The sequence below is a fragment of the Mobula birostris genome, chromosome 12 (genome assembly GCF_030028105.1).
Source record: "Mobula birostris isolate sMobBir1 chromosome 12, sMobBir1.hap1, whole genome shotgun sequence".
Taxonomy (NCBI): Eukaryota; Metazoa; Chordata; class Chondrichthyes; order Myliobatiformes; family Myliobatidae; genus Mobula; species Mobula birostris.
Genome location: NC_092381.1, coordinates 3493687 through 3749641, shown reverse-complemented (window position 1 = coordinate 3749641; position 255955 = coordinate 3493687). Strand labels below are relative to the sequence as shown.

Genomic DNA, 255955 nt, shown 5'->3' with positions numbered 1-255955 from the left:
AAAACTGTCAGTAGTATTGCTTTCACGTTGGATTAGCTCTGACTTTTCACAGTCTACTGGAGGAAGTCGGACCTTTAATCAGTGCAGATACAGAAAGCGTTTCCTCTTCCTTCACAGCTGCTCGACCCGCTGACATCCTCCAGCAGTTTACTCCACACTACAACACGACTGGCTGTTGTGTCTTCAGAACTTCGGAACTTACCTCAGTGTTCAAAAAAACTAGGTAAAGATAGAGATCCAGAAGATTGTAAGGCTAGCAGGAAGGAGTTTAAGAATGAAATTAGGAGAGCCAGAAGGGGCCAAGAGAAGGCCTTGACGAGCAGGATTAAGGAAAACCCCAAAGCATTCTACAACTATTTGAAGAGCAAGAGGATAAGACGTGAGAGAATAGGACCAATCAATGTGTGTATAGAACTGGAGGAGAAAGCAGAGGTACTTAATGAATACTTTGTTTCACTACGGAAAAGGATCTTGGCGATTGTATGGATGACTTACAGTGGATTGAAAAAGTTGAGCTAATAAACATTAAGAAAGAGGATGTGCTGGAGCTTTAGAACAGCATCAAGTTAGATAAGTCTCTGGGATCGGATGAGATGTACCCCAGGCTACGATCTTTGGCAATGATCTTTGCATCATCAATGAGGTTCCGAAGGATTGAAGGGTTGCAGATGTTGTTCCCTTATTCAAGAAAGGGAGTAGAGGTAGCCCAGGAAATTGTAGGTCAGTGAGTCTTCAGTGGTTGGTAAGTTGATGGAAAAGATCCTGAGAGGCAGGATTTATGAACATTTGGAGAGGCATAATATGATTAGGAATAGTCAGCCTGGCTTTGTCAAAGGCAGGTCATGCCTTATGAGCCTGAATGAATTTTTTCAGGATGTGACTAAACACATTGTTGAAGGTAAAGGAGTAGATGTAGTGTATATGGATTTCAGCAAGGCATTTGATAAGGTAGCCCCTGCAAGGATTTTTGAGAAAATGAGGAGGCATGGGATCCAAGGGGACCTTCCTTTGTGGATCCAGAACTGGCTTGCCCACAGAAGGCAAGGAGTGGTTGTGGACAGGTCATATTCTGTATGGAGGTTGGTGACCAGTGGTGTGCCTCAGGCATCTGTTCTGGGACCCTTACTCTTCGTGATGTTTATAAATGACCTGGATGAAGAAGTGGAAGAAGGGGGGAGTGTCACTGAATCCGATCCCCCTTACGGAGAGGGGAGTGCCACTCAATTCCATCCCCCTTACGGAGGGGGGAGTGTCACTCAATCGGATCACCCTTACGGAGGGGGGAGTGTCACTCAATCCGATCCCCTTTACGGAGGGGGGAGTGTCACTCAATCTGATCGCCCTTACAGAGGGGGGAGTGTCACTCAATCCGATCGCCCTTACGGAGGGGGGAGTGTCACTCAATCCGATCCCCCTTACAGAGGGGGGAGTGTCACTCAATCCAATCCCCCTTATGGAGGGGGGAGTGTCACTCAATCTGATCCTAGATGATATGTTCCCACGTGTCTGTGCTGATGTCAGAAGCTTATAGTTGCGTTTTCAGGTTGTCTTTAATCACATTTTATGCAGCTATAAAGAAGCCAAGACAATGGCTATGTTTCATTAGGAGTTTGGAGAGATTTGGTTTGTCAACTAAAACACTCAAACAGCTGCTGGATGAGAACCAACGACGCCATTGACGACCACCCTCTCTCCACTGTCAATGTCCCTTCCGACCATTACGTTGTTGGAGATGTTGCTGCCCAGGTAGGTGAACTGCTCGACCGTGGTGAGGGGATGATTGTCAATGGTGTCGTTGGAGATGCTGCTGGCCACATAGGTGAACTGCTCGACCGTGGTGAGAGGGTGATTGTTAATGGTGTCGTTGGAGATGCTGCTGGCCACATAGGTGAACTGCTCGACCGTGGTGAGAGGGTGATTGTTAATGGTGTCATTGGAGATGTTGCTGCCCAGGTAGGTGAACTGCTCGACCGTGGTGAGAGGGTGGTCGTCAATGGTGAGGTAGATTGTAAACACCACGAGGGGGTTTCCGTTGGAGAATCATTGTTTTCTTCAGAGTGACTGTTAACCCGAAAACCCTTGATGGAGCTGACTGATTTTACAATTTTCTGCAGCTTCTTTTGGTCCTGTGCATCCCCCCTCCCCATACCAGACAGTGATGCAGCCTGTCAGAATGTTCTCCATGGTACATCTATAGAGGATTTTGAGTGTTTTAGTTGACAAACCAAATCTCTCCAAACTCCTAATGAAATATAGCCATTGTCTTGGCCATCACCCAAGATATCTTCAAGGAGCAGTGCTTCAAAAAAGCAACATCCATTACTAAGTACCCCCATCACCCAGGACATGCCCTCTTTTCATTGTTACTGGCAGGTAGGAGGTACAGGAGCCTGAAGGTACATGCTCAGCGATTCAGGAACAGCTTCTTCCCCTCTGCCATCTGATTCCTGAATGGACATTGAACCCATGAACACTACCTCACTTTTTAAAAAATAGATATTATTTCTGTTTTTCCACTAATTTTAATCTGTTCAATATATATATATTTACTGTAATTGATTTACTATTATTTTCTTTCTATATTATTATTAATTACAGTGAACTGCTGCTGTTAAATTAACAAGTTTTACAACATGTGCCAGTGATAATAAACCCGATTCTGATTTCATCTGGCCTCCACGGGAATGTTTTCCTTTCTGTAGTTTGCCGTAGAACAGCTGATGATCTGGCATATGAACCAGGTGGCCTGCCCACATCACCTGGGACTGCATCAGAATGGTGTAGGTAATGTACAGCCTGCCTTGCTAAGTTCCTCAGTGTCAGGGATTCTGTCTTGACACAATGTTGAGGAACTTTCTGATCCAGACTGTGTGGAAATGGTTCAGTTTCTTGATGTGCCATTGGTACACTGTCCATGTTTCACAGGCATAGGGCTGAGTGGGAAGTTGGTAAGCACAACTCTACTGCCATGATCAGGCTAAACTCAGGTTGGATGAGCAACACCTCATATACCGTCTTGGTCGTCTCCAGCCCCTTGGTATGAACATAGAATTCTCCAACTTCTGGTAATTCCCTCCCCCTCCCCTCTTCTATCCCTATGTCACTCTGCCCCCTCCCCCAGCTGCCTACTACCTCCCTCATGGTTCTGCCTCCTTCTACTACCCATTGTGTTTTCCCCTATTCCTTCTTCACCTTTCCTGCCTATCACCTCCCTGCTTCCCCTCCCCCACCCCTTTATTTTTCCCCTCACTGGTTTTTCACCTGGAACCTGCCAGCCTTCTCCTTCCCACCCTCCCCCCACCTTCCTTATAGGGCCTCTGCCCCTTCCCTCTACAGTCCTGACGAAGGGTTCCGGCCCGAAACGTCGACTGATCGTTTCCACAGATGCTGCCCGACCTGCTGAGTTCCTCCAGCGTGTTGTGAGTGTTGAGTGGGAAGCTCTATGCCTCTCCTGGTCCGGAAGTTAGTATAAAGTCTGCTGAATATTACATTTACTTTAGTGTTTACTTCATTTTCAGTGTCGATGTTCTGGGACAGTGTGCTGCCAAGGTACACGAACTTGCTCACTGGGTCGAGTCTTTGAGTGTAGATTGTGATGCTTGGCTCAGTGTATGATTTCCCTGGAACTGCCTGAAGCATTACAGCAGTTCTCCTGCTGCCGATTTAAGCCCAGAGTTGGTACAGGCATCTGCAAACTTGTTGACAGAGCGCTGCTTATCATCTTTTGAACCAGCATTGAGGGCACACTCATCAGCAAAACGGAAGTCTCTGTTGACGTCTGTCATAACCTTAGTTTTTGCTTGGAGCCTCCTGAGGTTGAATTGTTTCCCATCAGTGCGGAATCTGATGCCGTTGTCGCTGTTGCCATCTCTGAAGCAATCAGTCAACATAGTGGAGAGCACCAGACTGAATAGCCTTGGCACCAAGACACAGCACTGCTTGGCCTGCTTGAGAAAGGAAAGGGCTCGGGTGTCTCACCATTGCCCTGAACTCCAGCTTACATGCCATCATGGAATAGCTACATATGGTGATGAATTCCCTCGGGCATCTGTACTTCTCCACGATGTTCCACAGACCCTGCTAACAGTGTTGAAGGCCTCAGATTGACATAGCAGGAGAACAGGTCAGCATTTTGCTCCTGACATTTCTCCTGCAGCAAACACCATATTGTAGTCTCCAGAATCCACACTAGCTCTCTGGTAGGAGTCCCCAGTCAAGGTGTGATGTGAGACAGTTGAGAAAAAGCCTGGTGAAGATCTTGCCTGCGATGGACAGCAAGGATATTCCCCGATAGTTGCTGCAGGACTGTTAGTTTCCTTTTCACTTATAAAAGTGGATGATGGATGCATCTTTAAATTCCTATGGAATTGTCTCTTGGTGCCATTTGAGTTGGAAGAGCTGATGGAGCGTTTCTGTTGTCGCTGCATCACCTTCCTTGTAGGCTCAGCTGGTATTGTGTCTGATCCAGGTGCTTCGCCGTTGGAGAGCTAATGTATTGCTTTCTAGGTCTCAGCTAAGTTTGGTAGGGCATCCAGTGCTTCGTTGGCAGGTTCTTGGGGCAGGCAATCAATGACTTCATCATTTATAGTCGAAGGACGATTCAGAACGCTGTTAAAGTGCTTAGCACACCGACAAAAAATTTTCTCTTTGTTCATGATCAGCACGTTCCCATCAGCACTGAGGAGAGGGGATGATCTGGGTGATGTGGAGCTATAGACTTCTTTTAATGCAGTGTAGAAGTTCTTTAAAATCATGACTATCTGCATATGCCTGGATCTCATCAGCTTTATTGATCAGCCAGGAATCCTGCATTAGGCACAATTTGTATTGTACGGTCCTTTGGCTGTTATTGAAGGCATCCTTCTTTGAGATGGATTTCAGGTCACTGAGGAAAGCTTTGTGGAGATGATGTTCCTCATCCAGCAGTTGTTTGATGTTGACACAGTTTTCATCAAACCAGTTCTTGTGCTTTCTGGTAACAGGCTCCAGAATCTCTGTAGCAGTGTTATAGATCAGCTCTTGAGGGCTGAACAAGCAGTTTCCACATTCTGTCCATCCAAGGGGTGGAGTTTAACAGAGTGTTAACAAAGCACAGCTTTATGTAACTGCTTTTCAGCTGGGAGACCTTCAGCCATCTTGGGCCTTTCTTTCCTTGTGGGCATCTCAGGCTGCATATGAATGCTCAAGTTAGAAATTCTGAGATTTGGACCATTTAGAAACAGGACGGTGGGCTGGGCATCATTCAACTGTGCAAATACAAAAAGAGAAAAAACAATAACAATAAATAAATAACAAACATATATTGAGATCATGAGATGAAGAGTCCTTGAAAGTGAGCTACACTACCGTGGTGCAATCACTGTGCGATAATGTTTGCCTCCCAGGTGCCAGGGTCCGGGGATGTTTCTGAACGCGTCCACAATATCCTGAAGTGTGAAGGTGAACAGCAGAGGTTGTTGTACATATGGGTACGAACGACATAGGTAGGAAAAGGGAGGAGGTCCTGATAGCAGACTACAAGGAGTTAGGAAGCTGAGAAGCAGGACCTCAAGGATAGTAATCTCTGGAGCTGCCTGTGCCATGCGACAGTGAACATAGGAATAGAATGAGGTGGAGGATAAATGTGTGGCTGAAGGATTGGAGCAGGGGTCAGGGATTCAGATTTTGGGGGTCATTGGGACCTCTTCTGGGGCAAGTGTGACCTGTACAAAAGGATGGGTTGCACTTGGATCCGATAGGGACCAATATCCTGACAGGGAGGTTTGTTAATGCTATTGGGGACGGTTTAAACTAGATTTTCAGGGGGGTGGGAACCGAAGTGAAGAGGCAGAGGATGGAGAGGTTGGAGCACAAGTAGAGACAGCTTGTAGAGAGTTTGTGAGGAAGGACAGGCAGATGTTAGAGCAATGATGCACTCAGCCTGATGGTTTGAGATGTGCCTATTTTAATGCAAGGAGTATCATAAACAAGGCGGATGAACTTAGAGTGTGGATCAACACGTGGGACTGTGACGTCGTGGCCATTACAGACATTTGGATGTCTCAGGGGCAGGAATGGCTGCTGAGTGTGCCAGGCTTTAGAGGTTTCAAAAAGGACAGGGAGGGAGGCAAAAGAGGTGGGGGCGTGGCATTGCTAATCAAGGATAGTGTCACAGCTGCAGAAAAGGAGGAAGTCATGGAGGGATGGTCTACTGAGTCAGTGCGGTTGGAAGTCAGAAACAGGAAGGGGGCAATAACTCTACTGGGTGTTATTTATAGACCCCCCCTCCCCCCAGTAGTAACAAGGACATTGAGGAGCAGATGGGGAGGCAGATTCTGGAACAGTGCAATAATAATAGGATTGTTGTGATGGGTGATTTTAACTTTTCCTAATATTGATTGGCCTCTCCTTAGAGCACGGGGTTGGTGTGGAACGACTCGGGCTGAGCTGCTCGTCGGGCCCAGGCCCCGCAGCCTTACCCGAGAGACGAATCCACACAACTTGAGCCGTCTTTCATCGACACCCACAATCCCATTCAGGGATGCAGGCAGGAGGTACCTTTATGGGCTGCTGCTCCACACCCTCCACTTCCTAGCATTTGTCCACCATCCCGACACGCCATGGCGGTCGGTCTTTCCACCTGGAGGTGAGGGGGGTCCCCAATGGAAGTCCCTCTACAAGGGAGTCCTTCCCATGCACCTTGGGGATCTCGGCTGGAGGGTGCTGCATAAAGCGGTGCCCTGCAATAAGTTCTTTAGTTTGTACACGGATCTCCCAGCCGCGTGTCACTTCTGCGGGCTGGAGGAGACCGTGTACCATATGTACGTGGAGTGTGTGAGGCTGCAGCCCCTTTTTGCGTATTTGCGTGGGCTGCTTCTCGCCTTCTGGTTGCATTTCAGTCCCACCCTATTCATATATGGTCATCCAGTAAGGAGGGGGGGCACAGAGGGATGAGGATGTCCTTGTCAACTTGCTCCTGGGGCTGGCGAAAATTGCCATCCGTGGCTCCTGGAAAAGGGTGGCAGGAGGTTCTCCCCGGGTGGACTGCCTGGCTATGTTTAGGGGGTATGTTCGTGCCCGGGTGAATATTGAAAAGGAATACGCACAGTCCACGGCGACCGTACAGATGTTCCGGGACCGTTGGGCTCCGCGGGGTGTAAATGCCATCATTGATGAGGATGGCAATATATTGGTTTAACATGTATTGTCTGTTTGTAGTGTAGTAAATGTGTTAGTCACTGGGTTTGTAAATATTGTATAGCACCGACATTTGTAATAAAGAATAAAAAAAAAATAGAGCACGGGGTTTGGATGGGGTGGAGTTTGTTAGGTGTATTCAGGAAGCTTTCCTGATGCAATATGTAGATAAGCCAACTAGAGGGAGGCTGTACTTGATCTGGTATTGGGAAATTGAACTCTCACAGTGGGAGGGCATTTTGGGGTAGTGATCACAACTCTATCTCCTTTACCATAGCGCTGGAGAGGGATAGGAACAGACAATTTTGGAAAACATTTAATTGGGGAAGGGGGAAATAATATGCTATCAGGCAGAAATGTTGGAGCATAAATTGAGAGCAAATGTTCTCAGGCAAATGCATGGCATTCTGTATAGGTATGTTCCATTGAGGCTGAGAAAGGATGGTAGGGTAAAAGATCCATGCTGTACAAAGATTGTGGAAAATCTAGTTAAGAAGAAAAGAAAAGCTTATGAAAGATTCAAGAAACTAGGAACTGATAGGGTTCTTGAAAATTACAAGGTTGTCAGGAAGGGGCATAAGAACGCGTGCATGGAGTCGGAGGAGGTAGTCGGGGTACTTAATGAATACTTTGCTTCAGTATTCAGGGAAGAAGATCTTGGCAATTGTGGGGATGACTTGCAGTGGACTGAAGTGCTTGAGCACATAGACATTAAGAAAGAGGATGTGCTGCAGCTTTTGAAAAGCGTCAAGTTAGAAAAGTCACTGGGACTGGATGAGATGTACCCCAGGCTACTCTGGTAAGCGAGGGAGGAGATGGCTGAGCCTCTTGCGATGATCTTTGTGTCATCAATAGGGACAGGAGAAAATTAGATCATTGCAAATGTTGTTCCCTGTTCAAGAAATGGAGTAGAGATAACCCAGGAAATTATAGACCAGTGAGTGTGACTTCAGTGGTGGGCAAATTGTTGGAGAAGATCCTGAGAGACAGGATCCATATCATTCAGAAAGTAAGGAGGCATGGGATCCAAGGAGACCTTGCTTTGTGGATCTAGAATTGGCTTGCCCACTGAAGACAAAGGGTGGTTGTAGATGGTTTGTATTCTGCATGGAGGTCGATGACATGGTGTGCCTCAGGGATCTGTTCTGGGACCCTTGCTCTTCGTGATTTTTATAAATGACCTGGATGAAGAAGTAGAAGAGTGGGTTAGTAAGTTTGCTGATGACACTAAAGTTGGGGATATTGTGGATAGTCTAGAGGGTTGTCAGAGGTTACAGCGGGACATCGATAGGATGCAGAACTGGGCTGAGAAGTGGCAGATGGAGTTCAACCCAGATAAGTGTGAGGTGGTTCATTTTGGTCAGTCACATTTGAAGACAGAATATAGTATTAATGGTAAGAATCTTGGCAGTGTGAAGGATCAGAGAGATCTTGGGGTCCGAGTCCATAGGACGCTCAAAGCTGCTGCGCAGGTTGATGGTATTGTTAAGAAGGTGTATTGTGTTGGCATTCATCAACCATGGGGTTTAGTTCAAAAGCTGTGATTTAGACAGATTAGGAGAGTTGGGCAAAGAAATGGTAGATGGAATACAGTGTCAGGAAGTGTATGGTCATGCACTTTGGTAGAAGAGATGGAAAGGTGGACTATTTTCTAAATGGAGAGAAAATACAAAAAACTGAGGTGCAAAGGGACCTGGGACTCCTTGTGCAGGATTCTCGAAAGGTTAATTTGCAGGTTGAGTCTGTGGTGAGGAAAGAAAATGCAATGTTAGCATTCATTCCAAGTGGACTAGAATATAAAAGCAAGGATGTAAAGTTGAGAGTTTATAAAGCACTGGTGAGGCCTCAGTTGGAGTGTTGTGAACAGTTTTGGGCCCCTTACCTAAGAAAGGATTTGCTGAAACTGGAGAGGGTTCAAAGGAGGTTCATGAAAATGACTCCAGGACTAAATGGCTTGTCATATGAAGAGCGTTTGATGGCTGTGGGCCTGTATCCACTGGAATTCAGAGGAATGAGAGGTGACCTAATTGAAACATATCGAATAGTGAAAGGATTTCATAGAGTGGATGTGGAGAGGATGCTTCCTATGATGGCAAAGTCTAAGACTAGAGGACACAGCCTCAGAATAGAGGGGCATACTTTTAGAATGGAGATGAGGAAGAATTTCTTTAGCCAGAGAGTGGTGAATTTGCGGAATTCATTGCCACAGGCAGCTGTGGAGGTCAAACCTTTATGTATATCTAACGCAGATTGGTCAGGGTATGAAGGGATGCAAGGTGGGGGTGGGGGTGTGGGAGGCAGGAGACTGGGGCTGAGAGGGAAAACGGATCAGCCATGATAAAATGGCGGAGCAGACTTGATGGGCCAAATGGCCTGATTCTGCTCCTATATCTTATATTTTATGGTCTTATGATTAAAAGACTCCAGAGCTGGAGGGATTTTCACATGAGCTGAAGGGCGGGGATGGGGAATGAGGTGAAATTCTTTCTTTCAAAGATTCAGTCATGGAGTTGTACAGACTCTTTGGCACAACATGCCTATGCTACATATACTAATTGCACTGCCTGCATTAATTCCACATCCCTCTTTACCCAGCTCATTTAAGTACAAGTCCAGATTCCTCTTTGGGGTAGCACACTTCGTGCAATGTTATTATGAGCTGGGTCCAATTCCGCAGCTGTTTCTCCGTTCTCCCCACGTGTGCATGGGTTTCCTCCGGGTGCTCTGGTTCATCATTTCCCTGGGTTCCGGACATTGTCCTGTCTGGAATGACGGACTGGGCTTGTAACCACTGAGCTGCAAAAGACTGAGGGGGAGAGTGGATATCGGACCGTTGGAAAATGACGTCAGAGAGGTAATAAAGGGGGACAATAAAATGGTAGACAAGCTGAATAAGTATTTTGCATCACTAATTTAATTGGGAGAAGTGCACAGACGCAGTAGCTCGTCATCGCACAAGGCCGCTGAGAAGGTTCGGGGATAAAATGGAGACACTGCCTAGTGGAGTGGTCATTGAATGAGCAGTTGTCAGAGTAGTGTGAGTCAGAGTAGTAAGGCTTTGGCTCATCGGGGCTTTGGCGAGGACGGGCCTGGGTGAGGTAAAGAGACAAGCCACTTTCATATTTCTTTTTTCCTCTAACTTAAGATCAGTGGGTATGACTGTGAGGCCAATTTTCTGCTCTGTGTGTCAGATATCTGGGAGACCTCCAGCCTCCCTGATGGCCACATCTATGCCAGGTGCATCGAGCTACAGCTCCTTAGAGATCGAGTTAGGGAACTGGAGCTGCAGCTCAACGACCTTCAGCTTGTTAGGGAGAGTGGGGAGGGAATCGATAGGAGCTACAGACAGGCAGTGACACTGGGGTCACAGGAGGGAGATAAGTGGGTGACTGTCAGGAGAGGGAAGGGAGAACGTCAGGTAGTGGAGAGCACCCCTGTGGCTGTCCCCCTCAACAATAAGTACTCCATTTTGAGTACTAATGAGGGGGACAGCCTACCTGGGGGAAGCAACAGTGACCACACCTCTGGCACTGGGTCTGGCCCTGTGGCTCAGAAGGGTAGGGAACTAAAGAGGATGGCAGCAGCAATAGGGGACGATAGTTAGGGGGACAGATGGTGATTCTGTGGGTGCGAAAAAGAAACAAGGATGGTAGTTTACTTTCCAGGTGCCAGGGTTTGTGATGTTTCTGAGCGTGTTCACAATATCCTGAAATGGGAAGGTGAGCAGACAGAGGTCGTGGTACTAACGGCATAGTTAGAAAAAGGCTGGAGGTCCCGAAAGCAGAATACAGGGAGTTAGGAAGGAAGCTAAGAAGTAGGACCTCAAAGGTAGTCATCTCGGGATTGCTGCCTGTGCCAGGCGACAGTGAGTAGAGGAATAGAATGAGGTGGAGGATAAATGTGTGGATGAGGGATTGGAGCGGCGGGGGGAAGCAGGGATTCATTGGGACCTCTTCTGGGGCAGATGTGATCTGTACGAAAAGGACAGGTTGCACTTGAATCCGACAGGGACCAATATCCTGGCTGGGAGGTTTGCTGGTGCTATCGGGGCCGGTTTTAAACTAGATTTGCGGGGGGGGGGGGAATCGAAGTGAAGAGGCAGAGGATGGGGAGGTTGGAGCACAAGTAAAGACAGCTTCTAGGGAATTTGTGAGGAAGGATAGGCAGATGTTAGAGCAAAGATGCACTGAGCCTGATGGTTTGAGATGTGTCTATTTTAATGCAAGGAGTATCATAAACAAGGCGGATGAACTTAGAGTGTGGATCAATACGTGGAAATATGACGTTGTGGCCATTACAGAGATTTGGATATCTCAGGGGCAGGAATGGCTGCTGAGTGTGCCAGGCTTTAGATGTTTTAAAAAGAACAGGGAGAGTTGCAAAAGAGGCGGGGGCACGGTATTGCTAATCAGAGATAGTGTCACAGCTGCAGAAAAGGAGGAAGCCATGGAGGGATTGTCTGCTGAGTCAGTGTGGGTGGAAGTCAGAAACAGGAAAGGATCAATAACGCAAACACGAGGAATTCTGCAGATGCTGGAAGTTCAAGCAACACACATCAAAGTTGCTGGTGAATGCAGCAGGCCAGGCAGCATCTCTAGGAAGAGATACAGTCGATGTTTCGGGCCGAGACTCTTCGTCAGGACTGACTGAAGGAAGAGCTAGTAAGAGATTTAAAAGTGGGAGGGGGAGGGGGAGATCCAAAATGATAGGAGATGACAGGAGGGGAGGGATGGAGCCAAGAGCTGGACAGGTGATTGGGAAAAGGGATATGAGAGGATCATGGGACAGGAGGCCCAGGGAGAAGGAAAAGTGGGGGGGGGGGGAACCCAGAGGATGGGCAAAGGGTATAGTCAGAGGGACAAAGGGAGAAAAAGGAGAGAGAGAGAGAGAAAGAATGTGTGTATATAAATAAATAACAGATGGGGTACGAGGGGGAGGTGGGGCATTAGCGGAAGTTAGAGAAGTCGATGTTCATGCCATCAGGGTTGGAGGCTACCCAGACGGAATATAAGGTGTACCTATTCCTAAAGATGCTGCCTGGCCTGCTGCATTCACCAGCAACCTTGATGTGTGTTGCTTGGGTGAATAACTCTACTGGGTGTTTTTTATAGACCCCCAATAGTAATAGGGATATCGAGGAACAGAGAGAGAGGCAGATTCTGGAACAGTGCAATAATAATTGGGTTTTTGTGATGGGTGATTTTAACTTTCCTAATACTGATTGATATCTTAGCACGAGGGGTTTAGATGGAGTGGAGTTTGTTAGGTGTGTTCAGGAAGGTTTCCTGATGCAATACATAGATAAGCCAACTAGAGGAGAGGCTGTACTTGATCTGGTATTGGGAAATGAACCTGGTCAGGTGTCAGGTCTCTCAGTGGGAGAGCATTTTGGAGATAGTGATCATAATTCTATCTCCTTTACCATAGCATTGGAGAGGGATAGAAGTAGACATTTTTAGAAAACATTTAATTGGGGTAGGGGGAAATATGCTATTAGGCAGTAACTTGGAAGCATAAATTGGGAGGAGATGTTCTCAGGGAAGTGCATGCAGAAATGTGGTGAATTTTCAGGGAAAGGATGGTAGGATTAAAGAACCATGGTGTACAAAGGATATAGAAAAACTACTTAGGAAGAAGAGAAAAGCTTAGGAAAAAGTTCAAGAAACTAGGTACTGTTAGAGCTCTAGAAAATTACAAGGTTGCTAGGAAGACCTTAATAATGGAATTAGGAGAGCCGGAAGGGGCCATGAAAAGGCCTTGACGAGCAGGATTAAGGAAAACCCCCAGGCATTCTACAAGTATGTGAACAGCAAGAGGATGATCCTTGAGAGAATAGGATCAATCAAGTGTGATAGTGGGAACGTGTGCATGGAGTCGGACGAGGTAGCGGAGGTACTTAATGAATACTTTGCTTCAGTCCTGACGAAGGGTCTCGGCCTGAAACGTCGACTGCACCTCTTCCTACAGATGCTGCTTGGCCTGCTGCGTTCACCAGCAACTTTGATGTGTGTTGCTTGAATTTCCAGCATCTGCAGAATTCCTGTTGTTACTTTGCTTCAGTATTCACCAGGGGAAAAGGACCTTGGCAATTGTGGGGATGACTTACAGCGGACTGAAACACTTGAGCATATAGACATTAAGAAAGAGGATGTGCTGGAGCATTAAGTTAGATAAGTCACTGGGACTGGATGAGATGTACCCCAGGCTACTGTGGTAAGCGAGGGAAGAGATTGCTGAACCTCTTGCGATAATCTTTGTGTCATCAATAGGGACAGGAGAAGATTATTCATTGCAAGTGTTGTTCCCTTGTTCAAGAAACGGAGTAGAGATAACCCAGGAAATTATAGACCATTGAGACTTACTTCAGTGGGGGGGGCAAGTTGTTGGAGAAGATCCTGAGAGACAGAATTTATGAGCATTTGGAGAGGCATAATATAATTAGGGATAATCAGCTTGGCTTTGCAAGGGCAAGTTATGCCATACAAGCCTGATTGAATTCTTTGAGGACATAACAAAACATTGATGAAGGTAGAGCAGTAGATGTAGTGTATATGGATTTCAGTAAGGCATTTGATAAGGTTCCCCATGCAAGGCTCCTTCAGAAATTAAGGAGGCATGGGATCCAAGGAGAGCTTGCTTTGCCAATCCAGAATTGGCTTGCCCACAGAAGGCAAAGTGTGGTTGTAGATGGTTCATATTCTGCATGCAGGTCAATGACCAGTGCTGTTCTGCAGGGATCTGTTCTGGGACCCCTCCTCTTTGTGATTTTTATAAATGACCTGGATAAGGAAGTGAAGAGATGGGTTAATAAGTTTGCTGATGACACAAATACTGGGGGTGTTGTGGATAGTCTGGAGGATTGTCAGAGGTTACAGTGGGACATTGATAGGATGCAGAACTGGGCTGAGAAGTGACAGATGGAGTTCAATCCAGATAAGTGTGAAGTGGTTCATTTTGGTAGGTCAAATTTGAAGACAGAATATAATAATGGTAAGACTCTTGGCAGTGTGAAGGATCTGAAAGATCTTGGGGTCCGTTTCCATAGGACACTCAAAGCTGCTACGCAGGTTGAGTGTTGTTAAGAAGGTGTATGGTGTGTTGGCATTCATCAACCATGGGATTGAGTTCAAGAGCCGTGAGGTAATGTTACAGCTTTATAAGACCTTGGTCAGACCCCATTGGGAGTATGTACTGTGTTCAGTTCTCACTACAGGAAGGATGTGATACTATAGAGAAAATGCAGAGGAGACTTACAAGGATGTTGCCTGGATTGGAGGGCGTACCTTATGAGAATAGGTTGAGTGAACTTGGCCTTTTCTCCTTGGAGCAATGGAGGATGAGAGGTGGCCTGATAGAGGTGTATAAGATGATGAGGGGCATTAATTGTGTGGATAGCCAGAGGTTTTTTTCCCAGGGCTGAAATGGCTAACGTGAGAGGGCGTGGTTTTAAGGTGCTTGGAAATAGGTACCGAGTAGATGTCAGGGGTAAGTTTTTCACTCAGAGTGGTGGGTATGTGGAATGCACTGCTGGTGGCGGTGGTGGAAGTGGATACAACAGGGCCTCTTAGATAGGTACATGGAACTTAGAAAAATAGAGGGCTATGTGCTAGGGAAACTCTAGGCAGTTTCTAGAGTAGGTTACATGGTCGATACAACATTGTGGGCCAAGGGGCCTGTAATGTGCGGTAGATTTTTATGTTCTATGTTTGTTGTATGATTTTCATTTGTACTCAGTGTCAAAGCTTTTTGCATAGGTGTCCAACAATAATCAGTCAGCAATGATGGATTCTAGTTGCCCTGATAGCATTTCTCCACAACTACAAGGTCCTTGTGAAGCTTTTCGCCGTGCTTCTCACTGACAGTGCCAAGATTGTAGTCTAAGTGGGAATGGAGCAAAGGAATCTTCAGTGACATGTTGCACTTCATGGTTTTGTGCTCTTGAAGCACGTTGTTAACCAGTTTGGTGCTCTGTAGTCGCCCAGAAAATTTTCAACAACATCCTCAAATGGCTTCAATGCAATCCCACTAGAAGTTCTTCAAATTGCCTGTCATTAATGGTCTGTTTGACTTGTGGACCAACAAAAATGCCTTCCTTAATCTTGGCATCAGTTATTCTGGGAAACATCAATCTCAGATATTGATATCTTTCACGGAGGTTTATAGCCTTTCTAAAACATCCTGCCATGCAGCATCTGCCATGCCAAAGCACACCCAGGCATGCCTGGACAAGGTAAAGATCTTTTCAGCATACATTGTAGGCAGCATTTTAATTGACTTGAGAGAACAAATATAGGCATTTGTTTTTAAATGGTGCGTGATAGGGAAATTTCATGGTGATTTTCATGATCAGGAACCCAAAATCCATAAGATACACCCAAAAGCAAAAACTTTGTTGTCACAAAGTTATTATATTTTTTCTCTTTCTTTTCGTATTTGCACAGTTTGATGTCTTTTGCACAATGGTCATTCAGCCAGTTGGTGCGGTCTTTCATTGATTCTTTTATGGTTATTGGATTTACTGAATATACCTGCAAGAAAATGAATCTCAGGATTGTATATAGTGTCATAGATGTACCAAGATAATAAATTTTATTCTATTTTATGTATTTATATTGTAATTTTTATTATTGTGTTCTTTATCTTTTTTGTGGGTTTTTTTGTGCTGCATTAGATCTGCAGTGACAATTATTTTGTTCTGATTTACACTTGTGTACAGCAAATGACTGTGAACTTAGACAATGGAGCAGAACGGTAATAATTAGAGAGGCGTTATTACAGCATCAGTGATCATGGTTCCGGTTTGGTCCATGGTTTTAAGTCGGGCGCCGGACGCTCAGAGAAATTCGGTGGGAGGCGGGCGCTTGGCCGGGGGCCGTGGTCGAGTGGTCGGCGACTTGGGCCGGCTCCCCCACCGGACTTAGTCTGGTGAGGAGGGTGTGAGGACACCCAGCAGGACTGGAAAAAACAAGATCTGACAAGGGGCGGATGAGCTCCTTGTGAGCCAACGGCCATCTTCCGTGGAAGAGATTAAAGCCTCACCACGTATCTACGAATCGTATGCTGTGCACCGAGTTAGAAGAGACATGATGAACTTGGGCGCTGCGCCGTGTGCCTGGACCTGCCCAAGGCCTCCGCCTAAGGAAGGGCCCAGCTCGAAGAAGCAGCTGCGGCTGGAGGCTGATACGGCCTCGGGCTCGAGTTTGGCAGGACAGCGGTGGGCGCTGCCAAGGCGGCCAGCGAGAACAAACTGGAGGAGAGGCTGCACTCGGTGCTGTTGCAAGATCGAAGAAGATGGAGGTGCATAGCCACCAACCCTGGATTCGGGACGGCACCCACTGACTGACTGATTGATCGCGGTCCATTTCCGGCCGTTATGTGTAAGGAGTTTGTACGTTCTCCCTGTGACCACATGGTTTTCCTCTGGGTGCTCTGGTTTCCTCACACATTGCAAAGACATAGGGGTTAGTAGGTTCATTGGTCACATGGTGTAATTGGGCGGCATGAGCTCGTTGGCCTTTTACTGTGTTGTATCTCTAAATAAACTCTGAGCCTGTAGATTCTGGAAGAATTCAGCAGGTCAGGCGGCACCTGTGGAGACAAAGAGCCAGTCAACCTTTTGGGCCAAGAAAGTTCAGTTTGTCGGGCAGTTCTGCAAATACAGCACCACCACCCTTCAGAAAATCTAATGGGTTGTACAATCAATAGCCAGAATTAGAATGATAGAGCCAAGAAACAGGCCCATCGAGTCTGTGCTGACCATTAACCACCCATCGATGCCAATCCTACACTGATCCTATTTCATTCCCATGAACTCCCCCCAGGTTCTACCCCTCACCCACACACTGGGGACAATTTACAGCAGCCAATTAACCTATATGCCTCTGGGATGTGGGGGAGAATTGGAGCACCCGGGGGGGGGGGAACTTACACCGATCCAGGGAGAACATGTAAACTCCACGCAGACAGTGCTGGAGGTTGGCATTGTACCCGGCTCTCTGGGGCTGTGAGGCAGCAGCTCTACCAGCTGTGCCACTGTGGCACCATTCTCTCTGAAGGGGCAATATCTCCAAAATGTAAGGCTTGCTTTGTAAAACAACCTATCTCCAGACAGAATCTTGAACACTTAGCTGCAGCCCAGCATAAACTGCCTGCCTGGTGATCCCCACAGACAGTTCATTTACACTGCATCTCAGTGCTGCCCTTTCTGGGCAAACTTGACAGGGGTGGAGGATGAGATGCAATAACAGGTCTCACCCTTGTAGACTGAAACTCTGACAAACTTGTGTCGATGCGCAGCGGAGAGTATCCTGATGGCTGGCGTTTCTCCTCCTCCAGATGGATGGTCTACGTTTCATTTCAGGGGATTGAAGATAAGTCTGACAGTCCATGGTTGTGCTCAGGGCAGCCTGTGAGCGACACCATGTTTCTGGTGCCAACCTAGCGTGTCCACCGCTCACCGAACCTAACTTCTGCGTCTTTGGAATATGGAACCTTTGGAATCTCATCTTTCTAAGGAGATTGAGGTGAGTGAGGCTCCCCTACCCATTCTGACCAATTTTTACAGGAGCACCTCTGAGAGTGCCCTGACCAGCTACATCACTGTCTGGTACGGGAATTGCAAGACGTCTGACAGCACGTCCATAAGACCAGAAGATACAGGAGCAGAATTAGGCCATTTGGCCCATTGAGTCTGCTTCGCCATTTCATCATGGCTGATCCAATTTCCCTCTCAGCCCCAATCTCCTGCCTTCTCCCTTCATGCCCTGACCAATCAAGAATCTATCAATCTCTGACTTGAAGATACATAAAGACTTGACCTCCATGGCTGCCTGTGGCAAAGAATTCAACAGATTCACCACTCTCTGGCTAAAGAAATGCCCCGTCATCTTCATTCTAAAAGGACGTCCCTCTATTCTGAAATTGTGTCCTCTGGTCTTAGACTCTCCCACCAAAGGAGAGTCCTCTCCGGTAGATCATAAGACCATAAGACAAAGGAGCAGAAGTCGGCCATTTGGCCAATCGAGTCTGCTCCATCATTTTATCATGAGCTGATCCATTCTCCCATTTAATCCCACTCCCCCGCCTTCTCACCATAACCTTTGATGCCCTGGCTACTCAGATACCTATCAATCTCTGCCTTAAAGACACCCAATGACTTGGCCTCCACTGCTGCCCGTGGCAACAAATTCCATAGATTTACCACCTTCTGACTAAAAAAATTTCTTCGCATTTCTGTTCTGAATGGGCGCCCTTCAATCCTTAAGTTATGCCCTCTCGTACTAGACTCCCCCATCATGGGAAACAACTTTCCCACATCCACTCTGTCCATGCCTTTCTCCACAGTCACCCTATCTAGGCCTTTCGCCCATGCAATAGGTTTCAGTGAGATCACCCCTCATTCTTCTGAATTTGAGTGAATACCGGCCCAGAGCCATCAAATGCTCTTCATATGACAAGCCATTCAATCCTGGAGTTATTTTTGTGAACCTCCTTTGAACCCTCTCCAGTTTCAGCTCATCCTTTCTAAGATAAAGGTCCCAAATTTGCTCACAATACTCCAAGTGAGGCCTCACCAGTGCTTTACAAAGTCTCAACATGACATCTTTTCAAAGGATTGTGAAGACTGCTAAGAGGATCATTGGGGTCTCTCTTTTACTTGTGTATTACTTTGTGTCATGTGTGAGTTATATGTACTGTGTTGTGCACAGAATGTTGCTTTGTTTGGCGGTATACATGTGAGTGGTTGGAATATAGGGATGAATGACGATAAACTGAATGAGAAATCGGGAAGTTGTACGATTGTACAGTTGGTTGGTGAGGTCGCATCCGGAACACCGTACACAGTTTTGGTGCCTTTATTTAAGGACAGATATTCTGGTGTTGGAGAGACTGCTGGGGGGTGGGGATGAGGGAAAGTCAAGTAGGCTGAAGGGACCCCCCCCATAAAGCAATGAGTATTCCCCCAGCTGGTGGATGGTGGTCCATTGCTGGATCTGCACTAAACTTCTAGAGATGAACGGTATCCTGACTGGTTTCACGACAACCTGGTACAGAAACACCAATGCCCAAAAACCAAGAAACGTACAAAAAGAAGTGGGTACAACCCCGTCCATCGTAGGCAAAAGCCTCCCCACCAGTGAGTACACTTACACAGAGCACTGCCACAATAAAACAGCATCCATTCAGGACTCTCATCACCCAGGCCATGCTCTCTTCTCACTGCTGCTATCAGGAGGAAGGTACAGGAGCCTCAGGACCCTCACCACCAGGTTCAGGAACAGTTATTACCCCTCAGCCATCAGGCTCCGGAACTGACGTGGATAACTTCACTCACCTCAACACACTCAACGACTGTACAACTCGTTCCCAGAATTGTTTTTTAGTTGCGCAGTTTGTCATCTTTTGCTCATTATTTGTTTGTCAGTCTTGGTTTATATGTAGCTTTTATAACTTCTATTGTATTTGTTTATTTTCCTCTAAACGCCTGCAAGAAAATTAACTCAGAGTTGTCTATGGTGACATGTAGATACTTTGGTAACAAATTTACTTTGACAGGAGAACGGGCAGACCCTTAGATACAGTGTCAGAATCTGAATGAGGTTTAATAGCACTGCATATGTTGTGAATCTCGGGGGTTGAACAGGATGACAAATATAGGTAGGTAATAAATTTACAAATATAGGTAGGTAACAAATATAGTAGGTAATAAATTTACTTTAAACTTTGACTTTGTAGATGTTGCCCATTCATTTGTGGAAGTCCTTAATTTAATGTCTGCAGTGTTTTGCTGGTGAGGTCCATGATTAGACCATAAGACACAACAGCAGAATTAGGCCATTCGGCCCATTCCACCATGGCTGATCCATTACCCCTCTCACCCCAGTCTCCTGCCTTCTTCCTGTAACCCTTGACCACCTGATTGAAGGCTGATTTATACTTGTGCGTCAAATGTACACCATAGGTATGGCGTAGTGGTGTACCCTACACTGTACTGTATGCCAAACCCTACGCCGTAGCCTAATGCGCACCTCTCCCAAAATATAACTACGCATCGCGGCAACGCAGACCTCAACAACTGTGATTGGTCCGCTTGGTAGCTTCGCATTTCCTCCTACGCTGTGATAGCTTCCCTTTGGGCGACTGAAGGGCAGGGAAGGAACTCTGGCTGCAATGCTTTCCATAAAGCTTTACAGACCTCCAAAATTATGGAGGACCCTGTGCTTAACGCCAGTTTGTAGCTAGCTGCTACAGCCTGTTGACTTCCACCTGAAGCTAAAACTCGAATGGTGATTGCCAGTCTCTGAGTATACTGTGCGTACACTGATGTGAAATAAATGGTTGGAGACGATGAACCAAATCGTCAAACCTACCTGCCGACATCCGAAAATATTTGAAATTCATTTCCTCGTCCATGTCTCTCATGGCCAGACAAGCACGGAAAATTCACCCTCCTCCAGTTTCAGTCACCATTGTTTGAAATTTGAGTATCTTCGTGTTGAGTTTCAATAGACAATAGACAATAGATGCAGGAGTAGGCCATTCGGCCCTTCGAGCCAGCACCGCCATTCACTGTGATCATGGCTGATCATCCATAATCAGTACCGCATTCCTGCCTTCTCCCCATATCCCTTGACTCTGCTATCATTAAGAGCTCTATCTAACTCTTTCTTGAAAGAATCCAGAGAATTGGCCTCCACTGCCTTCAGAGGGAGAGCATTCCACAGATCCACAACTCTCTGGGTGAAAAAGTTTTTCCTCAACTCCATTCTAAATGGCCTACCCCTTATTCTCAAATTGTGGCCTCTGGTTCTGGACTCCCCCAACATCAGAAACATGTTTACTTCCTCTAGCGTGTCCAATGAAGCTGGGCGGCAGTGTTAGCTGTGAGGAGGATGCTAAGAGGATGCAGGGTGACTTGGATAGGTTAGGTGAGTGGGCAAATTCATGGCAGATGCAATTTAATGTGGATAAATGTGAGGTTATCCACTTTGGTGGCAAGAACAGGAAAACAGATTATTTGAATGGTGGCCGATTAGGAACAGGGGAGGTGCAATGAGACCTGGGTGTAATTATACACCAGTCATTGAAAGTGGGCATGCAGGTACAGCAGGCGGTGAAAAAGGCGAATGGTATGCTGGCATTCATAGCAAGAGGATTCGAGTACAGGAGCAGGGAGGTACTACTGCAGTTGTAGAAGGCCTTGGTGAGACCACACCTGAAGTATTGTGTGCAGTTTTGGTCCCCTAATCTGAGGAAAGACATCTTTGCCATAGAGGGAGTACAAAGGAGGTTCACCAGATTGATTCCTGGGATGGCAGGACTTTCATATGATGAAAGACTGGATGAACTAGGTTTATACTCTCTGGAATTTAGAAGATTGAGGGGGAATCTGATTGAAACGTATAAAATTCTAAAGGGATTGGACAGGCTAGATGCAGGAAGATTGTTCCCGATGTTGTGGAAGTCCAGAACGAGGAGTCACAGTTTAAGGATAAAGGGGAAGCCCTTTAGGACTGAGATGAGGAAAAACTTCTTCACACAGAGAGTGGTGAATCTGTGGAATTCTCTGCCACAGGAAACAGTTGAGGCCAATTCATTGTCTATTCTTAAGAGGGAGTTAGATATGGCCCTTGTGGCTAAAGGGATCAGGGGGTATGGAGGGAAGGCTGGTGCAGGGTTCTGAGTTGGATGATCAGCCATGATCATACTGAATGGCGGTGCAGACTCGAAGGGCTGAATAGCCTACTCCTGCACCTATTTTCTATGTTTCTATGTTTAATCCCTTAATAATCTTATGTTTCAATCAGATCCCCTCTCATCCTTCTAAATTCCAGTGTATACAAGCCCAGTTGCTCCAATCTTTCAACATATGACAGTCCCAGGAATTAACCGCGTGAACCTCCGCTGCACTCCCTCGATAGCAAGAATGTCCTTCCTCAAATTTGGAGACCAAAACTGTACACAATACTCCAGGTGTGGTCTCACAAGGGCCCTGTACAACTGCAGAAGGACCTCTTTGCTCCTATACTCAACTCCCCTTGTTATGAAGGCCAACATGCCATTAGCTTTCTTCACTGCCTGCTGTACCTGCATGTTTACTTTCAGTGACTGATGAACAAGGCCACCAAGAACTCGTTGTCCTTCCCATTTTCCTATCTTGAAACCATTCAAATAGTAATCTGCCTTCCTGTTCTTGCCACCAAAGTGGATAACCTCACATTTATCCACATTAAACTGCATCTGCCATGCACCCAACCTGTCCAAGTCATCCTGCATTATCTCAACATCCTCCGCACATTTCACACTGCCACCCAGCTTTGTGTCATCTGCAAATTTGCTAATGTTACTTTTAATCCCTTCATCTAAATCACTAATGTATATTGTAAATAGCTGCGGTCCCAGCACTGAACCCTGCAGTACTCCACTAGTCACCGCCTGCCATTCTGAAAGGGACCCATTAATCCCTACTCTTTGTTTCCTGTCTGCCAACCAATTTTTGATCCATGTCAGTACCCTACCCCCAATACCATGTGCTCTAATTTTGCCCACTAATCTCCTATGTGGGACCTTATCAAAGGCTTTCTGAAAGTCCAGGTACACTACATCTACTGTCTCTCCCTTTGACATTTTCATAGTTACATCCTCAAAAAATTCCAGAAGATTAGACAAGCATGATTTCCCCTTCATAAATCCATGCTGATCCAGACCTGTCCTGCTACTGCTATCCAAATGTGCCGCTATTTCATCCTTTATAATTGACTCCAGCATCTTCCCCACCGCTGATGTCAGGCTAACTGATCTATAGTTCCCTGTTTTCTCTCTCCCTCCTTTCTTAAAAAGTGGGATAACATTAGCTACCCTCCAATCCGCAGGAACTGATCCTGAATCTATAGAACATTGGAAATGATTACCAATGCATCCATGATTTCTAGAGCCACCTCCTTCAGTACCCTGGGATGCAGACCATCAGGCCCTGGGGATTTATCAGCCTTCAGTCCCATCAGTTTACCCAACACCATTTTCTGCCTAATGTGAATTTCCTTCAGTTCCTCCGTTACCCTAGGTCCTCCGGCCACTATTACATCTGGGAGATTGTTTGTGTTTTCCCTGGTGAAGACAGATCCAAATTACCTGTTCAACTCGTCTGCCATTTCCTTGTTCCCCATAACAAATTCATCTGTTTCTGTCTTCAAGGGCCCAACTTTGGTCTTAACTAATTTTTTCCTCTTCACATACCTAAAGAAGCTTTTACTACCCTCCTTTATATTCTTGGCTAGCTTGCCTTCGTATCTCATCTTTTCTCCCCGTATTACCTTTTTAGTTATCTTCTGTTGCTCTTTAAAAGTTTCCCAATCCTCTGGCTTCCTGCTCATCTTTGCTGTGTTATACTTCTTCTCTTTTATTTTTATACTGTCCTTGACTTCCTTTGTCATCCACGGTCGCCCCTTACTCCCCTTAGAATCTTTCTTCCTCTTTGGAATGAACTGATCCTGCACCTTCTCTGTTATTCCCAGAAATACCTGCCATTGCTGTTCCATTGTCATCCCTGCTAGGGTGTTGTTCCATTGAACTTTGGCCAGCTCCTCCCTTGTGGCTCCATTGTCCCCTTTGTTCAACTGCAATACTGACACATGTCCACACCCTGCTCAGGTAGTGTAGGCTGGGCCACGTCTGCTGTGTGTCTACACCCTGCTCAGGTAGTGTAGGCTGGACCACGTCTGCTGTGTGTCTACACCCTGCTCAGGTAGTGTAGGCCGGACCATGTCTGCCGTATGTGAACACCCTGCTCAGGTAGTGTAGGCTGGGCCACGTCTACTGTGTGTCTACACCCTGCTCAGGTAGTGTGGGCTGGGCCATGTCTGCCATGTGTCTACACCCTGCTCAGGTAGTGTAGGCTGGGCCACGTCTGCCGTGTGTCTACACCCTGCTCAGGTAGTGTAGGCTGGGCCACGTCTGCCGTGTGTCTACACCCTGCTCAGGTAGTGTAGGCTGGGCCACGTCTGCTGTGTGTCTACACCCTGCTCAGGTAGTGTAGGCTGGGCCACGTCTGCTGTGTGTCTACACCCTGCTCAGGTAGTGTAGGCTGGGCCACGTCTGCTGTGTGTCTACACCCTGCTCAGGTAGTGTAGGCTGGGCCACGTCTGCTGTGTGTCTACACCCTGCTCAGGTAGAGTAGGCCGGACCATGTCTGCCGTATGTCTACACCCTGCTCAGGTAGTGTAGGCTGGACCATGTCTGCCGTATGTGAACACCCTGCTCAGGTAGTGTAGGCTGGGCCACGTCTGCCGTATGTCTACACCCTGCTCAGGTAGTGTGGGCTGGGCCATGTCTGCCATGTGTCTACACCCTGCTCAGGTAGTGTAGGCTGGACCACGTCTGCCGTATGTCTACACCCTGCTCAGGTAGAGTAGGCCGGACCATGTCTGCCGTATGTCTACACCCTGCTCAGGCAGTGTAGGCCGGACCATGTCTGCCGTATGTCTACACCCTGCTCAGGTAGTGTAGGCCGGACCATGTCTGCCGTGTGTCTACACCCTGCTCAGGTAGTGTAGGCTGGGCGTGTGGTTTTTCTGTGCTGCTTCAGATCCGGAGTGACAAATATTTTGTTCTCCCTTACACTTGTATTCTGGACATGACATTAAACAATCTGGAATCCTGCATATTAATACGGTTAGAGAGCAAACAGAACAGAAGTAGCAGTTGGGTTTCGCCAGGCCCCAAATCCCTTTGCATATCATTGCTGTATTGAATTAGAGGGAATATCTGATGAAGATAGGGTGAGCCAGCTAAAGCTTTTCTCTTTGAAGTGAGGGAGGACGAGAGGAGATTTGATCCAGGTGTGCAAGGTTATAAGAGCCATAGATAAAGAGAACAGCAGAGACTTTTTCCAAGGGTGAAAGTGGCTAATACGAGGCGGGTATAATTTTAAGGTGATTTATTTATTGATGTTATTTGGAGATGCAGTGTGGAGTTGGCCCTTCGAACCGAACCGCAGAACCCAGTAATCCCGACAATCCTGATTTACAATGACCAGTTAACCTACCCGGAACATCTTTGGACTATGGGAGGAAGCAGGAGGGTGGGAAGAAAGCCCCCGCACTTCACAGGGAGGCTGGGCAGACTCCTTACAATTGAACTCCGAACTCCAACTCCAATGCCCAGAGTTGGAATAGTTCGAACTGCTACTCTTCCTTGGATTAGGGGCAGAGATAGTTTCTTTGCACAGAGAGTTGTAGGTGTGTGGAATGCCCTGCCAGGCATGGTGGTAAAGGCTGAGGAAACTGAAGCATACAAGGTTTCCCTACTCTTGTTCCAACAGCTTTCTACAGGAGCAGTGTCCTGCTCGGCTGCATCAGTGTATGGTATGGATCCCGCAAGGCATTGAACCGCAAGACTCTACAGAAGATGGTAAAAATCACCAAGGAGATCACTGGGGTCTCCCTGACCCCAGTTTGTCAAGGCCATGGACTGATATGTTGGAATGGAAAATGGAAATAAAATGGGTGGCCACTGGGAGATCCTACTTTTTCTGCTGGACGGAGCATAGGTGCTTAGCAAAGCTGTCTCCCAATCTCCCATGTCCATGGCTTCCTCTAATGCCACGATGAGGCCACACTCAGACTGGAGGAGCAATACCTTACAGTCCTTCTGAGTAGCCTCCAACCTGATGGCATGAACATCGATTTCTCAAACTTCTGGTTATGGACTCTTCCCCCTCCCCCGCCCCTTCACCATTCCCTATTCCCATTTCCCTTCTCACCTTTTCTCCTTACCTGCCTATCACCTCCCTGTGGTGTTCCTCCCCTTTTCTCACATGGCCTTATCGGATTCCCCCTTCTCTAGCCCTTTACATCTTTCATCAAATTGACTCCCCAGCTCTTTACTTCACCCCTCCCCTCTCCTGGTTTCACCTATCACCTACTACCTTGTATTTCTTCCTCCCCTCCCCCACATCTTCTTACTCTTGACTTTTCATGTTTTTTCTCCAGTCCTGATTAAGGGTCTTGGCCCAAAATGTTGATTATTTCCTCTTTTCCACAGATGCTGCCTGGCCTGCTGAGTTCCTCCAGTATTTTGCTTGGATTTCCAGCATCTGCAGATTTTTCTTCTTTGTGACTGAAGTATCAGGGTCCTTTTCTCCTGACAGAGGACTGAGAAGTAACACAAGGATCTGAGTTCTGATAAACTGAGGGGGCACAGAGAGTTGGAGACTTTCAATGGAGGTTGTGCCAAAACATCTTTAAGAGTCCACTGAATCCTGAATCTACTGAAAGAGCGGGGAAGCTGGGATGGGTCCATAATTTATTTCTCATTGATATTATTGATACTTGTGGGCTGCATAGTAGTGAATCAGAATCAGTATAATCTTTAGTATCACCAGAATATGTTGTGAATTTTGTAGTTTTGAGGCAGCACTACATTGCAATACAAAATAATAAACTAGAAATTAAATAAAAAATATATACAGTATATAAAAATAAATAAGTAGTGCGAAGAGTGAGCAGAAAGAGAAAAAAAATTATTTGACATTGGCTTTGAGGGAAAAGCCAGAGAGTGGCAGTAGAGGGTTGCCTCTCTGACTGGAGCCTGTGACTAGTGGTGTGCCACAGGGATCAGTGTTGGGTCCTTCCTTGTTTGTCATCTGTATCAATGATCTGGATGATAATGTGGTTAACTGGATCAGCAGATTTGCAGATGGCACTAAGATTGGGGGTGTAGTGGACAGTGAGGAAGACTATCATGGCTTGCAGAGGGATCTGCATTAGCTGGAAAAATGGGCTGAGAAGTGGCAGGTGGAATTCAATGCAGACAAGTGCCGAGGTAGGAGCAACCAGGGTAGGTCTTACACAGTGAATGGTAGGGCACTGAGGTGTGTGGTAGAACAAAGGGATCTGGGAATATAGGACCATAATTTGTTGAAAGTAACGTCACAGGTAAATAGGGTCATAAAGAAAGCGTCGGCACATTGGCTTTCAGACTCTACAGATGCTTACTGTAATTCAGTTTTTTCTCTATTATTATGTACTGCTGCTGCAAAGTTAACAAATTTCACAACACTTGCAGGTGATATTAAACCTGATTCTGATCTGATTCCCTGTCTCAGGAATAGATGGAAAATATCATATGACCACTGGACAGCAGGGGGCGCTGCAGTTTAACGTAAATCCCAGAAGACGGCAGCTTTCTTGTGGTGGGGCACAGGAAGAGTTGGGGTCGCTCTGAATTGTCCGCTGTGTGGGTGGTGGGAGGGGGGGGTAGAATCTAGGGGCAGTTAATGGGAATTGGGAGAGTGAAATGGAATTGGTGTAGGATGGTGTCAATGGGTGGTTGATGGTTGACACTAACTCAGGAATTGTTTTAATATTGTCACATGTCGGTGGAACTTTCTTCAAAGGATGGTGGAAGTCAAACCTCTAAATACTGTAATTTTATAAATGGGACAAAAGGTTACTGTGAGCAGTGGGAGGAGCAGAGCTGAGACCAACAACTTCAGATCAGCCATGATCTCAATCATCTCAACTGGTCACCTTATCTGAAAGGTTTAGAGAGGGCGCAGAGAAGATTTGCCAGGATGCTGACTGCATGATGAGGAAAGGCTGAGTGAGCTGGGGTCTTTCTCTTTGAGGCGAAGGAGGGTGAGATGTGTACAAGATGAAAACGTGGGCAGTCAGATACTCCTTCCCAGACAGCAATGGCCAGTAACTGAGGAATAATTGTAAGGTGTTTGGAGGAAAGTTTGGGGGGGCAGTAGTTTGTTTTTTTTTTACACAGAGTGGTGGGTATATGGAAGCCCTGCCAGGGGTGGAGGAAGAGGCAGATACCTTAGGGGCATTTAAGAGACTCTTAGATAGGGACACAGATGGTAGGACAATGGAGGAGTGGGTGGGAAGGAAGGGTTAGATTGATCTTGACGTAGGTTCAAAGGTCAGCACAAATTGTGGGCCCAAGTGCTTGTACAGTTCCGCTCTCCTGAGTTCTATGAATGGGTGGGAAGGCGCCAGCATTTTGTGTCTCACTTTGGATTTCCAGCATTTGCAGAATCTCTTGTGTTTATTGTCTGATGTTCTGTTTCTGTGATGCTGCTTAAAGTTTCATGGCACCTGTGCAGACACCCGCGTGTACGTACCTGTGCAGATGACAATGAACTCAGTTTTGATTTTGACGTCCTTTGTTCAATGCATCAATGCTACTCAAGCGTCCTCTCTGGACAATACATCTATGAAGCATTACAGAGGACCCAGTTCCCAAAGTCCGGTGTGTGGACTCAGGTCTGTGCTCCTTCCTATAGAGGCTTTGTGGTGGTTTCAGTGCACCCCTCATTCCAGACCCCTGCTGCCTGCCTACGACAAACCTCCAAAACAGGGAATCAGACCCAACATGAGATCCTAGGGGCTCAGGTCAGGTGTCAGAAAGCATCTCCCTCACCTCCCACACCTTCTCACCCTTCTGCAGACAGCGGAGGGAATCTTGAGCTCCGTCCCCAACACCAGGCTCAACAGGTGAGAGTGCTGGGTGTGATGGGGTCCTGAATTACCCCCATAAACTGTGCTTTTGAAAAGAGAGAAAGGGAGAGTTATTTAACACCAACATTTTGTTTTTAAGAGAGAGAGAGGTGAAGACTGCTCACAGCATGTTTACATTTTTACAAGGACACTGGTTTCAGCTTCTGTATTCTTACAGAGAGAGAGAGGGGAGGAGCTGTTTGAGTGACAGCTAGTATTCGGCATGGTGAGATAAATAGAAGGTCAGATGATAAACAGACAGACACATGGTTTTGGTCACTGAATGAGCTTTTTGGTGCCCACAGAAAAAGTGTTTTTTGGAGGATCGATCAGTGGCCCTCGCAGTGTGAAAAGGGAGTGACCAGTGGGGAGTTGTTTGTGACCAACCCTTGCCTGGGTTGATAATTCCACCACAGAAGAATGGTCCCCTTTGTTGTGGTCACAGTCAGTGACTTCTAAAGGAATTCGGAGGACAACGGGAAGATCGACAGCATCAGCTCACCTGAAGACTCAAATCTCTCTCCCCCTCCCCCCATCATTACTCAACTCAATACTACGAATGGAACTGAATTTTACTCATCATTGTAAGACTATCTATTTACCCCTAGACTTGAAGGAGCTTGGTTTTTCATAGACATTTCCACACTTACTGTTATACTTACTTGTATATAAACATTGCTAACCTGTTTGACATATCTGCATTTATATTACTGTATTGCATATTTACTAATAAATATTATTAGTTAATAGCAATACTGGACTCCAAAGTGTTTTCCATCTCTGCTGGTTCTTTAACCCGGCTCGGGGTACACGACATGGGTTGCCTGGAATGTAGAGAACAGGAACAGGCCACTTGGCTCACAGTATTGTGCTGAACTGGATAAATTAGTAATCAAATAGCCAACTAAATTAATCCCTTCAGCCTACACAATGTCCATATCCTTGTCTTTTCCTCACATTCATGTGCATATCTAAACGTCTCTTAAAAGTCTCTAATGTTACCACCTCTACCATCACCCCAGGCAGCACATTCCAAGCACCTGCCTCTCTCTGTGTAAAAAGACTTCCCATCACATCTCCTTTGAAATGAACCCTCTCACCTTGAATACATGCCCTCAGGTTTTAGACATATCAACCCTGGGAAAAAGATACTGTCCGTCTGCACTATCTATGCCTCTCATAGTTTGATAAACTTCTATCAGATCCGCCTTCAGCCTCCACCACTTCAGAGAAAACAACCCAAGTTTGACCATCCCAGGGTTCTTGCCTGCACCTCCCAGTTTGGCCTGCACCTCCCAGTCTCCACTCAGTTAACAGGAGTCACCTGGCACTTGTTTCCAGCTGATCACCTCCAGTCTATTTAAACCATATAACCATATAACAATTACAGCACGGAAACAAGCCATCTTGGCCCTTCTAGTCCATGCCGAACTCTTACTCTCACCTAGTCCCACCGACCTGCACTCAGCCCATAACCCTCCATTCCTTTCCTGTCCCTATATCTATCCAATTTAACTTTAAACGACAACATCAAACCTGCCTCAACCACTTCTGCTGGAAGCTCGTTCCACACAGCTACCACTCTCTGAGTAAAGAAGTTTCCCCTCATGTTACCCCTAATTTTTGCCCTTTAACTCTCAAATCATGTCCTCTTGTTTGAATCTCCCCTACTCTCAATGGAAAAAGCCTATCCACATCAACTCTACCTATCCCCCTCATAATTTTAAATACCTCTATCAAGTCCCCCCTCAACCTTCTACGCTCCAAAGAATAAAGACCTAACTTGTTCAACCTTTCTCTGTAACTTAGGAGATGAAACACAGGCAACATTTTAGTAAATCTCCTCTGTACTCTCTCAATCTTACTGACATCTTTCCATAATTTGGTGACCAGAACTGTACACAATACTCCAAATTTGGCCTCACCAATGCCTTGTACAATTTCAACATTACATCCCAACTCCTATACTCAATGCTGTGATTTATAAAGGCCAGCATACCAAAAGCTTTCTTCACCACCCTAACCACATGAGATTCCACCTCCAGGGAACTATGCACCATTATTCCTAGATCCCTCTGTTCTACTGCATTCTTCAATGCCCTACCATTTACTATGTATGTCCTATTTTGATTAGTCCTACCAAATTGTAGCACCTCACATTTATCAGCATTAAACTCCATCTGCCATCTTTCAGCCCACTCTTCTAACTGGCCTAAATCTCTCTGCAAGCTTTGAAAACCTACTTCATTATCCACAACACCACCTATCTTCGTATCATCTGCATACTTACTAATCCAATTTACCACCCCCTCATCCAGATCATTAATATATATGACAAACAACATTGGACCCAGTACAGATCCCTGAGGCACACTGCTAGACACCGTCCTCCAATCTGACACACAGTTATCCACCACTACTCTCTGGCGTCTCCCATCCAGCCACTGCTGAATCCATTTTACTACTTCAATATTAACGCTTAACGATTGAACTAACCTTCCATGTGGGACCTTGTCAAAGGCCTTACTGAAGTCCATATAGACAACATCCACCGCTTTACCCTCATCAACTTTCTTAGTAACCTCTTCAAAAAATTCAATAAGATTTGTCAAACATGACCTTCCACGCACAAATCCATGTTGACTGTTCCTAATCGGACCCTGTCTATCCAGATAATTATATATACCATCTCTAAGAATACTTTCCATTAATTTACCCACCCCTGATGTCAAACTCACAGGCCGATAATTGCTAGGTTTACTCTTAGAACCTTTTTTAAACAATGGAACCACATGAGCAATATGCCAATCCTCCAGCACCATCCCCATTTGTAATGACATTTGAAATATTTCTGTCAGAGCCCCTGTTATTTCCACTCTAACTTCCCTCAAGGTGCTAGGGAATATCCTGTCAGAACCCGGAGACTTATCCACTTTTATATTCCTTAAAAGTGCCAATACTTCCTCTTCTTTAATCATCAAAGTTTCCATAACTACCCTTCTTGTTTCCTTTACCTTACACAATTCAATATCCTTCTCCTTAGTGAACACCGAAGAAAAGAAATTTTCAAAATCTCCCCCATCTCTTTTGGCTCCGCACATATCCATCCACTCTGATTCTCTAAGGGACCAATTTTATTCCTCACTATCCTTTTGCTATTAATATAACTGTAGAAACCCTTTGGATTTATTTTCACCTTACTTGCCAAAGCAGCCTCATATCCTGACGAAGGGTCTCGGTCTGAAACGTCGACTGCACCTCTTCCTACAGATGCTGCCTGGCTTGCTGCGTTCACCAGCAACTTTGATGTGTGTTGCTCATATCTTCTTTTAGCTTTTCTAATTTCTTTCTTAAGATTCTTTTTACATTCTTTATATTCCTCGAGCAACTCATTTACTCCAAGCTGCCTATATTTATTGTAGATCTCTCTCTTTTTCTGAACCAAGTTTCCAATATCCCTTGAAAACCATGGCTCTCTCAAACCTTTAACCTTTCCTTTCAACCTAACAGGAACGTAAAGATCCTGTACCCTCAAAATTTCACCTTTAAGTGTCCTCCATTTCTCTATTACATCCTTCCCATGAAACAAATTGTCCCAATCCACTCCTTCTGAATCCTTTCGCATCTCCTCAAAGTTAGCCGTTCTCCAATCAAAAATGTCAACCCTGGGTCCAGTCCTATCCTTCTCCATAATTATATTGAAACTAGTGGTATTGTGATCACTGGACCCGAAGTGCTCCCCACACATACCTCTGTCACCTGCCCTATCTCATTCCCTAACAGGAGATCCAACACTGCCCCTTCTCTAGTTGGTACCTCTATGTATTGCTGCAAAAAACTATCTTGCACACATTTTACAAACTCCAAACCATCCAGCCCTTTTACAGAATGGTCTTCCCAGTCAATGTGTGGACAATTAAAATCTCCCACAATCACAACCTTATGCTTACTACAAATATTTGCTACCTCCTTACAAATTTGCTCCTCCAATTCTGGCTCCCCATTCGGTGGTCTATAATACACCCCTATAAGTGTCACTACACCTTTCCCATTCCTCAATTCCACCCAAACAGCCTCCCTAGATGGGTCCATTAACCTATCCTGCCAGAGGACCTCTGTTATATTTTCTCTGACAAGCAATTCAACACCTCCCTCTCTTGCCCCTCCTATTCTATCACACCTGAAGCAACGAAATCCAGGAATATTTAGTTGCCAATCACACCCCTCCTGCAACCATGTTTCACTGATAGCTACATCATCATATTTCCAGGTATCAATCCATGCTCTGAGCTCATCCACCTTTCTTACAATGCTCTTAGCATTAAAATAGATGCATTTAAGAAACTCTCCACTTCTTACTCTCTGTCTGTCCTTAATGGAGCAAAATAACTTTGTTATCTTTGTTATCTTCAGTCTGAGTGCTCCCAGTCTCTGTCCCCAGCCTATCTTCCCTCACACACTGTCTACTAGCTTTCTCTATTTGTGAACTTACCTCCTCTCTCCTAGTCTCTTCAGTTTGATTCCCACCCCCAGCCATTCTAGTTTAAAGTCACCTCAGTAGCCTTCGCAAATCTCCCTGCCAGGATATTGGTCCCCCTAGGATCCAAGTGCAAACCGTCCTTTTTGTACAGGTCACACCTGTGCCAAAAGAGGTCCCAAATATCCAAAAACTTGAATCCCTGCCCCCTGCTCCAATCCCTCAGCCACACATTTATCCTCCACCTCATTCCATTCCTACTCTCACTGTCGCGTGGCACAGGCTGTAATCCCGAGATTACAATTCTCTTTTCAGGACCTCTCCCCTTTTCCTACTTATGTCATTGGTACTTATATGTACCATGACCTCTGGCTCCTCTCCCTCCCACTTCAGGATATCTTGGAAGCGGTCAGAAACATCCCGGACCCTGGCACCAGGGAGGCAAACTACCATCCGGGTCTCCAGACTGTGTCCACAGAATCGCCTATCTGACCCCCTAAATATCGAGTCCCCTATTACTACTGCCCTCCTCTTAATTTCCCTACTCTTCTCTCTTCCATTGTCTTTGTTCACTCATATGAATGAGCCAGCTTCAACCAGTTGATCCTAGCCTTCAGTTAACATGTTGCCTGTTGTGTTTAGTGTGTGTTCTCTCCTGTTTTGTGGCCTCTCATGGCATGTTATTTTGTAGTCTATTAGTGAAATATTAATCAACTAGCCTCTGACAATCAAGTCCACTGGCCTTCATGGATGGCTTAGCTACTAAGCCGGCAGAACCATTTCTACTGACGGGAAGGGACAAAGGCAGATTTCTGGCGCCTTAAAACCAGTCAATCTGGCAGATGGGGCTCATCAGCTGTGGTTGGCAGCTCTTCTAGGAGAAGGAAAACTCTGATCTCAAAGCTTTGCTGTCTTGCAGCTATAGCCACTCATGGGGAAGACTTCAGGAGTAAACCCTAAGGGAAAAATCTGAAGCTCTCTAAGGCAGTTTTATGTTGAGTTCAGTACTCACTGGCAACTTCTGCAACACCGCCAGTGCCTAACATCAGATGCGTGGAGATGGGGAGCTTGCTGCGTGCGCAACAGCTTGGTCTCCATATTGGCTTGCTTGCTTGACAACGAGAATGCAACATCCATGGTCAATGCTGACTGACGTTGTAACATGTCATTTACTGCTAAATTGTCTCTGCTTCTCTGCTTCTGGGTCAAGCCTTCACAGACAGTGTGTGGGTTAAGTTGCTGTTAGATCAGTGTGTACAAGATATTGGTGAGAGGGCAATTGGAGTACTGTGAGCAGTTCTGGTTGTCCCAATGCAAGGAAGCTAGGGTAACAATGGAGAGAGTACAGAGGAGATACTCCTGGGTGGGAGCTGTAAATATGAGGAGAGGCTGGACAGTTTGGGTTCATTTCCGATGGAACTCAGGAGACTGATGGGTGACCTTCGAGAGGTTTAATAGATTATGAAGGGCGGCATTATCATTATGTGCTGTGTTGTATGATGTGGACGACCATGGTCTTTCCATGACCGTGATTGTTCTTGGCGAATGTTTCTACAGAAGTGGTTTGCCATTGTCTTCTTCTAGGCAGAGTCTTTACAAGGCTCTTCAAAATTCTTCAGAGGTTGTCTGCCTGCTGTCTGTGGTCGCATAACCAAGACTTATGATATGCAGTGAGTGCTCATATGACCTTCCACTGCCCGCTCCCATGGCTTCACATGACCCTGATCGGGGGCTAAGCAGGTGCTACACCTTACCCAAGGGTGACTTGCAGTCTAGTGGAGCGAAGGAATGCTTTACACCTCCTTTATTAGAGATGTTATCTCCACCCCGCCATATGAAGAGCAGAGGGAGGATAAATAGTTATAGAGCCACCGAGCTCTACAACACAGAGGCAGATCTGTTGGCCTATCTAGTCTGTGTCAAAGTCTGCCTCTGCCTCATCCCATCGACCTGCACCTGGACCATAGCCTTCCAAACGGTGTGGCTACTGCACAGGGCCGAAAGAAGCTGCAGAGGGTTGTAAATCTAGTCAGCTCCATCTTGGGTACTAGCCTACAAAGAACCCAAGACATCTTCAGGGAGCGGTGTCTCAGAAAGGCAGCGTCCATTATTAAGGACCTCCAGCACCCAGGGCATGTCCTTTTCTCACTGTTACCATCAGGTAGGAGGTACAGAAGCCTGAAGGCAAACACTCAGCGATTCAGGAATAGCTTCTTCCCCTCTGCCATCCGATTCCTAAATGGACATTGAACCCACGGACACTACCTCACTTTTTTAATATATATTATTTCTGTTTTTGCATATTTTTAAAAAATCTATTCAATATACATATACTGTAATTGATTTACTTATTATTGTTTTTTCTCTCTCTGCTAGATTATGTATTGCATTGAACTGCTGCTGCTAAGTTAACAAATTTCACATTACATACCGGTGATAATAAACCTGATTCTGATTCTGATCCATGTACCTACCCAAACTTTTCTTTAATGTTGAAATCAAACCTGCATCCATCCCTTCTACTGGCAGCTCGTTCCTCACTCTCACCACCCTCTGGGTGAAGAAGCCCCCCCCTCATGTTCCCCTTAAATATTTCACCTTTCACCCTTAATCTATGACCCCACCCGTTCCATTCAGTGGAAAAAGCCTGTTTACAGTTACCTTATCTATCCCCCTCCTCATTTTGTATACCTTCAGAAAATTTACCCAGGACAGGCAAGTCCAGAGCTAAAAGGCACGGGGTTGAGGTGAGAGTGGGCACATTGAAAGGGGGTCTGTGATGCAAGTTTTTCAAACAGAAATTGATGGATGTGGAGAATAATTCAGATTTGTCAATTTATCACGTGTACGTCGAAACATAACGTGAAATGGCAATTCCTGTGAAGCTGGCGCCTGTGTTCAACACTCCTTTGGTCAACAGCTTCTGAATAGATCGTGAAACCATTGTTTTCACATTTTGCTTATTTTTTTGTGCGGGAGGAGGGATTTGGGGGTCGATGTGCCTGATCCGTTTTGCTCAGATTTTATGCAGAAGGAGGGATTTGGGGTTTGATGTACCAGTACTGTTTTACTCATTTTTTTGTGTGGGAGGAGGGATTTGGGTTTGACATGCCTGATTGGTTTTGTTTGTTTTTTTCGTGTGGGAGGAGGGATTTGGAGGTTGATGTGCCTGATCCATTTTGCTCAGATTTTATGCAGGAGGAGGGATTTGGGGTTGACATGACTGATCCGTGTTTGCTCATATTTTTTTGTGTGGAAGGAGGGATTTGGGGGTTGACGTGCCTGATTGGTTTTGTTTGTCTTTTTCATGCGGGAGGAGGGATTTGGGGGTTGACGTGCCTGATCCGTGTTTGTTCATATTTTTTTGTGTGGGAGGAGGGATTTGGGGGTTGACGTGCCTGATCAGTGTTTGCTCATATTTTTTGTGCGGGTGGTGTGATTTGGGGTTGATGATTGTGTTGCCCTTATTTTCTTTCTTGATTTCACAGCTACCTGGAGAATTGAAGAATTTCAGAGTTGTATACTTTGATAAGAAATTAACCTTTGAAATTTTGAACCATTGAAATGTGTCATTTGTATTAACAATGAACATAACTTAAAGATGTGTTGGGGGCAGCCCACAAGCGGCCCCACACATTCTGCTGCCAACACTGCACTCCCACAATGTTGCGCAGAACAACACAGAACACCAAGTGACAAAACGAAACACCCTCCCTCCCTCCCTCCCACCCACACAGTTCTCTAACCTCAAAATTCAAACCAGGTTTAATATCACTGGCGTATGTCATGAGATTTGTTGTTTTCATTGTGTACATTGCAATACATAATATTTAAAAAAACTACAAATTACAGTAAGAAATATATTTAGTGAGGTAGTGTACATTGTCCATTCATAAATCTGATGGTGGAGGGAAAGAGGCTGTTCCTGAAACATTGAGTGCTCCCGTACCTCCCCCTGGACGTACTGCCTTTGTCTTCCAGAGGACTCATGGATCCGCAGACATCGTCACCTTCCTGTGGACTGGGAGAGCTTTGCAGACTTGGGACTTGATGAGCTGCTGGAGGAGACGGCAGAGTCAGGTAGAATTACAACGTTTCTAAGACACTGGACTGATACTTGGACAGGAATGGTGTAGAGCAGGGGATGTCAACCTTTTTTATGCCATGGAGATTTACCATTAACCGAGGGGTCCGTGAACCCCCAGGCTGGAAAACTCTGGTTTAGAAGGATATGGACCAAACACAGGCAAACAGGACTAGTGTAGATCGATTCTACGGTCAGCCTGGGTGAGATGGGCCGAAGGGCCTGTTTCTGTGATATATAACTCTATGACTGTACAAAGAAGATCAGCTATGATCTAGTTCAAGGGTCAGCTTTATTCACCATATACACAATCAGAATCAGGTTTAATATCATCAGCATGTGTCGTGAAATTTGTTAACATAGTGGCAGCAGTACAATGCCTTACATGATAATATAGAAAAATAAAGCAATTACAGTAAGTATATATATTTATTACATAGTTAAATTAAAAATAGTGCAGAAACAGAAATAATTAAAGTGAGGTAGTGTTCAAAGGTTCAGTGTCCATTTAGGAATCCGATGGCAGAGGGGAAGAAACTGTTCCTGAATCGCTAAGTGTGTGTCCTCAGTCTTTACCTCTGGAGATTAGTACCCAAGATGGAGCTGACTAATTTCATGACTTTCTGTAGCTTCTTTTGATCCTGTGCATAGCACCCCCCCCACCCCCATACCAGACAGTGATGCAGACTGTCAGAATGCTCTCCATGGCACATCTGTAAAAGTTTTTGAGTGTTTTAGTTGACACACCAAATCTCTTCAAACTCCTAATGAAGTATAGCTGCTGTCTTGCCTTCTTTATAACTATATCGATATGTTGGGACCAGGTGCGATCCTCAGAGATCTTGATACCCAAGAACTTGAAACTGCTCAGTCTCTCCACTTGTGATCCCCTCTATGAGGATTGGTATGTGCTCCTTCATCTTACGCTTCCTGAAGTCCACAATCAGCTCTTTCGTTTTACTGACGTTGAGTGTCAGGTTGTTGCAGCGATACCACTCCACTAGTTGCGTTACCTTGCTCCTGCACGTCCGCTCGTCTCCATCGGAGGTTCTGCCAACAATGATTGTATTTACAATAATACACCAGCACATACGTATTTACAATATAAACCATTATAAAACGTGTTTACAGTGCAGTGTGGTGATGAGTAACAGTGGGAGGCTGGGGCTGACTGGAATGGTTGATTGATGGTGTAGTAGAGTTGAGGGGAACTTTCCAGTCCTTCTTCCGCTGATGGACAGAACAAATGAAACAGCCTGGCCTCAGCAAGATTTGATTGCTTGTAACACGAGAGCTGCTTATCTCTGCAGTGTAAGTAAAGCTACAGAATATCTGTTACAAGGATTAATCCTCACTCGCCAAGGCCACCAAGACTATCATCAAGGTCAGGAAGCTGATTTCTGAGCATTCCCCCCAGCCCATGGTCCACAGATGTTGCCTTCAATACACCAAAGAAATTTTGGAATTACGTTCCCTCTAAACTCAACAGGACTTCATTTCCTGCACTTCCTTTCAAACTCTTCCGGCTCAACAGAAAATGTACGACAGGACACGGCTCAACCCATCACAGAAACCAGCCCAGCCTCCCCTCCACAAACTCTGTCTACACTTCTCACTGTCTCAGTAAAGCAGCTAATGTAATCAAAGACCCCACCCACCCGACACTCTCTCTTCTGCCCTCTCCCATCAGAAGATACAAAGGCCTGAAAGCATGTCCCAGTGGGTGTAAGAACAACTTCTCAGCCATTGTTATAATACATTTGGATTCTCTGTAGCTGCTACACTTTATTCTGCATTCTGCTATTGATCTCCAATGCCTCCCATCCTGCAATGATCTCTCTGTCTCACTCACTACTTCAAAGAAAATAGAACGGTACAGTTCCGAAACAAGCCCTTCAGCCCACAATGCTGTGCTGAACCAATTAGATTAGTGCCTAACTAATCTCCTGTTCCAACACAATGTCCATATCCTTCCATTTTCCTCACACTCATGTGCCCTTCTAAATGTCTCTTAAAAGTCTCTACGATATCTGCCTCTACCACCACCCCAGACCTCACATTCCAGGCGCTCCCCACTCTCTGAGTAAAACACTTGCCCTCACATCCCCTTTGAAATTATCCCCTCTCACCTTAAATGCATGCCTTATGGTATCAGACAATATCTTTTTCCCAGGGTTGAAATGTCTGTCTACTCTGTCTATGCCTCTCATAGTCTTATAACCCAGTACTGGATCTCCCCTCAGCCTCTGTCGCTCCAGAGAAGACAACCCAAGTGTGTCCAACCTCTCATTATAGCCCATGCCCTCTAATCCAGGCAGCATCCTGGTAAACCTCTTCTATGCCCTCTCCAAAGTCTCGTCATCTTTCCTATATTGGGGTGACCAGAACTGCATGCAATACTCCAGATGTGGCCGAACTAGGGTATTATAAAGCTGCATTATAACTTCCTGAGTCTTGAATTTAATGCCTTGACTAACAAAGGCAAACATGCCACCTGCATTCTTAACCACCCTATCAACCTGTGGAGCCACTTTCAGGAAGCTATGAACTTGGAGCCTAAGATCTCTCTGCTCATCAACATTTTAAAGAGATTTACCAATAACAGCAGACATCCCACCTCTCCCGGGAGTTCCGGGAGTCTCCCATATATTGATAGTGGCTCCCTGATGCCGGCAAATTATATACAATATCTCAGAAATGGATTTTTTAGAGATGGAGGGGGAGAGGGAAAAAAAAGAAAGAAAGAAAATGAATGAATCCTGCTTGATCTCTCTTTGTGCTAAGTAGACCCATCAGTTTTCTCTGTGGGTGGGCTTTACAGTCAACCTCTCTCTCTCTCTTCCATATTCCATCAGTTCAGTTACTGCCGTCTGTAATGACGCTAAAATGATCCGGACAACTGTCGGTGATGAAGTACAAAAGCCTGGTGAAGAAATTCCCAAGGCTGGCGGTGACAACCTGACTACGCGAGGCTGTCCTGTATGGGCCGGGCGCATTGGCATCTTAAAGGGGATTAGAGCGGGGCTTAAATTGGAGCGAAATTCCAAAATCGTCCGCTAAGACATCTTTAAAAACGCGCTCGCAGCAAGCAAATTCTTCGGGTTTTTTTTTCCTGAAACACTTCCACTTACAGGTACATCGAAGCCCGCGGTGGGCTGGGTTTAAGTGCAGCTGTTTTCAGAAGAAAAAACGGTCTAAATAAATACCCGGCCCCCACCGAGGTCTCATCATTAGGACAGCGAACTGTTTACCTGTGCTGTGCACTTTATATGCATTTCGAATTACACTTTATTAAATAATATGGTAATATATTGTTTTATGTGGTGTGCGTGATACATGTATTGTGGCTACACCATGGTCTGGACAGAGGTAGTTTTGTTTGTGGACAATCAGCCAGGTGACAATAAAGCTGAACTTGAAGATACAAAACTTCTAAATCACTCACTTAAAATCCCCCATTTCGATGTAAAAAGTAACTTCTGATCCCAACTATCGCAGGGGGTGGGTGTGTGTGTGTGTGTGTGAGAGAGAAACTACGGATGTATATGTGATCGGACGTTGTCCGAATGGACGTTAAGCGGCGCACACCTGTAATAAGGATACACCTTATGCTTTTATTTCTTTTAGAGACCACAGCATATTAAGGAGGCTAAGCGCAGGGAAGGCTGCTCAAGTATTTCACAGTTCTTTTCAGCAGAAAAGCAAAGTCTGACAGAGAAGGTCACTGGAGCTGAGGTGTACTTTACATCTTTCATCGTTGAGCATAACCTGCCATTCCAGGTGTGGAAGCACACAGGAAAGCTTTTCATGAAAATGTTTCCTGATTCAGAAATAGCAAAAACTATGCCTGCTCATCAACCAAGACAGCGGCTATTGTGAACACGGCACAGTGAGACAGAATTCAGAAGTCAGCTGTCTCACAAAACACTTGTGAATCTGATGTCTTGCAAAATTAACAAATTCATTGACACAGACTGCTATGAGGTTGAGACTTCCGGCTGAGACCTCCCTGAAATGAGTTTTTGCAGGGTGGGATGTCTGTAAAAGTGTATGGTCTCCTTGCATTTCACTACCAACTTTAGGCACTTGTGTCTGGGTTAAACTCCTTGTGCCATTTCTCTGCCTGTACCTGCAACTGATCGATATCCCGTTGTAAATTTGTTTGAATAGGAAGGTGGTTGGGAAACAAATAAGAGTATTAAGTTTTCTGTGTTCCTATGTTTACATAGTATTGTATAACGCAGTAGTATTGTGTTATTTGGTAACTGTGAAGACATAATATACAGTACTGTGCAGAAGTCTTAGGCACCCTCACTATATACATATGTGCCTAAGACTTTTGCGCAGTACAGTATATACATCACCAACAGCAAAGGTCCTGGTACAGATCCCTGCTGATCCCTCACAAACAAGAGAAAATCTGCAGATGCTGCAAATCCGAGCAACACACACAAAATGCTGGAGGAACTCAGCAGGCCAGGCAGCATCATGGAAAAGAGTACAGTCAACGTTTCAGACCCCACACCAGGACTGGAGAAAAAGAGATCAGAAGTCAGAGTTAGAAGGTGGGGTGGGGAGGAAGAAACACAAGGTGACAGGTGAAACGGGGAGAGGGAGGGGTGAAGTAAAGAGCTGGGGAGTTGATTGGTGAAAGAGATACAGGGCTGCAGAAGGGGAAATCTGATAGGAGAGGACGGAAGGCCATGGAAGAAAGAAAAAGGTGTGGGTGGGGGGAAGGAGCACCACAGGGAGGTGATGGGCAGGTCGGGAGATTAGGTGAGACAGGAAAAAGGGAATGGGGAATGGTGAAGGGTGGGGGCGCATTACCAGAAGTTCGAGAAATCGATGTTGATGCCATCAGGTTGGAGGCTACCCAGATGGAATATAAGGTGTTGCTCCTCCAACCTGAGTGTGGCCTCATTGCAATAATAGAGGAGGACACGTCAGAATGGGAAGTGGAATTAAAATGGGTGGCCACTGGGAAATCTGGCTTTTTTCTGGTGGATGGAGCATAGGTGCTTGGAGAAGCAATCTCCCATTTCAGGTCAGGTACCACTGATATTAGAGTAGTGGGTAGTGTCACTACTACAGGGCATGATGACCCTGCCTTACATGAGTCCCAGGCTCAGCTGGCTCCGGCTGACAGTACCCGGTATGGGCCCCTATCCAGGGTTACCGATCCCACTGCCTTGTGGGTATCTTCGGGAGAAGGGGAGGCTAAGGAGTAATCCCTACACAAATCCGGAGTGGAGCCCCTAAGGCAGTTGGATGACGTATCACGTCACCTCCCGGCAGCTCCTGCAGCCAAGCCGATGCTAAATGCACTGCTTCGCATTCCTTTGGATCACATTCGCGAGGCCGAGAGGGGGATCTTGACGTCTGGGCAGCCCAGGATCTCCATATTCATCACCCAGGTCTGTGCCCCGGAACGGGCACATCCATTGTCTACTTAGACAGATGGAGCCATTACCACCAATATACAGGAGCCCACATCAGGAGCACCAGACACAGTATATGACCCCAACAGATTCACAGAAATGTCGCCTCACTTGGAAGGACTGTTTGGTAGTGAAAGAGGAGGTGTAGGGATCGCTCCCTACAGGACTTTCTTGTCCATTCATTCCTCCCTACTGATATCCTTCCTAGCACTTATCCTTGCAAGCGGAACAAGTGCTACACCTGTCCCTACACAGATCTCTACAAAGTGATCTAAATTATTTACAAATATAAAATACAAAATAATTGATTGCTTAAATATTTATCACCACTGGTTCAGCCAATTGGTTTTAGAAGTCACATAATTAGTTAAATAGATATCTGTTTTTGGAGACCTGTGGGCAGTCAAGGTGTTTCAACTGATTGTAGTAAAAATACACCTGTATCTGAAAGGTTCAACAGCTGGTGAGTCAGTCTCCTGGCAGAAACTACACCATGAAGACAAAAGAACACTCCAAATAACTCTGCGAAAAGGTTATTGAAAAGCACAAGTCAGGAGATGGATACAAGAAAATTTCCAAGTCACTGAATATTCCTTGCAGTACAGTTAAGTCAATCATTGAGAAATGGAAAGAATATTGCACAGCTGTAAGTCTGCTGGAGAAGGCTGTCCTCAAAAACTGAGTGATCATGCAAGAATGTGACAAGCAGGGGAGGCCACCAAGAGACCTGTGACAACTCTGGAGGAGTTAGAAGCTTCAGCGGCTGAGATGGGAGAGACTGCACATACAACAACTGTTCCCAGGTGCTTCACCAGTCACAGCTTTATGGGAGAGTGACAAAGAGAAAGCCACTGTTGAAAAAAAAAACACAAGAAATCTCATCTAGGGTTTGCCAGAAGGCATGTGGGAGGCTCTGAAGTCAGCTGGAAGAAGGTACTATGGTCTGATGAAACCAAATTCGAGCTTTCTGGCCTTCAGACTAAACGCTATGCTTGGCACAAGGCAAACACTGCACATCATCAAAAGCACACCATCCCTACCGTGAAGCATGGATGTGGCTGCACCATGCTGTGGGGATGCTTCACTGCTGTAGGCCCTGGATGGCTTGTGAGGGTAGACGGTAAAATGAATGCAGCAAAATACAGGGAAATCCTGGAGGAAAACCTGATACAGTCTGCAAGAGAACTGAAACTTGGAAGAAGATTTGTTTTTCAGCAAGACAATGACCCTAATCATAAAGCCAAAGCTACACAGGAATGGCTTAAAAACACAACAAAGTTAATTTCCTGGAGTGGCCAAGTCAGAGTCCAGACTCAACCCAATTGGGAATTTGTGGCTGGACTTGAAAAGGGCTGTTCACTCATGATTCCCGCATCTTACAGTTTGAGCAGTTATGTAATGAAGAATGGGGAAAAATTGCAGTGTCCAGACGTGCAAAGCTGATAGAGACCTATCCACACAGGCTTGAGGCTGTAATTATGACCAATGGTGCATCTACTGAATACTTACTTGAAGGACTGTTAATACTTATTTTGTGTTTAATATATGTAATTAATTTAGATCACTTCATAGAGATCTGTTTTCACTTTGACACAAAAGAGTATTTTTCTGTTGATCAGTGTCAGAAAAAGCCAAATTAAATCCAGTGTGATTCAATGTTGTAAAACAATAAAACATGAAAACTTCCAAGAGGAGGGGTGAATACTGTATGTCTTTGAACTGTGGGAGCAAACTGAAGCACCTTGAGAGAACTGACGTGCACTCAGGAAGGACGTACAAACTTTCTTACAGAGGATGCCAGAATTGAACTCCAAACTTCAGTGCCTCAACCTTTAATAGCACTGCTCTAACTGCCGCGCGACCATGATGCCCCATGACGTTGTGTACCGGCCTCACGTGATCACACCACTTACAAATATGTAACATTTTTAAAGGTTGAATTAAATGTTGGAGTATTCATCCAATGGTCCAGAACACATGCCTGTCCAACTCAAGACATGCTTATTGCTGTCATCTAGGCCAGTCTGCGTGTGCGCAGGTGCAATGAGAAACTGACGCGCAGCAGCATTGCATGCACACAGCAGCAGATAAGCAGCATTCACAAGAAAAACAAAAATCGAACCTAAATTATACAAGAAAGAACATGAGTAGAGCCAAAAAAGTTCATTTTTATTGGAAAGTGATTAAAGTGATCATTGTGGTTCTCCACTGGAACAGTGAATCCGAATTAAAATCAGGTTCAATGCTACTGATGTTTAACGTGATATTTGTTTTTGTAGCAGCAGTACAGTACAATATATAAGATCTTGTGACATGGGAGCAGAATTAGACCATTGAGTCTGTGCCAGCAACCTATCTTGGCTGAATTATTATCCCTCAGTCTCCTGCCTTCTCCCATAATCTTTGACACCCTGACTACTCAAGAACCTACCAACCTCCGATGTGAATATACCCAATGACTTGGCTTCCACAGCTGCCTGTGGCAATGAATTCCACTGATTCATTACCCTTTGGCTAAAGAAATTCCTCCTCATCTGGGTTCTAAATGGATGTCCCTCTATTCTGAGTCTGTGCCCTCTGGTCCTAAACTCATCCAATGATGACATGTACGATACGTGTTCAATTCCCACCACAGTCTGGAAGGAGTTTGTACGTTTTCCCCGTGATGGCAATATCCAGGATATAAGGGTTAGAAGCTGAGTGATAGAATCTGGCAGTAGCCTACAAACTATGGTTAGTATGTTAATTAGTCACATGGATGTAAATGGCTAGCCTGGGAAGGACCTGTTACCATACTGTATCTCTAAATTAAAAACAATATATTTGAGTGATGATCAGGAAGATTGAGAAGGGCACAGCGGTAGATGTTGTCTACATGGACTTTAGCCAGGCCTTTGACAAGGTCTCACGTGATAGGCTGTTGTGGGAGGTGCGATCACATGGGAACTCAGGTGAGTTAGACAATTGGATACAAGTTTGGCTTGGTGGGAGGATTCAGATCCAGATACAAATTTATTTATCACATGTACATCAAAACGTACAGTGAAGTGTGTTGCTTGTATTAACCACCAACACAATCGAACAATCTGCTGTAAGAGGACAATAGTGGGGAGCACAGACAAAATGCTGGGGGAACTCAGCAGGTCAGGCAGCATCTATGGAAAAAAAGTACAGGCGATGTTTCAGGCCGAGGCCTTCGGCAAGGCTGGTTAAATGACATTTGCTTTGACCTGCCTGGGTTTTCGCTCGCCGCATACGGGCACTCGGGCAGCAGAGCACTGATCTGGGTTTTGGGTAACGAACCGCTGTGGCTGAGGAGGAGCCCAGGTCAGTCCGAGTCAGTGAGGGACCAAGTCCGTGGTTGTTCACAACTGGAGTACGGAGTGTGGGAAGGGAGGGAGAGGGGGTGGGGGAGTGAGAGGAGAGAGGAGGGAGTGAGAGGGAGGAAAGGAGGAGGAGGAGTGGAGCAGGAGTTAGAGAGACAGAGAGAGAGGGTGAGAGAGGTTGCGCGAGCTAGGGCTGTTCTCTTTTGAGTGAAGGAGGATGAGAGGTGATTGGATAGAGATGTACAAGATGATAAGAGGCATAGATTGAACGGATCGTTGGAGACGTTTTCCCAGGGTGGAAATGGCTAATAAAAGGGAGTGTAATTTTAAGGTGATTGAGGAACATATAGGGGGGATGTCTGAGGCACTTTTTTTTACACAGAGAATGGTGGGTGTGTGGAACGCTCTGCCAGGGGCAGTGGTAGAGGCAGATACAATAGACAATAGACAATAGGTGCAGGAGTAGGCCATTCGGCCCTTCGAGCCAGCACTGCCATTCACTGTGATCATGGCTGATCATCCACAATCAGTATTCATTTCCTGCCTTATCCCCACAACCTTTGATTCCGCTATCTTTAAGAGCTCCATCCATCTCTTTCTTGAAAGCATCCAGAGACTTGGCCTCCACAGCCTTCTGGGGCACAGCATTCCATAAATCCACCACTCTCTGGGTGACACACATAAAAGTTGCTAGTGAACGCAGCAGGCCAGGCAGCATCTCTAGGAAGAGGTGCAGTCGACGTTTCAGGCCGAGACCCTTCGTCAGGACTAACTGAAGGAAGAGTGAGTAAGGGATTTGAAAGTGGGAGGGGGAGGGGGAGATCCAAAATGATAGGAGAAGACAGGAGGGGGAGGGATGGAGCCAAGAGCTGGACAGGTGATTGGCAAAAGGGATACGAGAGGATCATGGGACAGGAGGCCCAGGAAGAAAGACGGGGGGGTGGGACCCAGAGGATGGGCAATGGGTATATTCAGAGGGACAGAGGGAGAAAAAGGAGAGTGAGAGAAAGAATGTGTGTATAAAAATAAGTAACAGATGGGGTACGAGGGGGAGGTGGGGCATTAGCGGAAGTTAGAGAAGTCGATGTTCATGCCATCAGGTTGGAGGCTACCCAGACGGAATATAAGGTGTTGTTCCTCCAACCTGAGTGTGGCTTCATCTTTACAGTAGAGGAGGCCGTGGATAGACATGTCAGAATGGGAATGGGATGTGGAATTAAAATGTGTGGCCACTGGGAGATCCTGCTTTCTCTGGCGGACAGAGCGTAGGTGTTCAGCGAAACGGTCTCCCAGTCTGCGTCGGGTCTCGCCAATATATAAAAGGCCACATCGGGAGCACCGGACGCAGTATATCACCCCAGTCGACTCACAGGTGAAGTGTTGCCTCACCTGGAAGGACTGTTTGGGGCCCTGAATGGTGGTAAGGGAGGAAGTGTAAGGGCATGTGTAGCACTTGTTCCGCTTACACGGATAAGTGCCAGCAGGGAGATCAGTGGGGAGGGATGGGGGGAACGAATGGACAAGGGAGTTGCGTAGGGAGCGATCCCTGCAGAAAGCAGAGAGAGGGGAGGAGGGAAAGATGTGCTTAGTGGTGAGATCCCGTTGGAGGTATTAAGAGTAAGGACTAATTCCGCTGAGACAGAGCAGAGTGGTGGTAGAGGGGAACTGATTAGGTCTGGAATCTAAAAAGAAGCGGAGAGCTTTGAGACCTTCCTGATGAGGGATTGAAGTATATAGAGACTGAACTCTTAATAATTTCTCCTTTGGCTCCTCCCACTTCTTCCAAACTAAAGGTGTAGCTATGGGCACCCGTATGGACACAGACGCTCCCTACGCGACTCCCTTGTCCATTCGTCCTCCCCATCCCTCCCCACTGATCTCCCTCCTGGCACTTATCCTTGTAAGCGGAACAAGTGCTACGCATGCCCTTACACTTCCTCCCTTACCACCATTCAGGGCCCCGAACAGTCCTTCCAGGTGAGGCGACACTTCACCTGTGAGTCGACTGGGGTGATATATTGCGTCCGGTGCTCCCGATGTGGCCTTTTATATATTGGCGAGACCCGACGCAGACTGGGAGACCGCTTTGCTGAACACCTACGCTCTGTCCGCCAGAGAAAGCAGGATCTCCCAGTGGCCACACATTTTAATTCCACATCCCATTCCCATTCTGACATGTCTATCCACGGCCTCCTCTACTGTAAAGATGAAGCCACACTCAGGTTGGAGGAACAACACCTTATATTCCGACTGGGTAGCCTCCAACCTGATGGCATGAACATTGATTTCTCTAACTTCCGCTAATGCCCCACCTCCCCCTCGTACACCATCTGTTACTTATTTTTGTACACACATTCTTTCTCTCACTCTCCTTTTTCTCCCTCTGTCCCTCTGAATATACCCCTTGCCTATCCTCTGGGTCCCCCACCCCCCCGTCTTTCTTCCTGGACCTCCTGTCCCATGATCTTCTTGTATCCCTTTTGCCTATCACCTGTCCAGCTCTTGGCTCCATCCCTCCCCCTCCTGTCTTCTCCTATCATTTTGGATCTCCCCCTCCCCCTCCCACTTTCAAATCCCTTACTCACTCTTCCTTCAGTTAGTCCTGACGAAGGGTCTCGGCCTGAAACGTCGACTGCACCTCTTCCTAGAGATGCTGCCTGGCCTGCTGCGTTCACCAGCAACTTTTATGTGTGTTGCTTGAATTTCCAGCATCTGCAGAATTCCTGTTGTTTGCGTTTTTAAACTCTCTGGGTGAAAAAGGTTTTCCTCAACTCCGTTCTAAATGGCCTACCCCTTATTCTTAAACTGTGGCCTTTGGTTCTGGACTCATCCATCAGCAGGAACATGCTTCCTGCCTCCAGCGTGTCCAATCCCTTAATAATCTTATATGTTTCAATAAGATCCCCTCTCAGCCTTCTAAATTCCAGAGTATACAAGCCCAGTCGCTCCAATCTTTCGACATATGACAGTCCCGCCATCCCAGGAATTAACCTTGTGAACTGACGCTGCACTCCCTCAATAGCAAGAATGTCCTTCCTCAAATTTGGAGACCAAAACTGCACACAGTACTCCAGGTGTGGTCTCACCAGGGCCCTGTACAGCTGCAGAAGGACCTCTTTGCTCTCATACTCAATTCCCCTTTTTATGAAGGCCAGCATGCCATTAGCTTTCTTCACTGCCTGCTGTACTTGCATGCTTGCTTTCAGTGACTGATGTACAAGAACACCTAAATCTCGTTGTACTTCCCCTTTTCCTAACTTGACTCCATTTAGATAATAATCTGCCTTCCTGTTCTTACCACCAAAGTGGATAACCTCACATTTATCCACATTAAGCTGCATCTGCCCACTCATTCAGCCTGTCCAAGTCACCCTGCATTCTCATAACATCCTCCTCACATTTCACACTGCCACCCAGCTTTTTGTCATTGGCAAATTACTAACGTTACTTTTAATTTCCTCATCTAAATCATTAATGTATATTGTAAATAGCTGCCGTCCCAGCACTGAACCCTGCAGTACCCCACAGGTCACCGCCTGCCATTCCGAAAGGGACCCGTTAATCGCTACTCTTTATTTTCTGTCAGCCAGCCAATTTTCAATCTGTGTCAGTACTCTGCCCCCAATACCATGTGCCCTAATTTTGCCCACTAATCTCCTATGTGGGACTTTATCAAAGGCTTTCTGAAAGTCCAGGTACACTACATCCACTGGCTCTCCCTTTGACATTTTCATATTTACATCCTCAAAAAATTCCAGAAGATTAGTCAAGCATGATTTCCCCTTTGTAAATACATGCTGACTCGGACCGATCCTGTTACTGCTATCCAGATGTGTCGTAATTTCATCTTTTATAATTGACTCCAACATCTTTCCCACCACTGACGTCAGGCTAACTGGTCTATAATTCCCTGTTTTCTCTCTTCCTCCCTTCTTGAAGAGAGGGACAACATTAGCCACCCTCCAATCCACAGGAACTGATCCTGAATCTATAGAACATTGAAAAATGATTACCAATGCGTCCATGATTTCTAAAGCCACTTCCTTAAGTACCCTGGAATGCAGACCATCAGGTCTCAGGGACTTATCAGCCTTCAGACCCAACAGTCTATCCGACACCATTTCCTGCCTAATATAAATTTCCTTCAATTCATCCATTACCCTAGGTCCTTTGGCCACTATTATATCTAGGAGATTGTTTGTGTCTTCCCTAGTGAGGACAGATCCAAAGTACCTGTTCAACTTGTCTGCCATTTCCTAGTTCCCCATAGTAAATTCACCCGTTTCTGTCTTCAAGGGCCCAATTTTGGTCTTAACTATTTTTTTTCCTTTTCACATACCTAAAGACGCTTTTACTATTCTCCTTTATATTCTTGGCTAGTTTACCTTCGTACCTCATTTTTTCTCCACATATTGCCTTTTTAGTTACCTTCTGTTGCTCTTTAAAAGTTTCCCAATCCTCTGGCTTCCCACTCGCCTTTGCTATGTTATGCTTCTTCTCTTTTATTTTTATACTGTCCATTACTTCCCTTGTCAGCCACGGCCTCCCTTTACTCCCCTTAGGATCTTTCTTCCTCTTTGGAATGAACTGATCCTGCACCTTCCGCATTATTCCCAGAAACACTTGCCATGGCTGTTCCACTGTCATCCCTGCTAGGGTATTTTTCCACTGAACTTTGGCCAGCTCCTCCCTCATAGCACCATAGTTCCCTTTGTTCAACTGTAATACTGACACTTCCAAGTTTCCCTTCTCCCTCTCAAATTATAGATTAAAACTTATCATATTATGGTCACTACCTCCAAATGGCTCCTTCATCTCTAGGTCCCTGATCAAATCCGGTTCATTGCACAACACTAAATCTAGAATTGCGTTCTCTCTGGTAGGCTCCAGTACAAGCTGTTCTAAGAATCCATCTCGGAGGGACTCCACAAACTCCCTTTCTTGGGGTCCAGTACCAACCTGATTCCTCCAGTCTACCTGCATGTTGAAATCCCCCATAACAACTGTAGCTTTACCTTTGCGACATGCCAGTTTTAACTCCTGATTCAACTTACACCCTACAACCCAGACTACTGTTTGGGGGCCTGTAGATAACTCCCATTAGGGTCTTTCTACCCTTGGAATTTCTCAGTTCTATCCATACTGACTCTACGTCTCCTGATTCTATGTCCCCCCTCACAAGGGACTGAATATCATTCCTCACCAACAGAGCCATCCCACCCCCTCTGCCCATCAGTCTGTCCTTTCGATAGGACGTATACCCATAGATTAGGGACACTTAAGAACTTCTTATATAAGCACATGAATGAAAGAAAAATGGTGGCTATGTATGAAAGAAGGGTTAGATTGATCTTGGGTTAGGTTAAAAAGTTGCCACAACATCATGGGTTGAACAGCCTGTTCTGTGCTCTTAAAACTCTCAGCAGGCCAGGCAGCATCTGATGACCTACAAAGCTATGAGAGGCAAAGTTAGTGTAGACAGCCAGATCAAGATATAGTGAAAAACCTGTCTTGTACATTGTTCATTATTTTTTTTCTTCTGCACTATGTATTGCATTGAACTGCTGCTGCTAGGTTAAAACATTTCATGACACATGCCTGATAAACCTGATTCTGATTCACGTGTTAAATACTGGAGGTGGTAGCTGTCAGGTAGAGGGGGATAGTTTAAAGGAGATGTGTACGGGGCATTTCAACACAGAGAGTGATGGGTGCCTGAAATGAGCTGCCATGGGTAGTGGTGTACGTAGACTTGAAAGTTTGGATTAGATTCAACTTTATTGTCATTGTGCCGAGTACAGATACAAAGCCAATGAAATGCAGTTAGCATCTGACCAGAAATGCAAAGAATAGTGTTATTTACAAAATAACTGCGAATAAAAAGTGAGTGCTACAGCACACAAATATTAAAGTACTGAGACAGTACAATATGGGTGCTTTTGGACAGACATATAAACAGGAAGGTAATGGAGTACACCGTCTCCGTGCAGACAGATGGGATTGCATCACAGGAAGGTAATGGAGGAAGGTAATAAACAGGAAGGTAATGGAGTACACTATGTGCAGACAGATGGGATTGCATCAGTCAACACTGATATGATGGGCCAAAGGGTCTCCTCCTGTTCTATATACTGAGCATGGTCTTTATTTCACAGAGCGTGGTTGGAATCTGGAACGCACTGCCTGCAGGACTGTGACCACAAGACAGGAGCTGAATGAGGCCATTCAGCCCATCAAGTCTTCTTCTTCATTCCATCATTGCTGATTTATTTTCCCTCTCAACCCCATTCTCCTGCCTTCTCCCCAGAACCTTTGATGCCCTGACTAATCAAGAACCTATCAACCTCCACTTTAACTATACCCAATGACTTGGCCTCCACAGTCGACTGTGGCAATGAATTCCACAGATTCACCACCCTCTGGTTAAAGAAATTCCTCCTCATCTCTGCTCTAAATGGACATCCCTCTATTCTGAGTCTGTGGCTTCTAGTCCTGGGCTCCTCCACTATAGGAAACCTCCTCTGGACCTTCTCCTCTGCCAGCACATTGATGGCAAATTGCCTACTTCTTTTAGGCAGCTGAACAGCAGGAGCTGGAGGGTGGAAATGGAAGAGGAATATTACATGTATGTATTTTGGACCTTGTCAAAAGTCCTGCTAAGTTGATGAAACTTGCCGTGTGCATGGTCCATGCAGATTAATTTATTACACACGGTAGTAGTGTGATCACTCAAGTTGGGTATGATATTCTCCATAAGAGGTTGTCTATTAGTGGGTCCCGACATGGCGTGGAATGCAAGATGACTGGGGACCCCCCAGTGCTGCAACCTCCCCTGCAGTTGTGATGTGTCATCATCTCCTGCCAACTCCACCAGTGAGGTCTTGGTTGGATCGCTCTTCGTCTGGAACCATCCCCTTCTCCTGACCACCCTGGGTGGCCCTACCAGGAGCCAAGCTCCAGAAAGCATTGCTCTTGGGGTCTCAGGAACTCACAAGCCTCTCCAGTTTGACAAGGTGGTGATCCTCAGTACACAGTGCATTGGGGTAGGACAAGGTGACCAGTAAGAGCATGCTGAATAACTGTAAGTGTTACATTTACAGGGAGAGTGCAGTGCAGGCAGACAATAAGGCGCAAGGTAGTAATGAGGTAGATTGTGAGGTCAAGAGACCATCTTATCATTCTAGGGGACCACTCAATAATTTGTAACAGTGGGCTAGAAGATGTCCTTGAACCCGGTGGTACGCGCTTTCAGGCTTTCTGTCCAATGGGAGAAGAGAGAATGCCCAGGGTAGACACAGTCTTTGATTGTCTTGGTAGCTTTCCTGAGGCAGTGAGAAGCATAGACAGATAGATTGTGAGACCAACAACATTGTCGTTGGAACCTCACACACACAGAATGCTGGAGGAACTCAGCAGGTCAGACAGCTTCTACCGAATTGTACAGACTTTCCCCTCCTTCACCCACTCCCCCCCCCCGCTGTGTTTCTGTGTGTGTGGCTTTCACTGTTGGAGGGCGAAGTAGCTTCCTTATCCTGTTTCGGGTACACAGCCTACTCCAAGACAAGAGAGGAAGGGGGGCAGAAGCCAGAGTAGAAGATGGGGGGGGGAGTATAAGCTAGAAGACGATAAGTGAGACCAGGTAATAGGAAAAAGGTCAAGGTGAAGGAAACTGTTAAGAGGAGAGGGTGGATGTGGGAGAAGGAGGGTTCTGTTAGAGAGCCAGCAGGGACACGATGGGCGGAACGGCCTCCCTCTGTGCTGTAGACCAATGAAAGATCTCCGACTGTAACTCCCCCACAGAGGCTTGCCGACCCGCTGTGTGTTTTTGCAGCACCGATTCCCCGTGCCGGTTTCTCCACATCACGGTGTGGACTCTCGGCGGTTCGGTGCCCGGGGGAGCGGCAGCAGGAGCGCGGTTCACTCGGCAGGTCCGGGGCAGCGCCCTGCACTCCCGGCTTCCTTCTCCAGCCCCCCAAGTTTGTTCGGCGGCGAGACGCCTAACGGTGGGGCTGCGGGAGCGATGGCGACGGCGACGGCGCTCGCCTGCCTGCCAGCCGCCAGCCGGCCGGCCCCTTTGTGTGGCTCGCAGACCCAACACTGATGCCGGGAGAGCTCTCAGATCGCACAGGCTGACTGGCGAGAAGATGCAGTGACGCTGGCAGGCAGAGGCAGAGGCAGAGGCAGAGGCAGCGAGGGAGAGAGAGGCCACCGTGTCCGTCCTCAGGCCGGGAGAATGGCACGGAAGGAGATAACGGCGTCTGTGTTCGGTAGGAGAACGGTTACCGACTCTCTTGTTTATCTGTGTCTCCGGGATGTTTTGTGGGCTCAAACGGGGGTGGACGGAGCGCATTCTCTGTCTGTAACGGTACAGACTTTCCCCACTCGCCTTCACCGCCCCCACGTTTCCATCTTGCCCCCCGCCCCCGCTGTGTTTTTGTGTGTTGTGGCTTTCGTTGTGGAAGCGGTCGGAGGGCGATGTGGCCGGAGAAGAAAGAGCCCCCTTATCCCTCCTCTCCCCTCCCCGCGGAGGGAACTCGCGAGGTAAACAAGGAACTTCATCCATTTGCAGAGTGCAGACGACCCCCCCCCCCCCGCCTCGCCGCTGGGCTCTCTCCGGGGACCGGTGAAGTTGGGTCTCCGTTCCCGCTGTGGAGTGATCTTGGCCGTGCCAACTTGCTCCCTGGCTGGAGGTCGGGCAACTGTTGTGGAGAGAAGTGGGCTGAACGAACCCGATTATTCCTAAGCGTTACCTCCTCTTTCAGGATCCGGCTTAATGTCAGTGGCACCTGTGTGAAATTCGGAGTTTTGCTGCAGCAGTGCATTATAATACATAAAAATATAAATTACAAGAAGTATAAATAAAAAATAAATTAAATAAGTAGTGTTATAAGAGAGGAAATAGTGAGGTAGTGTTCATGGGTTCATTGTCCATTCAGAATTCTGGTGGCAACTGGGAAGAAGCTGTTCCTGAAACGTTGAGTCTCTGTCTTCATGTAGTAAGGAGAAGAGGGCATGTCCTGGGTGATGAGGGCCCTTTTATTCTCTCATTGTTGGTTCCAGGGGCTTTCTTCTCTGATCATCCCATCCTGTTGTGAGGTAAAATTACTCGGTGAGACACTGTCTCCAATTGAGGGTGAGGTAGTTCAATGTAGGAATGTCAAGAGGACACGGCTACAATTCTCTTTCCCAGCCCCTGGGGTGGAAAAAAACTTATCTCTGACATCCCCCATATAATTTCGTTCAATTATCTCAAGATTGTGCCCACTCGTGTTAGCCATCTCTGCCTCAGGAAAAAGTCTCTGGCTATCCACACGATCGATGCCTCTCACCACCTTGTACACTTCTATCATGTCACCTCTTGACCTCTTTCACACCAGAGAGAAAAGCCCTAGCTCACTCAACCTATCCTCATAAGACATGCTCTTTGACCCAGGCAGCGTCCTGGTAAATCTCCTCTGCACCCTCTCCACATCCTTCCAAAAAGGAGGTGAGCAGAACTGAACACAATGTTACGAGAGATGTTAGAATAAGCAATGTGACGAGGGAGTGTTCGAGGAGGGAAGGTTCAGGAAGGGATTACCAGAGGTTACCCATCCTCTTGGATCTCCAGCCCTGAGACTTGCATCGAGGAGGCTCAGCTGATCTCTGTCCTGAGGGAGAACGTAGGAGGCAAGGGAGGAGATTACTGAGCCTCTGGCGATGATTTTTGCATCATCAATGGGGACAGGAGAAGTTCCGGAGGATTGGAGGATTGCGGATGTTGTTCCCTTATTCAAGAAAGGGAGTAGAGGTAGCCCAGGAAATTATAGACCAGTGAGTCTTACTTCAGTGGTTAGTAAGTTACCCATAGAAACCATAGAAACTACAGCACAGAAACAGGTCTTTTGGCCCTTCTTGGCTGTGCCAAACCATTTTCTGCCTAGTCCCACTGACCTGCACACGGACCATATCCCTCCATACACCTCTCATCCATGTACCTGTCCAATTTATTCTTAAATGTTAAAAAAGAACCCACATTTACCACCTCGTCTGGCAGCTCATTCCATACTCCTGCCACTCTCTGTGTGAAGAAGCCCCCCGCTAATGTTCCCTTTAAACTTTTCCCCCCTCACCCTAAACCCATGTCCTCTGGTTTTTTTCTCCCCTTACCTCAGTGGAAAAAGCCTGCTTGCATTCACTCTATCTATACCCATCATAATTTTATATACCTCTATCAAATCTCCCCTCATTCTTCTACGCTCCAGGGAATAAAGTCCTAACCTATTCAACCTTTCTCTGTAACTGAGTTTCGTCAAGTCCTGGCAACATCCTTGTAAACCTTCTCTGCACTCTTTCAACCTTATTTATATCCTTCCTGTAATTTGGTGACCAAAACTGAACACAATACTCCAGATTCGGCCTCACCAATGCCTTATACAACCTCATCATAACATTCCAGCTCTTATACTCAATACTTTGCTTAATAAAGGCCAATGTACCAAAAGCTCTCTTTATGACCCTATCTACTTGTGACGCCACTTTTGGGGAATTTTGTATCTGTATTCCCAGATCCCTCTGTTCTACTGCACTCCTCAGTGCCTTACCATTAATCCTGTATGTTCTACCTTGGTTTGTCCTTCCAATGTGCAATACCTCACACTTGTCTGTATTAAACTCCATCTGCCATTTTTCAGCCCATTTCTCCAGCTGGTCCAAGTCCCTCTGCAGGTTCTGAAAACCTTCCTCACTGTCTACTACCCCTCCAATCTTTGTATCATCAGCAAATTTGCTGATCCAATTTACCACATTATCATCCAGATCATTGATATAGATGACAAATAACAATGGACCCAGCACCCAGCACTGAAGTTAATGGAGAAGATCCTGAGAGGCAGGATTTGTGAACATTTGGAGAGACATAATATGATTAAGAATAGTCAGCATGGCTTTGTCAAAGACAGGTTGTGCCTTATGAGCCTGATTGAATTTTTTGAGGATGTGACCAAACACATTGATGAAGGTAGAGCAGTAGATGTAGTGTTTATGGATTTCAGCAAGGCATTTGATAAGGTACCCCATGCAAAGCCTATTAAGAAAGTAAGGAGGCATGGGATCCAAGGGGACATTGCTTTGTGGATCCAGAACTGGCTTGCCCACAGAAGGCAAAAATGGTTGTGGACGGGTCATATTTTGCATGGAAGTTGGTGACCAGTGGTGTGCCTCAGGGATCTGTTGTGGGACCCATACTCTTCATGATTTTTATAGATGACCTGGATGAGGAAGTGGAGGGATGAGTTAGTAAATTTGTTGGAGGTGTTGTGGATAGTGTGGAGGGCTGTCAGAGGTTACAGCAGGACATTGATAGGATGCAAAAATGGGCTGACAAGTGGCAAATGGAATTCAGCACAGATAAGTGTGAGGTGGTTCATTTTGTTAGGTCAAATATGATGACGGAATATAGTATTAGTGGTAAGACAGTGTGGCGAATCAGAGGGATCTTGGAGTCCAAGTCCATAGAACACTCAAGGCTGCTGCGCAGATTGACTCTGTGGTTAAGAAAGCATACAGTGCATTGGCCTTCATCAATCGTGGGATTGAATTTAGGAGCCGAGAGGTAATGTGCAGCTATATAGGACCCTGGTCAGACCCCACTTGGAGTACTGTGCTCAGTTCTGGTCATCTCACTACAGGAAGGATGTGGAGACCATAGAAGAGGAGATTTACAAGGATTTTGCCTGGATTGGGGAGCATGACTTATGAGAATAGGTATAGTGAACTTGGCCTTTTTTCCTTGGAGCGATGAAGGATGAGAGGTGACCTGATAGAGGTGTACAAGGTAATGAGAGGCATTGATCGTTTGGATAGTCAGAGGCTTTTTCCCAGGGCTGAAATGGCTGGCACGAGAGGGCATAGTCTTAAGGTGCTTGGAAGTAGGTACAGAGGAGATGTCAGGGGTAAGTTTTTTATGCAGAGAGTGGCGAGTGCGTGGGCTGCCGGCAGCGGTGGTGGAGGCGGATACGATAGGGTCTTTTAAGAGACTCCTGGATGGATACATGGAGCTCAGAAAAATAGAGGGTTATGGGTAAGCCTAGGTAATTTCTCAGGTAAGGACGTGTTCAGCACAGCTTTGTGGGCCGAAGGGCTTGTATTGTGGTGTAGGTTTTCTATGTTTCAAATCCCACCCAGGATGTTGGAGCATCTTCAGAGACCCGGGCTTGATCCCAACCTCTGGCACTGTCTGTGTGGAGTTTGCACGTTCTCCATGTGAGCACGTGGGTTTCGTCCACCTCCCAAATATGTGTGGATAGGTGGGTGAATTGTCTCCAGTGTGTAGGTGAGGGCTGGAATCGGGGGGGAGTTGACAGGAATTGGCGTCGGGTTTATTATCAGTGACATATGTTGTGAAGTGTGTTGCTCTGTGGCAGCAGTACGTTGGAATACATAAAATTAGCACAAGCTGCAAAATGTAGAAACAGTCCAAAAGATGAAGAGTAAGGTTGTTTTCATGGCTTTCAGAAATCTGACGGCGGAGGGGAAGAAGCAGTTTCTAAACTGTTGAGTGAGGATCTGCAGGCTCCTGATGGTTGAATCAGAACGGGGTTGAATATTGCTGGCATACAGTATGTTGTGAAATGTGTTGTTTTGTGGCAGCACTGCACTGAGATGCACAAAAAACAAATTTATTTATTTATTGAGATACAGCCTGGAATAGGCCCTCTGGCCCCTCGAGCCACACTTTTCAGCAACCCCCAATTACAATGCCCAATTACCCTACTAACCACTGTCTTTGGACTGTGGGAGGAAACCAGAGCACCCGGAGGAAACCCACACAGGACACACTGGTGGCGGAAAATGAGTCTGGGACGCTGGGGCTGTAATGTGTTGTGCTAACCACTACGCTCCTGTGCAGTCCGTAAACATCTTGCTATAAGGAAGGAAACTGGTGACCTTTTAGAGGGGTTCGAGATGATAAGAGGCATAGATCAAGTGGATAGTTGGAGACTTTTGACATGTTTAAGGTGGAGGTAAATAGGTGCTGAATAGTCAGGGCATCAAAGTGTTTGGAAAGAACCAGGAGAATGGGATTGAGACAGATAATAGATCAGCCATGATGGAATAGCAGAGCAGATTCCATGGGCCAAATAGCTTAATTCTGTTCCTTTGTCTATAGTCATATGAACTTTTTCATTCGGGTGGAAATGGTGAGTATTAGGAGGGGTAATTTCAAGGTGATCAGAGGAACGTACAGCAAGGATGTCAGAGGAATATTTTTTACACAGGGTGGTGTGTGTGTGGAACGTGCTCTGGGGTGGTGGTAGAAGTAGGTACGTTAGGGTCATTTAAGGATGATAGAAACATGCAGTGCTATGTGGGAGGGAAAGGTTAGGGTGATCTGAGAGTAATTTAAAAGGCCAGCACAACATTGTGGGCTGAAGGGCCTGTAATGCGCTGTTATGTTCAATGATCTTTGACTTCAGGGCAGTGGTCAGGTAGGTGAAGTGCCACAGGCAACAGTGCGGTGTTGGAGTTTAACTTGAGAAGTAAGATACAGGGCCAGAGCACCACTGTGGACTGTAGCTGGGGGTGAGGGGAAGTGGGGGGAATGGGCAGAGCTAGATCCTGCTCTGGAATGCCAGATCAGAGAGTCCAACTCAATCTGGTGTTTGGGGTATGAACCCCAGCTGATGCCAAGGTGGAGTTCTGAGTGTCCCAGCAGGAAAGAGCTCTAAACCCATTGAATGTTGAAAGGCCTGGAGAGAGCAGAAATAGAGGGGATAGTTCCTATTTTGGAGAGATCTAGAACCATAGGGCACAGCTCCCGAATACAAGGATGTCGCTTTGGAGCAGATGAAGAGGATTTCTTTATCCAGAGGGTGGTGAATCTGTGGAATTTATTGCCACAGACAGCTGTGGAGGCCAAGTCATTGGGTATATTTAAAGTGGAGGTTGATAGGCTCCTGATTACTGAAGGTGTCAAGGAGAAGGCAGGAGAGCAGGGTTGAGAGGGGAAATAAATCAGCCATGATGGATTTGGTAGCCCCTGCACTGTACTGTAATCTCTGTTCTGTGATAGGGTATTGAGGATGGTGGGTCCAAGGGGAGCGGCTGCAGTTGAGGGGGGATCAGGACATGACCTAACAGAACAGTGGAGCAGGTTTGATGGGCTGTTACAGGTTTTGGTGATTCATAGAGTTGGTAATACGCCAGCTCTGGGAGTGAGCTCATTATGTGAGGAGAAACCCCGATCTATGCGAGACTGTTTGGTGATGGGTTTGAGTGCAGCGAGGAGGGAGATTAAAAACAGAAGGGCATTCAGAAATGGGTATTAAACACTGAACCTGGCCCTTTGCCCATCACCTTGCTGACATCACCCATCCTTATACAGTGGATTCTGGTTAATTGGGCCATCGGTTATTTTAGGCAGCCTCTAATTTGGGACAGCTCTTAAAGAGCAAGCACTAACCGAGAAAATAGCCAGAGATCCCGTATTTATTTGAGACTCTGTGCCACTTAATTGGGATAAAGGACTGTTGCTAGTGTCTAACTAGTGCCAGTCACATGCATTCGTGTGGCCGCTAGTCACAACGCCGTGCTTAGAGTGAACAGCTCTGTATGTCTGTGCTCAGAACACAGTGATTTTTGTCACCGATTGTTGCTGAGAAATAAGCAGTAAAACAATTCAGAACTGTTGCTCTCTGCGGTTTCAAGCATTCAGGCTTGGAGATGCCAGAAATGGCCGTACATTCCCAAATCAAAAGCCGTGGATGAGCCAGGAGGTACGTTGTCTGCTGAAGGCTAGATCTGTGGCATTCAAGTTTGGCAACCCAGGTCTGTATCAGAAAACCAGGTATGACTTGCGGAGGGCTAAAGGGCTATTTCAAGGGTGAAAAGACAATCTCGAACGAGGTTGGAGGTGACATCGGATGTACAACAACTCTGGCAGGGTTTGCAAGACATTACCTCCTACAAAGCAAAACCCAGTAGCATGAATGGCAGCGATGCATCACTACCAGATGAACTCAACACCTTCTATGCCTGCTTTGAAAGGGAAAATATAACTACAGCTGTGAAGATCCCTGCCGCACTTGATAACACTGTGATCTCTGTCTCAGAGACTGATATTAGACTGTCGTTAAAGAGAGTGAACCCTCACAAGGCGGAAGGTCCCAGTGGAGTACCTGGTAAGGCTCTGAAAACCTGTGCCAACCAACTAGCGGGAGTATTCAAGGACACTTTCAACCTCTCACCGCTATGGGCGAAAGTTCCCACTTGCTTCAAAAAGGCAACAATTATACCAGTGCCGAAGAAGAATAATGTGAGCTGCCTTAATGCCTATCAACCGGTAGCACTCACATTGACTGTGATAATGCTTTGAGAGGTTGGTCGGGACTAGACTGAACTTCTGCCTCAGCAAGGACCTGGACCTATTGTAATTTGCCTATTGCCGCAATAGGTCGACGGCAGGTGCAATCTCAGTGACTCTTCACATGGCTTTAGACCACCTGGACAACACAAACACCAATGTCCGGATGCTGTTCATCGACTATAACTCAACATTTAACACTATCATTCCCACAATCCTGATTGAGAAGTTACAGAACCTGGTCCTCAGTACTTCCCTCTGCAATTGGATCCTCGACTTTCTAACCAGAAGACCACAGTCTGTGAGGATTGGTGATAACATCTCCTCCTCACTGACGATCAACACTGGTGCACCTCAGGGGTGTGTGCTTAGCCCACTGCTCTACTCTCTCTATAATGATGACTGCACTCAACGTCGGTAAGACAAAAGAGCTGATTGTGGACTTCAGGAAGAGTAATCCTCATAAAGGGATCAAAAGTGGAGATAGTGAGCAGTTTCAAGTTCCTGGGTGTCAAGATCTCTGAGGATCTAACCTGGTCCCAACATATTGATGCAGTTATAAAGAAGGCAAGACAGTGACTATACTTTAGGAGTTTGAAGAGATTTGGTATGTCAACAAAAATGCTCAAAAACTTCTATCGATGTACCGTGGAGAGTGTTCTGACAGGCTGCATCACCGTCTGGTGTGGGGGGGCTACTTCACAGGGCTGAAAGAAGCTGCAGAGGGTTGTAAAGTTAGTCGGCTCCATCTTGGGTACAAAGTACCCAGGACATCTTCAAGGAGCGGTGTCTCAGAAAGGTAGCATCCGTTATTAAGGACCCCCCAGCCCTATGGTATGCCCTTTTCTCATTGTTAGCATCAGGCAGGAGGTACAGAAGCCTGAAGGCACACACTCAATGATTCAGGAACAGCTTCTTTCCCTCTGCCATCTGATTCCTAAATGGACAATGAACCCCTGAACACTACCTCACTTTTTAAATTATATATTATTTCTGTTTTTTTTAAATAATTTTTAATCTATTCCACATAATATAGTAAAGGCATCTGTTAGTCTTGCGAGACCATGGATCTGCGCCTGGAAAGTCTTCACTCTCCAGGGCGCAGGCCTGGACAAGGTTGTATGGAAGACCAGCAGTTGCCCATGCTGCAAGTCTCTCCTCTCCAACACACCAAGGTTGTCCAAGGGAAGGGCATTAGGACCCATACAGCTTGGCACCAGTGTTGTCGCAGAGCAACGTGTGATTAAGTGCCTTGCTCACAACACGTTGCCTCGGCTGGGGCAAAGTGTTGTGAACTCACGACCTTCAGATCGCTAGTCGAATGCCTTAACCACTTGGCCATGTGCTCACACATGCCCACATACATATACTGTAATTGATTTACTTATTTATTTATTTATTTATTGTTTTTTCTATATTGTCTATCGCATTGAACTGCTGCTGCTAAATTAACAAATTTCACGACACATGCCGGTGATAATAAATCAAATTCTGAGTGAAAATTGAACAATTTCACTATTTCAACAAGTTAGGAACCAGGAAGAATTTGAAGGTATCAACAATCATCTTGAATGTGAAAATGAAAATGAAGATTTGGAGGATGCATTGTATGAAGGCAGTCTATTATCTGCACTGATTTTGTTCATTTCCTGTCAATCAAAAGATCACGGCAGCGTACACTGGATGAATTTCTCTGTTGATAACTATTTGGAACTAATACACAGTTTTATAGTACTGTAGTAGTATTGGTAGTCTAATTTGTTCCGTATTTCATTTAAATACATAGTTTGTTACACAGTTAAATGGTAGTTCGTCTTTTTGCTAATACTTTTTCAACTGTTTCCGTGAAAGTTTGGCTAATTGGGGCAGCTGCTCAATTTGACCAAAATGTACTGGTTCCAATTAGCTGGAATCCACTGCATATGGGGTCCAGAGGAGGCTCACAAGGATGATCCTGGGAATGAAAGGGTATGAGGAGCGTTTGATAGCTTTAGACCTTACTCAGTGAGTTTAGAAGAATGATGGAAAGGGGTGGGAACTCACTAAAACCTATCGAATAGTAAAAGGCCTCGATAGAGGGGATGTGGAGAGCATGCTCCCGATAGTGGAGGAGTCTAGGACCAGAAGGCACAGCTTCAGTATAGAAGAACATACATTCAGAACAGAGATGAAGAGGAAGTTCTTTAGGCAGGGTAATGAATCTGTGGAATTCATTGCCACAGATGCCTGTGGCTTTCAAGTCATCGGGTATATTTAAAGTGGAGGTTGCCAGGTTCTTGAATAGTCAGGGCATCAAAGGTTGGGGGAGAGGGCAGGGAAATGGGGTTGAGTGGGATATTAAATCAGCGTTGATGGAATAGCAGAGCAGACTCAATGGGCCGAATGTCTTAGTTCTTCTCCTGAGCTTCATATTCCTTGTTTGTCTGGCTGTGTATTAGGTTCTTATGGTCACATGTACTGAGATGCAGTGAAAAGCTTTTAAAGTTAAAGGTTAGCTTTATTTGTCACATGTACATTGAAACCCCGTGAAATGCGCTATTTCTGTCAACGACCAAAGTAGTCCGAGAATGTGTTGCTGGCCGCCTGCATTTGTTGCCGCCCTTCCAGCGATAGCATAGCACACTGACAACTTGTGTGCCATGGTAGTGTGGTGGTTAGCGCAAAGCTAATTCTGGAGGTGTCCATAAAGAGTCTATCTCTGTACGTCCTCCCCGTAGATTGTGTGGGATTCCTTTGGGTGTCCTGTTTGTTTGCACAGTCCGAAGACGTACCAAATAATCTTACTGTTCGTCTGGAATGTGGGAGGGAACCAGGGGAAATCCACACGGTCATGGGGAGAATGTGCAAAATTCTTGCAGATGGCAGCGGGAACTGAACCCTGATCAGTATCGCCGATGCTGTAAAGCCATTACTCTTCCACCTTTTGCGTACCATCCAGCTTGCTCGTGCCATGTGTTGGAATTGGGTTATTGTCATGTCGGCTGAGGCACAGTGAAAACTGTATCTTGCCTTCTATTCATACTGGTCAGATCATTCCACAGCACATTACACTGAGGCAGTTAAAAATAACAAATGCAGAATCTTGTGTTTCGGTTACAGAGATAGTGCAGTGCAGGTAGACAGCAAAAATGTTGCTTAAAAGTCATAAAAAGAAGAGGTTTTGCAGATGCTGGAAATACAGAGCAACACACACAGTACTAGAAGAACTCAACTGGTGAGGCAGCATCTGCGGAAACGTATAAACAGTTGATGTTTCAGGCTGAGACTCTTCACCAGGACTGGAAAGGAAGGGGGCAGGAGCACGAATAAGAAGGTGGAGGGAGTGAAGTGAGAAGCTGGGAGGTGATAGGTGAGACCAGGTGAGGGGGAAGGTGGGTTGGTGGGGAAGTGGGGAGTGAAGTGAGAGGCTGGGAGGTGATAGGTGAGGGGGAAGGTGGGTTGCTGGGGGAAGTGGGGAGTGAAGTGAGGAGCTGGGAGGTAATAGGTGAGGGGGAAGATGGGTTGCTGGGGGAAGTGGGGAGTGAAGTGAGGAGCTGGGAGGTGATAGGTGAGACCAGGTGAGGGAGAAGGTGGGTTGGTGGGGGAAGTGGGGAGTGAAGTGAGGAGCTGGGAGCTGATAGGTGAGACCAGGTGAGAGGGAAGGTGGGTTAGTGGGGAAGTGGGGAGTGAAGTGAGAGGCTGGGAGGTGATAGGTGAGGGGGAAGGTGGGTTGCTGGGGGAAGTGGGGAGTGAAGTGAGGAGCTGGGAGGTGATAGGTGAGACCAGGTGAGGGGGAAGGTGGGTTGGTGGGGAAGTGGGGAGTGAAGTGAGAGGCTGGGAGGTGATAGGTGAGGGGGAAGGTGGGTTGCTGGGGTAAGTGGGGAGTGAAGTGAGGAGCTGGGAGGTGATAGGTGAGACCAGGTGAGGGGGAAGGTGGGTTGGTGGGGAAGTGGGGAGTGAAGTGAGAGGCTGGGAGGTGATAGGTGAGGGGGAAGATGGGTTGCTGGGGGAAGTGGGGAGTGAAGTGAGGAGCTGGGAGGTGATAGGTGAGACCAGGTGAGGGAGAAGGTGGGTTGGTGGGGGAAGTGGGGAGTGAAGTGAGGAGCTGGGAGCTGATAGGTGAGACCAGGTGAGAGGGAAGGTGGGTTAGTGGGGAAGTGGGGAGTGAAGTGAGAGGCTGGGAGGTGATAGGTGAGGGGGAAGGTGGGTTGCTGGGGGAAGTGGGGAGTGAAGTGAGGAGCTGGGAGGTGATAGGTGAGACCAGGTGAGGGGGAAGGTGGGTTGGTGGGGAAGTGGGGTGTGAAGTGAGAGGCTGGGAGGTGATAGGTGAGACCGGGTGAGGGGGGAAGGTGGGTTGGTGGGGAAGTGGGGAGTGAAGTGAGAGGCTGGGAGGTGATAGGTGAGGGGGAAGATGGGTTGCTGGGGGGAAGTGGGGAGTGAAGTGAGGAGCTGGGAGGTGATAGGTGAGACCAGGTGAGGGGGAAGGTGGGTTGGTGGGGGAAGTGGGGAGTGAAGTGAGGAGCTGGGAGCTGATAGGTGAGACCAGGTGAGAGGGAAGGTGGGTTGGTGGGGAAGTGGGGAGTGAAGTGGGAGGCTGGGAGGTGATAGGTGAGGGGGAAGGTGGGTTGCTGGGGGAAGTGGGGAGTGAAGTGAGGAGCTGGGAGGTGATAGGTGAGACCAGGTGAGGGGGAAGGTGGGTTGGTGGGGAAGTGGGGTGTGAAATGAGAGGCTGGGAGGTGATAGGTGAGACTGGGTGAGGGGGGAAGGTGGGTTGGTGGGGGAAGTGGGGAGTACTGTGAACACGGAAACATGAGGAATTCTGCAGATGCTGGAAATTCAAGCAACACTCATAAAAGTTGCTGGTGAACGCAGCAGGCCAGGCAGCATCTCTAGGAAGAGGTACAGTTGACGTTTCAGGCCGAGACCCTTCATCAGGACTAACTGAAGGAAGAGCTAGTAAGAGATTTGAAAGTGGGAGGGGGTACTGTGAACAATTGTGGGCTCTTTATCATAGAAAAGATGTGCTGGCATTGGAGAGGGTTCAGAGGACTTTCACAAGGATGATTCCGGGAATGAAAGGGTTATCGTACGAGGAATGTTTGATGGCTCTGGGCCTGTACTCACTGGAATTCAACAGGATCGGGGGTAGGGGGTGGAATCTCACTGAAGACTTTCAAATGTTGAAAGGCCTAGACATGATAGATGTGGAAAGGATGTTTCCCATGGTGGGAGAGGACAAGGAGAAGAGGGCACAGCCTCCAGATAGAGGGGCATCCATCCAAAACAGAGATGCGAAGACATTTCTTTAGTCAAAGGGTGGTGAATTTGTGGAATTTGTTGCCACATGCAGCTGTGGAAGCCGGGTTGTTGGGTGTATTTAAGGCAGAGATTGATAGATTCTTGATTGGACATGGCATCAAAGGTTACGGGAATTGGGGCTGAAGAGGGGAAAAAGGATCAAATATGATTGAATGTAGAGCAGACTCAACGGGCCAAATGGCCTCATTCTGGTCCCATGTCTTATGGTCTTATATGTCTCTGGGAAATGTTGTTTTCTTGAAGATGTTGAGTGGAGTTTTACGGCAACACCGAAGAGATACTCTTGGTAACAGGCTTTTCCATCCCAACCAGTTAACCTACTAGCCCGTATGTCTTTGCAATGTGGGAGGAAACCAGAGCACCAGAAGAAAACCCGTGTGTTCACAGGGAGAAGGTACAAATTCCTTGCAGACGATGGCAGGAACTGAGCCCAGGAAGCTGGAAGTGAAACACTGTTACACTGACTGCTGTGATACTGTACTACCCAGAGCCCCTGAGAGCTGGAGGAGGGGGCACTATCGTTTGTAGACTGGGAGATTGGGAAGAACAACACCTCCAAGCTCTAACCCACGCCTCCACACCCCCAACCACCGCGACTTTCTCATCTCCTGTCAGTCACCTTGTGTACAGACACTGCTGTGTCTAGTGTTCCTCTGACAGAGGGTCTGAATGGTGTCCCTGTGCCTGCTTCCCTGTACATATCAGATGAGCAATGGCCCTGAATGCTAATGACTGCAGCAGCCTTCTCTGCCGAGTGGGCACACACAGTGGCCCTTTGTCAATTCAAACGCAGATGTGTTGGAATCTGTCTGAACTTTCTAGAACAGATCCAAGTGACAAGCGTCAATTAATCGGAGGCGTTTGGATCCCTTTGATTTTTCCCCTGCCGCACTTGGCTGGGTAAAGTTAATCTGTCACGGACTCTGCAGTCTGAAGAAAGTTCTCTGAGCTAAGGCGGCGAAATGATTTAATTACTAAGCAGATGCTGGTGCAGTTTAGAGTGATAGGGGCTAATCGAAGAATGGGACTTACATCATTAGCTAAAGACTTTTATCAATATTAATGAACTAATCTCAGGTCCCAGATGGCTGCAATTTATCAAAAAAAAGTGTTGTCACACCTTGTAACACATTTTTTGATGTGGAATTCCTCCTCTGGCACCTATTTGGTCCTTTGCTCCCTCAAATCCACCCTTTGATCAAACCTTCCGTCCCCTGCTCCTTAGTGTTCCTGTTTGTACCTTCAGACCATAAGATATAGGAGCAGAATTAGGCCATTTGGCCCATCAAGTCTGCTCTGCTGTTTCATCATGGCTGATCCAATTTTCCTTTCAGCCCCAGTCTCCTGCTTTCTCCCCGTATCCCTTCATGCCCTGACCAATCACGAATCTCTGCTTTAAATATAGCCGATGACTTGGACTCCACAGCTGCCTGTGGCAACGAATTTCACAGATTCACCACTTGTATCAGTGTTGCTGAGGTGGAGATGGTTGTGAGCTTCAGGTGCCTGGGAGTGAGTACAGGACACAGAACAGTACAGAGCAGTACAGGCCCTTCAGCCCACAGCGTTGTGCTAACCTTCTAACCTACGCGAATATCAATCTAACCCTTCCCTCCCACATAACCCTCCATTTGTCTATCAACCATATGCCTATCTGAAAGGCTCTACTTTTGCCTCTGCCACCACACCAGGCAGGGCATTTCACACTCCCACCACTCTCTGTCTTTTAAAAAAAATTACCTCTGACATCCCTCTATACTTTCCTCCAATCACATTAAACTCCCCCGCACACCCGCTGACCCTCCCCCACGCACTCAGTAACCCACCCCTCCACACCCCAGCCACCACTACTTTTATCATTTCCCATCAGTCGCCTTGTGTACAGACACTCCTGTGCCTAGCGTCGCTTTCTGGACAAACAATCAGTCTATGTAGGTAAACTGTCTTATGTACTCACCAACAACATGTACTTATATTTATTGTGATTTATTACATTTGTGTACTGGAAATGACATTAAACAATCTTGGAATCTTGAACATTATGCTCTCTCAGTCTAGCCAGGAAATGTCTCTGGCTGGCGACTAAAGCCCAATTTATACTTCTGTGTCAAATGTACGCCGTAGGTACCGTGTACCCTACGCCGTAGGGTGACGTGCACATCCCCAAAAATGTAACTCACATGTCGCGGCGACGCAGACTGCAACAACTGTGATTGGTCCGCTTGGTAGCATCGCATTTCCTCCTATGCATTTCCGGTTGCTTTTCTCCGCCATGACTGTACACTGATGCAAAGTAACTGGTTGGAGACGATGAACCAAATCGTCAAATCTACCTGCCGACATCTGAAAATATTTGAAATGCATTTCCTCGTCCATGTCTGTCACGAAGAAACTCAACACAGTGGCATAGAAACCCCACCGCCAGCTAGCGTCTTGGCAGTGAATTGCAGAGCAACGCAGACACAACTACGCATGCTCGCTACGACGTAGGGCTACGCAAAAGTATAAATCAGGCCTACGGCATAGGCTGCGGTGTAACCTGTACACACAAGTATAAATCACCCTGGAACGTAGAAGAATGAGCGGGGATTTGATGGAGGTATATAAAATTACCATGGGTATAGATAGAGTGAATGCAAGCAGGCTTCTTCCACTGAGGCAAGGGGAGAAAAAAACCAGAGGACATGGGTTAAGGGTGAGGGGGGAAAAGTTTAAAGGGAACATTAGCGGGGGCTTCTTCACACAGAGAGTGGTGGGAGTGTGGAATGAGCTGCCAGACGAGGTGGTAAATGCGGGTTCTTTTTTAACATTTAAGAATAAATTGGACAGATACATGGATGGGAGGTGTATGGAGGGATATGGTCCGTGTGCAGGTCAGTGGGACTAGACAGAAAATGGTTCGGCACAGCCAAGAAGGGCCAAAAGGCCTGTTTCTGTGCTGTCAACACACATAAAAGTTGCTGGTGAATGCAGCGGGCCAGGCAGCATCTCTAGGAAGAGGTGCAGTCGACGTTTCAGGCCGAAACCCTTCGTCAGGACTAACTGAAGGAAGAGTGAGTAAGGGATTTGAAAGTTGGAGGGGAAGATCCAAAAGTTGGAGGGGGAGATCGATTTTGGATCTCCCCCTCCAACTTTCAAATCCCTTACTCACTCTTCAGTTAGTCCTGACGAAGGGTCTCGGCCTGAAACATCGACTGCACCTCTTCCTAGAGATGCTGCCTGGCCCGCTGCGTTCACCAGCAACTTTTATGTGTGTTGCTTGAATTTCCAGCATCTGCAGAATTCCTGTTGTTTGTGTTTCTGTGCTGTAGTTTCTATGGTTCTATGGTTCTAATATTTGCCTCTTATCATGTTGTACACCTCTATCAAGTTAGGGGGCATTACTTGAAGATGTGGATTTGGAGGCTTAGAGCGGAGATGAGGGGGATTTTTCTTCCCCCCTCCACCCCAGAGGGGGTTGGAATCTGGAACTCACTGCCTGAGGGGTTGAAGGAGACAGAGTCTCTCGCATTGAGGAAATGTTGAGACGAGCACTTGAACCTCCAAAGCAACACCCACAAAATGCCGCAGAAACTCAGTAGGTCAGTCAGCCTCTGTGATGGAGAGACCCTTCATCAGAACAGGGAAGGAAGGGGGTAGACACCAGAATTGGAAGGTGGGGGAAGGGAAGGAGGACAAGCTAGAAGGTGATTGGTCAAGCCATGTGTTTAGGGGAGGGGTGAAGTAAGAAGCTGTGTGGTGATAGGTTGAAAGGGCAAAGGTTGAAGAAGGAGGAATCTGATCAGACAGGAGAGTGGACTATGGGAGAAAGAGAAGGAGGAGAGGCACCAGGGGAGGTGAAAGGCAGGCGAGGAGATGAGGGAAGAGGCTGGAGTGGGGAAACAAAGAAGAAGGAAGGGGAGGGGAGAGATTACCAGAAGCTGGTGAAATTGATGTTCATGGCATCATGTCGGAGTCTGCCTTTAATCTTCAAGGCAGAGCAGGGAGTGCTGGGGAATGGTGTTGGTGTAGCTGGGTGTCTGATGTATATGCATTGGCTTAGTGGGCTGATAGGCTTGTTTCTGTGACATAGTGTAAAAGTCCTTTACTCTGGGTAGGAACTAGGCAAAGGCCACTTTTACACTTCCACCGTAGACCCGCTAATTTTGGGGAAGATATGTATGGGGGTCTCAGGACAGCAGTAGCCATCATCAGGGACCCCCGCCATCAGGCCAGGCTCTCTTCTCACTGCAGCCATCAGGAAGAAGGTACAGGTGCCTCAGGACTCACACCACCAGGTTCAGGAACAGTTATTACCCCTCAACCATCAGGAAGGAGGTACAGGAACCTCAGGACCCACACCACCAGGTTCAGGAACAGCTATTACCCCTCAACCATCAGACTCCTGAACCAGAGGGGATAACTTCACTCAAATTCACTCACCCCATCATTGAAATGTTCCCACAACCTATGGACTCATTTTCAAGGACTCTTCATATCATGTTCTCGATATTTAATGTCGTTTTTTTTTATTTGTTTCTTTTTACTGTGAATGCCTGCCAAAATGAATGTCAGGGTTCTGTATGGACACTTTGATATTAAATTTACTTTGAAATCTAGGAGTTCTCCAGGGGTCACAGAGTGGAAACAGACCCTTTGGCCCAACACATTCATGCTGGCCCACTTGCCTGCAGCAGCTCTGTACCCTTAAATTCCTTGCTTATGTAAGTGTCTGAGTCAGTACCAGACAAGCGTTGTGAAAATTGTTGTTTTGCAGCAGCAGTGTACATATTGCAAGACATAATAGTAAAAAATATAAAATACAATAAGAAATATACATTAAAAATTAAATTAAGTAGTGCAAAAAGAGAGCAAAAAGAAATATATACTGAGGTTAAAAACACAGACGTGAGGAAATCTGCAGCAAGCAACACACACAAGATGCTGGTGAACGCAGCAGGCCAGGCAGCATCTCTAGGAAGAGGTACAGTCGACGTTTCAGGCTGAGACCCTTCGTCAGGTCTGTACCTCTTCCTAGAGATGCTGCCTGGCCTGCTGCATTCACCAGCAACTTTGATGTGCGTTGCTTGAATTTCCAGCATCTGCAGATTTCCTCGTGTTTGCATCTCTAGGAAGAGGTACAGTCCTGACGAAGGGTCCCGGCCCGAAACGTTGACTGTACCTCTTCCTATAGATGCTGCCTGGCCTGCTGCGTTCAGCATTTTTTGTGTATGTTGCTTATATACTGAGGTGGTGTTCATGGGTTCAGTGTCCATTCAGAAAACGGATGGTAGAGAGGAAGAAGCTGTTCCTGAAGTGTTGAATGTGTGTCTTCAGGCTCCTGTCCCTCCTCCCTGATGGTAACAATGAGAAGGGGGCATGCCCTGGGTGAGGGGGTCCTCAATGATGGATACTGCCTTTTTGAGGCATTGCCTTTTGAAGGTGTCCTCGATGCTGAGGAGGCCAGTGCCCATGATGGAGCCCAAATGCCTCTTAAGCACAGTGACCGTGTCTGATTCCTCCTACCCTGGCAGTGAGTGCCAGATATTACAAAAAAAATTACCACTGACTTCCCTCCTTCCTTTCGTCTTAAACCTGTACCCCTTTGTTTTCATACTGCATGACTCTCTCCTCTTGTATCAGGACAATGGCCAGTGGTTCAAGCTGTCTTTTTTCCTAGGAAGGGGGTGCTAAAACATTAGCGCAGGGTTTAACATTGAAGGTGAGAGATTTAAAAGGGACATCGAGAGCAGCTTCTCCACACAAAGGAGTGAGCTGCCAGACATTGTGGCCGAGGTGGGCACATTAGCAACATTTCCTTATTTATGTAAGGATACAGTGCTCTTCTGCCGTGCGGTACAGACCCTTCGGCCCCTCTGAGCTGTGCTGCCCAGCAACCCACCTATTTTAGCCTAATCACAGGATAATTTACAATGACTTATTAACTCACTAACTTCCCCACTGCCATCAGATTTGTGAATGGACATTGAACCCATGAACACTACCTCACTACTATTTTTTTCTCTTTTTGCTCTACTTATTTAATTTATATTTTATATAGGATATATATTTACTGAAATTTGCAGTGTTTATTATTCTGTATTGCAATGTAGTGCTGCTGCATAACAACAAATTTCAGGACATATACTGGTGATATTAAACTTGTTTCTGATGCTGAACCGTGGTTAGACTGTCGGAGGAAACCCACACGCTCACTGGAGGGAACGTGCTTACGGAGGATGCCGGAATTGAACTATGAACTCCAACACCCCGAGCTATAATATCCCATGTCACAGCTAAATTTACAGATGAACTAGTTGCTGCTTGTGGGATCTTGCTGTGCAGCTGTGATTTCCACCCCCGCCCCCCCAGTTGATTGTGGGCTTCGGGAAGGGGAAATCAAGGGAACACAGACCAGTTCTCATCGAGGTGAAAACTGAAGTCCATAATCAATTCTCTGGTCTTACTGAGTTGTTCTGACAGTACTCGATCAGATTATTTTTCTTACTTCTGTATGCCTTCTCGTTACCATTTGAAATCTGTGCTCTGCAGCTATGTTTCTATCCCTACGGCACGATAAGCTTGGGGTGTTGACGGTAGTGGTGTTGGGATGGGGAGGAGCTGTTGGTGTGAGCAGAGATAGTACCTGGTTTTGGAGATCTGCCTACACGTGAATGTTTGAATGTTTCCTGAACAGGAAACTAGTGTTTGGTAGAAAGCTGATCTGCCCGGACGCTGATGAAAATATCTGGGTCTGTAGGCTGAGAATAGGAACACTTTCCAAGTGTATCTTGTCTGTTCATGTCCAGCGTACGGCGGTTGTGAAGAATAACTCGTCACTGTTGCCAGAAATAGGTTAGAGCAAAGGCAGCTGCCAAGCTATCCTCTGCAGCTCATGTTTTGACCTGATAAGAATGGCAGCTTTATCAAGAACTGCACAAAGTGTGGTTAATCATAAATAGGCATTTCTGCCTATCATGTCCCTACTGACTCTCTGCATCCACAAAAACCCTCTCCCAGCTTCTCCCCTACGCAGCCCCCTGTTGTTATCGCAGTTTCCAACACACCACAGCAGAGTTTGGGGTGTCAGAGGTCAGGGTTCAATCCCTGTGTCCTCAGGAAGAAGCCTGTCCATTCTCTATGTGGAATGATTGGGTTTTATCTGGGTGCTGCGGTTTCCTCCCACGGCTGGTCATTGTAAATTGTCCTGAATTAGGCTATTAGGCTATTCCCCTCAGCAGCGCATTCTGAACACTGAATGAAAATCAGGAACAAGTGTAGATGCTGGAAATCTAAAATAAAGAAAGGCCAAGATATGCTGGAAAGAGACAGCAAGTCAGACAACATCTGTGGCGAAGAACAGGGAATGATGTAGGTCAAAGATTGTTCATTGGAACTCATCAGAGCCTTTACTCACTTACTTTAGCCCATCAGCCCTACTGGGGCATAGGATATCGACAACAGTTCACCAGACTTCCCTGTCCATCACCCCCACTGGGCCATGGGATACTGACAACAAATCACCAGAGTCCCCTGTCCATCACCCCCACTGGGGCAGAGGGTATCGACAGCAGCTGACCAGAGTTCCCTGTCCATCACCCCCACTGGGGCATGGGATACTGACAACAGTTCACCAGAGTCCCCTGTCCTGAGCCAGCTTTTCAAGTTATTCCTAGATGTAACCCATCTTCTTGGCGATGATCCGTCCTCTCCCTGGAACGAAGTCTCTGGAGTTTCTGTAGCTCTGGGATTTTACAGGATGGGGTTGCTATCCCTGTGGTCAACCCTCTTCCTTTTGTATTAGGGCTTTGGATCATCCGTGGCAGAGTTATTAGAACCCTTTACATGTCTCAACCATCTCTTCTCGCAACTTGTTCCATCTACTCACCATTCTCTGTGCGGAAAACCTTGCCCCACAGGTCCCATTTAAACCTTTCCCCTCTCACCTTCAACCTCTGCCACTAATTTGGACTCCCCAACCCTGGGATGAGACGGTGACTATTCATCTAAAATGCCTCATAATCTTATAAACCTCAGTAAGACTCTATGTTTCAATGAGAGCAAACCCATCTGACACACTCACCCTTCTCTCCATAACACCATTAAGACATAGAAGTATAATTAGGCCATTTGGCCCATCAAGTCTGCTCTGCCATTACATCATGACTGATTTATTATCCCTCTCAACCCCATTCTCCTGCCTTCTCCCTGTAACATTTAACACTCTAACAAATCAAGAACCTGTTAACCATCACCTTAAATATGCCCAATGAATGAGGCTCTAGAGCAAAAGAGCAAATTTCACATTTTCTTTCTATATTAAACCCCATTCTGACTCCTCTGGCTAAAGAAATTCCTCTTCATCTTTGCTCTAAAGGGATATTCCTCTATTCTGAAGATGTGCCCCCTGGTCCTTGACTCTCCCACTACAGGAAAAGTCCTCTCCACATCCACTCTATCTAGGCCTTTCAATATTCGATAGGTTTCAATGAGATCCTTCCTCATTCTTCCAAATTACAATGAGAACAGGCCAAGAACTGACAAAAACTCTTTCTTGTAACTAAAGCCTTCTTTTGGTGAATCTCTTCTGATTTCTCTCTGTTGCTTCCTATGACGCGGTGACCACACTGTTAACCGTGGCCTGATTAACGGTTTGTATCTTTGGAATGGCAGAATCTGACGAGAGATAATCATAGAGTCGTAGAAAAGTACGGACGAGAACAGGCCTTTTAAAGTGCCTGCTGCCTGCCGGTCCATTTAAGCTGCTACTCTCATCAACCTGCACCGGGACCATACCCCTCCATCCATGGACCTGTCCACACTTCTCTTAAACATGGCATCGTCTGCTTGTTGTGTAGGGGAAATCCTGTCTTACTCATTTGATAGAGGGGGTAACTAATAAGGCTGATGATATCTATGTGGACTTGAAGGGCCTGTTTCTGAGTGGTGGAGGATTCATGACACGAGATCACAAGAGACTGCAGACAGTTGGCACAACCCTCCCCACCATCGCCATCTTCCAGAGGTGATGCCTCAAGAAGGTGGCATCCATCACGAGGCACACGCACCACCCAGGACATGCCCCCTTCTCGTTGCTACCATCAAAGAGGAGGTACAGGAGCCTGACGACAATGTTCTAGGAACAGCTTCTTGCCCTCTGCCATCAGGTTTCCCAACGGACAATGAATCCATGAACACGAGCTCGCTATTCCTCTCTTGCACGGGTGTAGGGCCACGTACGCTGCAGTTGCCGCATTACAGCAAAGACGGGGCACCAACACGCTGGTCTATTTTTATTATAACCTGTTGTACTTTTTAATGTTCTGCTCTGACTGCTGCCACAAAACAACATATCTGAAAACTTACATCAGTGACAATCGACCTGAGTCTGTTCCCTGCGATTCTCATTACTCCTAGAAATGCCATTAGCAGTGCAGCAGTTAGTGTGACACTATTACAGCTCAGGGCACCCTGAAGTTCCCAGTTCAATTCTGCTGCCCTTCTGTCAGGAGTTCTGTGTGTCCTCCCTGTGGAATGTGTGGGTTTCCTCCAGGTGCTCTGGGATCCTCCCACAGTCCAAAGACATGCAGGTTAGAAGATTAATTGGCCATTGTAAATTGTGCCCCGATTAGGTTGGTGTTAATTGGGGTTACTGGTGTGGTGTGGTTCGAAGGGCCAGAAGGGTCCACTCTGTGCAGCACTGTGAGATAGAAACATAGAAAACCTACTGGCACAATACAGGCCCTTTGGCCCACAAAGCTGTGCCAAACACGTCCTTGCCTTAGAACTACCTATAGCCCTCTATTTTTCTAAGCTCCATGTACCTATTTAGATTCCCTTAAAAGACCCTATTGTTTCTGCCTCCACCACTGCCGCTGGCAGCCCATTCCACGCACTCACCACCCTCTGCGTAAAAAGCTTACCCTGACGTCTCCTCTGTGCCTACTTCCAAGCACCTTAAAACTGTGCCCTCTCGTGCTAGTCATTTCAGTCCTGGGAAAAAGCCTTTGACTGTCCACACGATCAATGCTCTCATTATCTTGTACACCCTATCAGGTCACCTCTCATCCTCCGTTGCTCCAAGGAGAAAAGCCCGAGTTCACTCAACCTGTTTTCATAATGCATGCTCCCCAATCCAGGCAACATCCTTGTAAATCTCCTCTGCACCCTTTCTATGGTTTTCACGTCCTTCCTGTAGAGAGGCAACCAGAATTGAGCACAGTACTCCAAGTGGGGTCTGACCAGGGTCCTATATAGCTGCAACATTACCTCTCAGCTCTTAAACTCAGTCCCACAGTTGATGAAGGCCAATGCACTGCATGCCTTCTTAATCACAGAGTCAACCTGCACAGCAGCTTTGAGCGTCCAATGGACTTGGGCCCCAAGATCCTTCTGATCCTCCACGCTGCCAAGAGTCTTACTATTAATACTATATTCTGCCATCATATTTGACCTACCAAAATGAACCACCTCACACTTATCTGGGTTGAACTCCATCTGCCACTTCTCAGCCTAGTTTTGTATCCTATTACTGTCCCACCGTAACCTCTGATACTCCACTCTATCCAAAACACCCCCAACCTTTGTGTCATCAGCAGATTTACTAACCCATCCCTCCACTTCCTCACCCATGTTATTTACAAAAATCACGAACAGTAGGGGTCCCAGAACAGATTCCTGAGGCACACCACTGGTCACTGACCTCCATGCAGAATATGACCCACCTACAACACTCTTTCCCTTCTGTGGGCAAGCCAATTCTGGATCCATAAAGCAATGTCCCCTTCGATCCCTTGCCTCCTTACTTTCTCAATAAGCCTTGCATGGGGTACCATATCAAGTGCCTTGCTGAAATCCATATACACTACATCTACTGCTCTACCTTCATCAATGTGTTTAGTTTCATCCTCAAAGAATTCAATCAGGCTCGTAAGGCACGACCTGCCTTTGACAAAGCTATGCTGACTATTCCTAATCATATTATGCCTCTCTAAATGTTCATAAATCCTGCCTCTCAGGATCTTCTCCACCAACTTACCAACCACTGAAGTAAGACAAAAATAAAAAATAAATAAATGAAAGAATAACTAGTTTTCTGGAGGAATCGATTTGTGTGCACTAGTTTAGTTTAATTGCTAGTTTAATGAATTTGGCTTAATGTTGTGGGCCGTTCCTGTGCTGGGCTGTTCGATGTATGTGACTGGCACCTCTATCCTTTTGTAGTTGACATGGGTAACTTCATAGACACAAAAAAACTCTGAAAAAGCATGGAAATCCAGAGCAGCACACACAAAGTGCTGGAGGAGCTCAGCCAGTCAGGCAGCATCTATGGAGAGGAATAAACAGTTAGGTGTTTTGGGACGAGACCTTTCTCTTCTAGTCCAAATGAAGCCAGAAACGTCGACTGTTGATTACTTTCCACTGATTCTGCCTGACTTGCTGTGTTCCTCCAGCATTTTGTGTGTAAATTTAGCTGGTTTCAGTGAAAGTAATTTATTCTACAATCGATAAGGTAAGTCGGAACAGTGAAAAGTACTGTGGTAATTGAAAGGACATTTAACAGGGGTTAAATCTCCAGTTGACAACATGTGTTTAACATCAGCATCTCAGTACAGTAAGGGGCCTCTTCAAGTCGTTAATAGCTAAACAGAGGTTGCCAATAAAAAATTTCCATTAAGTTGTGAGCTCAGCACTGCTTGTCTTGGGAAAGATTCCGAACTTTTGGAAGCACTGTAGCCACTGAGCAAACATAGAACACATGTGGAACATAGAGCAGTGCAGTGTCTTCAGCCCACGATTTGTGCCGACCCTTTACCCTACTGCATGTCAATCTAAGCTTTCCCTCCCACGTAGCCTTCCGATTTCCTATCGTCCATGCGCCTATCTAAGCGTTTCTTAAATATTCTGAATATATTTGCCTCCACCATTACCCCTGGCAGAGTGTTCCACATACCCACTACTCTCTGTGTGTGTAAAAAAAAAGAGAGCTCCCTCCTGATACTTTCCTCCTATCATCTGAAAACTATGCACCTTTGCGTTAGCCAGTTCTGCCCTGGGGAAAAAAGTCTGTCTGACCATTCAATTGCTGAGTGCTACCTTGCTCGGAGAAGTCCCCCAGGGTACCCATTGTGACTGCGTGCTCCCTCTCCAAGGACAGCCGGGCACGAAGGTATCCTTGGAAAAAGGATAGGCAGTTGGCCCTGGCACAGCCCTCGAGCTTCCACCACCTCGACCAGTGAATGGTCATCTCGGCTAGACCCACCAGGAGATCCTCCTCACAATCCACGCCCTTCCGAGCTGGGTGCCCGTATATCAGGAGTGTGGGACCGAAGTGCAGCCACAACCTCAGTAGCAGACCCCTGAAAAACTCAAACAGTGGCTGCAAGCTCTCACATTCTGTGTACGTGTGGTATACCGACTCCTCTCGGCCGCAGAATGGACAGGTGGATGGAGCATCAATGAACCTGCTCAAAAACCTGCTGTACGGGTACTGCCCGATGCAACACCTTCCAGCCCAGGTGCCCAACGTACAGGGGAAGCACCCCTCTGTAAACAGATTTCCACTGGGGACCTCCTCTGCTGCCAGACGGTAGCACGGACCGCCAAGGTGAGGTCTCCCGAGGCCTGGGTCCGATGAGCACTTACTGCTAACCCTGGGCAAATCCTCCCACGGAGCCCTGCATGCATTCTCGCTACACGGTTCTGGTGAGAATAGAGCCCCGAAAGAGGAATGAGCTTCCACAGTTCTTCCCCGATCAGTGATGGAGGAGCAATTCTCTGCCCACAGCTCCAAGAGCTGCCCATGGACAACCCGCCCCCCCCGACAGAGAGTAGAAGAAGGGCGAGGTGTGATCCAAATCCTGCAGCATCTGGACCCATGACCTCATGTAAGCACCTCGAGACCTCTCAAGCTGCAGGTGCCTCAGTGCCTCCTCCTACCTCCGGTGCTCATCCCAGAGGGGCTGGTACCCACTGGTCAGCCCTAGCCGGGACTCCAAGTCGACCAGCTCCTCCTCGAGCCGATTGATCCCGGACTTCCGCTGCAAGGATGTTGCCTGGATTGGGGAGCGTGCCTTATGAGAACGGATTGAGTGAACTTGGCTTTTCTTCTTGGAGCGACGGAGGATGAGAGGTGACCTGATAGAGGTGTTTAAGATGATGAGAGGCATTGATCATGTGGATAGTCAGAGGCTTTTTCCCAGGGCTGAAATGGCTAACATAAGGGGACACACTTTTAAGGTGTTTGGAAGTGGGTACAGAGGGGAGGTCAGAGGTAAGTTTTTCACACAGAGAGTGGTGAGTGCATGGAATGCACTGCCGGTGACGTGGGTGGAAGTGGATACAATAGGGTCTTTTAAGGTCCTCTTAGATAGATACATGGAGCTTAGAAAAATAGAGGGCTATGCAGTAGGGAAATTCTAGGCAGTTTCTAGAGCAGGTTACATGGTCAGCACAACATTGTGGGCGAAGGGCCTGTGATGTACTGTAAATTTCTATGTTCATGGTTGATCTGTGAGCATATTCCTGGCACAACAGCCGGATATGAGCCTTGCCCACATTGCACCAGAGCCACAGGGAGGGGAAACTCTGCTGCTGTCCCGCCAGGACTCCCAGAACAGCCGGAACGAATCCCGGAACCAGTCGTCCTCCAGTAGCCGGTCGTTGAAATGCCAGTACACGGACCCCACCCCAAAGCGCATTCAGCTCCGTCCACACCTGGTGGTGGTCCGAGCAGGCAAACGGCCGCATGGAGGCGGCCGACACCCGGGAGACGTGTGGCCTGGAGATGTAGGGTTGGTCGTTCGGCGAGCCCCCACCCCCTCTGTATCTCCTTGAGAAAGCACAGAGGTCGGGGGGAAGGCTTCGCCAGATACCGACCAAGTCCGAGGACACGACCAACCCCCGGAACTTCCTCACCGATGCTCGACCACTCTGGGGGCCAGTGTGATCCCTCTCCTCGGGGGTGTAATTGAAATCACCCCCCAGGATAAAGCCCTTGGTACGATCTATGGACCCCAGCAATGCTGACACCTCTCGGACCAGGCGCTCCTGCACTGGGCTGGGCTCAGGGGCGTACACATTTACGAAATGCATTGGCATGCCATCCTGGTGCACGGCGAGGTGAAGCACACAGCCTGCCACGAGTTCCTGAGCCTTCGTTATTTCTGGCTGGGAAAAAGGGGTGAACAATATGGCCACCCTGCTGGAAATGGAGCTGAAGTGACTCGTGGACCCCCCCCCCGCCACTCCAAGAGCTAGGTGGATTCGTCCCCTGGAACGGTGTGTATCCTACAGGAAGCTCATTGCATATCTCCTGTCCCGGAGGACAGAGAGATGATGGGATCTATGGAGAGCCCCCCCCCGCCCCCCCCCCCCCCCCCCCCCCCCCACCGTTGATGTTAAGGGTCGCGGCTTATTGAGACCCCTCACCAGAGTCCCTGGGAACAGCAACAGAGCTCTCCTTCGAGCCCTCTCCTGCCTTCACCCTACAACTCTTCTCCAGGGACTCCAGGAGTCTCTTAATCTGCCGCCTCTCCTTACAGGTCACCTCAGCTCCCCTCCCCTTCTTTTGGAGGATCGTGTAGATAAACTGAACGACCCCTCCCAGACCCACGGCAATCAGTGGCCAACTGGGCCTTGAAGGGTTTCCTCTAGTAGTCCCTCACGAACTGCTGGATCCTCTCCAGAGAGACGGGCTGTGACTTGGTGCTGGGGTCAAGGAAGTCACCATCTTGGCTTCATAAGAGTCCCTCTCTTCCCCCTCACTGCATCCAACGATCTCATCACCCTGAAAATAGTTATCGTCTATACCTGATGTGACCAAGTCACTCCTCACCTGAACAGGAGACCTGACTACGAGCTCTACCCCATCCCCAGGACCAGTGACAGAGGGAGGCCCCACCACCTCGAGATGCAGAATTCACTGCAGTCATTGTCTGCACCTGACGTGACCACCTCACTCCTCACTGTGGCCCTGATGGGAGATTCGAACACGAGCTCTACCCCATCCCCAGGACCAGTGACAGAGGGAGGCCCCACCACCTCGAGATGCAGAATTCACTGCAGTCATTGTCTGCATCTGACATGACCACCTCACACCTCACTCCTCACCCGAACGGGAGACCTGATGACAGGCTCTACCCCATCCCCAGGACCAGTGACACAGGGAGGCCCCACCACCTCTGGATGCAGAATTCCTCCCCCATTCCGGACACAAGTTTGCTGGGTAGTACCCATCTCCACACCCTTGTCACCCTCCCCAGAAACAGCACGAGGAGAGTCCCCAACATGCTCATCCCTGGGGACACACTCCGTCAGATTAGCTGCGTGGAATGGCGATCCAGGGTCACTCCAGTTCCCCTCGTGGACTAAACCCCCCTCGATAGGACACTTCGCCTCAAATGAGGCAACAATCTGGGAAACCAATCCCCGTGGTGACCCGGTACCCACAGGCGACCCCTGTTCTACAGCGCTTTGCCCCTCCTCAGGGAATACACGCCCCGTGCACGGTCTCATACGAGGCCACGACCACCTCCTCACACAGCCCCTCTAAAGTGATGTTGCTCACCAGCCCAGGGGATGTGTGTTCAGGAGATGTCTCCCCAGCAGAGGGTCCCCGAATGACAGAGCTATCCTCCAGCTCGGAGGGAATATAATCTGCGCATACGGCCTTAACTGGGGGTAAATCCTCCCCGAGGTTCCTGATCCTCAGTCTCGTCCCTCCACCGTTTCAGGCCGCAGGTATGCAGGGGCACCCTGACCTCCATCACGGAGGCATCCTCAGCCTCCAGCACGACCTGACCCCACCCCCCCCCACAAACCTCCCCAGGCTCTTGCTGGGTTTCAGGAGCCACGGAACCCTCCAGACTCGGTTCAGCAGCAACAACCTGCTCCTCCTCCGGGGGAGAAGCCTTCAGATGCTTTCTCTTCTTTCTCGTCTTCCTGCCCGCCACCCGTACCCACCCCTCACCATCACCCGCTATGTGTCCAACCACGACTTCCACAGCCAGTGGCACGGGGGGGGGGGTGGGGGTGACGAGGAGAGACAGCAAGAGGGATTTCGCAGGAGAAGGCCCACTGGTATCACCCTGTGCCTCCGAGGCAGTGTTGGCAGTCTGACGGTTTGGGCAATTCTTCCGAATATGCCCAAACTCCTTACAGGCATGGTACCTCGGATGGTGAGTTCTGACACTGTGAGCCTCTCTCACTACAGACCCTCCCTCAGTACCACCCCTCCCACAGAGTGACCCTCCCTCAGTACCACCCCTCCCACAGAGTGACTCTCCCTCAGTACCACCCCTCCCACAGAGTGACTCTCCCTCAGTACCACCCCTCCCACAGTGTGACCCTCCCTCAGTACCGTCCCTCCCACAGTGTGACCCTCCCTCAGTACCACCCCTCCCACAGTGTGACCCTCCCTCAGTACCGCCCCTCCCACAGTGTGACTCTCCCTCAGTACTACCCCTCCCACAGTGTGACCCTCCCTCAGTACCACCCCTCCCACAGTGTGACCCTCCCTCAGTACCACCCCTCCCACAGTGTGACCATCCCACAGTACCACCCCTCCCACAGTGTGACTCTCCCTCAGTACCACCCCTCCCACAGTGTGACCCTCCCTCAGTACCGACCCTCCCTCGCTACCACCCCTCCCACAGTGTGACCGTCCCTCAGTACCACCCCTCCCACAGTACCACCCCTCCCACAGTGTGACTCTCCCTCAGTACCACCCTCCCACAGTGTGACCCTCCATCAGTACCACCTCTCCCACAGTGTGACCATCCCACAGTACTGCCCCTCCCACAGTGTGACCCTCCCTCAGTACCACCCTTCCCACAGTGTGACCCTCCCTCAGTACCACCTCTCCCACAGTGTGACCATCCCACAGTACCGCCCTTCCCACAGTGTGACCCTCCCTCAGTACCACCCCTCCCACAGTGTGACCCTTCCTCAGTACCGACCCTCCCTTGCTACCACCCCTCCCACAGTGTGACTCTCCCTCAGTACCACCCCTCCCACAGTGTGACCCTCCCTCAGTACCACCCCTCCCACAGTGTGACCCTCCCTCGGTACCACCCCTCCCTTCAGTACTGCCCCTCCCATAGCAGAGATTGGTGTGACTGTTTTTGCCCAAACTCTGACTGCACCCCACCACTTTACTAAACCCACTTATCCTGCCTCCATTCATTGTGCAGTGTAGATATTGTTCTTGGCTCCCACACGGGTTGGCTCTGTTGGAAGTGTGAATGATTTAATTATTTATAGATATGACATAACAAAGTGAAATTCAAAACCTCTCAGTAACTATAGCAACTTGTGTGGTATCAGAAATGTAACGTGAATACTTCTCTCGGAATTTTATTTTTGGCAATTTTCCTCCCCTCGCGAACTGCAGTCAGTTGAAGATGCGTGATGTTTGAGCTCAGTGATTGTCCGTGGACAGGCACCAGTTAGTGTGGGTCTGAGTGCGAGAGAACTTGTACTTGACTGCCGATTGAGGGGCTCACAGTTTGAGATTTGACCATATAACCATATAACAATTACAGCACGGAAACAGGCCATCTGGGCCCTTCTATTCCGTGCCGAACTCTTACTTTCACCTAGTCCCATCGACCTGCACTCAGCCCATAACCCTCCATTCACTTCCTGTCCATATAGCTATCCAATTTAACTTTAAACAACAACAACGAACCTGCCTCGGCCACTTCTGCTGGAAGCTCGTTTCACACAGCTACCACTCTCTGAGTAAAGAAGTTCCCCTTCATGTTACCCCTAAACTTTTGCCCTTTAACTCTCAACTCATGTCCTCTTCTTTGAATCTCCCCCTTTCTCAATGGAAAAAGCCTATCCACGTCAACTCTATCAATCCCCCTCATAATTTTAAACACTTCTATCAAGTCCCCCCTCAACCTTCTACGTTCCAAAGAATAAAGACCCAACTTGTTCAACCTTTCTCTGTAACTTAGGTGATGAAACCCAGGTAAGATTCTAGTAAATTTTCTCTGTACTCTCTCAATTTTGTTGACATCTTTCCTATAACTCGGTGACCAAAACTGTACACATTACTCCAAATTTGGCCTCACCAATGCCTTGTGCAATTTCAACATTACATCCCAACTCCTATACTCAATGCTCTGATTTATAAAGGCCAGCATACCAAAAGCTTTCTTCACCACCCTATCCACATGAAATTCCACCTTCAGGGAACTATGCACCATTATTCCTAGATCCCTCTGTTCTACTGCATTCTTCAATGCCCTACCATTTACCATGTATGTCCTATTTTGATTAGTCCAACCAAAATGTAGCACCTCACATTTATCAGCATTAATCTCCATCTGCCATCTTTCAGCCCACTCTTCTAACTGGCCTAAATCTCTCTGCAAGCTTTGAAAACCTACTTCATTATCCACAACTCCACCTATCTTAGTATCATCTGCATACTTACTAATCCAATTTACCACCCCATCATCCAGATCATTAATGTATATGACAAATAACATTGGACCCAGTACAGATCCCTGATTGAACGATCAAACCTTCCTAACCAACCTTCCATGTGGGACCTCGTCAAAGGCCTTACTGAAGTCCACATACACAACATCCACCGCTTTACCCTTGTCAACTTTCCTAGTAACCTCTTCAAAAAGTTCAATAAGATTTGTCAAACATGACCTTTCACACACGAATCCATGTTGACTGTTCCTAATCAGACCCTGTCTTTCCAGATACCATCTCTAAGAATACTTTACATCAATTTACCCACCACTGACGTCAAACTCACAGGCCGATAATTGCTAGGTTTACTCTTGGAACCCTTTTTAAACAATGGAACAACATGAACAATACGCCAATCCTCTGGTACCATCCCCATTTCTAATGACATTTGAAATATTTCTGTCAGAGCCTCTGCTATTTCCACACTAACTTCCCTCAATGTCCTAGGAAATATCCTGTCAGGCCCAGGAGACTTATCCACTTTTATATTCCTTAATAACTCCAGTACTACTTCTGCTTTAATCATCATAGTTTCCATAACTTCCCTACCCATTTCCCGAATCTTACACAATTCAATATCCTTCTCCTTAGTGAATACCTAAGAAAAGAAATTGTTCAGAATCTCCCCCATCTCTTTTGGCTCCACACATAGCCGTTCACTCTGATTCTCTAAGGGACCAATTTTATCCCTCACTATCTCAAAAACGGGAAAAATTGTTAAACTAAAAATTCAAACCCTGAAATATCAGCAGTTCAAAAGTGCTCATTCCCCTTTGCTCAGTACTTAGTTGAACCACCTCTCACAGCTATTACAGCCAGTAGTCTGTTTGGACAAGTCTCTTTTAGCTTTGCACAATGTCGTGGACCAAGGTTTGCCCACTCATCCTTGCAAATTGCTCAAGCTGTGCCAGGTTCGTTGGGCAGCGGTGGTTGACATCCATCTTGAGCTCTTGCCAGAGATGTTTGATGAAGTTAAGGTTAGGACTCTGGGCCACTGAAGGACATCAATTTTCATTTGAAACCACCCCATGGTTGTTCTGGCAGTGTGCTTCGGGTTGTTGTGCTGGTGAAAGATGAATTTCCACTGCAGTTTAAGCTTTCAGGTAGAGGCAAGTAGGATTTTATCCAGGATGTAGAGGCATCAGCACCTGACTTCGGAGTGAAGGCTCCCGAGTTCGAATCTGGCCGGCTCCCTTGCACGCTTTCCATCCGTGCTGGGTTGAGCGTCGAGCTAGCAACTCGGCCTCGTAAAAATAAGAAAGCCTGCTAAAAAAAAAACGCTGTCGTGACTGCGTCTCGATGACTCCACTCGGAGTTAAGGGCTTTCTTCTTCTTCTCTCTCTCTATTTAGCAGCATTTATCTTCCAATCAATCCTGACCAGATTTCCAGTCCCTGCTGCTGAAAAGCATCCCCATAGTGGGATTCTATCTCCACCCTACTTTATAGTAGGGGTAGTGTTACTTGGTTGATATACAGTATTAGATTTACGCCACACGTACAGCTTAGTGTTGAGGCCAAAATATTCCACTTTCATCTCATCCGACCACAAGGCCTTCTTCCACATTGTTACAGTATCTTCTCAGTGATGCTTTGCAAAGTCTTTACAGGTGAGGATATGCTTTTACTTTAAGCCATGTCTTCTTCCTTGTCGCCTTCCATAAATACTCTTTTGTGCCTGAGAGATTGTAGAGCCATGAACTTCATCTCCAGTTGCAGCTACTGGCTTTTGCAGCTCATTCAGAGTGGTTGTCTGCTCTAGGGTGTGTAGCTGTGGTTTCATATTTTTTCCACTTTTTCATGATGGACTGCACTGAGCTCTGAGATATGCTCAGTGCATTTGAGTGCTCTTGTACCTTTCCCCAGACTGGTGCTTCTCGATGATCATTTCCCTGACTTGCCTTGAATGCTCTTTTGTCTTCATTTTGGTTTGGTCTGTTGAATGGCTACGAAACTGTTGGACCTTACAGAGAGAGGGGGTAATTTATTCTTATGAACTCATTGTAAACAGGCACTGTTCCAATTTTGGACATCAATAAATTGGGTTAGTTGGAAAAGTAATATGTACATTGCACCTGAGGAAAGTTAATGGAGTCATTACAAATGGGATGAACACTTTAACAGCCTCACAATTTTGGTTTTAAATTTTTGACAGGTTTTGGAATTTCACTTTTGGTTGACATAATGCACAATGTTTTGTAGGTTGGTTCAAAAAGTCAAACTTCAATATATTAACTTGAGAAAGTGAGACAGTAAAATATGAAAATAGATGTGGGACTGAATACTTTTGAAAGGCACTGTAAATCAGCGATGATGGAATGGTGGTACAGCCTGATGGGCTGAATGGCCCACTTCTGCTCCTGTGTCAGACAGTATTGTGGTATTATATTGAAACATAGGGTGAACTGCACTGTCTTTGCATCAACAACTGATACAGACCGATGATGGTGTCATGGATTCTTGATTACCTGACTGGCAGACCACAGTACGTGTGCTTGCAACACTGTGTATCTGACAGAGTGCTCAGCAGCACTGGGGCTCCACAGGGGACTGTCTTGTCTCCCTTTCTCTTCACCATTTACACCTCGGACTTCAACTACTGCACAGAGTCTTGTCATCTTCAGAAGTTTTCGGATGACTCTGCCATAGTTGGATGGATCAGCAAGGGAGATGAGGCTGAGTACAGGGCTACGGTAGGAAACTTTGTCACATGGTGTGAGCAGAATTATTTACAGCTTAATGTGAAAAAGACTAAGGAGCTGGTGGTAGACCTGAGGAGAGCTAAGGTACCGGTGACCCCTGTTTCCATCCAGGGGGTCAGTGTGGACATGGTGGAGGATTACAAATACCTGGGGATACGAATTGACAATAAACTGGACTGGTCAAAGAACACTGAGGCTGTCTACAAGGGTCAGAGCCGTCTCTATTTCCTGAGGAGGCTGGGGTCCTTTAACATCTGCCAGACGATGCTGAGGATGTTCTACGAGTCTGTGGTGGCCAGTGCGATCATGTTTGCTGTTGTGTGCTGGGACAGCAGGCTGAGGGTAGCAGACACCAACAGAATCAACAAACTCATTCGTAAGGCCAGTGATGTTGTGGGGATGGAACTGGACTCTCTGACGGTGGTGTCTGAAAAGAGGATGCTGTCCAAGTTGCATGCCATCTTGGACAGTGTCTCCCATCCACTACATAATGTACTGGTTGGGCACAGGAGTACATTCAGCCAGAGACTCATTCCACCGAGATGCAGCACAGAGCGTCATAGGAAGTCATTCCTGCCTGTGGCCATCAAACTTTACAACTCCTCCCTTGGAGGGTCAGACACCCTGAGCCAATAGGCTGGTCCTGGACTTATTTCCTGGCATAATTTACATATTACTATTTAACTATTTATGATTTTATTACTATTTAATTATTTATGGTGCAACTGTAACGAAAACCAATTTCCCCCGGGATCAATAAGTATGACTATGACTATGACTGTGATGCGCGGGGGCACAAGTGTCACCACTCTTCTGGCACCCATAACCCAGTAAGCTTTACCCGTAAGTCTTTGGAATGCGAGAGGAAACCGGAGCACCCAGAGAAATCCACACGGTCACAGAGAGAATATACTACCGTTACAGACATGAGCAGGAATGGAACACACAATGTTACCAGGTTTGCTGAATGGGTGGTCTCTTGGTTAATTCAGCGCATTGCAGAAGAGTGGGAGGTGAGCATGTGGTGTCAGTAAAGGGAAGGCCATGCACCCGGCGTCCAACATCACAGAGATGGGTACGTGATCGCTGTGAACTGATCAGCAACCTTGACAAACAAGCAGTGACACAAACACATCTTTGACAATTCAGAGTGCGAATGAAGGTGAATTCAAGTTAATTCGCCAGAGGATGGTGAATATGAGGAATTCAATGCCACAGACGGCTGCGGAGGACAATTCATTGGGTATATTTAAAGCAGAGGTTGATAGGTTTTTAATTAGTCAACATGACAAGGGTTACAGGAGAAGGCAGGAAAATTAGGTCAAGGGTGACAATAAAGCAATCATGATAGAATGGTAGAGCAGATCTGATGGGAAGAATGGCCTCATACTGCTTTGATGTGGAATGGTGTTATAGAAACGCAGACACCGTGTTGAATTAAAAATTAGAGGAGGTGCAGATGAGCATAGATCAGACATCACTGACAGCACCATGCATGGTTGCAGACTCCATATCACACTGGGAACACCGTGCACAGTTCCAGTCTCCATATCACACTGGGATCACCGTGCACAGTTCCAGTCTCTGTATCACACTGGGAACACCGTGCACAATTCCAGTCTCCATATCACACTGGGATCACTGTGCACAGTTCCAATCTCCATATCACACTGGGAACACCGTGCACAGTTCCAGTCTCCGTATCACACTGGGATCACCGTGCACAGTTCCAGTCTCCGTATCACACTGGGATCACTGTGCACAGTTCCAATCTCCATATCACACTGGGATCACTGTGCACAGTCGCAGTCTCTATATCACACCGGGAACACGGTGCACAGTTCCAGTCTCCGTATCACACTGGGAACACCGTGCACAGTTCCAGTCTCCATATCACACTGGGATCACTGTGCACAGTTACAGTCTCCGTATCACACTGGGATCACCGTGCACAGTTTCAATCTCCATATCACACTGGGATCACCGTGCACAGTCGCAGTCTCTATATCACACTGGGAACACCGTGCACAGTTCCAGTCTCTATATCACACTGGGATCACCGTGCACAGTTCCAGTCTCTATATCACACTGGGAACACGGTGCACAGTTCCAGTCTCTATATCACACTGGGATCACCGTGCACAGTTCCAGTCTCTATATCACACTGGGAACACGGTGCACAGTTCCAGTCTCTATATCACACTGGGATCACCGTGCACAGTTCCAGTCTCTATATCACACTGGGATCACCGTGCACAGTTCCAGTCTCCATATCACACTGGGATCACCGTGCACAGTTCCAGTCTCTATATCACACTGGGATCACCGTGCACAGTTCCAGTCTCCATATCACACTGGGATCACCGTGCACAGTTCCAGTCTCTATATCACACTGGGATCACCGTGCACAGTTCCAGTCTCTATATCGCACTGGGATCACCGTGCACAGTTCCAGTCTCTATATCACACTGGGATCACCGTGCACAGTTCCAGTCTCCATATCACACTGGGATCACCGTGCACAGTTCCAGTCTCCGTATCACACTGGGATCACCGTGCACAGTTCCAGTCTCCATATCACACTGGGAACACCGTGCACAGTCGCAGTCTCTATATCACACTGGGATCACCGTGCACAGTCGCAGTCTCTATATTACACTGGGAACACGGTGCACAGTTCCAGTCTCCATATCACACTGGGATCACCGTGCACAGTTCCAGTCTCTACATCACACTGGGATACCGTGCACAGTCGCAGTCTCTATATCACACTGGGAACACCGTGCACAGTCGCAGTCTCTATATCACACTGGGAACACGGTGCACAGTCGCAGTCTCTATATCACACTGGGAACACGGTGCACAGTCGCAGTCTCTATATCACACTGGGAACACGGTGCACAGTTCCAGTCTCTATATCACACTGGGAACACGGTGCACAGTCGCAGTCTCTATATCACACTGGGAACACCGTGCACAGTTCCAGTCTCTGTATCACACTGGGAACATGGTGCACAGTTCCAGTCTCCATATCACACTGGGATCACTGTGCACAGTCGCAGTCTCTATATCACACTGGGAACACGGTGCACAGTTCCAGTCTCTATATCACATTGAGGTAGTGTGCTGGGCAGCGTACTTTCCTTCATGAATGCAGTTACCAGTGCAGTGGGCATTGGCGGGTCTCTCCTTTGTGGAGTCGATTTGATCACTTTTACTGTGACTATGCAAACATCAGAATCAGGTGTATTATCACTGGCATATGCTGAGAAATCGGTTAACCTAGCAGCAGCAATTCAATGCAATATATGATGATATCAAAAAAAAAACAGATCAGTTACTGAATAGATTTAAACTTATGCAAAAACAGAAATAATATGTCAAAAAAGAGAGGTTGCGTTCTTGGGTTCAATGTGCATTTGGGAATCGGATGGCAGAGAGGAAGAGGCTGTTTCGGAATCGCTGAGTGTGTGCCTTCAGGCTTCTGTACCTCCTACCTGATGGTAACAGTGAGAAAAGGGCATGCCCTGAGCGATGGGGGTTTTTTAAATAATGAGCGTTGCCTTTCTGAGACACTCTACCTTGAAAATGTCTTGGATACTTCTTAGGCTGGTGCCCATGATGGAGCTCACTAATTTTACAACTTTCTGCAGCTTCTTTCAATCTTGTGCAGTAGTGACCCCCCCCCCACCCCATATCAGGCAGTGATGCAGCCTGTCAGAATGCTCTCCATGGTATATCGATAGAAGTTTTTGAGTGTTTTAGGTGAGAAACCAGATCTCTTCAATATCCAAATGAAATATAGCCACTGTCTTGCCTTCTTCATAGCTGTATTGATATGTTGGGACCAGGTTCAATCCTCAGAGATCTTGACACTCAGGAATTTGAAACTGCTCACTCTCTCCACTTCTGATCCCTCTATGAGGATTGGTTCATGTTCCTTGTCTTATGTTTCTGAAGTTAACAATCAACTCTTTCATATTACTTACGTTGGATATAAGGTTGTTGCCTGCAACACCACTCAACTAGCTGGTATATCTCACTCCTGAACTGCCCTCTCATCTGCATCTGAGATTCTACCAACAATGGTCGTATCATCAGCAAATTTATAGATGGTATTTGAGCTATGCCTAGCCACACAGTCATGGGGATAGAGGGAGTAGAACAGTGGGCTAAGCACACACCCCTGAGGTGCACCAGTGTTGATCGTCAGCGAGGAGGAGATATTATCACCAATCCGCACAGATTGCGGTCTTCCGGTTAGGAAGTCGAGGATCCAAATACAGAGGGAGGTACAGAGGTCCAAGTTTCGTAGTTTATCAGTCAGGACTGTGGAAATAATGGTGCTAACGTTGAGCTACAGTCAACGAAAAGCACCCTGACATATGTGTTTGTATTGTCCAAGTGACCTGAGGCCGTGTGAAGAGCCATTGAGATTGCATCTGCTGTCAACCTATTGTGGCAATGGGCAAATTGCAGTGGGTCCAGGTCCTTGCTGAGGCAGGAGTTGATTCCAGCCATGACCAACCTCTCAAAGCATTTCATCACTGTAGATGTCAGTGCTATTGGGTGATGGTCATTAAGGCAACTCACGCTACTCTTCAATTGTTGTCTTTTTGAAGCAGGTGGGAACTTCTCATCCTAGCAGTAAGAGGTTGAAAATGTATTTGAATACTCCCACCAGTTGGTTGGCACAGGTTTTCAGAGGCTTACCAGGTACTCCATCGGGACTTTCCGCCTTGCAAGGGTTCACCCTTTTTAAAGACAGTCTAACATCGGCCTCTGAGACAGAGGTCACAGGGTCGTCAGGTGCAGCAGGGATCTTCACAGCTGTAGTTATATTCTCCCTTTCAAAGTGGGCATAGAAGGTGTTGAGTTCATCTGGTAGTGAAGTATCGCTGCCATTCATGCTATTGGGTTTCACTTTGTTGGAAGTAATGTCCTGCAAACCCTGCCAGAGTTGTCGTACATCTGATGTCACCTCCAACCTCACTCAGAATTGTTTCTTTGCTCTTGAAATGACCCTTGCAGGTCATACCTGGTTTTCTTGTACAGACCTGGGTCCCCAGACTTGAATACCACTGATCTAGTTCTCAGCAGACGACGTACCTCCTGGTTTATCCATGGCTTTTGGTTTGGGAATGTACAGTAAGTTTTTGTGGGCACACACTCATCCACACAGGTTTAATGAAGTCGGTAACAACTGCAGCATACTCATTCAGATTTGAACATGAATCCCTGAATACTGTCCGGTCCATGGATTCGAAGCAGTCCTGTAAGCACTCCTGTGCTTCCCTTGTCCAAACCTTCTTGGTCCTCACTACTGGTGCTGCAGTCTTCAGTCTCTGCCTATACTCAGGGAGCAGAAATACAGCCAGGTGATCAGACTTCCTGAAGCGAGGGCGTGGAATAGCACGGTAGGCATTCTTGATGGTGATGAAGCAGTTATCCAGTGTCTGTCTGTGTGTGTGTCTCTCTCTCTCTCTCTCTCTCTCTCTCTCTCTCTCTCTCTCTCTGTGTTTCTATCTGTCTGTTTGTCTCTATCTATCTGTTGTAACTTATAGTTTTTGTTTTAGTTTTGTTCTGTGTTCTTAGTCTTATGTTGTTTCCACTGGTACTACAAGAGATTTGTTGATAGTAATTATTTAGTGACTTTTTAGGCAGTCTTGGTTAAAATCCTCCAAAACGATGGTGAAGGTGTTAGGGTGCACTGTTTCATGCATGTTGATCCTGTCGCTCAGATCATCTAGAGCCTGATTGACACTGGCCTGAGGTGGAATATACACCACTACCAAAATGATCGGGGAAATCTCCCGCGGCAGGTAAAATGGACGGCACTTAATTGCGAGATATTACAGTTCTGGTGAGCAGAATTGGGACAACATTGATTCATTTGTGCACCAAGAGGAGTAGATCATGAGGCAAACACCTCCACTTTTGCTTCACTCATCAGGCCCCGGGGATTTATCCACCCTGATTTGTCTCAAGACATCTTCTCCCCTGTAATCTGTTTAGGGTCTATGAAGTTGATGCCGCTTTGCCTCATTTCTATAAACTCTTTGTGTCTGTCTCTTAATACAGGTGCAAAAAAATAATGTAAGATCTCCGCCATCTCTTTTGACTCCACGCATGGATTACCATTCTGACTATAAGCAAATCCGTGCTGAACTTTCTCACCATCCGTTGAGTGAAGTTCCCCCTCATGTTCCCCTTAAAAATTTTACCTTTTACCCTTACCCTATGACCTCTAGTTCTCATCTCCCCGAACTTCAATGCAAAAAGTCTGGTTACATTTACCTTATCTATACCCCTCATAATTTTGTATACCTCTATCAAATCTTCCCTCAATCTTCAATGCTCCAGGGAGCACAGTGCTCACCTATTTAGTACTTCTCTGTAACTTACCTCAGAGCAGAAAGCATTTGTCTGGAGTGAGGAATAGGAGGGTTGTGGGGATTTGAGGAGGAATCCCCACAGAGTGAGGCTGGAATCTGGAAACCACTGCCTTGGAGGTGAATCAGAATCAGGTTTAATATCACTGACCTGTGTCATGAAATTCATTGTTTTGCGACAGCAGTACATTGCAATACATAATAATGAGAAAAAACTCTGAGTTACAGTAAGAAATAGTGCTGGAGAATGGGGTTGGTGTGGGTGGGTACTGGAGGGTCAGTATGGAAGTGATGGGACAAAGGGCCTGGCTCTGTACTGTGTCACTCTGTTTGTTTGACCTTGTGGGTGGGAAGGTTCCTTAACGTTGTCATTGCATCCTGATGCATGCATCTTTGCTGCGCAGATGTTCCAGAGTTGTGTGAAGAGCCAACGAGACAACATCTGCTGTCGACCTGTTGCTTTGGTAGACAAATTGGAGCAGATCCAAGTCGCTATTTAGACAGGAGCAGATATTCTTCAACACCAGTCTCTCAAAACACTTCATCAGTGTAAGTGCCACTGGGCGATAGTCATTTAGACAGGTTACCATGCTCTTCTTGGGCACTGGCACGATTGAAGCCTGCCTGCAGCAGGTGGGTACCACACACTGCCAGCGAGGGATTGAAGATGTCCGTGAACACACCAACCAGTTTGTCAGCACAGGTCTTCAGTACTCGGCCAGGTCCTCTGTCCGGACCCAATGCTTTCCTTGGATTCAGCCCCCACGTCATCTTCAGATACTGGGATCAATGGATCTCTGTATATTTATTGTATTTACTGTCAATGCCCAGAAGAAAACAAATCTCAGGGTTGCATATAGTGACACCTCTGATAATAAATTTACTTTGAACTTTGTACTTTTGTCAAGAACAATCACGGTCATGGAAAACTCATGATTGCCACGCCATATAACATGGCTCGTAATGAATGAATGAACTGTTCCTGCAAAATTACAAATTTTGTGAGTGATGTAAGTGATAATAAACCTGATTCTCATTCTGATTGAAGTGACGGGAAAGATCTAAAAGGGCCCTAAGGGGCAGCTTTTTTACCCGGAGGCTGATGAGTGGAAGGAGCTGCCAGAGGGAGTGGTACATTTACAATGTTTAAAAGGCACATAGATGGGTTTACAGATGGGGAACGTTACAGAGGGAAAGAGTTTTAGGCCAAAAAAAAAGTGAGGGGGAGGAGCAGGTGATAGGTGAATCCAGGTGAGAGAAATTGTGTGGGTAGGTGCAGAGAGGTGGGGTGGGAAGTGGAAATGATGTGAGAAACTGGGTGGTTATTCAAGATCTCAAGATTGTTTAATGTCATTTCCATTACACAAGTGTAAAGGAGAACGAAATAATTGTTACTCTGGATCTGATGTAGCACAAAAAACACGATAAGATAAAGAACACAATAAATATAAATACATAAGATAGCTTCTATACATTGATTGTCTGTCCATAAAGTCACACTAAGCACAAGAGTGTCTGTACACAAGGTGACTGACAGGAAATGATAAAGTAATGGTGGTTGGGGGTGTGGAAGGGTAGGTTAGTGGGTGGAGTTGTTGTTCAGCCTTGCTGCTTGGGGAAAGTAACTGTTTTTAAATCAAGTGGTCCTACGTAGCCTCCTCCCTGATGGGAGTGGGACTAACAGTCCATGAGAGGGTGGATGGGAACCTTCATGACGTTACTGGCCCTTTTTCTGTATAGACTGTACGTCCTTGTTGATAAGTAGTCTTGTGCCACTGAGGCATTGGGCAGAGGTTACCCATTGTAAAGCCTACCTGTCTGCTACAGCACAGTTTCGATACCGTTGTATGATGCATCTTGTCAGGATGCTCTCTCCTGTGCATCTGTAGAATGGCGTGAGTATGGATGTGCACGGTCCAGCTCTCTTCAGCCTCCTCAGGAAGTCGAGGCCTTGGTGAGCTTTCCTGACCGAGGTGTTTCTCTCCCGGGAGTTTGAAGCTGCTGTGCGAGTGTGGGTGCTACCAGAGACCAATTCCGAGGTGCTGAGCGATTCCGCGTTGGCGTGGGGATTGTTCCTGGGGATGAGAGATCAGCCCTGTGGGGAAGAGAGAGGGGCTGGGCTTGTTTTCAGAGTGGAGAGGGTTCTGAAGTACTCCCTGCAGGGTTTCATAGTCAGACAGAGTGGCTGAAGGGAGATGCCGCAATGTGTAGTGACACATGCAGACAGCCCCTGCTCGTCTTTCGGTTGAGTTGCTTGTTGACGCAAATGACGCATTTCCCTGTGTTTCAACGTCCACGGTTAATAAATCTGAATGTCTCTATGGACAACAGACTGCATACACTGGCACCTGGAATGACAAGCAATCTGCTGGAGGATGTCAGTGGGACAGCAGGGAGATAATTCTTTTTGGGTCAAAACCCTGCACCAGGACCCAAACCAGCAACAATCCTTTCACCCCACAAACGTTCCTGGGCTCAGGAGATGTGTCAGTGGATGACAGGACATGACAGGGAATGGGACCCACTGCTTGTAAGGGTAATGGGAGCAGATTAGACAAGAACTGTGCAGAAAAAAAAGAATAGTGAGGTAGATTTCAAGGTCTCATTGTCCATTCAGAATTCAGGTGGCAGAGGGGAAGAAGCTGTTCCTGAAATGCCGAATGTGTGTCTTCAAGCTCCTGTACCTGCTCGCTGATGGTAGTAATGAGAAGAGGACATGTCCCAGAGGGTAAGAGGCCTTAATGATGGATGCCATCTTCTCAAGGCACCATTTTTTTGAAGATGTCCTCAATGGTGGTGGGGAGAGGTGGTTGTCTGGGGTAGTTTGTGTGCTCTTTCTGTGTCTGGGTGCAGTCACCATCTTGGGCTCTGTAGATATGCTGATGTCCTGTTGTGGGGTGGAATCTTTCCTCTTTCGGTTGGTGGGGAAGGAATTCCAACAATAGAAATTCAACCAGAGCTGAAAATAGCCTTCAGCTGTTGCCACCCTAACGGTGTCTGGGTGCGTCTGCCAGGGACCACAGCACCAGGACCAATCCCATTCCTTTTGTATTTATAGTCTGCGCATCACCGTGGCGTCTGTCAAGTCGGAACATTTGTTTGCACGTTTCCTTACAGTTCTGAAGTCGTTTATCACCACCAAACATCTGGTGCAGGGCAGCACAGCGGGCAGAGTCGCTGTTTCACAGCTCCAGAGGTATGGGTGCCATCATGACCCCTGGCGCTGTCTGGGTGGAGTTTGCACGTTCTCCCTGTGGGTTTCCTCCGGGTGCTCTGGTTCCCTCCCACTTCCCCGAGATGTCAGGTCAGTGGGTTAGTTGGGCCGCAGTAAATGTCCCCAGTGTGTGGGTGAGCAGTAGAATCAGGCGACATGTTAGCGTAGTGGTTAACGTAATGTTTTACAGCGCCCGTGTTCGGGGTTCAATTCCCACCATTCTCCATATGTTCTCTCTGTGACAAAGGTGGGTTCTCTCCGGGTGCTCTGCTCTCCTCCCGCACTTCAGAGACATACAGTTTAGGGTTAGTGAGTTGTGGCGTTACTTGTGGACTGCCCCCAGCACATCCTTGGACCGTGTTGGTTGCTGATGCTAACAACACATTTCACTGTATATTTCGATGTACATGTGACAAATAAAGCTCATCTTGGACATGGCATCAAAGGTTACGGGGAGAAAGCCGGGAACTGGGGTTGAGGAAGAGATGTTATAAAAGAATCAGCCATGATTGAATGACAGAGCAGACTCGGTGGGACAGATGACCTAATTCTGCTCCTATGTCTTATGGTCTTATGGTCTTCAATCGGGGGTGGGGGGTTTGATGAGAATGTGGGAAGATTGAAATGGGATCAGTGTAAGATTGGTGTCAATGGGTGGTTGATGGATAGCATGGAGTAGATGGGCCACAGGGCCTGTTACTGTGCTCTCTATCTTGCTATGGTTCTGTAGGTACTGGAAGGATGATTCCAATGCTGAGAGCACATAAGTCTGAGAACTGCTCAGGAATGAGGGAATAAGGTTAGGCAAGATTAAGTCATTGGCTATATTTAAGGCAGAGGTTGATGGATTCTTGATTGGTCAGAGCATGAAGGGATACGGGGAGAAGGCAGGAGAATGGTGCTGAGAGGAAAATGGATCAGCCATGATGAAATAGCAGAGCAGATTCAATGAGTCAAACGGCCTAATTCTGCTCCTGTATCTTATGGTCTTATAGTGCTGGAGTGTAGGAGAATGAGGGGAGATTTAATAAAGGTGTACAAAATTGTGAAGTGTAGAGATAGTGCAAATGCAAACAGGCCTTTTCCACTGCGGTTGGGTGAGACTCGGACTGGAGGTCATAGGTTAAGAGTGAAAGGTGAAATACAATATTTAAGGGGATTCCTGAGGACTGACTTCTTCAGTCAGTAGGTGGTGAGCTACCAGCAGAAGTGGTTTGACTTCAACATTTGAGAAGTTTGGAGGGGTGTGGAGGCTATGTCGATGGAACCAGACAGGAGAACAGGTCTGCATGGACAAGATGGGCCTCTTTCTGTGCTGTAGTACGCTACGGCCATGGGCCGACAGCTCTAAACCTGTTGATCCATCTCACTGTGTCTCAAAAGGGAAGTAGTCCAAAAAAGAAGTTGTTGCTTAGAACCAAATTCCAGCATAAACCTCAGCCAGCAGATGTTCTGTTCTGCTTTCATTTCTGGTCTCCTCATTATAGGAAGCATGTGGAAGCTTTATGTCGTGAAGCTTGTTGTTTCGTGACTACCTAAAATATTAGCGTACAAAATTCACAGGTCAAATTTCCCAGGGCGGAAATAGCTAATACAAAGGAGAATCATTTGAAGGTGGTTGGGAGAATATCAGAGTATGGTTTTCTGCGCACACAGTGGGTGCATGAAACACCCTGTCAGGGTGGTGGTAGAGGCAGCTATATTAGGGACATTTAAGAAATTCTTAGATAGGCACATGGACGATAGAAAACCGGAGGGTTATGGCTGTATAGGCTGGAATTGCATTCATATATGTCAGCGTAACATCATGGGCTGAAAGGCCTATACTGTTTGATATTAAAAGGTAGCACTATCAGTCTTCGTTGGTATGTAATTTTTCATTGTATTTCTCTGTTCTACTGCGAATGCCCATAAGAAAATTAATTTCAAGGTAGTATACGTGTACTTGGATAATAAATTTACTTTGAATTGCCAAAAACTTGTTCCAACTCAGAAGGGGGGTAGCCTGGTGGTGTCGCAGTTAGTGTAATGCTTTAGAGATCCAGTGACCTGGGTTCAATTCTCACCCCTGCCTGTAAGGAGTTTGTACGCTCTCTCTGTGACTGCGTGGGTTTCCTCCGGGTGCTCAGGTTTCCTCCCACATTTCAAAGATGTATCGGTTGGTAAGTTCGTTGGTCACATGGGTGTAATTGAGCGGCGCAGGCTGGTTGGGCCAGAAGGGCTTGTTACCATGAACACCAACCGGAGGCAAATAGACAGGAAACAAACAGACCAGCAGAACTGCAGTAACTCTCATCTATGAAGGAGAGGAATCGAATTACAGGGCCCTGATGATATCTCAATCTGTAATACCAATTACAGATCAGGGTGGGTGGCCAGTTGGAGATGCGTCTCTCCGGTGGTGGGTGGTTGTGTGAGCAGCTGGTACGTCTCACAAGTCCTGGTTATGCGACCACTGACGTCAGGCAGAGAATCTCAGAAGGGTATTGATAATGGCTGAGGCCACCCATCTTGTAAAGACACTGCCCTTAGATCACAGTGATCTTAATACGATTAATTCATACTGCACTTTGAGAGGGAGAAGCACAAGTCACATGTATCAGTATCACAATGGAATAAAGGGAATTACAGAGGCATGAGAGAGGAGCTTGCCCAGGTGGATTGGAGGAGGATACTGGCAGGGATGACGGCAGAGCAGAGATAACTGAAGTTTCTGGGAACAGTTCACAAGGCACAGATAGATATGTCCCACAGAAGAAGTTGTTCTCAAATGGCGGGTGTAGGTAATGGTGGCTGACAAGGGAAGTTTAAGACTGTATAAAAGCCAAGGAAAGGACATATAAGGTAGCAAAAGTGAGTGGGAAGCTGGATGATTGGGAAGTTTTTAAAAATCTAACAGAAGGCAACTAAAAAAACTATAAGGGAAAAGACGAGATATGAGGGCAAACTAGCCAAAAAAGTAGGATACTAAAAGTTTTTTCAGTTATATAAAGAGTAAAAGAAAGGTGAGAGTTGATATTGGACCACTGGAAAAATAGTGGTGGTGAGGTAGTAATGGGGGACAAAGAAATTGCAGATGAATGTAATGGGTACTTTACATCTGTCTTCATTGTGGAAAGTGTTAACAGTGTGCCAGAAGTCTGTGAGTGTCAGGGAGCATTGCTATTACAAAGGAAAAAGTGCGAGGCAAACTCAAAGGTCTTAAGGTGGATAAGTCTCTGGACCGGATGGACTACATCCCAGAGTCCTGAGAGAGGTTGCTCAAGAGATAATGGATGCATTGGTCTTGATCTTTCAAGAATCACTTGAATCTGGCATGGTTCCAGAGGAATGGAAAACTGCAAATGTCACTCCACTCTTTAAGGAGGGAGAAATGCAAAAGAAAGGAAATTATAGGCCAGTTAGCCTAACAGTGGTTGGGAAAATGTTGAAATCTGTTATTAAGGATGAGGTTTCGAGGTACTTAGAGACTAATGATAAAATAAGTCAAAGTTAGCATAGTTGCTGTAAAAGTTCGAGTTCTTGGAGGAAGTAACAAGCAGGGTGGACAAAGGAGAGATAGTGGATGTCATTTACTTGGATTTTCAGAAGGCATCTGATAAGGTGCCACACATGAGGCTGCTTAACAAGATAAAATCCTATGGCATTACAGGAAAGATACTGGCGTGTATAGTGGAGTAGTGAGTGGGAATAAAGAGGACAGTTTCTGGTTGGCTGCCAGTGACTAGTGGTGTTCCTCAGGGGTCAGTATTGTGACCGCTACTTTTCACGCTGTTTGTCATTGATTTGGATAATGGGATTGATGGCTTTGTGGCAAAGTTTGCAGATGATACAAAGATAGGTGAAGGAGTAGGTAGTGCTGAGGAAGCAATGTGATTGCTGCAGGATTTAGACAAATTAGAAGAATGGGGAAAAATTGGCAGATGGAATACGGTGTTGGGAAATGTATGATGATGCATTTTGGTAAAAGGAACAATAGCGCAGACCATTATCTAAGTGGGGAGAAAGTTCAAACATCAGAGGTGCAAGTGAAAGACTCCCAGAAGGTTAATTTACAGGTTGAGTCTCTGGTAAAGAAGGCAAATGCAATGTTGGCATTTATTTCAAGGGAACTAGAATATAAAAACAAGGAGATATTGCTGAGGCTTTATGAGATACTAGGCAGGCCACACTTGGAGTACTGTCAACAGTTTTGGGCCCCTTATCTCAGAAGGGATTTTTTGTCATTGGAGAGAGTCCAGAGGAGGTTCATGAGGATGATTCCAGGAATGAAGGGGTTAACATATGAGGAGTGTTTGGCAGCTTTGGTCCTGTACTCACTGGAACTTACAAGAATGCAGGGGGATCTCATTGAAACCTACTGAATGTTGAAAGAACTAGATAGGATGGATGTGGAGAGGATGTTTCCAATGGTGGGGGTATCCAGAACTAAAGGGCACAGCCTCAAAATTGAGGAGCAACCTTTCAGAATAGCGGTCAGGAGGATTTTTTTTTAGTGAGAGAGCAGTGAATCTGTGGAATGCTCTGCCACAGACTGCGGTGGAGACCAAGTCTGTGGGTATATTTAAGGTGGAAGTTGATGGTTTCCTGTTTGGTTGGGGCAGCAAAGGATATGGCAAGACGGCAGGTGTATGGGGTTGAGTGGGATCCAGGATCAGCCATGATGGTATGGGAGAACAGACTTGATGGGCTGAATGGCCTAATTATGCTCCTATGTCTTATGGTCTTGCATATGTGCATTCATCTGATAATAAGCTCAAAATTGAACATGAACTTGCAATAAGGCTCAGCATTATCTCATATATTCTATTCCCCTTGAAATAAAGATGCCTAAGACCCTCTGCACCTCTGATGTTTGAACCTTCTCCCCATTTAGATAGTAGTCCGCACTATTGATCCTTTTACCAAAATGCATTTTCATACATTTCCCAAAAATGTATTCCATATACGACTAAACAAAACAACACCTCTCCTGGCGATGGTGCACCCACAAAACATATGTCACACACAGCATATAAACCAACATATTACCACATGTAAGTTAATAAAATGTAATTGAAAATGCATGTAGTGCATAGCACAGGTAAACAGTAAACAGCTCACTGTCCTAGTGAGAAGCCCTTGGTGGTGGCAGGGTATTCATTAGTCTCACATTCTGAGAGAAGAAACTGGTACCCAGTCTGACAGTCCTAGTCCTGATGCTCCTGTACCTCCTTCCCGATGGTAGTGGGTCAGAGAGATTATGGGATGCGTGCTAGGGATCCCCAACCATGCTTTGGGCTCTCTGTATACAGCACTCCCAGTAAATGTCACATAGTGGGAAGTGAGACACCGATGATGCACAATGCTTTGGGCTCTCTGTATACAATGTCCCCAGTAAATGTTACGTAGTGGGGAGTGAGACACTGATGTTCCTCTCAGAGGATTTTACTGTCTTCTGTAGGGTCTTACAGTCCATGCCTTGTACTTTCCATAGAACACAATGAAGTAACTAGACAGAACACTCTCGATGAACACTCACTCGTCACAGATTCGCTCTGGATTAGACTGCTCCTTTGTCGTACTGATTGCCCTGTTGCGGTCGCTGTCCGAGATGTTTCGAGGTCATAGTGTCTCATAGTGTGGAAACAGGCCCTTTGTCCTAACTTGTCTTTGCTGTGTCTCCCAGTGAGCACGTAGTCAGCATTGTGGGCATGCTCTGTTGCTGCCTGAATGTGTGGCCACCTTGTGGGCTGCCACCAGCACATCGTAAGATTGTGTTGGTTGTTGACGCAAATGCCACATTTCACTGTACATATTATTATTCTGAATTTGAAATATCTGGATAACTAAATCTGTTTATACAAATCAAATGCAGTGGAATGATCTAGAATAATGTAAAAAGAATAACAATGTAAAATAAAATATAGAATAGACTCTCCTATCCATGTACTTATTGAAATCATTGTTACTCTGATGCAGAACACAAGAACATAATAATAATAAAACACAATAACTATGAATGTGTGAGATAGATTGTTTTTCCATAAAGTGACTCTAGGCACAGAGCGTCTGCTTGGGGAAAGTAATTGTTTTTGAGTCTGGTGGTCCTGGTGCAAATATTGTAAATGTGTCCATTACAACCACTATTTCTGGCCGCTCATTCCAAATATTTGTGAAGAGGATGCCCCTGATGTTCCTTTTAAATCTCTTGTCTTTGGTTAAACCCATGGCCTCTTGTTTGTATCACACCCCTCCCCTTGGGAAAAAGACCATGTACTTTCACCCTGTCCATGCCGCTCATGATTTTATACACCTATATCACGTCACCCTCAATCTCCTAAATTCCAGAGAATAAGTCTTAGTCTAAACGGTCTTCACTTGTAACTCAGGCCCCCAAGTCCATCTGGATAAATCTTTCTGAACTGGGTGTCATTAGACACCAGTCATTGAAAGTGGGCATGCAGGTACAGCATGCGGTGTAAAAGGCGAATGGTATGCTGGCATTCATAGCAAGAGGATTCAAGTACAGGAGCAGGGAGGTACTACTGCAGTTGTACAAGGCCTTGGTGAGACCACACCTGGAGTATCGTGTGCAGTTTTGGTCCTTTAATCTGAGGAAAGACATTCTTGCCATAGAAGGGGTACAAAGAAGGTTCACCAGATTGATTCCTGGGATGGCAGGACTTTCATATGATGAAAGACTGGATCGACTAGGCTATAATCGATGGAATTTAGAAGATTAAGAGGGGGATCTGATTGAAACGTATAAAATTCTAAAGGGATTGGACAGGCTAGATGCAGGAAGATTGTTCCCGATGTTGGGGAAGTCCAGAACCAGGGGTCACAGTTTGAGGATAAAGGGGAAGCCTTTTAGGACCGAGATGAATGGCAGTGCAGGCTCGAAGGGCCGAAAGGCCTACTCCTGAACCTATTTTCTATGTTTCTATGTAACTCTTTCTAGTCTAATAGCATCTTTCCTGCAACAGGGTGACCAAAACTGTACACAATACTCCAAGTGCAGCCTCACCAACATCTTAAACACCTGCAATATAACTTCTCAACTCCTGTACTCCATGCCCTGACTGACAAAGGTCAACAGGTCTTTATCAGTTGAGGCAGTGAGTTAAAAGTCAGGAAGTTATGTTGTTATAAAACTCTAGTTCGGCTGCATTTGGAGTACTGCACACAGTTCTGGTCACCCCACTAAAGGAAGGATATTGAGGCTTCGGAGAGGGTGCAGAATTTGTTCGCCAGGATGCTGCCTGGATTAGAGGGCATGTGCTATAATGGGAGGTTGGACAAACTTGGGTTCTTTTCTCAGGAGTGCTGGAGGTTGAGGGGAGATCTGAGAGAGGTTATAAGATTACGAGACCATAAGAGCAGAATTAGGTCATTTGGCCCATCGAGTCTGTTCTGCCATTTCATCATGGCTGATCCATTTTCCTCTCAGCCCCAGTCTCCTGCTTTCTCCCTTTCATTCCATGACTAATCAAGAATCTACCAACCTCTGTCTTAAATATACTCAATGACTTGACCTCCACAGTGCTTTATAAAGCGTCAACATTAGATCCTTGCTTTTATATTCTATCTGTGAAAGGCATAGATAGAGTAGACAGCTGGTATCTTTTTCCCAGGGTTGAAATGCCTATTACTAGAGGGTATGCATTTAAGGTGAGTGGGGGTAATTTCAAAGGAGACATAGAGGGTGTGTGGTATGCACTGCTGGGGTGGTGGTGGAGGAAGAAACATTTTTAAGCGACTACACTGTTGAGCTCATCTACGTGGGGTGTTGTTGGAGGAAAGCAACATCCATCATCAGGGACCCCCACCACCCAAGACATGCTCTCTTCTTACTGCTGCCATCAGGAGTGAGATACAGGAATAGTTATTACCCCTCAGCCATCAGGCTCTTGAACCAGAGGGGATAACTTCACTCAACTTCACTTGTCCCATCAGTGAAATGTCCCCACAACCTATGGGCTCACCTTCAAGGTCTCTTATCTCATGTTTTTTGATATTTGTTGCTTCTTTATTATTATTTTTTATCTTCTTCGTCTCTATTTGCCGTTTTTGTCTTTTACACTCTGTTTGTCTGTCCATCCTGTTGGTGCATTCTTTCATTGATTCTATTATGGTTGTTGGGTTTATTGAGAATGCCCATAAGAAAATTAATCTCACAGTTGTGTACGGTGACATGTATGTACTTTGATAATAAATTTACTTTGAACTGTGCAAAGGAAGGATATGGACATTGTGTGGCAGAAGAGATTAGTTTGCTACTTGATTAATTTAATTGGTTTGGCACAACATTTTTGATGCTATTAGAGAAGTCCAGTGCTGTACCTACCAAAGGGTGGCCCGTCCCATAGCAGTTAGTGCAATCGATTTATAACACCTCCCCCAGGATTGGGCTTCAATTCCTGCCACTGTCTGTAAGGAGATTGTATTTTCCTCATGACAGCATGGTGCTCCGGTTTCCTTGGGGCCAGAACAGGAAGTGTGGCCGCACTCGTGGGCTGCCCAGCACAATCCCCACTAAGTTGATTTGACACCAACGTACGTTTGGTGTACCTGCGACACTGTACGTTTGAGACAAATAAAGCTAATCTTCAAAAATTCTTTAAATTCCTTTGGCACATTCTGAGCTGGTGAAATATTCTTTGGAAATACAAGTTTTTTTCTCTGGAGCTGGATCGGAACTCACTCGGCCCGGATTCAAACATTTGAGATTGTTTAATGTCATTTCCAGTACACAGGTGCAAAGGAGAATGAGATAATTGTTACTACAGATCTGATGAATCACAAGAAAAACAATAAGATAAAGAACACATTAATAATACAACACAATGAATATAAATATGTAAGAAAACTTATAAACATAGATTGATTGTATGTCCATAAAGTGACGCTAGGCACAGGAGTGTCTGTACATAAGGTGACTGACGGGAAATGATAAAGTAGTGGTGGTTGGGGTGTGGAGGGGTGGGTTAGTGAATGGAGGTGTTGATCAGCCTCACTGCTTGGGGAAAGGAACTGTTTTCTCCTGCGCTCTGCGGTGGCTGTCTTCCTGATGACAGCTGCCTCCGCTGACTCAGGTCCGGGGGCGGATTCACACTCTCACAGCCCAGAATCTGTTCCACCGCCGGAGCCAAACATGGAGAGAGGAAGACTACATCTCACACAGCCTGCCTCGCTCTCTCTGCCAAGAGTCAACTCGGTCTCTGAAACTCTGAGAATCTCCTTTCCCAGAATCCAGATAATTATTTCCCTCAGTATGCACCTTCGCAATGAATTACCAATTATCTCCCCTTTTCCTGTCAAAAATGCCTTCTGTGTCTCTATCCTCCACTTGTTCCTCAACAACTCCTGTTGGCCACTGTATTAGGTACAGCTACACAACTGCTTGATAATGCAATTGAGACGCAATCTCAATGGCTCTCCACACGGCTTTAGACCACCTGGACAACACAAACACCTTTGTCAGGATGCTGTTTATCAAATATAGCTCAGCATCTAACACCATCATTCCCACAATCCTGATTGAGAAGTTGCAGAACCTGGGCCTCTGTACCTCCCTCTGCAATTGGATCCTCGACTTCCTAACTGGAAGACCACAATCTGTACGGATTGGTGATAAAATATCCTCTTCACTGATGATCAACACTGGTGCACCTCAGGGGTGTGTGCTTAGCCCACTGCTCTACTCTCTCTATAACCATGACTGTGTGGCTAGGCGTAGCTCATATACCATCTATAAATTTGCTGACGATACAACCATTGTTGGTAGAATCTCAGGTGGTGCCGAGAGGGCGTACAGGAGTGAGATATGCCAACTAGTGGAATGGTGCCACAGCAACAACCTGGCACTCAACATCAGTAAGAGGAAAGAGCTGATTGTGGACTTCAGAAAGAGTAAGATGAAGGAACACAAACCAATCCTAAAAGAGGGATCAGAGGTAAAGAGAGTGAGCAGCTTCAAGTTCCTGGGTGTCAAGACCTCTGAGGATCTAACCTGGTTCTAACATATCGATGTAGTTATAAAGAAGGCAAGACAGCAGCTATACTTTATAAGGAGTTTCAGCATGTCAATAAATACGCTCAAAAACTTCTATAGTTGTAGCGTGGAGAGCATTCTGACAGGCTGCATCACTGTCCGGTATGGAGGAGCTACTGCACGGGACCGAAAGAAGCTGCAGAAGGTTGTAAATCTAGTCAGCTCCATCTTGGGTACTAGCCCACAAAGTACCCAGGACATCTTTAGGGAGTGGTGTCTTAGGAAGGCAGCGTCCATTATTAAGGACCTCCAGCACCCAGGGCATGCCCTTTTCTCACTGTTACCATCAGGTAGGAGATACAGAAGCCTGAAGGCACACACTCAGCGATTCAGGAACAGCTTCTTCCCCTCTGCCATCTGATTCCTAAATGGACATTGAATCTTTGGACACCACCTCACTTTTTTTTAATATGCAGTTTTTCTGTTTTTGTATGTTTTTTATTCTATTCAATATATAATTTATTTACTTTCTTATTTATTATTATATTTTTAAAATTTTATTTATTATTTTTATTATTATTTTCTCTGCTAGATTATGTATGGCATTGAACTGCTGCTGCTAAGTTAACAAATTACACGTCACATGCCGTTGATAATAAACCTGATTCTGATTCTGATTCTAATGCAAATATCTAATCAGCCAATCATCTGGCAGCAACTCAATGCATGAAAGCATGCAGACATGGTCAAGAGGTTTAGCTGTTGTTCAAACCAAACATCAGAATGGGGAGGAAATGTGATCTAAGTGACTTGGACTGCGGAATGGTTGTTGGTGCTAGACAAGGTGGTTGAATATCTCTGAAACTGCTGATCTCCTGGGATTTTCACACACACCAGTCTCTAGTGTTTACAGAGAATGATGCGAAAAGTAAATATATCCAGTGAGCGTGAGCTGCATTTCTGTGATCTTAACTACCTCGTTAATGAGAGAGGTCAGAGGAGAATGGCCAGACTGGTTTTAGCTGACAGGAAGGTGACAGTAACGCAAATAACCACGCATTACAACAGTGGTGTGTAGAGGAGCATCTCTGAATGCACAGAACATCGAACCTTGAAGTGGATGGGCTACAGCAGCGGAAGACCACGAACATGCACTCTGTGGCCGGTTTATTAGGTACAGACGGTACTGAAGAAGTGGCTGCCAAGCGTGTAGTTGTTGGATTTAAAGTTAACAAGTTTCCTGGCGGTTTGAGGTTGAGTTTTGCAGAATTCACTCAGCCTCTCTGGGTGTAACATGCGCAAAATGCTGGAGGAATTCAGCAGGTCAGGCAGTGTCAATGGAGGGGAATAAACAGTCGCCATTTTGGGTTGAGACCCTTCATCAGGACTGGAAAGGAAAGAGGAAGAAACCAGAATAAGAGTGTGGGGGGAGGGGAAGGAGGACAAATTGGCAGGTGATAGGTGAGACCGGATGAGGGAGAAGGTGCGTGGGGGAGGGGGATAAAGAGGAGCGGGCGTCGGAGTAGTGGGAGACAGAATAGGAAGGCTTTGGCTCAACGGGGCTTCGGCGATAAGGGGTCGAGGCCAGGTAGGTTATCTGCTTAAAATAAAGACAGACAGTATGTATGTGAGGCCAGTTTTCTGTGCTTGGTGTCAGATGTGGGAAGTCCTAGAGACGCCCGGCCTCCCAGACGACCACATCTGCACCAGGTGTGTCGAGCTGCAGCACCTTAGAAACCATGTTAGGGAACTGGAGCTGCAACTCGATAACCTTCATCTGGTCAGGGAGAGTGAGGAGGTGATAGAGAGGAGCTATAGGCAGGTAGTCACCCTGGGACTACAAGGGACAGAGAAATGGGTAATAGGAGAGGGAAGGGCAAGAATAGGTGCTAGAGAGTACCCCAGTGGCTGTCCCCCTAAATAATAAGTATTCCTGCTTGAGTACTGTTGGGGGAGATGGCCTACCTGAGGGAAGCAACAGTAGTCGTGCCTCTGGCACAGAGTCCGGCCCTGTAGCTCAGATAGGTGGGGAAAGGACGAGGAAGGCAGCAGTGATAGGGGACTCTATAGTTAGAGGGTCAGATAGGCAATTCTGTGGACACAGGAAAGAAAAGCAGATAGTTTGCCTCCCAGGTGCCAGAGATGTTTCTGATTGCATCCACGATATCCTGAAGTGGGAAGGAGAACAGCCAGAGGTCATGGTACATATTGGTACTAACAACATAGGTAGGAAAAGGGAGGAGGTCCTGAAAAAAGACTACAGGGAGTTAGGAAAGAATTTGAGAAGCAGGACCTCAAAGGTAGTAATCTCAGGATTACTGCCTGTGCCACGTGACAGTGAGTATAGGAATAGATTGAGGTGGAGGATAAATGCATGGCTGAGGGATTGGAGCAGGGGGCAGGGAATCAGATTTCTGGATCATTGGGACCTCTTTTGGGGCAGGTGTGACCTGTACAAAAAGGATGGGTTACACTTGAGTATCCTAGCTGGGAGGTTTGCAAAGGCTGTTGGGGAGAGTTTAAACTAGAATTGCTGGGGATGGGAACTGAACTGAAGTGACGGAGGAAAGGGAGGTTGGCTCACAGATAGAGTAAGTTTAGAGACAGTACGAAAGGGAGGATAAGCAGGTGATAGAGAAGGGACCCACTCAGTGTGATGGTTTGAGATGTGTCTGTTTTAATGCGAGAAGTGTCATGAATAAAGCGGATGAGTTTAGAGCGTGGATCAGTACTTGGAGCTATGATGTGGTGGCCATTACAGAGACTTGGATGGCTAGGGAGCAGGAATGGTTACTTCGAGTGCCAGATTTTAGATGTTTCAGAAAGGACAGGAAGGGAGGCAAAAGAGGTGGGGGCGTGGCATTGCTGATCAGATAGTGTCATGGCTACAGAAAAGGAGGAAGTCATGGAGGGGTTGTCTACGGAGTCTCTGTGGGTGGAATTTAGGAATAGGAAGGGGTCAATAACTCTACTGGGTGTTTTTTATAGACAACCCAATAGTGACAGGGACATCAAGGAGCAGATAGGGAGACAAATTCTGGAAAGGAATTGGAGTAAGGGGAACTATAAGGCTATCAGGCAGGGAGTTGGAAGCATAGGTTGGAAACAGATGTTCTCGGGGAAACGTACGGAAGAAATATGGCAAATGTTCAGGGGATATTTGTGTGGGGTTCTGAGTAGGTACGTTCCAATGAGACAGGGAAAGGATGGTACAGTACAAGATCCGTGGTGCACAAAAGCTGTTGTAAATCTAGTCAAGAAGAAAAGACGAGCTTACGAAAGGTTCAAAACACTAGGTAATGATATGAATCTAGAAGATTATAAGACTTGCAGGAAGGAGCTTAAGAATGAAATTAGGAGAGCCAGAAGGGGCCAAGAGAAGGCCTTGGCGGACAGGATTAACGAAAACCTCAAGGCATTCTACAAGTATGTGAAGAGCAAGAGGATAAGACGTGAGAGAATAGGACCAATCAAATGTGACAGTGGAAAAGTGTGTATGGAACCGGAGGAAATAGCAGAGATACTTAATGAATACTTTGCTTCAGTATTCACTACAGAAAAGGATCTTGGCGATTGTAGGGATGACTTGCAGTGGACTGAAAAGCTTGAGAATGTAGATATTAAGAAAGGGGATGTGCTGGAGCTTTTGGAAAGCATCAAGTTGGATAAGTCACTGGGACCGGACGGGATGTACCCCAGGCTACTGTGGGAGGCGAGAGAGGAGATTGCTGAGCCTCTAGCGATGATCTTTGCATCATCAGTGAGGACGGGAGAGGTTCCAGAAGATTGGAGGGTTGCGGATGTTGTTCCCTTATTCAAGAAAGGGAGTAGAGATAGCCCAGGAAATTATAGACCAGTGAGTCTTACTTCAGTAGTTGGTAAGTTGATGGAGAAGATCCAGAGAGGCAGGATTTATGAACATTTGAAGAGGCATGATATGATTAGGAATAGTCAGCATGTTCAAAGGCAGGTCATGCCTTACGAGACTGATTGAATTTTTTGAGGATGTGACTAAACGCATTGATGAAGGAAGAGCAGTAGATGTAGTGTATATGGATTTCAGCAAGACATTTGATAAGGTACCCCATGCAAGACTTATTGAGAAAGTAAGGAGGCATGGGATCCAAGGGGACATTACTTTGTAGATCCAGAACTGGCTTGCCCACAGAAGGCAAAGAGTGGTTGTGGACGGGTCATATTCTGCATGGAGGCCGGTGACCAGTGGTGTGCCTCAGGGATCTGTTCTGGGACCCCTACTCTTTGTGATTTTTATAAATGATCTGGATGAGGAAGTAGGGGGTTGGGTTAGTAAATTTGCTGATGACACAAAGGTTGGGTGTGTTGTGAATAGTGTGGAGGGCTGTCAGAGTTTACAACAGGACATTGATAGGATGCAAAATGTGGGCTGAGAAGTGGCAGATGGAGTTCAATCCAGATAAGTGTGAGATGGTTCATTTTGGTAGGTCAAATATGATGATAGAATATAGTATTAATGGTAAGACTCTTGGCAGTGTGGAGGATCAGAGGGATCTTGGGGTCCGAGTCTATAGGACACTCAAAGCAGCTGCACAGGTTGACTCTGTGGTTAAGAAGGCATACGGTGCATTGGCCTTCATCAGTTGTGAGATTGAGTTTAAGAGTTGAGAGGTAATGTTGCAGCTATATAGGACCCTGGTCAGACCCCACTTGGAGTACTATGCTCAATTCTGGTCGCCTCACTACAGGAAGGACATTGAAACCATAGAAAGGGTGCAGAGGAGATTTGCAAGGATGTTGCCTGGATTGGGGAGCATGTCTTATGAGAATAGGTTGAGTGAACTCGGCCTTTTCTCCTTGGAGTGACGGAGGATGAGAGGTGACTTGATAGAGGTGTACAAGATAATGAGAGGCATTGATTGTGTGGATAGTCAGAGGCTTTTCCCCAGGGCTGTAATGGCTAGCATGAGAGGGCATAGCTTTAAGGTGCTTGGAAGTGGGTACAGAGGAGATGTCAGGGGTAAGTTTTTTACGCAGAGAGTGGTGAGTGCATGGAATGGGCTGCCGGCGGTGGAGGAGGTGGAAACGATAGGGCCTTTTAAAAGACTCCTGGATGGCTACATGGAGCTTAGAAAAATAGAGGGCTATGTGTAAAGCCTTGGTAGTTCTTAGGTAGGGACACGTTCAGAACAGCTTTGTGAAGGGCAGATCATGTCTGCCAAGCCTGATAAGAGTTCTTTGAGGAGGTGACCAGGCATATAGATGAGGGTAGTGCAGTGGATATGATCTATATGGATTTTAGTAAGGTATTTGACAGGTTCCACACGGTAAGCTTATTCAGAAAGTCAGAAGGCATGGGATCCGGGAAAGTTGGCCAGGTGGGTTCAGAATTGGCTTGCCTGTGAAAGGCAGAGGGTCATGGTGGAGGGAGTACATTCGGACTGGAAGGTTGTGACTAATGGTGTCCCACAAGGATCTGTTCTGGGACCTCTATTTCTTGTGATTTCTTGACCCGGACTATCTCTACTGCCTTTTTTGATCAAGGGGACAACATTCGCCTCCATGGAGAATATTCCGTCAGGCCCCGGGGACTTATCCATCCTAATGTATTTTAACAACTCCAACACCTCCTCTCCCTTAATATCAACATGCTCCAGAACATCAACCTCACTCATATTGTCCTCACCATCATCAAGTTCCCTTGCATTGGTGAATACCGAAGAGAAGTATTCATTGAGGACCTCACTCACTTCCACAGCTTCCAGGCACATCTTCCCACCTTTATCTCTAATCGGTCCTACCTTCACTCCTGTCATCCTTTTGTTCTTCACATAATTGAAGAATGCCTTGGGGTTTTCCTTTACCTGACTCACCAAGGCCTTTTCATGCCCCCTTCTTGCTCTTCTCAGCCCCTTCTTAAGCTCCTTTCTTGCTTCCCTGTATTCCTCAATAGACCCACCTGATCCTTGCTTCCTAAACCTCATGTATGCTGCCTTCTTCCACCTGACTTGATTTTCCACCTCACTTGTCACCCATAGTTCCTTCACCCTACCATTCTTTATCTTCCTCACCGGGACAAATTTATGCCTAACATCCTGCAAGAGATCTCTAAACATCGACCACATGTCCATAGTACATTTCCCTGCAAAAATATCATCCCAATTCACACCCGCAAGTTCTAGCCTTATAGCCTCATAATTTGCCCTTCCCCAATTAAAATTTTTCCTATCCTCTCTGATTCTATCCTTTTCCATGATAATGCTAAAGGCCAGGGAGCGGAGGTCACTGTCCCCCAGATGCTCACCCACTGAGAGATCTGTGACCTGACCCGGTTCATTACCTAATACTAGATCTAGTATGGCATTCCCCCTAGTCGGCCTGTCAACATACTGAGGCATAAATAGTATGGATGGAAGCGTCAGCTTCTAGTGGGCGTACATTTAATGGGAGAAGGGGAATGTTGAAAGGAGACGTGTGTGTCTGTGTGCGCACGCATCAAGTTTGTTTTTACAGAATGCCTGGAATATGTTGCAGTGATGGGGATGGAGGCAAATACAATATTTACAGTGCCTATATAAAGTATTTGCCCCCCCCCCAGAAAGTTTTAATGTTTTATTGTTTTACAACATTGAATCACACTGGATTTAATTTGATTGTTTTTGACACTGATCAACAAAGAAATACTCTTTCGTGTCAAAGTGAAAACAGATCTCTGCGAAGTGATCTAAATTAATTAATTACAAACATTAAATACATAATATATTTATGGATTGCATAAGTATCCACCCCGTTCAAGTCAATATTTAGCAGATGCACCTTTGTCGCAATTACAGCCTTGAGTCTGTGTGGATAGGTCTCTATCAGCTTTGCACATCTGGATTCTGCAATTTTTCTCTATTCTTCTTTACAAAGCTGCACAAACTCTGTCAGATTTGGGGATTGTGAGTGAATAGTTCTTTTCAAGTCCAGCCACAAATTCCCAATTGGATTGAGGTCTGGACTCTGACTTGGCCACCCTAGGACATTAACTTTGTTGTGTTTTAAGCCATTTCTGTGTAGCTTTGGCTTTATGTTCAGGGTCATTGTCTTGCTGAAAAACAAATCTTCTCCCAAGTCGCAGTTCTCTTGCAGACTGCATCAGGTTTTCCTCCAGGATTTCCCTGTATTTTGCTGCATTTATTTTACCCTCTACCTTCACAAGCCTAACGGGGCCTGCTGCAGTGAAGCATCCCCACAGCATGGTGTGTTTTTGATGATGTCGGGTGTTTGGCTTATGCCAAATATAGTGTTTAGTCTGATGGCCAGAAAGCTCAATTTTGGTTTCATCAGCGCATTGAACCTTCTTCCAGCTGATTTCAGAGCCTCCCACAAGCCTTCTGGCGAACTCTAGACAAGATTTCTTGTGTTTTTTTTCAACAGTGGCTTTCTCTTTGCCACTGTCCCATAAAGCTGTGACTGGTGAAGCACTGGGGCAACAGTTGTATACACAGTCTCTCCCATCTCAGCCACTGAAGCTTGTAACTCCTCCGGAGTTGTCATAGGTCTCTTGGTGGCCTCCCTCACTAGTTCCCTTCTTGCATGGTCACTCAGTTTTTGAGAACGGCCTTCTCCGGGCAGATTTACAGCTGTGCCATACTCTTTCCATTTCTTGATGATTGACTTAACTGTACTCCAAGGGATATTCAGTGACTTGAAAATTTTCTTGTATCCATCTCCTGACTTGTACTTTTCAATAACCTTTTCTCGAATCACATGAAGTATTCTTTTGTCTTCATGGTGTAGTTTTTGCCAGGATACTAACTCACCAGTAGTTGAACCTTCCATATACAGGTGTATTTTTACTACAATCAGTTGAAACTCCTTGATTCCACTTGGCGATCACCATTGAACTAATTATGTGACTTCTAAAACCAATTGGCTGCCCCAGTGCTGATCTGGTGTGTCATATCGGGGGGGGGGGGTGTATACTTATGCAATCAATTATTTTGTGTTTAATATTTGTAATTAATTTAGATCTCTTTGCAGAGATCTGTTTTCAATTTGACACTCTTTGTCTGTTGATCAGTGTGATAAAAAGTGATATTAAACCCACTGTTATCCAATGTTGTAAAGCAATAAAACACGAAACTTCCAAGGGGATGAATACCTTATAGGCACTGTATGTGTTTGTCAGACAGGGAATGTCCAGGGAAATGGGTGTCCAGGGAATGTAAGGATATGGATCATGTAAAGGTAGGAGAAATTTAGCGTAATTCAACATCTTGTTCAGCAGAAGCATTGTGGGCTGAAGGGCCTGTACTGTCCTGTGTTCCGTCAATGCCACTCCCATAGGGTGATCCTGAGTCAGGATAATCCCTCCCACAGTGTGACCCTCCCACAGTGTGAGCCTCCCTCAGTACCACCCCTCCCACAGTCTGACCCTCCCTCAGTACCACCCCTCCACAGTGTGACCATCCCACAGTGTGACCCTCCCACAGTGTGAGCCTCCCTCAGTACCATCCCTCCCACAGTCTGACTCTCCCTCAGTATCGCCCCTCCCACAGTGTGACCCTCCCTCAGTACCACCCCCCCACAGTGTGACCCTCCCTCAGTACCAACCGTCTCACAGTGTGACCCTCCCTCAGTACCACCCCTCCCACAGTGTGACCCTCTCTCAGTACCACCCCTTCCACAGTGTGAGCCTCCCTCAGTACCACACCTCCCACAGTGTGACCCTCTCTCAGTACCACCCCCCCCACAGTGTGACCCTCCCTCAGTACCGACCGTCTCACAGTGTGACCCTCCCTCAGTACCACCTCTCCCATAGTGTGACCATCCCTCAGTACCACCCCTCCCAGTGTGACCCTCCCTCAGTACCACCCCTCCCAGTGTGACCCTCCCTCAGTACCACCCCCTCCCACAGTGTGACTCTCCCTCAGTACCACCCCTCCCACAGTGTGACCCTCCCTCAGTGCCACCCCTCCCACGGTGTGACCCTCCCTCAGTACCATCCCTCCCACAGTGTGACCCTTCCTCAGTACCACCCCTCCCACAGTGTGACCCTCCCACAGTACCACCCCTCCCACAGTGTGACCCCCCCCCCGCTCCCTCAGTACCGGCCCTCGTATAGGGTAAGCATTAGAGGACAGAGGTACGAAGATGAAGAGGAGGTTTAAAGTGATGTTTTGTGGGACTGGAACCGATCTCGTTCACACGAGGTGTGGTTGGAGGGGGCCAATGGGAACAGATCGATTTTCAAATGTTGAAAGCATGGTTTTCAAGGGCTGAGATTGCAGAGGATGGAAGGAGTTGATGGTGTAATCTCTGAATAAATGGATTTTGGAATAGGGAAGAGGGAAAAGTGAGATGGGAGGGGAGTGGGGGTGGATTTTCCACATTCGATGAATGTTTCAGTCGCCCGGGAGGGGCACATTCCTCATCTTCCCAATGTTTGTTGGTGTATCCACCCTTGGATTGTATAGCGTCACGGACAAACACTGCCTGCCGTACTTTCAACAGTTCAAGGACTTCCGGTACAAATCAGTGACCACAAGCTCACACTGAGCATTGGTTAACAAACATACCAGGGGCCTGATACCAGCTGTTCCTCCCTTCCCCGGGTTAAACATTAACTGCCTTCTGCACAGTTTTGTGTGAACTCATACACACGGTGCTTAAGGAAGTACGGGGCAGATCGCTGCTACTTGGAGAACAGCAGGGACCTGACAACATGAGAAGTGAAGAGGAGGATTACTACGGGAAACATGGTGAGTGTCTCCAATTTCTGCTGAGCCCCTACCCCACCCCATGGGGTCACGGTCCTCGAGCTGCTCCTCCCTCACTCGGACTCTGATCGGCAGTGGTGCCATGCACCGAGCAGGCAGGGCTGGGGTGAGCTCTCCCTTTCTAAGTCAAGCCTCAGAGGAGAGTTGCATGTGGCGCTGTGTGGGTGGGTAAAGGGTCCGGCATTTGTCAGTGTGTTACAGACTATAGTCAGGCCCCTCAGCCCACTATGTTGTACTGACTCCCCTCTCCAGTACCCTCCTTGGTTCGTACCCTGTTCTGCCCTGGTGAATCAAGTGTTGGTCCAGATACTTTACTTTTATTATAAACTCTCCTGTACGGCTCCGAGTCGTGGGTCACCTACCGTCACCACCTACGACTCCTTGAGCGTTTCCACCAACGCTGCCTCCACACCATCCTGAACATCCACTGGAGTGACTTTGTCACCAACATCGAAGTCCTCGAACAGGCGGAGGTCACCAGCGTCGAGGCCATGCTGTTGAAGATGCAGCTGTGCTGGGCAGGGCACATCTCCAGGATGGAGGATCATCGCCTGCCCAAGATTGTGCTGTATGGTGAACTCTCCACTGGCCACTGTGACAGAGGGGCAGCGAGGAAGAGGTACAAGGACTCTCTGAGGAAATCTCTTGGTGCCTGTCACATTGACCATCACCAGTGGTCTAATCTAGCCTCTGATCGCGAGGCCTGGCGACACACCATCCATCAGTCTGTCTCCTCCTTCGCGAACGCATGCAGGGCTGGCATCGAGGACAAAAGGAGAAAGAGGCCATCTCATCATCCCCTCTGATCAGGCCAACCACCGTGGTGTCGTCTGCAGGCCTACAGGGATGAGGTCCAGCACCTGGCTGCGTGGTGTGCCGACAACAACCTGGTCCTTAACACCCAGAAGACCAAGGAGATCATTGTGGACTTCAGGCATGCTAGGAGCCACACTCACGTCCCCATCTACATCAAATTCCTGGTGTCCACATTTCCGAGGATCTCACCTGGTCCCTAAACTCCTCCATCCTAATTAAAAAGGTGCAACAGCGCCTTTATTTCCTGCGGAGCATCAAGAAAGCTCACCTCTGTCCCAGGATACTGATGGACTTTTACCACTGTACCATTGAGAGCATACTCACCAACTGCATCTCAGTGTGGTATGGCAATTGTCCTGTATCAGACCGCAAAGCACTCCAGCATGTGGTGAAAACTACCCAGCGGATTATCGGCACCCAATTGCCTACCATTGAGAACGTCTACCATAAACGCTGCCTGGGCAGGGCGAAAATCATTATCAAGGATGCATCTCACCTTAAGCATGGACTTTTTACTCTCCTCCCATCCAGTAGGCGCTACAGGAGCCTCCGTTCCTGCACCAGCAGGCACAAGAAGAGCTTCTTCCTTGAGGCTGTGACCCTGCTGAACCTCATGTCACAGCACTAAGCAGTATTGCACCCATATTGTACTGTCTCAGTACTTTTATGTTTGTGTGCTGTAGCACTTTTTATTTGCAGTTATTTTGTAAATAACACTATTCTTTGCATTTCTTGTTAGATGCTAACTGCATTTTATTGGCTTTGTATCTGTACTCGGCACAATGACAATAAAGTTGAATCTAATCTAATCTAATCTAACCTAATCTGAGATATCTTTGGACTGTGGGAGGAAACCGGAGCACCCCAAGGAAACCCACTGTGCAGGGAAGGAGAAGACATGGGAATTGAACTCCACTGCCTTGAGCTGTTTTCGCATTGCGCAAAACCCTACACTCTTGTGGCATACATTATTGAATGTTGTGAGGGTCTCTGTCCTCACCTCCCCCTCAGGATGCGAGTTCCAGATTCCAACCAATCCCTGGGTTCATCATTCAAAGTAAATTTATTACCAAAGTATGTATGTTCTACCATGTACTACCCTGAGAGTCATTTTCCTCTCCATTTTTAGATTATGAGAACACTCAGTCCTCTTTTATTGTCATTTAGAAACGCATACATGCATTAAGAAATGATACTATGTTTCCATTTACAGGAAAAAAAGAAATACAATAACGATTTTACAAAAAAAAACTATACATACATAGAATACAGGTTTCCCCCGCCATCCGAAGGTAGAGCGTTCCTATGAAATGGTTCATAAGCCGGAATGTCATAAAGCGAAGAAGCAATTACCATTTATTTATATGGGAAAAATTTGTGAGCATTTGCAGACCCAAAAATAACCTACCAAATCATGCCAAATAACACATATAACCTAAAATAACAGTAACATATAGTAAAAGCAGGTATGATATGATAAATACACAGCCTATATAAATTAGAAATACTTCTCTACGATTGCCTGCATTGTTCTCCGTAGTGAAAATCTCACGCACGCGCCGTCGGCAAAAACACGGCGCAAGCGCTCACGGCAGAAAATCTCACGCAAGCGCTGTTGACAAAACACTCTCTCCAGTAACCTTTAGGCTATGAAGCTGCCAAATCATACCACTTAACACGTAAAAATACACAGCCGATATAAAGTAGAAATAATGTATGTACAGTGTAGTATCACTTACCGGAATTGGGAACGCGCCGAGCACACTGATGATGGTGTGTTAGACTGAGTCGTTGCAGGTTGGGGTGGTGCAGTGGCCCCCACCCTCCAGGCCGCCGACCGATACTGATCCGCGAAGCATGCAGGAGTACAGTGGTAGCCGGGATGCATCCAGCACATCTTTAAGAAAAAAGCCGAAATAAACATGCTAATTAATTAGGTGCCGCCCGGCACGTAATTGTCGGCCCAGATCAGAGGCAATTGCCGATTACATACAGCAAGTGAAATTGGCAATCGCTTCTGATCTGGGCTGACATTTACGTGCTGGGAGGCACCTAATTAATTAGCATGTTTATTTCGGCTTTTTGCTTAAAGATGTGCTGTGTGCCTCCCAGCTACCACTGCATTCTCCGCGAATTGGTATCTGTCCGCGGCCCGGGGGTTGGGGTGTCATTTCATCGTCGTCTGTTTCCATTAGGGCAGGCGGGTCATCTTCTCCTATGACTGCCCGCCTCGATGTTGAAGGTCGAGGTTCGTCGTCTGCTGTGGCTGATGTGGAAGGCTTGCTTGACTGCTTAGCCTCACGCATTGTTAGATCATACAGTTCTTTGTAAGCACTCAAACCATCCTGAAAATATGCCCTAAACCAATGTACCCTTTCAAAATTACTTTATCATTGCAGCAAAAATCTCATGCAGTTGCTTCACGTTCAGTTCCTGGACGGCCTCACCTTCGGTCCATTTGCTACTGTATTCGGTTTCGATTGTTATCTTTCCTCTTCCAATTGCATCAGCTCTTCATCTATCAGTTCTTGGTCATGGGATACCAAAACCTCTTCAACATCATCTTCGTCAATTTCCACAAGCCAAACTCACTTTGTCCTTACTTCGTTCACCACGATCGAAATGCTTAATTATGTCTAGATCTACGCTAAGTGTAACACCCTTATGAGCTCTTTTAGGCTTTTCCGATACCTTAGAACTCATCTTGCAAACGGCTGCTCACAGGCACGTGTTTAAGCAATGCCGGCGAGAATGCAGTTCCGAATCCGGGGGAGAGCGGCTGCTCGGGGCGCGCGCTGCTTTTTTTCGTAACAGTGAAAACACCTTCTGTTAGTGAAAAAAAGGGAACTAATGTAGGTCTTTAGTAACAGTGAGGTTTCGTAAAGCGAACGTTTGAAAAGCGGGGGACACCTGTACCAGAATCAGAGTCAGGTTTATTAGTGGGATTGAGTTTAAGAAAGCATACGGTGCATTGGCCTTCATTAATTGTGGAATTGAATTTAGGAGCCTAGAGGTAATGTTGCAGTTATATAGGACCCCGGTCAGACCTCACTTGGAGTACTGTGCTCAGTTCTGGTCGCCTCACTACAGGAAGGATGTGGAAGCCATAGAAAGGGTGCAGAGTAGATTTACAAGGATGTTGCCTGGATTGGAGGGCATGCCTTATGAGAATAGGTTGAGTGAACTTGGCCTTTTCTCCTTGGAGTGACGGAGGATGAGAGGTGACCTGATAGAGGCGTATAAGATGACGAGAGGCATTGATCATGTGGATAGTCAGAGGCTTTTTCCCAGGGGTGAAACGGCTAGCACGAGTGGGGACAGTTTTAAGGTGTTTGGGGGTAGGTACAGAGGAGATGTCGGGTAAGTTTTTTATGCAGAGAGCGGTGAGTGCGTGGAATGGGCTGCTGGCGACGGTGGTGAAGGCGGATACAATAGGGTCCTTTAAGAGACTCCTGGATAGGTACATGGAGCTTAGAAAAATAGAGAGCTATAGGTAACCCCAGGTAATTTCTAAGATAAGGCCATGTTCGGCACAGCTTTGTGGGCTGAAGGGGCTGTATTGTGCTGTAGGTTTTCTATGTTTCAATGTTTCTGTCACCACTGACACACATTGTGAAGTTTCTGGTTTTGCAGCAGCAGAACAGTATAATTTTTACCTTAAGTAGAATGACTATAGTTACCAAAAGCTGACAAAGTATTGCAAAAAGAGAAGCAAAGTAGCAAGGGGGTATTCTTGAGTTCAATGTCCATTCAGAAGCCTGATGGCAAAGGCGAAAAAACCGTTCCTGCAATGTTGAGTGTGTGTCTTCAGGCTCCTGTATTTCCTCCTTGTTGATAATAAAGGGAAGACATCTATCAAATATTGAAAGGCCTAGATAGGGTGCATGTAGAGAGGATGTTTCCTATAGTGGGGGAGTCTAGGATCAGAGGACACAGCCTCAGAATAGAGAGATGTCCATTTAGACCAGAGATGAGGAGGAATTTCTTTAGCCAGAGGCTGGTGAATCTGTGGAATTCATTACCACAGACAGCTTCTGAAGCCAAGTCATTGGGTATATTTAAAGTGGAGGTTAATTGTGAGGGTCAAAGGTTATGAGGAGAAGACAGGAGAATGGGGTTGAGAGGGATAATAAATCAGCCATGATGGAATAGCAGATCATACTCAATGGGCCAAATGGCCTAATTCCACCCCTATGTTTTATAGAAGATCGAATAGTACAGCACAGTACAGGTCCTTCAGCCCACAATGTTGTGCCGACCCTCAAACCCTGCCTCCCATATACCCCCCCCACCTTAAATTCCTCCATATACCTGTCTAGTAGTCTCTTAAATTTCACTAGTGTACCTGCCTCCACCACTGACTCAGGCAGTGCATTCCACACACCAACCACTGAGTACAAAAAACCTTCCTCTAATATCCCCCTTGAACTTCCCACCCCTTACCTTAAAGCCATGTCCTCTTGTATTGAGCAGTGGTGCCCCGGGGAAGAGGCACTGGCTATCCACTCTATCTATTCCTCTTAATATCTTGTATACCTCTATCATGTCTGCTCTCATCCTCCTTCTCTCCAAAGAGTAAAGTCCTAGCTCCCTTAATCTCTGATCATAATGCAAACTCTCTAAACCAGGCAGCATCCTGGTAAATCTCCTCCGTACCCCTTCCAATGCTTCCACATCCTTCCTATAGTGAGGTGACCAGAACTGAACACAGTACTCCAAGTGTGGCCTAACCAGAGTTTTATAGAGCTGCATCATTGCCCAGCGACTCTTAAACTCTACCCCTCGAATTATGAAAGCTAACACCCCATAAGCTTTCTTAACTACCCTATCTACCTGTGAGGCAACTTTCAGGGATCTGTGGACTTGTACCCCGAGATCCCTCTGCTCCTCCACGCTACCAAGTATCCTACCATTTACTCCCTCCAATCCTCCGGTACCATTCCTGTGGACAATGAGGACATAAAGATCCTAGCCAGAGGCTCAGCAATCTCTTCCCTCGCCTCGTGGAGCAGCCCGGGGAATATTCCGTCCGGCCCCGGGGACTTATCCGTCCTAATGTATTTTAATAAATCCAACACCTCCTCTCCCTTAATATCAACATGCCCCAGAACATCAATGAAAAATTTTCCTGTCCTCTCTGATTCTGTCCTTTTCCATGATAATGCTAAAGGCCAGGGAGCGGTGGTCACTGTCCCCCAGATGCTCACCTACTGAGAGATCTGTGACCTGACCCGGTTCGTTACCTAATACTTGATCTAGTATGGTATTCCCCCTAGTCACCCTGTCAACATACTGTGACAGGAATCCGTCCTGGACACACTTAACAAACACTGCCCCGTCTAAACCCTTGGAACTAATCAGGTGCCAATCAATATTAGGGAAGTTAAAGTCACCCATGATAACAACCCTGTTATTTTTGCACCTTTCCAAAATCTGCCTCCCAATCTGTTCCTCGGTATCTCTACTGATACCAGGGGGCCTATAGAATACTCCCAATAGAGAAACTGCTTCCTTCCTGTTCCTGACTTCCACCCATACTGACACAAAAGAGGATCCTGCTACATTACCCACGCTTTCTGTAGCTGTAATAGTATCCCTGAGCAGTAATGCCACCCCTCCTCCCCTTCCCCTGCTCGCTATCCCTTTTAAAGCACTGAAATCCAGGAATATTGAGAATCCATTCCTGCCCTGGTGCCAGCCAAGTCTCTGTAATGGCCACTACATCATAATTCCATGTATGTATCCAAGCTCTCAGTTCATCACCTTTGTTCCTGATGCTTCTTGCATTGAAGTACACACACTTTAGCCCTTCTACCTTACTGTCTTTACACCGTTTATTCTGCTTCTCTTATCTCAAAGCCCCTCTGTATGTTAGATCTGGCTTTACTCCATGCACTTCTTCCACTGCTCTATCGCTCCGGGTCCCATCCCCCTTGCAAAATAGTTTAAACCCTCCCGAACCATGCTAGCAAACCTACCTGCAAGGATATTGCTCCCCCTTGAGTTCAGGTGCAACCCATCCAATCTGTACAGGTCCCACCTTCCCCAGAAGAGATCTCAATGATCCAAAAGTCTAAAACCCTGCTCCCTGCACCAACTCCTCAGCCACGCCTTCAAGTGCCATCTCCTCCAATTCTTACCATCACTGTCACGTAGCACTGGCAGCAATCCTGAGAACGCCACCCTTGAGGTCCTGTTCTTCAGCCTTCTGCCTAGTTCCCGAAACTCACTCTTCAGGACCTCATCCCTCTTCCTGCCTATGTCGTTGGTCCCAACATGTATCACGACTTCTGGTTGCTTTCCCTCTCGTATCAGGATGTCGTGCACTTGGTCAGAGACATCCCGGACCCTGGCACCCGGGAGGCAACAAACCATGTGGGTGTCCTTCTTACGTTCACAAAATCTCCTGTCTGCTCCCCTGACTATAGAGTCTCCAATGACGGCAGCTCTCCTCTTCTCCGTCCCACCCTCTTGCACCACAGAGTCAGACTCAGTGCCGGAGGCCCTGCCACTGTGGCCCATACCTGGTCGGTTGTCCCCGCTAACAGTATCCAGGACGGTAAACTTATTATTCAGGGGAATGGCTACAGGGGTGCTCTGCACTACTCGTCTGCTCACCTTCGCTTTCCCCCTTCTGACTGTCACCCAACGACTTGCTTCTGACAGCCTAGGTGTGACTACCTCCCTGTAGCTCTCATCTATGACTGCCTCATTCTCCCTTATGAGTCAAAAGTCATCCAGCTGCTGCTCCAGATTCCTTACACGGTCTTCCAGATCACCCAGCCTTATGCACTTCTGGCAGATGTGACTCTGCGGGAGAGAGGCATTCCCCCAAGACTGCCACATCTCACATGAGAGGCACATCACCATCTCAGGAGGCATTGTAAAGACTAACTGGAAACCAGCTCGTCCTCTGCCTCTTCTCGTCAAAGCCTCGCGAGTCAAAGAGTCAAAGCCTCAAAGCTCCACTCCTTCACTGGCCCGCTCACTTACTGGCCACTCCTCTTGAGCTATCCCTCTATTTATTTGTTTGAGCTGTTCAAACTGTTTGGTCACCTGACCTCAATTACCCAATCAGCTGCTTTCTGCTGGGTCTGAGCTATTCAAATCTTGATTGTCTGATCAACTGCTCTCTGGATAGGAGGCAAGGAGTGAGGCCCAATTACTGTAGTAGTTGGGGCTGTTGATTGAGTGGCTGGGGACTTTAGCGTGGAGGAGCCTTGTAGTTTGGAAAGGGTTAGTTTGTAGCCCATGGCTGCAAAAAGGAGCGGGGGGGGTTGAGATTGGAGGGGGAGGATGGGAGAATGTGGAATACTCTAGAAGTAAGGGTAACCAAAAAAGGGGTGCATGAAGTGAAAGACCTGAAGTAATGGGGGACAACAAATTGAGGAAAATGTGTGAATTGGAGGAATTTATAGTTCTGTATAAAATTAAAGGTCCGAAGGAAGGAGAAGGAGGACTTAGAGCCCTTAATCCTTTGAAAGCGGCAGCAGAATTAGAGAACCAAATCGGTAAAGGATTCCAGGCCAAGATTTTGTCTAATGGATTGCTGAAAATTTGTTGCAAAGATATTGACCAATATAACAGTGCTAAAATGGTGGAAAAATTGGTTGTGGAAGTGGAGTGTATTACTCTGAAAGAAAGGAAGGGAGTTAAAGGGGTAATGTATGGTATTTGGTCTGGCATGACTGAAAAGGAAATTTTGGACAATATTAAAGGTGGTCGAGTGATTGAAGCCAAACGATTAAAATCGAGAGAAGGAGGTGATTGGGATTCCCCTGTTCTTCTGGTTTTTGTAGGTGATGTTCTTCCAACTGGAGTCTATCTTGGGTGCATGTCTTATCAAGTTAGAGAATACATTAGGCCTCCCTTACGCTGTTATAATTGTCAGAGATTTGGACACATTGCTGGTTCATGTCGAGGTAAAAGAAGATGTGTGAAATGTGGAGAGGATCATGATATTAAAGCATGTAAGGCAGCGGTGCCTAAATGCAGTAACTGTGGAGGGGACCATATAGCGGTGTTCAGAGGATGTGAGTATTTTAGTAAAGCAAAGCAGATTCAGGATGTTAGTATCCAACAAAAAAAATCATATGCTGAAGCAGTAAAGAAAGTTGATAGAGAGCAAAGGATAAATAAAGAAAAGATTGGAATGGTGGGGAGTCAGTTCTTTCCGAGTTCTCCAACTATGGCTCCTTCAGGCATGTTGTTGATGACTAAAGAGTCTTTTTTGGCGTTTGTTGTTGATGTACTGGTCGGGGCTAAAACTACAGCCAAGAAGTCGGATATGATAAAAGTAGTTGTTGGAGCTGCAGAGAGATTCCTTGATATAAAACAGATTTCACTGGAAAAATTACATGAGTATATGACAGACAAACAATCACTGAATACTTCCCCGTTGTCGGGATCAGAGAGTAGGGAGGAGCTTTATGTGGATGAAGAGGCCAATAATTAGTATTTGGATGTTTTTAATATTACAATGGAATGCAAGAAGTTTACCTGCAAATGGTCAAGAATTAAAAAGATTTGTTGGAACTTTTAAAGACAAGTCTGATTTGATCTGTATACAGAAGACATGGTTAAAGCCTCATTTAGGTTTTGTGATCCCTGGATAGGATAGTTTGAGAGCTGACAGAACAGGTAAATCTGGTGGAGGTTGTGCAACTTTCATAAAAACAGGACTCCAGTTTAGAAGGCTTGATTTTAAATCTAACCTTGAAATTGTGGCTGTGGAGGTTTGGAGCTCTCGTGGTCAAATAACTTTGATTAACTTTTATAATCCAGGTAATATGATGTTATCAGATTTGGATGAAATTATGAATAAGGTAAAATCCCCAGTAATCTGGGTTGGAGATTTCAATGCCCATAATCCTATATGGGGCAGTGAAAGTAAAGATAGTAATGGAGCGGTAATAGAGGAGTTTCTAGATAAATACAACATGGTGCTGCTAAATGACAGAAGGCCTACAAGATTTAATATTGTAAAGAATACTTCTAGTCACTTAAACTTATCTATCACTTCCTCAAATTTAGCTAGGGTTGGGGAATGGGATGTTATGGACAGATACACACTAGGAAGTGATCACTATCCTATATTATGTAGATTTGGTAGAAATTTGATAGTAGAAGTTGAGGAGAGGTCTGACAGTTATAATTTTTCTTTGGCCCATTGGGATGAGTACCAGGAGAAAGCTGTGGATATAATAGAAGAGATTAATAGTGAGGGCTCCATAGACGATTGGAGTGAATCCCTCTGTTCCATAATTCATAAAGTTGCTCAGTTGACTATTCCGCTACGGAATGTACTTAAGGCTCGAGCATTAGTTCCGTGGTGGAATAAAAATTGTGATATAGCAGTAAGAAACAGAATTAGAGCTTACAGGAAATTAAGAAAGTACCCAGTGTTAGATAATGTTATGGAGTATAAAAAGGAAAGAGCAGTAGCAAGGAGAGTAATTAAAAATGCAAAGAGGGATAGTTGGAGAAGATTTTCTGGAACCCTGGGCCCAGAGACACCTATAAAGAAGCTATGGACGATCATTCACAGAATGTCAGGGATATATAGGAAACCATCTATCCCAGCTTTGCTAGAAGGAGATATTGAAGCTGTAACCAATAAGGAAAAGGCTGATATGTTTGAAGAGATGTTCTAAGCGTTACACAGTTCTGGAGAGTTAGGTGATTTGAGAAAGGAAATTATCTTAAAGGAAAGTTGGAAATTGGACAGGAGTGTGGATGATAATAGCTCCATAAATTTGTTTTTCTCCCTTCAGGAATTGCAGGAAGCTGTCCAATCAGGTTCAAACACTTCTCCTAGTAGAGATGGACTGTGTTATGAATTGCTTAAGCATTTAGATGACTCTGTATTGATAGAAATTCTAGCATTGTTTAATTCAGTGTGGAAAGAAGGAAAATTACCAGTAGAATGGAAGCATGCGGTGGTAGTTCAGTTTTAAAGCCAGGTAAGGACGCGTCTAGTCCTAGTTCGTATCGGCCTACAGCTTTAACATCAGTGCTTTGTAAAACTATGGAACAAATGGTCACCAACAGACTTGTTTATTTTTTGGAAAATAAGGGACATTTTGCTGCCTATCAAAATGGTTTTAGAACTGGAAGATCAACAATGGAATCTGTTGCCCTTTTAGATCATGATATTAAAAAGCATTTCAAAATAGAGAAGTAATGGTAAGTGTATTTCTAGATATTGAAAGAGCATATGACTCACTATGGAAGGATGGCTTATTAATTAAACTCTATTATGCAGGAATTAGAGGTAGAATGTTTAATTGGATCAAAGATTTCTTTAAGCAAAGGACAATTCAAGTAAGAATAGGCGGAACAAGCTCCAAGTCAGTTAAAATAGGTAATGGTACCCCTCAAGGAAGTGTCATTAGTCCAGTTCTTTTTACTGTCATGATAAACGATATCTTTGATCAGGTAGGGACAGGATTTGGTAAATCATTGTTTGCAGACGATGGTGCAATCTGGAAAGGAGGAAGAAACATCAAGTATATATTAAGGCAGGTACAAAAGGCTTTAAGATTAGTTGAAAACTGGGGTAATAAATGGGGTTTCAGGATTTCTGCTTCTAAGTCCAAGTACATGATTTTTGGCTTTAGAAGAAAGATTCCTGATTGCGAATTGTGTCTATATGATTCTCCACTAGAAAGAGTCAAGGTATTCAAGTTTTTAGGTGTCTGGTTTGATGAAAGACTAACTTGGAGGGTTCATATAGATAAAACAATTGGCAAGTGTGAGAAAGTTTTAAGTGTTATGAGAAGTATTGCTGGATGTGACTGGGGAGCAGGGCGGGAAACTATGTACTTAATATATCCAGCTACGATTAGATCAGTTATAGATTATGGTTGTATTGCTTATGGTTCCGCTGCTACGGCAGTGCTTGGAAAACTAGACACTGTGCAGTCCAAACCACTTAGACTCTGTTGTGGAGCTTTTAGAACAACATCAGTCCCGGCATTATGTGTGGAGATGGGAGAAGTGCCTCTACATTTAAGACGAATTCAGTTGGGCCTGCGGTATTGGGTAAAACTAAATGGATTCAATCACAGCTGTCCATCCAAGTGTCTTTTGCAGGGGAAGTGGGAGCACCAAAGTAAAATTAAAAGATATCCATTTTTAGATTTGGTTAATAACTGGGCTGTGAAATTGAAACTGACTGAGGAAGACATAGCTGACCCAATTTGCTTGCCACCCGTTCCTTTTTGGCTCTTGCCGGAACCAGAAGTAGTCCTATTCCTCCTTTTTCAGCTTCAAGGAAGCAGTGCAATTTCATCAGCGTTGATCACAAATGAGTATTTAAATAATAAATGGGGATCTTATCTGAAGATTTTTACTGATGGCTCAGTGGACCCAGAGAGCAGCAGGGCAGGATTTGGGATGTAGGTGTCTTAACTTGGAGTTAAGATTGGTCACCGGGTTTCAGATGGTGTTTCTGTCTTTGCAACAGAATGATTAGCAATCCTCTGGGCCTTATGGTGGATAGAAGACTCTCGACCACGTAGGGTTATCATTTGTTCAGATTCTGCTGCTGCCTTAGAGTCTATAAAAGGGAGTAAATCAAAAGCTCGTCCTGACATGGTTATTGAGATTCTCTTAGTGTTGTTTAGAGTAGAGAAGATGGGTTGTGCAGTTAGATTTTCATGGATACCTGGGCATGCTAGGGTGGAGGAAAATAAAATTGTGGATGGCATTGCAAAGTCTTCGTTACAGAGCAGGTAAGTAGAAATTAGAGTTCCCCTAGGCAGAGCAGAATTGAGAAGTAGGATTAAAAAAGGTATAGAGAAGAAGTGGCAGGAGGATTGGAAAAATGAATTAAGGGGCAGGCATTATTTTTCCAGTCAACCACTAGTTAAAAAGGTCTCAGACTATTACCTTTTAAGTCGTAGAGATATGGTGAAATTTACAAGACTTAGGTTGGGGCATTGTGGGCTAAACTATAATAGGAAAACATCCTACTGGATTATGTGACTGTGGTAGTCCAGAGACAGTCCAGCATGTTTTGCTGAGCTGTAATCGATACAAAACTGAAAGAAGCATGTTGTTTAAGAGGCTATCTGGCTTAAATTTATTTTGGTTTTCTATCAAGAGAATCAACATCTGATTGAAGAGTCTATTATTCAGTTCATACGTGAGACGAGGTTGTATGCGAGAATTTGAGTTCCTTGAAGTTCTATAATTAATTATACATCCTGTGGAGGGCTGTAATACGCCTAGATGCAACTAAACAGCTGGAAATTGAAGAAGAAGAAAAACTGCTTTCTGCTGAGCTATTCAAATCTTGATTGACTTGATTGCACAGTCCAACTGCCAAAACTGCCAGAATCTCTCGAGTCAAAGCCTCAAAGCTCCACTCCTTCACTGGCCCACTCACGCATTGGCCGCTTTCCACAGCTTTTTTATGGTCTTCTGGTTTGAATATAGGACAGTACAGCACAGTACAGGCCAAACTACCCACAATATGCCAACTTTATAACCTTCTCTAAGATTAATCTAACCCTTCCTTCCTACCTAATCCTATATAGAGTTTCTTAAATGTCCAGAAGGCATTTAGCGAAGAGAAAAATCACAAACAAGAGAAAATCTGCAGATGCTGGAAATCCAAGCAACACCCACAAGATGCTGGAGGAACTCAGCAGGCCAGGCAGCAGAGTACAGTCGATGATTTGGGCCGAGACCCTTCATAGATACTAGCTTGATTCCATGGTGTGTAACTCTATGAACTCCATAAAGACATGGGGCGTATTGTGTGATAACATAAACATAAGAGATTCTGCAGATGCTGAAAATCCAGAGCAACACACACAAAATGCTGGAGGAGCTCAGCAGGTCAGGCAGCATCTATGGAGGGGAATAAACAGTCAACGTTTTGGTCTGAGATCTTTCGTCAGGACTGGAAAGGAAGGTGGAAGAAGCCAGAATAAGAAAGTGGGGGTGGGGAAGGTGTACAAGCTGGCAGGTTATAGGTGAAGCCAGGTGAAGGGGAAGGTTTGTGAGTGTACAGTATGTGTGATAACAATCTCCTTGCCAAAGGGGGAGAGTGGTCAAAGGGGGAAGAATAGCCAAAGTACCTCAGAATGACTCCTGGAATTGTGGGAGTGAAGTACAAGGGGTGGAAATCTGAAACATATTCTGGAGGGAGAAAGAGTCAATGTTTCAGGCCCAGAAAACTTAAGAACTTCTCATGAGGTGTCCTGGCCTGAGATGTGTACTGTTTCTGTCTCAACAGACCCCGCCTGGCTGGTTGGGTGTTTCCAGCGATTTGAGGATATGGGGTCACACATTCGGGCTGAGATGTGGAGAAAATTCTTCAACAGAGGGTGGTGAACCTGTGGAATTCTCTCCCCTGAGGGCTGCTGACGCCAAGTCCCTGTGTGTATGAGATTGACAGATTTTCAGATGCACAATGAATTTAAGGTGTGCAGAGAGAGCAGGAAAATGGCATTGAGGTAGAGGATCAATGAGGATGTCATCTAGAACACTTTTGAAGGGCTGAATGGACTTCCCACTCTTATTTTCTGTTATACTAGAAGTAATGGGTAACTCTGTTCATTGGATATGTTGGACATCAGGACCTGTTGAACTTACGGTTGACTCCTAAAAGCTGTAAGGGCCCAGTCAGAAGATAGGGTTACACACATCAAAGTTGCTGGTGAATGCAGCAGGTCAGGCAGCATCTCTAGGAAGAGGTACAGTCCTGACGAAGAGTCTCGGTCCGAAACGTCGACTGCATCTCTTCCTAGAGATGCAGCCTAGCCTGCTGCGTTCACCAGCAACTTTGATGTGTGTTGCTTGAATTTCCAGCATCTGCAGAATTCCTCGTGTTTACAGAAGATAGGGTGCTGTTCACTGACTGGGTGGGGCTGCAGTGGGGGGTGTGTGGTCAGACTGGGAGAACAGTGGAGAGTGACAGGACACAGGAAGCTCAGGACTGCCCTAGCACCTGTTCAGCCTCTCCCCATGATTGGAGGTTGTTGAGACACTAGATTGTCCTTCTGATGAATTACACGATTTGTCCAAAGACAGAGTACGTGGATGTGGTGAAGATTGATTTGCTTCTCTTTTGCCTAGTCCCACTTTTACCAAACCAAGGTGTAGCTGTGACCCCTGCTGTACCTGCCTTTTTGTTGGCTATCTAGAACAGTCCACGTTCCAAGCCTTCCCCGGTAATGCTCCCCAAGTTCTTCTCTGCTACGTTGACAACGCCATTGGTGCTGCTTCCTGCACCCATGCTGAGCTCGTTGACTTCATCAACTTCAACTCAAAATTCCATCTGCCCTCAAATTCAACTGATCTGTTTCTGCCTCCTCCCTCCCCCTTTCTCAATCTCTCTGTCTCCGTCTCTGGAGATGGTCTGTCCGCTGATATCTTTTATAAACTTACTGACTCTCACAGCTATCTTGACAATACTTTACCTGTAAAAATCCTGTCCCTGTTTCTCAGTTCCTTCGACGGTGCCACACCTGTCTTGGGTTGAGGCTTTCTTTTCCAGGACATCAAGGATGCTCTTTTTCTCAGAAAACGGGGTTTCCCTTCCATGGGGCTGATCTCACCCCCATCAGGTTCCTTCTTCAGCTCTCTCCCCCTTCCCAGCTTCTCACTTCATCTCTACCACCCCCCACCCACTTACCTGGTCTCGCCTGTCACCTGCCAGCGTCTACTGCTTCCCCTCCCCCCACCTTCTCATTCTGGCTTCTACCCCCTCCCGTTCCAGTCCTGATGATGGTCTTGCCTGAAATATTGACTGTATATCCCCCTCTGTGCATGCTGCCTGACCTGCTAAGTTCCTCTGGCATTTTGTATGCGTTACTCAAGGTTAAAATGACATTCGCTTTGACCTGCCTTGGTTTTCTCTCGCTGCATACGGGCACTTGGGCAGCAGAACACTGATCCGGCTGTTGGGTAACGAACCGCTGGGGCTGAGGAGGAGCCCAGGTCAGTCTGAGTCAGTGAGGAACCAAGTCCGTGGTTGTTCACAACTGGAGTACGGAGTGGGGGGAGGGAGGGAGAGGGGGTGGGGGAGTGTGTGTGTGAGGGAGAGAGAGAGAGGGAAAGAGGAACAGAGAGGGAAGGACCATGATGCTTAGAGGAATTGTGAAAGAGATGAAAACAGTGGCCTGGTCACAACAGTTTTTGTCGGCAAAGTATCTGAGAAAGCTTCTGAGGTGTTAATCAGGCAGTTACTTGCAAAATGTGGCTTGGTTTTAAACTAGAAGAGAGTTCAAGGAGCTTTGGGAAAGTTGCAAGCATTTGGCTTTTGTGAATATAAGGAATCAGAATCTACTCTGAGTGCAGTAAGGTTATCGCATTAACTTCAAGTGGAAGACAAAAAGTAGATGCAAAGACCAAAGCCCAGCTGGATGAATGGAAGGCCAAAAAGAAAGGAGACAATGGAAAGATGAAAACAGGACTGGTCAGATGATGTGGATGAAGAAATCAAGAGGAGAGATCAGATTGTGAAGGATTAAGAGAATACTCCAGTGAACCAAATGTACCTTCCCAAGATCAAGATGCACAAACTAGAAAAAGGAAAAGGAAAAAGAACGAGGAGGTTGACATCACCTCTGTGGAACTGGAAAAGGATAAATGAGACTTGATTTCTCAAGAAATTAGCAAATTCTGAGATACTGACAAGAAACTAGTTGAAGAAAAGATTATGTGAGAAAGAGAAAGGGATCGAGAGTGGGATAAAGAGAGAGAAAGAAGCCGGGGCCAGGTGAGAAACAAGAATCGGAATGGATCAGAGAGATAAAAGCCAAGACAAGGATGAGAACGGTGTACAGAGCTGTCAGAACCACTTCCTGGTGTAGGCGTTTCAGAATCTACTCCTACACCCAGCACTGAGGAGGCCCCAAATCCTCAGATTGTTTTCACAACCTCAAGTCTCTAGTGCCAAGCAGAGTGACCCCTTGTCAGGAAAGATGTTATCCAAGAAGAGTAAGAAAGCCTCCACAGCGATAACATCTTTAGGCCTGAATAGGACTATTTAAAATTGACAATGTGTGGATGGCCATTTATTAAAAGTTCAAAGGTTCACTTGTTACCAAAGCATGTATCTAAATACAGCTCTGAAATGTTTCTTCTCCAGATAGTCACAAAGCAAAAAAGTTGTTCAGGGAGAAACTTCAAACTGCGCCCCCCCCCCCAAAAAAAGAGTGACCTCCTGATCATCAACCCCCGAAACTCCCTCCACCCACACAAAATGGAACAGGAATATTGACCCCAGAAAATACCCCCCCCACACAAAAGAGAAGAAGAACATCAACCCCCCCCCCAAAAACAAACTCCACCCAGGAAAAATAACTAACAGAACACAACAAAACATAACCCCCCAAATCCCTCCCCTTGCACAACAAAATGGAAAAGGAATGGACGATAAGAAACATGTAGTTCATAAACACAATAGTCCAATCCATAAACGCAGAACCACGATACCCTCCCATATCACTGGCATTCATCGAAGGAGAGGGACACCACACGAACACAGAGGCCTACATGCCTGCACAGTGAGCCACACAGTGGTATGCTGCTCACAGATTCCTTCGCCGGCAGTGATCAAAAGGCAGGCAGTCAGCACTGAAATCTCATTCACCCTCCGCATTCACCTCGGTGTCTCAATCTTTCTCAAAGCTTTAATTGGTGCTTAATGGATGCTTTAACTGGCAAAATGGAGTCGACTGTCGGCTCACACCCTGTCTCGAAGTTTCTTCACATCGAGGCTGTCTGAGTATGTGCTGCCTTCCGAAAAACGACTTGGAGACAGCAAAGCGCTGGGTCTCTCAGACAATCTCCAAGCTGTAAATCACAGGCTCTAACAGTCCCAAAAACATATTTAAGGTGAAAAGCAGATGTAAATGCGGGGGTGCAGTGCTAGCTGGAGCGTATCCGGCACCTCCTTAAGGAAAAAGCTGAACTAAACAAGTTAATTAATTAGGTGCCGCCCAGGGTGATTTGAGTATCTCAGAAACCTGCTGATCTCCTGGGATTTTTACATACAACGGACACTGGAGTTTACAAAGAATGGTGCCAAAAACAAAAAAACATCCAGCGAGTGGATTTAACAAGATGTTTTCGCTCACTGAACAGCCACTCCCTGTCTCTGTAAAAAAGTAAAAAAGACATTTTCATGACCAAGGGAGCATTGTACACTGGTGCCTTCTTAACCACATATCCACAGAGCAGTTGCGTTATATATTATTCTGTATATAGTTGTGATGGATTCTTTATTGTGTTGTTTATAGGTAAGCAGGGGGGCATATTGTGTATTTAATATATCAGTAATATCTCTGCAATATTGTAAATATATTGTTTGATGAAGCATACTTTGTTGTTTGCATAGTTCATTATGGGTTCCATGTGAAAATACGTGAATGACACATCATCAGGCGTCTCTCGGCTCCCCTGCTTTCCTTTCAACTCACTCTATGTCTTGGCAACACAAAACATAACAGGTCACTGAGGGAGGGGTGGTACTGAGGGAGGGTCACACTGTGGGGGGGGTTCGTACTGAGAGAGGGGCACACTGTGGGAAGGGTGGTACCGAGGGAGGGTCACACTGTGGGAGGGGTGGTACTGAGGGAGGGTCACACTGTGGGAGGGGTGGTACCGAGGGTGGGTCAGACTGTCGGAGGGGTGGTACTGAGGGAGGGTCACACTGTGGGAGGGGTGGTACTGAGGGAGGGTCACACTGTGGGAGGGGTGGTGCCGAGGGAGAGTCACACTGTGGGAGGGGTGGTACCGAGGGAGGGTCAGACTGTGGGAGGGGTGGTACCGAGGGAGGGTCACTCTGTGGGGGGGGGTGGTACCGAGGGAGGGTCACACTGTGGGAGGGGTGTTACCGAGGGAGGGTCACACTGTGGGAGGGGTGGTACTAAGGGAGGGTCACTCTGTGGGGGGGTGGTACTGATGGAGGGTCACACTGTGGGGGGGGTGGTACCGAGGGAGGGTCACACTGTGGGAGGGGTGGTACCGAGGGAGGGTCACTCTGTTGGGGGGGTGGTACCGAGGGAGTGTCACACTGTGGGAGGGGTGGTACCGAGGGAGGGTCACTCTGTGGGGGGGTGGTACCGAGGGAGGGTCACACTGTGGGAGGGGTGGTACCGAGGGAGGGTCAGACTGTCGGAGGGGTGGTACCGAGGGAGGGTCACACTGTGGGAGGGGTGGTACCGAGGGAGGGTCACACTGTCGGAGGGGTGGTACCGAGGGAGGGTCACACTGTCGGAGGGGTGGTACCGAGGGAGGGTCACACTGTCGGAGGGGTGGTACCGAGGGAGGGTCACACTGTGGGAGGGATGGTACCGAGGGAGGGTCACACTGTGGGAGGGATGGTACCGAGGGAGGGTCACACTGTGGGGGGGTGGTACCGAGGGAGAGTCACACTGTGGGGGGGTGGTACCGAGGGAGAGTCACACTGTGGGAGGGGTGGTACCGAGGGAGGGTCACACTGTCGGAGGGGTGGTACCGAGGGAGGGTCACACACTGTGGGAGGGGTGGTACCGAGGGAGGGTCACTCTGTGGGGGGGTGGTACTGAGGGAGGGTCACACTGTGGGGGGGTGGTACCGAGGGAGGGTCACACTGTGGGAGGGGTGGTACTGAGGGAGGGTCACTCTGTGGGGGGGTGGTACTGAGGGAGGGTCACACTGTGGGGGGGTGGTACCGAGGGAGGGTCACACTGTGGGAGGGGTGGTACCGAGGGAGGGTCACACTGTGGGAGGGGTGGTAGTGAGGGAGGGTCACATTGTGGGAGGGGCGGTACTGAGGGAGGGTCACACTTTGGGAAGGTGGTACTGAGGGAGAGTCACACTGTGGGAGGGGTGGTACTGAGAGAGGGTCACACTGTGGGAGGGGAGGGTCACACTGGGAGGGGCGGTACTGAGGAAGGGTCACACTGTGGGGGGAGTGGTAATGAGGGAGGGTCACACTGTGGGAGGGGCGGTGCTGAGGGAGGGTCACACTGTGGGAGGGGCGGTGCTGAGGGAGGGTCACACTGTGGGAGGGGTGGTACTGAGGGAGAGTCACACTATGGGAGGGGTGGTACTGAGGGAGGGTCACACTGTGGGAGGGGTAGTGCTGAGGGAGGGTCACACTGGGAGGGGCGGTACTGAAGGAGGGTCACACTGTGGGGGGGCGGTACTGAGGGAGGGTCACACTGTGGGAGGGGCGGTACTGAGGGAGGGTCACACTGTGGGGGGAGTGGTATTGAGGGAGGGTCACACTGTGGGAGGGGTGGTACTGAGGGAGGGGACACTGTGGGAGGGGTGGTACTGAGTGAGTGTGGCACTAAGAGGAAAACAGCCAAAATGTCTGGAATGATGTTCAGTTCTGTTTCCACGGTGGTGAATTAATACATTGTGTGTATTTTTCTCTCTTTTAGGTGAGCCTCGGAAATTCGACCCGACATTCAAGGGACCCATTCATAACAGGTGAGCTACCACCTCCCCCGGACAGACTGTGATAACTTAGGCCACAAAGTTGTCAACTGCAGACAGCATCAGCTAGACTCAAAAGAGAGCACGTTCCACAGCTCTGGGCTAGGTAGGCAGTCACCAGTGATGTGGAGGGGTCGTGGTTGAAGGGGTCACAGAGACAGGAGGGGTGTAGGGGCCAGATGGTTTACGGAGACAGGGAGTGGTTTAGAACCCCATTTTTCACGTTGGTGTTAACGATATGGGGTTAGAAGTGGACCCGTCCCTGGGAGTTTGGACGCAACATCTGGCACAGTGTGGGGTTATTAAGAATCCAGCACCACTGCTCCTGAAGAGGCCTTCAATGTTGCCTGAAGGTATGTCAGGGTCAGTGATGCGGGAGTTTTTGAAGCTGAAAATGGAATCTGGGTGATATTGGCTTGAGCAACACGCACAAAAAATGCTGGTGAACGCAACAGGCCAGGCAGCATCTACAGGAAGAGGTACAGTTGACGTTTCGGGCCAAGAGCCTTCGTCAGGACTGTACCTCTTCCTAGAGATGCTGCCTGGCCTGCTGCATTCACCAGCATTTTGTGTGTGTTGCTTGAAATTCCAGCATCTGCTGATTTCCTCGTGTTTGCGATATTGGCTTGAGTTGTCCTGTGTAACGAGGGTAGAGTCAGGGTGTGCGTTCCCATGGCCCCCTTGGTTAATGGTAAGCCTCCATGGCATACGAAGGGTTGGGAAGCCAGCTACAGACAGAGTGCAGACTGCCCAGGCCAGAGCCCGTTTAAAGAGCAGAGCTTCCCTTTGCACTGCAGGGGGTGGATACGAGATAAGCGATCCAACCTGCATACGTACACACACACACACACACACACACACACCACACACACACACACACACACACACACCACACAACACACCACACCACACACACACACCACACACACACCACACATACACTACATATATACAGACACACACCACGCACAACACACACACACACACACCACACCACATACACACACACACACACCACACATATATACACACACACACACCACACACACACACACTCACCCACACACACACACCACACAACACACCACACCACACCACACACACACCACACCACACACACACACTCACCCACACACACGCACCACACACACACACCACACACACACACACACTCACCCACACACACGCACCACACACACACCACACACACACACCACACCACACCACACACACACCACACACACACACACCACACACACACACACACTCACCCACACATCACACACACACACACCACACACATGCACATCACACACACCACACACACACACACCACAGACACCACACACACACCACACACACACACACACACACCACACACACCACACACACACATCACACACACACCACACACACACACACCACACACACACCACACACACACACACACCACACACACACCACACACACACACCACACACACACACACACACCACACACACCACACACACCACACACACACACACACACACACACAGACACACACCACACACACACACCACACACACCGCACACACACACACACCACACACACACACACACACCACACACACACCACACACACACACACACACACACACACACACACACCACACACAGCACACACACACACACCACACACACACACACACCACAGACACACACCACACACACACACCACACACCACACACACCACACACACACCACACACACCACACACACACACACCACACACACACACACACACACACCACAGACACACACCACACACACACACCACACACCACACATACAAGCTAAGAGGCAATTGCTTTACTAACTTCAAAGTGTGATTGGTTGACTGTTTGTAGTTTTGATTGATTTTTAACACCTCCATTGTGAATGGCGATTGATCTTGCAAGTAAGGAATTCAAACATAATTTACCAGATGCTCAATGTCCGTAACTGATGAGTCAATTCAAATAGCAGTTTTCTGTCCCAGTTTTGGAACAGTGTGTGAGACGGGGTCATGCTGTTCTCCTTGTGCACAAGTGAAATAAAGTATGTTTGAGTTGTTCAAGAATGTGTGTTCTGCGTACAGTTATTTTATTATCAGCAACAACACCGAGGCAACAGTCCAGTTAAATTCACACTCCGGAGGGTCAATCCATCAGCTTGCAATCCCAGCACAGATGGGCATTTGAAATTTGATAAGTTCTTCAATTCTGCATTTAAGATCAGTCTCAATCTCGGTGAGTGTGAGTCTTTCCACGGATGTACAGTAAACCCATCAGTTTCACTGAAGTTGTCCAGGGACGGTAATCTTTCACTCCCTCCTTTATCTTACCTTTAGCTTGCCATGGACGAGGGGAGGAGGGATAAGGTCCCAGTAGTGTGTCTGAAATGGCCTCCGACAACCAAGTCCAGCTCCTGGCCTTCACGTGTGGTTTAGCTATTAAGCCCTGTGGAACCGTTTCTACTGACAGGAGAAGGGCAAAGGCGTGCTACTGGCACCTTAAAACCAGTCCACCTTGACCAAGGAGAGCCTCAGGCCTCAAGATATGGATAGAGGGAACACTGTGGGGAAGTATTTTATTGAGAGAGGGCTAATTATGATGCTATTACACAGGAACTTAATTGTCATTGAACCATATATGAATACCCAGAGAAAACAGTGTTACTCTGGGGCCAAGGTGTAAACCACAGTACCAACAGTCACTCACAGCACAAGACATATATAGCACACATAAAATAGCAGCAAACATACAGTCACACAAAAGAATAATAATCTGGCCCAAGTGCCTGAGTGTCATGTCCTGTCGATTGATGGTGCATGGATGTTGCTGGCAAGAACAAGCCCACAACAGTCTGATCATCACGGGCTAGTGCGGCCGCAGACAAACCCAATCCGGCTGGTTTTCCACTGAGCGAACACCGGAGGGTAGCACGGGTGGGAGGGACCAGTCTTTAACTCAGCGTGGACACCTGCCATGCCACACCACCTCTGGCGCCTCCTCTCGAGAAGCACAGTGGAAATGAGGGTTCGTTTAGGGGGCACTTGCATCGGGTTCTGGGTAGGTTTGTCCCACTGAGGCGGGAATAAATGGTAGGGCGAAGGAACCATGAGTTGACAAGAGATGCGGGACATTTAGTCAAGGGGAAGAAAGAAGCTTCCATAAGTTTAGGAAGCAAAGGTGAGATCGGGCTCTAGAGGGTGGCAAGAAAGCCATGAAGGAGCTTAATAAAGGACTTAGGAGAGCTAAAAGGGGCCATAGAAGACCTTTGAAAGTGAGATGAGGAAGACCCCCAAGGCATCTTACAAGGATAACTAGAGTAAGGGTAACACTGATCAGAGAGGAAGAGCAAACATGACTGGAGTTGCTGGAGGTAAGGGAGGCTCTTAATGAATCCTTTGCTTCAGCGTTCACCAAAGAGAGGGACCTTGACGTTTGTGAGGACAGTGTGAACCAGGCTAATATGCTGAAACATGTTGATGTGTGGAGGACAATGTATGGAAACTCTTGAAAAACATCAGGATGGATAAATCCTCGGGGCCAGACAGGATATACGCAAGGTTACTACAGGAAGGAAGGGAAGAGATTACTGCATCTTTGAAGATGACCTTTGTGTTCTCATGGGTAACAGGAGTGTGCAGAGAATTTGAGAGTCGCAAATGTTGTTCCTTTGTTCAAGAAAGGGAGTGGGGATAACCCTGGGAATGATAGACCAGTGAGTAAATTATTAGAGAGGGTTCTTAGAGATGGGGTTTATGAGTATTTGGAGAAGCACAGTCTGATTAGGGATAGTAGTTTTGAGTGATCCAATTTTCCTACTTTGGAAAAATAAAGGTATTAATTCTGTTTTGGATTTATTTAAAGAAGATAGACTGATGTCTTCTGAACAATTAGTTGATAAATATTCTCTTTCATACTCACACCTTTTACAATACCTTCAAGTTAGACATTTCTTACAAAAATATTTAAGTAATTTTCCTTATATATTGGAGGCTGACCTGTTTGATACTATTATGAGTATGAACTCTTTGATGAAGGGTTCTATTGGAAGAATTTATAATTTACTATTACAATGGGATATGCGTCCTTTATTTAAGATTAAACAAGATTGGGAAAAGGAACTCAATCTGACTTTTATGACGGAGGATTGGACGCGGATTCTGAAGCTGGTTAACTCTTCTTCGATCTGTGCTAGTCATTCACTGATTCAATTTAAAATTGTACATTGTTACCATTTGACGAAGGAGAGATTGTCTAAAATATTCCCTAATGTTGATAGTTATTGTGATGGATGTAAAACTGAGGCAACTACACTAACACACATGTTTTGGTCTTGTTCTATACTGGAACAGTTCTGGAATTCAGTTTTTTCGACAATTACTACAGCACTTAAAATTAATTTACAACCTAACAAATTAACTGTGCTTTTTGGAATAATTCCTCAAAATAACTGTAGTATCTCTGTGTCTGACCAACACGTTATTGCATTTGTTACATTGATAGCTAGGAGGGCCATTTTGTTGAAGTGGAAGGATACATCGGCTCCCACTTTGTCACAATGGTTTTCTCAAGTGATGCTATGTCTTAGTTTGGAGAAAATTGGAAGTCGAACCTTTGAACCTTTATTTGATTTTGAGAAAAGATGGGGTTCATTTGCTTGTTATTATCATTTGAGTTAATCGATAGATTTCCTGCACGATATAATGGTAAATTTTTGGTACATTTTTTTTTCTTGCTGGCGGTTTGATTATCTTTAGAAGCTTTTTGTACGACGCATGGCTCCGGGGTTGAACACCTAATGGGTTTTTTTTCCTCACTTTTTCTTGCTTAGTAGGATTTTTTTTCTCTTTTTTTTTAATCACCAAAATTTTTTCAATCTTTAAAATAATTTTTAAAATTTATCTTGAGACATTGTAAGTGTTGCTTACTTCGATGTACTCATGTTAATTTTGGATAATAATAATAAAAAGATTTGAAAAGAAAGAATCCGGAGAAACCTGATCATGAGGATCCAGAATTGGCTTTGTGCAGAAGGTAGAGGGTGATAGTAGATGGAATGTATTTTGCCTGGAGTTCGGTGACCAGATCAGCGACCAGGGATCTGCTCTGGACCTCTGTTCTTTGTGATTTTTATAAATGACTTGGATGAGGAAGTGGAGGGAGTTCGTAAGGTTTACTAATGACGCAGAGGCTGGTGGTGTTGTGGACAGTGTGGAAGGTTGTGGTAGATTACAATTGGACATTGACAGGAAGCACAGATGGGCTGAGAAGTGGCAGATGCAGTTCAACCCAGAGCACTGTGAAGTGATTCACTTTAGAATTTGAATTTGAAGGTAATGTGGTAGGATTCTTGCCAGTGTGGAGGAACAGGGGGATCTTGGGGTCCACGTCCATAGATCCCTCAAAGTTGCTGCACAAGTTGATAGGGTAGCTAAGAAGGCGTGTGGTGTGTTGGCTTTCATTCGTCAGGGAACTGAGGTAAAGAGCCGCGAGGTAATGTTGCAGCTCTATAAAACTCTGGTTAGGCCACACTTGGGGTATCGTGTTCAGTTCTGGTCACCTCACTATAGGAAGGATGTGGAAGCATTAGAGAGGGTGCGGAGGAGATTTACCAGGATGCTGCCTGGATTAGAGAGCATTGATAATGAGGATAGGTTGAGTGAACTAGGACTTTTCTCTTCAGAGTGAAGGAGGATGAGTTGTGACTTGATAGAGGTGTACAGGATGTTAAGAGGCATTGATGGAGTGGACAGTCGTAGACTTTGTCCCCGGGTATAAATGGCTAATACAACTGGGTATAAATTTAAGATGGTTCTGGAAAGTATATGGGGATGTCAGAGGTAAGTTTTTAGATAGAGAGTGGTGGGTGTGTGGAACGCACTACAAAGGTGGTACCTGAGATAACGGTAGAGGCAAATACATTAGGGACATTTAAGAGACTCTTAGATGGCACATGGTTGAATGGAGGCTATGTAGGATGGAAGGGTTAGATTGATCTTGAAGTAGATTAAAGGATGGGCATGACATTGTCTCTCCTCTCCCTCTACAGGCACTGCACAGACATTCTCTGCTGCGTGTTATTTGTTGTGGTAATCCTCGGCTACATCGCCCTGGGAGTGATCGGTGAGTACGATGGTTTATCCCTCAATCCCAAGGACTGGGAAGCAGAGGGGCATGAGCCTGTGGAGTTTTCTACCCTGGAGGGATTGAAAGACGGGGGCAGATACACTTATAGAGCGATTGGGGTAATTGAGAAGGGGAGATGTGGCCTGCGTCAGATCAACCATGGTCACAGTGAGAGGTGGGACAGGGCTGAGGGGCTAATGGCCTCTTCCAGCCCCTGCTTTTCCATGTTCTCAATTCCAGTCTTTCTGGGAATGAGGCACCTTCCCTTCTTTACATCTGCTCAGCTAGGACAGTGGAAATGTCAGGCAGCATAGTGAAATGCTCCTCTTGCAAGATGCGGGAAGGCAAGGAGACCTCCCTGATGGCTTCAAGTGCGAGAAGTTTATCCAGCTGTTGCTTCTGAGAACCCACGTTCAGGAGTTGGAAGTGAAACAGGATGAACTCTGCATCATTCAGGAGGCTGAAGGGGTGATAGATAGGATGTATAGAGAGGTAGTTACACCCAAGGTGCAGGGCACAGGAAACTGGGTGACTGTCAGGAAGGGGAAAGGGTTAGGGAGCCAGTGCAGAATACCCCTGTGGCCGTCCCCCTCAACAACAGGTATGTCACTTTGGATATTGTCAGGAGGAATGATCTAACAGAGGAAAGTCACAGTGGTCGGGTATCTGTCACTGAGGCTGCCCCTGTGACTCAGAAGGGAAGGGGAAAAAGAGTGCTGTGATGATAGCACACCCTAGTTGGGGGAACGGACAGAAGGTTCTGTGGGCAAGAACGAGATTCGCGAATGTTGCGTTGCCTCCCAGGTGCCAGGGTCTGGGACATCTCGGATCGAGTCTTCTGCATTCTTAAGTGGGAGGGTGAATAGCCAGAGGCTGTGGTCCTTGTAGGTACCAATGACACGGGTAGAACAAGTGACGAGGTTCTGCATAGGGAGTTCAGGGAGTTAGGTACTAGGTGAAAGGGCAGGACCTCCAGGGTTGTGATCTCAGGATTGCTGCCTGTGCCACATGCTAGTGAGGCCAGAACTGAAAGATTATACAGTTTAATACATGGCTAAGGAGTTGGTGTAGGAGGAAAGGCATAAGATTTTTGGATCATTGGGCTCTCTTCCAGGGAAAGTGGGATCTGCACAGAAGGGATGGTTTGCACCTGAACTGGAGGGGGACTAATATCCCAGTGGGAAGGTTTGTTAATGCTGCACGGTGGAGTTTAAACTAGAGTTGTAGAGGATGGGAACCAGAGTGCTGGAACAGTTAGTGGAGAGGTTGTGAAAACAGATGTTGTTAAGACCTCAGACAAAGTCACAAACCAAAAGGTTGAGCATGGTGCCACTAGTGTCCAGAGCTGCAAATATTTCAATGCAAGAAATTATCAGAGGAAAGGTGGGTGAGCTCAGGGCCTGGATCAATACCTGGAATTACGACATCGTAGCCATTAGTGAGACTTGGTTGTGGGAAGGCTGGAGTGCAAGCTCAATATTCTGGTGTTTCTGCTGAGTTCCTCCAGGACTTTGTGTGTGTTATTCCGGGATTATGTTGTTTTAGACCTGATATTGGAGGATGGCTGGCATTACTTGTCAGGGAAAATGTCACCGCAGGTCTACATCAGGACAGATTGGAAAACTCAACTAGTGAGGCATTGTGGGTGGACCTGAGAAATGAGAGAGGTATGACCACCTTAATAGGGCTATATTATAGACCACCCAACAGTCCGAGGGGTTTCAAGGAACAAATTTGTAAAGAGATCACAGACTGTTGCAAGAAACGTAAAGTACACATATTGACTGAGAATTCCATACTGTAAAAGGACTAGATGGGATAGAATTTGTCAAATGGGTTGAGAAAAGTTTCCTCATCAGTATATAGAATTTTAGGGAATGAGTCAGGGCAGGTGACAGAAGTTTGTGTAGTGGAACACTTTACGTCCAGTGACCGCAATGTCATCAGTTTCAAGGTAAGTATGCAGAAAGATAGGTCTGGTCCACAGGCTGAGATTCTAAACTGGAGAAAGGCCAATTTTAAAGATATCAGAAGTGATTTAGCAAGTGTGGAGTGGGACAGGCTGCTTCTTGGCCTTCAAAGACAAATTTTTGAGAGTACAAACCTTGGTATGTGCCTTTCAGAATAAAAGGTAAAGATAACAAGTGCAGGGAATCTTGGTTTTCAATGGGTATCGAGGCCCTGGTCAAGAGGAAAAAGGAGGTGATTATGGGGTATGAGAAATGCAAGAGAACACTTAAAGAAAGAAATCAGGAGGGCTAAAAGAAGACATGAAGTTGCTGTTGCAGACAAGCTGAAAGAGAATCCTGAAGAATTGTACAGATATGTTAAGCAGAAGGATTGCAACGGACAAAATTAGTCCTTTGGAACACCAGAATGGTAATCCACCTGTGGAGCCCAAACACGTAGAGGAGGTCTTTGCATCTATATTTACTCAAGAGATGGATACAGAGTTTAGAGAAGTAACACAAAGCAGCATCAACTTCATGGACACTGTACAGATTTCAGAGAATTTATACTGAATTGACTTTATTTCTTACATCCTTCACATACGAGGAGTAAAAATCTTCACATTACATCTCCATCTAAATGTGCAAAGTGCTATTATAGTAATTTATAATAAATAGAACAGTCAATATAACATAGAGTACACTCAAATCGGCGTGAGTTCATCAGTCTGATGGCCTGGTGGAAGAAGCTGTCCCGGAGCCTGTTCATCCTGGCTTTTATGCTGCAGTACTGTTTCCCAGATGGTAGCAGCTGGAATAGATTGTGGTTGGGGTGACTCGGGTCCCCAATGATCCTTCGGGCTCTTTTTACACACCTGTCCTTGTAAGTGTCCTGAATCATGGGAAGTTCACATCTACAGATGCGCTGGGCTGTCCGCACCACTCTCTGCAGAGTCCTGCGATTAAGGGAGGTACAGTTGGAAGAGGTGTTTGACACCCTGAGGCACATCAGGGTGGATAAATCCCCAGGGCCTGACAAGGTGTTCCCTCAGACCCTATGGGAGGAAGTTCAGTGACGGAGAGGTACCAAAGGATTGGAGGATAGTCAAGGTTGTTCTGCTGTTTAAAAAAAGTTCTAAAAATAATCCAGAAAATTATAGGCCAGTGAGTCTGACATCTGTGGGAAAGTTATTGGAACGTATTCTAAGGGATGGTTATACAAGTATTTGGATAGACATGGACTGATTAAGGATAGTCAGCATGACTTTGTGCATGGTAGGTCATGTCTAACCAATCTTATAGAGTTCTTCGAGGAAGTTACCAGGAAAGTGGATGAAGGCAGTGGATGTTATCTACATGGACTTTAAGAAGGCATTTGACAAGGTCCCACATGGGAGGCTGGCCACGAAGGTTCATTTACTCGGATGAGGTAGTAAATTGGATTAGACATTGGCTTCGTGGGAGAAGCCAGAGAGCGGTAGTAGAGGGTGGCCCCTCTAACTGGAGGCCTGTGACTAGTGGTGTACCACTGGGATCAGTGCTGGGTCCTTTGGTGTTTGGTTTGAACAACAACTGAACCTCTTGACCATGTCTACATGCTTTTATGCATTGAGTTGCTGCCACATGATTGGCTGATTAAATATTTGCATTAACGAGCAGTCATACAGGTGTACTTAATAAAGTGGCCACTGGGTGTCTGTACTTTGAGATTCATTTTCTTGCAGACATTCACAGGAAAATAATAACTCTGCAGCCTAATCCAACCTCACGGAACTGGATCGACTTCCAAACAATGGCCAGCATTATGGGCAATTCTTTGTGTTCCCCGAAGAGCTGGCAGCCACGTCACTTGTAGTGGAATGCACGCTGTGGACAGACACACAGACACAATACTGTCTCTGTGCCAACATGAGTCAGTTGTTGGCAGATGGTTGGGTGACATTTACTGAGGAATCATGTTGTCAGCTCAAACAGCCCAGTTATTGTCATTTGAGGCATTCTAGAGGGACAGTGATAGCTGGGGTCACTGACAGGGAGACTCAGTCAGCTCCTTCAGCTGAAAGCACCTTTCTTTTGAGCTGTTTACATCTCACTTTGAAGCTTCTGGCAAGACTGCAAAGATAACCAAACGTTCAAGTTCAACAGAGGGGGTAAAGCCACTACCTGCCAGCTCCAGAGACCCGGGCTTGACCCTGACCTCTGGCACTGTCTGTGTGGAGTTTGCACGTTCTCCCTGTGACTGCGAGGTTTCCCCCGGATGCTCCGGTTCCTCCCACACCCATAAAGATGTGCGGGTTGGTGAGATAGTTGGCCACTGTGTGGGTGAGGGGTGGAATCTGGGGTAAATTAGATTAGGTTATCTTTGTTTATTATATAAACTTTGCAGTCCAAGGATGTGCTGGGAACAGCGCATGAGTGTTTTCGTGCTTCTGGCACCAGCAGAGCACGCCCACAACTCACCAGCCCTAACCCGTATGCCTCTGGAGTGTGTGGGGAAACCCGGGCGATCACAGGGAGAGTGCACAAAGCGGCAGGAACTGAACTCTGATTGCTGGTGTTGTAAAGCATATTGGTAACCGCTATGATACCATGCACCCCCAGCCCAGTGCTGCAACCTCATTTCAGCTCAGAGGGCCGTCAGAGTGTATGTGTGTGTGGGGAATTTGAGTGTGGACTGGGTGCCATCCTATTTCACTCTCCCTCTGGCACCGTGCTTCGAATGTTATTTGCTTACTTTTAATGTTTGCACGATTTGTTTTCTTCTGCACATTGGATGTTTGACAGTTTTCTTTTTTATGGATTCTGCATTGTTTCTTGGTTTTGTGACTGATGAATGTCGAGGTTGTATATGGTATACACGTGTTGGTCTGTGCTGCACGGAGAAAAACCTGAGGGGGAGATTTATCGTGAACAGCCGATGCACAGAGGCAGTACCACTCTCTCGCTCTCAAAAATCTTGGTCTACGGGTACGAAAAATCGTCATGACTGGAGACTTCCTCAGCTGCAGTGGATGACCGTGACGCCTTCTGTGCCTTGTCGTGCCCTTGGCTTTCCACGAAGCGTTGCAGCTCTGCCCTCTTGGCTGTGGGATCTTGTAGTCCATCTCATCCGCCCAGTCTGCTGGAACTGGCTTTGTATGCTGGGGTAGGCAAATCCCTGTCTCCCAGCTACCCTCACCTGGTTCAGCCTTTTGGAGCAGTGCCCCGGGGTATGCACGCTGTCACAGACGAACAGTTACATGGAGCCACAGGCGAGAGCTGGGTGGCAGGTGGGGACCAAAGGTGGGCGAGCTGCCCCAGGGTGGAGCACAACACCCCCCCCCACCACCAGAGGTACTACCCCTCACTGACATACCATGCACCCTATATGGTATACATACTTTGATAATAAATGCACTTTGAAAGTTGAACTTTGGTGTCAGCTATCACAATAGGTGTGGCTAGAGAGCAGTGAGGGTACACAGAGGGGAGTGAGGGCCTGACATGAGCTGTCAGACGAAGTGGTTGAGGCAGATAGAATTTTAACATTTATAGACCGTAGGATATAGGAGCAGAGTTAGGCCATCTGGCCCATCGAGTTTGTTCCGCCATTCAATCATGGTTGATCCTTTCCTTTTCTCCTCCTCCCACCTCCCGGCCTTCTCCCCATAACCTTTGATGCCATGTCCAATCAAGAACTTATCCATCTCTGCCTTAAATACACTCAATGACCTGGCCTCCACAGCTGTAAGTGACAACACATTCCACAAATTCACCACCCATTGCCTAAAGTAATGTCTCCACATCTCTGTATTGAAAGGGTGCCCCTCTATTCTGAGGCTGTGCCCTCTTGTCCGAGACTCTCTCACTATGAGACACGTCCTTTCCACATCCACTTTGTATGTGGCCTTTCAACAAACAAGAGTTTTCAATGAGATCCCCCGCATCCTTCTGAATTCTAGCAAATACAGACCCAGAGTCATCAAACTTTCCCCATATGATAACCCTTTCATTCCTCGAATCATCTTTGTGAACCTCCTCTGCAACCTCTCCAATGCCAGCACATCTTTTCTGAGATGAGGAGCCCAAAACTGTTCACAATACTCAAGGTGAGGCCTCACCAGTGCCTTATAAAGCCTCAGCGTCACATCCCTGCTCTTGTATTCTAGACCTCATGAAATGAATGCTAACATTGCATTTGCCTTCCTCACCACTGACTTAACCTGCAAGTTAAACTTTAGGGTGTTTTGCACAAGGACTCCCAAGTCCCTTTGAATCTTGCCCATTCTCCTAAGCTGTCTAAGTGCTTCTGCATCCTAACTGTTTCCTCAACACAACCCGCCCCTCCACCAATTTTCATATCATCTGCAAACTTGGCAACAAAGCCATCTATTCCATCATCTAAATAATTGACATACAGCATTAAAAGAAGTGGTCCTAACACTGACCCCTGTGAAGCAGCACTGACAGCCAACCAGAAAAGGATCCTTTTATTCCCACTTGCTATCTCCTACCAATCAGCCAATGCTTTAACCATGTTATTAACTTTCTTGTAATACCATGGGCTCTTAACCTGATAAGGAGCCTCATGTGTGGCACATTGTCAAAGGCCTTCCGAAAGTCCAAATATACAACATCCACTGCATCTCCTTTATCAATCCTACTTGTAATCTCCTCAAAAAAATTCCAACTGGTTCGTCAGGTAGGATTTTCCCTGAAGGAAACCATGCTGACTTTGTCCTATCTTGTCCTGTGTCACCAAGTACACCATCACCTCATCCTTAACAATTGACTCCAACATCTTCCCAACCACTGAAGTCAGGCCAACTGGTCTATAATTTCCTTTCTGCTGCCTTCCTCCTTTCTTAAAGAGTGGAATGACATTTGCAATTTTCCAGTCCTCTGGCACCATGCCAGAGTCCAATGATTTTTAAAAGATCATTTCTAATGCCACCACAATCTCTAACGCTACCTCTTTCAGAACCCTAGGGTGCAGTTCATCTTGTCTGGGTGACTTATGTACCTTTAGGTCTTTCAGCTTTTTGAACACCTTCTCTCTTGTAACAGTAACTGCACCCGCTTCTCTTCCTTCACACACTACAACATCAGGCATACTGCTAGTGTCTTCCACAGTGAAGAATGACGCAAAATACTCATTTAGTTCATCAGCCATCTCCTTGTCCCCGGTTATTATTTCTCCTGCCTCATTTTCTAGCAGTCCTATATCCACTCTCATTTCTCTTTTATTTTTAACATACTTGAAAAAAACTTTTACTGTCCATTTTGATATTATTTGCTAGCTTGCTTTCATATTTAATATTTTCCCTTCTAATGATTTTTTTTAGTTTCTCTCTATAGGTTTTTAAAAACTTCCCAGTCCTTTATCTTCCCACTAATTTTTGCTTTGTTGTATGCTTGTTCTTTTTGCATTTACGATAGCTTTGACTTCCCTTGTCAGCCATTTATGAGGCACTTGGAGCTGGAATGTGCAGTTACACTGACAGGTTGCCCTTGGCACATCTTTGGGTGTGTTGGTTATAAATGCAAATGACACATTTCATTGCATGTTTCAATATAGACGTCATATATGTGAATTGGAATCTTGAATCTGCATGGAGGTGAGGAGTTTGGGCAGTTATTTGCCAAATGCAGGTAACCTGGACAAGTAGAAACGACCTTCTTATTTCAACCCTTTCCTTTCCAGATAGATGGATAGATAGATACTTTATTAATCCCAAAAAAAATTTGTGACACTGTAGCATTACAAGTGCCCAGATATACAAATATTAGAAGAAAGAATAAAAAAAGTTACCTTAAAAATAAGATGTACAAGATTTATAAGTCAAAGATGACAAGATATACAAGTTCACACTGATAAGATGGTCATGCAAGAATTACTGTAATATTACACAGTAATGGGTGCACATTTTCACCGTTTGGATAAGAAGTGATGGTAGTATTGCACAGTGTGTCCACGGTGCAGGGTGTGGTAAACAGAGCTTAAACAGAGGCTAATAACAGTCTAACAGGAGGGGTCATCACTTCCCTCACTATAGGCTGACTCATTATAGAGCCTTATGGCCGAGGGTAAGAATGACCTCATATAGCGCTCTTTGGGACAGCGTGGTTGTCTTAGTCTGTTACTGAAACTGCTCCTCTGTTCAGCCAAGGTGGCATGCAGTGGGTGAAAAACTTTGTCCAGAATTGCTAGGATTTTCTGAAGGGTCCTTTGTTCTACCACAGACTCCAGTGTGTCCAGTTTGACAGAGCCAGCCTTTCTAATCAGTTTATTGAGCCTGTTGGCATCATCTGTGTTGATGCTACTGCCCTAGTACACCACCACCCACAGTGGCATGCAAATGTTTGGGCACCTCCGGTCAAAATTTCTGTTACTGTGAATAGTTAAGTGTGTAAAGATGAACTGATCTCCAAAAATCATAATGTTAAAGATGAAACATTCTTTTCAACATTTTAAGCAAGATTAGTGTATTACTTTTGTTTTGTACAATTTTAGAGTGAAGAAAAGGAAAGGAGCACCATGCAAAAGTTTGGGCACCTCAAGAGATTTGAGCTCTCAGACAACTTTTACCAAGGTCTCAGACCTTAATTAGCTTGTTAGGGCTATGGCTTGTTCACAGTCATCGTTAGGAAAGGCCAGGTGATGCAAATTTCAAGGCTTTATAAATACCCTGACTCCTCAAACCTTATCCCAACAATCAGCAGCCATGGGCTCCTCTAAGCAGCTGCCTAGCACTCTGAAAATTAAAATAAATGATGCCCACAAGCAGGAGAAGCCTATAACAAGATAGCAAAGCGTTTTCAGGTAGCCGTTTCCTCAGTTCGTAATGTAATTAAGAAATGGCAGTTAACAGGAACGGTGGAGGTCAAGTTGAGGTCTGGAAGACCAAGAAAACTTTCCAAGAGAACTGCTCGTAGGATTGCTAGAAAGGCAAAACAAAACCCTGTTTGACTGCAAAAGACTTTCAGGAAGATTTAGCAGACTCTGGAGTGGTGGTGCACTGTTCTACTGTGCAGCGACACCCGCACAATATGACCTTCATGGAAGAGTCATCAGAAGAAAACCTTTCCTGCATCCTCACCACAAAATTCAGCATCAGAAGTTTGCAAAGGAACATCTAAACAAGCCTGATGCATTTTGGAGTCAAGTCCTGTGGACTGATGAAGTTAAAATAGAACTTTTTGGCGGCAATGAGCACAGGTATGTTTGGAGAAAAAAGGGTGCAGAATTTCATGAAAAAAATACCTCTCCAACTGTTAAGCACAGGGGTGGATCGATCATGCTTTGGGCTTGTGTTGCAGCCAGTGGCATGGGGAACGTTTACTGGTAGAGGGAAGAATGAATTCAATTAAATACCAGCAAATTCTGGAAGCAAACATCACACCGTCTGTAAAAAAAGCTGAAGGTGAAAAGATGACGACTTCTACAACAGGATAATGATCCTAAACACACCTCAAAGTGCATAATGGACTACCTCAAGAGGCGCAAGCTGAAGCTTTTGCCATGACCCTCACAGTCCCCTGACCCAAACATCATCGAAAATCTGTGGATAGACCTCAAAAGAGCAGTGCTAGCAAGACGGCCCAAGAATCTCACAGAACTAGAAGCGTTTTGCAAGGAAGAATGAGTGAAAATCCCGCAAACAAGAATTGAAAGACTCTTAGCTGGCTACAGAAAGCATTTACAAGCTGTGATACCTGCCAAAGGGTGTGTTACTAGGTACTGACCATGCAGGGTGCCCAAACTTTTGCTTCAGGCCCTTTTCCCTTTTTGTTATTTTGAAACTGTAAAAGATGGAAATAAAAAAGTAATCTTGCTTAAAATATTAAAGAAATGTGTCATCTTTAACTTTATGTCTTTTGGAAATCAGGTCATCTTTTACTCGCTTAGCTATTCACAGTAACAGAAATTTTGACTGGGGTGCCCATACTTTTGCATGCCGTTGTATAAGACTGTACTGTCGACAACATACTGGTAGAACGTGAGAAGGAGAGGCCTGCATAGCCCAAAGGACCTCAGTCTGCTCAGGAAGTAGAGGTGACTCTGGCCCTTATTATATACAGCCTCTGTGTTGGTGCTCCACTCAAGTCTGTCATCCAGTTGTAACCCCAGGTACTTGTAGATCCTCACTGCATCCATGTCCTCACCAACAGCAGTAACAAAGTCCTCCACCAGGGTCCTGTATTTATCCTTCTGTTCTCCCTTTATACACCCAACTATTGCTGGGTCATCAGAGAATTTCCGCAGATGACACGACAGTGTGTTGTATGACTGAGGTACACAGGGTAAACAGAGGGAGCTAATACAGTCCCCTGTGGGGCCCCAGTGCTGCTTATAGCCATGTCTGACACACAACTCTGAAGCTGCACAAACTGTGGTCTGCCAGTCAGGTAGTCCATTATCCGGGATACAATGGAAGTGCGGATCTGCTTTGAATGGCACTTTTCCCCCAGCAATGAGGGTTGTATGGTCTTAAAGGCACTTGACCAATCAAAGAACATGATCCTCACAGTGCTGCCCTGCTTATCCACATGGAAGTAGGCTCAGTTCAGCAGATAGATGACTGTATCACTGACTCGAAGTGCTGCAGGGGACTGAGTGCTGATCTGACCAAGGGTTAGAGGTGAGCCAGGACCAGCATCTCTAGGGTCTTCATGATGTTTGAGGTCAGGGCCACTGGACAGTAGTTATTCAAGACTTTTGGTTGGCCCTTCTTGGATACTGGGAGCACACTTGATGTTTTCCACACAGTTGGGACCCTTTCCAGGCTGAGACTCAGATTGGAAATGCACTGGAGAATTCCACTTTGCTGCTCAGCACACTCCTTCAGGACCTTGCGGTTCATACTGTCCCGTCCCAATGCTTTGCCTTGTCTGAGTTTCCCCAGAGGGCTTCTCACCTGCTCAGTGGTGAAGGCGAGTCAATGATGACTGGGGAGTTGCTGGAAGGGTGAAGGTGGGGGGGGTGGTGGTGAAGATCAGGACCATAGCAGTTGGTACGTGGAGATATATATGACAGGTGCAGGGCAAGGAGGGGATGTAGATAGTGGTGGCCTGTGTGTTGTTCGTCCATGTGTTGCACTGGATAGGGAAGGGGGAGGAGGGGAGGTGTTGGTGCTGAGGGAGCATTGGGTTCCTTGGCACCTGGACTGGTGTGCTGGGGGGGTGTGAACAGGAGGGCAATTGTCAAACCTATTGAAGGATTGGTTTAACTTGATTAGCCCATTCTCAGCTGCATTCCAAGCCTCTACAGCTAGGCTGATTGAAGCCAATGATGTTCTTCATACCTCTCCACACCTCCTGTGTGCTACTCTGCCCAGGCTTGTTCTCCAGCTCTCTCCTGTATTCCTCTTCAGCCACCTTGATCTTCACCTTTAGCTCCCTCTGCACATGTTTCAACTCCTCCCTCTCTCCTGATCTAAAGGCTCTCTTTCTGAGGTTGAGAAGAGCCTTTAGATCACTAGTGACCCATGGTTTGTTGTTAGGGAAGCAGTGAACAGTCCTTGTGTCCTAGTGATACAATCAGTAAGCCCGTTAATGTCTTCCCCAAATGGTTGACAAAGCACATTCCAGTCAGGAACCTCAAAGCCTCCAGAGACCGTTTCTTTACTATCTTGGTGGTAGCCAGCTGTTGCTGTACTTGGGTCTTACAAGGATATGAGGTGAACCAGGTTGTGGTCTGATCTTCCAAGTGGGGGAGAGCTGTAGAGCTGTATGCATCTTTAATCTTTGCATACATGAGGGAATGTTGAAATTTATTCCCTCCGTAGATGCTGCCTGACCTGCTCAGCTCCTGAACATTTTGTGGGTGTTACTCAAGATTTTCAGCATCTGCAGAATCTCTTGTGTTTATGAGTAGCAGGGAGTGGGGGGGATGCTGTGGTCAGCTGGGACCGGTTGGGCTAAAGCCCTGTTTCCATGCTGTATTACTCAATGACTCGATACCTGTCTTCCTGTCTGTTCTCAGCCTGGGTCCACGGTGATCCGAAGAAAGTCGTGTATCCTACCGACAGCAGGGGCCAGTTCTGTGGGCAGAAGGGGAGCGTCAATGAGTGAGTACCCGGCTCTGTGTCCCAGCACTGGCGATTATGGGATGAGGTGGAAGTGGTGGCCGCAGGGGACCTGGGAGTGCTGAGGTCTGGGTGACAGGTTAAGCTCTGGAAGTACAAGTTCAAGTTCATTATGATCTGACTGCACACATATACAACCAAACAAAACAGTGTTCCTCCAGACCACAGTGTAGGTTCATTATGATCTGACTGCACACATATACAACCAAACAAAACAGTGTTCCTCCAGACCACAGTGCAGGTTCATTATGATCTGACTGCACACATATACAACCAAACAAAACAGTGTTCCTCCAGACCACAGTGTAGGTTCATTATGATCTGACTGCACACATATACAACCAAACAAAACAGTGTTCCTCCAGACCACAGTGCAGGTTCATTATGATCTGACTGTACACATATACAACCAAGCAAAACAGTGTTCCTCCAGACCACAGTGCAGGTTCATTATGATCTGACTGTACACATATACAACAAGACGAAACAATGATCCTCCAGGTCACAGTGCTGGTTCATTACAATCTGACTGTATACATATACAACCAAACAAAACAGTGTTCCTCCAGACCACAGTGTAGGTTCATTATGATCTGACTGCACACATATACAACCAAACAAAACAGTGTTCCTCCAGACCACAGTGCAGGTTCATTATGATCTGACTGTACACATATACAACCAAGCAAAACAGTGTTCCTCCAGACCACAGTGCAGGTTCATTATGATCTGACTGTACACATATACAACAAGACGAAACAATGATCCTCCAGATCACAGTGCTGGTTCATTACAATCTGACTGTATACATATACAACCAAACAAAACAGTGTTCCTCCAGACCACAGTGTAGGTTCATTATGATCTGACTGCACACATATACAACCAAACAAAACAGTGTTCCTCCAGATCACAGTGCTGGTTCATTACAATCTGACTGCACACATATACAACCAAACAAAACAAAGTTTCTCCGGACCACAGTGCACATTCATTTCTATCTGACTGTACACATATAAAACCAAATGAAACCACGTTCCTCTGGACCACAGTGCACCCACAAAACATATATCACACACAGAACATAAACCAAAATAAATAAGTTAATAAAATATAATTCAAAATGTATGCAGTACACAGCACAGGCAAACAGTAAACATCCTGACTAATCAAGAACCTATCAACTTTCACCTTAACCCAATGACTTGGCCTCCATAGCCGTCTGTGGCAGTGAATTCCACTGATTCACCACTCTCTGGCTAAAGAAATTCCTCCTCATTTCTGTTGAAATGAGCATCCCTCTATTTTGTGGCTGTGCCCTTTGTTCCTAGACACCGCCACTGTAGGCCGCATCCTCTCTGCATTAACTCAATCTAGGTCTTTCAATATTCAACAGGTTTCAGTGAGATCCCCCCTCATTCTTCTAAACTTCAGCACTTGTTAAGTGTGTCCCGGACGGATTCCTGTCACAATATATTGACAGACCGACTAGCGGGAATGCCATACTAGATCTAGTATTAGGTAACGAACCGGGCCAGGTCACAGATCTCTCAGTGGGTGAGCATCTGGGGGACAGTGACCTCCGCTCCCTGGCCTTTAACATTATCATGGAAAAGGATAGAATCAGAGAGGATAGGAAAATTTTTAATCAGGGAAGGGCAAATTACGAGGCTATAAGGCTAGAACTTGCAGGTGTGAATTGGAATGATGTTTTTGCAGGGAAATGTACTATGGACATGTGGTCAATGTTTAGGAATCTCTTGCTGGATGTTAGGGATAAATTTGTCCCGGTGAGGAAGATAAAGAATGGTAGGGTGAAGGAATCATGGGTGACTAGTGAGGTGAAAAATCTAGTCAGGTGGAAGAAGGCAGCATACATGAGGTTTAGGAAGCAAAGATCAGATGGGTCTATTGAGGAAAGCAGCTTAAGAAGGGGCTGAGGAGAGCAAGAAGGGGGCATGAGAAGGCCTTGGTGAGTATGGTAAAGGAAAACCCCAAGGCATTCTTCAATTATGTGAAGAAAAAAAGGATGACAAGAGTGAAGGTAGGACCGATTAGAGATAAAGGTGGGAAGATGTGCCTGGAGGCTGTGGAAGTGAGCGAGGTCCTCAATGAATACTTCTCTTCGTATTCACCAATGAGAGGGAACTTGATGAAGGTGAGGACAATATGAGTGAGGTTGATATTCTGGAGCATGTTGATATTAAGGGTGAGGAGGTGTTGGAGTTGTTAAAATACATTAGGACGGCTAAGTAACTGGGCCCTGACGGAATATTCCCCAGGCTGCTCCACGAGGCGAGGGAAGAGATTGCTGAGCCTCTGGCTAGGACCTTCATGTCCTCGTTGTCCATGGGAATGGTACCGGTGGATTGCAGGGAGGCAAATGTTGTCCCCTTTTTCAAAAAAAGGTAGTAGGGATAGTCCGAGTAATTATAGACCAGTGAGCCTTACGTCTGTGGTGGGAAAGCTGTTGGAAAAGATTCTTAGAGATAGGATCTATAGGCACTTAGAGAATCATGGTCTGATCAGGGACAGTCAGCATGGCTTTGTGAAGGGCAGATCGTGTCTAACAAGCCGGATAGAGTTCTTTGAGGAGGTGACCAGGCATATAGATGAGGGTAGTGCAGTGGATGTGATCTACATGGATTTTAGTCAGGCATTTGACAAGGTTCCACATGGTAGGCTTATTCAGAAAGTCAGAAGGCATGGGATCCAGGGAAGTTTGGCCAGGTGGATTCAGAATTGGCTTGCCTGCAGAAAGCAGAGGGTTGTGGTGGAGGGTGTACATTCAGATTGGAGGGTTGTGACTAGTGGTGTCCCACAAGGATCTGTTCTGGGACGTCTACTTTTCGTGACTGTTATTAACGACCTGGATGTGGGCGTAGAAGGGTGGGTTGGCACGTTTGCAGATGACACAAAGGTTGATGGTGTTGTAGATAGTGTAGAGGATTGTCGAAGATTGCAGAGAGACATTGATAGGTTGCAGAAGTGGGCTGAGAAGTGGCAGATGGAGTTCAACCCGGAGAAGTGTGAGGTGGTACACTTTGGAAGGACAAACTCCAAGGCAGAGTACAAAGTAAATGGTAGGATACTTGGTAGTGTGGAGGAGCAGAGGGATCTGGGGGTACATGTCCACAGATCCCTGAAAGTTGCCTCACAGGTGGATAGGGTAGTTAAGAAAGCTTATGGGGTGTTAACTTTCATAAGTCGAGGGATAGAGTTTAAGAGTCACGATGTAATGATGCAGCTCTATAAAACACTGGTTAGGCCACACTTGTAGTACTGTGTCCAGTTCTGGTCACCTCACTATAGGAAGGATGTGGAAGCATTGGAAAGGGTACAGAGGAGATTTACCAGGATGCTGCCTGGTTTAGAGAGTATGCATTATGATCAGAGATTAAGGGAGCTCGGGTTTTACTCTTTGGAGGGAAGGAGGATGAGAGGAGACATGATAGAGGTGTACCAGATATTAAGAGGAATAGATAGAATGGACAGCCAGCGCCTCTTCCCCAGGGCACCACTGCTCAATACAAGAGGACATGGCTTTAAGGTATGGGGTGGGAAGTTCAAGGGGGATATTAGAGGAAGGTTTTTTTACTCAGAGGTGCATGGAACGCACTGACTGAGTCAGTGGTGGAGGCAGAGACTACTAGACAGGTATATGGAGGAATTTAAGGTGGGGGGGTGGTGTTATATGGGATGTAGAGTTTGAGGGTCGGCACAACATTGTAGGCTGAAGGACCTGTACTGTGCTGTACTATTTTATGTTCTAAGTACAGGCCCAGAGCCATCAAGTGTCCTCATATGTTAACTCTTTCATTCCCATAATCATTCTTGTGAATCTACAATGCCAGCACAATTTGTCTTAGGTATGGGACCCAAACAACTCACAGCACTCCTCGTGCAGTCTGACCCGTGCTTTATAAAGCCTCGGTCCTCTCAAATGAATACTAACATTGCATTTGCCTTCCTTACCATTGACTCAACCTGCAGTTTAACCATTCGGGAATCTTGCATGAGGACTCCCAATCTGTCCTTTCCTCACTTCTTTATGTGTCTGTATTTTTTGTGTTTGTCCATCATCGTCGATCAGGACTTCGACACCATTATGATGGTGTCGAGACTAGCGTGTGATTTGGATTTAAGTGAGGGAGAGTTGTGCAGCGTCAGCCTCACTCTCTCTTCCCAATTCCCATCTGGATGCAGTGGCAAGACAAGAGTCGAGACGGCTGGAGATGGGACTAGGCGCAGTGGATGACCAGAACATCTTCTGTGTCTTGTCCTGCTCTACATGTTCCATGACACTTGCCGAGACCGCCTCCCTGACCGTTGGACCTTCCATTGGTCTCGTCCGCTCAATCCGCCGGAGTCTGACTTCACATGCTGGGATAGACAACTCCCTATCTCACCGAGGGTTTGAGACCCGTCGGCTACCCTCACCTGGTTTAGCCGGCTTGTCGAAGCCGTTGCCCGGGGTGTGGCCACTGTCGCATGCAAACAGCTACGGGGAGCCACAGGTGAGAGCTGAGTGCCAGGTGGGGACCAAAGGTGAACTAACCGCCCTGAAAAGGACGTGACAGGTTCCCCCACCAGAGGTGCTGCTGTGTCGGTATAAACACACCTTAAGTGTCCCAATGAAATCTGCTTCTCCCACCACTACTGGCAGCAGATTGCAGGCACCCACCACTCTCTGTGTAGAAAATAAACATCTCCTTTAAACTTTCCCCTCTCTAGTATTTGACATCTCCACCCTGGGAAAGACACTCGAACTGTCTACCCTATCTATGCCTCTAATAAGGTTGTACTTCTATCAAATCTTCCCTCAGCCTCCATCGATCCAGAGAGAACAACCCAAGCTTGTCCAGCCTCTCCTTACTCCTAAAATTCCCTAGTCCAGACAGCATTCCGGTGAACCTCGTCTGTACCTTCCCCAGAGCCCTCATATCCATCATCACGGAGCTTCATCACCCAGGACATGCCTGTTCTCATTGCTACAGGCACCTGAAGATACACACTCAACGTTTCAGCAACAGTTTCTTCCCCTTGGCCTTCTTAATTCAGTTGCCCCACCAATGGCTTTTGGGACTGCCCGGTGAAGGAAGCCATTGAATTTTAACAAAGACAAAGGTCTCTGTCTAAGTAAGAACTGGAGTTCGATTGTAAACAAGGTGGGACAGTGGAAACCTGATTGGTTGATGACTGACCAATCAGGAGGGATGGAGATCGGGAGTTGGGTAAATGCCACTGGACCACACATGCCTAGGCATCAGCCCTGATGAAGATGGAGGAGTTTGTCATCAAAACGCTGTTTAGAATTGAAATCTGTACCTGACTGGAAGCCCGAGAAAAGTTTACTAGCGAAACCAGAGTTTTATACAGCTGTGTCTGACTTTGATGCCCAATTCCCAGAACCATGAAGACAAGCAGGCCTTCACCTTGTTTATATCCCTGTGCACTTGTGTCACCCCTTTCAGGAAACTATGGCCTTGCACCCCCAAATTCTCTGTATACATCAGTGCTCACTTATGAATGTACAATCTATGTATATAAGCTGTCTAACCGTACATATTCATTATTTTTGTGTTTTTTATTATTATTGTGTTTTATTTTTGTGCTGTATGGTATCCGGAGTAAAAATTATTTCATTCTGCTTTGTACTTGTGTCCAGAAAATGTTACAATCCTGAATTTTGGATCTGATGGTCCTGCCATTTACTCTATACTTTCTCCTTACACCTGACCTCACAAAGCGCATTATTTCGCCCATGCCTGAATTACACTCCTTCTGTCAGGTCTCTGCCCATGTTTCCAACTGTTCTCTACCCTGCTGAATCCTTTCACAACCTTCCACCAATCTTTCTGTCGACTGCAAATTTACTAACCCACCTGCCTATCACAATGATTTATATTGATCATGAAAATACAGGGCTGGTGGAACACCACGAGTTACCAACCTTCAGCAAGAATAATCCCGTCTCTCTCTCCTCTCCGCTTTTGCAATCTGATCATTCAAGTCCTATGTTCCTTGTAGGATATTGTTGTCCTTCCTCAATCACTGACTGCAAAATGCTGCAGCTGCTGACAATCCTGCAGGAAAGTGGGAAGGTCTGGGAACTCTTGGCAAAATGGGAGGCAAGTGAACCTCTGATCTCACATCCTCACCTTCAGGTCCAGGGTCAGGTTCAAGTTCAGCAACAGGTTCAGTTCCAGAGTCAGGTTCAGGTCCAGGGTCGGGTTCAGAGTCAGGTTCAGGTTCAGGTTAAGGGTCAGTTTTATTTGTCACACACACAACAAAACAGACAATGAAATGTGTTGTTTGTATTAACAACCAACTCAACCTACCAACAGCAACAAAAGGAGACAACAACAAAACATGCCTCTTTCCCATCCTCAACAAACACACACACACACACTCTCTCTCTCTCACACCACTCACACTCACAGTTGCACACAGGCACACACTAACTAACATACACATACTCACACACAAACACTCGCATACTCACTCTCATACTCTCTCTCTCTCACACACACACGCACACACATTTTCTCACACGCACTCTCTCTCTCTCTCTCACACACACACACACACACACACACACACCCCAGACCTGACCCCACTGGACCACTCCAACATAGGTTACACACAGATCCATCATTTCTGTTGAGGGTTCTCTCTCCATGATGGAGAGATCTTGGCACAGTAAAACAGTCGTTGTCCCAGCCAAAGTGTAGAGGCCACAGGCTATAGTGTACAGGAGATGTGAGGAGTCAGTTTTCTCGGGTTAGAAAAGGACAGAGGATATGAGGGGTGAGCTGCGGGCAGAGCTGGTGGAGGCAAGTCACACTAACTGCTGGAAGAGCTCAGGAGATCAGGCAGGGTTATAAGTAGAAAATAATCTGCAGATGCTGGGGTCAAAGCAACACTCACAACACGATTTAAACCTCTTCATGGTAGGCATACCTCGAAGAGACTTCGCAGCGGGGTAGCAAATCATAAACACAAAATAATCTGCAGATGCTGGGGTTAAAGCAACACTCCCAACACGATTTAAACCTCTTCAGGGTAGGCATACCTCAAAGAGCTTCCACGGATGCTGCCCGACCTGCTGAGTTCCTCCAGCGTGTCGAGGGTTATAAACAGAACATTTCGGGCCCAAACCCTTCGTCAGGACAGAAATGTTGACTGCTTATTCCCTTCCAGAGATACTTGCAGAGTTCCTCCAGCACTTTGTGTGTGTGTGTGTGTGTGTTGCTCAAGATTTCCAGCACCTGCAGAGTCTCTTGTGTGTATAACAGAGGTAGGAAGGAGGTTCGGAGGGCATTCGCACAGGATGGTGGATAGGGAGGTGTTGAGAGGTGGTGACTGGTCCTGTCACTGTTTCTCTGACTGATATTCACCCTGACAGCGAGAGCTGGGCCCACAAGGCAGTGACAGGAACATCACCCCGTGCTCAGGCAACGAGGAAAGATCCAGGGAAACAGTTTGATGCAGGGAGGGACATTAGAATCAGGTTAGATATCACTGGTATATGTTGTGAAATTTATTGTTTTGTACCAGCAGTACATTGTAATGTCTAATAATAAAAACTACAAATTACTGTCAGAAATGCAACACTGTTATGGTTTGTAACTTCAAAATGTGAAATGAAAGGAATACACGGGAGTCCGAAATGTGGGTCTAACTTTGAGCTAACTTTCAGCGAGGTGCACACGTATCATGTGGTAGCATCTTGATGTATGCAAGTCATTTATTTCTGACACATAACTCGTAATGAAATATTTAAATGAACAAGAATGCTTAATCAACCGATATACCAAGGTTACTCAAATATTACTTAAATGTTAAATGCACAACAAGTACGTTAAAAATTAAATTAACCAAGTAGAGCAAAAGTAGAGCAGAAAGTATTGTGGTGGTGTACACGGGTTCAATGTCCATTCAGAAATCTGATGGTGGAGGGGAAAAAGCTGTCCCTAAATTGTTGGGTGTGTGTCTTCAGGCTCCTGTACCTTCTCCCTGATGGCAGCAATGAGACGGGGGCATGTCCTGGGTGATGAAGATTTTTATTGACAGATGCTGTCTTTTTGAGGCATCACCTTTTGAAGATGTCCTTGGTGCTGGGGAGGCTGGTGCCCATGATGGAGCTGGCTGAGTTCACAACTTTCTGCAGCTTTTTCTGATCCTGTGCAGTGGCCCCTCTGTACCAGACAGTGATGCAGCGAGAGAATGCTCCCAATGAAGTATTCCTGCAGAGGATCCTCCTTTGTAATTGTATCAATATGTTGGGCCGAGGGTAAATCCTCAGGGATGTTGACACCCAGGAACTTGAAGCTGCTCACTCTTGCCAGTGCTGATCCGTTAAAGAGGGCTGGTGTTCCCTCACCTTCCCCTTGCCGAAGTCCACAATCAATTCCTCGGTCTTACTGACATTGAGTGCAAGGTTGTTGTTGTGATACCACTTAACCAGCTGATCTGTCACTCTCCTGTATGCCTCCTCTTCAGCATCAGGTTAACTTCAGTTACACCTGGCTGGGGAGAGGAAATGGTTCTACAGACGCAGGTACCTCTTTGGTAATGTGGACACATTCACAATGATTAACCTCCCTCTCCTCCAGGAACAAGACAATCCTGTTCTACTTCAACATCCTTAAATGTGCCAGTCCTGTTGTGTTGACCAGCCTTCAGTGCCCCACCAAACAGGTGAGCAGTAGATAGTACCACCCCTCCCACAGCGTCCCCTCCCTCAGTACCACCCCCCCACAGTGTGACTCTCCCTCAGTACCACCCCTCCCACAGCGTCCCCTCACTCAGTACCACCCCTCCCACAGTGTGACTCTCCCTCCGTACCACCCCTCCCACAGCGTCCCCTCCCTCAGTACCACCCCTCCCACAGTGTGACTCTCCCTCAGTACCACCCCTCCCACAGCGTCCCCTCACTCAGTACCACCCCTCCCACAGTGTGACTCTCCCTCCGTACCACCCCTCCCACAGCGTCCCCTCCCTCAGTACCACCCCTCCCACAGTGTGACTCTCCCTCAGTACCACCCCTCCCACAGCGTCCCCTCACTCAGTACCACCCCTCCCACAGTGTGACTCTCCCTCAGTACCACCCCTCCCACAGCATCCCCTCACTCAGTACCACCCCTCCCACAGTGTGACCCTCCCTCAGTATTGCCCCTCCCATAGTGTGACCCTCCCTCAGTACCACCCCTCCCACAGTGTGTCCCTCCCTCAGTACCACCCCTCCCACAGTGACTCTCTCTCAGTACCCCTCCCACAGTGTGGCCCTCCCTCAGTGCCACCCCTCCCACAGTGTGACCCTCCCTCAGTACCACCCCTCCCACAGTGTGACCCTCCCTCAGTACCACCCCTCCCACAGTGTGACTCTCCCTCAGTATCGCCCCTCCCACAGTGTCCCCTCCCTCAGTACCACCCCTCTCACAGTGTGACCCTCCCTCAATACCACTCCTCCCACAGAGTGACCCTCCTTCAGTACCACCCCCCCACTGTGTAACCTTCCCTCAGTACTGCCCCTCCCAGTGTGACCCTCCCTCAGTAACACCTCTCCCACAGAGTGACCCTCCCTCAGTACCACCCCTCCCACAGTGTGACCCTCTCTCAGTACCACCCCTCCCACAGTGTCCCCTCCCTCAGTACCACCCCTCCCACAGTGTGACTCTCCCTCAGTATCGCCCCTCCCACAGCATCCCCTCACTCAGTACCACCCCTCCCACAGTGTGACCCTCACTCAATACCACCCCTCCCACAGTGTGACTCTCCCTCAGTACCACCCCTCCCACAGCATGGCCCTCCATCAGTACCACCCCTCCCACAGTGTGACTCTCCCTCAGTATCGCCCCTCCCACAGTGTCCCCTCCCTCAGTACCGCCCCTCTCACAGTGTGACCCTCCCTCAGTACCACCCCACCCACAGTGTGACTCTCCCTCAGTACCACCCCTCCCACAGTGTGACTCTCCCTCAGTACCACCCTCCCACAGTGTGACCCTCCCTCAGTACCACCCCTCCCACAGTGTGACCCTCACTCAGTACCACCCCTCCCACAGTGTGACCCTCCCTCAGTACCACCCCTCCCACAGTGTGACTCTCCCTCAGTATCGCCCCTCCCACAGTGTCCCCTCCCTCAGTACCACCCCTCTCACAGTGTGACCCTCCCTCAATACCACTCCTCCCACAGAGTGACCCTCCTTCAGTACCACCCCCCCACTGTGTAACCTTCCCTCAGTACCGCCCCTCCCAGTGTGACCCTCCCTCAGTAACACCTCTCCCACAGAGTGACCCTCCCTCAGTACCACCCCTCCCACAGTGTGACCCTCCCTCAGTACCACCCCTCCCACAGTGTAACCTTCCCTCAGTACCGCCCCTCCCAGTGTGACTCCCCTCAGCACCACCCCCCCACGGTGACTCTCAGTCAGAACCAGCCCTCCCACAGTGTGACCCTCCCTCAGTACCATCCCTTCCACAGTGTGATTCTCTCTCAGTACCACCCCTCTCACAGTGTGACCCTCCCTCAGCACCACCCCTCCCACAGTGTGACCCTCTCTCAGTACCACCCCTCCGACAGTGTGACCCTCCCTCAGTACCACCCCTCCCACAGTGTGACCCTCTCTCAGTACCACCCCTCCCACAGTGTCCCCTCCCTCAGTACCACCCCTCCCACAGTGTGACTCTCCCTCAGTATCGCCCCTCCCACAGCATCCCCTCACTCAGTACCACCCCTCCCACAGTGTCCCCTCACTCAGTACCACCCCTCCCACAGTATGTGACTGTCTGTCTGACCACCGGTTCTGTTTTTCCAGCTCTGTGTTGAGAAATGTCCGGATCGTTTTGTCACCTACATTGACATGAAGTCGATCTTCAGGGTGAACAGGACCTACTGGGAATATTACCGGCAGTTCTGTCAGCCTGGCTTCAATAATCTGCGGAAGGTGGGTTCCATTTATGGTCCAGAAGGAAACATACCTTCAGCTCCTCTATTCCAGCCCCTCCCATCATCTGCATCCCAAAATTACCCTTCCCTCTCTGGCCCTTCAGCCTGCCTCTGATTATCAATGCATCCAGTTCATCTGTGAGAGCGATAGACAGTCCCTCTGCTCCTGCTGACCACTGTTTCATGTCGGTGACCCGGTGATCGGTCCCTCCACAGGGGTGGATCCCAGGTGTTCACCCTCCATCAGCTCCTGGCCTCACTGAGGAATAGCTCCAACCAGCTTCCCCCCTCAGCAGTGTTCACAATTTATCCATTATGCAACAGTCAGACAGATCTAATATTAACCTTCATTCACTGTCTATGTTTGATTCTTGTAGAATAACGACCAGAGCTGTGCTCGGTGTTCCCAGTGTGATATGGAGACTGGAACTGTGCACGGTGTTCCCAGTGTGATATGGAGACTGGAACTGTGCACAGTGTTCCCAGTGTGATAAGGAGACTGGAACTGTGCACGGTATCCCAGTGTGATACGGAGACTGTAACTGTGCACGGTATCCCAGTGTGATACGGAGACTGTAACTGTGCACGGTGTTTGCAGTGTGATATGGAGACTGGAACTGTGCACGGTGTTCCCAGTGTGATATGGAGACTGGAACTGTGTATGGTGTTTGCAGTGTGATATGGAGACTGGAACTATGCACGGTGTTCCCAGTGTGATATGGACACTGGAACTGTGCACGGTATCCCAGTGTGATATGGAGACTGGAACTGTGCACGGTATCCCAGTGTGATACGGAGACTGGAACTGTGCACGGTGATCCCAGTGTGATACGGAGACTGGAACTATGCACGGTGATCCCAGTGTGATATGGAGATTGGAACTGTGCACAGTGTTCCCAGTGTGATATGGAGACTGGAACTGTGCACGGTGATCCCAGTGTGATATGCAGACAGGAATTGTGTATGGTGTTTGCAGTGTGATATGGAGACTGAAAATGTGCACCATGTTCCCAGTATGATATTCAGACTGGAACTATGCACGGTGCTCCCAGTGTGATATGCAGACTGTAACTGTGTACGGTGCTCCTGGTTGTGAATGTGAGAACAAGTCAGAGCCATTTGTCCCTTCTATCTGCTCTGGAACTACCACCCCAACTGCACCGTGGATCACCTGCACACAGCAGTGATTCAAGAAGACTGCTCAACACTACCTTCTCAAAAACTAGTGGGTGAGAGGCAATTAAATATCTGTGAAGCCACACCCCTTGAACAACGATGGCTCATTAATTTCTCTCGACATCCTGGTACATACTGAGCAAAGGCCTGCATTCTGTTAACCTACTGTTTCCTCTCTCTCCCACCTCCCTTCCCCTCAGTCTGCTGTGCAGGTGATGCGAGATGAAGATTGTCCATCTATGATCATTCCCAGCCGACCATGTACGTATGAAGCTTCGTTCTCGATGAAACCTGCCCGGTTTCTGGAATGGTATTGGAGAGGTTGTGTCAGGGGTGAGAGGTCAGCAGGCAGTTTATGCCCAATTTACGGCCCTGGAGAACTTGATATATCTTGGTGTAGAATATGTGTATGGCCATTCCTTGGTCACTCACTTGGTCAGTCCCTGATCATTTGCTGGTCATTCCCTGATCACTCACTTGGTCAGTCCCTGATCATTTGCTGGTCATTCCCTGATCACTCTCTGGTTATTCTCTGGCCATTCACTGGGTCTTTCCCTGGTTTTTATGTGGTCATTCCCTGTTCACTCACTGGTCAGTCCTTGGTCGTTAGGTGGTCGTTCCCCTGATCATTAGGCCGTCATACATGGTCATTCCTAAATCAATCTCTGATCACTCACTTGGTCAGTTTTTGGTCACTTACTTGGCCAGTCCCCAATCATTTAACACCTTCTGCTATTGACTTACCTTGTTCTACCTGGATGCACTGAGTAATGATGTGATCTGTATGAACAGTTTGCAGGATAGGCTTTTCACTGTGTCTGCATACATGGGACAATGACAAACCAGTTCAATTTGCCACCATTCCCTGCAGCCAGAGTTGTAAAATATGGAAATATTGATAATGATCTGTAACTGAAATGTGGCTGTAGGCCAGAGTTAAAGAGCACAACAGCACAGAAACAGGCCATTTGCTCATCTAGTCCTTGTTGAACTGTTATTTTGCCTACCGACCTCCCCCCTGACCATAGCTTTCCTCACTCCTCCGATCCATGTACTTATCCAAACCATACAAGTCCTGTCCCAGTTTAACTGCCCAAAACTATGCCAGCTACACTCAGTGGCCACTTTATTAGTTACACATGTACACCTGCTCATTAATGCAAAATCTAAACAGCCAATCACATGGCAGCAACTCAATGCATAAAAGCATGCAGGCATGGTCAGGAGGTTCAATTCCCCCACTTCCTTATTCCACACTGACCTTTCATTCTTCTCACATGCTATTACCTGCCCTCCCCCCCGGGTCCTCTCCTCCTCCTCCTTCTCCTATTGTCCACTCTCCTTTCCTGTCAGATTCTCTCTTCTGCAGCCCTGGACCTTTCTCAACCACCTGACTTCACCTTCCAGCTATCCTCCTCCTCCTCCTCCCCCTAGCTCTAAATTCAGGCATCTCCCCTCTTCTTCAGTCCTGAAGAAGGGTCTCGACCCAAAACATCAGCTCTTTGCCGTAGACGCTGTTCCTCCAGCATTTTAGTGTGTGTTGTTAGAGGTTAGGTTGCTGTTCAAATCAATCATCAGAATGGGGAAGGAATGTGATCTAAATGACTTTGATTGTGGGATGATCGTTGATGCCAGATGGGGTAGTTTGAGGATTTCAGAAACTGTGATCTCCTGGGATTTCCACAAACACCTAGAGCAGGGGTTTCCAACCTTTTTTATGCCATGGACCAATACTATTGAGGAATAGGTCCGTGGACCCCAAGATGATAAACCCTGCTCTAGAGTTTACAGAGAATTGGCATAAAATAAAAAACATACAGTGAGCGGCAGTTCTGTGGGTGAAAACACCTTGTTAATGAGAGAAGTGAGAGGAGAATGGCCAGACTGGTTCAAGCTGACAGGAAAGTGACAGTAACTCAAATAACCATGCGTGTGCAGAAGAGCATCTCTGAATGCACAACACATTGTGGAACACGCTGCCCGAGGTGGAGGTAGAGGTAGGTACATTAGGGCCATTTAAGAAACTCTTAGACACATGCATGATGGAAAAGTAGAGGGCCATGTGGGAGGGAAGGGTTAGATTGATTAGATTGATCTTGGAGAAGGTTAAATAAATACAAATAAATAAATAAATGAAAGGGTTGGCGTAACGTCACTTTTCTGTATCCTGTCCTTGTAGCTATGGTTACGACTATAGAGAATGAAGGGAGCAAGAATTCCAACATAGAAACATAGAAAACCTACAGCACAATACAGGCCCTTCGGCCCACATTGCAGTGCTGAATGCGTATTTACTTTAGAAATTACCTAGGCTTACCCATTTTTTCTAAGCTCCATGTACTTATCCAGGAGTCTCTTAAAAGACCCTATTGTATCCGCCTCCACCACCGTCCATGCGCTCACCACTCTCTGTGTAAAAAAACTTACCCCTAACATCTCTGTACCTACTTCCAGATGGGCCAGACGGACTGTGTCCTTGCTTTGTCTGCTGTGACTGGACTGTTAGACGCAGCGGAACGGGCCTTGCCTGTAGCTGCTGGGCGTTCAGATCCCCTACCATCTCAGCTTGACCTTTCTCTCCCTCTTCCTGCCCCAGTTCTCCGCCGCTGTTTTCCTGACTTCACCACCAAGAATGGAATCCTGACGGTAGCCAACAAAACCACCTTCCGAGATGGCCGCGGGAAAACTCGCAACGTCACGGATCTCAGGGATGCAGCCAAGTAAGTGCCTGCCTGACTCCGGGCTCCCAGCTCCTGCAGTGTTCCTGGACAGACAGGGATTGGGTTGTGAGGAGAGTGATGGAGGCACTCAGCACAGTGGCAGGCAATGGAGAGACTGTGGGTGACCACAGGACACCAAGGGAAGGATGTGCCAAAGGACCAGGGGAGGAGAGCAGATTATTCCTGCTGAGAGAGAGATCTTGAACCCTGATATGTGACAGGGTGGTCGGATTCCATGGGGACTTGCAATGTGGACTGTGTGCCAAGGGAAATGAGATATGCAGCTGTTGCAATAACACTATCCTGATTAACTTCTCATGGAAGTTCAGAATTTTTATTGATCAAACATTCAGAAAATATATTTTTTTAAATTCCATGTGTTATCTTTGCAGTTAACTTATTCATTTAGAATGGACTTTAGTGTTGGGCACGTGGCCAAGTGGTTAAGGTGTTCGTCTAGTTATCTCAAGGTCGCTAGTTCGAGCCTCAGCTGTGGCAGTGTGTTTGTGCCCTTGAGCAAAGCACCTAATCACACATTGTTCTAGTCTGTGAGAGGAGTGGGGCCCCACACAGACTTCCAATCTGCACCTTGTAAGGCATGAAAATGCCCGACGCAGGCCTCTCATGGTCTGAGTCGACGTTCGCCCCTTGTCCACCTAACCCAGAGTATTGCCTGCTCTGGCTGGAGTGGAACAATGTGACAGCTCATTTCTAATCTGAAGCTGGACACTCAGGTTATAAGCAGTATAAAATTAACTGAGATATGAATTAATGACATCTGTTCACCCTGGTCCAGGGGGCGCCTCCCCTTCACATAGAGGTGTACAGGATGATAAGGGGCATAGATGGAGACTTAGTTCATGGGTGGAAATGGCTAATATAAGGGGGCCTAATTTTAAGGTGATTGGATGTAAGTATAGGGGGGGATGTTAGAGGGAGGTTTTTTTACACAGAGAATGGTGAGTGTGTGGTAGAGACAGGTTGTGGTGGTAGAGACGGATACATTAGGAACATTTAACTGACCCTTAGATTGGCACATGGATGATAGACAGATAGAGGGCAGTATGGGAGGGAAGGGTTAGATTGAGTGGGTTAAATGGTTGGCACAGCATTGTGGGCCGAAGGGCCTGTATGGTGCTGTACGGTCCTGTGTTCTGTATCCTATGTTCAATGATGAATGTTATCTGTTCATCCAGATACAGGGGGCTTCTCTCCTTCAGGGACTTATTTTTCCCCAAGAAAATCTTATTTTCGATGCTCGTTCTATTTTCCTTCGTTGTTTGTGTTTGTTTATGTGTGTCCGTGGAATTGATCCTCGCAGGTAAGGCGAGCATCTATTACCAGCCCCTGCTTTGCCCCTGACGAGGCAGATAAGATACCAGAGTGGTGGAGTGGGGACTGAAGTCATGAGCACACCACACTGGAAGAAGGCAGCTGGCTTCCCGCCCCTGGAGATGCGATTGAAACTGATGGCTCTTTCACATTAGATTAATATTACAAGTGGTTTATTTAATGAGCTGTCATGGTGGGATCTGAGTTAATTGCCACAATGGATGAATGAACCTGTGGATTCACGCTCTTCTCTTCTGGATACCAGTCAACCACTGAAGTCGCAGAACCTGCTGCTTCTGGTCAAGTTAGCTTTCAAGCTGCGAGAGGTATGAAACTGTCGGGATTGCATAGCTCACACAACCGCTCATAGTCGCAGAACCCATCCGACACAATCAGGAAAGCTCACCAAGGCTTCACCTTTCTGAGGAGGCTGAAGAGAGCTGGAGTATGCACACCTATGCTCATAACCTTCTGCAGGTGCACAGTAGAGAGCATCCTAACATGCTTCATCACTGCATGGTACAGAAACTGCACTGGGGCAGACAGGAAGGCTCGACAATGGGTATTCAACACTGACGTAACACTTCACTCTCACCAGCCTACCCACGTCAAGGAAATATATTCAGAAAGATGCTGGAAAGGGGCCAGTAACATCAGGAAGGATCCCACCCACCCTGCTCATGGACTGTTTGTCCCACTCCCAGATGGAGGCTGCGTAGCACCCACACCAGGACCACCAGACTCAAAAACAGTTACTTTCCCCAAGCAGTGAGGCTGATCAACACCTCCACCCACTAACCCACCCCTCCACACCCCCAACCACCACTACTTTATCATTTCCTGTCAGAGTCACCTTATGTACAGATATTCTCGTGCCTAGTGTCACTTTATGGACATACAATCAATCTATGTATATAAATATCTTATGTGTTTATATTTATTGTGTTTTTTTGTTATTGTGTTCTTCATCTTACTGTGTTTTTTTTGTGCTGCATCGGATCAGGAATAACAATTATTTCGTTCTCCTTTACACTTGTGTAACGGAAATGACATTAAACAATCTGAGTCAGTTCATGCTGACAGATTTTAACCTTGGCACTTTTACAGTAGGTAACTTTACTTTTCTGTCTGATAATAAATCCTTTTTTTTAATTTAAATTCACAGCAAAGTGAACCAGATCCGGCACAGATCCGACAGGTGTTGGCTTAACCTATGACTGTGGAATGAGCTGATATGCACTAAACCTGCATGATCTTTTTGGCTGCCTTGTCTATTAGGCGTTGAGCTCATCTGGAACACAGTGCACTTTAAAGTCAGTGAGAGGTGGTGTGAAGGGGGGATGGAAGGAAGGGTCTGGTGGGACAGCAGGAAGGCAGGAATGTAACTCGACACGACCAGTCCTATGAAGAACAGAACTTGACTCTGGGCCTGTTCTTGCTGGAGTTTACAAAACCATAAGACATAAGCATTATTTGGTCATTTCACCCTTGAGTCTGTTCTGCTATTCCATCATGGCTGATTTATTATCCCCCTCAACACCATTCTCCTGCCTTCTCACCATAACCTATGATGCCCTGACTAATCAAGAACCTATCAATCGCCACTTTAAATATACTGTACCCAGTGATTTGGCCTCCACAGTTGCCTGTGGCATTGAATTCCACAGATTCACCATCCTCTGGCTAGGGAAATTACTCATCACCATTTTATCTCTGTTCTAAATAGAAGTCCCTCTATTTTGAAGCTGTGCCTTCTGGTCCTAGACACCCCCACAACTGGAAACATCCTCTCCCTGACCACTTTATCTAGACCTTTCAATATTCAATAGATTTCAGTGAGGTCCACCTCATTCTTCTGAACTCCAGCGAGAACAGGCCCAGAGCCGTCAAGCCCTCCTCAGATGCTAACCCTTTCGTTCCCAGGTCATTTTCGTGAACCTCCTCTGGACCCTCCCTAGAGAATGGCGGGAGGGCATTAAAACCCAACGTCCAAGTACATTTATTATCAAAGTACATATATGTTACCTTATACAACCCTGAGATTCATTTCCTTGTGGGAATTCAACAGGAAAATAAAGAAATACAATAGAATTTATGCATTATAAATAAAGACTGTCAAAGAACCAGTGTTCAAGATAAGACAAATTGTGTAGAGGTTAAAAAAAATACTGAGTTGTGGAGACCTTGAGAGTGAATCTGTAGGTTGTGGAATCAGTTCAGAGTTGTGGTGAGTGAAGTTATCCACGCTGGTTCAAGACTGAGATAGAGTGGATATGGAGATGATGTTTCTTCTGGTGGGGGTGTCTAGGACAAGAGGGCACAAACTCAGAATAGAGGGACAACCATTTAGAATAGAGATGAGGAGGAATATTTTTAGCCAGAGGGTGGTGAATCTGTGGAATTCATTGCCACAGACGGCTGTGAAGGCCAAGTCTTTGGGTGTATTTAAAGTGGAGTTTGATGATTCTAGGTTTGCCAGGGTGTCAAAAGTTCCAGGAAAAAGGCAGGAAAATGGAGTCGAAAGTGAAAAATAAATCAGTCATGGTCAAGTGGTCGAGGAGACTGGAATGGGCTGAATGGCCTAATTCTGCTCCTCAGTGAGTAGCAGACAAAGAGCTAGTCAGTACAGATCTGAACTGCCACCACAGATGGTGTGTCTGTGCGTGTTTACAGGCACTTGCTGAGATGTTGTCCTTCAGAGTCTATGCAATACGGAATGACAAAACCACACGTCTTCTCCACAGATAAACAAATATCCACTGCTCTTTAGAGAAGTCATTTGACACTGCTCCTGCGTTATTTATTCGCCTGCATCCAGGCTGCCTTATTATTTGTCCAAGGGAAGAAATCCCATGAACAAATTGAGACTGATGTTTCTGGGCCCGTCCGATCGTACCTCACATCTCCACCAGTTGCCGTCTATCAAACACGGGGCTTGCCCCAGTGACCGGATGAGGTAGGAGCTTGGTGGACATCAAATGAAGAAAAGATGTGCTGGCATTCACAGGGTCCAGAGGAGATTCACGAGAATGATTTCAGGAATGACAGGGTTAACTTATGAAGAGCACTTGATGGCTCCAGGCCTGTACTCACTGGAGCTAAGAAGAACGGTGGGAGGGGGGATCTCATTGAAACCTATCGACTAGTGGAAGGATGTAGAGAAGATGTTTCCTATGGGGGAGTCTAGGACCAGAGGGTACAACCTCAGAATAGGGGGACGTCCATCTAGAACAGAGGTGAGGAGGAATTTCTTTATCCAGACGGTGGCGAATCTCTGGGATTTACTGACCTGGATGGCTGTGTAAGTGAGTATATTTAAAGCAGAGGTTGATAGGCTTTTGATTAGTTAGGGCATCAAATGATATGGGGAGCAGACAGGAAAATGGGATTTAGAGAGATAATAAAGCAGCCAAGATGAAGTGACAGAGCAGGCTTGATGGACTGAGGGGCCTAATTCTGCTCCAATGCCTTATGGCTGTATGGTTACACAAACATCCTACCCCACCTTGACTGGAGAACTGTTTACTGTTATTTCCAGACTGGATTTAGGGACAGAGAGCTTATGTCAGAAACTGCAGGAGGAGACTCTTCGAACGTTTGGAAGTCTACGGTTGAAAAGCAGGAAATTTCTGTTCTCTTGTGGGAACAGATCTTTGTGGAGACTAATGACAGGTTTAAAAAGCAACCGAGACATGTTATTAGGGTATTGGGAACTTGGCAACGGCCAAGAAAAAGAAGTGAGGTCAAAATGGAGTGGCCATAGCGTGAGTGGGGTAGAATTAGAGTGGGGAACTAAGGCTTTGGCTTTAGAGGCTGTGCCGAGAGAAACGGAGGCTAAGTTGAGGTTTCTGTCAAATTTCTCTCTCTTTCTTAATTATTGAGTAAGGGAACAGATCCCAGGGCAGTGGTATGCTCCTTTTGCAAGATGTGGGAGATCTGGGATACCTCCAGGAAGAAGTGCAACTCCTAACAGCCTGTGTTAGGGACTGGAGTGGGAGATGGATCAACTGCAGTTTATATGGGAGAATGAGGGGGTAGTAAATAGGAGCTACAAGGAGGTAGTCACCTCTAAGTTGCAGGAGACAGATCTCTGGGTGACTGTCAAGAGAGGGAAAGGGAATAAGCAGCCAGTGCATAGTCGCCCTGTGGCCATTCCCCTCAATAACACCACTTTGGATACTGTTGAGGGGGCAACGTACCAGAGGGAAGCCACAGTGACCAGGTCTCTTGATGGGGTGGGAGTTGGTGGTGGTTTTGAACCAGGTCATAGTCTCAGCTGAAAGATTAGTTAGTCAGGGCAGGTGTGAGAATTACTCACAGGGTGGTGAACCTTTGAAACATGGTTTGACAGGTGATAAAGAAGGTGTACAGCATATACCTGATGAGGGGCCTTGGCCCGGAATGTCGACTGTTTACTCTTTTCCTAGATGCTGCCTGGCCTGCTGAGTTCCTCCAGCATTTTCTGTGTGTTGTTTTGACTTCAGGTGACTCTTGGATAAGGTGTAGCACCTGATCAGGGTCACGTGAAGCCGTGGAAATAGGTGGTGGATGGTTGTGTGAGCAGTCGGTGAATATCACAAGTCCAGGTTATGCATCCACTGATGCCAGGCAGGCAATCTCGGAAGAGTACCGATAATGGCTGGGATCCCCTGTTTTGTAAACGCACTGCCTAGAAGAAGGCAATGGCAAACAACTTCTATAGAAAAATTTGCCTAGGACAATCATAGTCAGAAGACCATGATCAACCACGGCGTATAACGAACGAACGAACATCTCACCTTAAAGCTATGTCACCTTGTATTATTTATTTCCAACCTGGGGAAAAAAGATCTGTCTATCTACTCTGTCTATGCCTCTCATAATTGTGTACAGTTCAATCAGCCCTCCACCGCTCCAGACAGAACAACACAGATTTGTCCAACGTCTCTTCATTGCTAATACTCTCTAATCCAGGCAGCATCGGGGTGACCCCTTCTGCACTCTCTCCAAAACCTCCTATAATGGAGTGACCAGATCTGTACACAATACTCCAAATACAACTGCCTTGACTTTGTCTTTTACGCTCACTTCCCTGACCGATAGAGGCATGTCTACTGTATACTGTCTTTACCACCCTATCTAACCATGTGGCCAATTTCAACGAGCTATGGACTTGCACCTCCAGATCCCTCTTTATACTTTATTGTCGCCAAACAGTTGATACTAGAGCGTACAATCATCAGAGCGATATTTGATTCTGCGCTTCGCGCTCCCCGGATTACAAATTGATAGTAAATTTAAATTATAAATCATAAATAGAAAAGGGAAAGTAAGGTAGTGCAAAAAAACCAAGAGGCAGGTCCGGATATTTGGAGGGTACGGCCCAGATCCGGGTCAGGATCTGTTCAGCAGTCTTATCACAGTTGGAAAGAAGCTGTTTCCCAATCTGGCCGTATGAGTCTTCAAGCTCCTGAGCCTTCTCCCGGAGGGAAGAGGGACGAAAAGCGTGTTGGCTGGGTGGGTCATGTCCTTGATTATCCTGGCAGCACTGCTCCAACAGCGTGCGGTGTAAAGTGAGTCCACAGACAGAAGATTGGTTTGAGTGATGTACTGTGCCGTGTTCACAATCTTCTGCAGCTTCTTTCGCTCTTGGACAGGACAACTTCCATACCAGGTTGTGATGCACCCTAGAAGAATGCTTTCTACGGTGCATATATAAAAATTAGTGAGGGTTTTAGGGGACAGGCTAAATTTCTTCAGCTTTCTCAGGAAGTAAAGGCGCTGGTGGGCCTTCTTGGCAGTGGACTCTGCTTGATTGGACCAAGTCAGGTCATTTGTGATATTGACCCTGAGGAACTTAAAGCTTTTGACCTGTTCCACTTGCGCACCACCGATGTAAATGGGGTCGTGCGGTCCGCTACTCCTTCTGAAGTCAACAACCAATTCCTTCATCTTGCTGACATTGAGGGATAGGTTATCGTCTTCACACCATGCCACCAGGTTCTTAATTTCCTCTCTGTACTCAAACTCATCATTACCCGAGATACGGCCTACAATTGTTGTGTCATCAGCAAACTTATATATTGAGTTTGATGGAAACTTGGCTACACAATCATGGGTGTACAGTGAGTACAGCAGGGGGCTGAGTACACAGGCTTGTGGGGCACCAGTGCTCAGAGTAATTGTAGAGGAGAGCTTGTCTCCTATTTTTACAGCCTGGGTCCTGTCTGAGAGGAAGTTGAAGGTCCAGCTGCAGATCTGAGTGTTAAGGTCCAGGTTCCGGAGCTTAAGAATCAGTTTATTTGGAATGATGGTATTAAAGGCAGAGCTGTAATCAATGAAAAGGAGCCTTACATATACATCTTTATTCTGCAGGTGTTCTAAGGAGGAATGTAGGGCCAGAGAGATGGCATCTGCCGTTGACCTGTTGCTCCAGTAGGCGAATTGCAAAGCATCGAGGTTGACCGGTAGGCTGTGGTTGATGTGTGCCATAACAAATCACTCAAAGCACTTCATAGCAATTGATGTCAGAGCCACAGGTCGATAGTCATTCAGGCATGCCACCTTGCTCTTCTTCAACACTAGGATTATTGTTGCCTTCCTAAAACACGAGGGGATCTTAGACTGAAGCAAGGAGCAGTTGAAGATGTCAGCAAACACTCCAGCTAGCTCGCTTGCACAGGCCTGGAGAACCCGTCCCGGGACACCATCTGGGCCCATCGCCTTCCTTGGATTTATCTTCAGGAAGGCCCTTCTAACGTGCTCCTCGGTGACGATGAATCTCGATGCCACCAGGTCCGGTTCATCCGGAGGGAGCGGGACGCTTCTCTTCTGTTCGAAGTTCATCAGGAAGAAAAGCGCTACAGTTATTGATACTCCCAGCCTTTTCTTTGCGCCCTTAGATCTCATTTAGACCCTGCCATAGTCTACTGGCATCCCTCTGGTTAGCCTGGGCTTCCAACTTGGCTCGATATTGCCTCTTGGCTCCCTTAATGGCTTTCTGGAGTTCACGCCTGGATTCCATGAGGCGACTGGTATCCCCGGACCTAAAAGCAGCAACTCTAGCCTTTAAAAGGGACTTGACCTCATAATTCATCCAAGGTGTCCGGTTAGGGAATACCCGGATCGTATTGCAAGACACACAGTCCTCTGTGCATTTCCAGATAAAGTCCGTGACAGCTGAGGCATACTCATTGAGGTTAGCTACCGAATCCTTGAATGCTAACCAGTCCACCGATTCAAAGCAGTCACGGAGGACCTCATCCGTTTCCTTCGTCCAACGCGACAGTACTTTTGACACCGTGACCTCCCGCTTCAGTTTCTGTTTGTAAGCCGGGAGGAGGAGTACGGCCTGGTGGTCCGATTTTCCGAAGTGAGGTCATGGGACGGAACAGTAGGCATCCTTGACTGCTGTGTAGCAGTGGTCAAGTATATTCGGGTCTCTAGAGGGGCAGGAGACATGTTGGTATAACTTTGGCAGCGCCTTTCTGAGGTTGGCCTGGTTAAAGTCCCCGGCTGTAATGAGCAAAGCCTCCGGATACCTGGTCTCAAGTTCACTGATGTTGGCATACAGTATGTTCAGAGCACACTCCACGTCCGCCTGGGGGGGGAATGTAGACCGCTGTCAGTATGACCGAGGTGAATTCCCCTGGCAGATAGTAGGGACGACACTTCACTGACAGGTGTTCCAAGTCTGGGCCGCAGGAGCTTGTCAGTGCCACTGTGTCTGAGCACCACGCAGTGTTGATCAGTAGGCAGACACCACATCCCCTCTTCTTGCCCGAAGACGCCGTGCGGTCCATCCGATGGATTGAAAATCCCTCTGGTCGGATGGCACAGTTGGGGGCGGCAGGGGAGAGCCAGGTCTCGGTGAAACAGAATACACAGAAGTTCTGCGTCTCCCTGCAGTAGGTGAGTCCACCTTGTTCTCTATGGCTTGCACATTAGCTAGTAGGATGGTGGGCATAGGGACCCTGAAGCCCCTCAGCTTCAATATGACCAGCACTCTTTTCCCACGCTTCCTCAGTAAATAGTGCATCTTTCCAGGTTTCCATTGATGCAGTGTGTTGTTGGCAGCTGTTTGAGGTTGGTGGACACATCCTGCGGGGATCGATCGGCGGGTCGCGTCGTCGGACGCTCCAGGTCGGGCCGAGTAACGGGGGAGGCTCTGCTGCCACTTATTGCTGCCGGGGGCCCAGGCTGTCGACTGGGTCGGGTCCCGAAGCCGACACTTAGTCCCGGAGGGCCGGGCTCCTGGCTGAAACAAGTCCTTAAGCCGAGTCACGGTTGCGGAGGTCTCCGCTCCAGCCGAGCCTTGGGCTCGATTTCCGAGGTCAGTGGCGGAGGCCTTACTTCCGGCAGCCGTGGATGGCCACCAACAGGGCTTTACGGTGGTCGCTGCGGGGAAGCGTCTGGGGCACCTTGAGGTCTCCGACGTCACTTCTGTGTGGTCGTCTGCTCCGGAGAGGTGCTGGTCGGAATGGGCCGCGTCTCCAAGTGCACCGGCACGGTAGCAGGCCGCGGGTCTCCGGGAGCGTGGTGGGCCTTGGACTAGGCCTCGTTGGTCGGGTCCAGGTGCGGTCCGGAGTTGAAGAAGCAGTTCTGGCGCGGTGATCTCCAGCTGGGTCAGTAGCTTCGCCAGGGTGTTGTTGATCTTGCTAGATGTAGCAGATTGGAAGCTTAGAAGGGTTTCTCGGGTATAGGATAGTGTAGAGGGCTGTTTGTTCGGGAGAGCACGCGCAGAGTCACCAGATACCGACGATATCTTGAAAACCGTGCTGCTCAGGGACCTGGCATTCACTGTGTACGTTTGACCTCCCAAACTGAAATATGGTTGCCTGGATTAAACTCGTTCTCAAAGTCCAATGTACATTTATCAACAAGGTATGTATATAATATGCAACCTTGAGATTTATCTTCTGGCAGGTAGCCACAAAGCAAAGAAACATCATAGAACCTGTTTAAAGCAAAAAAATACACCCAACGTGTGGGAAAAAGGAACAAGTTGTGCAAACAATAAAAAGTAAACAAATAACACAGAACATGAAGCGCAGAGTCCCTGAAAGCAGATCCACAGCCACAGAGCCACTGAGCTGAGTGAAGCTGGTCCAGGACACACACCACCAGGTTCAGGAACAGTTATTACCCCTCAGCCATCAGGTCCCACACCACCAGGTTCAGGAACAGTTATTACCCCTCAGCCATCAGGAAGGAGGTACAGGAGCCTCAGGACCCACACCACCACGTTCAGGAACAGTTATTACCCCTCAGCTATCAGGAAGGAGGTACAGGAGCCTCAGGATCCACACCGCCAGGTTCAGGAACAGTTATTACCCCTCAGCCATCAGGTCCCACACCACCAGGTTCAGGAACAGTTATTACCCCTCAACCATCAGATCCCACACCGCCAGGTTCAGGAACAGTTATTACCCCTCAACCATCAGGCTTCTGAAGCAGAGGGGATAACTTCACTCACCCCAACACTGAACTGTTCCCAAAACCTGTGGACTCAATTTCAATGGCTCATCATCTCATGTTCTCAATATTTATTGCATATTTATTTATTTATTATTATTTCTTTCTTTTTGTATTTACAGTTTGTTGTCACCTGCACACTAGTGAAACACCAACGTTGACGTGATTGTTCAATGCTTCTGTTATGGTTATTATTCTATAGAATTATTGAGTATGCCTGCAAGGAAATGGATCTCAGAGATGCATATGGTGACATATATGTACTTTGATAAACCTTTACTTTGAACTTTTTGAACGTTGCAGAGCCTGATGGCTGCAGACCATAGCTAGGGAGATAGTTCACTGTCAGGGTGAGTACCAATGGTTGTAGACCACAGCTACAGAGATAGTTCAGTGTCGAAGTGCTAAAATCAAACCTCACAAATAGTAAAAAAAACAAGTAAACAAAAACACCTGGAACAAGAACAGCAGAGTACCCGAAAGTGAGAAATCTACCATTTCTTGCCCTCACTTTCATAAGACCATAAGACATGGGAGCAGAATTAGCCCATTCACCCCATGAGTCCACTCCATCATTGTACCTTGGCTGATCCCGGATTCCTCCCACTCAGCCCCATCCACCTGATCTCTCATCAGATCCTTTGGTGCCCTGATCAACCAGGAATCTATCAACTTCTGCTTTGAATATACCCATGGACTTGGCCTCCACCACAATCTGTGGCAGAGTTTTCCACAGATTCACTACTCTTTGGCTGAAATGATCTCTCCTGTTCTAAAAGGTCGTCTCTCAATTTTGAGGCTGTGCTGTAGTTCTGGATACCTCCACCAGAGAACACATCCTCGCCACATCCACCTTATCTAGTCCTTTCAATATTCAGTAGGTTTCAATGAGATCCCCCCCTGCATCCTTCTAAATTCCAGTGAGTACATGCCCAAAGCTGCCAAATGATCCTCATAGGTTAACTCCTTCATTTCTGGAATCATTTTCGTGAACCTCCACTGGACTGTCTCCAATGACAACACATCCTTTCTGAGATAGGAGGCCCAAAACTGTTGACAATGCTCCTTGAAAGGGAAGTCCAACTGATCTACATCTTGCTGAATCCCTTGACCACCGCCCTCCCTCATCAATTATCTTCATCACCCCCTTAAAATGCTCAATCAATTTTGTAAGACCAGATATATTGTGACAGGAAGGGGAAAGAGGTGAAGGAGCCAGTGCAGAGTACCTCTGTGACCGTCCCCCTCAACAACAGGTATCTCACTTTGGGGGGGGGATGACCTAACAGGAAAGTCACAGTGGTCGGGTTTCTGGAACTGACACTGCCTCTGTGACTCAGATGGGAAGGGGGAAGAAGAGGCACGGTGTGGTGACAGGGGTTTCATTAGAGGAACAGACAGAAGGTTCTGTAGGAATGAACGAGATTTCCAGATGGTATATTGCATCCCTCGTGCCAAGGTCTGGGATATCTCAGATTGAGTGATCAGCATTCTAAAGAGGGAGGGTGAACAGCCAGAAGTCGTGGTCCATGTAGGTACCAAAGACATGGTTAGGATGAGTGACGAGGTTCTGCATAGGGTTCTGATCTCAGAGTTGCTACCCATGCCATGTGCTAGTGAGGCCAGAACTAGGAAGATTATATAGTTTACTATGTGGCTAAGGAGGTGGTGTAGGAGGAAGGGTATAAGATTTTTGGATCATTGGCCTCTCTTCCAGGGAAAGTGGGATCTGTACAGAAGGGACGGTTTGCACCCGAACTGGAGGGGGACTAATATCCTTGAGGGAAGGTTTGTTAATGCTGCATGGTGGAGTTTAAACTAGAGTTGCAGGGGTCTGGGAACCAGAGTGCTAGAACTGTTAGTGGAGAGGTGGTGAAGGCAGATGTTGGTAAGACGTCTGACAAAGTTAGGAATCAAAAGTTTGAGCATGGTGTGAATAGTGTCCTGAGCTGCATATATTTCAATGCAAGAAGAATCGTAGGAAAGGTGGATGATAGTGCTGAGGATGAGGTAGCTGATTTACAAACAGAGGCAAAGTGTAGTGAGGAGAGGCTGTTGAGGGGGCAAAATTGTAGTCAACAGGATGAGTTGCAATGTAGAAGGCAGATGAAATCAAAACGGGTGAATACAGGACTGAAGTGTTGCATCAAAATGCACAGTATATGGATAATGTAGATAAACTTGCAGCACAGTTGCAGATTGGCATGTGTGTTGTGGGCATCACTGAATCATGGCTGAAAGATTATAGCCGGGGGCTTAATGTCTAAGGATACACATTGTAGTGAAAGGACAGGCAGGAAGATAGAGGAGGTGGCATTGCTCTGTTGGTAAAAAAATGAAATCAAATCATTAGAATGAGGTGACATGGGGTGGTAAGGTGTTGAATCATTGTGGATAGCACTAGGGAAATGCAAGGGTAAAAAGACCCTAATGGGCGTTATATACAGACTCCCAAATAGTAATGAGGCCGTGGCCTACAATTTACAATGGGAGATAGAAAATGTATGCCAAAAGGGCAATATTACAATAGTCTCCAACATGTAGATAGATTGGGAAAATCAGGTTCATGCTGGATTACAGGATGGAGAATTTCTATAGTGCCAACGAAATGGCTTTTTAGAGCAGCTCATGGTTGAGCTTATGAGAGGATCAGCTATTCTGGATCGGGTGTTGGGAAGTGGACCAGAATTGATTAGAGAGCTTAAGGTAAAGAACCCTTAGGAGTAAGTGATCATAATATGATCAAATTCATCCTGAAATTTGAGGAGAAGCTCAAATCAGATGTGTCAGTATTACAGTGGAGTAAAGGGAATTATAGATGCATGAGAGAGGAGTTAGTCAGAATTGATTGGAAAAGAACACTGGCAGGGATGATGGCAGAGCCACATAGCCACATAGAGCTGATGGGAATTACTGGAAGCCATTTGGAAGGAACAGGATACAAACATCCCAAAGAGGAAGAAGTATTCTAAAGGAAAGATGGCACAACCATGGCTAACAGGGCAAGTCAACGCCAACATAAAAGCCAAATAGAGGGCATATAATAGTGCAAAAATTAGTGGGAAGTTAGAGAATTGGGAAGCTTTCAGATACCAACAAAAGGCAACTAAAAAGGTCATGAAAAAGGTAAAGGTAGAATAGAAAGGTAAGCTAGTCAAAGTAGTAAAGAGGATACCAAAAGTTTCTCTGGATACATAAAGTATAAAAGAGAGATGAGAGTGGCTATTGGACTCCTGGAAAATGATGCTGGAGAGGTACTAATGGGAAACAATGAAATAGCAGATGAACTGAATACGTATTTTGCTTCAGCCTCACAGTGAAAGACACTAGCAGTTTGGTAGAAGTTCTGGGTGTCAGACGTCATGATGTGTGTGAAGTTACCACAACTAGAGAGAAGGTTCTTGGGAAACTGAAAAGGTCTGAAGGTAGATAAGTCACCTGGACAAGATGGTGCACACCCCAGAGTTATGAAAGAGATGGCTGAAGAGATCGTGGAGGCATTAGTAATGATCTTTGAAGAATCACTAGATTCTGGAATAGTTCTAGATGACTGGAAAATTACAAATGTCACTTTACTCTTCAAGAAGGGAGCAAGGAAGAAGAAAGGAAACTCTAGGCTAGTTAGTCTGAACTCAGTGGTTGGGAATATGTTGGAGACGATTAATACGGATGAGGTCTCATGGCACTTGGAGGCACATAATAAAAGAGACATGGTTTCCCCAAGAGAAAATATCGCCTGACAAATCTGTTGCAATTCTTTGAAGAAGTAGCAAGCAGGATAAACAAAGGAAAATTGGTTGATGTTTTGTACTTGGATTTTCAGAAGGCTTTTGATAAAGTGTCACACATGAGGCTTCTGAACAAGCAATGAGCCTATGGTATTACAGGTAAGATTCTAGCATGGATAAAGCAGTGGCTGATTGGCAGGAGGTGAAGAGTGGGGTCTTTTTCTGGCTGTCTGGCTGCTGGTGACTAGTGGTGCTCCACAGGGATCTGTGTTAGGACCAATTCCTTTTATATTATATGTCAATGATTTGGGTGATGGAATTGATGGCTTTGTTGAAAGGTTTGCAGACAATATGAAGATAGGTGGAGGGGCATGAAAATGATTCCAGGATTAAATGGCTTGTCATATGAAGAGCATTTGATGGCTCTGGGCCTGTATTCACTGGGATTCAGAAGAATGAAGGGTGACCTTATTGAAACCTATCAAAAGATGAAAGGCCTTGACTGAGTGGATGTGGAGAAGACGTTTCCTATGGTGGGAGAAACTACAACCAGAGGACACAACCTCTGAATAGAGTGTAGTTCCTTTAGAACAGAGATGAGGAAGAATTTCTTCAGCCAGAGACTGGTGGATCTGAGGAATTCTTTGCCACAGGCAGCTGTGGAGGCAAACACTTTATGTATATTTAGGGCAGACATTGATAGATTCTTGATTGGTCAGGGCATGAAGAAGGCAGGAGATTGGGGCTGAGAAGGAAAATTGGATCAGCCATGATGAAATTGTGGAGCCTAATTCTGTTCCGATATCCCATGGTCTTATGGTGTTATATCAGTGCAGAGAGAATTGAAATCAGAATCAGAATCTCTGGCACACGGTGTGAAATTTGTTGTTTTGTGGCACCAGTACATTGCACTGTTATAATGGTACATCTATAAATTACAATATGAAATATATATATAAAAATTATTTCAGTAAGCAGTGCAAGACAGTGTGTTCAGTGAATCATGATTAGGTTTTCGTCATGAAGTTTGTTGTTTTGAGGCAGTGATACGGTGCAATACGTAACAATAAAAAACTATAAATTACAATAAGAAATATATATTAAAAACTTAAAGGAGGAGTGTAAAAGGAGAGCATTAAAAAATATAGTGAGGTAGGGATCGTGGCTCATAGTTCATTCAGAAATCTGATGGCAGAGGGGAAGAAGCTGTTCCTGCAATGTTGAGTGTGTGTCTTCAGGCTCCTGTAGCTCCTCAGTGGAAGAAATGAGAAGAGGGCACTGGGTGATGGGTGCTGTCTTTTGAAGGTGTCCTCGATGCTGGGGAGGCTAGAACCCATGACTGGGCTGGCTATTTACAACTCTCTGCAAGTTTTTCTGAGCCTGTGCAGCGCATCCCTCCCCCGCCCCCCATACCAGACGGAGAACTATCAGAATTGGATAGCGACTGAGAAAGGGGATATGGGGAGAGTATGTGGTGGGGCGCTGACTGCGGGAGAAAGGAAAGGTTTACATTTGCGTAGTGACTTTCGCAAGCCTCAACGTGCTCCACAGCTGCTGCAATGCTAATGCCATTTTCTGGTCGCGGCTGCCCTCAGCGTTGGAACCCTTGGACTAACCCGGCCTTCCTGCACACTGTTGGCACTTCCCCAGGGAGGCATTAATTCTTTAACGACTAATCAGCTGCGGTTCAAACTGCCTCACAGCAAGAGATCATAGCAGTGCTGGGGTTTATAGACATTGCCCACATCTGCACTGTGGGTGTCACAGAGCTTAGAGGCAGGAGCCCTTTGATCTGCAGGGGCAGTTATCCGATCACTGCAAGACTGAATTTGGTGGAATGTTACTTAGGACAGATTTGTTGGCCTATTGGCATCACACTAACAGCCACGGGTGCAGTACAGAGAGAGAGTCACACTGTGGGAGGGGTGGTACTGAGGGAGAGTCACACTATGGGAGGGGTGGTGCTGAGGGAGGGTCACACTGTGGGAGGGGTGTTACTGAGGGAGGGTCACACTGTGGGAGGGGTGATACTGAGGGACGGATGCTGCACTATGATAGGGGCAGTTTAGACAGAAGTTTAAAGTTCAAAGTACATGTACTCTGAACTGTGCATTTCGGTTGGTGACTTGTCCCTCCCACAGTTACCCACTGAGCAGCATGAGAAAGGGAGTGAATTAAAGGAAAGTTGAGGGTCTGTACACTGCTGCTGTCTGTAATCTTGCTTGAACCACTTCTAATGCTGTGCTTTCCACATGGAGACGTTATTAACCCACACCTCTCACCCTGAACTGATCGTGCTATCTACCTAACGTTTAGCCTGGTATTGAGTGAGAAATGTAACCCACCTTCCGTCCATTACAGGGGAATAAATTACGTGCTTGACGCTCGGGAGGTTGGGATGAAGATATTTGAGGACTACACCAACTCTTGGTTCTGGATTTTGATGTGAGTACTGGCCAGATAGGACAAGACATTGTTGTGTCTCCGCAGGGTGGGTTAAACCAGGCTCTGTGCTCTGGATTCAGCAGCAAGAATCCCAGATCAAATTTCAGCTTCCACTCCAGGGATGCCAGAATAATTCCAGAATCTTCCCAAGGTGGGGGGCACACTATGGAGGGGTGGTACTGAGGGAGGTTCACACTGTGAGAGGGGTGGTACTGAGGGAGGGTCACACTGTGGGAGGCGTGGTACTGAGGGAGGGTCACACTGTGGGAGGGGTGGTACTGAGGGAGGGTCACACTGTGGGAGGAGTGGTACTGAAGGAGGGTCACACTGTGGGAGGGGTGGTACTGAGGGAGGGTCACACTGTGGGAGGGGTGGTACTGAGGGAGGGTCACACTGTGGGAGGGGTGGTACTGAGGGAGGGTCACACTGTGGGAGGGGTGGTACTGAGGGAGGGTCACTCTGTGGGAGGCGTGGTACTGAGGGAGGGTCACACTGTGGGAGGGGTAGAGATGGTGCACACAGTGTCTATGGACACAATGGGGGACCTCTGTGAACAGTGGCCAAAAAGTATCGGGAAGAAGGGTAATGAACATAGAGCGTGGGTCAGTATATGGAACTGCGACGTTGTGGCCATTATGGAGACTTGTCTGTCACAATGGCAGGAATAGCTCTTGTATGTTCTGGGTTAAAGGACAGGGAGGAATGTGGAAGAGATGGGGGAGTGGCATTGCTAGTGAGAGATAGTATCACAGCTGCAGAAGGGGAGGACGTCATGGAGTGGTTATCTACTGAGTCAGTGCAGATGGAAGGTGGAAACTGGAATCACTCTGTTGGGAGTATTCTGCAGAATCCCCCCAATAACCACAGAGACACTGAGGAACAGAACAGGAAGCAGATTTTGTAAAGCTGCGGGGTGGTTGTCGTGGGGGACTTTAGCTTCCCTAATATTGATTGGCACCTCCTCAGCGCAAAAAGTTTAGATGTGATGGAATTTGCTAGCCTAGGTGTGTCCAGGAAAGATTGCTGATACAACTGTAGACAGGATGACTAAAGGAGTGGCCATACTGGATCTGGAGCAAGGCAATGAACCAGGTCAGGTGTCAGATCTCTCAGTGGGGAACATTTTGGAGGAAGTGACCACAACTCCCTGATTATTACCAGATCCTTGGATGGGTATAGGAGCAGACAGTATGGGAAAGTATTTAATTGGGGGAGTGAGAATTATGATGCTATTCGGAACCTGGAAGAATAAACTGGGAATAATGTACCCGGGAAATGCACAATGGAAATATGGAAGTTGCGGCTGGGAGAGCATAGAAGGGTGGAGGAATCGTGGTTGATAAGAGATGTGTGGCATCTCGTCAAGATGCTCAGGAAGCTTAATGGTCTGAGGGTGGATAAATCTCCTGGACCTGATGGAATGCACCCTCGGGTTCTGAAGGAAGTAGCTGGAGAGATTGCAGAGGCATTAACAATGATCTTTCAAGAATCAATAGAGTCTGGCATTGTACCGGATGACTGGAAAATTGCAAATGTTACTCCGCTATTTAAGAAGGGTGGCAGAAAGGAAACTATAGACTATAGATGTTAGCCTGATATCAGTGGTTGGGAAATTGTTGGAATTGATTGTTAGGGATGAGATTACAGAGTACCTGGAGGCACATGACAAGATAGGCCAGAGCCAGCATGGTTTCCTGAAAGGAAAATCGTCCTGGCCAAACCTATTGTAATTCTTTGAGGAAATTACAAGCAGGGTAGACAAAGGAGATGCAGTAGATGTGGTGAACTTGGATTTTCAGAAGGCCTTTGACAAGGTACTGCACATGAGGCTGCTTAGCAAGATAAGAGCCCATGGAATTACAGGGAAGTTACTCACATGAATGGAGCATTGGCTGGTCGACAGAAACCAGAGTGGGAATAAAAGGATCCTATTGTGGCTGGCTGCTGGTTACCAATGGAGTTCCACAAGGGTCGGAGTTGGGACCACTGCTTTTTACAATGTATGTCAATGATTTAGACTATGTTATTAATGGATTTGTGACTATTACTTAGATGGGGAGAGAATTCAAAATGCAGAGATGCAAAGGGACTTGGGAGTCCTTGTGCAAGATACCCTAAAGGTTAACCTCTAGGTTAAGTCGGTGGTGAAGAAGGCGAATGCAATGTTGGCATTCATTTCTAGAGGTATAGAATATAAGAGCCGGGATGTGATGTTGAGGCTCTATAAGGCACTCGTAAGACCACACTTGGAGTATTGCGTGCTGTTTTGGGCTCCTTATTTTAGAAAGGATATACTGACATTGAGAGGGTTCAGAGAAGATTCATGAAAATGATTCCAGGAATGAAAGGGTTACTGTATGAGGAACGTCTGGCAGCTCTTGGACTGTATTCCCTGGAGTTCAGGAGAATGAGGGGAATCTCATAGAAACATTCCGAATGTTAAAAGGCCTGAACAGATTAGATATGGCAAAGTTATTTCCCCTGGTAGGGGATTCTAGGACAAGAGGGCACGACTTCAGAATTGAAGGATGTCCTTTTAGAACTGAGATGCGGAGAAATTACTTTAGTCAGAGGGTGGTAAATCTGCGGAATTTGTTGCCACAAGCGGTGCGGAGGCCAAGTCATTGGGAATATTTAAGGCAGTGATAGATGGGTACTTGATTAGCCAGGGCATCAAAGGGTATGAGGAGAAGGCAGGGGAGAAGGCAGGGGAGAGGGTATGACTGGAAGAATTGGATCAGCCCATGATTGAATGGCGGTGCAGGTTCGATGGGCCGAATGGCCTACTTATGCTCCTATATCTTATAGTCTTATAAGAGGAAGAAAGAAGCTTCCCTAATGTTTAGGAATCAAGAATCAGGAGGAGTATATGAACCTGATGGCATGAACATTGACTTCTCTAACTTCCGTTAATGCCCCACCTCCCCCTCGTACCCCATCCATTATTTATTATATATATATATATATATATATATATATATATACACACACACACATACATACACATTCTTTTTCTCTCTCTCCTTTTCTCCCTCTGTCCCTCTGAATATACCCCTTGCCCATCCTCTGGGCTTTTCCTCCCCTCCCCCTTTTCCTTCTCCCTGGGCCTCCTGTTCCATGATCCTCTCATATCCCTTTCACCAATCACCTGTCCAGCTCTTGGCTCCATTCCCCCCCCCCCCCATCTTCTCCTATCATTTTGGATTTCCACCTCCCCCTCCCACTTTCAAATCTGTTACTAGCTCTTCTTTCAGTGAGCCCTGACGAAGGGTCTCGGCCCAAAACATCGACTGTACCTCTTCCCAGAGATGCTGCCTGGCCTGCTACGTTCACCAGCATTTTTTGTGTGTTCAGCTTTTCAACACTCGTTTTTGGAGTTTAACCAGCGAGGTGTTTCTCCATGGTGCTTTTTCCTTCCCAGAAACTGCATTTAATTTTGAAGAGGCGATTGCATCAATGACATCTGTAATTTTAGAGTTGACATGGTCTGCGAGGTCATTGACAGAGTCCGGAGAAAAGGCAGGTGTGGGAGGAAAGGTCTGTGTGAAAAATACCTCAGTCTTTTCAGTGATAGACCATTTTGTGATTACCTCTGTTTGAGCGTTAGTGATTAGAGACCGTAATTTTAAAGAAAACACAGAAATGATCTGAAAGAGCAACAATTGGTTATCACAACCTCAGAGGTGTTAAGACATTTGGAGATGAGTAGGTCGAGGGTGTGACCCTTTCTGTGTGTGGGCCCCGTCACATGCTGTATCAGTCCATCATTGTCTCGGCTGCAGAACAGTTCATTAGCACTACCGGACTTGGGGTTATCAGCATGAATATTAAAATCACCAATAGTGACTACCCAGTCAAAACCAATGCAAGCAATGGACAGTAGTTCAGCGAAGTCATCAAAAAAGGTTGCACGATAAGTTGGTGGCCTGTATAGTTAAAAATAAAGCATGATGGAAGGATTTCAACTGAAGAGCAAGATATTGAAAAGATGCGAATGTTCCTGGTGATATCTGCTTACACTGATAAGAATTTTAAACAGACCGCCTATTCCTCCCCCTGGTTTCTTTATCCTGGTCTCACTTACAAAATTAAATTAGGAGGAGCTGATTCAATAAGAACTCCTACACTGTTGTTTTGGTCCAGCCCAATCTCTGTTAGAAATGTAAAATCAGGGCTGTGCCTGATAATTAAGTCATTAATTAGAAGTGATTTGCCAGCCAAAGACCTAACATTTAGTAAGGCTAGGTTTAATGTCACCTCCCTGTGTTTGTCCCCAGTGGCTTGGTCATCACCATGATCGTCAGTTTGTTCTTCATCCTCTTGCTACGGTTCACCGCCGGCATTCTCTTCTGGTTCGTCATCTTCGGGGTGATCGCGGTGATTGGCTATGGTGAGTCCCACTGTGAGCAACACGTGCGCACGCGCGTGCGGATGTGTGTGTGTGCGCGCGGGTGTGGGTGTGTGTGCGCATGTGTGTGCGCGTGTGTGTGTGTGTGTGTGGATGTGTGTGTGTGCGTGTGCGCGTGTGCATGTGTGCGCGCGCGTGGGTCTGTGTGTGCACGTGTGTGTGCATGTGTGTGTGTGTGTGTGTGTTTGTTGTGTTTTTATCGGACCGACCTTTGGGTTCACACAGCAGGTCAGGGTTTGGTGCTCCTGTGGGGAATGACTCACCTCCCAACACCCAGGGGTCATCGCCCATACCCAGGGCAAAAGTCAGGAGTGTGATTGAAGCTTCTTCTCTTAAAGATTAGCTTTATTTATCACATGTACGTTGAAACATTGAAACATACAGTGAAATCAAATCCATGAGGATTGTGCTGGGCAGCTCGTAGGTCTTTGGAATGTGGAACCAGAATAACCAAGGAGGGCCTGTGGGTGGGTCTGAGCCTCGGGTTCCGGGGTGGACAGGCAGCTCCTGTGATTCTGGATGAGTGCTCAATGCATTGTGTATGTGTCACCCCTTGGAGAGCTGGGATGGAGAGTGGTAATGCTGACCTCCCAGTTAAATTCAGCAAGGAGAAAAATATAAAGGGATCTGGGAATACAGATCCATAATTCCTTAAAAGTGATGTCACAGGTGGATAGGGTTACTCTGGCATATTGGCTTTCAGAAATCTATGTACTGAGTGTAGGAGTTGGAATGTTATGTTGAATTTGTGTAAGACACTGGCAAAGCGTAATTTGGAGTATTGTGTGCAGTTATGGTCACCTACCTACAGGAAAGATGTAAATAAAATTGAAAGAGTGCAGAGAAAATTTACAAGCATGTTACCAGGGCTTGAGGATCTGAGTTATAGGAAAAGGTTGAATAGGTTAGGACTTTTATTCCCTAGAGCGTAGGAGAATGAGAGGAGAATTATGAGGCATAGATAGAGTAAATGCAAGCAGACCTAGAATGGGGTGAGAGAGATAGTAAATCAGCCATGATGGAGCAGACTCGATGGGCTGAATGGCCTAATTCTGCCCCTGTGCCTTATGGTCTATTTGGCATTTCAACTCAGGGAATAAGACTAACTGTCAACTCTGCCTGTGCCTCTTATAATGTTATAAACATCTATCATGTCTATGTGGATGGCACAAAGGTTGATGGTCTTCGAATAGTGTAGGAGATTGTTGTAGGTTACAATGGGACATTGATGGGAAATAGAGCTGGGCTGAAAAATGGCAGATAGAGTTCAACCTGGAAAAGTGTGAAGTGATTCACTTTGGTAGGTCAATCTTGAAGGTGGAGTACAGGGTTCATGGCAGGGTTCTTGGCAATGTGCAGGAACAAAGGGAACCTGGGTCCACGTCCTCAGGTCCCTGAAAGTTGCAGTCCAAGTGTGGTTAAGAGGGAGTGTAGAGTTGGCCTTCATTAGTCAGGGGATTAATTACATAAGCCCTAAGGTAATGTTACAGTTCTATAAAATTCTGGTTCGACCACACGGAGTATTGTGTTCAGTTCTGGGCCGCTCTTAAAGGAAGAATGTGGAAGCTTTAGAGAAGGTGCAGAGGAGATTCACCAGGACGCTGCCTGGATTAGTGAGCATGTCTTATGAGGAAAGGTTGAGTGAACTGGGGCTTTTCTCTTTGCAGTGAAGGAGGATGAGAAGTGACTTGAGTGAGATGTGCAAGGTTGATAATGTAGATTGAGTGGACAGAGAGAATGTTTTCCCAGGGCGGAAATGGCTAAACAAGGTGATTGGAGGGATGTTTGAGGGAATGTCCGAGGTGGGATTTACACAGAGAGTGGTGAGTGCATAGAATGTGCTGCTTGTTGTGGTGGTAGAGGCAGATATACTAGAGGCATGTACGAGTTCTTAGATAGGCACTTTAATGATAGAAATACATAGGACTACGTGGGAGGGAAGGACGCCCTGACTAATCATGAACCTATCAACCTCCACCTTAAATATAGTCAAAGCCAATGAAATGCACAAATTTATCACCCTCTGGCTAAAGAAATTCCCCCTCATCTATTCTGAGGGATTTTGAATCTTTGAAGTTCTGCCAATTTTTGTCCTCCATTTCTCCTTCTCTAGCATTATTTTCCAGCCGTCCAATATCCACTCTCAACTCTCTTATCTCTGTCTCTCTCTCCCTCCCTCTCCCTCTCCCTCTCCCTTCCATGAAAAACTTATGGTATCTACTTTTATATTATTGGCTAACTTCCCTTCATATTTCATGTTTTCTCTCCTTATGGCTTTTTAAGTTGCTTTCTGTTGGTTATTAAAAGCTTCTCAATCCTCTAGTTTGCCACTCATTTTTGCTATAATGTATGCCCTATGCTTTGCTTTTATGCTGTCTTTGATTTCCATTGTCACCAATGGTTGCCTCATCCTCCTTTTAGAATACTTTTTCATCTTTGAGATGTATCTATTCCGAATTGTCCCCAGAAACTCCAGCCATTCCTGCTCTGCTGTCATCTCTGCTGGTGTCATCTTCCAATCAACTTTGGCTAGCTCATCTCTCTTACCTCTGTGATTCCCTTTGCTCCACTGTAAAGGTGATACAACTGAGGTGCAAGATTCCCTAAAGGTTGATTTGCAGGTTGAGTCTGTGGCGAATGCAATGTTAGCATTCATTTCAGGAGGGTTTGGGTCCCTTATCGTAGAAAGGATGTGCTGGAATTGGAGAAGCTTCAAACGAGGTTCATAAAAATGATTTCAGGATTGAATGGGTTGTCTTATGAAGAGTATGTGATGGCTCGGGGCCTGTATTCACTTGAATTCAGAAGAATGAGGAGTGAGCTCAATGAAACCTATCAAATGAAAGGCCTCGACAGCGTGGATATGAAGAGGATATTTCCTATAGTCATAGTCATAGTCATACTTTATTGATCCCAGGGGAAATTGGTTTTCGTTACAGTTGCACCATAAATAATAAATAGTAATAAAACCATAAATAGTTAAATAGTAATACGTAAATTATGAAATAAGTCTAGGACCATCCTATTGGCTCAGAGTGTCTGACCCTCAAAGGGAGGAGTTGTAAAGTTTGATGGCCACAGGCAGGAATGACTTCCTATGACACTCTGTGTTGCATCTCGGTGGAATGAGTCTCTGGCTGAATGTACTCCTGTGCCCAACCAGTACATTATGTAGTGGATGGGAGACATTGACCAAGATGGCATGCAACTTGGACAGCATCCTCTTTTCAGACACCACCGTCAGAGAGTCCAGTTCCATCCCCACAACATCACTGGCCTTACGAATGAGTTTGTTGATTGTCTGCTACCCTCAGCCTGCTGCCCCAGCACACAACAGCAAACATGATAGCAGTGGCCACCACAGACTCGTAGAACATCCTCAACATATAGTGGGTGAGTCTGAGACCAGAGGACACAGCATCAGAATAGAAGGGCGTCCTTTTAGAACGGAGATGAAGAAGAATTTCTTTAGCCAGAGAGTGTTGAATCTGTGGAATCTGTTGCCACAGACAGATATGGGGGCCAGGTCTTTATATTACCTTCAGGGGGAAGTTGATAGATTCGTGAGTGGTCAGGGCATGAAGGGATATGGGGTGAAGGCAGGAGAGTGGGGCAGATAGGAAAAATGGATCAGCTGTGATGAAATGGCAGAGCAGACTAGATAGACCAAATGGTCTAAACCTGCTCCTGTATCTTATGATCTTATGGTCTTATGGACTTTAGTTTCCCCTTCTCAAATTTCATGGCAAACCCTATTATATTATGATTGCTGCCTGTCTTACAAGGGTTCCTTTACCTTAAGCTCCCTAATGAAACCTGGTTCATTATACAACACCCAATACAAAATTGCCATTCCTTTAGTGGTCTCAACCACCAACTGCTCTAAAAAGCCATCTCGTGAATGTTCTACAAATTCCCTCTCTTGGGATCCAGCACCAACCTGATTTTCCCAATCTACCTGTGTATTGAAATCCCCCGTGATTATTGTAACATTGCACTTTTTGCATGCCTTTTCTATGTCCCGTTGTAATTTATCTTGCCCACCCTGGCTGTTATTTGGAGGCTTGTATACAGCTCTCATCGGGATCTTTACTCTTGCAATTTCTTAACTCTACCTACAAGGATTCTACATCTTCTGATCCTGTGTTACCTCTTTCTAAGGATTTGATTTCATGTTTTACCACCAAAGCCAGCCCTCTGCCTACCTGCATGAACTTTTGATACAATGTGTAGCCTTGAATGTGAAGGTCCCAGCTATAATCTACTTTCAGCCACGGCTCAGTGATGCCCACAACATCATACCTGCCAGTTTCTAACTGCGCTGCCAGATCACCGACCTGATTCCGTATTCTGAGTGCATTCAAATTTAACACTTCTCAATTTTGCCCCCATGTTATACTTCAGCTTCAGAATCAGATTTAATATCACTAGCGTATGTCATGAAATTTGTTGTCTTTGCAGCAGTGATACAATGCAATACCTAAAATAAGTGTTTATGGGTTCAATGTGCAATCAGAAATTGGATAGCAGAGGGGAAGAAGCTGTTCCTGAACCATTCATTGTGTGTCTTCAGGCTCCTACACCTCCTTCCTGATGGTAGCATGTCCTGGGTGATGGGGGTCCTTGATGATGGATACTGTTTTTTGAGGCATCTACTCCTTGAAGATGTCCTAGATTCTGGGGAGGCTAGTGCCCATGATGGGGCTGGCTGAGTTTACAACTTTCTGTAGCTTATTTCAATCCTGTGCAGTGATCCACCCCGCCCCCCAATACCAGACGGTAGTGCAGCCAGTTGGAATGCTCTCCACAGCGTGTCTGTAGACATGTGCGAGTATCTTTATCAGAATCAAGTTTATTATCACTGACATGTGTCATGAAATTCGTTAACTTAGCAGCAGCAGTTCAATGTAATACATAGTATGGAAGAGAAAATAAATAAATTACAGTATACTTATACTGAATAGATTAAAAATCATGCAAAAACAGAAATAATAGATATATAAAAGTGAGGTAATGTCCATTTAGGAATTGGATGGCAGAGGGGAAGAAACTGTTCCTGACTCGCTGAGTGTGTGCCTTCAGGCTTCTGTACCTCCTACATGATGGTAACAGTGAGAAAAGGGCATGTCCTGGGTGCTGGAGGTCCTTGATAATGGATGCTGCCTTTCTGAGACACTGCTCCCTAAAGATGTCCTGGGTACTTTGTAGGTTAGTATTCAAGATGGAGCTGACTAGATTTACAGCCCTGTGCAGCTTCTTTCTTTAGTGATAGACCAAATCACCTCAATGAAATACAGCTGCTGTTGCGCCTTCTTTGTAGCTGCATCGATATGTTGGGCCCAGGATAAATCCTCAGAGATATTGATACCCAGGGACTTGAAGTTGTTCACTCTCTCCACTTCTGATCCCTCTATGAGGAGTGGTGTGTTCCCTCATCTTATCCTTTCTGGAGACCACAATCAGTTCTTTGATCTCACTGACATTGAGTGCCAGGTTGTTGCTGTGACACTACTCAACTAGCTGATGTATCTCGCTCCCGTATACCCTCTCGTGACCATCTGAAATTCTGCCAACAGTCCTTGTATCACCTACACATTTGAGCTGTTCCTAGCCACACAGTCATGGGTGTAGAGAGTGTGGAGCAGTGGGCTAAGCACACATTCCAGAGGCACGCCAGGGATGACTGTCAGTGAGCTAGAGATGTTATTTCCAACCTGCACAGATTGTGGTCTTCCAGTTAGGAAGTCGAGGATCCTGTTGCAGAGTTTGTGAACCCTGTAGAATTTCCTCTATTTCTGCATAAGTATGACCTAAATGTGATCAGGTCTTCATGCAAGTCCTACAACTAGATAAAGAGAACCAATTAAATAAATAACACAAAAATCATTATACTTGTTCATTTATTTATTGAGAAAAATGATCCAGTATTACATGTATTTGTTGGAAAAAGTATGTGAACCTTTGCTTCCAGTAAGTGGTGTGACCCCTTGTGCAGCAATAACTTCAACCAACTTTTCCAGTAACTGTTGATCAGTCCTGCACATTAGCTTGGAGGAATTTTAGGCCTTTCAAAACTGCTTCAACTCTGGGACGTTGGTGGACTTTCTTGCATGAACTTCTTACTTCAGTTCCTTCTACATTTCTATAGGATTAAGGTCAGGACTTTGGCTCAGCCATTCCAAAACACAAATTTTCTTCTTTTTAAACCATTCTGTTGTAGATTCACTCTTGTCTTGGTGCATTATCCAACTTGTATTAAGCTTCAGGTGACAGACTGCTACCCTGACGTTCTCCTGTGAAATGTCTTAATATAATTTTGAATTCATTGTTCCCTCAATGATTGCAAGCTGACCAGGCCCTGAGGCAGCAAAGTAGCCCCAAACCATGATGCTCCTGCCACCTTGCTTCACAGTTGGGATGAGGTTTTGGTGTTGGTGTGCAGTGCCCTTTTCCCTCCAAACATAGCAATGTGGTTTTCTGCCAAAAAGTTCAACTTTTGTCTCATCTGTCCACAGAACTTTATCCCAGAAGCACTGTGGAACATCCAGGTGGTCTTTTGCAAACTTGAGACATGCAGCAATGTTTATTTTTGGAGAGCAGCGGTTCCCTCCGTGGTGTCCTTCCACGAACACCACTTTTGTTCAGTGTTTTTCTTATTGAACAGAGACTTTAGCAAGTTCTAGAGATCTTTTGCTGTTACCCTTGGGCTCTTTTTCACCTCCTTCAGCATTGCATGTTGTGCTCTTGATGTAATCTTTGCAGGACAGCCACTCCGAGGGACAGCAGCAACAGTACTGAATTTCCTCCATTTGGAGACAATTTCTCTTACTGTGGACTGATGAACACTCAGGTCTTTAGAAATGTTTTTGTAGCCTTTTCTAACTTCATGCATCTCTATAAATCTTCTAAGGTCCTCTTAAAGTCATTTTGATCGAGGCATGGTGCACATAAACAGATCTTTTACGAGAAGGACCCACACCTCCAATCTCATTTCATTGATTGGAACACCTGACTCCAAATAGCTTTCGTAAAAGGCATTACCCCAGAGGCTCACATACTTTTTCCAACAGATACGTGTAGTATTAGATCATTTTCCTCACTAAGTAAGTGAACAAGTATAATGTTTTTGTGTTATTTATTTAATTGGGCTCTCTTTGTCTAGTTTTAGGACTTGCGTGAAGATCTGATCACATTTTAGGTCATATTTATGCAGAAGTAGAGAAAATTCTACAGGGTTCACTACCTTTCTAGCACCAGTGTAGCATGCCCACAACTTACTAACCCCAACCTGTACATCTTTTGCGTGTGGGCGGACCCCGAGGAAACCCAGCTGGTCATCAGGGGAACATACAATCTCAGCGCTGGGAATTGAACCCCAGTCGCTGTGGCTGTAAAGCACTAGACTAACCGCTGCTCTGCCATGCTGTGGGAGCAGTAAAACAACCAGCACCGACAGAACGGACTGAATGTTCTCTCCCTGAGCTGTGTGATTCCATCGGTGTCCTGCCCCCCTGTTCAGTAACATCCGTTTTACCGGCACCTTTCCTGGGTGATGTCTGCCTGAGTTGAAAGAGGAACAGACTGTGGCACAGTGCTGGAGCTGGTTTCAACACCCCTGCCTGCAGCTTCCTGCGGTCGGAAGGCGAGAGCTTGTGAAATATGGTGGGGGTGGCAGATTGTGCCTGGAGGTGTGAGCAGGTGGGCAGGGCTGCTGGCAACTGCTCCTGCTTGGTGGCCCGTAGCCAGTCTTGCAGCAAAGGGAGCCGGGCGGACAGGGAAGGAGAGAGCAGTGCCTTCTGTGGCTTGCGTCCCTCAGCTCCAGCAACCAGGGACCCACCCTGACTCGGGCTACTGTCAGAGCGAAGCACGGTGATGTCTGCGAACGGAGGAGTGGTTAATGTTTCAAGTCCTCAGGACTGGGGTTAGGGGCTGTCATGGAGGAAAGCAAGTCAGTTTTCACTGGGTAGAGAACTGCGAGTGTGTCAGCTGAGCCGTACAGTGTGGCTGGTTGTGGGACATTCAGCCTTTCGAGTCTGTCCTATCACTCATGTTGATGGTGATTGACCATCTACCTCTAGTTTCCTGTTCTCCACTCTCCCTTTGTCTATAACACCATAAGGCATAGGAGTAGAATTAGACTATTCAGCCCATCGAGTCTGATCAGCCATTCCATCATGGATGATTTATTATCCCTGTCATCCCAAGTCTCCTGCCTTCTCCCCATAACCTTTGACGGCCTGACTAATTGAGAACCTATCAATGTCTGCTTTAAGTATACCCAATGATTTGGCCTCCACAGCCGTCCTTAGCAATGAATTCCACAGATTCACTACCCTCTGGCTAAAGAAATTCCTTCTCATCTCTGTTCTAAATGGACATCCCTCGATTCCAAGGTTGTTCCCTCTGGTCCAGACTCCACAACTGTGGAAAACATCCTCTCCACATCTACTCTGTCTCAGTGTTAAAATACTTAATAGAACAGTACAGCGGGACCTTCAGCCCACAATGGTGTCTACACCTTTATTCCTCCTACCAAAGTGTATGACCATACACCTCCCTGCACTATATTCCATCTGCCACTTCTTTACCCATTCTCCCAATCTGTCTAAGTCCTTCTGCAGACTCCCTGCTTCCTCAACACTACCTGCCCCTCCACTTACCTTTATATCGTCTGCAAAGTTTAGCCACAAAGCCATCAATTCCATCGTCCTCATTAGTGTCATCCACTACTGAAGCGGCCCCAAGACAGAGGCCTAGTAACTGGCTGCCTTTATTCCCACTCTTTGCCTCCTGCCAGTCAGCTAGTCTCCTGTCCATGCTATCTTTCTATCTTTGCTGTACTACCTCAGGCTGCCCAACCCCTCACGTTGTCCGCTGCCCAGCCCGATGCATTCCTCTATCTCTGTGTTGCTGAGGCTTCCTGCTGTGATCGGTTTCTCTGCCTGCTGTCTAAACCTGTGTTTCCTCACTGTCTCAGGGATCTGGCATTGCTACTGGGAATACAGCAGCCTGAAGGGGAAGCCCGGCAGCGATATCCCCATCTCCGACATTGGCTTCCAGACTGACCTGAGGGTGTACCTGCAGCTCAGACAGACCTGGCTTGCCTTCAGTAAGTCTGCCTCCCTCCTCACTGAGGGCCCAGAGTGAGGAAGGGCAGCCTCTGGGGGTTTGGGCACTGGGAAATGGGTGAGGGCCATTGGGGTGCGCTGGGAGAGGGTGTAGACGTCGGTTTTGGGTGGATTGGGAGCTGGTCACCTTTTACGGATGATAGAGGTTCGGTCCACTGGAAGGACAGTGGGTTCTGGATGATTGGGACACATTGGCACCAGTGCATTTTGGCCTAATTAATCAGCTGCCCCAATTAGCTGGAAATAGTTAATAAGGTATAAGAGAAACTGTAACAAATTATGTATTTCAATGAAATACAGAACAAGTTAGAACACTACCAAGCTGTGTATATATAGAGCTATGTATTAGTTTCTAACAGGTAATGACGGAGGAATTCATCCGGTGTACACAATGAATAAAGTCAGTTCAGACACCCAGTGCAGATAGCAGACTGCTTTCACGCAGTGCCATCAAAGGTTCAAACGTCCAATTCAATGCCAGAGAAATGTATACAATATACATCCTGAAATGCTTTTTCTTCTCAAACATCCACGAAAACAGGGGAGTGCCCCAAAGAATAAACGACAGTTAAACGTGAGAACCCCAAAGTCCCCTCCCTCCTGCGTGTAAGCGGCAGCGAGCAACGATTGCCCCTCCCCCACCAACAAAAAAAGAAGCATGTATCGGCACTGCCCCCGCCCCCGCACACTCACACGTGAGCAAAGCAACAGCAAAGTCACGACTCGCAGTAACCCCAAAGACTTCACGTTTCACCCGGCATTCGACATACCACAGTTTCTCTCTCTTTCCTAATAGGGGAGAAGGAGTTGTCTCTATTTTTCCCAGCGAGCGGGGAGACATAACAAACAACTTGCTGGTTTACGATGTTAGAAGTCCATTACGTTGCTTTTTCCAAGCTCTGTTCCCAAAGATCGCAAGGATCTCAGGCCTCTGGGCACACAGCCGTAGGTATTCCGACTCCCCCGATGACACAGGGGTCTCCTGCCATGACACTGACCCTGGATCTGCCTGTCTCCAAAGCCCTGAGATCCTAGGCTTCCAAATTCGAGCCGGACTCTCGGGCTGAACCTTTGGCGTGCTGAACAACGGCCAGTCCTGGGACCCGAGAACGGGTCCCATTCCCGCAAAGAACCGAAGTCAGCGTGCAACTCCAGGTCAGGGTCTTCAAAAGAACCCTGAAAGGGAAAAATAAAGGTATTAAAGATGGAAGTAGAGCTGTTTCCGAAGATGAAAGCAAAGGAGCCACCATTTAGTGGCATCTTAACTTTGCTTCTATCAATGATTGGATCCTCCAAATAATTTTCATTGTAACATTCAAGATAATTGTTGATACCTTCAAATTCTTCGTAACTCCTAACTAGTTGAAGGAATGAAATTGTTTCATTTCCTTTCCCGGCTGCTCCTGGCATCTCCAAGCCTGAATACTTGAAACCACAGTGAGTAAAATTGTCTCACTGCTTATTTCCACTAGCTATCAGTGACAAAAATCCCTGCTTTTTGAATACAAATACACACTGACACTATTTAAAAGCTGTTTGCTTTAAGCACAATGTAGTGTCTAACAAGTGCACAGGACTGACGCAATTCAAAAACAACATTCTCCTGCCCCAATTAAGTGGCATAGTGTCCCAAATAAATGAAGGAACTCTGGACATTTTCTCAATCAGTTTTTGTATGTTAAGAGTTGCCCCAAATAAGCGGCTCCTTGATTAACCAATGGACAAAATTAACTGGAGTCCACTGTATTAGGTTATGGCATAATGATTCATGTGCAGTACCCAAGCCCCAGTGAATTCTAACCCACCCCTACAATGTGACTGCCATTACACACAGCCCAAACTCTTCACTATAACTGGGCTGGATGGATGCACTGGGAGATGGTTTTATGGAATTCTGGAAACTAGGTTGGGGTATGGGAAGCTGTGGTATTGAAGAATGGATGGGATTTCGGGGATAGGTTTGGGTATTAGGATTAAAGTTGCAAGGTTTTGGTGGGATGGTGCATTGGGAATTGATTGGGATATTGTGGATGAGTTGGAAGGAGATGTTGGGGACTGGTTGGGATGGGGTATATGGATGTATTGAGACATTGGAGATGGGCTGTGATAGGATATCAAAGGATAAGGTGAGAAATTGGAGGTTGAGTTTGAATATAGAGGGTGGGGTTTCAGGATCGAGTTCAGATGTGGTATTGGATTTGGGTTGGAATATGGGAATGGGTTAGGATAGGGTATTTGGGAGAGGTTTAGGTATTGGAGATAGATTGGGAGGAATCATTGAAAGATAAACTGATTAGGGTTGAGATGGGATATTAGGGATGGGATGTGCTATTGGAGATAGTATAGTTTATTAGAGTTAAGGTGGGGTATTGGGGATGGGTTGGGTTGGGTTTTAGGTATGGGATAAGGTTTTAGAGATAAGTTGGGATAGGGTATTTGGGATGGGTTGAGGTATCGGAGATAGGTTGGGAGGAAACATTGGAAAATAGATTGGGGTATTAAGGTTGAGACAGGGTATGGTGGATGGGATGTGTTATAGGGGATAGTTTGGGGTATTGGGGTTGAGGTGGGGATTGGTTGGGTTGAGTTTTGGGTATGGGTTGAGGTATTGGAGGTGGTTTGGGATAGGGTATCTGGGGTATTGGGGATGGGTTGGGATAGGGTAGCATGGGGTATTGAAGGACCAGGTTGGAGCATTGGGCTTGAGGTGTAGACATTGGAGGTGTTGGTGGGGAATGGTAGTTTCTGGTTGGGAGTGTGGTTTGGAATAAGGGGGTTGGGCTTCCTGCCACTGGAGCTGCTTCCACTGGACACAGAAACACCTAAACCTCTGTCAGCCACTGGACACAGAAACACCTAAACCTCTGTCAGCCACTGGACACAGAAACACCTACACCTCTGTCAGCCACTGGACACAGAAACACCTACACCTCTGTCAGCCACTGGACACAGAAACACCTACACCTCTGTCAGCCACTGGACACAGAAGCACCTAAACCTCTGTCAGCCACTGGACACAGGAACACCTAAACCTCTGTCAGCCACTGGACACAGAAACACCTACACCTCTGTCAGCCACTGGACACAGAAACACCTAAACCTCTGTCAGCCACTGGACACTGGCACATGTTGCTCGGTGACACTGTATTACTGGCTCAGATGCTCATCACATGATACCACCAAGTAGACCACTCCAAGGCCAGTGACAGTGGAACTCCCTGTATGTGATCTGTGCATCCCTGGCAGGTCTGAGGTCTAATGTGCAACCCTTTTTGCTCTTGATGTGTTTGCTGGAATTTTTTTTTTGTGTGTTTGTCCATTGTCGACGTCGATGAGGACCTCGTCACCATTATTGGTGGTGTCGAGACTAGCGTGTGGTTTGGATTTAAGTGAGGGAGAGTTGTGCAGTGTCAGCCTCACTCTCTCTTCCCAATTCCCATCTGGATCCAGTGGCAAGACAGAGTCTAGACGGCTGGAGATGGGACTAGGCGCAGTGGATGACCAGGACGTCTTCTGTGTCTTGTCCTGCTCTACACGTTCCACGACGCTTGCAGAGACCGCCTTCTTGACTGTTGGACCTTCCATTGGTCTCGTCCGCTCAATCCGCCGGAGACCGCCGGAGACTGCCTTCACATGCTGGGATAGACAACTCCCTATCACACCGAGGGTCTGAGACCCGTCAGCTACCCTCACCTGGTTTAGCCGGCTTGTCGAAGCCGTTGCCCGGGGTGTGGCCGCTGTCGCATGCAAACAGCTACGGGAAGCCATAGGTGAGAGCTGAGTGCCAGGTGGGGACCAAAGGTGGACTAACCGCCCTGAAAAGGATACGACATGTTCCCCCACCAGAGGTGCTACCCCTCTCTGACACCCCGTACACCCTATTGCTGGAAATAGAGTCACTCACAAGCCCAACCACAAATCTCCTTCCCTCAGGGAGATCAGCAAAGCAGAGGGGTCTTTACTACAATCTGGTAGTTGGTGCTCCCATCATTTATGGCATTTAATTTGAGATTAGGAAGACAGAAATTCAGTCCACAAAGCTAAAGTGAGATATGAGCTCGTCTCGAGAGAATGCATCTCTTCACCACTAGTGGAAAGTTTCTAGGGCTGAAAGGTAGAAATGCTGACTCTTCAATTACCCGGCCACAGGTGGACAAAGAGACTATCCCAAAGAGAATATTGGCTACAGGACAGAAAAGAGACAGATTAGCTTTATTTGTCACATGTACATCGAAATATACAATGAAATGCATTGTTTTCATCAAATCAAATCAGTGGGGAATGTGTTGGGGCAGCCCACAAGTGTCGCTGTGCTTCTGGCACCAACATAGCTTGTCTGACTTACTAGCCTGACCCATCTGTCTTTGGGAGGAAACCGGAGCACCCGGAGGAAACCTACACGGTCACGGGGAGAACGTACAAACGACTTACAGACAGCGGTGGGAACCGAACCCGATTGCTGGAGCTATAAATTCAACTGCTACACGACTGTGCTACCCCATAACTCCAGTCCCTGTGGAAACGCAGTGGAAGACTTGTATTAGCCACTTCCGCCCTGGAAAAAAAATCTCTGGCTATCTGCTTGATCTATGCCCCTTGTCATCTTGTACAGCTCTATCCAATTCAATCCAAGTTTAATTGTCATTCAACCACAGATGAATACTCATTACTACCGCAAAACGAGATAGTGTTACTCTAGAGCCGAGGTGTAAAACACGGTGCCAACAGTCACACACAGCACATATAAGAGAGAAAGATACACTTGATAAAAGCGACCAAACTCAGGCCATCCAATGCTGCTGAAATCTGCAGACAACCACAACAGAGCTTCTGCCAAGCGAACACTGGGAAAGCAGCGCTGACTCTGGCCTGGGTGTCATGCCTCACCACCCCAGTGCTTCTCCCTGGCTAGTGTAAACAGGCAACACTGTGGCTTGAGGCCTAGTGCTCGTATATGCAAAATAGCAAGCACATATAGGATATCAGTAAAATACAATCACACAAAATATAAATGCATAAATACTCCAGACTCTCAGTCCATAGATCTGTTGAGCGAGTGAACTGGTGGGGCGGGGGGGGGGCGGGGTGTGGACAGCACCAACTCCAGCCCAAATGCCAAATGCTGCACCATGGTGCCCCCCTCCCTGGCTCCGATGTCTCTATCCTGGCGGCTGTAAACAGGCAGTATGGAGTCACCTCTCACTCTGTCCTCCCTGAAATGCAATGCCTCTGTTTTTCAGTGATCGTGCTGTGCATCCTGGAAGTCATCGTCATCCTCATGCTGATTTTCTTACGGAAAAGAATTAGTATTGCAATTGCACTCCTCAGGGAAGGGAGCAAGTAAGTGGCTGTGTATTGTTGGAGATCCCAGTTTTTATGTCAACTTAATGCTTTACTCTCTGCTCCTTAACACTTAATACTTTGAAGGTGGTGTCACAGGTAGGCAGGGCCTCTTCTGGGAAAGGTATGAGCTCTTCAAAAAAGGGCAGATTGCACCTGAACCCAAGCGGGTTCAATATCCTGCAGGCAGGTATGCTGGGGCTGTGGGAGAGTGTTTAAACTAATTTGGCAGGGGCATGGTAACCGGAGTGATAGAGTTCAGGATGGGACAATTGTGGTGCAACTAGATGCAGTGTGTAGTGAGACTGTCAGGAAGGTCAGGGAGATGATGGAGCAAAGTATCAGGCAGTGGGTTGCATTAAAGTGCTAGAGGAGGCCAAAATCAAAAAGGGTGAGGACCACAAAACTGAAGGTTGCATATCTGAATGCAACTGTGTTGTGCTAGCCACTACCTCACTGTGCATCAGTCTTCACTGTGGAAGACATCAGCAGAATGCCAGAAATTCAGGAGTGTTGGGAAGGAGTGAGTGTTGTTGCTAGTATTAAGGAGATGGTGCTTGGGAAGCTGGATAGTCTGAAGGTAGGTAAGTCACCTGGACCAAGTGGACTACATCCCAGGATCCTGAAAGAGGTGCTGAAGAGATTGTGGAGGCATTAGTAATGATCTTTCAAGAATCACTAGATTCTGGAATGGTTCCTGAGGACTGGAAAATTGCAAATGTCACTCCACTCTTTAAGAAGGGAGGGAGGCAGAAGAAAGGAAATTATAGACCAGTTAGTCTGACCTCAGTGTTTGGGAAGACGTAGAAGTCGATCGTTAAGGATGTGGTTTTGGGGTACTTGGAAGCATGTAATAAAATAGGCCAAAGTGAGCGTAGCTTTCTAAAGGGGAAATCTTGCCTGACTAATCTGTTGTAATTCTTTGAGGAAATAACAGGTAGGATAGACAAAGGAGAGTCAGTGGATGTTGTTTATTTGGGTTTTCAGAAGGCCTTTGACATGGTGCCACTTGAGGCTGCTTAGCAAGTTAAGAACCCAGGGAATTGCAGGAAGGATATTAGCATGGATGGAAGCAACACGCACAAAACACTGGAGGAACTCAGCAGGTCGGGCAGCAACTGTGGAAACGAACAGTCAGTGTTTTGGGCCGAGACCCTTCATCAGGACTCAGCCTGAAACATTGACTGTTCGTTTCCACGGATGCTGCCCGACCTGCTGAGTTCCTCCAGCGTTTTGTGCGTGTTGCTTTGACCCCAGCATCTGCAGAATATTTTGTGATTAGCATGGATGAAAGATTGGCTAATTGGCAGGAGGCAACGAGCGGGAATAAAGGGGACCTTTTCTGGTTGGCTGCCAGTGAGTAATGGTGTGCCTCAGGGTTCGGTGTTGGGATCACTCCATTTCACGTTGAATGTCAATGCTTTAGATGAAATAATTGATTGCATTTTCGCCACGTTTGTGGACAATACGAAGGTAGTTGGAGAGGTGGGTAGTGTTGAGGAAGCAGAGTGTTTGCAGAAGGACTTGGACAGTTTGGGCAAATGGCCAAAGTGGCAATGGAATATAACATAGGGAAGTGTATGGTCATGCACTTAGCAGAAGGAATAAAGGCACAGACTATGTTCTAATTGGGAGAAGATTCAAAAATCAGAGTTGCAAAAGGATTTTGAAGTCCGCTGGCACGATTCCTTGCAGGTTGAGTTGGTGGTGGGCAAGGCAAATGCGATGTTAGCATTCATTTCAAGAGGACTAGAATACACAAGTAAGGATGTAATGCTGAGGCGTAATAAGGGACTGATCAGACCGCGCTTTAAATATTGTGAGCAGTTTTGGGCCCCTCGTCAAAGAAAAGATGTGCTGTCATTGGAGACGGTCTGGAGGAGGTTTACGAGAAAGTCCCCAGGAATGAAAAGGTAGTATATGAGAACCGTTTGATGGCTCTGCGCCTGTACTCATTAGAGTTTAGAGGAATGAGGGGGGATCTCATTGAATATTGAAAAGTCTTGGTAGACTGGATGTGCAGATGATGTTTCCTTTGGTCAGGGGGTCTAGGACCAGAGGGCACAGCCTCAGAGTAGAGGGACATCCATTTAGAACCAAGATGAGGAGGAATCTCTTTCATCAGAGGGTGGTGAATCTGTGGAATCCATTGCCACAGACGGCTGTGGAGGCCAAGCCTTGCGGTATATTTATGTCGAAGACTGATAAGTTCTTGATTAATCAGGGTGTCAAATATTACGGGGAGAAGGCAGGAGAATGGACTTTAGAGGGTTAATAAATCAGCAATGAAGGAATGATGGAGCAGACTCAGTGGGCTGAGTCTTATGTTCTAAGTCTTATGATCTAAAGAGCAGTTTTGGCACGTTGGCCTTCGTAAATCAAAATAAACTATAGAACGGGTGCAGAGGAGATTTACAAGGATGTTGCCTGGATTGGGGAGCATGCCCTATGAGAATAGGTTGGGTGAACTTGGCCTTTTCTCCTTGAGCGACAGAGGAAGAGAGGTGACCTGATAGAGGTGATTAAGATGATGAGAGGCATTGATTGTGTGGGTAGTCAGAGGCTTTTTCCCAGGGCCGAAATAGCTAACATGAGAGGGCACAGTTTTAAGGTGCTTGGAAGCTGGTACAGAGGAGATGTCAGGGGCAAGTTTTTTACTCAGAGACTGGTGAGTGCGTGGAATGGGCTGCCGGCAACGGTGGTGGAGGCGAATACGATAGGGTCTTTTAAGAGACTCCTGGATAGGTACATGGAGCTTAGAAAAATAGAGGGCTATGGGTAACCCTAGGTAGTTCTAAGGTAGGGACATGTTCGGCACGGCTTTGTGGGCCGAAGGGCCTGTATTGTGCTGTAGGTTTTCTATGTTTCTATGTAACGAGAACAGGATTTGGGATGTTAAGCTGAAATCATATAATATTGGTGAGGCCTAATTTGGAATATTGTGTGCAGTTTTCGTCACCTACATACAGGAAAGATATGAATAAGATTGAAAGCGTACAGTGAAAATTTGCGAGAATGTTGCCAGAGCTTGAGAATCTGAGTTATAGAGAGAGGTTGAATAGGCTAGGACTTTATTAAGCCCATTAGACTATAAGGCATGGGAGCAGAATTAGACTGTTTGGCCCATCGAGTCTGCTGTGCCATTCAATCATGGCTGATCCTTTCCCCCCCTCCTTAGCCCCACTCCCTGACCTTCTCCCCGTAACCTTTATGCCGTGCCCAATCAAGAACCTATCATCTCTGCCTTAAATACACCCAACGACCTGGCCTCCGCAGCTGCCTGTGTCACAAATTCCACAAATTCACCACCCTCTGGCTAAAGAAATTTCACTGTATCTCTGTTTTAAATAGATGCCTCTCTATCCTGAGGCTGTGCTCTCATGTCCTAGACTCCCCCACCATGGGAAACATCCTTTCCAGATCTACTCTGTCTAGGCCTTTCAGCATTCAACATTCTTGGCCCAAAATGTCGACTGTACCTCTTCCTATAGATGCCGCCTGGCCTGCTGCGTTCACCAGCACTTTTTGTGTGTGTTGCATCAAATTGTGATCACTGGTTCCTAAGGGTTCTTTCACCATAAGCTGCCTAATCGCCTCTGATTCATTACATAACACCCAATCCAGTGTAGCTGATTCCCTAGTAGGCACAATGCCAAAATGCTCTAAAAAGCCATCTCTTAGGCATTGAACAAACTCCCTCTCTTGAGATACATTACCAACCTAATTTTCCCAGTCAATGTGCATGTTAAAATCTCCCATGACTGTCATAAATTTCCCTTTTGACTCACCTTTTCAATTTCCCATTGTAATCTGTGGTACACATTCCAATTACTGTTTTGGAGGTCTGTATATTACCGCAATCAGGGTCCTTTTACCCTTGCTTAACTCAACCCACAAGGATTCAATATTTTCTGATCCTATGTGTATCCTCTTTGTAATGATTTGATATTATTCTGTACCAGCAGAGGCATGCCACCCCCTCTACCTACCTTCCTATCCCTCTGATACAACGTGTAACCTTGGACATTCAGCTCCCAATACAACCATCCTTCAGCCACGATGCAGTGATGGCCACATCATCATAACTGGCAGTCCATAAAATTGCAACAAGATCATCCACCTTATTTCTTATACACTGTACATTAAGATATAACACTTTGAGTACTGTATTTGCTGCTCCTTTTTGATTCTGCATCCCAAATGTACCGATACTCACCCTGCTGGCTGTAATTTTGTCCCAACATGTGCCTGCCCTTCCTGACAGTCTGACTGCAGTCTGCCTTTGTTTTTATTTTATCATCTGTGCTACCCTGCATCCCTTCGCTCTGGTTCCCATCCCCTGGCCAAATTAATTTAAACCCTCTGTGACAGCTCCAACAAGCCTGCCCACGAGAATATTGGTTCCCCTCGGGTTCAGGTGCAACCCATCCCTTTTGAACAGGTCACGCCTCCCCAGAGGAGTTCCCAATGATCCAAGAGCCTGAACCCTGCCCCCTACACCAGCTTCTCAACATTACATTTATCTGCCAAGTCATCCTGTTTCTACCCTCACTGGTGCGTAAGAAAATGAGGGGAGATTTGATAGAAGCATACAACATTATGAGGGGTATAGACAGGGTAAATGCAAGCAGACTTTTTTCACTAAAGTTGGCTGAGATGAGTACTAGAGGTCATAGGTTAAAGGTGAGAGGTGCAATGTTTGGGGGAACATCTTCACTCAGAGGGTGGAACTGGTGGATCTGAGTTTTCTTGCAGCATTTAAGGGAAGTTTGGAAAGGTACATGGGTGGGAAGGACATAAAGTTCTATGGTCAAGGGTGCGATTCAATGGGACAAGGCAGCAAAACCGTTTGGCATGGACTAGATGGGCCTTAAGGTTTGATTCTGTGATTTAATGCTCTATGACTAGCTAACTTCATAAGCAAACCAATCTCCTGCTCCCAAGTATACCTTAACTTAACCTCCAATGTCATCTGAGTAACCTCCCGAATATATTGGCAACCTCTGTTTATTTCCTCAATTATTGATGAAGGGTCTCATTCTGAATCACCAACTGTTTATTCATTTCCATAGATGCTGCCTGGCCTGCTGAGTTCCTCCAGCATTTTGTGTGTGTGTTGCTGTAGATTTCCAAATTTTCTGCAGAAACACTTGAGTTGTATGCCAACATACATCCTTCCCCAGCACAACAAACAACATTGTAGGCTGACTTAGACCTGCGCACAGTACGGTATATGGAATAAGGTAGATGAACTTGTAGCACAGTTGCAGATTGGCAGGTATGGTGTTGTAGGCTTCACTGAATCATAGTTTTAGATTATGAGGACACTCAGTCCTCGTTCATTGCCATTTAGAAATGCATGCATTAAAAATGATACAATGTTCCTCCAGAAAGATATCACAGAAGCACAGGACAAACCAAGACTAACATTGACAAAACCACTTAATTATAACATATAATTACAACAGTGCAAAGCTATACCGTAATTTGATAAAGAGCAGAACATGGCACGGTAAAAAAAAGTTGAAAGAAGATTATAGCTGGGAGCATAATGTCCAAGGAAACACATTGAATCAAAAGGACAGTCAGAAAGGCAGAGGGAGTGGCATTGCTCTGTTGGTAAAAAATTAAATCAAATCATTAGAAAAGGTGACATTGTCAGAAGGTGTTGAATCATTGTGAATAGAGCTTAGGAACTGCAAGGGTAAAAAGAGAGTTGTATACAGACCTCCAAACATAAGGAAGGATGTGGCCTAAAAATCACAGTGGGAGATTGAACATGCATGTCAAAAAGGCAATGTTACAATAGGGGATTTCAATATACAGGTAGATTGGGGAAACCAAGTTGGTGCTCGATTCCAGGTGGGAGAGTTTCGAGAGTGTCTGCAAGGTGGATTTTGAAAGCAGCTTGTGGTTGAGGGGATTAGAAATGAAAGGGTTGACTAAATGGAGAGAAAAATACAAAAGTTGATGTGCGAAGGGACTTGGGAGTCCTTGTACAGGATTCCCTGAAGGTTAATTTTCAGGTTGAGTCTATGGTGAGGAAGGCAAATGCAATGTTAGCATTCATTTCAAGAGGACTAGAATATAAAAGCAAGGATGTAATGTTGAGACTTTTATAAAGTACAGATCAGGCCTCACTTGGAGTACTATGCACAGTTTTGGGCCCCTTATTGTAGAAAGGATGTGCCGAAACTGGAGAGGGTTCAGAGGAGGTTCACAAAAATGATTCCAGGATTGAATGGCTTGTCATAGGAAGAGCGTCTGATGGCTCTGGGCCAGTATTCACTGGAATTCAAAAGAATGAGGGATGACCTGATTGAAACCTATAAATGGTGAAGACCTTGATAGAGTGAATGTGGAGAGGATGTTTCTTCTGGTGGGAGAGTCTCTAAGACCAAAGGACACAGCCTCAGAATAAAAGGATGTCATTTTAAAATGGAGATGAGGAGGAATTTCTTTAGCCAGAGAATGGTGAATCTGTGGAATTGGCAGCTGTGGAGGGCAAGTCTTTATGTTTATTTAAGGCAGAGGTTAATAGATTATTGAATGGTCAGGGCACGAAGGGATACGTGAAGAAGGCAGGTGACTGGGGCTGAGAGGAAAATTGAATCAGCCATGATGAAATGGCAGAGCAGACTCGATGGGCTAAGTAGGCTAATTATGCTCCTATATCTTATGGTCTTATGTAACTCAATTCCCAAATTGTCACTTCTCAGTGGGTCCTGTTAGTCGTCCAAAGAGTGAACTTCCTCTGTTCCCTCCCCAACGCCAGCACATCCTTTCCTAGATAAGGGGCACAAACCTGCTCACAATACTCCAATTGTGGTCTGACCAATGCCTTATAAAGTCTAGTGCTTTGTGTTGTTGGTGTCAGGTGGAAGGGACTGAGTTGGTGGGGAACCTAGGTATACTGATCAAAGCCTGTACAGAAACAGGCCTTTTGGCCCAACGATTCCCTGCCGACCATTAACCATCCAATGATGCCAATCCAACACAAGATCCCATTTCGTTCCCTCTTTAGGCCGATCACCTAATTCCACTCCTCACCCACACACTGGTGACAATCTACAGCGGCCAATTATCCTGCTGAGCCGCATGTCTTTGGGCACCCGGGAGAAACCCATGTGGTCACAGGGAGTACATGCAAACTCCACACAGACAGCACTGGAAGTCAGCATCAAACACTAGTCTCTGGGGCTGTACCCACTCTCAAACTGTGTCGCCTTTGAACTTTGTTTAATGCCAGGCACTGCCGGTGCTGTTTGTTGCACCAACCAGTAGAACAAGCTCTGCATCTGTCTCACGCAGGATTTAACAACTCAATCGGTTTCCAGCAAATATCAGACAGTCACCAATACATCCAACCAGGAATTCACGGGCCACCTCTTTCTGCAAAGGGCTGGGGGGAGGGGACAAAGGGATCTTGGGATCCCTGAAAGTTGCTGTACAAGTTGATAGGGTGGTTAAGACGGTGTATTAGAAATTCATTAGTCAAATATTGAGGCAATGTTGCAGTTCTGTAAAACCCTCCTTAGACCAACATGGAATCCAATGTTCGGTTTTGGTCGCCTCATCATAGGACAGATATGGAAGCTTTAGAGAGGGTGCAGAGGAGATTTACCAGGATTCTGCCTGGGTTAGAGAACATGTCTTAGGAGAACAGATTGAATGAGCTGGGGCTTTTCCCTTGGGAGCGAAGGAGGATGAGACAGAAATGTAATTAGCAAATTTGCTGATGACACAAAGCTGGGTGGCAGTGTGAAATATAAGGAGGATGTTATGAGAATGCAGGGTGACTTGGACAGGCTGGGTGAGTGGGCGGATGCATGGCAGATGCAGTTTAATGTGGATAAATGTGAGGTTATCCACTTTGGTGGTAAGAACAGGAAGGCCGATTATTATCTAAATGGAGTCAAGTTAGGAAAAGGGGAAGCACAACGAGATCTAAGTGTTCTTGTACATCAGTCACTGAAAGCAAACGTGCAAGTACAGCAGGCAGTGAAGAAAGCTAATGGCATGCTGGCCTTCATAACAAGAGGAATTGAGTATAAGAGCAAAGAGGTCCTTCTGCAGCTGTACAGGGCCCTGGTGAGACCACACCTGGAGTACTGTGTGCATTTTTGGTCTCCAAATTTGAGAAAGGACATTCTTGCTATTGAGGGAATGCAGCATAGGTTCACAAAGTTAATTCCCGGGATTGCGGGATTGTCATATGTCAAAAGATTGGAGTGACTGGGCTTGTATACTCTGGAATTTAGAAGGCTGAGAGGGGATCTTATTGAAACATATAAGATTATTAAGGGATTGGACACACTGGAGGCAGGAAGCATGTTCCCGCTGATGGACGAGTCCAGAACCAGAGGCCACAGTTTAAGAATTAGGGGTAGGCCATTTAGAACGGAGTTGAGGAAAAACTTTTTCACCCAGAGAGTGGTGGATATGTGGAATGCTCTGCCCCAGAAGGCTGTGGAGGCCAAGTCTCTGGACGCTTTCAAAAAAGAGATAGATAGAGCTCTTAAAGATAGTGCAATCAAAGGTTATGGGGATAAGGCAGGAACTGGATACTGATTGTGGATGATCAGCCATGATCACAGTGAATGGTGGTGCTGGCTCGAAGGGCCGAATGGCCTACTCCTGCACCTATTGTCTATTGTCTATTGTCTATTGTCTGTACAAGGTGAGAAGAGTGGGCAGCCAGAAACTTTTACCCAGGGTGGAAATGGCTAATACGAAAGGGCAAAATTTTAAGGTGGAGGAAAGTTTAGGGGGGATGTCAGAGATAAGTATTTTACACAGAGAGTGGTAGGTGTGTGGAATGCCCTGCCAGGGGTGGTGATAGTGACATATACATTGGAGACATTTAAAAGATAGGCTCATGGATGATAGAAAAATGGAGGGTTATGTGGGAGGGAAGGGTTAAATTGATCTTAGAGAAGGTTAAAAGGTCAGTGCATATTGTGGGCTGAAGGGCCTGCAGTATGCTGTAATGTTCTATGTCCTGTGAATGTGGAACCCTCGCCCCGTGGTATAAGGGTGAAGACCTGGAAGGGCTCTCAGGGATGGGAGGGGAGGGGAGCAGAGTGGAGTGAAGGAGGCGGTGGTGTGGTGGGTGTCACTACATGACGTTCTTGAGGCCCCTACTAGGTTAAGTTGAGGCCCCTACTAGGTTAAGTTAGTCACACTCGATGTCAATGAGGAACGAGGGGAGAAACCTAGTGGGGCAGGAAAACAAGCATGGAGTGCTTGGGCTGAATGGCCTGTACACTCCCTGTTTGGTTAAAGTGTCAGATGTTTAGGTAGATTAATTTTTTTTAAGCGTGTCATACCAGACATTCAGGCATTCTTGTCTGGCACGTGGTGTCAGGATTAACCAGGTCACATTCCGAACGTTCTTGACTCGACCCTTGTATTTTTTACGAGGCCGAATGGCTAGCTCGACACTCAACCCAGTACAGATGGAAAGCGTGCTCGGGGGTGGCCCGACCTGGATTTGAACTCGGGAACCTTCGCTCTGGAGTCCGGCGCTAATCTCACTGCGCCACCGGCCGGCGGTAGATTAATAACGTGAAGTGAGAGATTGTTGTGAAACCACAGGCAGATCTTCAATCTCTCTCCCACGTACTGATTCATCACCACCTCGGATTTGGCCACGACAGTGGTGTCATCAGCAAACTTAAATACTTAAATGTAAAGTGTTGGATGTCTTTAGTTGTTCATCTGTTCATCTGACTGGTGTTTTTTTTTATCCTCAGAGCCATTGGATATATTATGTCTACCCTCTTCTACCCTATCATCACTTTCCTGCTCCTAGCCCTCTGCATTTGCTACTGGGCTGTCACAGCCATGTATCCTTTCCGGGGATTTCGAGCTCCCTCATCCGACATCAAATAGACTGGGACAGCAAGGCTCCTGTAGCTTCACCTGCCCTACACTCTAGTGACAGAGCAAGTTTGTATGTTCCTTCCCCTGTACCACCGGGTTTCAGATCAGAATCAGAATCAGGTTTAGTGCCACTGGCATATGTTGTGAAATTTGTTGTTTTGCAATACATAATATTGTAATTTATAGATATTTATTATTAAGTCAATAAGTAGTGCAAAAAAAGAGGGAAAAAAATTAGTAGGGTAATGTTCATGGGCTCATTGCCCGTTCAGAAATCTGATGGCAGAGGGGATGAAGCTGTTCCCGAAACGTTGAGTGTGCGTCTTCAGGCTCCTGTACCTCCTTCCTGATGATAGCAATGACAAGAGGGCATGTCCTGGCTGATGGCAGTTCTTAATGATTGATGGAGGCTGCTTTTTTGAGGCATCAGCTTTTGAAGGTGTCCTCGATGTTAGGAGGCTAGTGTCCATGATAGCGTCCAACTGCAGCTTTTTCCGATCCTGTGCAGTGGCCCCTCCGTACCAGGCAGTGCTACAACCTGGTTATTGAACCTGCATGAAACCAGCGCTTTGTACTGGGGTGGAGATGCAGTGGGACAGTCCCGGAGGTGGGGTGGTGGTGCCTGGGGAGATTGGACGGCTCTCCCTAAGGTGGTGAAGGTAAGGCAGAGATTTAAGGAGGTGAGGATCGTTACTGAGGTTTTCGTTGAGCACATTACAGGAAGCGTGCCCGGGGAGTGGAGTGTGTGTGTGCTGAGAACACAAGGTCCAGAGGGCAGAGGAGGAAATAGCTCCCCCAGCAGGGATCTGGGGCCTATGGCCATGGAACAGGGACTTGTGGAGAAAGTTGGTCAGAGTGGGGAGAGATTGACTGGGGACTTCTTCACTGTACTTGCACAGTCCTGATGGGCCAAACAGCCATCTTCTAGATTGGATCAATGAGCTCCATTGGAGTTTTTCTATGCCTCAAAAAACAAAGGAGAAAAGGGTTAGATTGTTCTGAGAGTAGGTTAAAGGGCCAGCACAACATTGTGGGCTGAGGGGCCTGGATGGTCCTTTATTATTCCGTGTTCTAAAGTGGAAACGTTATCTCATTGTTGATGGGGATGCGGACAGAATTGCTGAATTATTCTTTAACGGCAAGCCTGCAGATTCCTGTCGACCTCTGGTGAGGCGGTGTACAAGGTAATGGCCAGTCATGGCCAGTGTAAATATGCAAACACCACGTGCAATCCTGAGGTAAGTGCAGCAGGTCGAACCAGGGGTTCATTTGCTAGCCCAGCCTGGATCAGGGGCAGAGCACACACCTCCTGGTCTGGAGTCACCTAAGGAGAGTGACACAGTTACTTTTGCAAGCAACACACACAAATTGCTGGAGGCACTTCGCAGGTCAGGCAAGCATCTATGGAAAAGAGTACAGTCGGCGTTTCAGGCCGAGACCTTTCAGCAGGACTGGGGGCAAAAAGGGTGAGACGTCAAAGAAAGAAAGTAGGGGGTTGGGCGGAAGAACCACAAGGTGATAGGTGAAACCAAGAGGGGGGAAGGGGTGAAGTAAAGAGCTGGGAAGTTGATTGGTGAGAGAGATAAAGGGCTGGAGAAGGGAGAGTCTGATAGGAGAGGACAGAAGGCCATGGGAGGAGGACCACAGGGAGGGAGAGAGGAGATAAGGTGAGAGGGACATTGGAATGAGGAATGGGGAAGGAGAGGGGGAGGGAGGGCATTACAGAAAGTTCAAGAAATCAATGTTCATGCCATCAAGTTGGAGGCTACACATCTTCTACTCCCAGCTTAAAGAAGGCAAACGTAAAAGAGGTGGACAACAGAAGAGATTCAAAGACATCTTAAAAGCCAACATGAAGAAATGTAACATCGACATGAACAATTGGGAAACCAATGCCAAGGACAGGAAACTCTGGCAAGCCATCATCCGAGAAGGAACAGCAACTTTCGAAGCCAACAGATGTGCGGAATTAGAAGAAAAGAGAAGAAAATGGAAAGAGAGGCAGCAACAACCAAAGCCCGATCTGCCATCTGGAACTACCTGTCCTGAATGCAGAAGAACTTTCAAAGCCAAGATTGGACTCATAAGCCACTTGAGAGCCCATAGGTAGATCAACAGAACGAAGACCATCATCCTCGACCTCGAGGGATAGCCACGAGGACGCAGACGGAATATAAGATGTTGCTCCTCCAGCCTGAGTGTGGCCTTATCATGACAGTAGAGGAGGGTATGGACTGATATGTTGGAATTAAAATGGGTGTCACTGGGAGATCCTGCTTTATCTGGCAGACAGATTGTAGGTGCTCGGCAAAGTGATCTCCCAATCTACATCGGGTCTCACTGATATACAGGAGGCAAAACCGGGAGGACTGGACACAGTAGATGACTCCTACAGTCACACAGGTGAAGTATCGCCTCACCTGGAAGCATACTGTTGTGCAGGGGGACTTGGGAGTGCTAGCGCATGGATTGCAAAAAGTTGGCTTACAGGTACAACAGGTTATTAAGAAGGCAAACGGAATGTTGACCTTCATTGCTAGAGGGATTGAATTCAAGAGCAGGGAGGTCATGCTGCAACTACATAGGGTACTGGTGAGGCCGCACCTGGAGTACTGTGTGCAGTTCTGGCCTCCTTACTTGAGGAAGGATAGACTGGCTTTGGAGGCAGTGCAGAGGTTCACCAGGTTGATTCCAGAGATGAAGGGGTTAACTTATGAGGAGCGATTGAGTTGCCTGGGACTATACTCTCTGGAATTCAGAAGAATGGGAGGGAATTTTATGCAAACATACAAAATTTTGTAAGGGATAAGATAGAAGGAGGAAAGTTGTTTCCATTGGTAGGTGGGACTAGAACTAGGGGACATTGCCTCAAGATTCAGGGGAGAAGATTTAGGACGGAGATGAGGAGAAACTTTTTTTCCCCCAGAGAGTGGTGAATGGCGGGGCAGGCTCAATGGGCCGGATGGCCTACTCCTGCTCCTATTTCTTATGCTTTGGGGCTCTGAATGGTAGTGAAGGAGGAGCTGTAGCACTTGTTCCGCTTGCAAGGATAAGTGCCGGGAGGGAGTCGTGTAGGGAGCGCTCCCTGTGGTACTCTTCTCCCTTTTCCTTCTTCCATGGCCTTCTGTCCTCTCCTATCAGATTCCCCCTTCTCCAGCCTTGTATCTCTTTCATCAATCAGCTTCCCAGCTCCCCAGCTCTTTACTTCACCCCTCCCCATCAACAGATTTTTTTTCTTGTCTATAATTGGGTTACTTTTGCATCTCCATTAGTCGCCATTTTATGAGGTTCACCTGTACACTTACTTGTTCATGCAAATACCTAATCAGCCAATCATGTGGCAGCAACTCAATGCATAAACATATGCAGACATGGTCAAGAGGTTCAATTGTTGTTCAGACCCAATATTAGAATGGGGAAGAAATGTGATCTAAGTGACTTTGACCGTGGAATGATTGTTGGTGCTAGACCGGGAGGTCTGAGTACCTCAATCTGCTAATCTCCTGGTTTTTTCACATAGAACAGCCTCTAGAGTTTACAGAGCAAATCGCCAGGACAGTATGCTCCTTCTCCCCCTGGATTCTGCCTGGCTTCAGGAGGATATCAGCAACTGTGGGGCTTTTTCCTTTGAGGCCAAGGAGAATGAGGGGTGACTTGACAGGGGTGTATGTACAAGATGATAAGAGGCATAGATTGAGTGGACAGCCAGAGACTTTATCCCAGGGTGAAAATGGTTAACACGAGGGGACATAATTTTACTGTGATTGCAGGGAAGTATAGGGGGGTGTATGAGGTAAAGTTTCTTACATGGAGAGTGGTGGGTGCGTGGAACGTCCTGCCAGAGATGGTGGTCAAGGTAGATTCATTAAGAGCATTTAAGAGACTCTTGGATAGGCATGTGGCATTGTGGGAGGGAATGGTTAGATTGATCTTGTAGTAGGTCAAGGGGTTGACACAACGTTGTGGACTGAAGGACCTGTGCTGTCCTGTGATGTTCCATGATCTATGTTCCCCTCGCGCCCCTTCTACCCCTCCTCTTCACTCCCTGAGCACTTGTCCCTGGGAATGGCTTCCTCACTTGCCCAGGCAGAAAGAACGAGCTACCAGGAACTACCAGGGTAGTTACAACAGCATTTAGTCGCACAAACAGGCAGAGTGTGGTGGGATATGGACCAGGTGCAGGTAAATGGGATCAGAATCAGATTTAATATCACCGGTGTATGGTGTGAGATTTGTTTTGTGGCAGCAGTACATTGCAATACATAACAATAAAAACTATAATTTACAATAAGAAGTATGTTTAAAAAAATAAATAGTGCAAAAAGAGAGTGAAGAATATTGTAGGAATATTCATGGGTTCATTGTCCTCTCAGAAATCTGATGGCGGAGGGGAAGAAGCTGTCCCTGAAACATCGAGTGTGTCTTCAGCCTCCTGTACTAGCTCCTTGATTCGAGCAATGAGAAGAGGGCATGTCCTTGGTGATGGGGTGCTTGATAATGGATGTCTCCTTCTTGAGGCATCGCCTTTTGAAGATATTCTCGATGCTGGAGAGGCTGGTGCCTGTGATGGAGCTGACTGAGTTTACAACTTTCTGCAGCTTTTTCTAATCTGTGTTCTCTCCGTACCAGACAGTGATGTGACCAGTTAGAATGCTCTCCACAGTAATTCTGTAGAACTTTATGAGAGTCTTTGGTGACATTCCAAATCACCTCAAATTCCTAATGAAATATAGCTGCTGTCATGCCTTCTTAATTGCATTAATATGTTGGGCCCGGGTTAGATCCTCAGAGATGTTGACACCTAGGAACTTGAAACTGCTCACCCTTTCCACTACTGATCCCTCGATCAGGACTGTGTGCGTTCCCTCGACTTCCCCTTCCAAAGTCCACAGTCAGTAGTTTGCATTGCCATCATGGTCAGTGATTCTGTACTGTACTCTTCCATGTTACTGCACTATGATGTGTCAGCACTGCCCACTGCCTGATACCCTCACCTACTCTGTTCTGTGCTCTTCCATGTTACTGCACTATGTTGTGTCAGCACTACCCACTGCCCGATACCCTCACCTACTCTTTTGCCCTGCTTCCTCCCTCAGCCACCATTCCAATGAGGGTGAACCTAATCGGCTTGGTGTGGTTAGCGTAACGCTTCACAGCGCCGGCAGTTGGGGTCAATTCCCGCTACTGTCTGTAAGTTTTTGCACGTTCTCACCATGACCTCATAGGTTTGCTCCAGATGCTCTGGTTTCCTCACACCTTCCAGCGATGTATGGGTTAGTAAATCGTGGACATGCTGTGTTAGCTTCAGAAGCATTGGTGACATTTTGTACACATATCTCCCAGGTCCCTGCCTGACCTCCCCTCATGTCATCCTCACAACCTACTTTCCGACCAGGCCTTCCTGCAGGTCAGCTATCTGAGCTGGAGGAACACGGGAGCAGATGGAGAGGGGTGGGAGCTGATGACCTGATGGGTTATAATTTCTGTGTAGCTGTAAGAATGTGCTGTCTGTACCTGATTAGTACAGGGGATTCCAGTCCTTCAGGATTACGGCTGCCTCCTACATCACCAGCAGGCAAGTGGCATCGGTTCAGGAGGGAGTGTACTACCCTTCCCTCTGGGCATGAGGGGCAGGTGACACACAATGCCCCTGATGCTCTACCTCCCTAAGGCCAGTTCTTGGCATGTGTAGAGGAATTCCATCAGAACTTAAGACATAGGAGCAGAAGGAGACCGTTTGACTCATCAAGTCTGTTCCACCATTCCATCATAGCTATTTCATTATATCTCTCAACACTATTCTTCTGCCTGCTCCTCATAACCTCTGACGCCTTGACTAATCAAGAACCAATCATCCTTCTCCTTAAATACACTCAATGACTTGGCCTCCACAGCTGTCTGTGGCAATGAATTCCATAGATTCACCAGCCTCCTCTGGCTAAGGAAATTCCTCCTTAGTTCTGAGACTGTGCCGACTGTCTCCACTGTAGGAAACGAGTCAACGCCTTTTTGTTCTTCCCCAATAGACATTCAACACCAGCAATGTCACCAAGCTGTGCCGGGGAGCACAATGTGCCTTTGCGTTCTACGGCGGAGAGACCGTTTACCACAAGTACATCTTCATCCTTCAGCTGTGCAACCTCTTCGTCTTCCTGTGGCTGGTCAACTTTGCCATTGCCCTGGGCCAGTGCACCTTGGCCGGTGCCTTCGCCTCCTACTACTGGGCATTCAAGAAGCCGGCAGACATACCATCTTTTCCCCTGCTCGCCTCCTTCGGCCGCGCCTTGAGGTGAGAACACCCAGGGGCTTCCACCCTCGCTACTCCGGTCCCTAGTAGGTACAACCAAGAGGCAGTATGGTAGCAGAGCAACTAGCGTGAGGCTTTACAACACCAGCGACCCAGGTTCGGTTCCAGGATAGAGCTTGTATGTCTCACTGTGACCGCGTGGGTTTCCTCCGGGTGCTCCGGTTTCCTCCCACATTTCAAAGGTGTACCATTCTGGGTTAATGAGCTGTGGGCATGTTGGCACTGGAATCACAGCAGCACTGCGAGGATTGAAAGAGGACAGTATCTTTTTCACCGGGGTTGAAATGTCTAATAGCTGAGGACATGTACTTAAGCTGAGAGAGGGGAAGTTCAAGGGAGACATGAGGGCCAAGTTTTTTACACAGAGAGTGGCGGGTGCCTAGAGTGCCCTGTCTGGATTGGTGGGAGAGGCAGATACATGAGGGACTTTTATGAGGTGTTTAGATGGGCACATGAACGTGAGGAAAATGGAAGAATAAGGACTTGCGTAGGCAGAGAGGATTAGTTAGATTGCCTATTTAATTAGTTTGGCAGAGCATGTCCTATGTCATGTAGAATGGGATTGACAGGGAAGTAGATCGACCATGAAGAAATGGTGGAACAGACCCGATGGGCTGAATGGCCTGTTTCTGTTCCTTTGTCTTACAGCCTCATGGTCTAACAATGTGGTCTAACAGGGAGAGGTGAGTATCCCTGTGATAACTGTTCTATATCTAAAAGAGAGAGAAGATCAGGGGACTGAGGGCGATAGGGAACTGGCACAGAAGGGTCATCGTGGGACAGAACAGAACTGAGGGGAGAAGGTGTGATCGCAGGTGAGGGAACAAGACGGTGCGAGGATTAGGATGACGGAACAAAGGTGAGGGGTATAGCATTAAGATTCTGAGTGCAAGGGTCAGAATCAGGATGAGGACAAGGGTCACAGTTGAGGTAGGGGAGAGTGACTGACTGCGAGGAGATGGGAAGAATGAGGCTCCTAGGGTGCTGGAGGCGTAACCTTGACTCTATCTCCACACCTCAGGTACCACACCGGGTCGCTGGCCTTCGGCTCTCTCATCCTCGCCCTCGTTCAGTTCATCAGGGTCATTCTGGAGTACCTGGACAACAAGCTGAAAGGTGAGTGAGGGATGATGGAGAGAAGGAGGGACGTGGTCCACACTGGGAAGGGAATGGGGCGGGGGTTGATGAAGGAAAAGAGGGAGACGTGGTCCACACTGGGAAGGGAACGGGGTGTGATGAAGAAAAAGAGAGAGACGTGGTCCACACTGGGAAGGGAACGGGGCGGGGAAATGAAGGAAAAGAGGGGCACATGGTCTACACTGAGAAGGGAATTGGGGGGGGGTTGATGAAGAAAAAGAGGGGGATGTGGTCCACACTGGGGAGGGAATGGGGGGGTGATGAAGGAAAAGAGGAGGATGTGGTCCACACTGAGAAGGGAACGGGGTGTGATGAAGGAAGGGAGGGGGACGTGGTCCACACTGGGAAGGGAACGGTGGGGTGTGATGAAGGAAAAGAGAGAGACGTGGTTCACACTGGGAAGGGAACGGTGGGGTGTGATGAAGGAAAAGAGAGAGACGTGGTCCACACTGGGAAGGGAACGGGGGATGATGAAGGAAAAGAGGGACGTGGTCCACTCTGGGAAGGGAACAGGGGGTGATGAAGGAAGAGAGGGGGACGTGGTCCACACTGGGAAGCGTACAAGGAGCGGGAGTGGGGGTGAGTGGGTGATGAAGAAGGGAAGGTGGGACGGCAAAGTTCAAAGTAAACTGAAAGGTCTGAAAGTAGATAAATCACTTGGACCAGATGGTGTACACCTCAGAGTTCTGAATGAGGTGGCTGAGGAGATTGTGGAGGCATTAGTAATAATTTTTCAAGAATCATAAGATTCTGGAATGGTTCTGGAAGACTGGAAAATTGCAAATATGACTTCTTTTTTCAAGAAGGAAGAGAGGCAGAAGGAATGCAACTATAGGCCAGTTAGTGGTTGGGAAGATGTTGGAGTCAATGAGTTTTCAGGGTACTTGGGGGCACATGATAAAATAGGCCATAGTCAGCAAAGTTTCCTGACAAATACGTTGGAATTCTTTGAAGAAATAACAATAAGGATAGACAAAGGAGAATCAGTTGATGACAACACACATCAAAGTTGCTGGTGAACGCAGCAGGCCAGGCAGCGTCTCTAGGAAGAGATATAGTCGATGTTTCGGGCCGAGACCCTTCGTCAGGACTAACTGAAAGAAGAGCTAGTAAGAGATTTGAAAGTGGGAGGGGGAGGGGGAGATCCAAAATGATCGGAGAAGACAGGAGGGGGAGGGATGGAGCCAAGAGCTGGACAGGTGATAGGCAAAAGGGATATGAGAGGATCATGGGACAGGAGGCCCAGGGAGAAGGAAAAGGGGGAGGGGGGAAGCCCAGAGGATGGGCAAGGGGTATAGTGAGAGGGACGGAGGGAGAAAAAGGAGAGAGAGAAAAAGAATGTGTGTGTATATAAATAAATAAACAACAGATGGAGTACGAGGGGGAGGTGGGGCATTAGCGGAAGTTTGAGAAGTCACTGTTCATGTCATCAGGTTGGAGGCTACCCAGATGGAATATAAAGTGTTGTTCCTTCAATCTGAGTGTAGCTTCATCTTTACAGTAGAGGAGGCCGTGGATACACATATCAGAATGGGAATGGGATGTGGAATTAAATGTGTGGCCACTGGGAGATCCTGCTTTCTCTGGCGGACAGAGCGTAGGTGTTCAATGAAACGATCTCCCAGTCTGTGTCGGGTCTCGCCAATATATAGAAGGCTACATCGGGAGCACCGGACGCAGTATATCACCCCAGCCGACTCACAGGTGAAGTGTCGCCTCACCTGGAAGGACTGTCTAGGGCCCTGAATGGTGGTAAGGGAGGAAGTGTAAGGGTATGTGTAGCACTTGTTCTGCTTACAAGGATAAGTGCCAGGAGGGAAATTGGTGGGGAGGGTTGGGGGGGACGAATGGACAAGGGAGTCGCATAGGGAGCGATCCCTGCAGAAAGCAGAGAGAGGTGGGGAGGGAAACATGTGCTTAGTGGTGGGATCCCGTTGGAGGTGGCAGAAGTTACGGAGAATAATATGTTGGACCTGGAGGCTGGTGGGGTGGTAGGTGAGGACAAGGGGAACCCTATTCCTAGTGGGGTGGCGGGAGGATGGAGTGAGAGCAGATGTACGTGAAATGGGGGAGGTGCATTTAAGAGCAGAGTTGATAGTGGAGGAAGGGAAGCCCCTTTCTTTAAAAAAGGAGGACATCTCCTTCGTCCTGGAATGAAAAGCCTCATCCTGAGAGCAGATGTGGCGGAGGCGGAGGAATTAAGAGAAGGGGATGGCATTTTTGCAAGAAACAGGGTGAGAAGAGGAATAGTCCAGATATCTGTGAGAGTCAGTAGGCTTATAGTAGACATCAGTGGATAAGCTGTCTCCAGAGATGGAGACAGAAAGATCTAGAAAGGGGAAAGAGGTGTCGGAAACGGACCAGGTAAATTTGAGAGCAGGGTGAAAGTTGGAGACAAAGTTAATGAAGTCAACGAGCTCAGCATGCGTGCAGGAAGCAGCGCCAATGCAGTCGTCGATGTAGCGAAGGAAAAGCGGGGGACAGATACCAGAATAGGTACGGAACATAGATTGTTCCACAAAGCCAACAAAAAGGCAGACATAGCTAGGACCCATACGGGTGCCCATAGCTACACCTTTAGTTTGGAGGAAGTGGGAGGAGCCAAAGGAGAAATTATTAGAGTAAGGACTATTTCCGCTAGACGGAGCAGAGTGGTGGTAGAGGGGAACTGATTAGGTCTGGAATCCAAAAAGAAGCGGAAAGCTTTGAAACCTTCCTGATGGGTGATGGAAGTATATAGGGACTGGACATCCATGGTGAAAATAAAGCGGTGGGGGCCAGGGAACTTAAAATCATCGAAACGTTTCCTCGTGTTTGAGAATCAGTTGATATTGTGTTGTCGGATTTTCAGGTCTTTGACAAAGTGCCACATGTTATCAACTAACTCCAAGCCCATGGGATTACAGGAAAGATTCTAGCATGGATAAAGCAGTGGCAGACTGACAGGAGGAAAAGAGTGGGAATAAAGGGAGTCTTTTCTGGGTGGCTGCCGGTGAACAGTGGTGTTTCACAGGGGTGTATGTTGGGACAGATTCTTTTAACCTTATATGTCAATGACTTGGATGATGGAATTGATGGCTTTGTTGAAAAGTTTGCAGGTGATATGAAGATAAGGTGGAGAGACAGGAAGTTTTGAGGAAGTATAGAGGCTACAGAAGGACTTAAACAGATTAGGAGGATGGGCAAAGAAATGGCAGATGGAATACAGTGTTGAGAAGTGTATGGTCATGCACTTTGGTAGAAGAAATGAAAGGGTAGACTATTTTCTAAATGGAGAGAAAGTACAAAAATCTGAGATGGAAAGGGACTTGGGAGTCCTTGTGTAGGATTCCCTGAAGGTTAATTTGCAGGTGGAGTCAGTTGTGAAGAAGGCAAATGTGATGTTAGCATTTATTTCAAGAGGACTAGAATTTCAAAGCAAGGATGTAATGTTGAAACGTTATAAAGCACTAGTGAGGCCTCACTTGGAGTATTATGAACAGTGTTGGGCCCATTATCTTGGAAATGTGCTGAAACTGGATAGGGTTCAAAGGAAGTTCACGAAAAAGATTCCAGGATTAAACAGCTTGTCCTATGAAGATCTGGGCCTGTATTCACCAGAATTTAGAAGAATGATGGATGATCAAATTGAAACCTTTCGAATGGAGAAAGGCCTTGATCGAGTGGAAGGGAGTTTTCTATGGTGGGAGTGTCTAAGACCAGAGGACACAACATCAAAATAGGGGGGTGTCCTTTTAGAATGGAGATGAGGAGAAATTTCTTTAACCAGACGGTGGTGAATCTGTGGAATTCATTGCGTCAGGCAGCTGTGGAGGCCAAGTCTTTATGTATATTTAAGGCAGAGATTGATAGATTCTTGATTGGTCAGGGCATGAAGGATATGGGGGTGGGGGGAAGGCAGGAAATTGGAGCTGAAAGGAAAAATGGATCAGCCATGATGAAATGATGGAGCAGACTGATGGGCCAAATGGCCTAATTCTGCTCCTATATCTTATGGTCTTATCTGGCTGTACATATACGCAACCAAATGAAACAATATTCCTCCAGATCACAAAGCATATATCATACACAGCACATAACACAAACATTACCAAATAAAATATACAGTAATTCAAAATACAAGCAGTGCACAGCACAAGTGACCAGTGACCAGCTGACTGTCTTGGTGATGAATCCTGGTAGTGGCAGGGGATTCATTAGTCTCACTGTGTGAGGGAAGGAGCTGTTACCCAGTCTGACAGTCCGAGTCCTGGTGCTCCTGTACCTCCGTCCTGATGTTTGGGTTTCTGATGGAAAGGGATGCAGGTACATCTTTATTCCTTCCTTCCCACCACCTCCTTTTATTTTTCCCCTTTTCTTTCTGGTCCTGATGAAGGGTCTAGTTGGACCCGACTGTTCAATTGTCAGTTTCTTTACAGTTTAACAATTAATTGTTTGCTTGCATTTTAAGTAGCACTTATCTATATCACAGTTTAATAAGCCTCCAGTGGCTATACGAAGTAAAATTTGGGAAGCTTCTTTGTTCTTCTATAAGTGAAGAAGTATTTTCTCATAGGTTAATTTTCCTGCAGTCTTGAATAAATATTTTATAATTGGGTTATTGTTATTTCTGGAATTCCTTATCTTTGGGTGTAAAAGTAGCTGTTTTATGCTAGGCTATTTTTAGATCCTCTCTTCAACCCTGTCACTGTTCTCCTTGTTTTTCCAACTCTCAATAAAATGATGGTGAAGCAGCAAGTTTAATGTCTCATTCCTGCCTTCTAAAAGACCATTGATTTAAACACCAGAATTCAACAGTCCTTACCTGAAACGGTGACAATTTACTCACTGCCATAGAAGCTGCCTGACCTGTTGAGTTCCTCCAGCATTTTGTGTACATTGTTCAAAGCTGACTGGTGTTTTATTCTCCCCTCCAGGAGCACAGAACAAGTTCGCCAGGTTCCTGTTGTGCTGTCTCAAGTGTTGCTTCTGGTGTTTAGAAAAATTCATCAAATTTCTGAACAGGAATGCTTACATAATGGTGAGTCAGCTGCCAAAGTGTGCATCAGTTATATAGTCCACCTGAGCAGCAGTGACCACACCACCTCACTACTTACAACTTCAACAGAGGGGCAGTATTAAAGGAGCGTCACACTGTGGGTGGGGTGATACTGAGGGAGAGTCACACTGTGGGGGGTGGTACTGAGGGAGGGTCACTGTGGGAGGGGTGATACTGAGGGAGGGTCACACTGTGGGAGGGGTGGTACTGAGGGAGGGTCACACTGAGGGAGGGGTGGTACTGAGGGAGTGTCACACTGTGGGAGGGGTGGTACTGAGGGAAGGTCACACTGTGGGAGGGTCACTCTGTGGGAGGGGCGGTACTGAGGGAGGGTCACACTGTGGGAGGTGTGATACTGAGGAGGGTCACACTGAGGGAGGCATGGTACTGAGGGAGGATCACACTGAGGGAGGCGTGGTACTGAGGGAGGGTCACACTGGGAGGTGTGGTACTGAGGGAGGGTCACATTGTGGGAGGGGTGGTACTGAGGGAGGGTCACACTGTGGGAGGGGTGTTGCTGAGGGAGGGTCACACCGTGGGAGTAGCTAAGTTTGTAAAGTCTTCATAGGACAGTACAGTAATGCAGTGCATAGTGCCGCTGCCTCATGACCCGTGATCCCAACTGTCTGTGTGGAGTTTGCACGTTCTCCCCGTGACCACGTGGATTTTTTCCCCAGTGTTCTGGTTCCCTCCCACATCTCAAAGATGTGCAGATTAGTGGTTTAAATCTCTGCTGTATGTTGTCCCCAGTGTGTGGGTGAGGGATGGAATCTGGGCGGATTTGATGAGAGTGTGGGGAGAATGAAATGGGATCAGTGTAGGATTGGTGTCAATGGGTGGTTTATTGTTGGTATGGACTCGATGGGCTGAAAGGCCTCTTCACTGCGACGTATATCTCTGTCACTGTTCTTTCTTACAGATTGCCATCTATGGTAAAAACTTCTGCACATCGGCGAAGGAAGCTTTCTTTCTGCTGATGAGGAACGTTGTGAGGTGAGGGGAAGACGGTCCCACCCTTCCTGCCCACGGGCAACGCCATTCCCGACCTGGCAACCAAAAGGCACTTCTTATCGGGGGCCGTCAACATGCTGGGACCCTTCGGATGGAGAAGGGGCGGCTGGGGCCAGTTCGGGAACGCAGGCAGAGCAAGGTTTTGGTGGGAGGTTGTGGAAATATTTCCCTACACAGTGAGTCCGGAGCATAATTGTAGAACATTCAGAACACAGAATAGTACAACACAGGAACAGAGCCTTCAGCCCACAACGCTGTGCTGGGCCAATGAAATGTTTAACTAACCTTTCTGCATCTCTGTTTTGAAAGGGCGCCCCTCTATCCTGAGGCTGTGCCCTATTGTCCTAGACTCTCCCACCATGCGACACATCCTTTCCATATCTACACTCTAGGCCTTTCAACATTTGAAAGATTTCAATGAGATCTCCCCCCCCCCCCCCGCATCCTTCTGAATTCCAAGGAGTACAGACCCAGAGCTGTCAAACGCTCCTCATATGATCACCCTTTCATTCCTCGAATCATCCTTGTGAACCTCCTCTGGAACCTTTCCAATGCCAGCACATCTTTTAAGAACATAAGAAATAGGAACAGGAGTCGGCCATCCGGCCCATCGAGCCTGCCCCGCCATTCAATAAGATCATGGCTGATCTGTCTGTAAACTCAGCTCCATCTACCTGCCTTTTCCCCATAACCCTTAATTCCCTTACTATGTAAAAATCTATCTAACTGTTTCTTAAATATATTTAGTGAAGAAGCCTCAACTGCTTCCCTGGGCAGAGAATTCCACAGATTCACCACTCTCTGGGGAAAAACAGTTTCTCCTCATCTCCGTCCTAAATCTTCTCCCCTGACTCTTGAGGCAATGTCCCCTAGTTCTAGTTTCACCTACCAATGGAAACAACTTTCCTACTTCTATCTTACCTATCTCTTTCAAAATTTTGTATGTTTCTATAAGATCCCCTCTCGTTCTTCTGGACTCCAGAGAGTATAGTCCCAGGCGACTCAATCTCTCCTCATAGGTTAACCCCTTCATCCCTGGAATCAACCTGGTGAACCTCCTCTGCACTGCCTCCAAAGCCAGTACATCCTTCCTCAAGTATGGAGACCAGAACTGCACACAGTACTCCAGGTGCAGCCTCACCAGTACCCTGTATAGTTTCTGAGATGAGGAGCCCAAACCTGTTCACAATACTCAAGATGAGGCCTCACCAGTGCCTTATAAAGCCTCAGCATCACATCCCTGCTCTTGTATTCAAGACCTCTTGAAATGAATGCTAAAATGGCATTTGCCTTTCTCACCACCAGCTCGACCTGCAAGTTAACCTTCAGGGTGTTCTGCACAAGGACTCCCAAGTCCTTTTGCATCTCAGATCTTTGGATTTTCTCCCAATTGGAAAATAGTCCACACATTTATTTCTACTACCAAAGTGCATGACCATGCAAATTCCAACATTGTATTTCATTTGCCACTTTCTTGCCCATTCTCCTCAACTATCTAAATCCTTCTGCAGCTTACCTGTTTTCTCAACACCACCTCGCCCCTCCACCAATCCTCGTATCATCTGTAATCTTGGCAACAAAGCCATCTATTCCATCATCTAAATCATTGATATACAGCATAAAAAGAAGTGGTCCCAACACTGACCCCTGTGGAATACCACTAGTCACTGGCAACCAACCAGAAAAGGATCCTTTTATTCCCACTCGCTGCCTCCTACCAATCAGCCAATGCTCTAATCATGCCAGTAACTTTCCTGTAATACCATGGGCTCTTAACTTGGTAAGCAGCCTCATGTGTGGTACCTTGTCAAAGGCCTTCTGAAAGTCCAAATATACATTATCCACTGCATCACTTTTATCTATCCTACTTGTAATCTCAAAGAATTCCAACAGGTTCATCAGGCAGGATTTTCCCTGAAGGAAACCATGCTGACTTTGTCCTATCTTGTCCTGTGTCACCAAGTACACCATCACCTTATCCTTAACAATTGACTCCAACATCTTCCCAATCACTGAGGTCAGGCTAACTGGTCTATAATTTCCCTTCTGCTGCCTTCCTTCTTTCTTAAAGAGTGGGGTAACAGAACTCCTCTCTCATACCACTTCAATTTCCCTTACTCCACTGAAATACTACTGCGTCAGACTTTACTTTCTCCCTATCAAATTTCAAGTTGAACTCAATCATATTGTGATCACTGGCTCCTAAGGGTTCTTTTCCCTTAAGCTCCCTATTCGCCTGCAGTTCAATACGTAGTACCTAATTCAGTATAGCTGCTCCCCTTGTAGGCTCAACGACAAACTGCTCTAAAAAGCCATCTCTTGTGCATTCAACATACTCACTCTCTTGAGATCCAGTACCAACCTGATTTTCCCAATTGACCTGCATGTTAAAATCTCCCATGACTATCGTAGCATTGCTCCTTTGACTTGCCTTTTCTATTTCCTGTTGGAGAGGGTGTTCTGGAGAAGATGGGGGGCATTGTGGAGATAAAATGGGGAAGGTGTTGTCGATATAAGATAAATCAGCATTGTGGAGATAAGATGGAGGGGATGTTGTGGAGATAAGATGAAAAGGGTGTTGTGAATGCTAAGATGGGGAAGGTGTTGTGGAAGTGAGATGGGGAGGGTGTTGTGAAGATGAGATGGGGAGGGTGTTGTGGAGATGAGATGGGGAGGATTTTGTGGAGATGAGATAGGGAGGGTGTTGTGGAGATGAGATGGGCAGGGTGTTGAGATGAGATGAGGAGGGTGTTGTGGAGATGAGATGGGGAAGGTGTTGTGGAGATGAGATGAGGAAGGTGTTGTGGAGATGAGATGGGGAGGGTGTTGTGGAGATGAGATGGGGAGTGTGTTGTGCAGAGGTGGTACAAGGATCAGGTGAGCATTCAGTACAGAGTAGAGGGGCTGAAGGGCATGTGTGCCATACATGTGTTGTGCTGCTATCACCTGAAGAACGAGAGGGGATCTTACAGTAACATATAAAATTATGAAGGTGGTAGGTAAGATAGACACAGGAAAGTTGTTTCTATTGGGTTGTGAGAGTAGAACCAGGGGGCATAGCCTCATGATTTGGGGGAACAGATTTCAGTTGAGGAGCAGTTTCCTTTCTCTGAGAAACATTCACAACACGCTGGAGGAACTCAGCAGGCCGGGCAGCAGCCGTGGAAACGATCAGTCAACGTTTCGGGCCGGAACCCTTCATCAGCACTGAAGAGGGAAGGGGCAGAGGCCCTATAAAGAAGGTGGGGGGAGGGTGGGAATGAGAAGGCTGGTAGGTTCAGTTGAAAAACCAGTAAGGGGAAAGATAAAGGGGTGGGGGAGGGGAAGCAGGGAAGTGATAGGCAGGAAAGGTGAAGAAGGAATAGGGGAAAGCACAATGGGTAGTAGAAGGAGACAGAACCATGAGGGAGGTGATAGGCAGCTGGGGGAGGGGGCAGAGTGAAATAGGGATAGGGGAAGGGAGGGGGAGTGAATTACCACAAGTTGGAGAATTCTATGTTCATACCAAGGGGCTGGAGACTACCTAGACGGTATATGAGGTGTTGCTCCTCATCATGGCAGTAGAGGAGGCCATGTATGGACATATCTGAATTGGAATATGAAGCAGAGTTGAAGTGGGTGGCTACTGGGAGATCCTGTCTGTTGTGGCAGACGGAGCGGAGGTGCTCGACGAAGCGGTCCCCCAGTCTGCGTCGGGTTTCACCGATGTAGAGGAGGCCGCACCAGGAGCACCGGATGCAATAGATGACCCCAACAGAGTCACGAGTGAAGTGTTGCCTCACCTGGAAGGACTGTTTGGGGCACTGAATGGTGGCAAGAGAGGAGGTGTAGGGACAGGTGTAGCACTTACGCTTACAGGGATAAGTGCCAGGTGGGAGATCCGTGGGGAGGGACGTGTGGATCAGGGAGTCGCAGAGGGACCAATCCCTGTGGAAAGCAGAGTGGGGTGGAGAGGGAAAGATGTGCTTAGTGGTGGGGTCCTGTTGAAGGTGGCAGAAGTTGCGGAGGATAATGTGCTGGATCTGGAGGCTGGTGGGGTGGTAGGTGAGGACAAGTGGAACTCTGTCCCTGTTGTGGTGGTGGGAGGATGGGGTGAGGGCCGAAGTGCGGGAAATAGAGGAGATGTGGGTGAGAGCATCACTGATGATGGCAGAAGGGAAACCACAATCCTTAAAGAAAGAGGACATTTGAGGTGTCCTGGAACGGAAAGCCTCATCCTGAGAGCAGCTGCGGCGGAGACGGAGGAACTGGGAATAGGGAATGGCATTTTTGCATGCATCCACGGATGCTGCCCGGCCTGCTGAGTTCCTCCAGCGTGTTGTGAGTGTTGCTTTGACCCCAGCATCTGCAGAGTATTTTGTGTTTCCTTTCCCAGAGAGTAGTGAATCGGTGGAATTCCCTGGGAAGCAGTATGGGTTACCTCATTAAATACAGTACACAAGGTACAGTTCGATAGATGTTTGCATTGCAGGGGGATTAAGAGTAATAGGGAAATAGCAGGCTGAATCAGAATCAGATTCAGGTTTAATATCACTGGCATATGCCATGAAATTTGTTGTTTTGTATCAGCAGTACATTGCAATACATAATAAAAAACTATACATTATAGTAGGAAATATATACGGTATATATAAATTGAATTATATGAAATAGGCAGTGCACAAAGAGATGAAAGCTGCTGAGGTCGTGTTCATGGCTTCGTTGTCCATTCAGAAATCTGATGGTGCAGGGGACGAAGTTGTTCCTGAAACGTTGAGTGTGTGTCTTCAGGCTCCTGCACCTCCTCCTCTGTGGTAGCAATGAGAGGAGGGATGGATCCTGATGGATGCCACCTTTTTGAGGCCTCGTCTCTGAGGATGTCTTCATGCTGGGGAGACCAGCTTGCTGAGTTTGGAGCTTTCTGCAGCATTTTCCAATCTGTGTATTGCACCCCCCTCATACCAGACAGTGATACAACCAGTTCAAATTCAAAGTAAAATTTATTGTCAGAGTACCCACATATCACCACATATAACGCTGGGATTCTTTTCCCCACGGGCGCACTTAACAGATGTCTAGAGCAGTAACTGTAAACAGGATCAATGAGCAACAAACTACAAATGCAGAAATAAACAAATATAAATAACAGGAGTCCTTAAAGTGAGATCATTGGTCATGGGAACACCAGAAATTGAATGCGTGTTGCTATCCCCTTTTGTTCAGGAGCCTGATGGTTGAGTGGTAGTAACTGTTTTTGAGCCTGGTGGTGAGAGTCCTGAGACTTCTGTACCTTCTGCGGGAAAAGAGCATAGCCTGGGTGGTGGGGATCTTTGATGATGGATGCTGCTTTCTACAGCAACGTTTCACGTAGATGTGCTCAACAGTTGGGAGGGTTTTTACTCGTGATGTACTGGGCTGAATCCACTACCTTTTGTAGTATTTTCCACACAAAGGCATTGGTGTTCCTATATTAGGCCGTAATGCAGCCAGTCAGCGCACTTCCCACCACACATCTATAGAAGTTTGCCAAGGTTTTCGATGACATGCGAAATCTCCACAGACTCCTGAGGATTTAGAGGCTGTTGTGCGTTCTTTGCCATAATATTTATATCAAGGGTCCAGGGATAATGAGACCCAGGAATTTAAAGTTGCTGACCCTTTCCATCTTGGGTCCTCTGATGAGTACTGGCTCATGCACCTCTGGTTTTTCTCTCTGGAAGTCTACAATCAGCTCCTTGGTCTTATTGACATTGAGTGAGAGGTTGTTGTTATTACACCACTTGGCCAACTCTTTAATCTCCCTCCTGTATGCTGATTCATTGCTGTCTTTGATACAGCCCACAACAGTGGTGTCATCACCAAATTTGTATGTTGTGTTGGAGCTGTGTTTAGCCACACAGTCACAGGTGTAAAGTGAGTAGAGCAGGGGGCTAAGTACACATCCCTGTGGTGCCCTGTGCTGCCCTGTGCTGATGGAGATTGTGGAGGAAACAAGAGAAAATCTGCAGATGCTGGAAATCCAAGCAATACACTGAAAATACTGGAGGAACTCAGCTGGAACTCAGCATCAGGGAAAAGAGTACAGTTGACTCAGTCCTGATGAAGAGTTTGTGGAGGAGTTATTTTTGCCACCCGAACTGACTGGGGTCTCCAAGTGAGGAAATCCAGGATCCAATTGCACAAGGGGGTATTGAGGCCAGGTCTTGGAGTTTATTGATTAGTTTTGAGGGGATGATGGTATTGAGTGCTGAGCTGTAGTCGATAAAGAGCATCCTGATATATGCACCTTTGCTGTCTAGATATTCCAGGATTGTGTGAAGAGCTAATGAGATGGCATCTGCTTCAGTGAGTAAATTGGAGTGGATCCAAGTCCAAGCTAGAATACTCTCCACAGTACAAATGTAGAAATTTGCAAGAGTCTTTGGTGACATACCAAATCTCCTCAAATTCCTAATGAAATATAACACTTTCGTGCTTCCTCGTTGTAATTGCATTAATACGTTGGATATGTTGGGCCTAGGATAGATACTCAGAGATACTGACACCCAGGAACTTCAATCTGCTTACTGTGAGCTGAGTCCACAGCCAAATCAGTCAAGATCTTGTTGAATGGTAGAGGAGGTTTGACAGGCCAAATGGCCTACTCTTGCTTCTGATCTTCTTAACTACAGTTAGGTTACCTTAGGATCACAGAGTGGTACAGCACAGAAACAGGCCCTTCAGCCCGTCTTGTTCATGCTGAATAATTTTGCCTGTCCACACTAATCCCATTTACATGCATCGGACTAGTCAGGATGAGGTTCCACCTGCCAACACTCCACCCAGAGTACCATCTGATCTTTGTCCTGCTGTAGCCTCAGTCAATCTTTCTGGCTGTCCACCACTCCACCAACTCTGGGGCCATCACACTCATAACTCTCTCATTCACATCCACCTGACTTCTATATAGAGAGTCATAGGGCAGTATAAAACAGATTTGGCCCAACGAGTCCAAGTTGACTACAATGTTCACCCAACTAGTCCCAGCTCCCTACATTTGGCCCATATCCCTCCAAGCCCCGCCCTTCCATTTACCTCCATCTACCTTCAATGTTCATAAGAGCAGGGGTGTAATGCTGGGTCTTTATAAGGCATTGTGCAGACTGCATTGGGATATTATGAGCAGTTTTGGGCCCCTTATTTAAGAAAAGATGTGCTGGAATTGGAGAAGGTCCAGAGGAGGTTCATGAGAATAATCCAGGAATGAAAGGGTTAATATATGAGGCACGTTTGATGGCTGTGGGCCTGTACTTGCTGGAGTTTAGAAGAATGAGGGGGATCTTATTGCAAGCTATTGAATATTGAAAGGCCAAGAGAGGATGTTTCCTTCAGCAGGGGAGTGTAGGAGCAGAGGGCACAGCCTCAGAATAGAGGGACGTCAATTTAGAACAGAGATGAGGAGGAATTTCTTTAGCTAGACGATAGTGAGTTTGTGGAATTCATTGCCACAGACTGCTGTGGAAGCCAAGACACTGAGTATATATAGAGTGGAGGTTGATAGGTTCTTGATGAGTCTGGGTGTCAAAGATTACATGGAGAAGGTAGGAAAATGGGGTTGAGGGGGATAATAAATGCTTAGCAAGATGAAATCCTTTGGTGTTACAGGAAAGATACTGGCATGGATAGAGGAATGGCTGACAGGCAGGAGGTAGCGAGTGGGAATAAAAGGGGCCTTTTCTGGTTGGCTGCCAGTGACTAGTGGTGTTCCTCTGGAGCCAGTATTTGGACTATTACTTTTCACATTGTTTGTCAATGATTTAGATAATGGAATTGATGGCTTTGTGGCAAAGTTTGCGATGATACAAAGAGAGGTGGAGGGGTAGGTAGTGCTGAAGAAGCAATGCAGTAGTAGGAGGACTTAGACAAATTGGAAAAATGGGCAAAAAAGTGGCAGATGGAATACAGTGTTGGGAAATATGTGATAATGCATTTTGGAAAAAGGAACAATAGTGCAGACTATTATCTAAAAGGGGAGAAGATTCAAATATCAGATATCCCTAAGAGGGACTTAGGAGTTAGTTTACAGGTTGAGTCTCTGGTAAAGAAGGCAAATGCAATATTGGCATTTATTTCAAGGGGAATAGAATATAAAAGGAAGGAAATAATGCTGAGCCTTTATAAGACACTAGTCAGGCTACACTTGGAGAATTGTCAACAGTTTTGGGCCCCATATCTCAGAAAGGATGTCTTGTCATTGGAGAGAGACCCGAGGAGGGTCACAAAGATGATTTCAGGAATAAAGAGGTTAACATATAAGGAGCTTTTGGCAGCTTTGGGCCTGTACTCACTGGAATTTAGAAGAATGTGGGGGGAACTCATTGAAACCTACCGAATGTTGAAAGGACTAGATAGGGTGGATGTGGAGAGGATGTTTCCTGTGGTGGGGGCATCCAAAAACTAAAAGGCACACCCTCAAAATTGAGGGGTGACCTTTTAGAACAGAGGTAAGGAGGAATTTTTTTAGTCATGGAGCGGTGAATCTGTGAAATGCTCTGCCACAGACTGCGGTGGAGGCCAGGTCTGAGCAGAAGCAGAAGTTGATAGCTTCCTGATTGGTTGGGGCGTCAAGCGATATGGTAAGAGGGCAGGTGTATAGGGTTGAATGGTGATGAAGTAGCATAGTGGACTTGATAGGCTGAATGGCCTAATTCTGCTATTAGTTAGTTTACCTTCATATTTAATCTTTTCTCTCTTTATAGTTTTTTTAGTTGCCGTCTGTTGGTTTTTAAAAGCTTCCCAATGTCAGATACAGAGTAAAGCTCCCTCTGCACTGCCCCCTCCCACACTCCAGGGTCAGACAGAGAGTGAAGCTCCCTCTGTAATGTCCCCCCCCCCCCCACACTCCAGGGTCAGATACAGAGCGAAGATCCCTCTGCACTGTCCCCTCCCACACTCCAGGGTCAGATACAGAGCGAAGCTCCCTCTGTAATGTCCCCTCCCACACTCCAGGGTCAGATACAGAGCGAAGCTCCCTCTGCACTGTCCCCTCCCACACTCCAGGGTCAGATACAGACAGAAGCTCCCTCTGCACTGTCCCCTCCCACACTCCAGGGTCAGACAGAGAGTGAAGCTCCCTCTGTAATGTCCCAATGCAAACTCCTGTAAATGGAAAACCACAGCACAGTGTAAGCCCTTCAGCCCACAATGCAGTGCTGAACTTCTAACCCATCCCACCTACACAACCCTCCTTTTTTTTATCATCCTCATGCCAATCTTTCTTAAATGCCCCTATGCATCTTCCTCTACCACCACCTCTGGCGGGGCATTCCACACACTTACTGCTCTCTGTATAAACCCTTACCTCTGATATCCTCCAATCACCTTAAAATTATGCCCCTTGTGTTAACCGTTTCTGCCCTGGGAAAACGTCTCTGGCTGTCCACTCTATCTATGCCTCTCATCACCTTGTACACCTCTATCAAGTCACCTTTCATCTTCCTTCACTCCACAGAGAAAAGCTCTAGCTCGCTCAACCCATCCTCATAATCCTCATGCTCTCTAATCCAGGCAACATCCTAGTAAATCTCTTCTGCACCCTCTCCATATCCTTCCTATAATGAGGTGACCAGAACTGAACACAATATTCCAAGTGAGGTCGATCCAGAACTTTTTATAGAGCAACACTGCTCTTGAGCTCCGTCTCTCAAATAATGAAGGCCAGTGCACCATACACCTCCTTAACCATCCTATAAAATTTGAGCGATCCTAAGATTCCTCTGTTCCTTTATACTGCTAAGGATCCTACCATTAACCCTGTATTCTGCCTGCAAGTTTGCCCTTAAAAAGTGAATCACTTCACACTTTCCTGGGCTGAACTCCATCTGCCACTTCTCAGCCCAGCTCTGCATTTTGTTAATGTCCCATTGTAACCTTTGACAACCTTCTACACTGTCCTGAACTCCACCAACTTTTCTGTCATCAGTAAACTTGCTAACATCCTTCACTTCCTCATCCGAATCCCTGTGAAATACCACTGGTCACCGACCTCCAGGCGTCAGCCACCCTCTACCTTCTGTGGGCAAGCCAATTTTGGATCCACAGAGCTAGATTTCCCTGGATCCCATGCCTCCTGACCCTCTGAATGAGCCTACCATGGGGAACCTTATCAAATGCCTTACTAAAATCCATATACACTACATCCACTGCTCTACCTTCATCAATGTGCTTTGTCACATCCTCAAAGAATTCAGTCAGGCTTGTGAGGCACAACCTGCCCCTCACAAAGCCAAGCAGACTATCCCTAATCAGATTGTCTCTCCAAATGCTCATCAATCCTTTCTCTAAGAGTCCTCTACAATAATTTTCCCACCACTAAAGTAATACTTACTGTTCTATAATTTCCAGCGGTCTCCTCATTCTGCATTTGTTTAGAACCCCAATGTACAGGTGTATGGATGATCTGTCTGGATGGTACACAAGCAAAAGCAATTCACTGTAGCACTATAAGATATATGAGCAGAATTAGGCCATTCAGCCCATTGAATCTGCTCTGCCATTCCACCATGGCTGATTTATTATCCCTCTCAACCCCATTCTCCAGCCTTATCCCCATAACTTTTGATGCCCTGACTAATCAAGAACCTGTCAACCCCTGCCTTAAATAGACCCAATGACTTGGCCTCCACAGCTGTCTGGGGCAATTAATTCCACAGATTCACCCCCCTCTGGCTAAAGAAATTCCTCCTCATCTCTGTTGTACTTAGACGTCCCTCTATTCAGAGGCTGTGCCCACTGTTATTAGACTCCCCCCACTATAGGAAACATCCTCCCCACATCCACTCTGTGTAGGCTGTTCAACATTTGACAGATTTCAATGGGATCTCCCTTCGTGCTGCTCAACTCCAGCGAGTACAGGCCAGCGGCATCAAGTGTTCCTAGAATAAATATATTCTGCATTCTGTTTTCATTTTGCTACTCCGATGTTCTTGGGTAATAGAATGATTTGTCTGGGTGGCGTACAAGCGTACGTGTACCAATACCAATGGCAGCAGAGTAACTGGGAAGTCCTGTAATCCATATACACCACTCCAGCTTCATCAGTTCCTTCTTTCACGTCACGTTGATTCATAAATCATGTTGATCTCATCCTGCAGGGTAGCGGTGCTGGATAAAGTGACGGACTTCCTGTTGTTTCTGGGAAAACTTCTCATCGTTGGGGGTGTGGGTAAGTCCTGGTCTCACCACCGTCTAACTGCAACGCTCCTACACACATCCGCTCCCAGAGGATTCCTCATGTTCACCGACAAGATGCTCCTTTGCATTTGATTCACTGCACAGAAGGAGACTGTTTGGCCCATCAAGCCGGTACTGGCCCTTTGAAAGTTTTTTCAAATCCCCAACTCACTCCCTGTATCCCTGCACATTTCCCCACCCCTGTTGAATCTGCTTCCTAATCTGGCAGAGATTCCTGCTGAGGGAACATTCTCCCCCTCTCCCCCTCTCCCCCTCTCCCCCCCGCCCCTCTGCCCCTCTCCTTCACCTCGTGTCCTCTGGTTATGAACGTTAAACACAGTTCAGCCTCCTTCATTCAGCACGGCAGTGTAGCAGTTACATAATGCATTACAGCACCGGCAGTCCAGGTTCAATTCCCGCCACTGTCTGCGAGGAGTTTGTATGTTCTCCCTGGGACTACGTGGGTTTCCTCCAGGTGCTCTGGTTTCCTCCCACATTCCAAAAATGTATGGGTTAGGGTTAGTGAGTTGTGGACGTGCTATGTTGGTGCTGGATGTATGGCAACACTTGCGGGCTGCCCCCAGCACATTCTCGGACTTGGTTGTTGATTTAAACAACGTGTTTCGGTGACAAAGGGTGGCAGCCCGAAACAGCCTCTGTTTATTCTGCTCCATTGATGCTGCCTGACCTGCTGTGCTCCTCCAGCATTTCTGTGTGTTGTGATATATTTCATTGTATATTTTGATATTTCGGTATACATGTGACACACGTGACTGATCTTTCTTTTACTTTCTATACATTAGATTAGATTCAGCTTTATTGTCATTGTGCCGAGTACAGATGCAAAGCCAATGAAATGCAGTTAGCATCTAACCAGAAATGCAAAGAATAGTGTTATTTACAAAATAGCTGCAAATGAAAAGTAAGTGCTACAGCACACAGATATAAAAGTATTGAGACAGTCCAATATGGGTGCAATATTTGCTAATCATGTTTGCTGTTGTGTGCTGGGGCAGCAGGCTGAGGGTAGCAGACACCAACAGAATCAACAAACTCATTCATAAGGCCAGTGATGTTGTGGGGATGGAACTGGACTCTCTGATGGTGGTGTCTGAAAAGAGGATGCTGTCTAAGTTGCATGCCATCTTGGTCAATGTCTCCCATCCACTACATAATGTACTGGGTGGGCACAGGGGTACACTCAGCCAGAGACTCATTCCACCGAGATGCAACACAGAGCGTCATAGGAAGTCATTCCTGCCTGTGGCCATCAAACTTTACAACTCCTCCCTTGGAGGGTCAGACACCCTGAGCCAAGAGGCTGGTCCTGGACTTATTTCCTGGCATAATTTACATATTACTATTTAATTATTTATGGTTTTATTACCATTTAATTATTTATGGTGCAACTGTAACGAAAACCAATTTCCCCCGGGATCAATAAAGTATGACTATGACTATGACTATGACCATGACTATAACTATGATACTGCTTAGCGCTGTGATGTGAGGTTCAGCAGGGTCACAGCCTCAGGGAAGAAGCTCTTCCTGTGCCTGCTGGTGCGGGAGTGGAGGCTCCTGTAGCGCCTACCGGACGAGAGGAGACTAAAAAGTCCATGGTTAGGGTGAGATGCATCCTTGATGATGCTTTTTGCCTCTACCCAGGCAGCGTTTATGGTAGATGTTCTCAATGGTGGGCAGTTGGGTGCTCTTCATGATCGATCATCTTTCCCATTCTCGGCGTTCCCATCACCCCTCCGCTGGAGACCGTGTTTCAGCTGCACCCTCTTGACCCCAGCCACCTCTCTCCTGTTGGCTGGCCGTTAACCTTTGATCTAGGGGGTGCTGATGGTGGTGTGCCCAGTGACTGGTCCTGGGACTCTTCTATTTTACTCAGAGATATTATTGTGGTACAGGCCCTTCTGGCCTTCGAGCCACACTGCCCAGCAGCCCCCATTCAACCCTAACCTAATCACAGGACAATTTACAATTACAATGGACAATTAACCTACGAATCAGTATGTCTTTGGAGTGTGGGAGGAAACTAGAGCACCTGGAGGAAACCCAGGCATTTCAGGAGGAGAGCATACAAACTCATCAGATTGAACTCCAGACGCTGAGCTGTAATAGCATCATGTGACTGTGGTGCCCTGTACATTTTGCATTGTACAGACTCATGGCATTTGTTACTGGAAACTTCCATGAATATCCCACCTTAATGCCCCACCTCCCCCTTGTACCCCATCCGTTATTTATTTATATACACACGTTCTGTCTCTCTCTCTCTCTCCTTTTTCTGCCTCTGTCCCTCTGACTATACCCCTTGCCCATCCTCTGGGTTTCCCCCTCCCCCCCTTGTCTTTCTTCCCGGACCTCCTGTCCCATGAACCTCTCAAATCCCTTTTGCCCATCACCTGTCCAGCTCTTGGCTCCATCCCTCCCCCTCCTGTCTTCTCCTATCATTTTGGTTCTCCCCCCTCCCCCTTTCAAATCTTACTATCTCTTCCTTCAGTTACTCTTGACGAAGGGTCTCGGCCCAAAACGTCGACTGTACCTCTTCCTAGAGATGCTGCCTGGCCTGCTGCGTTCACCAGCAACTTTCATGTGTGTTGCTCTGACTGTTTCTGTCTCCCCTTTGAGGAGGAACAGAGGGATCTTGGGGTCCACGTCCACAGATCCCTCAAAGTTGTTCTGCAGATTGATAGGGTGGTTAAGGAGGTGTGTGGAGTGTCGGCGGATCGGGTTCAAGAGCCGTGATAATGTTACAGCTCTTTAAAATACTGGATAGACCACACCTGGAGTATTGTGTTGGGTTCTGGTCACCTCATAAAGATGATGTGGAAGGTTTAGGGAGGGTGCAGAGGAGATTTACCAGGAAGCTGCCGGGATTAGAGAGCATTGATAATGAGGATGGGTTGAGCGAGCTAGGGCTTTTCTCTCTGGAGTGAAGCAGGTAATTTGATAGAGCTGTAGAAGATGATAGGAGAGATAGACTGAGTGGGCAGCCAGAGACATTTTCAAGGGTAGAAATGGCTAATTAAAGCGGGCATAACTTTTAAGGTAGTGAAAAAAAGTATGGGGGGGATTTTCAGAGGTAGATCTTTTTTACACACTGAAAGGGATACGTGGAACACCCTGGAGTAGTTGTAGGGGCAGATGCATTAGGGATATTTAAGAAAATCTTAGATAGGAACATCTACTCCCCTCTTTGGTGCACTGAGGCTGTGGCCTTCTCCGAGCTTCGTGTCTGTGGGCTCTGCGATGTTTACTCCGTGATGTTGACTCCGCGATGTGCCAAACTGAGGCTGTGGCTGTGGCTGTGGCCTGCCCTGGGCTTCGTGTCTGAGGCCTCAAATTTGTTCTAAATGCTATTTAGGCTTACTTTTATTGTTTGCTCGATTTGCTCTCTTTCTCTGCACATTGGGTGTTTGAGAGTCTTTTTTTTAATGGGTTCTTTTGGGGTCCTTTGTTTTGTGGCTGCCTGTATGTATACATTATACATGCTTTGATAATAAATATACTTTGACTTTGCATTATAGAAAAAGGGAAGTCTATGTGGGAGGGAAGGGTTAGGTTGGTCTTAGAGTAGATTAAAGGGTCAGCACAACGTGGTGGGGCCAAAGGCCCTGTGTTCTATATATTTTTTTGTTTGTAGACCCTTCCAGCACCACTCAGCAGCCCCGACAACCCTAATTCATCACGGAGCAATCTATAATGAGCAATTAATCTAGCCAGTACATCTTTGGACAGTGAGAGGAACCTGGAGCACCTGGAGAAAACCCATGTATTCCACAGGGAGGGCGTTCAGAGACTCATTCTCTGTTCTTTGTCTAATGACTGATGTTTCCCTGTGTTTCTAGGAGTTCTGGCCTTTTTCTTCTTCACACGGAGGATAACCATCATCGCGGAGGAAGCTCCCTCGCTGAACTATTACTGGGTCCCTCTGGCGGTATGGACTGTTCTATCTTCCCTCCCCCTCCCCCACCCTCCAACCATTCATTGTAGACAGGGAGAATCTCAAAATCAAAGTGGAGTTTATTCTCGTCGGCGCAAAGCCCAGTGAGTGTCACACACACAGTCTTCACAAGGAAATATGCAAGCTAAACATTACAAAAATAGTGTCAGGGCTTGAGGACCTGAGTGACCGGGAAAGGTCGAATCGGTTTAGACTTTATTCCCTGGAGCTGAGGAGAATGAGGGTAGATTTGACAGAGGTACATAACATTACAAGAGGTATAGATAGGGTTAATGTGAGCAGGCTTTTTCTGCTGAGGTTGGGTGATACTCAAACTAGAGGTCATGGGTGAAAGGTGAAGCATTTTTTGGGTACCTGAGGGGTACGTCATCACTCGGGGTGGTGAGAGTGTGGAACGAGCTGCCAGTGGAAGAGGGTTATTTATTTAGAGATACAGTGTGGCATAGGCCCTCCTGGCTCGACAAACCACCACCTCACTAACCCCTGATTAAACCCTAGCCTCATCACGGGACGATTTACAATGACCAATTAACCTACAAACCGGTACATCTTTGGAGTGCGGGGAGAAACAGGACCACCCAGGGAAAACGCAGGCATTCCGTACAGACAGCGTCGGAATTGAACTCTGAACTCTGGCACCCGCAGCTGTAATAGCGTCACGCTAACCGCTACGTTACTGAGGCAACCAGATGTGGGTTCGCTTTCAACATTGAAGAGAAGTTTGGATAAGTACCTGGGTAGGAGGAGTGACAGGGTTATGGTCCAGCTGCAGGTCAATGGGACTAGGCAGATTAGTGGTTCAGCACAGACCAGATGGGCTGAAGGGCCTGTTTCTGTGTTGTGATGTTCTATAATTCTATAAAATACACAATTTCTGCAAGAAGTAACACAACTGTAATCTCTGACTGTAACTAAAACAGCGAAGACCAGGGACACACAGAACAGGGTCAGAGAGACAGGAGCGGGAGATGGCCATTTGTCCTCTCTGCGCCGTTCCATGAGGTGACAGCCAATGAGGGGTTGGTCTTCTCACCTGCTTGCTGTTACCCTCCCTCTCCCGGGGTGCACCACCTGAAGGACTGGGTGTGGGGGCTGAGACCCCCACAACGTTCTGGATACGGCGAGTATCAGGATGAGAACTTTTGTCACCAGAGCAGACCGAAGGGCTGGGGAATGGCTGGGTACCAGAGGGTCAGAATGCGCACAATGGAGTGAAGGGCCTTTTTCTGTGGCTGCAAATGAGGGAGGGTGAAGTGCAGAAGGGTGGGGAGTGGAGTGCAGGGGAAGGGTGGGAGTATGGGGTACGTATGTGAGGGGGAGTTTCTCTGAGTTTACCCATCCCCCTGCTCTCCACAGACAGTCATTTTCGGTTCCTACCTGATTGCACACGGATTCTTCAGCGTCTACGCCATGTGTGTGGACACCCTGTTCCTCTGTTTCCGTGAGTACCTCGGGGAGGGCGGGGCACACTTTGACTGGCCCTCAGGAGGGTGGGGCACTCAGACTGGACCTCAGGAGGGGTGAGGTCACTCAAATTGGCACTCAGGAGGGGTCAGGCCCACACCTCCGAGCTGGGGACAGTCATCTTGGGCATCTCACTGGCCACAGTCCACATCCCAATCTCACCCACACCTCCTGTCAGACTCAAACTCCCACCGGGCAGGCACCCCCCCCCCCACACACACACACATGCTCTCTCTATGTCTATCTCTCTCTCTCTCTCTATCTCCTCTCCCTTTCACTCTCTCCCTCCCTAACCCCCTCCTCATACCCATTCCCTCCCCCTCTCCTCACTCAGCCCTTCCTCCCCCTCCCTCCCCCTCTCTCTCCCTCCCCTTCCCCTCTACCTCTCCCCTCCACCTCCCTCTTCCTTTCCCTCCAACTCCCCCTCACCTCCCCTCCCACTTTCACCCACAGACCCCTTTGGTGACTGAGTTGGACTTTTCTCTGGAACGAAGGAGGATGAGAGGTGACTTATGGAGATGTATAAGATGTTGAGAGGCACAGATCAAGTGGACATATGAGTTAACATATGAGGAACGTTTGTCCGCTCTTGGACTGTATCCTTGGAGTTTACAAGAATGAGGGGGGATCTCATAAAAACATTTTGAATGTTGAGGGGCATGGACAGAGTGGATGTGGCAAAGTTGTTTCCCATGATTGGGGAGTCTAGTACGAGAGGGCATGACTTAAGGATTGAAGGACGCCCATTCAGAACAGAGATGCAATGACATTTTTTGAGTCAGAGGGTGGTGAATCTATGGAATTTGTTGCCACGGGCAGCAGTGGAGGCCAAGTCATTGGGTGTATTTAAGGCAGAGATTGATAGGTATCTGAGTAGCCAGGGCATCAAAGGTTATGGTGAGAAGATGGGGGAGTTGGACTAAGTGGATGAATGGATCAGCTCATGATAAAATGGCGGAGCAGAGTTGATGGGCCGAATGGCCGACTTCTGCTCCTTTGTCTTATGGTCTTGTGGACGGCCAGAGACTTTTTCCAAGAATGGAATAGCTCATTCGAGGGTACATCATTTTGAGGGATATAGGGGGTGTCACAGAGAGTGGTGGGTGTGTGGAACACCCCGCCGGGGGTACTGCTAGAGGCAGATACATTAGGGACATTGAAGGGACCCTCAGAATCAGGTTCAACATCACAGAGCTAACATCCCAGGTTTAGCATCACAGTGTCAAAAGTAAATAGTGCAAAATGAGAGGAAAAATGGTGAGGAAGTGTTCATGGGTTCACTGTCCATTCGGAAATCTGATGGCGGAAGGAATACAACACTTCAGGCTGCTGTACTTCTCCCTGATGCTAGCAGTGAGCAGAGGGCATGTCCTCGGTGATGCCTTTTTGCAGCATTGTCTTTTGAAGGTGTCCTCGATGCTGAGCTTCATAAGGACATGGATGATAGAAAACTGGAGGGCGATGTACCATGAGAGAGACCTTAGAGCAGGTGAAATAGTCAGCACAGGATTGTGGGCCGAAGGACCTTGGCTATTCTATGTTCTAAGTCCGCAGTTATGCCAAATGATCACAGCTTAACTCTAATTTCTTGTGGCATAATGAGAGGCCATGCTACCCATCAATCTCAGGCTGCTTTACCGAGCTGATTCCGCACCCCCCTCCCCCCACACACACAACTTTCCCTGTAACCCATTCTCACCGGCTCCCCTGAGCTTTGACCCTCACCCACACATTAGTCCATCTTTGGGATGTGCAGGTTTACAGGAGCACCCAGAGGGGGTGGGCGTGCAAACTCCACCAGACAGCAGCAGGGGTCGCGGTTCAACCCGGGTCTCTGGAGACGCGAGGCAGCGGCTGTACCCGCTGCAATCACCCCGGAGGTGCGGGCTCTGGAATCCCAGTCCATATGGGGGTGAAGAGGGGTGGGATGGGTAACGGAAGGGTGCGGTACAGAGGGGTGAGGAGGGGAGGGGTGAGGTAGGGTGGGGTACGGAGAGGGGAGAGGAGAGGGGTGGGGTGAGGAGGGATGGGATGGGGCATGGAGGGGTGGGAAGGTGAGGGATGGGATGAGGAGGGGTGGGATGGGGCACGGAGGGGTGGAGAGGAGAGGGGTGGGATGGGGTAAGGAGGGGTGGAGAGGGGTGGGGTGAGGAGGGATGGGATGGAGCATGGAGGGGTGGGAAGGTGAGGGATGAGATGAGGAGGGGTGGGGTGGGGCATGGAGGAGTGGAGAGGAGGGGTGGGATGGGGCATGGAGGGGTGGAGAGGAGAGGGGTGGGATGGGGTACAGAGAAGTGGGATGGGGTATGGAGGTGTGGGGTGAGGTGCAGTGGGATGAGGGAGGGAGGGGTGGGATTGGGTGAGATGGTGTGGGGAGGAGGGTTGGCATCAGGAGGGGAGGGGTGAGGTGTGGGGTGGCGAGGGATAGGGTGAGGATTGGAGGGATGAGGTGAGGATGAGTGGGGGCGGGGTTAGGAGGAGTAGGTTGGGGTGATGTGGGGAAGGAAATGGTGAGGAGAAGTTTGGGGTGGGGAGGGGTGAGGGGTGTGAGGTGGGTAGGGGTGGCGAGGGGAGGGTGTGGGGGTAGATGTGAGGAGGGGCACGGTGGGGGAGTGGTGGTGAGGAGGAGAGGGGTGAGGCGGGGAGGGGTGTGAGATGTGTGGGGTGGAGTGGGGTTTGCGTCATGGTGTGACACTATTACAGCTTGGGGTATGGGAGATCCAAGTTCAGTCATGGCGTTCTCAGTAAGGAGTTTGTACGTTTTCCCCATGACCACGTGCATTTCCTCCGGGTGCTCTGGTTTCCTCCCACAGTCCAAAGACGTGCCAGTTAGTGGGTCACTGTAAATTGTGGCGTGACTTGGCCGGGGTTAAATTGGCGGGTTGCTGGGCTATTCTGTGCTGTATCTCAGTAAGTCGGTCTGCCTGTCTGTGCTGTCCGCAGTGGAAGATTTGGAACGAAACGATGGCTCAGAGGAGAGACCATACTTCATGAGTAAAACTCTGATGAAAATTCTGAACAAGAGGAACCGCGAGAATGAGGAGAGGCAAAAGAGCCTCTAACCCGCATCCACCTGGCACTGACAATGTCCAGAAGCGGTCCTGAGGAGTTTCGCTGGAACGTTCTCTAATCCTTGACGTATTCAAGTTACTTACAAGCAATTTTTCTGTGTTTGGGGAAGAGGCATCGCTTTCGTCCCCCAGTAACAGTGTGCAGGAGCCAGGAGTTCTAGGAGGACGTGTCCCGTCTGTGCGTTGGGTACGCTGGTGTCCGTAGTGCGTCCTGTGACCGGTGAATACTGGTCTGCAAAGACCTTGAGCTCCGACCCTTTCCACAAGGTGTCGTGGTGAGAGATTTGGCCAGATTCGTGTGGGGAGCGGCTATCCAGTCACAGAGGGTGGTGCATCACAGCTCAGCTCTACTACCTTCCAATGAGGGTGAGGGTATTCAGCGCCTGAGGGAAAGAATTCCCAATGCCTCTCCCTCTGGGTGAGGGAAAACTCCTTTACTCCTGTGGAGGAGGCCATTCTGCCCACAGAACCATGCTGTTCTTGTTAATCATTAACCACCTATTGATACCCCTCCCCTTTGCCACAACAACCCCATGCTCTGGGGACAACTAACCCATGTCTTTGCGAACTGGAGCACCCAGGGGAAACCTCCACACAGACAGCACCAGAGGTCGGGATCGAACCCGGGTCTCTCGACCAGGAGAGAGCGGCTCTACCCGCTGTGCGACTGTCCCAGCCAGGGAGCTGACACGATGAACTGAGTGGCCTAATTCTGCTCTGGAGTTTTATAGCATCGATCAGGGAGGGGGTTCCTCTGGGCATAGTCTCCCAGTCAGGGCAGATATGTAAATTCAAAGGGACAAACCACACAATGAGAGGGACCAGTCCTGTTCTTGCCCCATCTTCACTGGGCTGTGATCGTGGGTAGGTGCCAAACACGGGATCCCGGTGATCTGGCATTTCTTTGACTGTTTTTTTATGGATTACTAACAGGGCCATACAACTCTACTGTTGCTCCACACAAACTGATCCCTGCATGACGACTTTAAGCTTTATATTCTAACCCATCTCTTCTGCTGTGCAGAAAGCGGAGCAATTTTTGCTGTAAATGCTTTGTGCAATTAACTGGCCACGTTTGGTATTTGATGCCTTGTATTGTCCATTACTATCTGTCCCCTCGGTTGGCCCAATTTTATTGAATAGCACTGCATTGAAATATTTCCATTTAATAAAGGTTTTTAAGTAACTGGGCTGTTGCTTATGGAGACGACCTTTGACCTGATCACAACCAGATTGGGCCAGTTGTCTGTAAAACACTGGTCCACTCACACTTCTTAAAGATAAGCTTCATGCATTTTTTCACGTTGTCTCATGTTCATGAAAAGATACTGTAAAATGTGTTGTTTGCGTCAATAGCCCACATGGTCCGAGATGTGCTGGGAGCTTCCAACAACAACGTAGTGTGCCTGCGACTTGCTGAGCGTCAACCTGACATCTTTGGAACGTGGGAGAGATCGCGAGCATCTGGGCCACACCCACACGGTCATGGGGAGAACATACAAACTCCTGACAGACAGCAACGGCAATTGAGCTCCGGTCGTGATCGCTGGGGCTGTAAAACAATTCAGCTAACCGTTACGCTATCATGCCATCCACACTGTGGATTCATTATTTTATTTCGAGATATAGCGCTGAACAGACCCTCCCAGCCCAACGAGCTGCGCTGTCCAGGTCCCCGTCAATTTAACTTTAGTCTAATCCCAGAGCGATTTTAAATGGCCATCGTTAGACTATGGGAGGAAACCGGAGAACCCGGAAGAAATCCAGGTGCACATGGGAAAGAAATGCAAACTTGCTCACTGAGGATGCTGGGGTTGACCTCTGAACTCGGACGCCCCGAGTTGGAACAGTGCTTCAATAATGGCCATATTATCATGGCACCACAGAGCATCACGGCCACAGTGTGACTCTCCCCCAGCTCAGCGGGTGTACAGGGAGTAGAGTGGGGGCTGAGGACACAGTCGTGAGTGTACAGGGGGTAGAGTGGGGATTGAGGACACAGTCGTGAGTGTACAGGGAGTAGAGTGGGGGTTGAGGGCACAGTCGTGAGTGGAGAGGGAGTAGAGTGGGGTTGAGGACACAGTCGTGAGTGTACAGGGAGTAGAGTGGGGGTTGAGGACACAGTCGTGAGTGTACAGGGAGTAGAGTGGGGGTGTTGACACAGACGTGAGTGTACAGGGAGTAGAGTGGGGATTGAGGGCACAGTCGTGAGTGTAGAGGGAGTAGAGTGGGGGTTGAGGACACAGACGTGAGTGTACAGGGAGTAGAGTGGGGGTTGAGGACACAGTCGTGAGTGTACAGGGAGTAGAGTGGGGGTGTTGACACAGTCGTGAGTGGAGAGGGAGTAGAGTGGGGTTGAGGACACAGTCGTGAGTGTACAGGGAGTAGAGTGGGGGTTGAGGACACAGTCGTGAGTGTACAGGGAGTAGAGTGGGGGCTGAGGACACAGTCGTGAGTGTACAGGGAGTAGAGTGGGGGTTGAGGACACAGTCGTGAGTGTACAGGGAGTAGAGTGGGGGTTGAGGACACAGTCATGAGTGTACAGGGAGTAGAGTGGGGGGACCAAGGACACGGCCTTGGGTCCATACATTCCAAACAACATCCTCCAAATCTAAAACGAAGTTTATTGGGCTGAGATAACCAGTGTATAAAAACCATGAAAATTAGTACATACATTGCAAATATTAGTAAATACCACCTAGTGCACAATTTCCAAAAGTTTAAGTCGGTGGAAAGAAAGGCAAATGTAATGTTAGCATTCTTTTCAAAAAGACTAGAATATAAGACCATACGATATAGGAGCATATTGAGGCCATTTGGCCTGTCGTGTCTGCTCCACCATTTCATTGTGGCTGATCCCTTTCCCTCACATCCCAATCTCCTGGCTTCTCCTCATATCCTTCATGCCCTGATCAATCAAGAATCTATCAATCATTGCCTTAAATATACATAAAGACTTGGCCTGCACAGGTACATGTGGCAAAGAATTCCACTGATTCACTACTCCCCTCTAAAGAAATTTCTCCTCATCTCCATGCTAAAAGGACACCTCTATTATGAGGCTATGTTCTCTGGTCTCAGAGCCTTCCACCATTGGACGCACCCTCTCCACATCCGCTGTATCAAGGCCTTTCTCCATTTGATAGGTTTCAATGAGGTCACCTCTCATTCTTCTTAACTCTAGTGAATACAGGTCCAGAGTCACCAAACACTCTTCATATGACAGGCTATTGAATGCTGGAATCATTTTCATGAACTCCAAGTGAGGTTTCACCAGGGCTTTAACAGCAAAGATGTAATGCTTAGGCTTTTTAAGGCACTAGTCAAAACACACTTGGAGGATTGTGAACAGTTTCAGGCCCCTTACCTAAGAACAGAACGTGATGGTGTTGGAGAGGGTCCAGAGGAGGTTCATGAGAATGATAATAGAAATGAAAGGGTTAATGTATGAGGAGCGCTTGATAGTTCTGTGTCTGTACTTATTGGAGTTCTGAAAAATGAGGGGGTCTCTCATTGAAACCTATCAAATATTGAAAGGCCTAGACAGAGTGGATGTGGAGAGGATGTTTCCTATAGTGTGGGAGTCTAGGACCAGAGGACACAGCCTCAGAATAGAGGGACGTCCATTTAAAACAGAGATGAGGAGGGTTGTGAATCTGTGGAATTCATTGCCATGGACGGCTGTGGAGGCTAAATCATTGAGTATATTTTAAATGGAGGTTGATAGGCTTTTGATGCCTCAGGGCCTCAATAGAAGGCGGCAGAATGGCCTAATTCTGCTCCTATGTCTTATGGTCTTCCATCTTATAAACAAGTTAACAGTAATTGTACATGACTCACAGCACAGAATAAACTTAACGAGAACAGTGCAACTTGAGAGAGAGAAGAAATACAGTTGGCGTTAAGTGTGAGTGTTGGGGATTTTCAGCTCGGTTCAAGAACCTGAAGGTCTTGGGAGTGTTTTACTGGGTATGAAGCTAACAGAAATAGACCAGGAAACTAGACCTGTTTCCCTTGGACCCTAAGAAGGTTCATAACCTACTGGGACTTTGAGAGATTTGGCTGTAGGAAGTTGTTGAATCTGGGAATGTGAGCTGGCTCCAGAGATTCCCAGTTCCCTTTGAGAACACTGCCCTCTGGAGGGGAAAGCGGGGCTTGCTGTAGGAAGAACTGCACATTATTGGAGAGGAGCTAAAGTTAAAGAAAGATTAGCTTTATTTGTCATATTTACATCAAATCATACAATGAAATGTGTCATTTGTGTCAACGACCAACTGTCTGAGGATCTGAAGGGCTTCTACAGAGATATTGAAAGCAAAAGGATAACAGGGAATCTGGATGATCAGAGTGGCAATCTATGCAGAGATGAAAAAGATCTTAAATGGATTTTTTGCATCTGTGTTTACTTGGGAGATGGACACAGAGTCTATAGAAGTGAGGCAAAGCAGCAGTGATATCATGGGCCCTGTACAGAATACAGAGGAGGTGTTTGCTATCCTGAGGAAAATTCGGGTGGATAAATCCCCCAGACTGACAAGGTTCCCTTGAACCTTCTGGAAGGCTAGGGGCCCTGCCAGAGGTCCCTCGTCATGGCTGAGATCTTTAACGTCTCTTTTCAGCCATCTGAAGCACTGACCCGCTCTGAGCAGGCCTCAGTTGTACTGTGCTTTGAGAGGCTGGTTATATAGCTTGGATCTGCTCCGGAGCAACAGGACCACAGCAGACGCCATTTCATTGCCTCTTCACTCAACCCTGGAACAAATGGACAGCAGAGATGCATACATCAGGATGCTCTTCATGTTCCACAGCTCAGCATCAATACCGTCATCCCCTTAAACTAATCAATAAGCTCCAAGACCTTGGCCTCGATACCTCCTTGTGCATTTGGATCCTCGATTTCCTCACTGCAGACCCCAGTCAGTTCAGATTGGCAACAACATCCCCTCACCAATCTCCATCAGCACAGGTGTGCCACAAGGCTGTGTGTTTAGCCCCCTGCTCTCCTCACTTTGCACATGATGGTGAGGCTAAGCACAGCTCCAATGCCAACCGTCAGGCTCCGAAACCAGCGTGGATAATTTCACTCACCTCAACACTGAACTGATGGACAATCACTTCATCCCATGTTCTCAGTGCACATATTCACCGGTTTTGTGTTGGCACAGTTTGTCTTCTTTGCAAATTAGCTGTTCGTCGGTCTTTGGGACTAGTTTATCACTGATTTTATGTAATTCTTTGTTCTGCTGTGAAGGCCTGCCATTAAATACTCTCGGGGTGTATTTGGTGACATATACGTACTGTGAAATTGGTTTCTGTGCTGTGTGACTGTGACTGGGTCATTTTAACCACCATGCAAGACATGTTGTCAGCTCCAGAGGGCAGCAGACTTAAAGCTGACACAGAGGACTGCAGATCTCTAATCAGGAGCAGCAAAGAAGATTAAGATGAGCTTTATTTGTCACATGTACATTGAAACATCAAAACATACAGGGAAATGCAACACCCATCAAAGTTGCTGGTGAACGCAGCAGGCCACGCAGCATCTCTAGGAAGAGGTACAGTCGACGTTTCAGGCTGAGACCCTTCGTCAGGACTAACTGAAGGAAGAGTGAGTAAGGGATTTGAAAGTGGGAGGGGGAGGGGAGATCCAAAATGATAGGAGAAGACAGGAGGGGGAGGGATGGAGCCAAGAGCTGGACAGGTGATAGGCAAAAGGGGATATGAGAGGATCATGGGACAGGAGGTCCGGGAAGAAAGACAAGGAGGAGAGGGGGAAACCCAGAGAATGGGCAAGGGGTATAGTGAGAGGGACGGAGGGAGAAAAAGGAGAGAGAGAAAAAGAATGAGTGCATATAATAAATAACAGATGGAGTACAAGGGGGAGGTGGGGCATTAGTGGAAGTTAGAGAAGTCGATGTTCATGCCATCAGGTTGGAGGCTACCCAGACGGAATATAAGGTGTTGTTCCTCCAACCTGAGTGTGGCTTCATCTTTACAGTAGAGGAGGCCGTGGATAGACATGTCAGAATGAGAATGGGATGTGGAATTAAAATGTGTGGCCACTGGGAGATCCTGCTTTCTCTGGCGGACAGAGCGTAGGTGTTCAGGGAAATGGTCTCCCAGTCTGCATCAGGTCTCACCAATATATAGAAGGCCACATCGGGAGCACCGGACACAGTATATCACCCCAGCCGACTCACAGGTGAAGTGTTACCTCACCTGGAAGGACTGTTTGGGGCCCTGAATGGTGGTAAGGGAGGAAGTGTAAGGGCATGTGTAGCACTTGTTCCGCTTACACGGATAAGTGCCAGGAGGGAGATCAGTGGGGAGGGATGGGGGGGCGAATGGACAAGGGAGTCGCGTGGGGAGCAATCCCTGCGGAAAGCAGAGAGAGGGTGGAGGGAAAGATGTGCTTAGTGGTGGGATCCCGTTGGAGGCGGCGGAAGTTACGGAGAATAATATGTTGGACCCGGAGGCTGGTGGGGTGGTAGATGAGGACCAGGGGAACCCTATTCCTAATGAAGTGGCGGGAGGATGGAGTGAGAACAGATGTGCGTGAAATGGGAGAGGTGCGTTTGAGAGCAGAGTTGATGGTGGAGGAAGGGAAGCCCCTTTCT

At 46.8% G+C, this 255955-nt stretch overlaps 1 protein-coding gene across 6 annotated transcripts; it reads left to right on the top strand.

Annotated features, from left to right (window-relative positions):
* Positions 1–53731: 53731 nt before the first annotated feature.
* On the top strand, positions 53732–250524 carry slc44a5b (solute carrier family 44 member 5b). 6 transcript variants are annotated; one of them, XM_072273266.1, is made up of 24 exons: positions 53732–54271; positions 96829–96939; positions 137349–137397; positions 143486–143559; positions 155476–155560; positions 164197–164281; positions 166399–166527; positions 167906–167966; positions 170302–170425; positions 172923–172955; positions 187300–187383; positions 191661–191773; positions 200769–200900; positions 206160–206259; positions 216015–216107; positions 217295–217382; positions 222171–222433; positions 223473–223567; positions 228505–228608; positions 229546–229619; positions 240749–240819; positions 244688–244776; positions 246160–246244; positions 249211–250524. In XM_072273266.1, the coding sequence occupies exons 2-24, from the start codon at positions 96906–96908 to the stop codon at positions 249327–249329; spliced, it is 2184 nt and encodes a 727-aa protein (XP_072129367.1). In that variant the 5' UTR covers positions 53732–54271; positions 96829–96905; the 3' UTR covers positions 249330–250524. The 6 variants fall into 6 exon arrangements, with proteins under 6 accessions (XP_072129367.1, XP_072129366.1, XP_072129370.1 ...); XM_072273265.1 differs by lacking the exon at positions 96829–96939; XM_072273269.1 differs by lacking the exon at positions 143486–143559.
* Positions 250525–255955: the final 5431 nt, after the last annotated feature.

What these genes read in the sequence shown, in the direction of transcription:
- slc44a5b (XM_072273264.1), top strand. Translation starts at nt 117,087, where the DNA reads ATGAGAAGTGAAGAGGAGGATTACTACGGGAAACATG. An exon ending in AAGGGACCCATTCATAACAG is followed by an intron (nt 137,398 to 143,485) that starts GTGAGCTACCAC and finishes CTCCCTCTACAG; the next exon opens with GCACTGCACAGACATTCTCT. An exon ending in GCTTCAATAATCTGCGGAAG is followed by an intron (nt 166,528 to 167,905) that starts GTGGGTTCCATT and finishes CCTTCCCCTCAG; the next exon opens with TCTGCTGTGCAGGTGATGCG.